Source organism: Apus apus, chromosome 18 (genome assembly GCF_020740795.1).
Source record: "Apus apus isolate bApuApu2 chromosome 18, bApuApu2.pri.cur, whole genome shotgun sequence".
Taxonomy (NCBI): domain Eukaryota; kingdom Metazoa; phylum Chordata; class Aves; order Apodiformes; family Apodidae; genus Apus; species Apus apus.
Window position 1 is genome coordinate 10,279,334 of NC_067299.1, and position 237,232 is coordinate 10,516,565.

At 47.0% G+C, this 237,232-nt stretch overlaps 1 protein-coding gene across 2 annotated transcripts; it reads left to right on the top strand.

Moving 5' to 3' along the window:
* The first annotated feature begins 2,481 nt into the window (after positions 1-2,481).
* Positions 2,482-212,228, top strand: GALNT17 (polypeptide N-acetylgalactosaminyltransferase 17). Of its 2 annotated transcripts, XM_051636189.1 has the most exons (11): positions 2,483-2,805; positions 53,176-53,359; positions 74,722-74,888; positions 85,475-85,649; positions 88,341-88,538; positions 133,034-133,151; positions 193,157-193,342; positions 196,726-196,863; positions 198,771-198,866; positions 207,161-207,328; positions 208,738-212,228. In XM_051636189.1, exons 1-11 carry the CDS (start codon positions 2,568-2,570, stop codon positions 208,864-208,866), a joined length of 1,797 nt encoding a protein of 598 aa, XP_051492149.1. In that variant the 5' UTR covers positions 2,483-2,567; the 3' UTR covers positions 208,867-212,228. The 2 variants fall into 2 exon arrangements, with proteins under 2 accessions (XP_051492150.1, XP_051492149.1); XM_051636190.1 differs by lacking the exon at positions 193,157-193,342 and having other exon boundaries at positions 2,482-2,805.
* Positions 212,229-237,232: the final 25,004 nt, after the last annotated feature.

Sequence of the window (237,232 nt, forward strand, 5' to 3'; positions counted from 1 at the left end):
GCAAATAAATAACTTCCTCTGAATAAAGGAAATGAAGGAAATATTGTTGCTGCTGCTACAAGTAGCACAGTGGAACGTGCAGTGTTGCAAACCAGTTCAGGAGAGAGGGCTCAGTTTTTTGTAGGGTGCCCCTCCACCCTAGACAGGCCCAGGCTGATTCCTATCAGGTGTGTTACCCCATGAGGCCAGCAGCAGAAAACCTTTCTCCTCTAATGGAGATGTTTTGCCACTTGGGTTTTGAACCTCCCAGGTGATGGCTATTTGTTGTCAGCAAGCAGAGCTTCAAAGTCTGTGCTATTTAGTTCTACCCTTTTAGATAAAGAAAAGCAGCAGCAACAACAGGTACCTGGGAAAGTTTTTGAAGTTAATGCCCCTGGGAAGGGCAGGGGGCTGTGTGGCTCTCTGTGCAACCTGTGTGAATGCTTAATTGTTAGGACTCATGCTAATAGACTCATACTGAGGCCATTTTTCCACCCCCTGAAGGATTTTGGACAGGTTTATTTTGCCCTGGCATGCTCTCCTCCTCAGGACCACACACTCTTGCAGCTGTGTCTGTGACTGACTGCACCCAGAGTCACCATGAGGTAGGTTGTGGCTTTCCCTGCTTTCTTGGGGGACTTTTTTTCTGCTCCTTTCTTAGAGGATGGGAGGGCAAAAATACTCTCCTTGTCCTTCAGCAGGGAGCTGCTTTGAACCCTTGCAATATATTATATATAAAAAGATTTTATAATTTTTGGAAGGGTCATATTATGTAATATCCATGTGCCAAATTTCCTTAAATACTGCTTTTTACAATCACTGTTTTCTAATTAAAATATATCTTGCTGTTCCTGTGTAATGCAAGGATGCTGGCTGCAGCTGGAGCACTCTGCAGTGAAGGATTGGCAGGAGAGGGTCATCTTCATCTGAGACTGTTCTAAAACAAAAGGCAGGTAGTTTTCTGTTTGCATTAGTATTTCTGCTTCTGATAGTCTGAAGCCATGTGGGTTCCCTTTTTGGTAAACAATTCTACTAAGTCATATTGGGGTTTTTTGTGTGGATTATTTTTTTTTTTAAGTGCTTTTATTGACTTGGGGGGGTGGGGGATGTAAATAGCTGACAGCTCTGGAAACAAAACTGTTCAGTTACCATGACTCAGAACACTGGCAAAAAAAAAATAAAGCCCCAAAGCTGCAGGTGTCACAATAAGCTTCCCCTCAATGCCAGCAAAAAGCTTTTATGGTCTTCAGGAATTTGTAAGGTAGTTCTTGTTTGATGTCACCAAAATAATTCACAACTTTGTGTGTCCCCCCCTGTGGAGAGTAACCCTGAGCGTGGTGATGGGCTGACCTTGTGTTCTGGGGTCTGGCTGTGAGTTGTGTGCCTGTCCCTTCAGGTTCACAGCCAGGGCCTGGGGCAGAAAGCAGAAACCACAGAAGATCTCATGCACAGCTCGTACTAAATTAAAACTCTAAATCCTTTAAAGCAATTTTAGGTTTGTTTCCATGACATTGATTTTTTTTCTTTTTTTTGTCTCTTTTTTTTTTTTTTTAATTATGGCTCGAAGGTGAGAGGGGATGTTCTTACATCTGGAGAAGTTGCCCTGTGTAGGATACAATGACTGAACGTTGTTTGCATTTCTAATCCGTGTTCATGCCATCCTTCTGGAGAGCAGGGTTAGCTGCGCTGAAGGGAGAAGCTCTAGGTAGGGCTGCTCCTCTCAGACCTGGAGATTCAGCAGCCTGGCTTGGATACTTTGGGTTTGCATTCGCTCATTTCTCAGTACCTCGTGTCAATGGTTGAGGTGCAGAAGGTGCCCCTGCCCAGCCGGGCCGCGGCCCCGCAGCCCTCCCCGCGCGGTGTGTGCGGGGGACGCGCCAGAGCGGGACGCTCGGCTTCAGCTGCGCCTGCACAGCCCCGCAATTCCAAGCCGGAGGGATGAAGCTTCCACCGGGAAAGCCGGGGAGCGAAGTTGGTGAAGGGCCCCACGCACCAACCTGCGGGGCGGTGACACTTCCAGGGTTACTGAGGAGCGAAGGCGAGTGACCCGCGGCCGGTCCCCTCCCGTGACAGCGGGTCCATCCCCAGACGTGCCCCGCCCCGCGCCGGCCTCGGGGCTCCATCCCGGGATTTCCCGGCAGCCGGAGCCGCTGGCTCCTCCGCAGGCGCGGCCGGGGCGCGGGGCGGCTCTTCCCGCAGCCTCCCGCGCTCCGCGGGGTCCCCCCCGCTCCCCGCGCGGCCGGCGGGAGCCCCGCCCCGCACCGCCCCGCACCGCCCCCGGCTCCCGCGCCCCGCCCCGGCGCGGTGCAGGGGCTGCGGGGCACGGCCGGGCCGCGCGGTGCAGCGGCGGCCCCCGCACCCTCCCGCACCCTCCCGCAGGGCTGGCGGGGCCCGGGGCGCGGGCGCCCTGCGCGGGGCATGAAGTTGCGGGGCGGGGCGGGCGGCCCCGCGGTCTCGGCGGCGGGGCTGTAGCTGCGCGGCTCCCGCAGCCCCGCGCTCCCCGCCCTGGGATGTGCGCGCAGCGGCGGGCACCTGCCGGGCCGCTCCCCTAGCCCTGCCGGGGCTGGCGGTGCCCCTCGGGAAGTTTGATGGCTTCTCTGAGGAGAGTCAAAGTGCTGCTGGTGTTAAACTTGATCGCGGTGGCCGGCTTCGTCCTCTTCCTGGCCAAGTGCAGACCCATCGCGGCCAAGAGCGGCGACTCCTTCCATGACATCCACCCCAGGGCAGAAGTGGCCAACTTGACAGCCCGCGGCATCAGCTCCATCCAGGATGCAGTGCTGAAGAGACTCTCCCTCCTGGAAGACATCGTCTACAGGCAGCTCAATGGTAGGAGCGGTTCTGCGCGGGGCGGCGGGGGGTGCGGCGAGGAGGGAGCGGGCACACGACTTGCTTCAAGTTTGCCGGAGAGAACCCGGCTTTGTCCTGTGTTACCGCGCAAACGGAGCCGACAGAGTCTATTTAGCATCTGATCTCCAGGTTCCGTTGGCGTTTGTGCTCGGAGCACCTCGCACGGGAAAGCAGAATCACGCAGCGCTGCCTTTCAGGTTGAAGGTACTGGTCAGGAAATGACAGTGTCATGATTTCTGCATTGAACGAGAAGGGTGTTCAGGGGTGTATTGATTGAGGGAATGGCTTTTACTACTCTGCGGAGTTGGTTTTTCTGCAAAGGAGGTTTTTTTTTTAAATGACTAAAGTATGTTGCATCATTGGAGTGCAGAAGGTCAGAAAGCAAAATGCACTTTCTCTAATAAGTTAAGGAAACGATTCAGTGTTTCCTCTGGCTCAGCACTGACAGCTGCTAATTAAAATCTCAAGTAATGCTTCTCTTTATAGCGTAGTGAAGGGATTTCTATTAAATTCTCACCAGGTTCAGTAGTTCTGAGATGTAGAAAGGGAGTTTTAAAGATGCCATGTAGGATAGAGAAACGTTGTAAAGATCTAAGAAAGCTAGGTGAGGTGACTAATTAAAACACTGCGGAAGCTAATTTAAAAAAAAATTGTTCCTGGTAGATTCACAATCGGGAATGAAATCTCAATCAAGGGTCCCATTTATTGCTTCCCATCTCTGCAGCTTTAACGACTGCAAGTGTTGGTGTTGCAGAATTAGCAGAGTCGATGTTTTTGGCAATGTCAGTGTGATTCCCTCTCTGAGTTTTGAACAGGCAGCTCAGGCAGGGCTGTGCTGAGCTGGGTCTCTGCACTGAACCACAGCTACTGCTGAGGGTCCCTCTGCACTGAGGGTGTGAGGCAGGTGCAGGAATACAAGGAACCTTTCCTGGTGTGTCATAGTTGTCTCAGTGTTTGTGCTTTGGGGAAGGCACTGTACAAAATGAGAAGTGCTCGGCTGAGTAGGGGAGTGTTATTTATGTTGTTCCTTTATGCACTTGGCATGAAAAGCCTGTCCTGCCTGTGAAAGTGCCTGGCACCAGGAGGTGGTGAAGCAGCACTGTTGGGTGATAAAGGTGAAATAGAAGACTAACAGGGAATAAGGTAGAAAGCAGGATGCTCTTTACAATCAAACTGTGAAACTGGCTACTTCTGGATATTGCTAGGCTGGAAGTTTCCAGGAGGATTTAGGCACTTATTTAGAAAAGGGGCAATAGCTGCAGTTCAAGACAGGAGATCTCATACTAGGATTTAGGTATCATGATGCCATCTGCCATTCCTGCAAATACAGGGGGACTGTTGAAATGCTAAGTTATTGCCCTTCTTCTGTGGAGACTGATGTGGGACTCCCTGCTCTGATGTGCTCTGGAGGTTGCCCTGGGATCTAGCTGGTGCTTGGAACAGGAGCCAGAGCATAGGGATGGCTCAGGATGAGCTGTGTCTGGTCTGGAGGCTGCTGTGGGCACTCAGGGTATGTGAATGGTGTAGTACAGGAGCTTGCTTAGTGCTGAAGGGTGTTTGTGCACCTGAAGACCCGGGGAGGCAGAGAGCTAACAGAGATGTTGCCCGTATCACAAACATTTTCTTAGGACAGGCAGAAAGCTGAGCACATAAATGTGACATCTTGTCTGGCCTCTGCTTACCGGGGTGATTTATAGCAACACTGATGAGTCTGGCTGAAAAATAGCCCTGGCATGGCATTATGTAACTTTGGGTCAAGTATATATTTGGAACGTGTCATTTTTAGAAAAGTACGATGTGCTCTGTTCTCCAAGAAATGGTGTGTGTTGTGCTTCAGCAAGATGTGGGTTGAGAGTGAGATGTGGGGGGCCAGGTGAACCCCCATCACGACCCACCAGCACTGAAAAGCAGCAGCTGGGTGTGCTGAGCCAGAGGAAGGGGCTGGGGTGCAGAGGCAGTGGGACTGGCTTGCCAGGTGTTGTCTGTGCCCAACCTGGCATTCATTTGGGGCACCTGAAGAATGCCTCAAGCTGAGATCCTAGTGCCTGCTTCACGTATGCAAATATTAGCTCACTACTTTTTTTTTCTTTTCTTTTTAGGATAGGGAAGTTGCATGCTGGTGAGAAAGTGCCTAGCAAACCCCACCATATGCTCTTAGACAAGCTCCCTGCAAAGCACGTCCACCAGGAGAATTCTTTCTGTTGTGCAAGGTTGTGTTTTAGTTTAAGGCTGTGGTTTAGCATGTAGAAAATATTAAAATGTGGTCTCCTAGAGTGTGGCATGTGGAAAGCCTGCACCTCAGGGAGCACAGGGAAGAGTCTGGCCAAAGAGAGAAGCTAAAACACAGTTTGGGTGCAGTCAGTTATGGATTTTTTTCTGTGTTAGAGGACTTGGCTGGTTTTCAGTGGGAATTGGAGCCATCTTTTAAAAACTGAATCTCTTAAAAAGCTTCATTTTGTAAAGATCAAATGAGCAATCTGATTGTGCCATTACTCTGTTTTTGGTTTTAATCGTGTAGTGTAAAGCATATTGGAAATAACAGCTCTCTCTGGTATGGCAGCCTCGTTTTGTATGTAGGTATTTTTGTTTCTGTAAGTGTTGGCCATGAAAACAAGCTAAACAACACTGCCTCGGGTCTTGTAAAGGAAGCATTTTACACAATCATTCCTTTTGAATGACATGTCTCTGCAGCACCATTCTGGGAATAACACCAGGTCCCCTCTTAGACCTCTTTTTTGCAAGAATATCTGTTCCAAATGTGGCCCAATCTTCATTCTACAATGACCCCTCACTTTCCAGGTGATGAACCTTGCTGGACGTGTAGCACTTTCCAGCCACTGATGGGTGGACTTGCAGTTCCACAAAGTTACATCATGACATTGTGCTTCAGATGGTGGTTGACAGAGTGCCTTGGAGATGCTGGGTGGAACTGGGGAGTCACCCCAGCAGACTGTGGCCTTGCTTAGTTTTCTCTTTGTCATTCATAAAGTATCCATGAGAAGACTTGGATTTGTCCACTTGGTGGTCTTTTGGCCTGAAACTGATTGAGAACTGCACATGCTTTGTTCTTTCTAAAGGTTTATTATTGCTCCTTAGTTCATTACATGGGTCTTGTGGGTTTTACTTTTTGCTTTTCTGTTGCTTTTGCTGGTCATTTATTGGATGGCTCCCACGGTCAGAAAGATGTACCAGGAGGCCCTTTGAAATGGAGTATTTTGTACGTGCACACACTTATCTGAGAATTCAGAGGACTTTTAATTTCTGTAGCCATTTTTATGGATGGAATTTTCTTGTTCAGAGGATGTTCAGAGAAAGCTAATGAAGGCCTGGAAGGAACGTGTGTGCTTTACTCTGGATATTAACTACAACTTGTCTTTTTGATCCAAACCTAATTTTTGGAGTGCTGACATTTACCTAAGCAAAAATGGTGGTCCAGATTATCTCCAACTTTATGGAGAGTCACACAAATTAACATTTGAGTTGGGTCTGTGTTTACAAAGAGAGGATTTCTGTGCTCATGTGACAAACTATTTAGCTAGAGAGAAGCTGGGGTGAATGAAGACTCAGACGAGAGCACTCAGCTGCTGCTGCCACCGTGGGCAGTGCTGGGCAAACTCTGCAATTTACCTAACCCTCTCCCTCCAGAGGAATTTGAGAAATTGTACATTTGTAGGGTCCTGAGACAGCAAAATTTGGCCAACTTTGTAACATGAAAGGGACATGAAGGATGAGTGACATGACTTGAGGAAAAGCTGCAGTTTGCCTCATGAAACAGCAGGCAAAGGTTTTGGTCATCATGGAGCTCCTCTCACCCACTGCATGCTGAGAAGTTCCTTATCTCCCCTCCTACAAGAAGCAGCCTTGGGGGAATTGCCCAGGTAGGTTTTGTCTGGATATGTTATTTTCTTTTTGAACTCATGCCTTACTCTCCTCCACCTCCCTTTGTCCTCGTGCTCTATCCCACCTTGGGTGTGGGAAAGGGAGATGTTTGGAGCAGAGCATCGAGCATTCACCCCCTTCCCAGAAGGAGACAGGATAAGGCTGGGGCAATCCTGCAGCAGGGCATGCCCGAGGCAGGAGAAGCATTGAGAGGTTGGGCATCAGCTGCTGAGGCACTATGGGGCTGGTGGGATGTGCAGGGTCCATAAGCAGGTTTCCTTAACTGTGCAGAGTGCTGGGGATGCTCCAGGTAGGAGGCAACAGCCTGGATCTGATTTTAGGTGTTGGTTTTTGTCCCTGTCCTTCTGAGTCTGATCCTAACAAAAAAGTGGTCAATCCCTGATTGTCAGATGCTCTTTAAGGCAATATATAAGTAGTTCAGTAATTAAATAGTGCTGCTAGTTTGAGAATAAGTAATGCAGCAGGAAGAGTAAATAAACCTTTGGTTTGCATGTGGGGAAGTCTTCATCCATATCTACCATAGCTGAGCACCTTGAACCAAATGTTATCAGATCAATTCTGCTGGTCACTGGTGATCTAAATGAACCTTCCACCCAGCCCCCTCCCAAGTTTGCTGGGGTAAACACCTCCATGTTCAGCAGAGGTCTGGGTCTTGGATTAAAACCTCCAAAGAGCCTGAAGTCTATGAACTCCCTCTTTTGTCTTTTTTGGTTGGTGCACAACAGCAGCTGAATCTGGGACGTGCTCAGCTGCCTGGAAGCCAATGGGCCAGGGATGATGGGGCATCTTTGAGGAGTGTGAAAAAATACAATTTTTTTTTTACTTAAAGCTAAATATTAATAGGACAGAAAACACTGTGGAAGGGCACTGCTGACTCATCCTAAGCTGCTTTTATCAGTTTTATTTTGTAAACTCACAACAGATAATGTGTAAGATCAGGGAGAGTAAAAGCTAAATGCAAATTGTTGCAAATGAGAGGCCACTGAAGCTGGCCAGAAAATGAGTAAACAGAGAGGGTTTTCCCCTTCCCCCTTTCCCCTTCGTGTTAAAGTGCACAGACAGTAAACTGCTGCTTTACCAAATGTTAAAAGTTGAAGAGGAACTTGAAATTCCTTGGTGGTTAAATAAGCCTGTGTTGCTTTTTTTAAGCAAGCTTGCGTCTGTGCTTTTGCACATGGAATTATTTGCACATGCTGAGATATGAACAAGTGCATGCCAGCAGCCTCCCTGCATACAGATTGTGCTCTCCTCTGCTTATCCAATTAGGAAATTAACTTTGTGAGGGTTGCATATGGACACTGAGGCTGAGACTGAAACACAGCCTTTTGCACAGTCTTGCTATCCCCCTTGTGAAGTGGCACTTAATGAATGTAAAACACTTAAGAGATACGTGGATTTGGCTTCCCATAAGGATAAGATAGTGCTTATCTTCTATAACACTTATCACCCTCAAAGTACACTACAAACTTAGCTAACTGCTGAGTATAAAAATTCTATATGTAAATAAGGCAGATTAAAAGCAGTTGTATCAGCCATTTAGCAGTGTGTAATAGTGTTACACCCTCAGACTAGTACTATTAATATTTTAGCAGGTGGGTAATATATTAACTGAAATGTTAAGAAGTTCTCTGATCGAGATAAACAATTAAATGTATATAATTGAGAGCAGGGAAATGCTGGTTTTAGGCAGAAGAGCCCAAGCTTTAATCACATTACTGAAATAAAATAGCTCTTTATATGAGCACAGCCTCACTGGGTGAAATCCTTTGATAGAAGAAATGATGATAGGGAGATAAAGTGATACACTATGAGGATGTGACTACTTTATTAACTGATGATGATAATGCAGGATCTGAGATGCTCTTTCCCTGTCTGCCCCACTGCCATGATGTTTCTGAAGTAGAAACTACCTGTATTCTTTTGTATGGCCTTATATAGCCACTTAATAAAAATTGCAGCTTTAACATTTACTATATACCTAGCAGATGTGGCTGCCTTGTTCCCCATTAGGAATAATGCAGACTATCCAGATTCAATACATGCTTTTAAAAGTTCTCAGCCTCAGTTTGCTAAGTGCAGGAGAGTGGTCTGCACAGGCTTGAGACACCAGGGAGCTGCTCTCTGTGTTTTGTTACCAAGTTCATGGAAATTGAGTCTGATACTGATAAAAGAATAAAGAAAATAAATACTTCCTAGAGAAATAACGGAGTTAAAAGATCAGGCTTCAGATAGTCATTTAGGAGATATCTGAAAGCTTAGACATTAACTGACATTTACTTGACAACCTGGCTGAGCAGGAACCAATAGATAATTTCTGTTTTCGGTACTTGTTTGGCATCATCATCTGAATATTCACTGTCATTGGCAACGAATGACTAATAAGCCACGAACACATTTATCATGCAGAGACAACACAGGACTCATGAGATGCAACAGCAAGGACTAGAAAACAGTGACAGCATTGGTATTTTATTCTTGCATATTAATTCATGTTTGCCTGAATGGAGAAACTGAATCTTATCTCAGTGGTAAAGCTTACAAAGGTATGTTAGATTTATGCTGCCAAATTAGTTAGGCAGCTTTTAGGAATAATTTTCTAAGGATTACAAATAAATAAGTGCTGTAATGATGTGAATTGCAGTATATTTCCAAGCCTCACTCTGCATCAGAGCAGTACTATTGTGTCTCCAGTAAGAGACATTTGGAATTGGATGCAGTTGGCAAAACGTGGGCATCTAGTGACATTTCAGTGCCCGAAGGCAGCCTGCCTGGCTTCAGCTGCCACTCCAGAAGGGCATGACTGGGCCACGGTGGAATGTCACATCTGCTGAGCTCGTGCAGTGCCTTGGATAGCCCGAGGCCCTTTGGATGGCAGCAGGCATTGCTGAGGAACAGAGCCCTGTGCTTTCATTCTTGGAGATCCTCTGCTTTGACCAGGGAGGACAGATGGACAAAGTTGGCTGTAGGCATATGCTGCCAATGTGCTGGGGTTTTAGGGACTCCTCCTGGTCTGCTCTTGGCCACCATCTTCCCTCATTACTTCTCTCCTGGCAGGAGGCACATGCATTTCTCACAAGGAGATGCTGTATGCAACCTGAGAGCACATCTACCTGTTAATAAGGCATAGCAGAAAAGAAAATAGAAATGAGCCTTCTCAGGTAATTAAAAAGGTTTTACTCATTTTGCAATTTATGCCACTAATCTTTGTCTAAAACTGAACAATCTGGTCCAGATGTTACAGCAGGCTGGCAGGCTGCCAGTTCCCAGCTCCCACAGATATGCCTGAATCCTGGGCTAGGTGAGGACATTCTGCTTGTTGAAATACTACAGTTTAAAAAGGGAGACTGTAGTGGGGTAAGATGTCCTTATCGAAGCCTGCAAAGGGCTGTGCAAATAGAATACAAATAGTATTGACCCTACTGTGAGCCAGCAGCAATGATCCAACTTCAGGAATGTATCCTAGTGGTTCAGTATTTTTCCTAAACAGTTCTGGGAGTACTGGCAGCTGTGTTTTCTAGCCCTCCCAATCCCCGTGGTCAGATTTCTTAAAAAAATTGTTGAATGCTTTATACCTTATTGCTGCAAGTGAAGCTGGTTCTGCTTATAAATCTAATAGCTATCGACCACAATCTGACAGTCACTGATGGTTATCTAAAAATAATGCAGTAATGATGCAACAAGAGCCCAACGTAAAACATGACGTGCAAGGAGAGTGCTGCTTGGAGCCTGGCTCTGCTGTCACTGAGCAATTACACACTGTGCTTCTGATGCAGTCTGAGGGCTTTGATGCTTGTGGCAGTGGGGAGATGCAAAGTTTCCTGAAAAAGAAAGGCAATTCCCTAAAATTAGGAGTGAGCTGGATAAAAATCACGGTTTGCCTTTTCCTTTTTGAAAACCTGACGGTGTGTGCTCACGTGTTGTGGAAGGAGTACTTGTTCCTACAAAACTGCCCTCCCTGGGTTTCGCTCCCTGTGATTCATAGAGTGGTGAAGGTTGGAAGGGGCCTACAAGATCACCAGGTTCTAACCCCCCTGCCATGAGCAAGGACACCTCCCACCAGACCAGGCTGCACAAGCCTCATCCAACCTGCCCTTGAACACCTCCAGGGATGGGGCTTCCACAACCTCCCTGGGCAACCCATTCCAGCACCTCACTACCCTCATGGTGAAGAATTTCTTCCTAATATCTAACCTAAATCTACCTTTCTTCAGTTTAAAACCATTACCTCTTGTCTTACAACTTCTGTCTCTGGTGAAATTCCCTCTGATGCCCCCAGCCAGCGATGCTGAAGGCCACCTGCCACCTTACAGCACTGGTTCAGCCTTGGAACAGGAAACACCTACAGCTTCACAGCGTCTGTCCAATGGTAGTAATATGATAGTACTTGGCAAATTGAGTTTTTAAAAATAGGGCTCTCCCTAGGTTGTCCGACCTAGACTGTCGTGTAAGAGCACGACTCTTCCTGCTGCTAAAGAAAATGAAAGATCTCTTAAAGGCCAGGGCTGTGTCATACAAAGTAAACCACCACTATTTACTGTGCAGCTGGAATGCCTTATTGCACATGAATACTTAATTCTAGCACAGTAAAGCCAACTGTGTGATGTGTCAGCATTTGATGCTGAGGAACAAGGGGAATCCTTGGTTCTTCTTCCCTTTAGGACCCTCAGTAACGTGCAAGCAGAAGTACCTCATGTCCCTTGCCATGGTTTGATGGGTGATTGCTCAGCCCTAGCACATCTGGAGGGTCTGGGGGAAGGCAGGAGAGCTGGGCTCTGCTGTGTGCTGCCCCTGGGCCCTTCAGTCTCCCAGACTTTCTTCCCCAGCACCAAATACAAGATTTTCCTTTCTCCCATCTCCTCACTATAGCCAGCAGGATCTTTTTGTGTTTGTGGGGAATGGAAATCCAAATTGCTTTTCTTTGGCGTGTCTAAGTGCTGCTGAGATACAGAAAGCAGAAAACCATTGCAAGAGAAAAATCAACAGTGGATTAGCAGACACCAACTGTGTCAGGGCTGAGTTATTTTGGGTGATTCCTCAAGCTGCAGAGAGCATGAGAGTCAAGCAGGGTCTCTTACCTGATGGCCATCAGAATTTATTTAACCTTCCCTTTAATCTTCATTTGCTTGTGTAGTGTTTTGGGCAGTGTAACAGCCTACTATGGCTGTGCATGTTCTCAGAGCATAAAGTAAAAAGGTTAATTTTAAAAGGAAACATTTCAAACTTCTCTCTGAGTCTTCGCCTACATTACACCTAGAGTTAGATCATGAGAGCACTCATATTTATGCCAAATTGCTGCAAATTCTCCCAAAACAATTGCTTGCTCATACTGTAAAAGACAAAGCAAAGGAGGGAAAAAAGTGGAAAGCCCCTAAATGATATTTTAAAGCTCACTTATATTCTGTTATTGGGTTTAAAATATTTTTTGTTGATATTTTGTGGTTTTTTTGTGTACCACCTTTAGTGAAGAGCACTGGAGCACTGAATACTTTAAATAGGTTGGAACATAAAAGCCCTGTTCTGCGATTTTATTTCAGTTTTTCATATTTTCACTGGCAAGACAAGAATAGCAATAACCATTACACTTGTCTCAACCTGTAGTCAAGGCTGGGGCCGTGTTGTGCTTTCTCCTTTTCTAAGTGTAGGGCAAATTCCACAGTGTGGAATTTCAGTTACTCTTCATGTAATCAGAAGGGACTGGTGTCACCATTCAGGGCACCTGGCATTCAGCAGGAAGGGCTTAGGGCTCAGTTTTTCCTCCAGTGTTATGTGTGATACTGAAGAAGTCACTTAGAATAATATTAGAAAATAAATATGAGTGAGAGATGCAAGATCCCTTATGCATCACTTTGAATGAATGTCTCAAGGACAGAGAGAAGAGGTTTATATGTGGGAAATGGTATGAGAACAAAGAAGAAGTTGCAGGCATGTCTTGATGAATTTGAAGATACTTGGAACTGGAATTAAAGAGGTAGGAAAAGAGAAAGTGAGAAAGGAGGGATGTTTGACTCCTTACCATAACAAACAACTGAAATGTAGCCTTAAGTAAGTGGTTACCACCCACTTAGATGATGACCCTGCCCTGTGCCCCTCTCTGGTTCATGTCCCTTGTATTTGGTGCTATAAACCAGTGAGAAACAAGCCACTTGTCATTTAGTGAGGTAAGTCATGCAACAGAGTGAGGCAGGAGATGGGAGGAGAGTTAGATTTAAAGTTGTGTTAGTTCCCTGTGGTTTTTGGATTTAAAACTCTTGTTGGTTTAAAAGTCTATTATCTTTTGACTAGGTTGAAGGGGAGATGTGTAAGAAAATGAAATAAGAGAGCAGGAAGCATGAGCAAGCAAAGCTGGAGGGAGGGAGAAGTGCAGTAGGGGTGGGAGCAGAGGCAAGGCTGAGGTTTCATCCAGGAGCAGCTTGCTGAGCCAGGTCCTGCAGCCAAAGGGTCTCCCTGGGCTTTGAGGGCTGGGGTGGGAGCAGGCAGCAGCTTCTCTCTGGGAACTTCCTCAGGGTATCTGCCTCCAGAAGCTCCACTTGCCCCTGGGAGTTATGGGGGGCAGCCCCCACATGTAGTTCAAAATTAGGACAGTATCTACAATGCATTAGTTCATTGAGGGACACAGGGTGGGACCCTCGCTGGGGGAAGGTAGGACCAGAGGTCTCAATGTGGAGGAGCAGATACTGGTGGTGGAACAGGTGCTCTTTGGATAAGGCTGTTTCCATTGACCCTGTCCACTGCCCAGAGAGGCTGAGCTGATTTTTAAGCTGTGCAGGTGGAGGTCAGAAACAAAACTGTAATATCTGGATAAATAAATGAATAATTAACCTAATGGGCTAGGGACGGGTGAGCTGTGTTCTCTGATGTGAAAGGGGGATGGCTCAGGAGTGGTGTAGTTTGATCAGTGCTTGTGGTATGAAGGGGCAGTATGACAGCTGGATCATGCAGATGATTTCTGGGCATGCAGACAGATTTCCTGTGCAAACCTGCCCCTGCCAGGAGTGTCTGAAGGTAGTTACTGGCTTTTACAGTGTCTTACATGGAAGGTGTTACTGGGGTCAGGTCATATTGACTTCACTTGTCTTTGGATCAAGCACTGAATCAATAAATGACTTTCTGGGGGAGTTGAATAGCTGTTCTGCACAGACATAAAAGGGGCTAGACAGTAAAATGGGATTTTACACTTTTGTCAGTATTTTCCCAGGAAGTTGCTTAACTTCCAGATACTAATTAATGCTGTGTTCCTCCCCCAGCTTTTCCTCCCTCCTGTTTCCCTCCTCCTGTTTGATCCTGCTGAACAGCATCAGACCTTGCAAATTAGAACTGACTGCCAGGCTGCCATGGGGAAAGAGCCAATGAATGGAAAAGAACAAAACTTTGACATAATATCCAAATTTGAGGCTTCTAGCATAATTTATGCTGAATGTGCAGCTGTTTGGAAAATCCTGGAATTCCCTTGGGTGTCCAGCTCAGACTGTAATTAGCAGAACTGCCGATCCCGAAATACCCAGCTCCAGTTACAATTGCTGGAACTGGCTATCCAAAAAGTAATTCCCTCCAAAGCTGCCCACCCAGGTGTAGGCATCTCTGGTAGCATCTTATTCTGGTGCTACTCAGCCTTTCCCACCATGAGAAGCTGCTTTTATTTGTTTAGAATTTTTCCGATTAGGCTGAAATGGTCAGATATTGTCAAGGTCATGTTTTATCTTTAGTCCCAGCAGCTGGTCCAGATGTTTTTGGGAATGATTGATGAGAAAAACACATACCATTGTTCCCACAGAGGGGAAAAAAGCTGGTACAGGGCAAAAAGAGTGGAGGGACTGAACAGGCAGCTCCAAAAATAATGGGGTTGAGAAACCCCAGGTGCAGAGAAGGGGGGAAATGATGAGGCTGACATGGGAATTGGTGGGGAGAGGGGGGATGGAACGGGATGTCCAGGCAGGGGTTGGGGATCCTGAGGATGTCTGTGTTTCCTACAGGAATGTTTGAATGCAGCACAGTTGCTTGGTGGTTTTGTTACAACTAGTGGAAAAATGTCTTGTCTACAAAAAAGTGAAACTCTCAGCTTGATATTTTATATAAATGAAGGATGACTAAAAAGACAGGTTCCTTCCAGAAACCTCAGTGCCAAATGTGGTTCTTGGGTGGTTTTGCTGGTTTGATGATGAAAGTGTTAGCCTTGTAGAGCATTCAGAAGAGGTGTGGGTTTGAGGCCAGGGCAGGTGTTATTAGCTGTATAAAGCAAAACAATACGGTCGCTGTGGAAAAATTACGGGTTTAGTGCTGAAGGAGATATTTAACCTTTGTTTTTACAACTCCAGAAATGAAGCAGCTTGTTCCTTAATGTGGGCTTAATGCTCCAAGTATATGCTGACTGGATTTTCACATCTGAATGTATGAAATGCGGGGCTATTAAAATCTGTTTTAATGATCTCTTTTCCCATAACTCCTAATATTTGCCATTTACTAATTATGATGTGCCTAAATAGTTCTCATTTGTAGTATGTAGTTTAAATGCTGCACCTGCCCTGATTTCAAGCTAACTGCTGGTGACTTTGCTTTTATGTCTGAGAACTGAGTAGTATCAGTGGTTTTTGTGGGTTGGCATTAAGTGCTGGCCTCGTATTGTTCTTTGTAAGGTTTTTGATCTACAGGTCCCTGGTGGAAGCAGAAATAGAGGGCAGATTTAGGTTAGACATCAGGAGAAAATTCTTCACCAAGAGGATAGGAAGGAACTGGAACAGGTTGCCCAGGGAGGTTGTGGAAGCCCACTCCCTGGAGGTGTTCAAGGGCAGGTTGGATGAGGCTTGTGCAGCCTGGTCTGGTGGGGGGTGTCCCTGCTCCTAGCAGGGAGGGTGGAACCTGATGATCTTGAAGGACCCTTCCAACTTTCATCATTCTGTGATTCTATGATTCTGTGACTTGGCAGAGGAGCAGCAGTTTGGAGAACACAGATTTTCAGTGAGCATTGGTTTGTGGTGTTAACTGAGTTAGTGAGGGCATCATCCAGGGATGGTTGGTGTGGAACCCTTTTTGATTTGGGAGTTCTTGCTGTATTTGTCTTTTTTCCCCCTAAATTCTTAGGATTTGCCAACAAATTTGTAACAGAGGAAGTGTGACTCTTTGAAAAGCAGCAGCCTGGGCAGCAGCTTTGCAGGCTTCCCAAGCAGCTTGTGGGGAAGAACATGGCAGGGTGGTTTTTTTTATGGTCCATTTTGCTGCTCTGAGTGCCAGTGTGATGGGACCACGTGAACAAGTTTAAGGCCTCCCAGATGTCATTGAGGCCATTGACTTTGGAGTCTGATGGACCTCTCTGCAAAACAGAGAGCTGGGAATGCAAGAGAAGGGGTAATCGAAAAGAAGAACTTGCAAAGTGTAAGTTAGGAAGCAGGGACTTGAAGGAAAAAGGGAATATCCAACTCAGAACAATTTAGATGCTCTGCAAGCAGGGAAAGCCTGTTAACTCAGTTGTCTGTCTTCCTTGCATTTCATTTTACTTTGCATTTACCTGTTGGGTTTTTTTTTCTCTCTCTCTTTTTTTTTTTTTTCTTAATCCCATTTCATAATCACCTTCTCTTGAAGCAATTCCTGTGTCTTGACAGCTGCTACTGGCTTCTCCAGCTCGTGCTGCCAAAAATCCCAGTTGATTCTAGGGCCTAAGGCACATTTCTGTCTATTTTCTGTATTTTTTCCTACTATAAAACGATACGTATTAATAACGTTCTGTCTAAATTCAGAAGTCTTCAGGCCTATTGCAATTATGTGTATTTTTTTAAAACTTCAGTCTGTAGCAGGTATGTCCTTGCAGTAAACATGTCCCAGAGCATGTACCAGAGTGTGGGCAGTGCTTCAGGGCTGGGTGCAGTTGACAGTACTCAAGTCTGGAACCAAACCCTTAAAACTCTTAAGGAAGCTTGAATGTAAGCAAAAGCTTTGAATCCGATCTTTTCAGTTCACAATCTGTGAAATAATTCCTTCTGACTTGGAAGCAGAGACTGAGGTGCCAGGAGTATGATGTGCTGCAGGTCCTTCTCGTGCTAAACTGCCAACCAGCAGCAGCTCCTCCTGCACAGACCTTGTGGGATTATATCTTTACTGAGCTTATCACTTGCTTCTTAGCCACAGGCTCCCCTTCTGCTGCCTACAAGGCAGAATGTTGATGCTGTTAGAGGCAGCATCAGACCTACAGCCTCTCTCTCTCTCTTTCTTCCTGAAGTTAAAAAAAACAGATTATATTTTTTCCTTTTTTTGCCTGCTCCTTCCTTTGCATTTCTCACATCTCCATGCTGAGCCTTGGCTTAAAACTTGAAGAGTTGAAACTCAGAAAGTCGAGGGGAAAAGCTGATCTAGGAGTGTTCTGACTGGATCAATGGAGCAAAATAACAGGCTGAAGTTGCACAATTGTGAGTTAGGAGACTCTGCTGAGCATGCTGTGTCAGGGTCTCATGCCACACAATTATCTTCAGAGGTGCATAAGGCAAATGATTTTCCAGTCTTAGGAACTTCCTTTATACTTGAATTTTAAAATACTGACTTATTTTTTTTAATTAAAAAAAACCCAAATTGCTGATAAGAGCACTCAAGTAATAGTGAATTCTTGTGGTTTGCTTTCATGGACTCATTTTTATGGATGTTATCAGATAAAACCTTTCAATATTTGCCTTCTGTGAGGACTGGAATTTCTTTTCATGACTTAAGTTGCATTTTCTGCAGTCTGCATACTCAGTCTTACCAGGTGCCCAGAGCTTCTGAAAAGGAGCTGAGCAGCAGCTGCTGTCCCCTTACTTCCCAGAGGAAAGCTCAGTTCCCAGCTTGGTGGGTTCTGGAGTGTTCCATGATCTAAGCTGAGATCAGGAGTAGCTGCTGGGTTCAGTTGCCATGAGTATTTGCCATGTGTCTGTGTGGGGACAGCTCAAACCACTGGTAGTGTTTGAACCCTGTAGCCTGGCCTGGCAAGGTTGTAAGTTCTGCTGAGGGTGGATTCTTCCTGCATCCCTTCATGGGGCTGGTTTGGGAAAAGCCCAAGGAAGTTGCTGTCATCTTTACAGGTGCACACTGCCTTGTTTCCAGGGATTTCAGTGGGGTCAGGATCAGGCTTGTGTATGTGCTTTGTTATTGGCAGTATGAACTGGAAAGCTGTGTGTTAGGTTAAAGAAGTGAAAAGGTAGGGCCTAAATTTTGGGCTGAAGTTGGTATGAGCTGAGCTTCTCTCACAGTAGTCTCTTGAGCTTTGACAGTCAAATTCAAGACATTTTCTTTCTTCCTTCCCCCCCCCCCTCCATTCGTTTCCTAGGAAAAGGAATTTTGCATTTAATTTGCATGGTGTTATCTGCTGAGGACTTGGAATTGTAGCTATGTACCAAATTCAGAACTAACTCTATGTCAGATACTTTGGAAGCTTTCATTCATTTTTCATGTTTCAGGGTATTTTTTGCTAACTAAATACAGTTTCATATTTATACCCATGACAGGAATAAATCAAATTAGACTGAAATTAGCCTTTGCTCTTACAATGCTTTGCATATTTCTGATATTAAGGAGAGGAGCAAACCTGCTTTGAAGATGAGCTGATTTCCATAGCAAGCAGAGTGACCTACTTAAAGGGAGGGGGAGAGTGAGCAGAGTAGAAAAAGGGCTCTTTATTTATTTATATAATTTGAAAGCGTCTGCGTCAGTGCTCCCCTGGCTGAGCCCTCCCCTGCCACTCCCCTGACAGAGGGTTGAAGAACTGGGAGCTGAAGAAATGTTGCTTGTCCTTCAAGAGTCTCCTTTGTGTTGTAAAGATGTGTGTTGGTGGAGCTGTACAGCTCAGTGTGGGGGTGTTCTGGAGGTGACAAGATTCAGCCAGGGCTTTGGGGAAATGTGAACCACAGCTTAACATTTGTAGCAAATCTACTTCATTGCCTCACCTAATGAGGAGGAACAACGTGCCTTGCTTGCGGGCTCTTGAGGGTCGTTGTGTTCAAGAGCATGGGATGATTGGGAACATCCTCACAGAGAACTGCTGAACGGTGCAGCAGAGCTGGACGTCCCCCAGTAGGGGTGGGTTGGAGCAGCAGATGGGTGGTGAGATGCATTTGTTTCTCTTACACACTCCTTGTCGTGACCAAGGACACACATGGAGTCATGTATGTATGTGCCATCGAAGAAACGCTGGCTGGGTGGGTATATGGTTTGTGGCCTTTCTTCTTTCAGATGGGCTCCCTTAGTAATAATGTATGCCTGATTCAGATCTGGTACCATTTTGGGGAATCTAACTTTGCAAAACATTATCAGGATCTGTCCATAGGGCTGGAGTAAGCAACACACACACGTGCAGTGACAGCTCTTTGCCCTGGCTCTAGTGCGGTCATTTCCTTTGGTGTAAAGTCAGTGTAATGTGCACCCAGATGAGAACATCTGTGGGTCGTATGAGATGTTGAAGTGCATGAATTTATACAGAAAAGGGTGATTTGTGAGTCCCAGTGGTTTTATAACTTGTTTAGAGAACCTATACTCCTTCAGGAGCAGAAGGCTGGCTGTGCCCAGCAGTGCTGGTTTGTGGTCTGCAAGCTGTATTTTTATTTTGTCTTGATTTGTATCATCTGCAAAATGATTTCCATATCCAGGACCTGAGTTGGGTGCAGCTCATGTATTACAAGAAGCTGATGATCTTGAGCTTTCACATGCTTAGCATTTGATAGGTATTCTGCTCGTGCATTTGAAATATTGGTGGTGATAGGCAAAAGAGGTGGGTAACTTGCTGGTCTGAGCTTCCAAGACAGTCTTGTCTGAGCTGATAATCCTAAATTTATGTAGAGATGAAGAGTTGTTAATTTATTCTGAGAAGGTACTAACAAGTTTTCTTTGCTCACCCTGCGTAGTAATAAATATTCTGTAAGAACAGTGTTTGGTTGCCTTGGCCTGAAATCTTTCTTGATTCCATTACCTGAGTGCAATGCGATGAGAACTCCTGCCCTGTGGGTCATTGCATTTCACTGGAGCCATTTGTTGAGTTTGCAAAGCCCACTGGGAACTTGGCAGGACCTGTGAACTGAGTTAAAAAGTAAGAACTGATGAGTAGGTGAGAAAAGACCTTTCACAGCCACCTCAGGGCATTAATGCTCCAGAAACAACTTTACACAATTATTGTCCCCTGTTGCTTTTTTAATAACATTTCTTTTTCTGTAAATCAAAACTCAGCTCCTTTTTAACTTCCATTCTTCACTAAGAATAGCAAATCTGAGAAGTCTTGTGAACTGGTTTGAAAGTTTTATGTAACGTATATAAAGTAGAACTTTACTGACCCACTGCAGAGAAGAGAGTATGTCAAGTCAGGCTGACAAAGTGGTGGGGAGAGCTGCTGCTCCACTGTCTTAAATACCACCTGGTCATGTTGTTCCTCAGCCTTTTGCACCCTGTGCAGGGACTTTGAGTGGCCTCTTGCTCCTTCTCTGGTTCTAGTGAGGGAGAGACTCTTAACTGCATGATATGAAGAAGAATATCTGTAAAGGCACTTGAATCAGACACTTCATTCCAGTAGAAACACTGTGCAAAGAACATTCAGGTTCTTTTGGAAGTGCTAATTCCCCTGCCTGCAACTGAGCTGGGCAAGGTGGCTGAGAAAAATTGGTTGTGGCAGCAATGGGAGATCAGTAACAGTCACACATGTAGTGACCAGCAAGGGCTTGTCACCCTTGCCAGGACTGTGGTTGTGTGAGTGCAACTTGGCCAAGCCAAGGGACCACCTCTGAGGAGCAGAGCTGAGGGGAAGGACCACGGGAGGACTTTCTCTTGTCTTTTAGCAAGTTGTAAACTTGGTACCTGGTAACTTCTTAGGTGTTTCCAACTGGGGAGGAATGAGGAACCATATCTTGCTTTTTTTAAGCATTCAGCATTGCCAAGTTCTATCATGTCCTCTGAGCTCATCTTCCTTCTTTCAAAGGTGAAGAGTCCTACTTTAATTTCTTATATATATATATATATATATATATATATATATATATATAAATAAATATTTGATATACTTTTGGTTTGTATTGCTAAATTTATTATACTCTTCTTTGCTTGTTTTTAACTGGAGATGACTAGAGCTTCTCCCAGTGCTGCAATGGCCAAATTTTTTGGGGATAGCAGTTACATTTAATGTGAGCATTGATAGGATGCACTTCAGATTTGTGTGTGCCAATACTGCAGAGGATAAACAATCCAAGCAGAAATGTAAATTGTAACACCTTTTACAACATATATCTGTCTCATTAAAACAAGTTGTGTGTGTGGTAGGAATTTAAGGATTCCTTTCAGAAGGATTTATTTTAGTATTGTATTTAAAAACTCCCACACTTTAATCAGCTGAACTATGGGAGAGCTAACAAGGCAGGACTTTCCTAGTCATTTTGCCATTTGTTAGAATGGTAAAACAGGTTAAGTTGTTTTAATAAAAATCTTATTTTTACAGAGTACTTAGAGAATTAACTAATTCAGAAATTGTAACTAATTAATTCTTGCTTAGCCCTGCGTGGCCTGTAAGAGAGGGGTGTGAACTAAGGGGTGAGTATTTGATGAAACGTGGCTAGAGCTGCAGGGCTGAATTCAGCCTCGGGTCTGTCCCTCCCCTTAGTGCCTGTGCTGGTGCCTCTGCTGTCGGGCAAACGGGGCTGCTTTGAACCCAAACACTTGACAGCCTGGAGCTGCATGTGTTCTGCTGTGGGTTGTCACCCTGGGCTGCTTCGTTGGCTCTGCCTCAGCCAGGCATGGGCCAGTGGTAGCCCAGGCTGTGGCAGGATTAATGGTTGAGGGTGCAGAGATAACACATGCTGGTCATAGGTTGTAGCTTCAGTCTTCTCTTGAAACTGATCTTAACCTCACAGTGTTATCAGAACTGGCAGGAGAATATCATGGGGAGAGGGGTAGTTCCTGCTGCCCAGGTGCTGCCTGTATCTTCAGAACCAACTCACCCTGGTCGAGTGCACATGAAAGCATCTGCAGTAAAAGATCATTATACCAGCAGTGGCCACACTGCTCCAGGAAAGAGTCCAAAAACTTGCTCACATTCACTGGCATTGACATAAAGGAGAGGTTGTGCAAGGCAGGATATTGCCCAAATAAAAACAGTTACCAACACGAGGTGTTTTATACTCACCAGAAAGCCTGTTGAGAAGGGAGAGGTAAGAAGGGACAACAAGATTCAGCATTAACTCTGGGAAAGGCTGGCCTGAAAAAAGGGCTTGGGGATTGGTACAACCTGGAAGGTACCCAAAAAGGAGATCCAAGAATCAAAGCTGTTTTATTATTTGTTGTTATATATCTGTCTTCAAAAAGCCAGTACAGGAAATATTGGATTTTAGTATTGCACCCTCTTGCCCTTAGCTGAAGGCAGTTTGTTATGGATAATGGTTTCAGATGCTGGCAAACCATTTTCAAGGTCTCTGGGGTCCTAAAGCAGCAGTGACCATCTCTCACGGTGTCCAGAACATTAATCTGAAATGAAAAGTAGCAGGAGTGTGAGGGGACACCATGGGCTGGTTTCATTTCAAAGCTGAAAGCTCAGGCATTGGTGAGATGTCTCCTAGGGATGCCATTTAATCCCTGGTACACAACTGGGTCTCCCCACAATGAATCTCCTCACATCATAACACTTGCTTTGGGTCAGCAGACTCTGCTTCTCACTGTCTTTTAATTTAGTTATTCTTCTCTGTGCTGAGGTTATAAAATACAAGGATTAAGTCTTGTGCTTTGGAACCTAAAGCGCTTCCGTTATCGGTCGCTCCATGTGGATGGCAGTGGACACACAGGGCTGAAGCCTGATGATAAATGCCCCAGAGTTTCTGTCCTCAGTGTTTGGTGGCTGGCAGAGTTCAGCTCCAGGGAGGGAGAGCACAAAAACACTTGAGTAATGATGATGGCAGTGTCCTTTTTCAGACCTGCTTGTCCGTGGCATGGGATAAAGACGTTCCAGTGGGTATGGCAATACAAACAAAAACAGCAGAGCGCTTGGCTCCAGTTGTGAGAGATGGAACAGATGGGCCCTTGTGTGCATGGGCTGCCTTCACTGGCACAGCAGCCAGTGCCTGTTGTAGGAGTAGAGCTCCAATAATTCTAGACCCAGTAAAAGCCCTGGAAAATAATATTTTCTTGAGGAAATTAATTAACAACTTGTTCTTTCTAATAAATGTAGACTTATAACTTGTGCTGTTATGTATGATGGACTTGATGATCTTAAAGGTTTTTTCCAACTCAAATGATTCTATATGGAGCTGCTGCATCCCTGAGCTTTATGATATCTTCTCTTTTGGTCCTTGTGTCAAAGGGCAGTGGAATCACAGTGCTGCTGCCTCTAACTCCAGCCTGCAAGAACAGCCACCCACCATGGTGTGTAGCAGCTTTGTGGAGCCATGGAATGGATGAATACGCACAAAAGGACTTGGAGATCTTATCTTGGTGGGGAAAAAGGATGGATGCAGGCACTTCCAAAGGGTTAGTGAGCAGCTGCTGGGATGTCTCAGGACAGGGATGCTGCATATGAACTAGAGCTGCTCCAGCTGGGACTCCTGGGCAGGGTATGGCATCCCTGCCTCTGGAAGAGAGCAGGGGCTGGCGGTAAGGGCTGCTGTCTCAGTTGAACATCCTGGAACAAATGCAATTTCCCTGCTTAAAAACCCCCACAAAAAACAATTCATGATGATAAATGATGTAGCCAGTTTGGTACAGAAGCAAATGCAGAAAACTATTACAAAAAATCCACACTTAAGGTCTGTCAATTCAGGCTTTTTTTATTTTCAAATATCCCTAGTATATTTTGTCCAGGTATGCTTTGATAATTGCTTTGAATTTCTGTGGTTTTTTTTTTGTCTGGCTGTGACATACCTGAGAGCTTTTGATCTGAACCAAGCCTGTGATAAGCAGCTTCTTTTTGGCAAGAGGTCTCCGTGTTCCTCCCACTGCTTTCTCTTTATGGCTTAATCTCTTTGGCTTTGCCACAGTTTAATTTTATTTTACGGCTTGTAGCATGAGATCCCCAAATCGTTGACGTTCGTTAAGCAAACATCTATTTCTGGGACTGATGTTTTAATTTAATAAAATACTTTCTAACAGGGGTCAGCTACAGCTGTGAATCTGTAATGAGGATTTGCTGTAAGCCCTGGGAATGGCAGTGTTCAGCACCAAGTGTGAGGTGCTTGTTCCAAGCCCGTGCAGATGGGTGGTTTGTCAGAGGGGCTTTGCACGCTCGTGCTCCTCATGGTGCTGCTGGTGTTGGATCAGCTGCTCACATCTGGGCTGTCTGACCCCCTTTTGTGGAATCCTAATAACTGTACAGGACCAGTGTCTCTACAAAGAAAGGGATACTGAATGCTCAGTTTCTGGATCCAGTTGGACACAGTCCCTAAATGGAAAGAGCAAATAAGTATGCAAAGGAGTTGTATTTTAAAAGGTACTAGGAGTTCAACTAAGGGGTGCTTTTTTTGTAGCACACATGAGAAATTTTGCCCTAAAATGTTTCAGAATCATAGAATCCTAGGGGTTGGAAGGGACCTCGAAAGATCATCTAGTCCAACCCCCCTGCCAGAGCAGGGTCACCTAGAGCACATCACACAGGAAGGCGTCCAGGCGGGTCTTGAATGTCTCCAGTGAAGAAGACTCCACAGCCTCTCTGGGCAGCCTGTCCCAGGGCTCTGTCACTCTCACAGTAAAAAAAATTTTTCTGATATTCACCTTAAACCTCCTATGCTCCAATTTGTATCCATTACTCCTTGTCCTATCACTGGTCATCACTGAAAAAAGCTTAACTCCATCTTCTTGACACTCACCCTTTATGTATTTGTAAACATTGATGAGGTCAGAATGTTTAAATGCAGATTACAGCAGATGGAGCACGCAGACATAGGTGTTGCTTTCCTACGTAGCCACCAGGAAGACCTGCAGAAAACTGTGGTTGACTGGAGCTTGGCTCATGAAGGCAGGTCCAGGGCAGAAAGTCAGAGATGCCCAAGAGCACCATGTACCAGCTCGGGATAACTGACCCGTGGCTTAGCATCAAACACTTTCTAATCATTTGTGAGGGTTGGAAGAGCCCCAAGACACAGATTGCTGGTCCAAAACTATGTTTAGGTAGAGTGTATGTAAGCCAGGATGCAGGATTTTTGTTGAGGTCTGTGTCTGGTGAAGTTTAATGAGGGACTTGTTTGTAAGCTAAACAGCACAGGGTTTAGCTGGCTCTGTTCCTTGGCCCTCAGGATACCAGACAGGGTGATCTTGTATAAATTACATAAGATATGTCTATTAATTTGTGTATTCTTTCAGTATGTCCTTTCCCATCTTTACTGATCTTTAGTAAGTCACTGTTTTGGGAAATAAAACAGAGGCATGAAAAATCTACTTGTAATAGGTTTTTAATAAATTCTCCCTTGAGCCCTTAATTTCATTTTTCACTTTAATGTGCTCTGTCCTACTGCCAGTCCCTTGTCTTTGGCTAACATTTAAAAGTGTACTTCCTTTGCCAGACTTTTCCAAATAGATTTGGGATGGAACATTAGGCATCTGATTAAATTTGGTGTTCTTTCTTTCCCCATCCACAAAGAAAATTCTGACTTTTTCCAGAAGACAGAAACAAACTTCTAATGCAACCCAGTGAATTTCTTTTACCACTTCTCTGAAATAATTTAGTAGCTACACTTCAAATATTTTTTAATCACTCTTCATGTCTTCATCTTTTAACTTCCTAGTTCTCTTGCTCTTTCTTTTAATATATAATTTTTTAATACTTTTCCTCTTTTTTCCAGTGACTGTTGGAGTTGTGCTTTAGCACCAGTCTGCAATGGGGCTGTTGACTGCCCATGGGCAGGCTCCTCTCCTCTAAAAATGTGTTGATAGCTTCCAGTGAGAATTATGCTCTACTTCTGGTTGGAGCTTTGCTCCTAAGTAACTTGTTAAGAGCTGTGGGAAACCTCCTGTTGTAACCATTGTCCTCTGACTGCAAGGAGTTGATGCTTTCCTGTGTTTGCCTTGTATTTCTCCATTAAGGACATGCTGTTATCCTGTAGCAAGTGGCATTGCTGTGCAGAGAAATCTGTGCTCAGTATCTCCAGCATTAACCATTATCATGAGAAGAATGGATTTCTCCTCTTCTGTGTATTAAGGACGTGTTGTGACTTTGTGGAATCACTGCAGGAGTAAATGATGTATGAAATGAGAAATCTCTGCTCCGTGTGCGCAGGCACAGCCAGTGCTGCACAACGTTCAGCTCGGGTGCAGCCAGAAAAATCTCTGAAGTATCTAACAAGACTCCTGGTTCTTCCTCTGGTAAAGTAAATTCCCCCAGGTTTGGCTTAATTTTTTTCTTGGTGCACTCACAAGTCTTGATTGATCATTAAGGAAGGGATGTCCATGCCAAACGTGGAGAGCGCGCTCTGTGCACGTGATGAGACTGTTCCCTTGAAGCTGCAGTCAAGGACAGATGCTCGTTAGTGTGGGAGGAAGTTTCTTGTTTCTTCAGAGTCCCTAACCCTTATATATTAAAACCCTTATATAAGACTTCCTTTTGCAGCCGTTGCACCTCCCTCCTTTCCCCAGGCAGCTGGGCTGGATGAGCTGAAGCTGGCGGGCGTTACGTGCAGTTAATGCTCAAGTGAGTCCTGGAAAGTTTTGCAGTTTCCTGATTTTTATTGCCACGTGTGGCTAAAGCCTAAGGCTGAGGTTAAATCTGTGTACTGACACAGTTGTCCCTTCCTCTGGCCCCCATCCTCCTCCCCTCTGTCCCCCAGGAGAGCATGTGCTCCCGTTGCAGGCAGCTCACAGCAGCCTGTGGGCAAGGGGGAGAACCTGACGACTCGTGCTGGTTTGATCACCAGTGTCCAAACTGCATATGGAAAATCACCCCTTGCTGCCAAAGGGCTCATTAAGGCACCACCTCCAGTTCAGTGCTTGCTGGCTTGGACCAACCAGTGTGTAAGATGATGGTGTGTTTCTTAGCTCAGACGCAGTTTCCATCACTACTAGTGCTGCTTTTCAGACTTTTGTTTTATCCACTGCACTTCTCTGTTATCCAAGAGAGGTTATGGGGCTTTGGTGGTGACTTGGCAGCTTCTTCCATCCATGTTCTGTGAGGTGGAAGGGAGATAGTTACTAAAACTAAGGTAATGTGAGGGATTTCAGTTGGGTGAAAAATGCAGAGCACATCTTATGAATACTTCAAAATTTTAAATGTCAGATTTAAGAAATTCCAGAGAAACAAGCCAAGCTCAGGAACAACTGCAGAAGACAAAAAGTGTTCACACCAGAAAAAGGCTGCAAAATGTTTTAGTAGATTTTTCTGTGCTTTGGTGAATGGATCAGCCAAAACACACACTTTTTACACTGCAAAGTGGAAGCAGAAGAGTGTACAACTTCTTGTAAGGTCGGTTCATGGGAGTAAAAATATAGGCCTGCATGTATTTTCTAAAATAACCCGCCTCCCTTTCTGGAAAAGGAGATTCTGACAGTGTGCAACTCTGTAAGATCCTTGAAGATAATTCAGTTGGAGACAATTTGGAATTACTCACAAAGGACATTTTTCTTCCTATCTTTAACAAGGAGGTAGAATGACTGAGAGATAACTGCCTTGGACTCATACCAAGAAGCTGCAGCACTGTTCCTGGGAGATTGCCTGGAACTCACAAAAAAGGGATCATCTTTTTTAGCCAAGGCTGGATGAGTTATCAGTTCAACACAAGCTGTACCTCTCTTTGCTGTTGCAAGTGGGTCTTTCTTCCTGCTGTAGTATTTGAGATGAACCCTTTCCCCTCTTCAGAGGCCTGTGGGGCAGAGAGGTGATGTTAACCCTTGAGGTGCTTCGAACGTGCTGCACTGGTTCAAGACAGTGTGAGAGAGTGCATCTTGCAGTGGCATTGATTGTCTTGCCTCCTGCTCTGGCTGCTCTTTCAGCTCTACTGCCCCTGTGTCCCTCCAGCTGTGGTCCCCAGCTGCTCTCCTTGTTGTGCCACATCTGATGGGGGGGTAGACCAAGCACGGCTAACTGCTTCTCAGCTATGATGTGTTACGAATCCTCTAAATGGCATTTTTCTCCATCAAAATGTTAGGTAGGAATGATTTGGGTATGGCCTGATTTCTTGCAGCCCTGCAGACACCTTGCCTGCTGGTTTTGGTGGTGGTTTGTTGCTGCATTTGTAAATTTGGCGTTGAAATGATGGTGTTCTGTGCCTTCAGCTCCTTCACTGTCACCCTCAGGAAGTCTTTCCCAGGAACAGATACATCTAAGCTAGGGAGAGGATAGGAAAAGTAATTTTTTATTGTAGCAGTGATGTGGCCCTTTTTGCTTTCCTGTGCATTTCAGACATGCTTGGTCAGCTCCAAGGGCTTCTTCAGTGGTTGCAGAACACGGCTGTTCATGTGCACCCCATAGCAAGGGTGCCTGGCAGTTCTTTTAAGATTATTATTTTAAATTTTAAATCAGTTTTATATGTTTTTCTGCTGAGAAAATAGTTTCATTAAGCATTCATTTGAGAACTTCGAGCAGGCTCTGGAAACTGTTTAACATAGATCCTCCCAGCATTTCATCTCTTACCAGGGACTGCCCTACAGAGTTAGGAGATTGACTCTCATGTCTTAAAACCATGGGCAGTGTGTCTGGCTGAGTGTTCACTTGCACTTGGTTTGTTTTCTGTGTGGTGCTCTTTGTATTTTTGTGCTGCAATTTCATCCTTGACCTCTGCCTTTGCCTGTTGAAAACAACTGACTTGCTTATCCTCCAGCTGCTGCTGTTTTCTGCTCTTGAACCCCCATTCTGCTGCTGTTGAGTGAAACCCAATTTAAAACATCTCCAGTTGTCCTCTGTGTTTCTGGGGAGGAGCAGCTCATGCCAGGCTTTTACCAGCCCAGCAGCCATTTGCAACTGGCTCTTGAAAGAGCATTTTCCAGAGTGCCATACCCACATGTTGTGGCTTGTTCTCCTCAATGCACTCTGTAGTAGGGTTGTTGTTGTCCTGAGCCTCTTCACTGATACTCTGCAGCATTTGAACATTTTATATTCCCCTTGCATTGCCATGCCATGATGTCTGCAGGGTTTTTTTTCAACAGTATTTGTTTGGTCTGTGCTGGCAGAAATAACATGTCAATAACTGTCTCCCAGTTAGTTTCCAACCCATCCCTCTTTTAACCTTCTGCTCAAATGTAGATTTTTATTTTTATTGGGTACTAGACAATATCATATACTGCAAGGACTAACTGAGCAGATGATGGATGAGTAGATAGGGAGATATCTGCTGTGTGGAGGCCTGGGCACCAATGGGGTGGTGGGCCCAGGGCCGCTGCATGGGTGGGGTGGCATTTCTGGGCCTGATTGGCAATTACATACACATCCTCATTAATAATGTGAAGATTGTCTGGGCATTGAAATGTATTGTCCTTTTGGTGATTTGTCTTTTGTAATTCACAAATGCCAAACTTGCGCAAAGTTTGCTGCAAACATGCAGAGGCAAAAAAAAGCTATTTGAATAGCTTGAAATGTTGTACAGAGTGCATGAAAAGCCAGGTTATTTATTTGCTTATGCTGACAGGCTCTGATCAACCTGCTCTCAAAAGCAGTGGCCCCATACTTGCTTGTCCTTTCATGTAAACTCAAAAGAAAGGCTGCTCTGTGTGGTGTGGAGTGTTTCGCCATCAGGAGGCAAGGAATGATTTCCATTTTGAGAAAGGTGCATTTAATTTTTCCCCAGGATAGACCCGCAGAAGTCCCAGTGTAGTGAGCAACAGTGCACAAGGACACCTCTGTGGGGCTTGTGCTGCACTGGTCTGGGGTTTTGTTTTCTTGTTATAGACTTAGGTTCACGAAAAATGGCAAGTAGGCTCTTTGGTTTGGACTTTTTGTCATGGTCTAATGGTTTTAGATGCATTTTTTTAATAGTAAAATTAATAGTCTGCTTCAGAAGTACAACCACAGAACTTAACTGCGGTGCTGTAGTACTGTTTGTAGAGAAATGTAATAAGCTTGTGGTCGAAACCACTGTGCCTGGAAACCTGCAGTGCATGGCTGGGAGTGGGAGCCTTTCTGTCTGGGTTTTGAACTGAGGAGGGGACATGGGCCTCCTGGGTTCTGCAGAATGGTTCAATAAACCTCATTTTGTGACACTGGATAGGACTTCTCCATTAGGGCAAACTGATGGCACAGGAGGCTTGAAGCCATCCTTAAATAGTGCACAGAAGCAGCATTGTGTGGTCTGTGACTGCCCAAGCTCCCCCAAGAAATTTATGTCTGTCATCAGTGCAACTCACAGAGGCTCATTTTGTGTGTGTGTGTGTGTGTGTCAGGCTCACTTCACCTAATAAACCCAGCCATGTGCTGTGCTGTAATTGTAAATCCTGAAGATCAATGTATTTCTTTTCCATTTAACAACTTGTGAATGAATGCAGAGCTGCACAAAAGGTGGTGGTTAATGATAGGGGTTAAGCAAGATGTTATAGGCAGGTGTGGTGGTTAGATGAGCCAGCAATCCCATGGGTGAGTCTTGGTCCTGATTTATATCACTCTCTGCCAGTAGCTGAGCCTTGACTGTCTTTATATTAAATGCCCAGGACACTTTAGGGCATTTACAAATCGGTTTTTCCTTTATTTTCAGGAGGGGAATCTGCTTCTCACCCACGTTTGTGGAGCAGAACATTTAAACTGCCTGCCTGCCTTGTTGGGAAGGAGAGGAGGAGGCAGGCAGTTCCAGGCAGGCAGTTCCTGGCAGTCTGGCAGCTTTCACATCCAGCTTCTGGTTCTGGTGTGTGCACGGGGACAGACAGGCAGAGTGGCTGCTGAGAGGCTTCATCTGTTCAGATCAGCTTGCATACTAACTTCTCCCGAGAGCTTACACAGCTCCCTCTACCCTTCTCCACTTAATGGCCTCACATCTTTATCCTGTGAAGGAGGGGAGGATTTTTCAGCCCACAGGAGATGAGCTGGATGATCATTATCATGTTAAATCTGCACGCTTTGATTCCTGCCTTGCCAGGCAAATGCTCCTCTCGATGTTTCAGCCACAGGCATCTTTTCCCTGCCTCCTTTGTGTATCCTGTGACCCCTCTTGGCTTTCCTCTCATGGCCATCTCCTCCTGGAGAAAGTCTCCAGCCAGGGATGTGTCCTGGCAGCTGGCCTTGACAGAAGGGGGGCCCTAGGTGGGGAAAGCACCACCATGGGGATGTGGATTCCTCTCTGGAGCTGAATTTGGGATAAAGCTTTGGAATGAGAAGCTATGTTACCACTTTTATGCTGCTTAAGGCTTGGGGAGCAAAAATCACGCACAAAGCAAGACTTGTATGTCCCTGGTTGTCCAGATGGGGCTGTAGCTGAATTAAGTTGTTAGACTCATAAATGAAATTCTCTCTGGGCTGCCCTGATGATGAGCAATGCTGGATAATGGCTTGTGTATGAGCACAGAGAGACTGCATGTTGCACCACCCAGGGTTCTTTTTGGTCTCTGTGGGTCTGTAGGTGAGTACATGGGCCTGGGGCAGCACTTCTGCTGCTGCCTGGGGCAGTGGGAGCTGCAGCAGGCTCCACAGGGAAGCAGTTTTGGGCCCCTGCCATGCTTCACCTCCTGATTTGTTGTGCTGTTGTTAATGCTAATGTTGCACTGTTTACATTAACATAATTACATTAACATAAACAAAATATTTATATGAAAATCATTGCAAGAGAAAAATCACCTCCTTATCCTGTCTCGCATCCCCACGTTGCCCAGCCTTTTTTCATAATATATCTTTTAACATTCACTTATATTCCTATTAAAAAAACCCCAAAGATCTTGACAGTGCAGCTGATAAGGAGAAAGGTAACTCATGCTAGAGCAAGAATTGTGTCAGTCTTTTAGACACATTTTCCAAAGCAAGTGCTTCTGGGTCCAGCTTTCCGTGTAAGGAGGAGATTTTCAAGGGCAAGGCATTAGATGATGTCAGGAGGAATCAAAGGCTACATTTTCAAAAGAATCTGTGTGGACCAAAGGCCACATTTTATCAAAAATCAGTAAGACTTAGGCTGTTACAGTGGTTAGGCTTAGGCAGTGCTTAAATTAAGTTAATCAGTAGAGCTGCTCAGCAGTGTGTTAAGATTAAAAGATGGACAAGTTTCTGCAGGATTGCAATTCTAGGAACCTTTGGAAAAATCAAAGCATTTAACTTTCATACTGGTCTTTGGAAAGCTTTCCTTTAATCTCAAGACAGAGCTTGAAGAGCCTAGCTTTCGGTATCCAGTACTGAAAATCTTGGCCTCAGTGCCTGAGGCACACTTTTTTCTCCCAGAAAGCAAAGCCATTTCACTGTACCAAGACCAAAGGCTATAGTAATTATAATCAGTAACAAAAATAATCCTGGATATTTTTTTTCCTATTGCTCTTTTCTAAACCAGGGGGATCCTAATATGTTTTCTAAAGCAGTTGCTCCTAGGCAGGAGATTGTATGTCAAGTTTCACCTGGGAGCAAATTGATGTTTTCAAGATGAAGCTGGAGATTTGAAGGGAAACACTGGCAGCCACCTAATGCACCGTGCTCTGGATCTTCTGTGACATTCATCTGGGTGAGAGAAGAGAGAGATTTAATGAGTCCAACTACCCCAGTCACGAGTTGTTATGTCTCTTCTGTGTCTTGAAGGTGAATGACAGGAAGTACCTAAGGCAGCCCACGGTCCTTAGACTTTTGCCCTGAATTATTTAAGCACATTCATATCTACTCTTGCAGTACATCTGTGGCTGTGTGACAGTGGTGGTTTATACAGGACACTGAAGCAAAAGGGCAGTTTTCAAGCAGGCATCACAGAAGAGGGCACTTGATTTTGTCCATCTGATCTGTGCTGTCTTGTTACAGGACACACTTCTATTTGCTGTCCTTCCTGGTAAATAATTTTTGAGGTTTTTGCTTGTTTGCTTCTGTTTGGTGTTAATCCTGGCTCTTTAATGTGTGCTTGAGGTTAAGCAAGTGTTTAGTGGCTTTTGTACAACAGGGCATGTGTGTTCCTTTGAACATACTCATGGGGTTTGGAGGCTTTTATTTGTTTTGTTTTTGCAATTGAGCTCTAGGGAAAGCTGCTGTGTGGCACGCAGTGGGAATACTCATGGTTTTAAGATGAAGCACAAACAAGCAAACATAAGTAGTTGCTGGACCAGTGTTTCTGGCTGTGGTCCTGCAGAGGAGCTCTGTGCACTGACTCCTGTGTCCCCATGGAAGTCTGCTGGGTGTATGGGATCCATCAGGGCTGGTGGAACAGGAGCTCAGCAGGTCAGGAAATGTAGTTTAGTTAAGTTAGGAAAAACAAGGAGAGAGGATCAAGGGTGGTATCTTGGGTCACACAGAACCTTAGTGTGGCCTTGGCAAGGGTCTCCTGTAGCCCAAGTGAAAAGAGCCCTTGCCTCCTTTTAGACTACAAACCTTAAAGATTTTATCAGTGTCTCAGACTTACATGTTCTCCTGAATTTCCCCTCATCTCCCTCTGCCTTTGACCAGAAGTACAAACGGTGCAGATGAGATGAAGCACTTGCACACAAGTGAGCATTTTACATCTGAGCTGGGAGTAGGTACCAGCCACCCGTGCCTTTGCTTTGCTCCCCCAGTCATGAATTATACAGCTCTCTTCTTTCCAGTGCTCTTTTCCACACTGAAAACAGCTCCTGGGACAGTTTCCAGGAGCATCAGTTCAGTACCTTCCCTCAGACTTAAATTCACTTTAAAAATCCAGTACAAGTCCTATTATCAAGGGCGCTATTAAACCCCCCTAGCATTCATCTCTTTGGTGTATGCATTAAGTGGATGATCTATTTCCAGACTAGAAGATCCTGTGACACCATCTATCACAGAGCTGCAGGTATTTCTGTGCCAGGAGTTAGATACTTGCCTTGATTTGCAAGGATGCTTATGTGCATATCATTTCCTTCAATGCCAGACATTTTCATGTGTCCAGATAGAGTTGGTAGGGGTATTAAGTGAGGCTGGGATGGGTTGTGTTCTCCCATAACAAAATTGTTAGTCCTTTCAGTAAGGACTGGGTGTCTTCCTCCAGGTAGAAATGGCAGCAGGTACTAAACCCATGGGGCTGTCTTAAGCCAGACATCGGGCTTGCTTTCTTGTCTGTACAAATCTGCCCCAGTATTTGTTTGTCTCATTGGCCTATAGAAGTGTTTAAGACCCAGAGTATTTACAGTTGTTCTCCCAAACCTGAACATTTCTTAGCAAATCAAGGGTGTGTCACAAAGCTTCATGGTGAGTCCAGCTCTGGGTTCAGGTCACGTTGCCAGCAGGATTACTTTTCTCCCAGATGTGGGGTGTGATGGGCTTTGTGCATCAGAGTTGTCTGGTTTTATCAGTTGAAGGCATTGAAGGGGCAATGGCTTTAAATTGGAGAGGGGAGATTTAGATGACACATTAGGAAGAAATTCTTTGCTGTGAGGGTGGTGAGACCCTGGCCCAGGCTGCCCAGAGAAGTTGTGGCTGCCCCATCCGTGGCAGTGTTGAAGGGCAGGTTGGATGGGGCTTGGAGCAACCTGGGCTGGTGGGAGGTGTCCCTGCCCATGCAGGGGGTTGGAACTAGAAGGTCTTTAAGGTCCCTTCCACCCCAAATTATTCAGTGATGATCCAGATGTGCTGTTTGGGTTGTAGGGTAGTGTGGGTTAAGGTCCTTCCTTACCTTCATGCTTGTGGGATGCCATGGGGAGAAAAGGAGGGGCTGTACCAGCACGTAGGACCCTGGACCTTGTTCTGTGGTATCTGTGTTGAGCTCCCTGCAGTGCCACTGCCTGGGCCAAGTGACTTGGTGCACAGTCACACTGTGCCTTGGGGAGGTGCTGGGGGAGCAATGGCTGGAACAGAAGTGGCTCTGGTGCTGTGCCTCTGCTGCTGCAGTGAAACTAGTTTTGCAGCTGGTGAGGAGGATGCTGTGCTGGGAGGAGATGCCTGCCCTTCCCCATCACCAGGGCAGTAAACACATCCACAGGGTGCCAGGCTCAGCCACTACAGGACCAGACAGGATCCCACAGGAATGGGGACACAGATGGTGTCCAGCACATCTTTTTCTGTGCCTACAGGGACCCTGATGTGCCAGGAAGAAGGATTATCACAACTCAAGTTTGCTGGTGGACAAATTGAGGTTCTCAGTCTTTCCAGATGTCTCCTGTGACCTCAGGCAGGTCATTTGGCTCAGACCCTCGTAGATAATTTCTTATTTTCAAATATGATTTAACATGTAATGAAACCAGTGAAAAATGAGTCTAAATATCCTTAAACACCTGGCTATAGGTGCTTGTCTGAAAAATTTTGCAGGGTATGCAGATTGTGTGTCAGATGCCTAAAATAGAGCTCTCATCTTCCCAGAGGATGGAAAAAAAAAATGATATCTTTCTGTATCACAGCTGGAAACATCCAGACTGTAAAAGAAACAGTTTGTAAGAGGAGAGACATGAGATAATTATTCTCTGTCAAGCCCTACAGCCACCAGCTGGTTCTGCATATATGTGTTTTATATGCAGCACAACTTGGTGTGGGCAGACTGTGCTGTGTGCAGCAGGTGACCTTCCAGGTGACACACACATTTGTGCTCAATCAGTGGGGAGGAAAATCTGTTGCTTCAAGGACTTGGGCTGCTGCAGTTTGCTGTGGTGCATGTTGGCATCATGCACCAACACAAGATGGAGTGGAAATGAGTTAAGAGCTCCCAAGATGACAAGTTTGCTCATGCACCAGTTCTGGAACGTGCAGGTCATACTGGGAATGGGGCCAGGGTGTGTAACAGGTTGTGATGTGCTTCAGCAGTCCCATGGAGTGATGACGTGGGAGATAAGTGGGATGCAGTAATGCTGCTTGGATCTGCTCCAGCAAACATGCATTCTCACTTCTGTAGTGCTTTTTTCTTTCATCTCTGCACATATTTCACTTATCTTAACCATGACTTGCTGCCTTTCAAAGGCAGTGCTCTGATATTACTGGTATTTTATTTAGTGTTTGTGCCCACATGCCAGCACTCCACCAGGTAGATCTATTGTATGGTTGGATTTTCCAAGGGGGGCACAGATGTATTGAGATATTAGAAAAACAGCAGGTTTTCCAAGGGAAGAACCACCCTCTGAAACTGCTAATTTTTATTCTGGTTCCACTGACGTATCACTTAGTTGCATGACTTCTACAGCAAAGGCTGTTCTTAGTTTGCTTTACCTATGTTGTATTTCTACTTGTGTTGGAAGTTCTGAAGTGTCCATGCCTCACGACTCAAGAAGCCTGCAACTAAATTTGTTGTTGAGATAACATAAAAGTGGGGAAGATGCCGGGAAGCTCAGGAAGGCACGTACTGGGGCCTGCCTAGGGAGCTCTTGCCAGCTTCCACCTTGAGCATGAGCCCTGCATGTTTGCATGTTCCTTTTCCGGGAGAAGATGCAGAATCCAAATTTAAATGCAAAGAGGAATCAATAGTGCTGTGCTTGCCTTTGCCTATTTTTAATTAATGACATTATTTATTCTGGACCAAATCCCTGAATCCCAGTGCTGTTGTTTCTCCCCTCTGTCGCTAGGCTTGGTGCTGCAAGGGATGGCAACGCCAGAGCCATGTGTGACTGCTCCTGCAACACCAGCCTGGGGTCAGCTTCTCTTCCTGCAGATAGAATCATAGTCATGAAGGTTGGAAAAGACCTCTAAGATCCTCAAGTCCAACCATCAACCCAACACCACCATGTCAAATAAATCATGTTCTGAAGTGTCACATCTACATGTTTTTTGAAAGCCTCTAGGGGTGGACCTCCACCACTGCCCTGGGCAGCCTCTTGAATGGTTGCCACCTCAAGATTGGAGAACATCCGTTATTTTGCAGTGTCTAAATGCTTGAAAATGTTTTATGGCCAAGCTTAAGTCAGAAAGATGCAAGAAATCTGTGGTTCCTCCACTAGTTTTTTTCTTATCTCTGTTCCTCGCTCTGTGTCTGGCTGCCTTCAACACTTGGCTGTTGTTCTGAGACTTTACTGCTTGTCTCTAGGCTTCTGTGCCTGCTATTTCTGCAGCAGTTATGGAACTGAAAATGCTCATCTTAGGTTTGACTTTTTGGGGTATGATTGATAGCACGTTAGATGGGAATGCTTCCCTGAGCAGCTCTGGTCAGACACAGCTTCCTAAAGCTTTGGCTTTAGGGGCTGACACTCTCCAGGCTTTTCCTGGCCTGTCTTTAGTTAATTTGTATATATGAATTCCTGTGGAGTATTTTTTAGGAATAAGCAGACTCAGTGAGTCTCTGATCTGAAAGTGGTTTAGCCAACTTATTTCTATCTCTGCAGCAATAAGACAAGGTGCAGAAGTGACTAGAAAAACATCACTGATTACTTGCCTCTAACCTGGTTGTTAGTGCAGGAGGAGATTTTTGCTCTACCTTTAACTCAAGCCAGTGAGGTTTAAAAATAAACTCAACCCACTATGGTGCAAGACTTCTGGGGCTGCTCAGCACTTTGGGAGGTTAAATGCAGCCTAAGGATCCCGGGTGTTTGGGTGGGATCAAGGAGAGAGGTGTGTGGTGGGCTCTGCACAGCCCTGAAGGGAAGGAGGGGGTGGTCGGAGCATCTTCCCGCTCGGCCCGCTGCAGCCAGCTCTACTGTGTGAGGTAACACTGCAGCTCCAGAGCTGCATGATAATACTAACTCATCTGTCTTCATTTATTGTCCTGCTGCTGTTCTTGCTTGCCATTTCTTTTCTCACTATATTGATGTTTTGGTTAGTTGCCATGACCAGTTGATCAGCTCAGTAGGACTAAGCGGTGGCATTGCCTGGTCAGGAGTTATGGAACAGGTGCTGTGGGGAAGCCCCTGGGTTGATTGAACCTTGGGAGGGTTTTAATCTGTGGTTCTGATCCTCTGTGTGTGCTAAAGAGCTTTGGGCTCTTCCAGGAACCTGTTATCAGCTCATCTGGCTTCACTTAAACAACAGATTTTCTCCCTAAACCTGGGGGCAGTGCCCTTAGGGATTTATTTCCCTTCCCTTGTTGATGGAGTGTTGCAACTGTGAGTTGTTGCTTCAGTGGGGCTTTAGGAAGCAGATTGCTTGACAGAATGATGTGCTGGAAGGGTAAAATGAGCTTTATGGAGCTATGGGTGGTAGTTTGGGCCATGAGGTATTTTGATAGCTGGGGCCAACGTTTGGATTTTGTTTAAATGTAATATAATACATATAAAAACATGATATGCTTATTTCAGACAGGGGAACAGTGACTACTTCAGTCTGCATGTGGGGTGAAATCTGAGAAGAAAAGTTATTTAACTTTTTCCTGACAATTAATTGGTAGTATTTGAAAAATTTTACCAGAATCTCAGAATTTCTTCTGTTACAAATAGGAGGAAATAGGACCTAGTGCTTGATTGCCAAGTCTAGGGTATCATAGGATTAGACCTTGTATATGTGTAATGATTTGCAGCTGTTTCTTACTTCATTTGATTAATGCAGAATTCACAAAGGCAGTTTTAATACATGCCAGAAATATGCCTAGCAGGATTTTGGATTTTTGGGGTTTTTTTTTAGCACAAAGAGCAAGTTACTTTCTCCAGACAATTACAGGCGTGTAACATATGGGGAATTATGGGATGAGGTCTGCAACTGCCTGTATTTGTTTCAAAGTTCATAGGGCAGCATTTATCCTGCTGCTTTGTGGTTAGACATTCCTGTGCAGTCTGCCCTTTGGCACAGACACCAAGGGTCCTGTGGGGCCACCATTTTCCCCTCTACCAACACAGCCCACACACAGCCCTGTGTCTGAAAAGTATTTCTCTGAGGGCTTTCAGAGGGGCCCGTTTCATTGCCTCATGAGCTCCCTGGAAGGTGAGAGTGGTGCTTGAAATGTTGGCTTTGTGAAGAATAAGAGAGAATTGTAATTACAAACACAAAGTCTGATCAGCTTACCCCAGACAGTTATGTGAGCTTCTCTGAGGTGATGCAACTGCCTGAGAGGGGGCTGTAGTGAGGAGGGTCGGTCTCTTCTCCCAAGGAGCAAGTGTGAGGACAAGAGGAAATGGCCTCAAGTTGTGCCAGGGGTGAGATACTGGGAACAGTTTCTTCATGGAAAGGGCTGTCAGGCCCTGGCCCAGGCAAGTGGTGATGTCCCCATCCCTGGAGGGATTTCAAAGCTGTGTAGATGGTGCTGAGGGACGTGGGTGCCCCTGACAGTGCTGGGTTAATGGTTGGACTTGATGGTCTTACAGGTCTGCTCCAACCATAACAATTCTGTGATACCAAGAAATAGGTTTGAGTTGCTCCACAGAAGCTGATGAAAGTTTCCTGCTGGTAAATGGTGATGCACTTGCCTTTCCTTCCACTCCTGTCTTGTGCAGCCCAGTAGCAGTCAGGAGATGGGATTTTCTCTCCTGAACAAGATGCAGCTCTTCTCCCCAGCCTTGAGAGGGGAGGGATGCTCATTTTACAAAACACAGGCAAGTGTTTAAAAATAATTCCGTGGACTGGCATCCAGTGTTGGCTGGAGATGTGAGTTTTGATATTAAGAAAAATAACAGCAGATTTGGTGAAGTTCTGTTTAGTCCCTGAAGTCTAACCAGCACAATAATCAAATCCCTTAGGGTTTACCAGCCTTGAACACAGTGTAGTTTGTAGTTACCATCTTTTATATGTTTGCCACCAGCACCCTTGGATCAGGGTCAGGTCCCTGTTGAGGCACATACTGAGGGTGATAAATTTGTGCTGATTAACATCTTCTTCCTGGAGTCCAGCAGTCACCTTAAATATATGGCATTTATTGTGGTTGTCATTAATTATTTGTACCCAGGTAGCGTTTAGGAAACCCAGTCATGTATCAAGATCTCTTTGAGGTAAGCTAGGTACATCTAAACAATAAAATGATACACTACTTCTCAGTCCTTACAGTTAATGACTTAACTAATTACGGCAATTAATCTTGCAAAAATTAGAGAATTTGCCCTGAGACCTTTTGAAAACTTAATAAACATATATTGTCCTTTATTTTCTGTCAGATATCCTCATCCTTAGATGTTTCTCTCTACTCTCTGTTATATAAGAGCAGAAGAAAAGCTGTGCTGGGGCATCACATGTAGCCAAAAATGTCCATTTAACCCTTATTTACTCAAAGTACTCAATTTAGTTATTTACCATCTAGATTCCACTTACTAGTACTGAGCAGAGTGCAGTGGCTTCCCTGTGGGTTTGCAGGGAACCTGCACATGTTGGCAGATAGGTGGGGTGAGGGTTTAGTTTTTTCTGTGGGATGGTGTTGGGGGGTGGATTGTTTCTCTCTTTCAAAAAATTTCTTCCAGGAATGATTGATTTTTGAGGCTGGTCTAGTTGAAATAAGCCCATTTCTTACAAGAGTACGACAAAAAAGTATGACAAACTCTTTGGCCTAGAGGATGTGATACTCTCTAAACGTGTCCTCTCAGGAATCTGACCTTTTTGAAGAGGATTTTTTGTTGTTTTTAGCAAGGTATTTTCCAGTACCTCAATCTACCTTTCTTGCCAGCCCCATAACCCAGTTTGGAACTGAACCCTTGAGCAGCACAATTACAGTTATTATTTTTGTGCTATGTTTTCGTGTGTCTTATTCCCCCACCTCCTTCCCCCACCGTAGATCACTGAGCATCTGCATGTACATGGGAAAGTCTGGTTCAAACTGTTACTTATCTGCCTGGGGCCAGAATTAGGTTTGTACCTTCAAGAAGTGATGACAGGTAGAAGTAGGTAGTGGGGGTGATATGTCACACAGAAAACTTTTCTGGTGTCTGAAATGAGATTCAATGAGTATTCAGGTCCAAATGGTGGTGACCTTCAGCAAATTGCTCAGCTTTAGATGAAAAGGAATGTGTCTTAAGGCTTAAGGAAATCAGGTGCAGGACTCCCATGGAGTCAGACTGCCACAAAGCAACTGAGGTTCAGTGGTTCAGACACTTGTCTTAGTCTGTAGAGGAAGGTATGGAGAGTAATGGCCAGTACTGCAGTGCCTCCAGGTGCTGTTCTGCAGGTTGCAAGCCATGTGCCCTTCCAGCCAGGGACTGGGACCTTTACTCATGCAAATGAATTTAATAACTTGCTTTTAAGTTTATGTGAAGCACAGCAAAGCACCAGCAGTGCTCGGGATCACAGATCCCTTGGTCCTTTCTGTGTTTCCTCCAGGCAAAGCTCTCATTGTTATTAAGTCAACCCCTGAATTTCAGATTTATAAGTCCTGCAGTCTTTGTTTCAAGCCCAAGTGCATACCTGTATTGTGGATTGATGCCAAATCAGCACCAGCCTCTGAGCGTGTTAAGTTTGGCAGTTTGGAGTCTGGATTTTTGATGGTAAGATGTGTCTATCAAAAATTTGAAAACTGAATCAGATTGTGTCCAGATGAATAAATCCAGAGCAGCCTGGTGCTGTGCTTAGCATGGTTATTTAGAAGAAAAGGTTTTTAGTACCTAGGGTTATCTGCTGGTAAACTCACATGACAAATTTAAGTGAGAAGGATCAGTTCTGAGGAAAAGAGGGATGAATGCTATCAGCCATTAGAAGCTTCAATAGCAACCAACATCAATATTCCCCTCACTGATGGAAAGAAAATGCTTCAGCGTGTTGGTGTCACTGGAGGATGTTTCTGAAGACCTTGAACACGTGTAGAGGTGAGCTGCCTGAAATGAGGGGTGGGCTGTGATAAAGAAAGTGTAGGAAAATGGAAAGGAAAGGCTGGATGGCATACAGGTTGGGTTTGTGGATGGGGATCCAGGGCTGTGATCTAGAAAGCCACTTGACTGAGGAGATGCAAGGAGGATGGTGAGTGCAGGGTTATTGTAGAAGTGCTGGGTGGTCAAAGTGGAAGCAGAGATGTGAACTTCTGGTGTGATGGAAAACTTGACACTGGAAAAGCAGCACTGAAGAGCAGTGCTTAAAATACTTCAGTCTCCCACATTCCCCTTGGAGAGTATGGACTGTAAATGAAAACTCTAGGCTCAAAAGATGAGTTGGGAGAGCATCTCGTTGCTCTCCCTGCCTTTCCTCCCTTCCTGCTCAACGTTTCTTATTCTCTTTGAATTGTAAATCCAAGTTGCTCTTGGGTGTTGCCAAAAGGTGATATATCCTTAATAAGTAAACACGGAGAAATAAATGGAATGCTTTTGTTTTTTCTCTTGACCTGCATCTGAGGCAGGAGCTGTGTTTTACTTTTAAATAAATAATTTCCCCAAGCAGAATGCAATCTCTGCAAACTTGGGGTAGGTGGGAGGCTTTGCTGTAGCAAGTGGGCAGAAAAAAGGCAGCAGATCCTGGAAGGATGGTCTTTGGGAAAGAGTGGGGGTGGGAAAAAGGAACCCCTTCAGCCCTCATGTGAGTCAGGGAGAGTGTGACCCTGTCCTGCTAGAGGAAGGTTTAAGTAATCAGCTTCTGTTGTCTACCCTGAGCTCCTGGTGAGGTCTGGTTTTCCTTCTCTGCTGTAGTCACTGGATTTGTAATCAGTTTGGGGATTGTAAGCGACACCCTCCTTTTCTGAACAGAGCATCTTCTTAGGACATCTTTTCCACAGCATCTCCAGGACCTGCTTGAGCAGTGAAGGGATGGGGCTCAGGATCTGGCAGCTCGATGTTCACTGTAGCATAATTTTCCACTGGAAATCTGGTTCCCTGGTAAATCTGACCTGGAAAGGCAAAGAGCAGGTAGATGAGGTTGGTGACCCTGGGCATTGTACAACCACCTTTTTTCCCCCTTTAAGTCCTTTCATCTGCTCAAGGGTGAAGAGGGCAGGTTTTGTGAGGTGGGTGTTAATTGCATTTCTCCCTAGACAGGGGCAAGAGTGAGAGGAAGATAAAACACACTGTTTGAGTGGTTGCAAGATACTTCCCAAATTGCTTAAGATGATGAATTTGGGGATTAATTAAAATACAGCATTAACAGTTTGTCTTTCTCCCTGCATGTCTAGAATAAGCAATGGCAAGGCATTTAATATTTCTTTTTAAGCTGTAAGTATTGACACAAAAAGAACAGTCAACTTCTGCATGCTGGGGAACTGCAGGGTTACTCATGAGGAAGGTTCTTAAGGGTGAGTGAGAATCTTATTTGGTGGGAATCTCTGGCCTGATCTTGGTTGCTCCAGGCTCCAGCCATGACTTGGCATATGGTGCCCTGGGGGCAGGAGGTGGGTGGTGGAGGGCAAAGGCTGAAACGTGGAAGGGATATGGTATAGAAGGGAGCCTGCCCTGATCAGCTGGAACTTTTAAGGGATGGAAATAAGGTGAAGGCAGGATGGAGAGACAGAAGAAAGTGTGTGTGCTAGAGGGCTGGGGGAGTGGGAGAGAGAATGGAGATGAGGGTTGTGTCAGCCTGGGAAGCTGTGGCACCGTATGGCAAACACAGGGCATTTCTTCCCAGGGAGGAGGTTTGGCAAAGGGCAGGATTTGTGAGGCCTCTTAATCATGAGAACTGAGATTCTGCCTCTAAACACTGATCTTTTTTTTGTTTAAGTCACCTTGGACAAATTATTTTATAGGAAAGGAGTGAGGTGTGTTTTCTCTTAGAGCGCAAAACACAACGGGACCAAAACCCTGTCATACTGTGTATCCTGTTGTACCATGGGTTTTATGGAAAGAACAAGGACAGTCCTACTTCAGGTAGCTTAAAATCCCAGTCATATATTTAGCTGCCTCTCAGGGGTGCTTTCAGCATTAATTACGTTTTTAAAGCACTTAGTGCCTATCATCAGAAGCTCTCTATAGAAGCACAGAGTTAAATAGTCACAGATCTGTGGCCTCTTAGGAATTGTTCCCCATGCTGTACAGCAGAAACCATTCAGAGATTGGCATTGATAGTAGAGAGCAAGCTCCAGGTCCCCCTCCTTGACACCCCTGTCTGGCAAAGCGTTTAAGCTTATCCTTTACTTCGGCACTTGAACCGTTTCACTGAGTTTAGTACATTTGGTAGTGAAGTACCTGGACTTAAATGAAGCTCTGCCTTCACCATATACACACTAGAGCAATTCCAGGTTTTCATCTCAGAGGTATCTGTTTTGCTTCTATGTTCATTACAATAATAGATATATTACATAAAATGCCTTGGATCCATTAAGAGCGAGTGTGTGTGGAGAATGCAGATGTGTGCAAGACCAAAGGCATTGCAGAAGAGAGTATTTCTCTCTGATGACCAAATTAGTGCCTTTATTTCTGTATTTAGATGTTGCAAGTCATGGTGCGTCACCCCAATGACCTATTTGCAAACCACAAACAGATGGCAAGAAATTTGAAGAGCAAAAGCACTCTCTGGAGTGTCCTGTATGTCTGAGAGCACTGAATGCACACCAGTAAACCAGCAGCAAATTGGCTTGGTTGCTGAATGGGAACAGCATCTGAGCACAGCCAGAACAAGTAGTATAAAAGAAATTAAATTCACTAAGCAAAACCCTGTAAAATAGACTTTCTTGACATTAAAAAGTAGGTAGTAAGTTCACAGCTCAGCAACACACAATTAGCAGGGAGAAGCATGTACACACACTCGCTGAAGATGCACATTTTAACTCTGAGTTTCTCTTCCTGCAGCTACAGTAATAATTACATGTTGGCTGCAAGATGTTGGTTATTCTTTTGTGAAAGCCCATCGTGGGCATTGTCATCCCTTCTCTAATAGGTTGGTCTTTAAAGAATAGCTTAATGGGCAGATTTGGGGGTAGCCCAGGGAGGGATATGTGGATCAAAGGGCCCCTGTAGAGAAGCTTGTTCACATGCTGGGTGACCCTCAGAAAAATGGTAGAGTCCCACATACCTTCTTTTGTCCACTAATTCCCAGCATTTGGCCATGTTGTCTCAGGAATCTGGTATTCTGCCTGGGGCCACGGGTTAAAAATACCATCCATGCTTGCCTCCTTTCCCCAGTCTTCAGGAGTGGGAACCAGGGGTGGAGGAGAGACCTCCTTAGTTGGCCTTAGTGTCAACCTCTGTAGGGTTTTACAGCCAGACCTGCTGCACTGGTTGGGTGACTTTCTCCAGGTTTCTGCCCTTTCCCATCCCCTGGCTCCCAGTGGCTTGTGGAGGAGATGCTCTGTGCATGGGGCTGACACAGTTTGTGTGCTGAACGTGTAACCTCTCACCATAAAACTCAAAGCAGAGCAGCCAGCTTTGTGTTTATGGTGTCTGCACCACAGTGTGGTATTTCTACACTGTGGTATTTCTTCATTTCCTTTCCTACCAAATGGCAACTTTTTTTCCCCCCTTTCCAACAGGCTAATGTATATAAATATATAGAGAGGAAATGTTTTACAAAAAGGAAAACAAGAACATGCATTAAAAGAAACCACAAGCACTAACAGCTTGCTATAGCAACATGATCTGGAAATAACAGATTCCTTGTGAAAATAAAAGTGCAAAATGTTATTTCTAACCTTTGAATGGGGTTTAAAAAATGTTGGCTTGTGTTTTTGTGGATTCTATTCTGTTCCTGTTTCCATACTTGTTCCCATGGTTCTGCTCTGGTTCCCAGGGCTAATTTCATCCTGCTGCAGGTGTAACTGTGGTCAGAGTTTCTCTGAGGGCAAAATGGACTTAATAATTTGTTTGTCCTTCTTTGGGTGCGTGGTCCTGTGCTGGCACTGAAACTTGGCATCTCTGTAGGGTTGTGATGGGGGTGGGGATGGCTTTCATTACCCAGAGGAGTTGAATGTTACAGGGGAGCATAAAGGAGCAACGTGGAGTCAAAGCAAAGGTTTGTCTGGCCCTGGGTTTCTGATGGTGACTGGCAGGAGTGACTGCCTGGGGATGAATAGTTTGCAGAATGACCCCACAAATCCCTGCATCCATGCAAAGGAGAGAGGGGATGTTTTGCTGCTGAGGGCAGAAGAGCTGGGGGATTCTGTGATTGCCTTGGTAGGCTGCTGGTAGAGACTTATGATCCTTCATTGGGTTTTAGATACCTGTATGTTAACTCATAGCAGGTGTGTTGCTTTTAGTGTTGCTCTTTAACCTGGCTGCTGGCAATGTGAAGAGAAGCTGTGCCATCTCACTGCTGCACAGAGCACTCACCTCCTGCCAGGGCACTCATAGCAGCACTGGTGTGCCTGGAGTCCCTCTTGTCCCAGAGCCTCAGCAGGTAACTCCCAGGTTTATGGCTTGTACTGAAGTGACCATCCCTGCTCACATGTTACTGATGTGGTTTAAGAGGGGAAAAAAGGTCCAGAGGGAGAAGCCTGGGGAGCATTTTGTCTGCAACCATTTCATTTGAGTGACCAGCAGTGGAGAGAGAGGGTCCTTGCAAAAAAAATTGACCAGAAATTGGTGGTGCTCACCAGAGTCTCACCAGGAAGGTGGTTTTAAGCCATATCAAGCCACTCTTGTTGCCTCAGGATCAAGCTGCATGTCCCAGGATGCTGTTGCTGGAGGGGACTTGTTCTGCCATGCTGGGCACCTGCTCTCTATCTAATTAGGTCTCATTATCTGTGTCTGGTCATGTCGGGTGCTCTTCTATCAGTTTTCCCCTCCCCTGAGAGTATTCTTTGCTTTCTTATTGCTGCTTGGGCATGACACTCCTTTGTGATGTTTCACACCAATTAAAAATAAAACACTTCATGGGGATGTGGGATTGTGTGTTGGTGGGGAAGGGTTGTGCCTGCATCCTGGTAAGATAGAATCCTCGAGAGCAGCCCTTAGGCAGGGCTTAATGAAGTGAGTTCTCCAAAGCTCCTCAAGATCTTGAAGACAGATGGAAAGTGCCTGGAGTCAGCCATCTCCCTGTATGATCTTAGTGATGTTCTTGATCCTGATTTTCCTTTTGTTACACATTGTCATCTACCCCTTTTTGCCTTTTACTCCCCACCTGTCTCTCCCACAAATAATAGATACTTCCCGAATGTCCCCTATCTTAGTCAGAGATATAAATGTGTGTTGTAATGTGGAAGTGACATGGCTACAACACATTCTTTTTTCTGCTTTTTCTGCAAGTGCACTTCATCCATCCCCCCTTGCAGATCCAAGTCTGTTATCCAGAACTGTGAGCCAGCTGCCAGTGTCACTGCGTGTGTCACTCCATTCCTTGGCAACGGCCTCCAATATAGCAGTGCCTTGCCTGCAGAATACATGGCATTTCTTATAATGTGTGTGTCTTGCACCTGCTGAGGGAATGGTGTGGATTATTACGGCATATTTCATCCCAAAAGCTCACTGAAGTGCACACTGGTTGCAGGAGTCCTCTCTCCCTCAGCTGGTAGAGGGATGCTGTGGGGTGCACACACCTGGGCAGTGGGGCACCTGGTGAAGGTGGGAAGAGCACAGGGAAGCCATCTCCACTGGGAACCATCGCCCACACGGGGGGCAGAAGGTTAGAACTGGTCACTCTGAGACAAATCTTTACCAACTGTGAGCCATTGGCTGCTTGGTCTGAATGTTTAATTGGAGCTCCCAGCAGCAGGACATCTCCTGGGGTGGTGATGTCAGTACAGACTTGGGGAAAACATTGCTCTCGTTCCACTGCCAGGAATGATGTCTGGGATTTTCCTTGGGATATAAATTGCTCTCAGTCATCATTTGTATCTGCACAAGATACCTCAGTGTAAGTCTCCCATTGAAGCACTGCCTTTTCTCCCTGCTGAGCTGCTGAGCGCTTTTCCAAGCCCACAAATTTCTAGCTCTGAGCTAGCTCTGTTGCTAAGACTTGCCTTTTTATCAACAAGTTATTTTAAAAACGTGAAGCAGAATCCTAGAGGCTAATACTGTCAGACTTTCAGGAAGGATAGATCTATGTCCAAGGTCTTTTACTAGTCCCAGGTTTTAGAACCTACTAAATCATTCCTCTGAACTAAGCAACCTCAGCCAGTTGAAGAATTTCTGTTCTTTTGTGCCTGAGGTGAATCTTGATCAGGAAATTACTGTTTGTATCCTGAACTGGGGAGCGTAATGGCCTAAACAGGGCGAGATGGACTTTGGAGTTCTCCTGATGACTGTGTTCTCCTTGCAAGGGGCTCATCCTCCCTCTGCCTCTGAAGGTAACTCCTCTGAGTTTCCATTTCCATAGAGACAAGAAAACTTCCATTCTGGGTATGTGTATATATGTATATATCTGTGTATAAATGTCTATTTATGTTAAAACATTTCAAACAAGACTTCAAACAGTGCAGTTTTCATAGAGTACAAGGTGAGGAGAAAACTTCGTGTTGTCTGACTTTTTCCATAATGGTGGTGCTGCTGCTGTACTTAAATAACTATTGATAGAGATGTTCTTATCTAGCCTTAAATGTATTTAATAATGAGGAGCTTTGCCTGCCCTGTTTTGGTGCTGGGCCACTGGAAAATGTGTACCATTCTTGCACATGGACTTGTCACAATTATTTAAGTGAACTCTTCATGGTCTGTTGGACAAATTGACTTTAGTGACAATTACACAAGTAATTTCACATACACAGGAGGTTTTTTAAAGATAAAACATATTGGATTACATGTAAAATAATCTGTATTTTCAGTTTGCCCAGTCTAGCTAACATCCCTGCTTGCCAGGCAGGGGCCCAGCAGGGTTCATCTGCTGCCTTTTTTGAGTTCCCATTTGTCATTCAGTGGGAAGCCAGAAATTTGAAATTTTCTTGAAACCACCTTTTGCCAGTCATCATGATCCTGTTTATCTCTGTGGCAAATCAACAAATCATTTACATGGCAAAGGACACCAAAAGGCTCTGTGGATCCCTGCAGATGAAGGAGATGTTTAGATATGCTAAAAGACCAGCTCCCTGGAGAAGTACTGTCCAAATGGAAGGGGGTAGCATTGATCCTTTACCAAGGGGGATATGAAAACTTGCTGCCCCATCAGATTTTGAGGGTATATCTGGCTTTGGAGAAGTGGGTAGCCCTGGAAAAATGTACCTGGCATGTACACTGAATTAAATTGTTTTAGGGTTCAGGGGTATAGTGATTTTTCCACTGGACTCTACTATTTAAGCTCATTTTAAAACCTTGTGGTGTGGTTTCTCCCACCCCCGCCAAGAAATTGATCTCGTCTTCTAATCCCTTTACTACTTTGTTTTCTTTGCAAGACTCTAGGGATGCTTTGGGGAGGCAGTGAGAACAGAGGAAGCTGACAGAGCCAGTTGCATTTCCTGCTCCCTAAGCAATTCCCACAGCCCTTTAACAGTGCACGGTTGTACCTTATGTAGGTTTAACCTGCAGACAGAGAAACTTGTGTTGTTTAGTCTAATAAACCAAAGGTCTGAGCAAAGACAGGGTAAAAATTGTGTAAAAACTGCTGCAGGGAGAAAAGAGAAAATGCCAGGTCTCAGGTTCCACCACAGCTGCAAAGGAAAATTAGTGCCTGTTATTCTGCCAATTACCCTTATTGTTAATGAGTCCTCCCTGTAATAGTTTGTATTTGCAGTGATCAGCAGGACAACTCTAAAAACTTCAGCAGTTTTCTGTAATTTCTATCATTACCTATGACATTTTGCCCTTTGGTATCTATTCTAGTTTCTTATACAACTCCCCCACCAGCCAATCTGCTGGATGCTCCTTCCATCTTCCCTGGGAGGACACAGGCAATGGCTGCAGTGCAGCACACAGCCTGAATTAGGCCACTCACCTCACTGTTTTTGCATTTCTTCCCTGAGTCAGAAATTTCTTGCAAGCCTTCACATCTCTGGCTGAAGTGAGTCCAGAGACCCATGTCCCTGGGCGAGCTGTTTGGGCTGGAAGGTCTGTGGTTCTCCGCTTCAAAAGAGCTGCACTTTTCAAAGACATCTACTTGAATTTTCTCTTTATGCTTCCCTTATTTTTCAGTATCACTGAATTTTTCAGTATCACTTCTTTCCTATGGGAATGTGCCTTTCAATCTGAGCTATACCTACTCTGTAACTCACACAACAGGAAGGATGCAACTAACCTTTTGCTGTTTCAGAAATCTTTCCTGTATTATTTCCTCCCGTTCTTTTCTTTTTTTTTTCTTCTCCTCCACCCCCGGTGTAAAGACACAGGGCCCCTGTTTTCTCAGAAATGCCTTTTGATTTCAGATACTCTACCCCAGCTTTCCTCATGAAAGAAGTTTCCTCGGCTAAGGTTTGTGCTGGTGGGGTTAATGTTTTCCTTCATCTAGGCTGACATGTAGCAAGATGCTTTTCCTACACACCTGCTGCCCGGGGAGCCTCTTTGGCTGGGTGCTTTATAAATGAAGGTTGTGTATCACATTTGATTGTATTTTACCAAAGGTTTTCTCTACCCTAGAAAACTCCTGTCTCCTTATGAAATATAATGCTAGCTTAAGGAGAGAATAATATATTTACTATAACTGCACTCAGTCGAGGAATAATTTTGCTGTTGAGATTAATTTTTTATATCCTCTTGAAGGAAACCAACTCTTTGCCAGTCCCCAGGGGATCAGATGTCTGGCTGTTTCAGCAGGGGTGGCTCAGATCTTAGCAGCTCCAAGTGATGTCTTTTTTCCTTCTATTCCTGTAATGGAAGAGCAACACACTCCTTTTGTCCCGAGGTTCAGATGTTCTAGGAGATTCTGAAAAAAACTCCTGGTTTTGTTTCTTGTTGGGTGAATGTGGCTTAAGAGTGAGGGAGGCTCACAAGTGTTCAGAGCTCTAATCTACACTGAGCATCTAATCCTGATGCAGCCCATTACCATCTCATGAGCTTGCAAAATTCACTAGGGAGTGAATTTCCTCCAAAGAACAAGCCTTTTTGTTGTTGTTTGTTTTGTTTTGTTTTTTGAGGGGGAGGGGTTTGAGGGTGAGGAATTGTGCTGTTTATCTCTTATAGATGGATTAGAGCAGGCATCAGGAGAGACTCTTTTGGCAGTGGTTCAGCACTTCTGCTTTGGTGCCTGCCCAGAATGAGAAAGGATTTGGTCTGTGACTTGGGAACATTTCTGACTCTTTACTTTTTAGCCCAGTTCTTCAAGAAAATAAGTTGATGGGATCATGGTCTTATTCTTTCTTGATCATTGTGTCTCTGTGTGTAAGTTCTGACCCCACTGGGCCAATGTCAAACAGGTTGGCAAAGGGCCAGAGGTTTTCCAAGTGTGAAGATGTCTTTCCAGTCAAGAACTAGCACTGAGAGGCAGTAAGAGAACTTCTTACAGATGTTGGTGGAAACCTTTCATGGGGAAGGTAAATAAGAAGGAATTAACATTATAAACTGAATTTCTGTTAAAAGGTGTATAGTGGTAAAACCCTCTGCTGATGAACAGAGGAAGCCTTGTCTTGTTGGTGTAACAAGGAGGACATGATCTAGTACCCTGAGGAAATTTATAGATCTGCAGGTGAACTGTTCCTGAGCAGAGAAGGTCTGTTTCTGTGAGAATTATTATTATATTTTTTAAAAATACTGGGTTTTTTTCTGTTTAAATCTGTGTCTGAAATGGAACGAGTGTCTCTTTGTAAGCAAGCTGAACCTTGTCCCTCCAGCTGTTTGGGGTTAGAAATTAGTGATCTGCCAACCTTCTACAGACCAGAAAGTTTCTGCTTTCCCAGCTTTCTTGACTTAGTCTTCTGGTTGTTGCTGAGCCTAGAGATGGAAAAAGACAGCTTGGATATCTCATCCATCCCCACATTGCAGCCAGCTGCTCCATGCAGTTGATTTGTTATTATTGTCCTGTGACAAAATCTAATCGAGCCCAGTGCAGTCAGAGAGACTCCATCAACCTTCAGAACCTCCCTAGAAGGGAAGGCTGTTTAGAGGTTTCTTGTCAGAAGGAATAATAATAATTTCTATTCAAGTGCTTCAAACTATGATTTACATTCATAGGTGATTTTCTTACTGCCTCACAATGCTACGTTTTGAGGAGAAAAGTGTTTAAATCTGTGTCTTGTAGATTGGGAGGCAGAGTCTCTTGTCCAGGGCCATGGAAATCCATGGTAGGTTTGGGAGCTGGACCATGCTCATTGTGAAGCCCTGTGTGTGACCTCGAGGTATATCTCCCTTCAAAGACATCAGTGGTGACAAGGGACCTGGATGGGCTGGATGAGATTCAACAAGGCTCAGTGCCAGGTCCTGCACTTGGGTCACAACAACCCCAGGCAATGCTCCAGGCTTGGGGGAGAGTGGCTGAAAAGTGCCTGGTGGCAAAGGACCTGAGGATGTTGGTCGACAGCAGCTGAATGTGAGCCAGTGTGTGCCCAGGTGGCTGAGAAGGCCACCAGCATCCTGGCTTGTGTCAGCACTGGGGCGGCCAGCAGACCAGGGCAGGGATCATCCCCCTGTGCTGGGCACTGGGGAGGCTGGGGTCAGTTTTGGGTCCCTCATGACAAGAAGGACCTTGAGGGGCTGGAGCGTGTCCAGGGAAGGGCAAGGGAGCTGGGGAAGGGGCTGGAGCACAAGTGTGAGCAGGAGCAGCTGAGGGAGCTGGGGGTGTCCAGCCTGGAGACAAGGAGGTGAGGGGAGACCTGCTGGCTCTGCAGCTGCCTGAGAGGAGGTTGGAGCCAGGGGGGTCGGGCTCTGCTCCCCAGGAACAAGGGATGGGACAAGAGGAAATGGCCTCAAGTTGCTCCAGGGGAGGTTTATCTTGGATATTGGGAGCAATTTATTCGACAAAAGGGCTGTCAGGCCCTGGCACAGGCTGCCTGGGACAGGGGTGGAGTCCCCATTCCTGAGGGGATTTTGAAGCCCTGTAGATGTGGTGCTGAGGGACATGGGGCAGTGGTGGCCTTGGCAGGGCTGGGGGAATGGTTGGACTTGACGATCTTAAAGGTCTTTTCCAAACAAAATGATTCAGTGTTTCTATGATGACAGTCTGTGCTGCTCCCAGACTCAGGACTCTGCCATGAAATCAAAGGGGAATAGATACTGTGTTTTTTTTAAAAAAATATTATAAAACCCCCCAAATAATCCATCTTTTTTTTGTTTGTTTCTGATAAAAAGAGTGACTCTGCTAATGAAAAATATTAAAATTCCAAATGTCCTGTATAATAAATAATAACATGAGCATGAACTTGGCTTCCCACAATCACCACCAAATCCTCAATATAGCTCTTTTTTGTGCAGCTCATTTTGAATTTTGCCTATTTCCTTCAGCTATGCAGATATAAATAAATAACTCCTCTTGATAAAGGTCTGGGAATGTTATACTTTAAAAGATAAGAAAGCTTGGAGGGGAAATTGTTTTTAAATCCATACCATTTGTATGCTGTTCACTGTTCACACTGAGCAAAAACTCATTCAGCTGGCAGTTAACCAACCCTGTTTTATTCTTCTTCTGTGTTCAACCTATCCTTCTCCTGGGGACATGTAACCTTATATGTAATTACCTCTCTGGGAGTGGGAAGGAGGCCTAAATAACCTTCCTAACAACTAAATAAATGCACAGATCCCTGGGACAGGTTATCAGTTGGATGCTGGTGGTGGAGCTATCCTGAACAATGTGCCTGAGCCCTGAATTTTAAGACTCAAGTCATTTTCTTTCTAGCATCGGGCCAAAGAACTACATTTTGAAATGTTATCAGAAAACCAAACCAAAACACCCTGGATTTTCAGAGTATTTTTGTTTCTCTGACATCCTGGAAATAAGTGATGGATTTTAACAGTGATGCTGGTTGTTTTTTTTTTCCTCTCGAGGTCTGTCCAAGTCACTTGGTCTCATTGAAGGCTATGGTGGACGTGGTAAAGGTGGGCTCCCAGCCACCTTGTCCCCTGAGGAGGAGGAGAAAGCAAAAGGACCACATGAGAAGTATGGCTACAACTCCTACCTCAGTGAGAAGATTTCACTGGATCGTTCCATCCCAGACTATCGTCCAACCAAGTAAGTGCTGGTAGCTCCATGAAGGGGTGCACGTGTTTGGGTGTTGTCTGAGAGCCAGGAGTGGTGGTTGCTTTCATACTCTCCTGTGATGCTGTTTGCTTTCCTCCTTCTCTTTCACAGGGCCTGCTCAGTAATGAGCAACTGATGTAGTTTGGCTGAAACTGAGATAGTTCATAAATATGATTTATTAGGGGGGGGAAAGTGAGTTTCTTCCCACCTTCTCTCTCTCTCCATTGTCCTCAAGCAGTACATCACGTTGTTGGTGGTAACACCATCAGAAGCTCACTGTCAGCAGAGGCTTTCACTGAGCTGTTGGCCTTTGGTGGCTCTTACCCTGTAAACGTGTGCAAGGATTCTCCCTTTCTCCTCCCTTGTCAGCTCCTTCATGGCCCTGCAAGACCACCAGGGCTCTCGGGCTGCCCCACAGCCCTTCTCCTGGGACACTGCTCTGGGATCTCCCATGAGAGATCTGTGCCAGGTGCCTTTGAAGGAGCCCAGGGGCTCAGGTGCAATATTCATCCTCCAGAACGACCTTTAAGGTGATGGTGATAACAGTGTTTACTTGCTAAGCAGAAGAATAGACTTTACACGAGATGCCAAATCATTTTGTGAAGAGTGTGAGAGAAGATGTTGCTGGAAGTTTATCTTCATGAAAGTTAATTTTAGATATGGCTAGCAAAGTGTTCCTCAAAATAGGAAAGTGTCAATTCATCCAGGCCTGGACTGAAATCCCCGATAAAAGAAAATGAGCTGAGAGAGGTTTAGATTGTGAAAGATACATGTCCAGTGCCTGTGTCGTTAGGACAGTGACAGAGTCAGGGCTTGGCATCTGCAAACCATTGCAAACCCTGCAGCCAGGGGCTGCAGCCACATGTCTCCAGTGTATTGGCAAATTGTTAAGGATATGAGAGCATGGAAAGCTTTTGTTCCTCCACTTCTCTTGGTGCTGCATGAATTTCAAGCAGCCACTCAGAGTTTCCAGGGCTGTCACCTTCTAACAACAGAAATATTTGGACGAGCTTTCAAAGGAACTGAAGGCCCAGCCTCCAGTTCTGCAGGTGTGACTTGTTATGGACAAAATGAATTGCAGGTACAAATTGCACCTTGGGTTATATGAGATGCAAATCCCACTACAATGACAAATCCTTCAAGTGAGACCTTCTGTAGCAGTTTCCCAAGTCTGAGCTTCTTATTTTCATTTGTCATCCAGAACTCTGACTTCTAGCAAAGCCAGCATTACTTTGTGAGAATTAATTTGAGAAGTAATGTTTTTTGCAGATCTTGGGGAGAAGAAAAGGATTAATTCTGACATTTTTAGGTTTGCATTGTATTCTTCCTCAGTGCCACTATCCATCATTTCATGGGAGGGTGGTGGAGAGGGCAGAGCAGACACAGCAATTTATTAAATATGTGTCATTTTGGAGCTGGGCTGATGCTTTGGAGAGAATTTGTGAGTTCTGACTACAGCTGCAGAACGTAGGGTCTTTTATCTACGTATGAACTTCAGGATTGTGTTTTGGTTATTGCTTTTTTTTAAGGATTGGTATTGCAAAGTCTTGGTATTGTAAGAGAGCAGTTGGTTTGGTATTGAAATACGCAGGAATTTGCTGGAGGATGTTAAAAGTTTCAGCTTTTTCTGCTGCTGACTTCAAGACCCATTCTCTATTTTGTACGTGCAATTTTATGGCTGATTTTATGGAGGGTTTAATACAAACCATTTAAGTCAAGTATCCTGGTCTCTGATTAAAACAGATTCAAGTCAAAGGAAATTAGCCTAAATGATTTTGAAATGGTGGCATTAGTGGGGAGAAACTGTTGAAAACCCTCCAGCTGATAAGCATTGCAAAGCATGTATTGGTTTTATATGTAATACTGAAGCCTCTTTGGTTCAACTAAAGGCTGTTCAGCATCTGGAGTGCCGGTGGACTCGGGCTGTTCTGCCAGTGACTGTGGCTCGTGCCTTCCTTCCTTTTAATTTTATCTTTTCTTAAAGAAAAAGAGGAATGTGATCAAATATCACTCTCCTGAGTGCTGAGCTGTGCTAGATCAGACTTCCAAAACAGCCCTGAGGAGGAGGGCTTGGGGGTGGTGGTGCATGAGAAGCTCAACATGAGCCGGCAACGTGCGCTGGAGCCCAGAAACCAGATGTGTCCTGGGCTGCTTCCAGAGCAGTGTGGCCAGCAGGGCAAGGGAGGGGATTCTCCCCTTTTACTTGGCTGTTGTGAGACCCTACATGGAGAACTGTGTCCAGTTCTGAAGCCCCCAATGTAAGAAGGACATGGAGCTCCTGGAGAGAGCCCAGAGGAGGCCACAGAGATGATCCGAGGGCTGGAGCAGCTCTGCTCTGGAGACAGGCTGGGAGAGTTGGGGTGTTCAGCCTGGAGAAGAGAAGGCTCCAGGGAGACCTTAGAGCACCTTCCAGTGCCTGAAGGGGCTCCAGGAAAGCTGGGGAGGGACTTGGGACCAGGGCTTGTAGCAAGAGGACAAAAGATAATGGATCAAAACTGAAGAGGGGAGATTTAGGTTGGACATCAGGAGGAAATTCTTTAGTGTGAGGGTGGTGAGACACTGGAACAGGCTGCCCATACAGGGGGGTTGGAACTAGGTGGCCCTTAAGGTCCTTTCCATTCTATTATTCCTGACCCCTCTTTGTGACTGTGCCAAAGTGAAGGGGAGCAAGGAGCATTTAAGGGAAATTTGGTACATTTTGTAGCTATGTTTTTGTAACTCCGTGCACCTGGTGGTCAGTGTCACTAAGGGTTCGGAGCTGCAGGTGTTCCTGCTCAGAGTGATTTGCAGGCAGCTGTTGGCAGTGAGGCATCATGAGTCCCAGCTGATGACCTTTTCAATCCCTGCCCAGCGGCAACAGAAATGGGAGAGGGGATTTTTCCTGGAGAAAATGGTCTAACAAGGGTTGGAGACAGGATGGCACTTAGGAGAAGGTAAGGGTTTTCCCTGGGCCAGCAGAGCACCTTGGTGTCTTGATCTGGGGAACTGTGGTGTTTCTTTTTGGTAGTTTGGATTCTCATCTTCTATTCTATAATGCAGTTTATCTGAGAGATACTATTTTCTTAAATCCTGAGTCTGCTCACCTAGGCTGGGAGGTAGAAAGCCTACCCTGCTGGTCATCACTCAAGCAGTGTTGGGATTTACACTGGACTGATTCCCAAAAGGTCCTGTGGATCATATGGGAACATGAAGCACATGTGGTGCCTCTAAGAACTTAGTCCTGAGCTTGTTTCATGTTTCTGCTGAGTAGGAACGGTTGTGTTGGGTATGCAAAGCAACGTGCTTTTAGAGTGACACAAATTTTGGATGACTGAGAAACCTCCTCTTTTGGCTAAAATAAGGGAGAACTAGTATTTTGGTGCAAGGCATCTTATTTTCAAGTCTTGCTGCAGAACAGTGGGGGAATGAGGTAGGTAGGCATAGGCAACACATTTCTATCTTGCTTGATTAGTTTTTTGGACTTTAGGATGAGGTTTCTTTGTGGTCTGGAAAACAATTACTGCTTCTAGATTGGAAGTACCCAAGGTGCTGCTGCAGTCTGCAGAACTTCTACACAAATCTCCAAAGCAATGAGCTGGAGAAATTGTCTTCAGTTTTCTGCAAAAACTGTGAAGGACAAGGCTGACCTGTGAATTTTATTGTTGATCAATTCACAGCGTTTTCTGTTTGCCTGTGAAGGAGGGGGAGGTTTAAGAAGATGTGTTGTTTTCTTTATTGCAAGTGAAGCATGTTTACGTGGGACCCTAGGGACTGCTGACATTCCCCACTTTGATACTGGATTTTATGCACACCTACTTCATTCTGAGACGTATGATTTAATGGGAACCCCTCCTACATGTAGCAGGAAAATAAAAATTGCTGTGTTAGATCGGTCTGCCTGTCCTCTCTAACTAGTATCTAATCTCTGATAGTGGAATGACCAGATGCTTCAGGTTGAAGAAATCATATTAAGGAAAAATATGAAATAATCTGCCCATCTGGTACGTTCTGTCTTCTCTGTTCCCTCTTTTCAGTCCTATCTAATGTAAATGTGGAGTTCTCATTATCTCTTTGAAAGTCTGTTCCTTCCTGGAATCCTGCTAAGCTCTGATTCAGTGGTATTTTATGGCATTATGGGATTAAGGAGTAGATTTAAGAAAAATAATACCCACCATTGTTAGGACTATTGAATCATTGGGTGAAGATGACACATTCCTGCTGCATCGAGTCTCTCAACAGCTGCTCTCGTGCAGACAAGCTTCAAGATATTAAAGCCAAGAGGAAAACCAGTGTAAGTGATAAGCAACTTCCACAGCTTGATTTTGCAGAGGTTTTGAGGGCTTCCCAGCCAGGAGACCCTACCCCTCCCCCTGCCTGCCTTGTGGGCAGGAAGCGTGGAAAAGCTTTGGCAGTGCATGAGCTTGATCTGCTTTTGTGTTTGTGCAGGGTGCACCTGGTGCAAGGTTTGCATTTATTCCTGGCCCACGTGGCCTTAGAGCAGTGTCCTGGGCAGAGCTATCCCACCACTGGAAGCCACTGCTAAAGATTAAACAGTTACATCTCACTGGCTTGATGTTCATTTTTCCCAGTGGTGTCTTTGGGGGTTGAGTCAGAGTCATTACACTCAAGTGTCTCAAGTGGCTGAATCACCCGGTTGTTTCTGCAGCTTCCTTGGGAGCAGTTGGGCTTTTTAGCACCATCTGGCTTTAGCTGGTTTTATTGCCAGAGGCTGCCATGTAGCAGGTAGTTTAAAGCCTTTCTTTGGGATATAGTGAAAAAGATGGAGAGTTTTACTAAAGACTTGGGGTTGTTCTTTGGCAACTACATTAACAAAGTCCTAAATCCATTCTTGATTTTTATTTAGAGTGGTCTTTGTGTGCCCCTTGGGGGTTCCCAGCATTGGGTTCTGGAACGTATTCTGGGGTGGAGGAAGCAAGCTGTGGTAGGAGACATTGCTCCCTTGGGGGGCTCTTCCCACCCCTGGAGAGCCCCTTGTCCCCTTCCACGGGGCTGCCCTTGGGTCACAGCCTCCACTCAGGTCACTGGGCTGTTGCAGGGTCAAAGAATTGGGTTTGGGGTTTACAATCAAACCCAAATATATCTTTGGAAAGTCGTGAACATGCATGTGACTTAGGTAGGTCAGGACTGCTCAGGAGGATGGGCCCTGGAGACCTGTAATTCAGTCTCCTGACTGTGAGACCAGCCCTGCCTTCACATCTCCCTTGTGCTGGACCCAGGACGTTCTCATCCTGCACTGGCCTCAGAGCTCTCAGAGGCTTCTCCACAGGCTCCAACACTGGGAGGGTTTTGTGCCGTGAGACTCAACCTGTGCCTATTGTTGACTCTGGTGGGGCTCAGGAAAGTTCCTGTAGGTTTCGTGTTCTACCACATTTATTTATTTTCTTTTTCTTTATTTTTATTCTCTTGGCTGAGATCTGCAAATATCGCAGCAAGTGAGTTTCATCAAATTGTTAGGAGCTGGAACATTCCTGGAGCCACAGATTTGTGATGCTATGCCAGTTACTTAGTCACATCCTGCCCTAGGATGTTGGCAAAATGAGTCTGAGAAGGACAGTGCTTAAGAAGACAAAACCAAACTACTTGAATTACGCTGGTGATATTTGCTGGGAAATAGAGTTTTGTGACTGTTTATTTATAGTCACTGCTTGTTTATTGCAAAGGAAGGAGGTCAAAAGAGCTCTTTCTCTTGCATGTACCATGTGTTGTTCTGCCTTTTGCAAATAGATTTTTGATGGGTTTTTGCAATTCTACATACAGACAATAGCAAGGAAAAGAGACAAGGCATGGGCATTTTTCTTCATCGAGTAACTGAAGGAAAAAGTCGTGAGGAATAAAGACAGTGTAAGAGAGGAAAAAAACCCCATTGCTGTTTCAGATGTGAAATTCTATTTTAATAGTATGTGGGAGTATATTGAAAGATACTTTCATCTCTGGGAAAAAGACCTAGTCATGTATCTTCTCTCCTACTAGATAGTTGTGGTCTGATCCAGTGTTGTGTGACAAACACTCTTGCTCTTGTCTTTTTATGACTCAAGCCATAAAAAAGCAGAAGTAATATTTTCTAGTACTGGGAAAGGTGCCACTGGAAAATTTTCTGGGAGAGCAAGTGAAGAAACCAGGCAGTAAGTATCAGTGTCAAAGCTCTGGCATAAGGGAAACGTGCCTCAGAGCAAGGCTCACCCAAAGGAGGTCAACGTTGCAGTTCAGAGCCAGGTTGCTGGGTGTTTTCTACCCGTGCACACCATCCTACCCAGTCTGTCCCAGCTCTCTGTGGCTTCAGGCATTTCTGCCAGGCTGCAGAACAGTGTTCCTTGTGCTCTCGAGAGGAATGCTTGAAGCTGTGCTGAGTCTGTCCCCTCTGTGCTCTGAAGATGGTGAGGGCAGGAGGATAGTCACAAACCCAGCTTCAGACCTGAAACAATTTGGTTTTTCTTCCTCTGGCACCATCAAGGCACTCGAGATCTGCAGGGGTGCTGGGTGCAGGCAGTGTCTGGTGCTGGGGAAGCCACGTGCCCCCCCTGCCTCCCGAGGGACATGGCTGCCACTTTTGGTGACTCTTGGATGTAAAAGCAGCTTTATTGCTGCATTGCTTTTGCAGTGCTGAGACCCCCCAGGGTGCTCTGCATTGGTGCTGATGTTGTTCTTTATTCCCTAGTGCACACCAGGGTGTGTGTACCGAGAGATTCTTATTGGACTTCCAGTAATTCTTTTCCTGAAAACTGGACAATCGAGTCTCCAAAGACATACTTTTCTAGCTGCATTTGCTATTTGCTGATTATTCTTTATGCCCCTGTGGCCTCGTGGCAGGAGGCAGCTCCATGACACCCAGCAGGGTTGTGCCCTGGGCATGCTCTGGCTCTGCTGGGAGCTGGGAAAAACCACCCTGGCACTGAAATGTGTCTGACTTCCTATGGAAAAGTTCAGGGTTTTACCTTTTTATCCCTATCCTGGATTTAGACAGGGACAGAGGAAAGCTTGATTTGTGTCACTTTTTGAAGGCCATTGATGTATGTATATATTGTGACAACTGCGTGTCCTTTGTCTAGTCCAAAGTATGTGCAAAGGTTTTGGTGCTTAGAAGTACCAGTATATTCTTTAAACTCAGTAAGAAAGTACTTTTGGGAAAGGAACTAGAGTTTGTTAGTGGCTGTTATGAGATTCTCTTACTGTTGTTATGCTGTGTAGTATAATCTTGAAACACTGTCACCACGGATATTTATACAGAGTACCTTTTTTTTTTGGGTGGGTTTTTTTTTATGCAATAGATTTCTCTAATTGTGAATTTTCCCTTCCTAACAACACAATTATTCCCTATTCTTGTAAGTCTGGAACATGATGCTTCAGGGAAGACTTCTATCCATGAAGTGTGCTATAAAACATTTACTAATGTAAAAGTAAGTATTAAATGCACAGTTTGGCAGAGGATGGGATTAGTATAATTTAACAACTTGCTTTGGTGCCCTTTTGAACTCTGATGCTGAAAAATACCTGTGTTATCATAAAAACTTCTGACTAAACTGTTTATGAAAATAAATGAACCAAATTAAGCTTTGGATACACTTCTAAGTTGGCTTCTAAAGAGATGAAAGTGTGTTTGTGCTACTGACCTGCTTCCATGTGTTATTGCAGAGAGCTTTTCTATTGCCACGTGAACAAGGCCACGTTCAGGTGGACTTTTGCTCTTGTGTGAAACAGCTTGTGTATGGGAAGGAAGGGGTAAATGGGTGTGATACTTGTAATTGCTCTATCTTTTATGTCCCTTAGATATGTATGAACATAATTCCTTTATTACAAGAGCCCCTCACAAGGATTTATCCTGTTTTGCACATTCTGTTTTTACAACTTAGTAGATCGTTTCTTGTTAGAACCTGCTGAGTAAGTAATGTGCATTTAGAAATGCCTGTATATTCCTAAATATTTAAATTGTAATGCATATTTTAATACCCTAATTCTAAAATAGAATGCATAACATTGCTGAAAAATACTTAATGGAAATAAAGTAGGTGCTTTAAAAAACAAATTTGTGCGGAAATGTGGGGAGTTTTAGATTTGTAATGATCAGAAATAGTTTATGAGAATCTTGTGTACCAGACAGCATTAGCTCTTTAAAGATGCTTGGGTAATAGAAAATTATTTGCTTTTTCCATTTACTTCCTAGGGTGGACACAATTGATTTAATATTGATAATCTGTTTTGCGAGATGTGCAACTGAATCAGCAAAATACAACCTAAAATAAGCAGTGAATGAATGGAGCATGATTAGGAGGTGGCAATGTGAATAGCAGTCTGAACACTTGCTTTCTTTAAAGCTTGTTCATAATCTTTACAAAAGCCAAATGAAGATCAATTCATTTCCTGGTGAAGCTTTGTTTTCGTGAGGAGAACATGAATGAAGCTTGTTTGAAATCAATAGCTTTGGTTTGTGGAATTGCTTGTCACCAGTTCAGAAGGATATCCAAAGTTTTTCCTTTCCTCTTGAGATCTAAGGAGAAAAAGCAATACAGAGATGTGATTAACAGCTGAGAAGCAGTCTGTATGACTGGATTAAGGAAACCTGAGCAAGCTTGAACCTGCCTGGGTGCGTTGGCGCCCGCTCTGTGTGTGTAGACAGCAGAAGATTGTAACATGATTTATAACACACGGTGTTTCAGCCAGGGTGCTTTGCAGCCCAATCACGGGGAAATCACTCAATCCAATCAGCCACCGTTGATGTATAAGAATTTAGCTCCCAGGTTTTCAGTTGCGTCAAAACCAAGTGCATATCAGTGTTCTGTGGCAAAGCAGAGCATGTGCTGGACACAGGGGGGATCTGGGAATACCTACTGGCTACAGGCAGGAAAGCCAGATCTTGGCTGTGCATTCATGTGTTCCGTTTGGCTCTGCAGCTGGGAGAAGATTTTGTGTTAGGTCTTATGGGAAGTGACTAAAAGTCTGATGGCATGAGGTCAGGAGAGGGAAGAAGATTCCTCAGTTTTCCTGCCATGTGGCATTCAGGTTGTGATGCTCTAAGTGGACCTGGCCAGTTGTTGACTTACATTAGAGGAACTAGAGAGAGGATCTTTAGGACCCCAAGGGGCTTGGGAGGGTTGGAAGAGAGAGGTGGGGGGGTACGATTCCCTCTTACTACCTGCCATACTATCTGAAAGCCAGGAGAACCAGAAGCTCAGCCCCCTTTCTGCTGCACCTTGCTTCCTGCCTTGCTGCTGCAGGGGGGTTCTTCAACTCACCACATGCTCTTCAGAATCCAACTCCACTGGCTGCTGTGAGGAGCCCTGGACCCCTCTCCTGAGGCAGCCTTGCCACAAAGGACCCTCACCCAGCTGTTCCTGCCATCATCATGATGGGTTTTGCATCTCTCTGTGTATAAGTTTATAGATCTGTCTTTCACCCCACATTACTCCCGTTTCCCATGTTACACTCAACTTGTTCCAGTTTCAATTTCCAGCCTTTAAGTCTCTCTTATTCCCTGGGGATAATAGAGAGCAATTCTGCTCTCTGCTTTCTAGTTTGCCTTGACCACTAACCTGAGACACAAGTGTAGACCCAAACCTCTGGTGTGTGAGGGTAAATGACATGTATGTGTTGGGATGGTGTGACCGTGTGTCACAGCATGTATTTCTATACAGGTTTGCTGTTTGTTTGTGTCTACTCACATCAAGTATCTCATGGCCAGTCCTGCCTAAAAATGTGTGTGGTAAGGCAGTCTGTGTTCACAGCCTGAAGCTGCAGCACACATACCTCTCTTTGGGGGCTGGTGGTGGTGGTTGGCTGAAAACGGAGCTGACTTCAAGTGTGTCAGGCTTTACATACTCCTGTTAGTGTCTCTGTTGTGGCAGCAAACAGATCTATAGCCTGAACTAATGTTCTCTGGGTTTAAGTAACAGCATAGAACTTTGGAAGGTGTGTGTGGTAGGGAGCTGTGCATCTGGTGTCATTTGGATAAGGTAAAGTCAGGCATTTGAATAGTCACAGCAAAGAAGATCTGATACCAAATCATGGGGCATCTCCAGCCCACCACTAAAAATGACAATACAGTGTTGTTTTGTTGTTTTTTTTAATTCTTAATCCTGTAGCAGTTCAGCTCTTGTTTGACTGGCTGTATTGGGTTGGATCCCTAACCTGCCTGGTAGGTGTGTGGAGGGTGTTGGTGGTTTGCACTGGGGTGAGCTGGAGGGACTCTTTTCTGTATGCTCAGGCTCTTGAGTTGGTCAGTTTTGTCTCCCAGCTTTGCCTCTTTTATACTTTATATTGGCAGAGGCGGGCAATGTCACCCTTACACAGTATAGAAGTTGTACAGGAGCAAGTTTAACCACAGAATAGCAGTGCTGGTGTGGATCTTCATCTGTTGGATAAAGGGAAACTTTTGGTGTCTTGGAGTGAATGCACTTTTTGCACCAGAAAAAATCTGTTGCATGAAAAGCTAGAGTAGAGGCCCTGTGACTGTGGCCAGTCATTGAGTTGAACTCGAGCACGAAATACCTGTGTTGCCTTCAAGTGCATTAACCTCTCCATGCTTAATTGTCCCCTGCCATTAAGAGGCACCAATATTTATAATCCATTAATTGCATTCACTTAGCTAGTACATGAAATTGGAATATGAGTAGAAATGCAAATAAAAATCAACCCCATCCTGTGGTTTTGGGCTCTTATGATATTCCTTGTGAGTGGTTTGTGCTTATTCCAGATGAGGCAGCACACGCCTCCTCCCGAGGGGTGTGTTGCTGTGCCCTGGGGGAGCAGCCCGTGCTCTGGGGTTGGGTTGTGGCAGTGCCAGCTCCAGCAGTGTGACACAGGGGTTGTAGGTCTCCCCTGGTGTGACTCCCACCACGCAGCAATTTGCTAGACAGGGCTGAATGACACCCCTCTGCTGAGGCTGATCCAGTTCTGACACAGGTTAAATAAACTTATACAGTTATTTCTTTACATAACAGAAAAGGTTTAGAAACCTTTTTGTCTTCCCAGTTCATAAACCCATCAGCAGAGTGGATCTGTTATAACAACAAAAAAGAAGAGCTATCTCAGAAAGTCCATTGTGCCTTTTAAGTTCATCATTTTTATACTAGCTGTTCTAGCAATGGCATCATTCTCCCCAGTGTTTTTGGCAGCACAAGTGTTGGCTGCTTTTCTTATTCATTGCCCTAAGTATGTACTGAGGATGTCAAAATCTGGAGCTCCCATGAGATCTATTCTGCTAAGATGCTCCTACAGTAAAGCTATATACCAAGGGTTTCATTTTAAATTTGGCAGGTAAGGCTTACTGCAATGACAGCTTTATACCGACCTACCTGAGTAGAGCTGTGAGCTTGTTAAAGCTTGCTGGTGGGGTTGCCACCCTGCAGTCCCTGGCCTGGGAGACTCCAGGGTGAGGGCTCACTTCCCTGGTCGTGCCCATCTGAACGTTCAGTCGAGGGATGCCCGTGATCAAGGGAGGAAAGAGACATTTCCACTTACCCCAAAAATAGCTGCATCAGCCTGTTCTACCAGACAGCAATATACTTGTGTCTCAGAGGGAGGGGTGGAATAACTTGTCCTTAGGCAGTGTTCGTGTCTCTTCATTGACCTCCGAGGCACCTTTGACTTCTACCTTAGGCTGGATGTCTCTTAATTAGCCACATCCCATATTGCGGCTACACAAATTGCAGACACCTCTAATGGAGGGTGTCAAAACATACACTTTTAATTTGCAATTCTACATTACTGCCTTTCATCTGGTGATCTCTGAGAACTTGCACCCTGGTAACTGTTGAGGCTCTGGTTGCCCCTGTAGCAGAGTCAGCGTTGCTGTGCCTGCCAGTGCGGGCTGGTCCCTCCTGGGCGCAGAGGCAGGCTCTGCTCAGCAGCTTGGGGATGAGGTGCAGGGCAGACCTTGTGTGACCAGGCTGTGACAGCTCAGGATCCACACCACACAGGAGGGCAGGGTGCCTCTCACTGCCCATCGTTGTAAAATGCTACAGACAGCTATTTTCAAAGCCTGTTCCTTCATTCCGTGGCTATTTTGATGCGATTCATTGTTCGACGCTGTTTGAGGGGGGACTGTTTGAAAACAGACAAAAAATGCCCTGAGCTTTACCTGAGGTGACTGAAAGGCCAACAGACTGGCAGAGCCATTACAGCAGGACCCGTGGGGTTTTTTCCTCAGCCCTGCTGACCTCCTGTTCCCTTGGGGCTGACCACTTAATTTTAGCATTCCTTTATTTGAAGCAATGATTGTTAACTTTAAACTACGTCACGTGGTGCTCAAATCATTGATGCCTTAGGTAAGGGGAGAGTAGCCTCCTTCTCCTGAAGACTCCTGACACATAGAGCCCCCAGCTCTGCTCTGGGTGTCCGTGGTGTCCAGATAGGTCCAGGTGTGGCCCTGAGAGGGAGGCATGTTTGCCTCCTTGCCCCATGGTTGTGCAGGGCCAAGGCACTGGGCTGTGTACAGCCCTAACTTGTCATAGCATTGCAGAATGGTGAAGGTTGGAAGGGACCTTAAAGATCATCAGGTTCCAACCCTCCTGCCATGGGCAGGGACACCTCCCACCTGACCAGGCTGCTCCAAGCCCCATCCAACCTGCCCTTCAACACTGCCAGGGATGGGGCAGCCACAGCTTCCCTGGGCAACCTGGGCCAGCGCCTTGTTACTCTCACAGTGAAGAATTTCTTCTTAATATCTTACCTAAATCTCCCCTCTTTCACTTTTAAACCTTAACCCCTTGTCCTGTCACTACACTCTGGTGAAAAGCTTCTCCTCATCTTTCCTGTAGGCTCCCTTAAGGTACTGGAAGGCCTCTGTAAGGTCTCGCCGAAGCCTTCTCTTCTCCAGGCTGAACAGCCCCATTTTGTCCCTGTGGGACTGATGAGGAGCGGGCTGGGGGAGCTCTGTGCAGGAGGCAGAAGCAGTGGGTGTCCTTACTTTTGCTGTCCTGCAGTGTGTGTACCTGGTGGCAGGCACTCAGAGGCTGGCTGTGGAATTGTAAACCACACTGTGTGTTCTTGGGATCTGCTCCACCAAAAGAGCCCTGATGTCGTGTCTCTGTGATGGGGTGAAATTGTTGGTACCTGGCATTTGGGGAGTGCCATGGAAGTGCAGTTTTGGGAACAGAGGGGTCAGAGCTCCCTGGGCACTGAGAGGTGGATTGGTAATTCTTTTAGTTGCAAGATAATGTTTGCTTCAACTTGGCTTTGTAAGAGCTTAGTGGAATAGTAATCTATGTCATAGTAATTCTGGGTAGAATTCCACTTAACGTGCAGAAATTCTAACCAAGTTCTCTCTTATGTGCCTTTAGCTTTAATGTTGTAGTTCCATATATCATTGCAGGAAAGGCATTTAAAAATGTATGAGCTTATTAAGTTGAACTTTCTCTCTGCTGCTGAGCCACGTTTTATAGGAAAAATCTACAAAATCCTGTAAAAGCTGTGCCAACATAGTGGAGCACTTTTGTGATGCTAACAGTGTTTTTAAGAACACTAAGTAACAAGAACCATTTATTCTACTAATCAAAAGAATATTTGCCTATTTAAATATTCAAGCCCTCAAGCCTTATACAAGAATGAAATGTCAGGAAGGGATAGGCTCCTGATAAGCATGTTAACTGGGTTTATTTTGTGTGATGGCCAGCAAAGAAATTATTAATAACTATACTTCAGAAGATTGGGGAACTACTGGGTGCTCAGAATTAAAAATTTAAAGAAAAAAAAGGGAGTGGGACACACATCTAGCCACTCTAATATGTAGAAGATGAGGAAATCTTTGGAAATCTGTCATTGGGATCTTCTTTTATGAAGAAGTATGGTCTCCATAATTGGAACCAGCAAAGTCTTTATCTACCCTGTCTACCTTGCCTGTTTCTGCCTGCCCTGTTCATGAGTGTATATTTTGGCTGATCACCCAAAAAAGATGGAGAGGGATCCAGTAGGACCCCTACTAGTAGCTGTAGGAGTATCTTAATATGGTATGGGGGCAACAGAGAGCCCAAAAGGCTTGGGCATTCTGCAGGACATGGGTGTTCACCTTTCTCCCTGGTGGCTCCTGCTGTTGACATTTCAATGGGACATGTAGGAGGGATGTCACCTTCATGTATTGTGGGAGAATTGTGTCCTGAACAGCCCAAAGGGCATTTCTGCAGAGATGAGTAATGATGCAGTGTCAAAATTAATGATGATGTAGCTATTAAATAGATACACTGGTCATCGATCAGCCCAAGCACCTGTCAGGGCTGGTACAGAGGGTGGCTGCTCCCGAGACCCTTGGCCATGTGGCAGCAGAACCAGTGGGTCCAACACCCACATGTGGCCATCCATGTGTTCCTTACCTGAAGAGCATACCACAGTGCTTCCAAAAATTATCTCGTGATGCTGCCTGTGCCAGGCATTAGTCAAACCAATTAAGTAGTTCCAACGGCTGCAAAAAAGCAGCCTACTGTACGTAGTGTCCATCCTGTTTTGGGGCAGAGGGATGGAAAATCTTGGCATCTTCATGCTGGAGGAAGGACAGAAGGCTGGGGAGGGCTGAATGTCAGCAGGGAGAGAGTAAGAAAATCTTACTGTTTTGTGGTCTCAAGATTTTACAGTAGACTGCTACATTCCTGGTCTGCCAGTAACTCAGCTTTGGGCAGTTATGTGCATTGTCCTTCATCACCTCTTCAGATGCCAAGTAAGGACCATTTCTACACTGGTGGAAGGGGGAAAGGTAAAGCCTGCACCACACTGATGTCTGGTGGCATGTGCAGCTCTCTCCAAAGAGCAGTTCCTTTGGACTGCTGTTCAGAATGGAACCGGTCTGTGTCCTGCTCTTCTGTAGGGTGGGACTTGGTGTTTTGAGGGTTTTCAGCATGCTACTGCCCCTTCCTGCTGTGCACAGCACAGAGAACGATCTGCTAGCTCTTCTTGGAAGGTGTTGTTTTTCACTGGTGGTTCTTGAACTTCAGTATCTTCACTTGTCATCATGTTGGCTGTCCAGACAGTACGGAGCTGAGTTGAGTGTAAAGTTGGGAGTGACCTTTGCAGAAGGCTTTGTGCTGGTGGGGCTGTGGTGGAGATCAGCTTTGGGGCATTCATTTGCAGACGAGAGGGCAAAAGGCCAAACCCAAAAGCAGACCCTCTGCTTACACTCCAAACTGTCCCTTGGGTAGTGCTGAGGTGGCACCAGCCAGGAGGAAAACAGCTCAAAACTGTTGTGTCTGTGGGGTTCCATACAGTGTGTCTCAAAGCAGATGGTCAGACTGGTTTATCCTAGTGTTAGGGGGTGTCAGGTTTGGGTTTTCTTTACCTTGCTGAAAACTGTGGTTGAAAAACATCAGGCCTCTGTGGCTGAAGCAGCAGATACTTCTCCTTTGTGGTGTTTTTCTAGTGTCTCTTTGTCCCCTGGTAGTCCTCCCAGTTTGTCTCTGCAAATCTTGGCAGACAACCTCTGCACAGTGTTGCAGCCCCGTCCCTCAGCTGGAGAGATGGCTCCAAAGGGCTCCAGGCTGGGTAATTAATCCATGATGCTTAACACGCATTAGGAATGATTTGTTAGAAATACATCATTAGGAAAATGAGGTTAGTGATGGATCATTTTCAGATAGCCTGTTAAAGCCTGGTTTTTATCTAGATCTAAGTATTGCCTTTAAACATTGGACATATTTGAAAATGGGCACATCTGACCAAAGCAGACTTTGCAGATTTATGGAGTTCTGCCTCCTCACTGGAAATGAGGACAGCTGCACTTTCTGCTTAGTTGTATTTAATCTCCACTTAAAACTTTGGTAGGCATCTTCATGCTGGAATTGGGAGGGAGGAGATAGTACAAATGGCACAAAATAGGAAAAAGGTGATGGTCTTGAAGATTTGAGGATCTGCTCAAAATGGATGGTGTGCTGTCAGGAGTGGCTTGATTGAGGAGACATTCAAAACCTGCCTGAGCACCATCCCATGCAACCTGCTCTGAGTGACCCTGCTCTGGCAAGGAGGTTGGGCTAGATGATCTCTAGAGGTCCCTTCCAACCTCCAACATTCTGGGATTCTGAGGCATCTCACAAGGTGGAAGATGATTTCTGGAGTCAGTGATTAATGTGATCTTTGATGTAGCATCTGGGATTAGTGATTATTGAATCTCAGTATTTCTGCTTTGTGATCTGGGGAGCAAAATACTTTGGGAGGAAAGCAAGCTCTCTGCAGGGCTCTCTGTCCACCTCCTCTCTGGACTAATATCTGAATGCTGTTGCTTTTTCCAGAGTGTGAGATAATAGTCCTGTTGCCTGTGGTGATGGACTTTAATGCATTATGTCCTTTCATTGTCTCTTTAATGTTTTACTTATTTAAAAAAAAAAAATATTTTTTTTTTAAATGAATGATTCTGCCTGATAGCATCTGTCATCCATAGGAGATGATGCACCACAGACAGTCTGTCAAGTCACACCATTGGCACAGAAGTCCATCATCAGCTCTGTGCTTTGATGTGGAGCTGAAGGATCTGACAAGTGGGTGCCTCTTTTGTCCTGGAAAACTCCATGTTCCAGGTTGTTCATAAGCTGCTCTCAGTGCTGACAAATGGTTTGTACTGGGGTAGTGAAGGTGCAGAAGACATCTGAGCTTGGGTCTCAGTTCCTGGTGCTGGACAGTGTGATTTTGGGAGGCTGATGGATATCACTTTGTGCCCCAGAAGGCAGTTGTTATGTATTAATTGAGGAACAGAGTGAATGATGTTAAGCCACTGAGCACAAAGTTGTTCTTTAAATGGTACTTGCCATTTTTGGCCTCTGTGTGCTCCAGGAGTGCTTGCTGTGATTCCAGGTTATTTCTCTGCTGTGGGATCATGAAGCAGAAGATGATATGATATCCCTTTGCTGTGACTGAGACAGCCAATAAACATCCTAATCTCACTTGCTGCACTGAAGAGTAGATTTACAGCTGCGTGGTGAGCATAAAACAAATGATCAGAGGATTCAGAGGCAGGCTCCTGCAGCAGACAAGCATGTGTAGTAGCAAAACTTGAGTCTTTAATTTTCTTTTTGTGTTTTGAAATTGGCTGTCTTGATTAATATGGCCTGATGAACACCAAGCTGTTCAGCATAAACTCAGCCATATTTCCCCTTCCCCCATCTCTCCCTCTCGTCCTTCCCTGGTGTCTGGATGGCTCCTTGCACAGAACAGTTACAGCAAAGGATTCACAGTAAAAAATGTCCTCTGTAAGTTTAATTTTTTTTCATGCTTTTCCTTGCACTTTCTGCTGATTGCAGACTTGGTCTTCATGTAGAGTAAAGATCTCAGACTCAAGAAATGTGGCAGTGTCCCCAGCCCAGGTGTGTGGTGGCCTCTGTGCCCATCCACCTGCCTGGTGCCCTTGTGGGCAGGACTTTGGGAGCTGGTCCATGGATGTGCTGGGCAGAGGGTCGTGCTGGGTCTGGGTCTGTGGCTGGTCCGTTGGTCTGTTTCTGATGTGAAAAAAGACATGTCTGAACCTTGGGCAAAGAATGGAGTAATCCCCCATGTAGAGACAAGTGACACTTCCCAAGGAGACCTCAGTGAGGCCCTTAGATTAAACCTGATCCTGTACATTAGGAGGTTTTCTCCAGCCTCTCAAAAAACTTAAGAGTTTTGCATGCATGATTTAATGGGACATAGTCAAGCATGATTTAATAGGACATAAAATGCCTCTTACTCTGATACTGCATTGATCTGAACAAGAGACAAAACTTTAAGGTACCTGTTTCTTTTTGCTATTGATTCATGATGCTTTGCTATAAATCCTGCAAGCAGGTGCCAGCCTGTATCTGACTGGAGAGAGCAAGATTTAGTGGGGAAAATGTCAGTGTGTAACCTGCACTGATTAGTTTACAGGTGTTGGCAAGTGAGGAGCATTCTGTGCTGTACCTGTGGAGTGTTTCTCATCTAGCAAAGAGGGGATTGTGAGGGAGCAGCTGCAGCCTGCTTCAATTTTCTCCAGTCTGAAGTATTTTCAGAAGTGGAAGGCCAGGTATTGCCCTTTTGTAAACTGGCAGCCTCTTGGTAATGATGGAAAACTGGAAGTGGGCAAATTTAAATTTAAAATGAGGTGCTGCTCTTTAACCCTATGTGTGACTAGTCACTGACACCAACAGGGATGCCTTGTGATCTGACCATTGTTTTTCCTTTCAAAGTTTTCAAATGTCTGCAGTGTTCCCTTGGAAATCCAACTTACTGGTCTGAGATTTGTGGGCAGACCAGACAGGGTGTGAGCTAAGTTAGAAAGAAAAGCTGAGATTCTCCTCCCAGGAGATGTGAGGAGCTGCAAAATTTTCCAGCCTTTGTAAGAAATGAATTTGCTTTGGTGTTCATTCAGGTTCTGGAAAACCTTGAAAAAAACCTCATCACACCAGGTTTATTCCTAGAGCTTTTTCTCTCCCGTGTGCTGCTTAGCCTTGATCTCCCGAGAGCCTTCTCAAATATCACATTTATCTCATTAATTACTAATCCCCCCAGAGACCAGCCCATGGTCTGAGCTGAGGACTACAGCTGTGTGAGAATCCAGTTCTGGCCCCACGTGTCCCCTTCTGGGTAGTTAGTGAGACTTGAATCCTGAATTGAGAAGTAATTTGGCCTGGGATCTGAATTCTGAAGGTACTTCCTGGCAAGCAGCCAAATGCTTTCTCTCTGGAAGCCAGAAACTGTGGGCAGAGGGGGAAGATCTCTCTCAGGTGTGGTTTGGTAGCCCGTGCCTTGCTTGGGACTTATGCCCAAGCCCCTGGTCCTTGCTCCTGCTGGGTCCTGTCTGGGTTGCTCTTGAAACACTGAAGGCAGCACAAGTTTCACATCATGTGGCTTTGCACCTTATGCTGTTACAAGGAAATCCAGCCCCACGGGGGTGAGAAGGTGCTGTGCTTTGGGGCATGGGGAATGGAGCTCTGGATGGGCTGCCTGGCAGCCTGGCCTGCCTGGCTGGGCCCCAATGAACTGTGAGCCAGTAAATCCTCCCCAAACTGCTGTCTCCAGTGCTTCCAGGAGTAAAACAGTCAAACAGCTGTGCCTCTGCCTATAAATCTTCTGAAGGATAAGGCTGGACCACAAGAGTCTAGACCAGTCCCTTTGCTATTTAAAGGGCTTAGAAAAAAAAACAACTCAAACCACCAAAACCCCTCTACTTCCTATCTCCCATACTTGTTATTCCTGCTGTTTATAACAAATGCTGCACTGGTCCTTTTAAATTATATTTGAGCTCAAGCATATTGTGCTTTTTCCCTCTTCCCCTCCCTGGCACCCCTGTGTTCCAGGTCTCTTGCACCAGTCTTTGTTGACACATCAGCTTGTCACTAACAAATCACTGCGATGGAGCCTGAGGGCTGAGGTCCCACAGGACGTGGGCAGAGCATCACCCACCCTGGCTGCTTGGTGTGCAGAGCAGGGAGCCTGCGTGAGGAAAACTGACAAACTTGAGGTTTATTTAGTTTTAAATTGCTGCCTTCCTCGCTCCTGTGGTCACAACCAGAGCCACGGGAGAGTGTGGTGTTGCTGCCGAACCTTTGCCTCCCTCTCTCCAGGGCCAGAATCACAGCTTTGTGCATATGAACAAAGCAGGTGCCCCCTCCTTTCTCTGGACTTATCTCTTCTCCCTGTATCTTTGCTGCCTGTCCTCAGCAGTCAGGGAAGGAGAACCATGATAAGAGCAGCGCAGAGCGAATGTGAATGAGCAGGAGCTGAACCTCAAAGGGCTCAGTTCGGATTTTCCTCCAAACCTCTTTGATCACACCCTGAGCTCTTTATCCCCCGGAAGTGTGTCCCAAGGGAAGGCTGCCCAGAGGTGTGCAGTGATTAAAAGGAAATACTCTTGCTCCTGTAATCACCTTCTCTTCAGCTTAGCAGGTATCAACGTATATCAAAAGCAGGTTTTTAATCTTGGAGTCAGTTTAGTTTGACTTTTGTGGCAGGATTTCAGGGTCAATTGTCACTTTACCCCATCATGACCGTTCATTCATTTTAAAAAGAGATCTTCCCTTTGGAAGATCCTTTTCAGCACTTGATACGTATCCTTTTGTAGAGAGCTTGGCTTGTTTTAGGGTAGGCAATAGTTAAGTCAAGAAATACAACCCTGTTTTTATCCAGCATACTTGTTCAACTAGAGAAGATTCATAAAGAACTTTGTTTCTGAGAAAACCTTTGTCTCCCAAGTCTCATTTTGGAGTCTGACAAGTGCCTGCTGTTGCCTAAGAAACATGCAGTACAATTAAATACAGAGTCATTGTTGGGGAGTCAATGAGCTTGAAGTGATGCTGGGATGTCATTCCTGGCTTTGGTCTTTCTTTGCTTCCCTGGACAGGATTTACTTGGTAAAAGCTCATTGTAATTCTGGGAACACTGCTAATGTTGCATGTCTAATCTGTCATGAATGTGGAGAGGGAGTGAGCAGGGAGGCTCCTTTTCTTCTTCCCTCACAAGTATTTATTGTAGGAAAAGCTGGAGAGTTTGATTAAATTGTTTGAAGTAGTTTGAGATAGCCTGTTTGTTTTCTGCAAGTACTTCATTAAGTTGAGGTTTCTGGTTAGGATAAAGCATTAAAGCAGCATCTGTGTCTCTTTAGGGAATAAGTGTGCTCCTTGGAGAGCTGTGGCTTACCTGGGAGACCTCTTCTTGGAGCTATCCTAGTTCTGCTCCAGGACTGACCTTGGGCTCAAGGTCTGTTGTATCAATGTAACATGAACTTGTAGCCCACCAGGGAGGATGCTGGCTGGTAGGTGACCTGGGAGCTCCTTCCCCTTCTGTCCTGCTCTGATACACAGGAATGTGTCTGAGCAGATGCCCAGCCACAAAACCAGCTGAGTTAAGCAATTACTCCTGAAACCCATAGAGATGATCACAAGCTTTTGTTTCTAACCTGTCCTGGCTGTGAAGTACAAAGACAGCAGCTCGTGGCAGTGCTCTGCTGGGGCACTTCAGAGACAGGAATGTGTTCAGAAGTATCTGCAAAGAGAGATAAAACATTTATTAAGGCTATTTAACCAAGGGTCATTTCATATTCATTTCCTTCCAAAGCAAATAGGAAGAAAATTCGTAAGTGCCATTTAAGACCAAGGCTCATTTCTGAGCACCTATTAATCTTAGAACGTGAATGTGAAGTTTCACTTTAAATGGTAAAGCCATTTTCTCCACTCTGCTTTTTGTTCTGTGCCCTCAGACTTAGGTACAGAGAGACACAAACATCACCTCAGCTAAGGGGACACCCTGCCCTTGGTGCTCTCTGTCCCTGCTATCTCCTCCCAGGCAGCACAGCTGAAGTTGAGCACAGGCAGCTGTGAAACGTGGCTGTGCAAAGCTGTGGGGTGTCAGCCACGGGCTCGTGCTCCACACTAAATGTGTGTCCTACTCGAGGGCTCTGCTAACCCTGTCTCTCTCTCTCTTCACCCTTCATGCTGCAGGTGCAAAGAGCTGAAGTATGGCAAGGACCTGCCCCAGATCTCCATCATCTTCATCTTTGTGAACGAGGCGCTGTCGGTGATCCTGCGCTCGGTGCACAGCGCTGTGAACCACACGCCAGCTCACCTCCTGAAGGAGATCATCCTCGTGGATGACAACAGTGATGAAGGTTAGCAGGACTGGGCTCTTGGCTCTCCAGAACCACCAGGAGGGTGTTTAATTCCTTAAAATCTCAAAGAAGGGACACTGGTGGGAGGCACCCGCTGTGAGGAGGTGGTGTGCTGGCTGGCACTCCAGTTGTCTCCAGCTTCTCTAGCCAAAAAAAAAAAAAGAGCAGGATCACCCCCTAGTTAAATTCTGATATAATTATTGGTTGAAATAGTAGCTGAAAGCTAGAAGTCTAAAAGAAACCAGAAAGCCATCTTACCTTTCTCTTCATGAGAGTATCCGGAAGTTCTAGTTTCAGGTGTGTCCATGTTTCCATTGACAACACTTTGCTTGTTGCAGGGATGCACCTCGAAATATTTACCATGGATTTGAGGGACAAGACCCTGGAGCTTAGTGAGCTGTTCTGCTTTGGCCCCTTTCAGTGGTTTTAAGTGAGATGTTTTCACTGTGTGCCTCAGTTTCCCAATCTAAATTTTGGTAAAATACCAAACCTGGCTTTATAACTGGGACCCTGTGGAGGCCCTTCTTCCTTTTGTATCATGTTTTGATATGAGATGGAGAAGTGAAGAGGGAGAGGAGGAAACAAGCACACCCAAGCTGCTCAAGTCAGGCCATGACAAGGGATGTCACGGAGGACGAGGATGTCACAGGTAGAGCAGGATGTTCCGTGTTACACGCATGTCATTTGGTTCAAGGTTTGGTCTCAGGCTCTGTTGCAGTCCCTTCCCTTCTGGCTTCTGGTAACATGAAGCTGTGGAAGGTGGTTTCATGTGGAAGCATTTTCAGACTCTCACTCTTAGAAGGTTTGTTTTTCCCAATATTGAGTTGGATGATGTTGTTAGGGGAGTTAAAATCTTTATGAAGAAGAGCAAATGGTTAAGTTACTTCCATTGCTGCCCTCTTTATTTGTCCTTCATGCTTTTAGTGTCCTTTTAAAAAATAGTAAACATGAGCTGTGGATTCTATGATCAAAAGGGAAGAACAGGAAGGGTGCAGGATGGGGAGAGAGCCTGAGAGGTTGCTTGTCTGTCTGCAGTGAGCTGGTATACAGCAAGATACTCAAGCCTGTAAAAATAGGCACTCAAATACCACAGTAATGAGCACCATAGAAAGCTGATGAATTATAATTACTAGTAAAAGAAACAGGACAGCTCCTCAGCTGAAGGAAATCACAGCAGCTCTAGTGCAAAAGCTGGATGATATGCACCAATGAAGCCATGGGATTTCAGAGCTGGAACTATTTCAGAGCTGGTTAGTGAGGAGAAAGTGCAGGTGATCTGTGGCTGCAGTATTTAGCATTGCCCAATACTGAGAGGATTTCAAATGAGGTGCTGCCTCTCCAGATTTTACCATATCAATGGGATGAAGAGAAGAGCACTTTTTAAAAGAGGGCCCACTGGTAATAATTATTGAGCTTCTCTACCCACTGCCACACACAAAGAAATATGTTTCTAAACAGCTTCCACCCACCATTCAGTATGCAGCACCAAGGCTAACATTGAGTCAAGTACTCTGGAGACATGATTGAAAGGCACAGGACAATGAAATTAATCCTTTCAGAAATCATTGCTTCCCACTCCATGAGCTGAGCCTGCAGCTGGGAGGCAGGAGGGCATCTCTTTATCTGCTGGGGTTGCAAGGCACCATCTTCCCTGGCTGCTTTCTGGGCCAGTGCTGGTGGGGGCTGGATGGTGGCAGAGTGTTGACAGGGCAGCCAGATGGGTGACCAAGCTTATAGCTTGCTCAAGCACTTCCAGCTCTGGGATTTCCCCTTTGTGCCTGTTTTTGTGAGCTGACCAAGCTGCCCGGGTTGTGTTGGAGTGCTGTGTGGCACTAGCCAGGGAGACAGATCCAGGTAGATGACCTAAACTGAGGGACAGATTCATACACCCCATGCAGGAGATGGGAAAATCCCAAGCTCCTCACACAGCTAGGCAGTGTGCACTTGGGATCCCACCAAGAGGATGCATCGATTGTGTAAGGAATGTGAGCATCCAGAGTCCTTTCATGATGGACCAGGGTTGTACAGCTCCTGAACACCAAAGTGGCTCTGTCCTCAGAAGCCTTGTGGTGGAAACATGCAAGGGACAAGGGGATGCTGTTACCTGGTAGGGTTAGTTAGCAATGTCAGTACGTGCTGTTGTGTCTTGGTAAGCACCATGACAGATGAGATTTTTAAGGAGGGATTTGAAGAAAGATAATGAGGTAACTTGGCAGATGTTTATGGAGAGCTCCTCCCAAGCGTGTAATAATCTTGCTTTCTCATATAAAAGAGATGATACACACCAGAATGTTTCTCTGGGATCAGGCATCCAGTCTCTGCATTATCAAGGAGCTTTTGTGACAGCGAAGGATTATTAATGGCAATAACATTGTTGTGTAGTTCCCACTAATGGTAGGAAATGATTGCGAGCACCAGTAGCAACATCACGTCGCTGCTGCGCTGGGTGTTACAAAACGAAGTCGTTGCAATATATGGATTTGGCTTCTACAGGAAAATAATTACAGGAAAATAGTTTCTCATCAGCTCTGAGGTTTAGAAATGGATCCTGGTGGATCAAGCACTGGCACCAAGCAGGGGGATGGGGTTGTGTGGGTGTCACTTTGGTGGCTGTGATCAAACAGAAGAAGGTTGAACAAACTTCTTTGTGAGCAGCCGTGTGTGTTTGAGGGATGATTTCTATAGGTGTGTGGCTTGTTGCTGTAGCCTGGAGAAAGCCTTCGGGGGCTCATTTTTTATACACCTGGAAGAAGGTTGACCTCCAGAGAGTAGTGGCCCAGAACTAGTCCATGTGTCATACCCTGGTGGGTTACCAAAAGCAGCGTCTGAGAAAGTTACTCAAGGCTCATGGAAGTCCGTGGGTTGGGGCTGCATGCTTTGGGGTTTCTGGATAGGTTTTGTCAGAGACCACTGTACACAGATGTGAAGGGGAAATACAGCTCGTGTGGGCACTGGAAGAAAAAGTTGGTTCCCAAAACAGATATTAAAAGGCTCCTGGGATTGCCGAGTCAATTTCAAGTGTTAAAATTAGTCCCACTGCTGGAGTGAGGAACTGCATACCAGGCCACTCCTGGCTGTTACTTGCCCTACAGGTAGACCACTAACTGGTTCCACAGACACAATCAGAACCTTTTGGTGTGTTGTAGTTTTCAGACTGGAACAAACTGCTGCTGAAGACTCTGGAGACACTTCTTGCTCTTAGCTGTCTTGTAATGTGGCGTGTACAACAGCACTGCACAACACAGGCATCCAAGGAGAGATTAAAAGTTAATAAACAGTCATTCTGATGCTTTATATCTGAGCTGGAAATAGATAAAAGATACTAATGTGTTATAATGGAGGGGAAAAAAAAAATCCCTCCTTAAAGGTAAAAGCTTGGGGAGTTGTAGTTTGAACCCCTTTCTCCCTTGAGCTGCACGTTATACTTTGTAAAGACTTTTTTGGAGGCTGCTTTTGTTTGTGCTTGTTGCAAGGGTGTAATTACAAAGCCAGTGTGCAGGTTGTGTTTCTGAGTGATAACATGTTTCCTAGGTTGTTGGAGGGATACAACAAAGTGCCCCTGAGATGTTATGTTATCTTGCAGCTGCACACATTGTCTGAGTCTGTTGCTTAATCATCACCTGTGTGGGGGGGTTTTTTGTGTGTGTGTGTTTTTTTTCCCCTGTCTTTTAGTGTTTTTAATCTGGGATAATATCTCTTTGAAGAGCAAACTTCTAGGTAGAGAAGAAAACCTTTGGATGAAAGGCTGCTTAAAAGAGCTGGCTACAGTCAGGGAGACATGCTATGGGTTGTAATTTACCTCTGTGCAACGTATTAGCTGTGACTTGTTGTATTGCTTTCTTGTTTTGCAGCTCGTTTCAGCAGCAGCAGTTTGTGCAGGCTCTCCTGGGAGCTGCCTCGCTTGTGCTTCCTGTGCATTTGCCTTTAGAGGAAGGTTTTAACAGAATTGCAAGAAGCTGAGTTGTATCTCAGCTTTCCCTCGGCTCTGCTCCAACCCAAGTGCCTGATTATTCCAGTTGCTCAAACTCAAGATGGGTTGCTTAATTGCAGCTGACATGGTGGCATCTCGGTGGTGTTCAGGTCTGAGACTTTTTCAGGCCTTGCCAAGGTGTGGAGAGCAGCAAACCTTGGTGTGTCTCTATTTGGCTTTTGATGAACCAAATGAACCAGAGACTTGCAGCCAGGTGCACCCAGTGGGACCAGCTTTGCCTGTAACTCTGTATGAGAATTGATTCCTGCACCTGCTCCCCTTTTCACAGTTTCCTCTTCAATATTTACAAGGAAACATCAGAAGCTTTGGAGACTCACCTGGCTCTGATCCCTCGCAGCAAAAATCCTCCTATCTGTTAATTGCCCATTGAAGGAGTTTCTTTTGTGGGTTTGTGCTGCAGAAATCCTACTGACCATGGCTTTGGTGTTTCAGGGAGGTGGGAGCATGGGACAAGGGAGTGCAGGTGTCCCCTGTGGCACTGGACCACTCCCAGCCCCAACTCCTGTCCTCTAGTTGTCAGTGTTTGATAACATCTTGGGGCTCTATAGACTTTTCCCACCCAGCTCAGCCTGGCAAACACAACTATGTTTTCTTTAGGGGTGTAGGGGAGATGAGGTCCACTCCTTAGAACCACCTGGGCATTGTTGTACAGGAGGTTTTCTGCTCTTGGTAGTTCCTAGAACTCCTCTAGTGCCATTGGTCTTTGCCCCTTTCTTTGTGTGGCACCAGGCAGTTCCTACCTTCAGTTCTGGGGACTCCAATGGGATCTGGGGAGATTTGAGCAGGATTTGTGGTGTGGAGCACTGAGCAGTGGATGTTCCTGCTCTTGCTTTTGGGCTGATGTCTGTGACATTGTTATTTTTAAGTGGCATCAGGTGTTTCAGTTTCTCTGGCAGGTCTATTTCCTAGAAAGCTCATGTAGGTGACAAAATACTTTGTAATAGGTAACATAAGTCATTGCAGCTGGCAGATGGATTTTTTTTAACAGAGCAACAGGTCTATTGGATTCCTTGGACTTGCCTTTCAGTGAAGATCAATACCGACAGATGGTGAAGACAAGGCAGGATTGAAATTGAACCTGCTGGCATTTTCTATAGGGTTTCTCTCTGCAAATCTTTCCTGGAAGTAGCTTGTACAATGGCAAATACCAGACATTCCTAAATACTTATATGTGCAAGCAGTGTTTGCATCCTTAGTAAATATGACCGAGGAATGGTGTGGTGTGCTCTGAAGGGTGCTCCAGCAGCTTCCTCCAAGGATGTATGCGTGGGGGGGACCAGTGGCACAGGGTATGGAAGAGAAAGGAGTCTCTAGATTCAGTTGCAGTGCTTAGTTTGGATCTAATCACTGGTTGTGTGGCCTGTGGAGATCCACCTGTGCTGATACCTCAGGAGTGTGCGGCCTAAGTGAGTGGTCCTTTGCTTAGGAAGCCTGAGGGTGAGCTGGGGAGCCATTGTTCTGCTCTCAGCTTGGCTTCTGACTTTGTCATTCTTTTGCATCCAGAGTTTCAGTCAATGAACAGTGGGGCTGGTTCTCATGCTGAAGTTGCCATGGGCTCAGCATCTAGTGGATATTCTCGTTTTCAGCAGCGAGCTGGAGGGGCCAAAGCACCTCTAGAACCCTGTGCAAGGCAGAGGGGAGGAGAATGGCAGCAAGTTGCTGGAGCTGCAGGATGCTTTCTCCACTACTCTAGTTTGCATGAAGTTCTGAAAACAGCAGGTCCAAAGGCCAGACTGCTGGTCTGTGTGAAAGCTCACTCCCTTAGGGGAGGACATCTACTGTTGTCCATTAGTGCAAGTCTTTTAATTCTGCTCCAGACCTCCCAGCCTCCCTATTACAGCTCTGGGACTTGCTGCAAAGATCCAGCAGTTAGGGATGAAACATTTCTTAAGTTGAGATGACAGATGTAAAGGTTTGCTACCACAGACCTTAATGCTGCAGCTCTCCACATCCTCAGCCCAGAGCCACAGGACCTGGCAGTGCACGTTGGTGATCCTGTGGCACCAACGGCGCCTGGGGAAGTGACTGCTGAGTGAAGGAGAACTCAGGGTAAAATTAGGATGAGTGACTTCAAATGAGTCACAGAATCATTCTGGTTGGAAAAGACTTCTAAGATCACCAAGTCCAAGTATAACCTCACTCTACCAGTCATTAACCCAACTCTACAGAGTCCAGTACTTAAGCCATGTCCCTCAGCACCACATCTACACGTCTCCTAAACATCTCCAGGGATGGTGCTTCAACCACCTCCCTATTTCACTGTTTTATTACCCTTTCAGTGATTTTTTTTTTTTCTAATACCTAGTCTAAACCTCTCCTGGAGCAACTTCAGGCTGTTTTCTCCTGTCCTTGTTCCTTGGGAGAAGAGACCAGCCCCCACCCCTTGCTCCAGCCTCCTCTCAGGAAGTTGTAGAGTGAGGAGATCTCCCCTCAGCCTCCTTGTCTCCAGGCTGGACACCCCTAGTTTCCTTAGCTGCTCCTCATAGGGTTTGTGCTCCAGACACTGTCCTAGCTCCATTGCCCTTCTTTGGACTCTGTCCAGTACCTTGATGTCTTTCTTATAGTGAGGGGCACAAAACTGAACACAGTACTTGATGGAGTGAGTTCCTGGAGACTGGCATTTCACTTTGCATACCTGGTACTGGTTTTTTCACACCTGCACTTCTGGGTGTGCTGAGAAATGAAATATAAAGCCCACCCCAGCCCTATGCCTGCTGGCTGGGCACCCAGGTGAGTGCCCAGTGTGTCTTCTAATCCCAGCCTAAGGCTCAGCAGCCTCTGTGCACCAGACTCTCCACCAGCTGAGGAGGCCAAGAAACTGGTGGGGGCTGGCAGAGATAGGCAGCTGTCCTCTCCCTTAGGGGAGGCTTTGGTCTCTCCCCAGTGTCTCCACTTGGGTAGCAGCCCAGCAGGGGTGCTTGTTGCATGTGCTGTGGGCAGGAGAGGGAAACACTGACCTCTGCTAAGGAACAGGCTGCTGAGGTAGAATGATGCTAATCATATGCATCTTCTCCACCAGCTCTCCATGGTCACCTTGTGCTGTTTCATGGGTGTGCTGCTCTGGCCTTGGTGCCCTCAGCAGATCAGTTCTTCACCTTTGGGTGAAGCATCCTTTCAGAAAGGAGGAAGATGTGGCTGTGGCTCCCCAGGGTGTTTCCCATGAGCTGCATGTGGGTGTAGGAATCTCTCAGGCTTCACCCTTCATTGCATTGGAGACATGATGTTACAATTCTTCCCTGTTTCACTACAGCTCTGCTCTCCTTTGAGCTCCTCAAACAATTCCCATAAGGGCTTTTTCCTGTTTTCTTTCAACTGTGATTAAAAATCCAGTTTGAAATCTGTTTTAGTTGTTCAGTCTAATCTGCAGTGCCGTGGTCATTAATGCCTCACCTTCTGTCAGAAGCACGTGAGATGCTGGTGCTGTGCTTGGGGGGTTTCATCTGTCAAAAAACCTGTCCCTGTCTCCTTAAAACAGTTTGGAAGAGTTGCTGTTTCCATAAAATACTGTTGTGGTTTTATTTCTGAGTGGCTCAGCATGAAACGGAATTTGCTGAGTTATGTATGTGATGCAGATGCTTCGAATTGAGGAAGGGGCTCATTTGCTTTATTCTTTTTATTCCCACTTCAGCATAAAAGAGAAACGAGACTTTTGGGAAATTGATTTGTGAGGAGAAGCACCCCAGAAAGGCAGTCAGAAGAAAGCACATTTGGTGTGTTTGGAAGGAGGCGTGGAAGGGAAGGGAACAGATAATCCCTTTTTCTTTGATGATTTTTTGGGCTCAGCCCAGCAGATGGGACTTGCTGTTTACTCTTTTGCTCTCCATGGCTGTGTTTCCTTCATGTAGGAACCCACATGTGCTATTATGTCTCAGTTATTTTGCCCTGTGGATTCTAATAATGCTGACTTTTTTTTCACTTTTTTTTTTTTTTTTCTTTTTTCACTTGTTTTTTTCCTGGAGAGGGGAGTTTATGTGAGGGGTACTAGACCACAACTCGGGCTCATGGATCGTATCTTAATTTTCTGGTGTCCTGGAGCCTCACAGGGCTAAAAGCCATTCTCAGGAACTGCTTTCATGGTGTTAAGAGTCCGTGTTGGTACCCAGTGGTATTCTTAGCTTTTACAGAGCACTTCTCATCAGTAGATCTTTGTGCATTTACCTGATGCAGCAGGAAATAAAAAGACCAAGGTTTCTGGCAGAGCACTGGCACTTCTCCACCTTGTTACAAAACCATGCTAGTATTTACCCCTTCCACTTTCAAAGTCCCGGGTGTCTTTTATACTCAATGCTTGTAACTATCAACAAGTTTGATGCTGGTAGTGGCTGCAGGCTGACAGATCCATTCTGTTCTCATCTGTACCATGTGTCCATGCTTTGACAACATACCTCAATGGTCTGCAGTCTGCAAGGAACAGAAGAGACGTGGTATGAGCATCTTCTGAAGGCAGCCAAAAATCTCTTTCATCCTTGTTGTGAGAAGGCAGAAAGCCTTAAAATGTGTGTGTGTGAGTGACGTGGCTGTGTGTGAGTGACATGGCTTGGTGGTGGAGGGGCACCCTCCTGTTGAAGCCCCAGGATTTCAGAGCACAGCCCCCTCACACGCTGGGGTTCTGGGTGTGCCTGCAGTCTGATGACCCAGGTCTCAATCAATGGTTTAGGACTAAAGGATTAAGTGTTTTTATGTGTATGACCACTTCATGTTTGTCTGTCCTCAAGTGAGGACTGCCATAAGAATGGATTCTCTAAAGTGGCAAAACCAAAGTAGTTAGATAGAAACCTGAGGTGATTTATTAACGCGACAGATGCAATGAGTCTGAGACAGCTCTGACTGCAATAGTGCTCTTGATAGATGTCAATGCTGAAGCAATAATAATTAAAAATATACAACACACAATACACCAGGGATGCTCTCACCCCAACCCAAAAGGTGAAAGTCATGATATCTCACCCAAGGAGGTGTCCCTGCCTGGGGGGAAGACGAGAGGATCAGGCCCATTGACCTGTTCTGGGGGAGCTGAGGCTGAGGGAGCTGGGGCTGTTCAGCCTGGAGAAGAGGAGGCTGAGGGGAGACCTCATTGTTCTCTACAACTGCCTGAGAGGAGGTTGTGATGAGGTGGGTGTTTGCCTCTTCTCCCTGGTGACCAGTGATAGGACAAGAGGAAATGGGGTCAAGCTGCACCAGGGGAGGTTCAGGCTGGATATTAGAAAAAATTCCTTCATGGAAAGAGTGGTGAGACCTTGGAACAGGCTGCCCAGGGAGGTGGTGGAGGCACCAACCCTGGGGATGCTCAAAAAAGGGGTAGACACAGTGTTTCATAAGATAGTTTAGCGGTTAGGGGTTGTAGGGTGGATGGTTGGACTTGATGGTCTTAAAGGTCTTTTCCAACCTTGATGATTCTCTGATTCAATGCTGTGTTCCTTCCTGCCAATGGGTTGGGCCTGTCCTCCCTACCAGACATAAATCTGCCTCCTTGTCAGGTCCAAGGCTGAATGCCCAGTGAAGCACTGCTCACCTCACCCTGCTCACCTCACCCTGCTCACCTCACCCTGCTCACCTCACCCTGCTCACCTCACCCTGCTCACCTCACCCTGCTCACCTCACCCTGCTCACCTCACCCTGCTCACCTCACCCTGCTCACCTCACCCAGCTCTGCAAGAAAGTTGAAGCACAACCCCAGTTCTGTTTTCCCACAATACTATCATAAAAGCTGGGGAAATTTCAACTTTTTTAGTGCCAAAGCTTGGAAAACGTGCAGTAAATACCAAGACACTAGTAATAAGGCTGAATAAAAAGGATAGTGAAGCTCATACACAGTCTGATGTAGTTTAAGTTACTTCAAATGTGTTTTGCAGCATTTCCAGTGATTCATTCAGCTAAAATCTCCATCAGAAGCTCAGCACTGGTGTCTGGTGTCCATGGGTGACTTTTTGTGTTCTTGACTTTCAGTTGGGTGATACCCAGGTATTGGAAGGCATTCTAGCTGGCCTTTTGCTGTCCTTTGCCTCTAAAGATGGGCTTCTTAGTCATCCAATAGTGATATTTTTGTTAACCTTGAATTTCTTTGGTAAGGGTTGTGGTCAGTCCATCAGGTGGGCTTTCACAAATCAGCACTGACTAACTCTGAATTATTTTATCCCTCCCAGTGGTGTTCAGAGATCATAGAATCATAGAATGGTTTGGGTTGGAAGGGACCTTAAAGATCATCTAGTTCCAACTCCCTGCAGGGGCAGGGACACCTCCTGCTAGATCAGGTTGCTCAAGGCCCATCCAACCTGGTGTTGAAGACCTCCAGGGAGGGGGGAGCCACAACCTCCCTGGGCAACCTGTTCCAGCATCTTACCACCCTCACAGCAGAGAACCTTTTCCTAATGTCCAACCTGAATCTCCCCTCTTTAAGCTTCAGACCATTGCCCCTTGTCCTCTCACGACACACCCCGCCCTACCCCAGCTTTCTTGTAGGGCCCCTTCAGGTGTTGGAAAGTTACTATAAGGTTTTGCTCCAGTAAATTATGCTTGTATTTATCAATAAAGTGGGTTTATTTTTGGCGAAAACTGTTGCACCTTTTCAGTGGTCTTTCTGGCCCTTCTCTTCTAGAAGAACTGAAGGCACCCCTGGAGGAGTACGTCAACAAGCGCTACCCGGGGCTGGTCAAGGTGGTGCGCAACCAGAAGAGAGAAGGTCTCATCCGAGCCCGGATCGAGGGCTGGAAAGCTGCCACTGGCCAGATCACTGGATTTTTTGATGCCCATGTGGAGTTCACTGCTGGCTGGTAGGTGCTCGAGGCCCTGGTTAGAGGGGGGGTGTGTGTGTGATGCGTTAAACGAGGGGCAGTCCATCACTCTGCAGAGATGTGTTTGCAAACGAGTCCACTGGTTCATTAATCCTGCCTTCCCTCTGTGCTGGGTGGCCAGTGATGAGATACGATGGGAAAACACAAGGGAATTGTATTCCCTTGCCCTTGTTTTCTGTACTCTTTTTCCATTCCTTCCTTTGAAGTGTGCTCTGCCCCCTGTTTGTACTTTCAGATTGATTTCCCAGTCCCTCAGCCCTGACTAATTTCTCTAAGCTGCAAGAAGCCCAGGCAGCAGGGGAGTGAAAGAGGAAGCCTTCCTGCTTCTGAGCCTCCTGCAGCTGCATCCTGCTGGGAAAGGCTTAGGTGCTTTGAAATGAATTGTTTCTTCTGCACCTGGGAATAAGTGCAGAGGTGCAGAAGCAGCAAAAGGTGTTTTCATAAGGCTTTATTTTCTTCAAAGAGATTCAAAACATTGGAGTTCAAGTGGCTTAAGACTGAGTCTAGATCATGAGAGGAGCCTGAAAGTGATTTCCTTTTTTTATTTATTTCTCTAACCAAGTGTAAAAAGTAAATGGGCCCTCTTTAGAAAAGTGGAGGCAGAAGAAGCTAACTTTTGTCTTAACTGGACAGAGAGTAACATCCACCAAAAAAAATGCTTTAGCAGCTGGAAACAGAGTTCTGTGCAGTTAATTGATTTATAATGTTTGTAACAACACCACAGCTGCAGGGTGTCTTTAAGAGTAGTTTCGTATGTTGAATAGATTTCCAGCTAAATATTCCTCTCCAGGTCACTACATCCTCACACCTGATTTTATTGATACACAGAGGAAGCTCCCATTTACTGAGCTCTGGAAACAGCTTTTCTAGGGTTGGAGAGTGAGCTTTTCTGCAGCATGAGCTAGACTGACTCTGGTGTTACATCCCTGCTGCTGTGGCTGGAGGCACCAGGGGTGCAGGTTGCTCCTTGTGTTGGAGCCTGAGCCCAAGACACTCAGGGGCTCCTGGGCTGTGCTGTGGGGCTGAGCTGCTCTGGACATATTTGAATGTCCCAGGAATGAGTTTTGTAGCTATAGAGTTCTAGAACTGTGTCCCAAAGAAAAAAGTCTCTTCAGTTAGTCCTACTGTGAGGAACTTACCTTCTGCACAGAGGTGTGTTGGTGGGTTGTTTTGGTTTTTAATTTGGGGGAATCCAAAACAAAACACACCCTTCATGGCCCCACTTTAGAGAAGGGAGGTTTTTGAGCCAGGCTTCCCAGGCTGTAGTTAGTGTTTTCATGTGGAATGTGCCCTCGTGACTGGCAGCACAGCCTCTGTGTGTGGTTACCCTGCCGTTGCACATCATGGCTTTACACAGAGCAGCTATCCAGGTGGGACAGGAGGACATGACTGCAGCCATGCTGCAGCAAACCAAGGGCCTGGCTCGCCATGTGTTGTGCCACCAGCCATAGCCAGAAGCCCAGGAAAACACACACAGGCAGGGCTAGCCCATGTGGAATTCCTGCAGAGTGTGCTACTGAAGTCCAACAACTTGCAGATGTGAGGCAGACACGGCGTCCGTGTGTCTAACAACCCTCCTTGCTTTTCTCATGAGTTTTTTCCTCCTGTCTGTTGAGCCCATGTAAACTCCAAGCATTTACAGCATCCTTGGCAAAGGTGCTGCACAGCTTAACTACCTGCTGTGGAAAGAGATCACTTCTTGTTGTCCATCCTGAGCCTTTTTCCTTTGATCGTCCAGAGTTCTTGTCTGGAAAGAGTCTCTGGGTGGACATTGAGCACCTTCTCTGACCTGCTCCTGGCTCTGCCCTTGGACTGTGCTGCAAAACTGGCCCATAGTTACTGCATTGTCTGATTTCTTTGCTACCTCATTAACGATGTCAGGAAAGCTTGGCTTAAAGACATGGACAAGTTTAAAATGAAAAAGTTCAGAATATGGAATTACTATTTTAAAAATGCTTTTTTAAACCACCACACCAGAAGAAAACATGATGTACTAGTTCTGCAGGAAAAGATAAGGTCCAGTTTCAGAGGCTTTAATCCATTTCCGCAGCTTACCTCCTTGGTTTGTGAAAATAGTCCTTTCCTTGTGCCGAGAGCTTCAGCTGGCCCAGGGACTGGTGTAGTCAGTTGTGTAGGAGAGCACAAAAGTCCCCAAACCTCCAGGGCTGCAGCTCCCTGAGCTCCGTGCTCGGCACCAGCCGCCCGGGCTGCACGCAGGGACGTGTTGGGGTGGGAAATCCCATGCAGTGGAAGCACTGAAGCCTCTTGGAGCCTCGCCCTTGTGTCTGACAAAGCTTGGCGAGCCTTTCGGAAAGAACCTTTTAAACTTGGCAGCACAAGGGCTTTGCCTCTGGGCAGCATCTCGGCGCTGGGGGAAGGCGAGCGGGGCTGCGGGCCGGGCTCGCTCGCTGGCTCTGGAGGAGCCTCGTGGCTCCCCAGGCTCCCCAGGCTGGGTTTTGCCGTGTCTCTCTGGAGATGTGGTGCCACGTGTGTGAATGGGAGCAGAGAGGAATCCACATTGTTCCCTTCTGTTGGCTGAATGGTGACAAGGACGCCTGTTTTCTTACCCTCATTTAAATGCACAAGCTGTACGAAAGCTGCAGTGTCCATCTGCAAATTCTGGGAGACATCGACAGTCAGTTCTTGTGCTGTTTGTTTTCTGCCACTCAGGGCTGAGCCGGTGCTTTCACGAATTCAGGAAAATCGGAGAAGGGTGATTCTTCCCTCCATAGACAACATCAAGCAGGACACCTTCGAGGTGCAGCGTTACGAGAACTCTGCCCACGGGTACAGCTGGGAGCTGTGGTGCATGTACATCAGCCCCCCCAAGGACTGGTGGGATGCTGGAGACCCCTCACTGCCCATCAGGTACGTGGCAGAGCCCGGGGAATCCTTGCTGGCAGCGTGGTGCAGTGGGCAGGATGCAGAAGGATCCAGTGAGGAAGCCAGGTCAGGGGGTTGGGATGGAGGATCTCAGCATGGGCCAGCTCAGAGAGGCTGTGGCAAACCAGGAGGGGTTGTGCTGGTGTGAAAGGGTTTGTGAAGGGGTGTTATTTGGTAACAACAGGCAAAAACAGTGGGGAAGTGTGTAGATTTGTACAGTCAAGTTTAACTGCAGATGACAAAGTCGCTTTACCTTAATTACAGCATTGAGTTTTTGCAAATCATAAGGAATGAGCTGATTGTTCCTGTGTAATGATCTGAGCATGAATTTGTGAAATACAGCACTGTTTTTTCTGGAATAAAAAGTCCATCTCCTCTCAGGGCAGCCTTTGTAAACACGTGACACTTCAGCTGACAGGGTGAGCAGCTCTGAAATGTTGCCCCAGCCCCTCCAGGCTTTGGGTCTGGGACAAGCCTGTTTGGGCAAAGCAAAACAGGAGGGGAGGGAGTAGCCCAGTGTGGGTGGGAGAGAGAGAGACTGGGGCTGCTCTGTGGAGGGCTCTATGATTTTCCCTTGGTGGATGTCAGAGGTGATGCTATGATCAGGAGTGTTTTTCTGGGCAGGTGAATAGGAACTGTTGTTCCTAACTAGGTGCACATGGAGAAGGCTTGTCCTCAGGCTTATCACGGATGTGTACGTGCAAATCCACCCCTGATCTGAGTCTGAACCAAAATATCTGTCCTTTGGTCAGTGGTACAATCCCTGGAAGCTGAAGTTAGGTCTGTTCTCATTTACACTGAGACCTGTTGTATTCCTTTGGGCTTCCTTGTTCCAGACAGCATATTCAGCCATCAGTGGAAGAACTGTCAGTTTATTCTGGACAGGAATCAAGTCTTTGAGGAATAAACAATTAACCAAGTGCAAGCTGCTGGACTTGTTAAAGGAGGGGCTGCATGGCTGGGGTGTGCAGAAGGCAAAGCTGAGGAATGCAAAAGCCTTTGCAAGGGAGATGTGAGGTCTGGTGCTGCCAGTCCCTGCAGCAGGGTGACACCAGTGCCCAAACTGGTGCCTCTGGAGGATCGTAAATGTGGATTGGTTTGGGCCAGTCAATGGTTGGACTTGATGATCTTAGAGGCCTTTTCCAACCTTAATGATTCTATGATTCTATGACTGTCTCTGTTGGAATAAACCTTTCTCAGCCAGTGGTTGTGGAAGCCAAGATAATGTAGGGAGGAACAGCCTCTTTCATTAGACTGAACTGCTGCATCTGGGAGAAACAGTGAGGCTTTGGGCATGTGGGATGTCCCCTGTGACTATGATGGAACTCCAGGAGCCTGCTGTGGTTCAAAACCTGCCAGGCACAGTGCAATGAGGAAACTGAACCCCAAAAATATGACATTTAAATATTTGAAATTATCTTCCGTGATGTTGTCCTGCAAGAGCTTCCTTTTAATTTCAGTTTCAGTGTGCTTTTGGGAGGGGCTAAGGAGGGCAAGCTGTGACAGAGGTGGATGGGAGGGACAGGTTTCTTTGTGGAGGTTGGTGTTTGAAGGCAGGGAAGTGAGAGAGGGAAGAAGAGCGAGGGATTGAGGAGGAGAGCTGTGAGGAACCAAGGGTTGGAAGGCTGTGAAGAGGCGGAGAGGGGAGGGCAGCACCCAATGCAAGGAAGATATCAGGTTTTTAGGATGTAGCTTTGCCTCAGGCTCCCCAGGGATGAACCATTTTACAAAGCTGGCCACCAAAGCCAGGAGTGCAAATGGGATCCTATGGAAGTTGGACACTTACTTCTCCAGGTCTACCAGCACTCTCTTTTTCCTTGGTTCAATACTGAGAGGTGCATACTTCTGATCTGCTGCTGCAGAAATGGAGAGTTAGCCATCAGAGGGGTCTTCTGTTGGGCACTCTCTTAGTAAGTTGTTCTGGTGGATGCTGCTAAAATGTGGCCAGAATGTTGAGCATCCCAGACCTGTGTTGAAGGAGATGGCAAGCAGTGACTGCTTAGGAGAAGCTGGGAGGTGCAAGAGGTTTAGCTGCCTGCCCTGGATTCCTGCAACCTTTCTGCACCAGTTGCATCCCCTTGCAGAGACACAACCCTGGAGTGGGTGGTGTCCTGTGAGCCCCACAGCATCTGCATCCCTGGGATCCTGAGGGTCTGCCCAGCTCCTGAGAGCTGCTGAGTTGAACCACCAATGGCTTAGAGATCAGAGGAGGTTTACAGAGACTGGCAGCAGCAAGGATGCCAAGGGTAGATGCCAAGGAGCAGGGGTGGAAAAGCACTGCCTCCAGACTGTGTCCTGGGAAAGGGCTTCTGTAAGAAACTCAGTCACCTCCCAGCCTGTTAAATAATTAAACAACTTACTAAAATAACATTGTTAACATGCACTGGGGGAGAGATTATGAGAAAGATAAATGGGTAGTGTCCACAACAAAAAGCTAATGAGAAATACTGTCTCGTTGCATTATGTTGTGTAACCACATACAGACCAAAAATAAATGGCTACAGTTATTTTTTTGTCATTTAATGCTATGAAAACTGCTCTTTATGGCAGTATTTACACGAAAGGGATACTAGTGCACTGCTCCATGTAATTATGCATGAGATTAGAGGAAGCTCTGAAATTACACTCTACAGAGGTACATTAGTTTTTTAGAGAGTTTTTAAGATAAAGAGTGGGAGTGAAGTAAGACAGTTTATTCCTTCTTTTGGTTTTGCTCTCTGGGGAGCCCCAGGAGTGGTTCCCCAGCTGGTGAGGGGTGCTGCTGGTGAGCTGTGGTGCCTCAGCCCCTGCAAATCCTCAGCAGCAGGGACTGGAGACAGACAGCTGTGTGAATGTTTGGAGGCAATTTGCTCTCATGGATAATTCACAAGATATAATTACCCATGCAAAGGGAGCTGATGGCATGAAACCCATCTAAAATATGGCCCACTCTCAAACTGGCTCCAGGCTCCTGCTTTATCCTGTAATTTCCCTTCAATAAATAGTCTCTCTTCATGCCTAGGAGGGAGGCCAGTGTAATACCTGAATCCTGTAATACATTTTTTCTTTTGTATTTCCATTAAAAATCCTGATACACAGAGATACCTTCAGTCTGATTGGCCCTCAGTTGTGCATACATTTCACAGCCAGACTTTCCTTGCTAGGCTGACAGGCTTCCTCCAGCTACCTCTGCCCAGGAGATAAAGTTGTGATAACAGTGTAATGTGTCATGTCTAACTTAGTGCTCACAGAAGAGGCAAACAGGAATTGACATTTGAAATGGTCATCGTGTAGGTCCTGATCCTCATCAGTGTGAGATCTTGCACATATATTTTGTTTTCTTAGTTCAGATGGTGGTAATGTGTGTATCCATGCAAACATGATTGCATGCACGTCTGGAGATGCTTTGCTCCAGGAGCTGTAACCTGGATTTATCCAGATCTTTGTTAATAATGACACAGAGTGATCAGAGTTTATTAAGAATCCAGAAAAATCTGTTCCTCAACAAAAAAATGGTGGCAACCTGATGCTTTCCATGTCCAGCTGGAAGCCCAGAATGGAAGTGCTGTGAAGTTGCAGATGGATGATCTGATCTGCACATGGGGTATCCCAGGGTGGGATCCACCTTCTCATCATCTCCAGGAATGAGTCATTTCCCACCTGGCAGAACATGAGGTTTTTCTGGGCTTCTTGGGATTTGGAGCTTGTCCACTTCTACAGCTCTGGTGGCTGCAAACCTCAACACCAGCAGTTTCTTCTGCCTGGCTTTCCTCTATCATGCTGCTTCAGGTTTTGTCCAAAAGCAGCTTTGGAGAAATTGCTGATACCTGGAAGATCTAGGCCCAGACGTGCTGACTGCGCTTCGGTTGCAAGACTCGTGATCTCTAATTTCATATGTGAGATATTGGTGGGTCCAGGGGTCTGATTCAGGAAAACAATTAAATGCAGTCTTGCATCTGTGTCTCTTCAAGAAGCCAAGCAAGCAGACAGTGCATATGAAGAAGCCATGAGGGTGAGGGACACTCACCTGAGCATGGAAATTGGGGTCATTGTGCTTTTCTGCTGGCAATGGTTCCTGTAACCCACCAGAGAGAAAAGAAACTTACATTTTTGCTGCTTGGTTGGAGAATCCATTGACAGTGCTGTGACCCCACAGGTCCCCACCAATAGATTATCTAGAATAGAAAGCATTTCCTGACTTTCTCTTTGTGTTTTCCACACTTGGCTGGGCAGATCAGTTGAGTCTAAGCAGCAAAAGCAGTCCTGAATTGCTCCATGAGTTAGCAACTGTCATGTACTGGGGCTGAAGAAGTCCTCAGTGACTCCAGAGCTGACAAAGAAGCCTCTTCCCAAGCAGGGTGCCAGCTGGGAACCAGTTAGCAGGCTAAGCTGCACTTGGATGGGGCTTTTTATGGGGTATTTAATCTTTACTGGCATTGGAAGACAAAAAGTCGATTAGTATTAAGATCACTGCAAGGAAAAAATCAGTTTTGAGAGTTATGGACTGTAGAAGAATAGAAAGGCTGTTAGGTTTGGGTTTTCTAAATATGAAAATAATTTGAATTAACCTACCCAATTACCTGTTATCTCAGCCTCACAAATGCTAATGGATTCACTCGTGTAATGGCCTTATGAAAGAGCAAACCCTCATCCTGCTGGTGTAAATGATGCAGAGGTCCAGGTGGAAAAACTCTGGGATTTTAGGCTATTGAATATGACACGTGAGTGGAGAGAAGGTGTCTGATCCTTCTGCTTGACAAAATGCTTGGGGTGTTAAATAGGAACTGTTCTCACAGTCATAGACTGTAGATGGTGTTGAGGTCTGCTGCTTTGGTTGTTGTGCATTTCACTTCCAGTAAGACTACAGGGATTTGTGGTGATATTTTTAGCTTTTATATATTCATATATAAATATATATATAGTCATATATACTATTGTGTGTGTGTGTATATTTAATTCCAGAAACCACTAGCTATTGCTTTTCCTTAGTGCTTCCATCACCATCCTGTGATGACCTTCAAAAGCACAAAAACTTGGCCTTTTCCTTATTTTAATGAAATAAATGCTGTGTTCATTCCTCTTGTAGTCTAACCACTGGGTCTTCATCCATGCAGCTGTTACAGTCTGAAACTTCTGTCCCCACAGGACATGCACAGACCTTGACACAGCTGCAGGAGTGAGACAGTTCTCAGAAATAACCTCTGCAGCCACGCAGAGTGAGGCGAGTGGATCTTCATCTCTAAGACAAGTTGCTCCTGTAGCACAGCCTCAACTTTGCAGGGATGAGCGTGTTGTGGCAGCCCATCAAAACCTCAGTAGATGGCTTTAGATAGCCTTGCTTAAACTCAAATATTTTCACCAACAGTTGAGTGCTTAGTGTGGCAGATTTATCAGAAGGCATCCAGCAACCCGGAGATGTTGCAGACTGTGGAACGTAGGTGACGTGAGGAATGGGTAGAATTGCTAGGATTGTTTCCTGGGTTTCTGTTAGTTTGTGTAGAAAAATCCCAAACTCCCTAGAAAACCATTAATGTAAAGTGATGCAGACTTTTAAAGTTAGTGCTTCCTGACTTTAATGAGCATCTACAAACTGCAGGGAAATTCCCATTTCTGTATGAAGACAGTGGGAAGATGTTCTCGCTCTTCTGACGTAGCTGCTTTGGATGTCAGGGGGGAAGTTGATTTCCATAGGAGCCAGACATGGGGTGATCATTGTAATGTGGCATTTGGAAACCTCACCTGGTGTGTCTGAGGGAGGTACTTGTGTGCACATGTTTTCTTAGAGGGACTGGATGTGTGTGAATGTCACAACAGCTGCAGAATGCTCACAGGGCTCTTTGGCTTCATATAAAATGTAGATCAAACACAAAGATAAATAATGGTACTGGTGATCCATCTAAGTCTTTAATGCCCCTTCTTCTTAAGCAGCTCAGAGAAAGCAAAGCTCTCTGTTGACCAGCCAAATTCTTTCTCTTCCTTGAAGTCTGATGCTCCTCCAAACCCCACCCTGGCTGCAGTTGGATGTCCATGTGGGCATCCTGCTGCCAGGTTTAGAGCAAAAATCCCTGTGGCCTCAGAGGACATTGGACCAGACCTTAGATGATATTGGGAACAATATGGATGTTCTTCCACAGGCAAGGTTTTGTTAGTGCTCCTGCAAGTAGACTTCTACAAGCATCATCTCACGTCAACACCCTTAGTATGGTTGCTGGAGACTTGTGCCTTCAAGCATGAGACTCTTAAACTTAGGGTCTGGTCACTCCTGGCTGTCATGGCCCAGATGGAGGTCTCTGAAAACTTGAAAAGAAGCTAACAGAAGAAGGAATTGAAGGACTTTTTTCATCAGTGTTTTATTTGGGACAGTCTTGTTTGGGCTGAGATTCTGGGAGAGGGAATGTTTAGGTCAGAGCCACAACCTCAAGAAACTTTGTCACCCATCTCTGGATTAAATTGCAAACCATCAAGTGCTTGACTAGCTTCAAAATACCTTGACAAGAACCTTTTCAGTTTTCTCAGTTTGGGTTTTCCCTTTAGCCGTGAGGATTTTGATGTTGATTTGAGGCCACAGAGAAAAAAAACAACACAAACATTTAATTGACTTCCCTGATGATTGTTTTTTCAAGATGCTGGGGAGAAGTGAAGCCCAGCTCACTGCACAAAGTGACATTTGCTCACTGACTAATTTTAAGCTCTTAAACTTCACAGAGTTTCCCTGTGGTGTGAGAAACCTCATATTGCTGGTGTCCTGCCTTTTAATGAGGATTTCTTCATCTGGTCATTTTTACTCTGAGGTAACGTAGTGCACAGCATAACCAGGAAGGTGTCTGATCATTCATAGTAGTGTCAGGTTTTACAAGATGAACAGATTTTATGGCATTGCCTGAAAGACTATAAAGCCTCTGCTAAGGGTGCACCTGAGATTCAAGCATGTGTAGCTGGTTAGCAGCAGCCCAGGAGGACCTGGTTTCAGATCTTGTGATTTTTGTAAGACTGTCCTTGGGATTGCAAATATTGGCTGCATCCAGAAGCTGGGGTTGATCCCAACCTCACTGGAACATGGCAAGGTGCCCACCAGACACCAGGGCTGGGGAGAGGACCCTACGAGCCCTGTGAGTTTCCTATAAACTAGAGAAAAGCTTCAGGAGCAAAGATGGATATTTCTGCCTCTTTTGAGCAGGATGGCTGATGTCATCACAGACACCAGTTTGTTGTGGTGCAGACATGAGGGGGGGACTCATGCTTGGCTGGTTTGGCCAAGTAACCTTCAAGAAACAGCATTTGGGCACTTTTTAGGTAGACTGTTTTGGAATGTGGAGTGGGACTTGAGTGCAGCATGAAATACCTCCCAGAGAAGGCTGTGTTTGTCCTGGGGACCCATCCCTTGAGTCCTGAGCCTTCAGGCCATCTTGGTGCATTTTGAACCCCCCTTGCAGCCAAGAACCCTTCACAGCCTTGAGTGGGGCTGGTTTTCCTGGAGACCTCCACTCTTTGCCAGACTGAAGGTGTGATTGCAGGTGACACTTCTTTGAGCACCAAAATCAGCAGGGCTTCTTCTTGAAAAGCCTTTAAAGCTGGGCAAGGGACAACGAGCCTGTGGGCTTGTCCCTTCCAGAGGTGAAAAGAGAGTGCAGGGAAAGGGAACAAGTTCTCCTTCCTGAAGGGAGTCATGGGTGTAAAAGGGTGATGTGTCTATTTTTAAAAAGCAAGCAAGCTGGCCACACGGGAAGCATTTGCCTTTCTAGTTTTACATGTTTGCACAAGATAAGTGTTTTGATCAATTTAAAAAAAAACCACAAAAACAAACAAACAAAAAAACCCCAGATGCTTCTGCTTTGGAAACTGAAAGAAAATAAATACTTGCACTGACAGAACTTTTAATCTGAGCCCAAGTCACAAAATCAGCCTTTATTGATGTCAGAGTTGCTTTAGGAAAGGAAAGAGTAAACAGGATTTGGCCTTTAATTTGTGGAGGGTTTTGATTTTTCAGAGGCATTAAAGAGACAGAAAAGATGGATATTGAATTATTTAACAATTGCTAATAAAATCAAGCTTCTGTCAGCCTGTTTTCACCAACATTATCTTATGAATAAAAACAAAACAACCTGGGGCAACACCAAAATACAGAGCTCCTACCCTGCTGGCTGAATTGTTTCCCAGTAGCCCATGAAGTGGTTTTGCAAGTCAAAGCCAAATGGAGCCTTTTCTGTGGTCTGTTCACACTTCCCCGAGGAGAAAGCTGCCCTTGATGGATTATACAAACCCCTTTTCTCTCCAAATCCAAAACTGAGGGGGGAAAAAAAGGACTTGAGGAATTTGAAGCTTTGGATGTCTTTTTCTTTGGCAGATGGCATTTAAGTGACTTATTGGCCCAAACCAATCTATTCTCATTAAGAAGCCACTATTTAATGACTTGGGAGGTGATGTTCAAAACAAAGAAGTGATAATCGAGTCGGTTGCTCTCAGTGACAGAATACAACAGCCCTCCATCAAACAGACTTAAAAGAGTGTTTGAGAGCAAGTGCTGAAGGCTACGATTTTCTTTCATGTGCACTTTAATTCACTGTCCTTTTCCATCAGTGGCTCCTAAATAGGCATAGTTTATATTAAAGGAAAAATAGATCCTTATTATCATATCCATTGGTTGAAGCCATAAGGGATTGATGCCTGGGAGCTCCCTCTTGCTTGGGAGGTTTGTATAAACTCTCCCACTCCCTCCTTGCCTGGAGCACTGACTTGCTGCTCTGTGTTGGGACAATCTGAATTAAATAATCTCAAAGTCAAATCTCTAAATGCTTTCCCTGTGCTTGTAAAACTCATGGGTGTGAGTAGCAGGGCTCGCACCTGGTGTGGTTATCATGGGGATTGTCCATCACCCCAGCTTGGCAGGGGCTGGGCCAAGGGCTGCAGCCACCAGTGCCCCATCTCCATGCCTGCCAGCCCCATCTCTCCGTTCTGGGGTTCTGCTGCAAACATGAGGATTTGGAAGTTTGCACGTGGAAAAAGCTGGAGAAGGGCAGTTGTGTGAGTTCCTAATGGCTTTGGCCTCTCACTTGTTTGGGTCACTGCTGGGCCTGTCTCTGTGAGTAGTTTCTTTGAAAACTCAGCTCTTGGAGTAGTTTAATATTCTGGCATTTCAATCGTTTTTCTTAGAGCTTCTCAAGGACATTGGAGGTGATGTTGCCAGTTAGGCTGTGTGGTGGCTTTGTACTGTGCAGTGGGGTAGGATCAAGACCATAAAGCTCCCTCTCCAGGACAGCAGACCCTGCCTGCTGGCGTGGCTGGGGCAGGTGCATGTGGGTCCAGGCCAGCAGGCAGAGGTGGACCAGAAGCTCCAGCAAGGAATGTCATGGGATTTTGAGGACCTCGGTGACATGGAAGGACATCTGATAAGGTAAAATCCACCTAGAGAATAAGGGGAGGGGATAAGGTGGCAGAGAATAGCTGTAGGTAGGGTGTGATGTGGTGGCAGCAGAGAAGAGTGACTCTGAGGATGGCCTGGGGTGTGTGACAGGTGCCTGGGGTGTGTGACAGGTGCCCGGGCTGCTGCTCCCTCCAGTTGGTCACTGCTCACTCTGCAGACAGGGCTTTCCCAGGGGGGATTTGTTCTACACTCAGTTCTTGCTTGGCTCAAGCTGTGACTCTGAGAGCTCTGTCAGTTGGGTGCAGATTTGGTCTCTGGTAGGCATGGCTGCTCTCCATGGTGGGCTTTGCACACACATCCCACAGGTGGAAGAATCACTGCTGAACACTGAGCTTGGAAAGAGAGGGCACATCTCCAGAGCATGGCCCCACAGCCCCTCCTTGGTCACAGGAACTGACACCTCAGAGGAGCTGAAACTGAGCCTCACAGGTTGGAATTAAGAAGAGTGCTTCAGGCTGTTGGGTTCCTGCTGGCAAGGTACTCCAGGGTGGTGATCCCCCACCCCCATACATGAGGATGCACCCACCCTTTCTCACCTCCCAGTCTTTGGAGAGGAAGAACTGTCTGTAGGGAGGGTTTGTCTGCCCTGGGGGAGCAGCCCTTGACCTGCCCTGCAGCCCTCCCCTCCCTTCTGTAGCCCTGTCTTTACATTTCAAGGCATCTGCACTGGTATGTGGGCAGTTAAGGGTTTCCTCACCATTTCTGAGGAAAAAAAAGGGAATCTGTTTTTCCTTTAGTTGTCAAGATTTGCTAAAGGTGTTTCACCTTCCTCTGAGCAGGTTTCAGGATCTAGGTGTGTTTAATCTACACTGTGTTTTGTTTTCTCATGTTGTAAAGCTGTCTGGTCAACAAACGTGGCTTCCACTAGAATCTGCCTGCTGAAAGAGAGTGTGGTTGTAAGGAGGGAACAGCACATGATCTGCAGGATTGTTTCCTGATGGGGATCTGAGCCCTGACTGAAGGATGCTCAAAAAATAAAGTGGGAAGTGGAAGGAGCAGAGAGATGCCAGTTCCTTCTGGAACAGAAACAAGGAGATAGGGGAAGCAGATGGCTGGCTTGCTGCTAGCCACAGTGGGCCGTTCCAGCTGATTTTGGGATGGGGACTTGTAGTTATTGCCAAGGAAAAATCACTTGGGCAATCACAAAGACAAGTCTAATAAAGGATTAATGGTTTCACTGGACTGTGGCACCTGGCTGATGGCCTCTTCCCATGAGCAGCCATCAGCAGGGGCTCCTCGTGCTGCGTGCAGTAAAATACCTATGGTCAGGATTTCTAGGGAGGTATTGATGTGAACCAAGGAGCTTTGCAGACCTGTTAGTTATTGGGGCTGTACAATAGTGGTACATTTTCCATTTTAGCAAGGAATAGGCTTGCAGAGAGACAATGTAGTATGACAGCTTTTTTTCCTCAGTGAGCAGTCCTCTTGCTGATTTATGCCTAGCTTAGTCAAGAAATTCCTGCGTGCCTAGTAAAATGGGTTCATTTTGAACTGAGGGAGCATTTTCTTTTTATACAGTAGTTTCTTTTTGTGCTTTTGTGAAATAGACTTGAATATAGAAATAAATAATCAGAGCATTACTAAATTAAAAATAGACCCAGACAGTGCCGCCAAGCCAAGGTTAAAGTTGGATCAGAAGATCAGGTCATGGTTTCATCCGTCTTTCCTCCCCCTCTTTGCTTAATTTGGTAGTTAAATGAACTTAATCACCATTCCAGAGCTATGTGCACCCAGCTGCTTTGAAGAGCAGTCTCCTGGTCCTCGTGTTCTTATTTTGGGTCACGCGCATCATTGCACTAATGTGCTATAGCTGGACTCTGAGATGCCACAATTTATTTGGATGCAAAAGAATTGCTCTTGCTCGGAGCAGAGATTAACATCAAGTTTACCTATCTCCTCTGTAAAGAAAAAAAGAAGTGTTTTCAGTCCATGGGCAGGGTTTTGTTTGGTTTTATTTATTCTCATCCGAGTCCCTTGGCTCAGTTTTGAAGAGGGTTGAGTTGACAACAGGGTGAGGAGGAACACCTCCCTCCTCTAACGGGCTCCTTGGCACGTAACAGTCAGAAGGGACAAATTGGCAATGGTATGTAGGTGCCTGATGATTTACTGATGCTCTAGGGGATTTGTAAAAATCTGTCCAGAGCATGTTCCTCACAATTAGTCTAACCCGAGAGACCTGAGCTGGTGTTTTTAACAGCACTGCATTTCAGAAGCATTTTATCCCTCTCAAAGGCTCATCTTTAATTACTCTGCACCTCCACTCCTGGCGGTTAAAGGAATGTGAGGATATTTTCTTCCTGCTTTTCCTCATTCTTTTACTGGAAGTGCAACGTGGCAGAATCCTGGAGCGTGTTCATAACTTGAAGAGCTAAGCCAGGAATGTTTCAATGGTGCTGCATGTGGTACATGGCAAAGTGCTTTGCTAAATCCTGGCCACTGTCTCTAATGGCTTCTGTACAGGTCTTTTTGCTGTTTGTTTGCTGTAATCTCCATCAGTTGTCTAGATGCCACTACTAAACAAATGAGACTATAATTAGCATAGCAACATCAGAGGAATTTGATTTTCCATCTGTAATATGGATGATGATAATTAAACATGCATGACCTCCTAGAATCATAGAATGGTGAAGGTTGGAAGGGACCTTAAAGATACTCAGGTTCCAACCTCCTGATTTCCAACTTTTCAGCTGTTGCTAAAACTTTTTAGCAAAACTGAGATCAAACATGTGCAAATGCTTCCCTAGTGTGTGTCCAGGGAGGCATATTCCACAGGCACTGTGGCCAACAGGGCGCATAAATTAGTTTTATAACACATTTTAATTTCCTATGCATGAATGAACACCACGCTGGAGCAGTTTGTTTTAAAGCAAAAGGTTTAATAAAGGCAAACTGCAGAGATGAAACGGAGAGTTAAAGTGGGAAGTCCAGGTTTGGTGCCCCAGAGGGAGTTGTTGATGCCCTTACCCTCTACCTGAGCTCCTCTGGAGCTCAGGTGGGAAAGCATTGGGCTAAATTCCTTCTTTTTGCCAGGTTTCAAAAATAACATTTCAGTGAGGCTGTTGCGGTTGCAGCCAGACTTGCCCTAAGGCTTTTGGTTTGTTTTTTGAGAGCTGGATGAAACCTCTTAAAAGGCAGCAAGATGCAGCCTGTCTCAGATCAGAGCAGTGACCTGCAAAATGGGAAACCAAATCCTGTGAAGTCCCAGGTTCAGCCTTTTGGGATGTGCTTCCAAACCCTTTGGCTAGAGCTCTTCTGTTCTGTCTAGTTTATCAGACACGAGATGGGGTTGGAAGCAAAACACAGGAACCCTGTGGTGAGGATGCACAGGGTGTGTTCTGTGAATCCAGCTGCTGCTTTCCCTTTTTGATGTCCTGGTTGAGTATCCTGAACATCAAGATAGTCAATGTGTTTGCTCTGGACTAGTGTTGTCCTTTGGTCATCATTTCCCCCTCCCCAGGAAAACAAAATCCCATTGTGTCCAATGCAGAATTAAAAGGCTGGGATCTTTCTCTTTTCTTCTCTTTTGAAAGAGTTTTGTTTCTTGACTACCCCAAATAATTAATAATATGGGGCAGTATGTGTGGGGGTTGTGGGAGGTGGCTGCTTAAAATCTGGATGTGGTCCATTGTGCTGTTGGAGTTTGGCACTAGACTGTGTTTGTGATGGGGACATTTAGGATTCAGAATCTCAAATTGCCTCAGATCTGATACACAGTGTCCTGTTTAGGTCGGTAATAGTCCTAACCATGTGTGGTCTCACTTTGGCACGTATGATGTGTGACAAAGTAGTCTTGTGCCTTTTGTTTTAATACATCAGTTTAAACTTAGGTCTTTTCCAAATGGATTTTTTGGTCTGCCATTGGCATCTTCTGTGACCATGGAGAACTGTTTCTGAGGCAAGAGGCAAGATGTCCCTCTGATAGTATCAAATAAATGAAGCATCTTAGACTAGCAAACCCTGGTTTTCTTTCATGTTCATCTCACCTTGGCTTTGTCTCATTTAGGCTTCATTTCTGCCAAATGGGGCAGTTATAACTAAGTGTATTTTCTGTTCTCTTTATAGACTTGGCTAAAAATGCAGAAACTACTATCCACAGGTATCAAATAAAAGGAGTTACTGGGGATGCAGAAGTCACCACCCACTGAGTTCAGACGAAGGCAGCATCAAATGTTAAACCACTCTCTCAAACAACCCTGCTGTCTTTCCACGTGCCAGCCCCCCTCTGCTTTCTTCTTCCATTTGGCCACAAAACTGCACATAAGGCAGCTCTTTCCAGTGGCTTTCCAATGGAGAAGAATCCTTACAGGTTTCCTTTAGGAGATTTCTACCCAATGGTTTTTAACACACACCATGTGAGTTGTTGATGTAAATGCCTTGAGTTCCAACCCAGCCCTGCACAAGCAGCAGGGCTGTGTGTGCTCAGCACCCAGGAGATGGGCTTCACTGGAGCTCCCTGCTCTCTGCTGACCTAATGCACAGGTTTAGGGGGGAAAGGGTAATGAGGAGCCAAGAAGGTATTTTACCTTGGTAAAGGTGTTCTACCTGCTCCTCCTCAGATGGATTTCTCAGTGATGCATGTGGAAGGATTTACCCACAGAGCAGCTGCCACCCCCTGGGCATGGGGCACTGGTCTCTGCACGGGGTGGCCGTGGCCCTAGAGCAATGCCTGTGGGGTCAGCACATCTTCCACCCTGTTTTTGGACTGACAACAGGAAAAAAGCTTCCTTTGGTTACGGCCATCCACTTCCCTGTTGCCTCATGTTACCCTCAGGGTAGTAGGTAAATACCCCCCCACTGGTTTGGGCTGGGTTGCTGCCATCGTGTGTGACCTGCCAAGTGTCTCTTTTTGGTGGCCTTTGGGACAGAAAAGGCCAGGGTTGACTCAATGAGAGAAGGTTTCCAGTAGTAGTGGTTAGGAGAGGGGGAAAAAACACTTTTTAACTTGTAAGCTGAATAGACATTGCTGCAGGAGTTGCAGAAAGGAGCAGGCCTGCTTCTTGTCACACTGTTTTAATCTTGGAAGAGGAAGTTAAATGTGTACATTTGAAGTGGGTATTGGCAAAACAGAATGAATTTCATTGGAATTGAGGGCTACGTTGGGCTGGATGCAGCAGCCTGATGGAAGGAATAGGTTTAACATCATAACCTCGTGCTCCTCATTAGGACAAATCTTGGAAAGTTCTCTCTTCTGCTTCTTAATTGTGCTATCGAGACCAGTACCAAAAAGGCAGGCTGCAAGTGACTGCTGCTGCCCAAGATGCTATTATAATTAGAGTAGTCCCTGAACCTCATCCAAACTTACAATGTAGTATCAATTCAGGTTAAATTGGGAAACTGAGCAGAAAATTGCTGTCTGGTGTTTTGAGTGGTTTTTGCATCTTAACATTATCTGATATTGGATCATTATGTACTGATGCAAAATGCCAACAAGTAAATGGCACAGCACTGCAAGTAATGACACTGGGACATGAGAGAAGGAAATAGGGAGAGAAGTTTAATTTCTTGTGCAGTTTGGTGAAGTAAAGGCAGCTCAGGTACACACTCGTTCACATTAAATATAATGATCTGTGTCTGCAACCGAACTCTGCTGGGAGTGCACATCTATAAGTTGAAGAGAGCAGGGGGAGAGTTGCCATGGAAATACAACCAATGTCACAGTTGCAGCACTGTTGCAAATGGCTCATGTGTCATGGCTCATTTTCCAGAAGAAGCGGAGAAGATCGGGAATTAAGTAAAAACACCTTTAAGTGTTTGCAGCAAGACACGTCGGGGACTGTGCAGGGACGACTTAATAGGCAAATGTTGCGAGTCCTAAGTGCTTTGTTGGGAGAAGGAAGCTGAAGGTACATCCATAACAGCTTTGCAGCTTCCACGTGCTGCCTGCTTCATGCTCCTGCCTCCTCCCAGCTGCCCCTCTCTGGGGCTGCCTCTCTCTGGGAGGCAGAGAGTGATGCCACGAGAGCCTCACCCTTGGGAAACCTGCACAGGCTATCAAGGCTTCCCTCAATCTGAGCACTTCAAGCCTTTGGCAGCCCAGTTTCTTTCCACTTGCTTTCCTTTCCTCACTCTCTGTTGCTGCCTTTCAGCCTGCAAAGGAAACCTCAGGTGTCTGCAGCAGGTTTGTGTAACAAAAGAGTTTCTTGCAGTGGCAAAAATGTGCCAGTTCCTTTCCCAGTTGCTTGCAGTGTGTCAGATGGTCCAGAGTTATTGTTTGATCTAATCCCTTAATTGAGAATTACATTGCTCACTGTTGTGTGAACTAACACGTCGCTTACTTTAAAATTGGATGCAGCACTCAAGGGTATTTTTCTTATTTTTCTGATTTTTGGGGAAATCATTTCTTTGCCATGCAAAAATAAATGAGGCTGCTAGACAAACAGCTTGGGTCTTTATAGCCTCTCTTCAAGTAATTATGCTGTAATTCAGGCTTCTGAAATAAGAAGCGAACAATAAATAAGTGATTAACCTGTCTTGATAGTACTGAAATGTCTGTGTATTTTAATGCAGTCCCATTTGCCACGGTGGGTAAATAGGAGCAAATGGATATTTGAAGATGCAGTGTAAGAATGACCAAGAAATTGGAGGATTTGATGCCAGAATCTGGGAGTTCAGCAGCTCAGGACTTGCCTGGCTCCCTGTGTTTGGGTCAGTTCTCTCTGTTCTGGGTATCAGGGTTTCTCTGTGTACAGGTGTAACAGCCCTGCTTTGGCTGGGGTTCATGAGGGTTTGCAAAGTGGTTTTTGGGGCATGAACAGAAGCTGCACGAGCTGGAAATTATCTGAAGACCAGTCTGTCTTGCAAAGGAATTTCTGAATGTAGAGAAACGAAAGCACTGACCAGTTCTTTTCTTCGGTGTGGAAGGCAGCAGTGCTGATGCATGCAAATGGTGCTGAGCCTCAGGCATGGGGGAAAATGATCTATTTTATTGAAATGTGAGTAAATTCTCAGCTGTGTGAGACCCTGTGTCCCAGCACAGCTTCCAGATGGTGTCTGGACAAACTGCTGTTGAGTTGAAGTCTGCAGAGCCGGTGGGTGCCCCTTGACCTGGGGGTATAGACCGTGGGTGCTCCTGCTGCTAAAGTGGGAGTGAGGCAGAAGTAAATGCAGAGAGAAAAATACAGCTCTTCTACTCCAAGCAACTTGTCAACATCAGCACCTTGAGGTGAAAAGTGAGGAAAATTGCAATGTAGAGCCCTGGTTCCTCGGCTGTAGGGACGAGGCTCTGGGTTTTGCCAGCTGCGACCTGCTGCCTTCCTGCCAAGTCCCACCGGGCTGGGAGCAGTGGGCAGATATCCCAGAGCTGAAATTCCCACTCTAGTTTCTTTTCTAAAGCAAGGTGTTGCTCCTTAAAATTGTCATTTCTCTTTTCTTGCTGATATATTTCCTTTAACAGCAAAAAAAAAAAAAAAGGCTGCAGAAGAAAATTGAGTAGAGTTTCTGCTGAATTCAAAAACACTGCGGTGATAAATATGGTTCTGAATAAACCTCCTTGTAGTCACAAATCAATTAATCTTTTTTTTTTTTTTTATCCCCTGTGTGCTCCATCCTAAGGATTTACTTTTTCATTGAGCTTTTTCTCAGGACTGCAGGATACCTAATTCTTCACCTGGATAAATAACTACTGGCATTTTTATTCTAAAGCAAACCAGCATTATCTTTCTTGCTGTGTACAAGCAAATGGAAAATAACCTGTTGGTTTTTTTTTTTTCTTTTCATTTATTTATTAACTTATTTTCCCCTGAGCAGCCTCTTGTGATTCATGGCTTAGAATACAAAAGAGTTCAGAGCTTGGCTCTGAGCATCCATGTACTTGGCCTCTGAAGACAAGGGGTAGCACTGGTCTGCTCGGGTGATGGTGCACCATGGATTTGTACAGCAAGGGTTGTCCCACTAGTGTGGCTGGGATGGTGGGCAGAGAAAACGTTGCTTTTTCTTCTGCTTGGAGCCAGCTGAAAGCTCTGCAGGGAGCTCAGCAGAGGTGTGTGGGCTCAGCAGCCACAGGGTGGGTGCTGGGGTGTGAGCTGAGCTCAGGGCAGGGACAGAGCAAACACACGTGTCGCTGCCACAGACAGTGGAGGGACACCTTGTGTGGTAGAAGTTCTTTCCTCAGCCTTCTGCTTCTCCTTAGGTGAGTTAAAAATAGAGACTAAAAGACAACCAGGCATGCACAGGCAGAGTGGGACTTTCTGTGTGAGCCTCCTGCACTGCTGGGTGATACCTGAAAGTGCATCACATCCTCACACAGGTCATCGTGCTGCATTTATGCAGGGAGAGGGTCTGGATTAAGTCCAAATGGTGACTTGCTGACTGTGCAGGTTTGGATTTCTGCTGGAGGAGGTGTGTGCTCATGCTGAGGAGCTGGGAAGTAGGGCAAAGCTTGCCTTGAAATTAATCAGAAAATGAAGTTACCTGAAATGAGCTGCTGAGTGTATCCTGACCTGTGGCCTCTGTCAGCCAAATGCACTGTCCAGTACAAGAAAACCTCTAGTGTTGCCCCAGTGCAGATTCTCCTTGTTATGGTTGGGACTCTGGCAGATCTACCTTTGTTCCCTGCAAAACACAGGGGAGAAATAATGTGTAGTGTTGGACTACAGGCTAAACTTTAAACATAAATTCCAAAGAGCTTCTACATGACCAGCTTAATACTAAAGGTGAACATGTATTACTGAACAGCTTATTAATTGCTTCTGCAGAATGAGTTTCTCAGCTCTTTCTTTTCTAGTGACTTAATCTTTGGAAGGTGGCTTCAACAAGATGTTGAACATTTTTATCACACATCCCACAGCCTAGAAATAGAATGGCCATTGCCCTCCCAGGTGATGGAGGGGAAGGATGCAGCCAAGGAAAGTCAGCACAGCAGTCTCTGGGAGTGCTGAGAGGCTGTATTGATAATGTGTGTAGAGAATTGTGCTCTGAATTAGGACATCATCTGCATTTGGACACTGTGGTTGCCTTACAGAAACACTTCTGAGAGGATAGGACAGAGGAGCAAGAAGCTGGATTGCAGAGCTCCCACAAGCTCTTTCATCCCTTGTAGATGTGAAATGTTTGAGTTCTGAAATCCCAAGAAATAGAGATATTTAAAATCTCTGAAGAGCTCTTCTGCTCTGAAAGAATGTCTGTCATTAACATCCAGCATCAAGGGTGCTCCCTGAAAAGAGAAATCTCCCCTGTGGCCCATTCAGTATTCTCAGCTTGTGTCCTGCAGTTTATGAAGGAGATTTTTTTTGCCTGGTTTTGGGTGGGAGAAAAAAAAAAGGCAGAGGAACACTGACCTGGGGATTTCCACCACAGGCTCTGGCTTACTGGGTTTAACCAGCAGATGGTAAAACCTGTTTGCTGCCTGTTAGATGTGGCAGGGAACAAGCTGGAACTGGAAGGAGACAGGGATGCAAAGGGGCTGGCTGGGCTACCTTTTCTGTGTCAGAGAAGCAGTATCCTGCTAAAAGCAGTCTGAGTCATACAAGCTAAAATTAATTTGTAACAATGTGAAACTGTCTTAAAATGACAAAGCTGAACAACTGCAAAGGTTAGCTACATCTAACAGCCAGAGTAAGCCAGGAGCAGATGGTTCATAAAAGCATCACGTTGGCTGTGTAAACGCTCACAGTTTAATTTACTGGTGGGAACTGCAGGCCTTTATCATCAGCTTGACCAGCTGAATCTCACTGTGGTCAACAAGATCCAGCTCCTCCTCCTCCTTTCTTGTTTTGCCCTGGCAGGAAGAAGGGGGTGTTCAGCATTAACTCCCCTGTGTGATACAGGCCCAGGTTGTTCCCTCCCTGAGCTGTTGATACAATGATGGGTATTTTTTTTTCTCAGTATCACAGCCATAGAGATCCCCAGCAAGATAAAGCATTTAACAGGCATGCATCAAACACATCACAGGAGCAAACCCTGCTGCAAAGGCCTTGCTGCCAGAGCAGGGTGTTTACAGGTGCAGTGAAATGCAGGGAGTGTGAAGTGGCTCATCCAAGGTCACACCAGGCTGGAAGGAGGGAGCAGAGCCATAGGCCTGTACCCTGAGGGCAAAACACTAATTCACATCTCCTCTCAGCACATTTATTGACTGTACCTGCGTCCTTTAAACTAAGCTCTTTTGTAAAGAGGTGTGTGCTCTCTGACTTGCACAATATGAAGCAGAAAACAAACGATCCTGCTGAGAAGTGCATTCTGTTATCTGCCATCCCATGAAAAACCTGCCGGGCTGTGCTGCATCTTCCTAGGACATCCGAGCCCACCACTTTGAATGTCCTAACACCTGCATCAGCCCTGAAGAGTGATGTGGGTCCTGGACAGTCCAAAAATGCCTCAGCATCACCAGGAAGCGGGCTGACCCCCACTGCTGGTGGGAGTAATCACCCCAGCTGGTGGTCTGGCATGATCTTGCTCCGTGTGGCAGGGTCTGACAGCAGCAGGGTGATGGATTCGGAGCCGTCGAGCCCGCTCTGTGTTTATAATTCATGAGGCTCATTTGTGACAGTTTGAAGGACATCCCTGTCACTCTGGAGCCAGATCCCTGGGGCTGTCGTGTCATGAGCCAGCTCCAGGGAGCCCGTACGTGGTTTTGCAGAGCTGAACTCTTCCAGTGCTGCTAAAAAAGGAGCTGCAGATGTAATGAACGGGGCAGTTTTCTTGTCTGGTAGCAATAATCTGGAAAGCCTGTGTAAATGCTGGCAAAGGCATCCCAGGAGGGTGGTGTGTCACATCTTTTGGCCGTGAGGCACCCAGGGAGTCCAGCTGTGGAGCAGAGAGATTTTAAGAAATCGTGGCAAAGTGTATTGAGTTGGTATTGATTTCATCCAAATCCAAGGCTGCTGGGACAGCCACAAGTACAGCACAGCTTTGGAAGGAGGGAGAACACCACCACTGTCTTCCAAAAACCAGTCTTGTTTTGGGAAAGCTCTGGAATAAATATCTACTTATCACCAGCAGGGCTGTGGTGGTACACAGCTCTCGTGGCTTGAAAGTTAGGAGTTTGGAGTTCCTCTCAGCACACCTAGGACTAGTTGGTTGAGCACAGCTTTGGGATTTAAGAGTAGATTTGGAAGGGTTTAGGCTGATGGGGTGAGCATGGAGGGTCCCATACTGTGGGGTATCTCTGTGGCCTCAGGGACATGGGGGGCCTGGGTGGCCCCACTGTCACTGTTGGGGGCTCTTGAACACGTGAAGGTCTTGATGCCTGGCTGCAGAGCTGGTTGGGGTAGTTACTGTGTTGTATCAGGGCCCAGCCCCAAATATACAAACAGCAGGGAAGAAATCTGAAAATCCAGGTTTCTACTGGGATCTCTGAAGGTATTTTGGTGAAAAAGCTTCCTGCTGCACTGCTGAGGGTCAACAATTGAGCAGCTAAGTAACTCCATGGTGGTAACACCTCACTGGTAACGTTGAACCTCTTCTGCAGTTTTAGGGAAGCTAATGGGATTGCAGCACCATTTCCCTCATTTCTCATAATAGTAGGAGAAAAGAGGGGACCTACCTCAAATCAGTGAGATTCAGGCTTGTAGGCATCCAGGTCACCTTTGAAAAATGGAGTTTGGTTCAGAAGACCTCTAAGCACTGTTGAGAAGTTTGCTTCAGTGAATCAGTTGAGGTCTTAGGATGCAGTTACTATTCATTGTGAACTAAAACTTTTTGAACTATTGTAAATTTTCATTCACTGTTAATGAAAACAACATCTCTAGAGAATTACCTTCTCTGTAGGCAACTGCTCCAGGCCCTAAACTTGAAGCCATATCCCTTGGTTTTCTTACCAAAATCAATCATGTCTTTCCTGAGTGCTGCTGAATATTCAGCCTCCAAAACAAGAGAAGAGGAAGTAAGTGAGTCAGTGAAGTTGAAATGTGTCTTGACAAGAACAAGGAGAGCTAAACTCTGGGGTGTTGATGGACCAGAGCATCCTCAGTGCCCAGGAGATTTCAGCTCTATGGATCTGCATCAGAAAGGTTGCTGGGGACCAGCACTTGGCAGGATTTGTCCCTTTGTGCAGTTATAAGGATAAGACAAATACTGGCATATTTATCTCCTTCCTGAGATTTCATCAGGGAAAAATGGATGAGTTCTGAATTATTCACCATATGTTTCCCATTAGGGCGTCAGGCTTTGTGCTCTCTCCCTTGCTGCTGGGGACAGGGGAGTGATGGAGCCAGGGTGTATCTCAGGCCTGGCTGCTGTAATCTCCCCCCTTCGCTCAGCAACTTTGAAACACTAATATTTAATGCAGTGTCTTCCCTTCCTTCTGCTGCTGTTCCCCCTGGACTCTTCCACCCACTTGTGCAGTCAGCATATTCCGCTCCCCCTCACATATGGTGCACATAATTTCCCATGTATTAAAAAACAAACCTAGGAAATATTTAATGCTCAAAAAATCTTGACAGTGAAATTAGAAACATCAGAGTATGAAGGGTACTGAAAGGGAAGGGGATTCTACCCAGGAAATAACAAAGAAGTCTGTCTGTAACACGTCCTGGTGCATTAGTGAGCTCTGTGAAGAGCTGCGTGTTTCCTCCTGGTAACTTCAACATCCAGCTCTGGGAGAGGGAGTGAGAGAGCCTGGCTGCATTGTCTGGGCAAGTGCCTTGCAAGTATGGGAGACTATTAGCAGGTATGTGTCCCTGAAGCCGCCTCCTCCCCAGGCTGGGCCAGCCCTGTTCCCACTGCCTCTCCTGACCACCCTGGGGACCTCTGCTGAACCCATTTCCCCCTTGGCTGGTCCTTCTCCTTCCCTTGGAGAACCACTGGGTGATCTTCCAGGTGTCACCTAACCACTGCCCAGTGAAGGGGAATAGTTCCCTGACTCGTGGCTGTTGCTGCAAGCTCTGGGGGTGTGCTGCTGGTGTCTGCTGTCCCCCAGGATGCCCGTGTCCTTCTCAGCTGTGCTACCCCCAGCCTGTCTTCACACAAAGGGTTTGGCTGCTCCGGGTGCAGGACTTGGCATTTGTCTTTCCTGAATTCCCTGAAGCTTCTGCAGGCCTGTTCCTCTCAGCTAGATCCTTCTGAATGATGATTTGCTGCTCCTGTGAGTGGTTGCTGCAGAAATCACCTTGGTGTTAACCAAGCGGGAAGTGTTGGGCTGGGCAGTCAGGGATGTGTGCTGCTCCAGTCCTTGGGCCTTCAAGGATTCTGAAGGCAGGGAGGACGTTCATGCTGTGAGCATCACATGAGGGTTGTTTTCTGGCTGCTGCCCTGAGTGGTGAGCCAAGCTCCATTCTCCACAGGGACCTCAGGGCCCGTGACCTGCTCAGTCAGATCCTGTAGCTGGCCATCATTACTGGAGAGGATTGTTAGAGAGGGCAGAGAAGAGCTATTTAGAGGTCATTCCAGTTTCTGGCAAACAATGCCCCAAACCAAAGAGCTCCAAAGAATATTCCATCTGAGATGTGCTCAGTCCTGTTATCATCATCACTGTTTTTTGAAGGTTCTTCAGTTAAGCAAGTCCATCTTACGTGCTTCCAACATATGGCCTTAGCAAATGATTGTCCTATTTATATCCCTGGAGTTTTGTCAAGCATCTGTTTCAAGCCCAGTGTGGCAAGGATGAACTTTGTGGTCACACACAGGCAGTGTAGAGTGTGTGTGTGTGTGTGTCTGGTGAGAAGGCAGATGTGATTTTCAGGTCAGATGTCCTGAGCGAGCAGCTTTATATAGTCCTGGTGGCAGTTGCCCAAATGCTGAATAATGTTCTCTGTTAATGCTGAACAGGGGGCTGGTTTGTCTGTCTGTGATGACAGAGGGAATGGTGGACTTTGTTTTCCAAGGATGTAGTAAATTTATCAAATGTACATGGATCCAGCCTGCCTGGGATGGGGCTTTCAGTGAAGCTGAATGATTTCTGGGCTGCCCAGTTCACGAGAGACAGGGAGCTACTGGAGAGAGTCCAGAGGAGGTGATGAAGATGACTGGGGGTTGGAGCATCTCTCTGATGAGGAAAGGCTGAAGGAACTGGGGCTGTTCAGCCTGGAGATGAGAAGGCTGAGGGGAGACCTTATCAATGTTTACAAGTATCTAAAGGGTGGGTGCAAGGCAGATGGAGACAGGCCCTTCTCAGCAGTGCCCAGTGTCAGAACGAGGGGCAATGGGTGCAAGTTGGAACATGGGAAGTTCCGTGGAAATATGAGGAAAAACTTCTTTACAGTGAGGGTGACAGAGCCCTGGGACAGGCTGCCCAGGGAGGCTGTGGAGTCTCCATCTCTGGAGATATTCCAAACCCACCTGGATGCAGCCCTGGGTAAAGTGCTCTAGGTGATCCTGCTTCAGTGGGAGAGTTGGACCAGATGATCTCTGGAGGTCCCTTCCAACTCCAGCAATTCTGTGATTTTGAAAACGTATAAAATCATAGAATCGTTTTAGTTGGACAAGACCTTTATGACCATCAAGTCCAGCTGTTGACCTAGCACTGCTCAGTCCACCACTAACCCATGTCTCAAAAATGTCTTCATGCCAAACACAAACCCAGTCAGCAACAGAGTTAACACTATCACCTGTAGCAGTCACCTAGCAGAGGGCTGTAAGGTCTTCTGACTTTCTGAAATGTTCTTGTGGTCAAGGTCCTGACCCTATCCAGGTTCTAACGAGCAGAGTGGAGTTACTGCTGCTGTGCTAATGCTGATGCAATGGAAAATGGTATCAAAGAAAGCAGGAATGATGTGTGATTGGGATAGCAGTGCTCTCCTGAATTCATCTCCTCATTCAGGTGCTGAAATTCCTTGTGCAGATTGGGGGGTTCATCTGAAACGTGCTTTCTTTTTAGTTCAGTCATGCATGGAGCAGTGCAGAGCTCTTGACTTCTGACATTTCCAATCAGCACAACATTTTGGTGCTGGGTTTTTTGCTGAAATGTTGCGTTTTGTGGAGAATCAAGGCAAGGTCCTTTTCAAGAGAAGGGAATTGGAAGATGGGCTGCTTCTGTCTTTTATGTCTCACCCTAACGTGGGATGTATTGATTGCTGGTGCATGGGGGATGCTGCTTGAAACCTCACATTTAAAAACAGAAGGAAATCAGTTGTCTAAATCATGAAGTTTTATAAGACTGTCCCTCTAGTCTGCTCTGGTAAGACCCCACCTGGAGTACTGTGTCCAGTTCTGAGCCCTCAACACAAGAGGGGACATGGAGCTGTTGGAATGAGACCAGAGAAGGGCCACAAGAATGATCTGAGGGCTGGAGCACTTCTCCTACAAAGACAGGCTGAGAGAGCTGGGATTGTTCAGCCTGGAGAGGAGAAGGCCCCAGAGGAACCTTGCAGCAGCCTTCCAGTACATGAAGGGGACCTACAGGAAAGCTGGGGAGGGACTTTTTACAAAGGTGTGTAGTGATAGGATGGGGGGAATTGGCTTTAAACTAGAGCAGGGTAGATTTAGATTAGACATTAGGAAGAAGTTCTTTACTATGAGGGTGGTGAAGCACTGGAACAGGTTTCCCAGGAAGCTGGTGGAGGCCCCATTCCTGGAGACATTCAAGGCCAGGCTTGATAAGGCTCTGAGCAACTTGATCTAGTTAAAAAGGTCTCTGTCTACTCCAGGGCAGTGCTGGACTAGAAGATCTTTAAAGGTCCCTTCCAACCCCACGCATTCTATGAGTCTATGCTATTTGCTGGAATTAAAGCCCCCTGCAGTTTCATGTCCAGTCTCTGTGGGCAGGTGAGGGGGTCCCTGTGAAGAGCAAGAGGAAGGCAAGCCCAGGGTGCTCCTCCTCCTCCTGGAAGGGACTGGGAGTGATGGACTTGGCTTCGATTTGTGCCTGGACCTGCCCTCCAGAATCCAGAATGTTCAGCTTTTCCCTGTGCTCTGTGGCAGTGCATCCCCAGCCAGCATCACTTCTATTTCCAATAACCTTTTCTTTGTGTAATTCCTTGTGGTAAGTTCCTGCCTTCTGGCATCTTCTCTGCACAAACTATTGGGTAAACTGTTCCCTACTGAACCTTTCAATCTTCTGGTTCACGTCGCACTGGTGGACTTGACCTGCTATTTTTTCCTTCTTTGCTGCTTGGGAGTACAGAACGGAGATGGTGGAATTTACTGGCAGTTCTCCTGGTCCATAAAAAATTCCAAGGAATTTTATATCCCTTTCCCAGGCACAGGGGACTCTGCAAACGTTGAACAGTGAAGCCAAGGGAGCATGTGCTCCTGTTCTGCAGGATGCCATTCTCACTGTCTGAAGCCTTTAGGTGCATCCTATACACATCTGAATAATAGAGGTCTTATAAATGATATTCCTTTTCTTACCCTCTTTGTTTGATGCCAGCAATTCTCATACAGTGATTTTATTTTCTGAAGGACTGTATGCAAGTGCATTCCAGGCTTATATAAATGAAAGATTATAAAAATGGAATGTCCCTGCTGGTTTGCACACCAGTGTTAGCATGGAAGTGGGTGCACGTGGGTGCATCATATTAAGATCCTTTAAAAAGAAAGATACTTGAAGTGGAGGCTGCAACTGGTTTGTGCATGAAACCCACGTCGGTCCTTTTAAAATGGTGTCTCAGGAAAGATGGTCAGGGGTGCAGAGTCCCTGGTGCCTCTGTGTAGGTCATTCCTGTAGGGAATTCTTCTCTGCATGGGGGAAAAGAACTACCCAACCCCAAAGGCAGTCCCCTCCAACCTTCACCTTCTGTTGAATTTGTGCTAAGCCATTATGTGATGCCTTTGAGAGAGCCCTCAAGCTGGTAACTCCTGATGTGGGTGACACAGGAACCTTGGGGACAGGTTTCCCCACTTTGGGAAGGTGCAGTTTAGCTTCCTCGGGCTGCATAGGTTGCTGTGGGCAGGATAACTGCTCCTGGCAGCTCCTGAGATGGCAGCTTTGAAGCCTGCATCATTTTCTAAGCCTTTTGTTATGTTTTCAGTGACATGTTTGTCAGAGATTTTCCTTTCCATCATTAGCTGATGTGAAGGACCTGCCCATTCATGTGAATGCCGCTGGATGAAAATCAGGCTGTCATCTGCAACAAAAAATGTCACTTTGGGGATTTTGGGAGGGGTTAATCTGATCTAAAGTAAAAGTTTTCATATGTGAGAAGTTACTAAGGAAGCTATGGGTGGCCTTCTTTAGTTGAAAAGGTTAAGAAGTTGGGTCTCTTGCTTGAACTAAAAATACTTCTTTGGATTTAAGTTTTTTATTGTGAAAATGGTTGCCCAGCTCTGTAAAGTCCACCAGGTACCTGCCTTTTGCTGTTGACTTCACATAGAAGGTGTTTGCTACTAGATGATGCAACCAGGTCCAGAGGGGGGTGTCCCTGCCCATGCAGGGGGTTGGACCTGGATGATCTTAAAGGTCCCTTCCAACCCAAACCAGCCTGGGATTCTGTGATGGGAGATGAAGAAGCAGCACAGTAACAGAGCAGCAGGCAAGTGGTTATGGTTGCAGTGGTTGTAATGCAGTGGTTAAAATAAAGCCAAACTGTCATCATGAACAGTTGATTGAGGGTTTTGTGGTGTATCTCTGGATCCTGCCTTCTCATAAAGCCACCAGATCTCACAGCACAACCCCAGACATTGGCTCTCTGTGCTTGTCTCTGCTGCTGGACTCAGTGTAGCTCAGGACAAGGTTTGTGTTGGCTTTGCCTCACACGACATTGGCCTCTGCTCACCACGGGCCATTTGCCATCTCATGGCAGTGTCGTGGTGGTTGTTTGTACTGTCCAAGTGGCTGATGAAACTAGAGAAAACTGTGAAGCAGCTAGTGTTTGATTAGTGTGTTCCTTATCAAGCTGATTGGGTTCAGTCCAGCTGGTCACTTGGTTGTGCTGGATGTTTGCTGGGGTTGTGTAACTGAGAACAGGAGTTAGTGTCATGTGTGTCTGCTTTAATTAAAACCTGCAGTTGTTAGAAGAGGTGGGGCAGCCACAGAGGGCTTAGCTCTTGCACAGAACTATTCTGTCAAAATCCCAAAGATCGTGGCTAAAACCATTTCCCCTCCTGAAGCTGACTGCAGAGCTCTTCATCCTCTTGAGCCAAGATTTCCCACTTCTTGAAGAGGGAGGAGGTAAGATTTAGGCCTGGTGTTATTTATTGTGGCAAGAGCTCTGCTGTGGGATGTGCTTTGCAGAAGGAAAATCTTGACTTGCCTGTTTTCATTTGCATACATCCAAGTTACAGCTCCTACACGGAGAAAGTCACCTTGTCCCTTCCCCCCTTGGAAGCAGCAAGTTTCCAAAGCAGGGCTGAGATTAGACCTCGAGCCTCCTTCCAATCTGGATGCATTTCACTTTGGCTGAGACATGTCTAAGGAAATAAAGGAGTGTTGCAGCTTGGAAAAACTTACACTGAGAGATGCTGCTGAGAGGCCAGAGATGTTTCTGTTCAGGTTGAACCCGTCGCTGCTCCCCAGGGTGTAAATCAGCTGGTGGCAGCAACCAGCACTGAAATGTGTCCTGCTGTAACCAGGAGTGGGTGCAGGGAAGAAGATGCTCTGCTTTGTGTGTTGCTTCTGGGGGTTGTACAGCACATCTGCCCACACTGACAAGTAGTCAGGAAAATAATAAAAACAAACAAGGCTTTAACGTCTGCTGTGTAAGAATAGCTGTGATGCTGGATTCATGCAGACTGCAGAGCTGAACAAATGTTTTCCCATCAAGAAATTGCTCACCCTTGCAGATTTTTCTGAAGCAGCAGGTTTAGCATTTGAGTCTGAATCCATGGATTTGGGGGGTGGTTGGGCAGTGGTGGGTCCCTGCCTCTCCTCCTGCATCGTGGGATCCATCACGGGAAATGATCTTCCTTGAAGAGCATTGTGTGGTATTTTTCCAATCAAAATGGTCTAAACCAAAGGCAAAGGGTAGGTTGGAACAAGCAAGTGGTGAGCATGAAAATAGTGTCATTATAGCTTGGGGAACATGGAGAATGGGATGGAGGAAAAGGAAGCGCAAAAGGCTGTTAGCCAGGACAGCAGCTTCTTTCTTTTCTGTTTAGTTTCAGCTTCCCTGAAAATTCCTGCTGTTTATCCACTTTGCCCACACGGGAGCCAGAAGCCTTCCTGCTCTTTTCTGTCAAATTAAATTAACGGGCAGAAAAAACAACCACACAGATGCTGTAAATCCCAGGCTATTACTGCAGAGTTTTGGCTCTTGCATCTGATTCTCAGGGTGGTTGGAAAGCAATTTTGGAGACACTGGGGCACTCAGAAAGGCAAAAGAGCAACAATTTTTGTGTTGAAATTAAGAGCTGAATTTTCCATCCTGTTCTAGGACATGAGATGTGGAATCAGATCCTGGGTGTGTCTGTGCTCTCTTTCTGTCTATGTGTGCAAGTATGACGGGGCTAATTTGCTGTGGGTTTTCCATCTAAGTTAGCCAGATGAGCTATTTGGTTTAATAATTGTATTAAAAAAAATTTGGGAAGCTTCTATGAATGTGAGGGAAGTATCTCCCCCATCTGCAGCTCCCTGATTCCAGCAAACCAGCTAGGAGAGAGAGATGGAAACCCATCTGCTTGTGCAGAGCAACATGCACACACTTTGACAATTTGACTTTTTTGGGGCAAATTGAGTTTTCCAAGATCACTTGAAGTCTTTTTCTACCCTGTTACAGAGGACCTGGAGAACAGCTCCAGATCAGATGGCCCCGATCACAAATGCACTGGCAGGAGCTGTTGCAGCTGCAGAACCATCGTGTCCTGTGGATGCAGAAATGGTTTTTGTGCATGAAAATAATGAAGGCAGAGGCTGTGGCAGTCACAGCATGGCACCAGCCATCTGCTTACTTTTTGCTTGTTGTATTTTCAAGTATGGAGAAGAGCCAAGGGGGAAGTGAAGTGGGCTTTGGCTTTTAACTCTATCTAAGGACTTTGGTAAAAGGCTTTGATTTGGCTCTTCATAGGCAGCTCAGACCTTCTCCTGCCATCAGAGCACCTCTCCAATGTGCTCTGCTGTTGTAGTTCTTCTCTCAGCACTTTTCCTCTCTTGGTACCTGGGTGACTGGGTTACAGGGGATGCTCTCATGCTCCAGATGTAGGACTGGAATCCCCTGGTGCCACAGGGAGTTTTGCAGAAGTGCTGCTATGTGTATGGATTTGCTTTTTCCTGTCAAAGCTGGTGGAGGAGTTGTGCAAACCTTCAGGTGGATGGAAGCAATTTTATGCTTATTCATTATAATTGAGCTGGTTTGGCCCCAGTGAAGGCTGAGGCTGTGGATCAGGTGAGAGTGAAACGTGTTAACATCAGGGATCTGAAGCTGTTGGAGATACTCGTGGTCGATGCCAAGGGGATATTTAGGGTTTTGCTGACTTGGAGCCTGTATGAAGATGAGGAGTAAGCACTGATCCTATGGAAAGCACGTATTCTGGGCTTCCTTCCCTTAGTCATCTTTTAAGAGAAAACATTTTATTCAAGTAGGTACTCTTTGCAAGATTAAGACAGCAATTTCCCAAAGAGTATTTCAGATGGGTAGATAGGTATTTGTGAGGGCAAATATTTGGTTTATTTTGGTTTTTTTCCAACTCAGGAGGTGGTGCCAGCAGGACAGCCTGTTTCCACAGTGTCCTTTCCTGTTCCCTGCTTCCCCTGGAAATGCTGCACATCTGCAGGCACAAAGCAGCAATTTCTAAAGCTGTCTGTGCTGCACAGTGTTTGGTATGACAGTATCCTTTCACTTTCTGAAAACTGCCAGGCAAGAATCTCTAAAATGTATCCCAAGCCATCAATATGAGTTTAAATGGTTTTCTTAATTCAGAGTAAGCTCTTCAGTCAGACCATGCCATCCACAATGGAGTCGCTTAGCTGTTAAAATACCAGGTTCTCACCTCTCAATTAAAGCAGGGATGGTAAAGTCAGACCTCAATAAAGAGGTAGCACAGCATGGATGCTGAACTGTTCAGATGAGTTTCATGTGCCTTTCATTACAGCACTGGTTGCTGTAGCTTATGTACAGGTTTACCCCCTGGCTTCAAAGGAGTTTGGTTTTGCTGTTCACTCCCCAGTTCTGACGGACTCCTCAGCATTGCATCCTGCTGCTAAAAAGCAGCATCCTCCTGCACCTGGCTCTGGCACCTTCCCTTGCCTCCTTTGCTGTTCTGTGGTCCCTCCTTAGACTGTTAAAGTCAACATATTTTTTTCTGATTGAAGGCAAAAGTGGAGTGAAAGTGCACTTGGCTCTGCTGGCATTGGTGCTTTGGAGAAGGAGAGCACAGCTGCTGTTCTGTGTAGTAAAACTGGCAGTGATGCCTAGCACATGCTTTTATTTTTTGTCTTTCCTTCCAACTGTTGATTTTGCACAAGAAGCCTCTGCAAATACACTTTAAAAATGCAATTTAAATTAAGACTCCTTTGTCCAAGGATCAGAAGGCATTTTGGATTCAAAGGCACAGAGTGTGTCTTTGAGGTCTGAACTCTTTGCAAGTCTTGGTTTGGTTCAACAGCCTTTGGATTTGCAGGACTCCACAAACAATCCACTGATAAAAGCTTCCCCATTGATCTGGCTTGTTTTCTAGGAGTTCAGACACTGACATCCACTCCTTCCAGTTTTTCCCAGACCATGGATTCAATCACAAACTCTTGTTTTGTTTCAAGCCTGCAGCCTGTTGGAGGCCGGCCAGGGCAAACTGCAGATCCTTTCCCCCAAGGAATCTGATGCTGCTTGACTTTTAGGCAAAACACAAATAAAAGTCAGCTTTTTGGCCACAACTGTGTGGGACAAATGCTTTGTTAGCAAAAGCAGAATGGCAAAGCACTTGGGATTCCCTGGGTAAAAATGTCACCTTTCTCTAGGAAAGAGGAGCAGCTCCCTCCCTGCTCCCAGCTGCGTTTTTAGGCATCAGCTGCGAAACTATTGCAGAGCTGAAAGACCAACCACCTCCAGTGCCCAGAGAGGAGCTGGGGGTGTGGGGAACCTCCCTGGCCTTGCTCTTTTTTGTCCTGGGAACCTTGTTGCCCAATGGGTTGTGAATTGCAAGAAAGCACCTGTACACCCGACTGCAGGAACGTTGGTGCTGACGCCTCCAGTTCCCCCCAGTCAGTGAATGATGCTCTGTACCTTGGGATGACAATTTGAAGGGGAAAAAGGAGCTATTTTCTGCATCCCTGAGGATGCTGCCTCCAAATGAGCTCCCGTCATGGGACGTGTTTGAGTGAAATCCTGGCTCTTCATCAAGTCCCATTCTTCTTGGGCTGCTGCTGCTGCCTTTACACATGGCTGAGCCCGTTCATCCCAACTTGTGCAGTCTCCTAATTATCAGGTGCCAGCGAGTGAGCTGCCTGGTGATGGACACTGCTTGCTGATGTGAGCAACCTGTAATTCAAACCCCTTTGTTTTTTCCTAAACGTTGAAGGTGAACTCTTGCCACCAAGGAGCTTGCTGAGAGTTTTGCCAACAACTTCAGGAGGGCCTTGAATCCAAGGTCTCAAATCAGAAAACCAATGTATTTGGTGTTTTGTTTTTTAAAAAAACAGAACAAATCAGGAAAGCCAGCCTCTCTCCCCCTAAATCAACCACCTAAAAAACCCACCACAAACTGACTCAGAGTGGGTTCATGCTGAGTGTGCCCCATTCCAGAAGTCAGTCACAGGCTAGACTGTTGTGTTCAGGCTTTGAGCTTTGTGCCCACTTGAAGTCAGTAGATCATCTGCAGGGATTTCATTGCTTGCACAGGGATCAGCTTTGCACCTTTTCAGACAGCCCTTGCCTCAGCAGTTGTGGTTCCCAACCTGTGTGCATCCATGGGAGGAAACACAGAGATCCTTAACGTTTTCATAGGTCTTCTGGCATGAGAAATGTCCCTGGGATGGGAGGTGATTTCTGCCTTGGAAGCTGTTGACCCTGAGTTGTCTGACCCTGAAACAGGCAGTTTGGATAAATCTCTTTGTAAATATTGGAACATCAGATTTGAGTTTGAGTAGGTGTGTTTCAGATGGAGGTGAATTCAGATGGAGGTGAATCCAGCTCTGAGTTCCCTTCCCTGGCAATCATCTTTGCCAAATTTCCTTTTGCATTTCCCTACCGTTCTTCCCATGATCATTTTTCTATCTGCTTCACTCAGTGTTTGAAAGAAAACAAACCCCAAGCCTGGGAATGACGTTGACGATGAAATGCTGGAAGCACAAGATGTATGTGTTTTATTTCTCAGGAATTGTGCTTCTGCACTATGGGTGCATGGAGGGTGAGACCAGCCTGCGAGCTGCCCTCCCTACGAGAAGGCTCCTATCAAGGAGTTGTCAAAATAAATGCATTCTCAGCTGCTTTGAGGTGCTTACAGGGCTCTTTCAGTGCACTCTCATTTACCCACAAAGTGAAACTGCTTCATCTGTCAATAACCATTACTCACCTCCCTGCTCTTAGTACCAGCCTATCGTGAATGTAAATGTGTTTGCCTAAATTCTGTCAGCAGAAATATCCCTGAAATTCCCAATAATTTCAGCCTCCTGAATCTTGACCTTCAACACCCATTCAGAGAGCAACGAGGGGCTGTGCAGAACTGGTACTGAGGAGGTCAGTCATCAGCCTATGTGTATTTCTGATCGTGCCTTGAATTTAGTATTTAGGAGGAATTTAGGGTAAGGATGTACTTAGGAGTTTATGAAGGAAGCTAGGAACACCCAGTGAGTTGTGGTTACACCACAGGTTCAAAAGTGCCCACCCAAAATAACCCTCCTGTGGGCGAGGTGCCACGTGCCTGCAGTGACAAGCCCTGCAAGGTCTGATGGTGGCATTCATCTCTCATTGAATGGTTCAGGTTGGAAGGACCTTTAAAGGCCACCCAGTCCAACCTCCCTGCAGTGAGCAGGGACATCTTCAACTAGATCAGGCTGCTCAGAGTCCTGTCCAACCTGACTCTGGGGGTTTCCAGGCATGGGGCATCGCCCACTTCTCTGGGCTCTCTCATTGCTCTTTTATTCATGTTGCATTTTAGGGGCCAGCTGAGGTGATGGGGACTTGTTCTCTGTTCCTGGCTGTCAAGGGAGTTACTTTTTAACTCTTGTGACAGCCCAGAGTTTCACGTTTTGTTTGTCCCCAGATGCATGGTTTGTGCTTGCAGTACCTTTATTATAGGCAACAACTTCTCTCCTGATTTCTAGGGTTTGACTTGAGTGTTCAGAGAATAAAAATGACATTTCAGCCACAAGCAGAACAGGTTTGTTCCAGAGTGATACTCACATACATGACCCTCAGACCCCATCCTCAGATCACCACCTGTAAAAAGCCAATTCAACTGTAATGTTGCAGTTTCTTTCATTTTGCATTTAATAGTCACTTGAAGCAAGTTTAGAAGCTGGAGGAGTATTTTGGTGTAAACACTGCATTGGAGAGATGCTGTTTGGGCTTTTCTTGTTAATCATGAATGTCTTCTTTGTGATGTCACAAACCTTCATCCAAAAAAAGGCTGAGAAGGGGCTGCATGGTTTGGTTGGGATGAGACCCAGCCGGTGTGGGGTATCTGCCTTCCAACCCCCCAGCTTGTTCTGGTCTGTAGAGATGTGTGTAAGTGCTGGTGTGTGCTCGGTGGGGTAGAGGGGGTGGTGGCACAGCCTCCTCCAGGTGGTTTTTGGAAGAAAGCAGCTGTGGCTCATGTTCTGCACTGAGCTCATTCCACGTGGAGAGCAGCAGGGAGCAGAGCCCCTGGGCTCATGAAGACCTGGGGGTGAATTAACTGGGGATACTGATTTTCCTGTTCCGGGATGCAATTTGGTTACCGAAGGGTCTTTGGTACCTCAGACCAGAGTGCGGGATCAAGGGGCTTGTATCCTGATCCTTCAGCTCCAACTTGGTGCTTTAACCAGGGCATGGCTTGTTGCTGCCTTGGGTTGAGCCTGGTGTCTGAGGGAAAGAGAAGTTTGTTTACTTCTGAAACAAGTTCACTGGTTTTTATGCTGGGTAGAGGGGAGAAACACGAGGGAAAGTCAGCTCCGTGCTGCCCTCCAGAAGAAATATATTCACATTAAAAAGAGTAAATAACATGTTCCTGTGAAGTGCCTGTTAGTTATACATATTACAGCCAAAAGTAATTATAATTTAATTAGCAGTCTAGCAACAGTGGAAGGAGATGAAGCTACAGTTATGTTGCATGTGCTACTGGTAGCAAGCAAAGGGCTGTATTCCTGGGGAAGCAATTCCGGCAGAAGGAATTTGGACGGGGGTGTGAGCAGCACCACGGAGCCCAGCCCAGGGGGGCTGTGGTGAGTGGGGTGACAGAGCCCCAGAGGGGGAACTAAAATTGCAGAATTTGGTGAATTGAGTGCATTAAGAGCGTGGCCAGCAGGTCAGGGAGGTTCTCCTGCCCCTCTACTCTGTCCTGGTGAGGCCTCACCTGGAGCCCTGTGTGCAGTTCTGGGATCCCCAGCTCAGGGACAAGGAACTACTGGAGAGAGTCCAGCACAGGCCACTGAGATGCTGAAGGGGCTGGAGCATCTGCCTGTGAGGAAAGGCTGGGAGAGCTGGGGCTGTTCAGCTTGGAGAAAAGGAGCCTGAGAGGGGATCTGATCAGTGCTGATCAATATCTACAGGGGGTGTCAGGAGGATGGGACCAGACTCTGCTCAGGGGTGTCCAGTGACAGGACAAGGGGCAATGGGCACAAACTGGAGCACAGGAGGTTTAACCTGAATATGAAAAGACACTTCTTTAATCTGAGGGTAACAGAGCCCTGGCACAGGCTGCCCAAGGAGGTTGTGGAGTCTCCATCCCTGGACACATTCCAAACCTGTCTGGATGTGTCCCTGTGGGATCTGCTCTAGGGGATCCTGCTCTAGGGGGGGCTGGACTGGGTGATCTCCAGGGGTCCCTTCCAACCCTACCATGCTGTGATTTTGTGGAATGTATTTTTTCCATGAGGAATTAGATGCCCCCATTTGAAAAGCAGTGAGAGTGGGATTAGATACCAGATAAGATGGGTGTGTGCAGTCTTGGACACCCAAACTCTGGTCTCCATACCAGGGATTTCTAAGGATAAACATTAAGGGTTTGTTTGTTTGTTTTTGTTTGTTTGTTACTTTCATTCCCTTTTCCTGCACAAAACATTGGAGGACATAAAGTTCAAGAAAGATTTCATAGAGGTGACATCCCAGCATTTGCCTGCTCTCAAATCACTGGGATTTTTGAAGTGGTTCAAATATAAATCCTTAAATCAAGGCCTATTTAAAAATATGATCTACTTGAGTAGCTGAGAAATGGTTTAAAAGTGTTGGCTGCCTTACTGTGCATATTAAATCCAAGTATCCAGGAGGGCTGGTGAAGGAACCTCCTGTTCTACCCTGAGCTGCCCAATGAGGTGGATTTAAGTCGATGCCAATTAACAGAAATGAGATTTTAAACTACTTCTGGCAAAACTTTAAGGCCAGTCCCTGAGGTTGCCCTGGGGAGCTGTGCATCTCTAACGTGGAATAAATAGGTCTGATTTGCATAGACGAACTCTGTCCTTTTAATGAAAAAGTTCACATGGGATTGAAAACCCCTGAATAAGCTGTTCAGGAGGGGGCTGGTCATTGGCTTGGAAGTGGTGACTGGTAGTCAATGGTGGGAAGAGACCGTGACCTTCTGTTGATTAATCTTTAAAGGTGTGTGCTCTCCTTCCCCACCCGTGTTAAGTAACAGCAGCTTTCCTGTGCCCAGCCTGCTGAGACAGCCTGGGAAAGACTCTGATTTGCTCTCACCTCCCAGCTCAGAGCAAAACTGCAAGCTGCTTTATTTGGCTGGAATTTTACCTCATGTTGGTCCATGTCTTTTAGCTAATGAGATGGGGAGGAACTTTGGACAAGGGCTTGTAGTGAGAGGACAAGGGGTAATGGATCAAAAGTAGAAGAGGGAAGATTTATCTTAGACATGAGGAGGAAATTCTTTGCTGTAAGGGTGGTGAGAGCCTGGCCCAGGTTGTCCAGGGAAGCTGTGGCTGCCCCATCCCTGGCAGTGTTGAAGGGCAGGTTGGATGGGGCTTGGAGCAACCTGGGCTGGTGGGAGGTGTCCCTGCCCATGCAGGGGGGTTGGAACTGGATGATCTTGAAGGTCCCTTCCAACACAAACCGTTCTATGATTCTATGATCTCTTTTCCTTATGGAAACAAGGCTTTGTGGCTTAGCCCCTGAGTTTGATTACAAGAATATACTCTGGCTGGATAATTTCTGTGCAAGTAAAACAAAAGAGCAATTTCCAGCCTTGCTTTGAGTGTAAGACCTTTAGGGGACCAGCCATATAGGAAAAGTAAAACCAGGTTAACTAAATACTGTGCCTTTCTGACTCATCATCCGTGCTAATCTCTGTTCTCCTTGGTATCCTGTCTTGAAGTGCAATGGTTTTCCAGACATGGAAAGTATTTTTTTGGTGCCTTTCATGCATATTTCAGTGACCTTCAATGTCAAGAGAATGGGACCAGACTCTTTTGCAGTGTCCAATGACAATACAAGGGGCAATGGGCACAGATGGGAGCACAGGAGGTTCAAGTGAAGTATAAGGAAAAACTTCTTTCCTCTGAGGGTAGGAGAGCCCTGGAACAGGCTGCCCAGAGAGGTTGTGGAGTCTTCTCTGGAGACATTTAAAACACATTTGGGTGTGTTCCTGTGTGATCTACTGTAGGTTGGACTAGATGGTCTTCAGAGGTCCCTTCCAACCCCCACCACTCTGTGAGCCTCTTCCCCCCTGCCCTGGGGAGGCACTGGGGCTCTTCACTGCAGGCCAGAGGCTTCACACCAAGTGTGAAGGGCTGGCTTTTCCCCTGGGTGCCTGTCTCTGTGCTACCTCCAGGAATAGTTCGGCAACTGCCAGAAAATTTGCAAAAATGAAGGCCCATCTTTTAAGGATATCCCAAGGGAGAGTCCTGTAATTGCAACTATTTCCTTAAAACTATTCCTGAACAGAGACTTGAGTCCCACTGGAAAGGTAATTAGCAAATTTACTTTCTCCAAGGTGACTTCTTCAGCTCTTGTGCACTGAGTTTTGATTTTTAGCCTTGGAGCTGCACACCTCAAGCACTGCAATGCAGGGTGGCTCCCCTCTTTACTCACTGAGAGCAGGACCAGGGCCATGGGAGTTACCACCTTGCACTGTTGCCAGGGCTGGGGTGAACTGTGGAGAATGGCCCAAAACACCTTCTGCATATTCTGTGCCCTTGAGCAAGGCTTGCTCCCATCTTATGGCTCTTGGTCTGGAGAGTTCCTCAAGGTTGGTGTCCTTTGCTGGGGATGGCTGTTGGGCACTTGCCATGTGTCTTCTCCTTGCAAGTGGCTGCAGAAATGGGGTAAGCTCTGATCCACGTAATGGAGGTCTTTGGGCCTGGAGTTTTGCTTCAGCTGACAAAATACATAGAGCTGGGGGTTATTACTAGCTGCACAGGAGCATTTTGGCAGCCTGGAACAACACAAGTCTGCAAAAAAGCTCCTGCCAAAGAAAACGGGACCATGGAAGTGGGTGCTCAGGCACCTGGTGATGTTGAGTGCTGGGACATTCTTTGGTTTTCTAGAATATAAAGAAAGGAAAATACTTTTAGGCAATGACCTTGTCAGCAGTTTTTATCCTGGAGGGCAAATTTTACAATGGAGTTAGAGTCCTGAAGGTTGGATGTGTGAGTAGGAGTCTGCTTTAGGCTGGTGCAGTATCTCAGCACACCATGGGCACCGTGAGGATGTGTGCACAGTTTGCATTGCTGCTGGTGGCTTAAAGCAAGGCAAGAAACAGCAAATTGTGTGTGTGATTCCTTGTTGTTAACTGCTAGTGCTTTTCTTACCACAGATGACTCGAACTGGGGAGAGTCTGGCATACAAAACAGTATTGTGGGTTAAATCAGCAGCTCCAAGGTTGAAGTCACTGAAGTGATTTTGAAATTCTTCTTCTCAAGAGCATCTAGGTATTATACTCATCTGACGGATGAGGAGACAGAGGTACAAAGAAGTTAAGCCTGAGGTCCCAGAGAGAGTCTCTTCTTGACATGGAAAGCTGGGCAGGTGTACAACAGCTACAAAGTCAAATCTATCTTGAGCAAGGTCACAGACATGGGTAGACATAATAGGTATTTGGAAAAAGACATAGTTTTCACAGCTTCTGCACCATAAAATGTGTAAGTCGTATTAATCTCCAGTAAATTCAGAAAAAAAAACACCAAAAAACATTCAATCTAGTATCTCTTTTATGTGGTATCACTTATATTTAATTTGTTTTGCAGATTCTCTAGTACTTAGCAGCAGTGGGAAAATATACCCATCCGAAACAGACAATTAACCAAGGTCACTGGGGCAGGGAAGCTAGAATTATTCAAGAAACAACGATTGCAGATACCATCCTGGGGATAATATTAAGCAAGGTACACTGCTGGGGGCTGAAGTGCCTTTCCTTCCTAGAAATTTTATTGCATCCTCATGAAAGACACCCAGCTTTTATCTGCCCAAGCCATTAGGCAGGCAGTGAAGGGAAGCTGAGAGTGGGGCTCCTGCACGACTCCGCATCTGCATGGAGATGCCCCACTGCAGGAGGCAGAAGCAATACGTGCTTCTCCTTTGGAGAGGTGCTCCATGTGTGACATTAGTTTTCAGGCTGTTGCCATCAGCATCCTGCCCTCACGCCGCGCGCTGCTGGGAGCTGCTCCCTGCAGCTGCCCTGGCGCTCAGACACCCTCCCAGCGCCGCACGCGTCTCCAGGTAACGCTCTGAAGTTCACTTTTAAAGCAAGTACTGCTCCACAACACGCCCCCAGGTGCTGTCTGCCTTCATGGTTCCTCTCGGGAGAAGCCGGGGTGGGGTGAGGGGTGAGATGGGGCACCATGCCTTTGCCATTGCAGTTGAGGAGCTCACGGAAGGAGACCTGGTGCCAGGCAGTGCCACCTCATCCTCTTCCTCATCCTCGCTGGTGCCTCCTGTGTGTGACTGAGCCCTCTCTGAGGACAGGGGAAGGGGAGCAAACCTGGGCGTGGGGTTGGGCTGACAAAGATGACAGACAGGCTGGACAGGCTGACAAAGATGACAGGCCAAGCAGGGCCAGGTTTGTTTTGGACCTCTGGTTCGCTCTGCCTGGCCCTGTACGGAGTTGTCCTGCCCTGGTGTCATCTCAGTTCAGAGGAGAATGGGGTTGCTTTCCACCTCTGGGGTCTGCTGGAACCTGCCCTGTCACAGCCTCACCACTCCATGAGCCCCAAGAGCCAGGTCAGGCTCCACAGAGCAGTTCCGAAGGATGTGAATGGTTCCCAAGCCAAATGCAACTGAAAAATGGTCTTCTTGATTTCTAATTAATTCCTCATTCATTTGGTTCCTCTCTCCCTTCCATTTCTCTGTCCCCAGCACCTGAAGGACCAGAGGTTTCCACTGCAGCTTTGCAGTAAGACTGACTGCAGATCCCCATGAGAGCAGACATTGCCCAGGGATGGTGGCGCTTGGAGCACTCAATGGAGACACTGTCCCTTGGCCATTCCAGGGTCATCCTGCTGCCCTCAGGCTGGGCCCTGTGTGTGGTCTGCAGTGAGCTGGACCTGCCCGAGGGCTCTGAGCAGTTCCCAAGCCCCAGGGCCACACAGAGCTTGTTCCCAGCACAGATCTACCTCGTGGAGATCTGCTGCCCATGGGGCAGGATCTGATTAATCCTCTTTTACGACCAGAGGGGTCAATCCTTAATGCCACGTGTTTGTATTTAATTCTTCTTGCTATAAATCTGTGTCACACATCCTGGTTTTTATTTATCCTGTGGTGTTTGCTGATCCATGAATGCAGGAGCCAAAAGGTGGTGGCACTGACAATTCCTTCTGTTTGCAAATTGGGTCCTTAGTTTCATCTATGGCCAAAAGAAAACCAAGTGGTTTATTTATCATAGTGCTGTGTAAAAATCAAGGTGCTCTTCTCCCTTGCCCTGGTATAGTTTGGGAAATACTGGGTAGGCCAGTATTTAAATCCATACATTTTATTTGACCAAATTTGATAATTGACCTGAAATTTTTGGCATGTTTTAAATTTGGTAAACTTAGACCCTAAAGCTCCAAGTCTCCCAGAACTTCCTGCTGAGATGCTGGCACCCACCAGTGACCCCTGTGTGAAATGCAGAGGTGCAGATGGGCAGCAGAAGTGGGAAACTGTGCTTGTTTTGGACAATTCTGAAGTCTCAAAATGAAAGACAATCTCCTTGAGTTTGGTGTGTTAAAATAGGAATGGCAAATGAGGGAGTGGGGTAAGTAACACCTTCCTGGGCAGGTAAAGAACCATCCCAGATGTGTTCTGTGTGATGCTGTGTCTCTTGGAGCAGTGGGGTTGAGTTGTTGAAGGTAGGACAGCCCCACCATTGAAGTTTATTGGACACAGCAGCAGCTTGGTGGCAGCTGGACACCCCAGCAGTTCTTGAAGGACATTCTCAGCCTTCCTGGGCTCGGTGGTACAACCACTAATTCTTTTTTTAATATCTTTTTTCTACATATTTTGTACCTTGCTCTTTAGAAAGTATAAAATTGGAAGCAAAATCCAATTGTGTGGGAAAATTAATTTCCTTGAATGGAAGAAGCAATCTACTTGAGACTTTTTAATCATTAGATGGTAACTTGCACTAAAGAAAGGAAGACCATTAAAGTAACTTAATAGACTGGGATAAACGTTTTTCCCTGTATCTTCTTCATCTTTATTTTAGAGATTCATGCTGAGGATATTTCATAAAAGCTGCTCTTCTTGACCTTTCATCACTTATATTATGAAGGAGCTAACCAAAATAATGGCAAGGAACTAACAGGGTGGATTTCTAGGTACAAACCCAGTAATTCTACTGAACATCTCTGTTCATCCTTTTCTGCCAAATTCTGCTTTTCCTTTCTCATTAGAGAAAGAATAGCTATGGGGACAAATAGAAATGCATTTAGCTGAGCTGAGCCCTATGATTTTTAAAAACTAACTGTTAATGCATTTAATTAAGGGGCAGGGGAATAAGAGGCTTTATCAGCTCTTTGTCTGCAGGCTGTTATTTCATTGTGGATGGGCTGGCTGTTATTGTAAACATCCACCTTTCTGAAGGATTTGCTACAAAATCAAATGGTGTTTTTATTTAAATTGTTGAGCACTGCTTGGTTCCTCATTTGTATCATATGGAGGCAATGTTACAAGGAAGAATGTGGCACTTAATTTGTATTGCCTGAGGGTCCTCAGAGGGGCTGGGGAGGGCTGCTTGGCACGCTTCCCACTTGGGTGTGTTGAAAACAGAGGAGGAGAAGGAAAAATTGAAAGTGAAAGTCACTAAATCCCAATCAGGCTGCTTCCGAGAGCATTTTGGAAAAGAGCAGTGCCTCTGTGGCTTATCAAAGTGAAGTCATGTGGCAAAATAATAATGAAAAAAGCTTTTTCTTGGGGGGCACATCTCCTGTGCACAACTGTTGAGTGGCTTCCAGTTCAGGAAACTTTGCTTGCCTGGTGGTGAATTCCCAGAGATCCAGATCAGAAATGTGGTTTCTTTTGCTTGGCATTTTCACATGGATTTTTTTCTGGATTTAGCTGATTTCTGAGTGCCTTTAGCAGACCTCACAGGTTTTTGACTGGAGAAGTCAAAGGTGCCTGGGCTCCCCAACACCTATACCCTATGGAGCAGATGAACTCTGGGTTGTTTCTCTTCCCTGTAAAATATGAGCAACTTACCCTTCTATTTCATTCCAGGAGGTAATCTAGGATAATGGAACTATTAGATTTGACATCCGTGAGGTGGTTATAATTTCAGAAAGAATTGTTTCTGCTAATGGCAGTTAACTTGCTACAAAGAAGGCAGTAGAATTGAAATCCTAAGTACTAGAGTGGCAGCAAACCATGAAACATTACACCACTTATTGGAGGGATGTCAGGGAAGAAATAATTGGAAAAAACCCTCTGATGGATTCAAATTTGAACTAATTTAATATGGCAGCAGCATTCAGCTGTTCTAGCAGTCTATTAAAAGTATTAAAATATCTATAAATAATAATACTGAAGTGGCTGGAACTCTTCACCCAAGGAGCTCGGGGTTTCACGAGGATGAATTTGGCTGCTGTGCAGGGAGCTGAGCTGGGGGATCCCTGGGGATTCTTGAGCCCTGCAGCTGCCTGGGGCATGTTGGGGTCTCCAGGTGCTCCTCTGGCAGAAACCAGCAGTTTGTGTGGTGTGGATGGAGAGGCTGTTTGGGCCTGATCCTTGCTAGCTGTGAGCCATGACTGGGTATATTTGAATGCCCATTCTTCCTCTGCAGGCTGTAGCCTCAGACGTGCCTCACAGCCTGGGCACGCTGGAAATGTGCTTTGAGCCAGGACTTTGGGGCTGCCATTAAAATGCATGATCCCATTGTCCCATTTCTACTTCAAGATCAAGTTCCCTCTGGAGAACTGACGTTTCTACGAGGTGTGAGATTTCCACATAGGTGGGCTGCCATTGGTGTTACGCCCTGCAAGTCTTCCCCAGGCGGCACAAGACGAGTGTCCCCTGGCCCAAGTGAGGAGCTTCAGAGATGATTGACCCTCATCCCATCCCGCAGGGTGGAGCTTCCCCATGCTTGGAGCTTTGAGCTGAAGGTGGGCAGGAGGGGGGTCCCGTAGCTCCCCACAAGAGCAGAGACTGGCAGTGCCTTGGCATGGCTTAGCTGTAAAATTCATTGTCTCTTCCCTGCTGATCCCTCTAAGGTGGATCCTTTTTTAAAATTTTTCTCTCTACAGGATGGATTCAGATTGAAGCAAGCTGAAGTGAAGAACTGTTTTCATATTTCTATTTTAGTTCAGAAAATATCCCAGGAGGCAAACTTTCTGCATCCCACAACCACAAGAGATCAGTGCAGCCCTGAGCAGCCGGCGCATAATGAGACGGTTTTATTCAGTGCCCTGCTCTGTGGCAAAGTGTCATTTTATGCAGAGGGTCACAAGTGCTTAAGCACTCAAAAAATAGCCCCAAACATGATACCAGCTTGCACAAATCAGAGCAACATCCTCATCTCGAGGTGGCTGTATCAGATGGAGATCTGGTGCAGAGCTTTGCAAGGTGATCAGGGAGAGGTGGTGTGTGTGCACGTGGCAGCCATTGGTGAACACACCAGCTCCTACATCCTGGAAACTGCATAGTTACCATAAATTAACCCCTGACACCGAGTTGTTCCTCAATCTTTCTGCTGTTCTGTTGATGTCAGTGTTGTTAGTACCACTCTCATTTTTCTCTGTTATTTTCCCTGGCTGGGCACTGTGCTTGGCTGCTCTTGCAGAGGTGGAGTGGAGCAGCACTGTTAGCTGGAGGGCAGGAGGTTTTGCAGGAGGAACGTGACAACTTCATCTCTAACCCAGAGCCCTGTAGCTGGTGGTGGAACTGAGAGTGGTGGGAGTGGGCAAATGACACAGCAGATGTTTCTGTAAACAGTTGTCTTGGGTCTTTAAAGGATTTGCTTCTGCAGCTTTGCAGTTGAGCTTGTTGGTGATGACTTCATAATATAATGTAAAGATCCCAATTGGAAACTTCGTTTCACAAGATACCATAAAAAGTAGTGTCTGGTCTGAAGGCCACTCTGTTACTAGACATGCCAGAAGAAAGAGAAAGGAAATGCCATTATTATATATACATACCCATTTGCCAATATATATAACCATCAATGCAATATATATATATATGTAGGAGGTTGGAGAGAGGCAAGTGTAGGTTTTCTCTCACAAGGCCTCATGTTGCACCAGGGGAGTTTTAGGCTGGATATTAGGAAAAATTTCTTCACAGAAAGGGTTGTCAGGCCCTGGCCCAGGCTGCCCAGGGCAGGGGTGGAGTCCCCATCCCTGGAGGGGTTTCCAAGCCCTGCAGATGTGGTGCTGAGGGACATGGGGCAGGGGTGGCCTTGGCAGGGCTGGGTTAAGGGTCTTAAAGGTCTTTTCCAACCAAAACAATTCCATGATTCTATTATTTTCTATTTCCTGCATGGATGGGGAATGTAGACCTAAAGAATTGGTGCTGTTGCCCTTTGACACACCAAGGTGTTTATGATGGAACCAAGACCTGAATGCTTTTGAGTAATTTAATCCTAGGAGAACTTTTTCTCTGGTCTATAGATGATGAAATGAAGTTGCATTTTGGACAATTTCATTGCAGTGGTAAAATAATGTCTTCAAAGGCACAAATCTCATTCATTGCTGCAAGGTCTCAGAGATGGCTTTGTAGACATTAGCCCTTGGTCCATTAAAATTGGAAGATGTCAATAACTGTGCATTTCTGTTGGTTTTCTTCCTGTACAGGACACCGGCGATGATTGGTTGCTCATTTGTTGTGAACAGAAAGTTCTTTGGAGAGATTGGGCTCCTTGATCCTGGAATGGATGTGTATGGAGGGGAGAACATAGAGCTTGGCATCAAGGTCAGTGACACATTGATGAGAAAAATTGCACCTACCAGTACTGCAGGAACCCAAAGCAACACTTGAACAAGTTAACAAAAGCAGTTGTCAGAATGCTTCAGGGGAGCCAAGTGTTGATGTGTTACAGCATTTCTGGAGAAAAGGAGGCTGGGGACAGACCTTCTTGCTCCCTACAACTCCCTGAAAGGAGGGTGGAGTGTGTTGGGTGGGGTCTTCTCCCCTGTTACAAGTGAGAGGACAAGAGGACATGGCCTCAAGTTGTGCCAGGGGAGGTTTAGATTGTATATGAGAAGAAACTTCTTCACTGGAAGGGTTAGTAAACACTGGCACAGGCTGCCCAGGGAGGTGGTTGAATCACCATTCCTGGAGGTGTTAAAGAGATGTGTAGATGTGGTGCTGAGGGACATGGTTTAGCACCAGACTAGGTAGCATTGGCTTAATGGTTGGACTCGATGATCTTAAAGGTTGTTACCAACCAGAACAATTCTATGGTTTTAATTTAAGGGGGAAAATGACTTGCTTTTAGGGGTGAGGCAGTTTTTTTCTTTCCTGAGTGCTTGTCTGTCTGCCCTGATGTAAAAAGCTGCTGAGATGAAATGACCTGTGAGCTGTAGAGGCCCTGGTCACACTGTCACACCTCACACTGCTGCTCTAAGCTACGGGTGGCTTCAGTGAATGGCCTCAGGGAGGCTGGTGGGGCTCTTGTGAGCATCTCAAGAAGACACAAAGCCCAAGAATATTTTACAGGCATTCAGAGAGAAGTAAAACCTGCTTTTTAGAGTGCAGCACCAAGAGCCATGTTTTTCGAGCTGCCTCCTGCACCTGCGCAGACAGCAGCGTTACGGAACCCACCGCGGCAACATCCCTTGATTGCTGTGTGCAATATTAGATGTGACTCAGTGATTCAAGTGTTTACACACAGTGAAGTGATTCATAAGCCATGAATTCAATGTTCGGAAGCAACTTGGGATGGCAAAACCTACAGAGATTCCTCCAGGCCTGTTTTGGAAAACAGCATTTGGACGTTAACAGGCTGACAGGGAGAGGCTGGAGACTTCTAACTGGAAAATTGAATTGACTCTGCTGTGGTAAGAATGAAAAATCATTGTTCAGTTCATAGATTTACCAGAGGATCTTTGCTTTGCTGGCAAATCAGAAGAAACTTAGGAAATCTATTATGGGCTACAGGGAGCAATCATCTCACTTAAACAGGGGAACAGAAATGAAAGGCTTGAAATATGCCACATTGAAATGTGCCTTCTCCAAAGGCACCAGCTCCTGCTCATCATCACTGCTTGGGTCTAGAGAGATCCTGCTCTAAACCAAGCTTCTCTGGTGGCTCTCCTTATTTGTTTGCTTTGGGGATTTCTTAATACTATCATTGTGGAACTGTCTTGCCACAATTAGTAATTCAACCCATCTGTTAGGTTTTTGGGGGATTTCATGGAAGATTGGCTTCTTAACTGGAAAAATAATACGGGTGTCTCAGGGACAAATGATGAGCATATATTGTCTTCTGTTTCAGATACTGAACTTTTCTTTTAAGAAAGGCTATCTTAGAAACATCCTTTTGAGAAAAAATACTTCCTCTCTTCCCCAAGTGACTTTCCCAAGCTTGCATTTCCAACCCATATGTTTCCCTGCTGTTTGCACACTCATATGCTGTGTGTTCTGGTCAAAGTTTTAAAAATATTGATGGTTTTGAGAATAAAATACTTAGGAAATCCACTTTGTAAGACTATGGGTAGAGTATATTTTCAGAGATTCTTGAGCTCTAGAGATCAGTCTTTGGGCAAGTGTCTTCCTGAGCAACCAACAGCACATCAGTCCCATTCAATACATGTTGGCTGTTGTGTTTGCAGGTCAGGTGGCTCTTATGGAGAGTCCTGGAGCTGGTGTGGCTATTTTAGCTATAAATAGTTTATAAACAGTTTATCCAAGACTGGTTGTATGTGCAAGGAAACAGCATCTTTTGGTGGATTCAAGCAGATTCCAGGTCTCAGCTGGATGGGTCTGTTTCTGATGACCCTGATGTTCAGAGCCTGCCATGGCTGGGTCTGCAGCAGCCATACCCTATTACCAGTCATGTGGGACTGTTTTGTAATAAAATCATATAAAGGGTCAAATTGAATAGAAAATTCTCAGGCTTTTTGTGGGTGTTCTGCTGTTTTGCTTGATAGGTGGCTGGGAAAGTAACTAGGTGGTTCCTTGTCTGGTTCACTGATTATTGGATGAAAAGAAATACAGAAAGTGGTATTTTTCTTTTTGATACTGGTTTCATTAGCATCTTTCTGAGAATCTTGTGGCATTTTTTTAAACATCATAGTCTTGTATTACCAAAACCATGCAAAGAACAAAAACGAGACATGAAACTCATTGAGGCTACAAGAAGGACAGGGAAAAATTACAGTGTTTCAGGCAGAAAGCACAAACCACCTCTGTTGTGGCAAATGAAATGCAAGTAATCTGAAGAACAAAATTAGATAAAAAATTGAGGAGGTCAGGCTGTTCTAACCTAGAAAGAACCAAGGACATATACAACAGTCTGGTTTTATTAATATGCTTCAAATATTCTAAATTAAGCTGTGCTGCACCTATGTGTGTTTTCCAGTTGCTGAACTGAGTTAGCTAAAGGAGAGAAGTTCCTGCCTGAGCCACTGAAAAGAAAGCAAACCCCTTTAGATGCATTCACCAAGGTAGCCCTGGGCTTGCTGCTCTCCTGTGTGAGCTGGGAAGCACCCTTGAGTTGCTTAAATAATAATAATAATAAAGCCACTAAGCATATTTCTGCGCTGGGCAAAATCCTGTTGTGCTGGCAGGGCAGCTCTGGCCCTGACATGGGGAACATGGTGTGCTCCAAATGATTGTGTTTTCCTTCATCACACTGAAGTGTCTCCAGAAGGTTGTGCTTGTTCACTTCCCCTGTCCCTGGTGCCCACTACTTCACTTCCCGAGGCAGAATTGAGGCTGTTTCCCCTTTTCTTGGCAGTGAGTGGAGAAGTGTTTGCTAAGCAGGGCAGTTGAGGCTGATATTTCAATGGAGAGGTTTTCAATGTGCTTTTCCCCCACATTCCCAGCCGTGCCTTGGATTGAATCACAGAAGCTCCAGCTCTCACTGTGTTTGCAGCCACAAGGCCCAGACATTTGATCTGGTCCTGCATTAGTAACTCCCCCAGCACAAACTGCTGGTGGGAATCTCCTCCTCACTCCCAGGTGCTGCTGGTGAAACTGCTGGAGCCTGGGGCATGTGGAGACATCTCATACCTGGTCTCAGTCCTGCTGTAGGAATCAGGAGAGCAGGTCTCGCTCCAGGCTCCCCCTGCCCATCCTGGGGAGCAGGTGGGTGCTGTGGCCCCTGACCCAGGTCCAAAAAGAATACCCTGCTCTCTCTGAACAAGGTTGGAGCCAAATCTCTGAACCCTTTGCTGCACTGAACGAGCTTCTGCTCTGATTTTATACACTTGGTGTCCAGTTTCCACAGCTTGACAGGGTGGACGCTGCTCTGCGTCCCCGCGTCGGAATCTTGTCACGGAGGCTTCTCTGACCATCTCTGCTCCTTCTGTTAAAAATGTTGAGCTTATTTTAAAACTGTGGCACTGGCTTTTAGTGACTGTGTGACTAAGTGGGAAGACTGCTTCTGCTGCCTGTCTCTGCAGGGAGGGTTTCATGGGTTTTCCTGGTTAGTCACAGACATTCCCTGAAGAAGCTCCATAAAATTAGACGTGTCTGTTGGAATAAAGATGCCAAAACCAACTGTGTGACTGTTGCCAGGATTTCTAAGTCTGAGGTGGGTTAGTTACAAGATTGTTTGCAGGATATTTTGTGCTTCTGTCATGCATTGCTAATTAAACTTATCTGAGTTGTCTCTTAAAGATTAATTTAATCAATAAGGTTATTATTACTACTTTGATGGTATCATTTGTACAAATTGTCACTTGGAGAAAGCAATTAACTGAGAATGCTGATTAGCTGATCCATCCCAAACCTTATTGGTTTAGTAAAAATCAATTATTGAATTCATTAGGAAAAGCACAATTCAGGGATCCCTTTGAGGTTTAATGACTGACTTGAGCTACTTTTTACGAGGAACATGAAATGGTCTGAAGTTTGGGTTGGATCTTTTAAAACTATTTTCCAGAGGAAAAGCACAGCATGTCCTCTTAATATCCCAGATTTTGTTCCCCAAATTTGTCATCCAAGCTTAACAGACCAGATTTCTGGTGCTGTGTGGTGGGTTGACCCTGGCTGGAGGCCAGGTACCCACCAAAGCTGCTCCATCACTCCCCTCCTCAGCTGGAGGGGTAATATAAGGAAAAGCTCATGGGTGGAGATAAGGACGCTCAGCAGTTGCCTTCATGGACAAAACAGACTCAAACTTTGGGAAAGTTAATTTAATTTATTGCCTATCAAATCAGAGTAGGATAATAAGAAATAAACCCAAATCTTTAAACACCTTTTCCCAATCCTCCCTTCTTCCCATGCTCAATTTCACTCTCAGTTTCTCTACCTCTTCCTCCCCAGCAGCACAGGGGGTTGTGGACAATCCATCACACATCATCTCTGTCACTCCCTCCTCCTCAGGTGAGGACTCTTCACACTCTTCCCCTGCTCCAGTGTGGGGTCCCTCCATGGGAGACAGTCCTCCAAGAACTTCTCTGACATGAGTCCTTCTCATGGGCTGCAGTTCTTTATGAGCTGCTCCATGGGTCCCTTCCACAGGCTGCAGGAACAAACTGCTCCAGTGTGGGTCCTCTCTCCATGGGTCCACAGGTCCTGTCAGAAGGACACCCAGGGCTTCAACCTCCTTTGGGCATTCACCCACTCTGGTATGGGGTCCTCCACAGGCTGCAGGTGGGTATCTGCTCCACCATAGACCTTTGAGTGCTGGAAGGGCCAGGAATAGGGAGCTTGGAAAATCAAACAGGTCCAACCAGGGCACTGAGGATATTCTTCAATAAGTCAACTGTCATCCTGCAGCTGCTGCAGCACGTAACCAACCTCATTGCACTGGCAGTGACATTGATCCTCTCCCAGAGGGTACCATGCCAGTGTACCCTTCACGTGTTCAGAAACCCTTAAAATAGCTTAAATAGCATTTTAATGGTACAAATCTCCTGCGTGTGTTTCATCCATGAAGGAGCTTGTTTTGTTTACATGAGTTTGATTATTCATGTGCTGAAATGTTGAAAGTGTCAGGCAAAAAAACCCACAGGAAAGCCATCAAATAGGTATATTTAGGTGGTAGAGGCAGCTTGACTCTTTGCATTCAGCAAATCAAGTCCTTCTCTTCCTGCATACGTGGTTGTTCTGCCTTAAGAAGAGAAGACCCCAGGGGACCTCACAGCCACTTTCCAATGCCTGAAAGGGGCCTGTGAGAAGGCTGGGGAAGAGCTGTTCACAAGAGCATGTCATGATGGGACAAGGGGTAATGGCTTTAAGCTAGAGAAGGGTGGGGTTAGGTTAGACTTTAGGAAAAAGTTATCTCATATCAGGGTGGTGAAGCACTGGATCACTTTGCCTAGAGAGGTGGTGGAGGCCCCATCCCTGGAGACATTCAAGGTGAGGCTTGATGGGGTTCTGAGCAACCTGGTCTAGTTGGAGATGTCCCTGTTCATTGTAGAAGGGTTGGACTAGATCATCTTTATAGGTCCCTTCCAACCCAAGACATTCTTTGACTCTACGATTCAATGATTTTCCATAAAATGATGGTTATCACTTTTTTTTTTGAGAGGAATACAGTGAGGGTTCTTTTGGCATCTGTGGCTGTGTCATGTCTGAGGTGAGGGGTGGGCAGCCTGTGTCCAGCCCTACGGGAGGCAGAAAATCCCCCCCAAGGGGTGCTGGGGGGGAGCAGGGGAAGGAAGGCAGAGCAGGGCTGGGAGAAAGATGGCTTGATTTTTTTTCCTCTCTTTTTCTACAAGATATACAGCAGCACAGGCTGGCTTTCCTGGCCCAGCTGGGACCAGGGGCTCCAGTGTGGATCCCCTGTGTCTTTATATAACGTTGTGCACATCTCTAAAATGGAGGGTGATAGACATGAGCATGATGGGGAGCATGTAAAAATCACTGTGGGATGGATATTTGGTGATGTTTCTACTGGCGTGAGCCTAGGATCTAAATAGTTAGTGCCTGTCATCAAAATGTAAAAATATCCCTGGTTAGGGTTTATTTTTATAATGTCAACCCAACCCAACATCTAATACCCGGTGTCACGTTTGGACTCTGCTGGGTGTGTTTCTGCTGTCGTTCAAAATGTGGTGTTGCCGGGGCTTGGGGTTTGATTTTCTTCAAATGTCTCTCTCTCAGTTCCTCTGATGAATACGTGAAAGTCTGGGTGCAGGCAGGGAGAGCTGTTGGTGGGCAGCACCTGAAATCCCTTCTTAACCAGCCTGTCCCATCAGTGCCTGGGTGTGAATTGCAACGTTCCTCTGGTGACGGTCACGTCCTCCGGTGGGATGTGTGAGAGCTGGGATGAGGCATTGTCAGGGTTTTTTTTGATCACTTAGAAAAATAGGAAGCTGAAAAGCGTGTAATTTATTCATAAGGCTTTATTAGGCTTGTGAAGGTTCTCTGAGATGCAGTACTTAGGGTTGAATTAAGTTTCTCCTGATGGGCAGTGGGGTTTTTTCCCCTAGTCTGTGCCCAGCTTTGCTGAGACTGCATTAATCATGAAGTGACACATGTGGCAGAGAGGGGTGGGGTTTTTTTGGGAAGTGTGGGAATCAGCCCAAGCTTCTGCAGGGAGGACTTTGAGGAGCACAGCTCAGGTTTGCTGTGAGATGCCTCCCAAGCTTTGCTCTGTGCTTGGTTGCAGGAGGTAACAGTGCATTGGTTGTAAGAAAGGAGAGAAAAACATCTTGGCCTAGTTGAAGGCTTTGGGGTAGGATTCCCAGATATCATTTGATTACCTGGGAAGTGTGTGCTGTTCCAATCTCCACTCTTTTGACATTTCTGAGAATTTATACTGAGACATGTCCATCTTCACAAAGCTGGTCTGATGCAGAAGTCAGTGCCAGCGGTGGGAGATGCTCCTGTTGGCAGGAGGGGAATGGGACGAAATTCTGGGGACACCTGTCAGGGAGAGAGATCTTGGAGCTAGCTCAAGACCCTAGTTGAAAAGCTGGGGGCTAAATCTTGGTAAAAGTAACAGGGGAACCACCAAAACCTGGAAGAAGTTTTACTTCACAGATGTTGGAGTTACAGTTGGCCCAGCCTGATCTGCAGGACAAAGCTGCAGGGGATGGGTCACATCTCCCTCCTCTATCTCCAGGTACAAAAAGCCTCCCTGTAGCGTGGAGATACATAGCAGCAGTGAGTTTGATGCCCACAGAGCTACCTCGGGCTTGCCAAGGCCCCAGAGACTCCTGTGGTTTAGGAAACATCAAAAAAACCCCAAACAACAAAGCAACAACTCCCCCCCATCCCAGACTTGCCAACAATATGAACTCAAGACCAGCTTTTGAAAAGTATTTTATCATTCAGGCACTGAAATCCACTTAGAAATTGGGGTGTAAGGCTGTTTCCAAATAAAAATCAAGTGAACTTGGAACAAAATAAGAGGCAGAGCAGGAGTGACTTTGGAAAAGGTCTTAGAAATAAAGCTTTAGAAATAGTGATACACCAGTAATGCATTCTCTCCATGTACAGCCACAGTCTGTTTATTTGTGCCTGTAAATCTGTTAGAGAAGTAAATTTTGCTTTTCTGAGTGATTGTTGTGTAGTTGGAAGAAATATTTCCACCACTGAACAATATCCAATCACTGCCAATTTATTTTAAGAGCAGGAATCAGTACAAGTATGAATTCAGACCCTATGTTTGGTGCTTGAGTTGTCAGCTCAGTATTTACTGTAGGTGCTTGAAGATGCTTTATAAGAAGCTCCAGTGTCATTTTCCAAACTGGTAAAATGCTTTTCATCACAGCCCCCTGCATGGAAATGGAGCCATATTTTGATTGTTTGCTGACCAGGCAGGGCTGGGAGCTGGGCAGCAGCTCTGCCCTCCCAGCTGGGGAGGAGGCTGCAGGGAGGCAGCCACAGAGCTCCTGTCTCTTTCTTTCCTCTTGATAGCAAATGAGTTGTCCTCCCTGCCTGTTACCCACTGACAGACAGGGACAGGGAGAGGCAGGGGAAGGGATGGCTATTTTCACCCCACTGGATTCTAGTGTTTTTACTGACAAGTTGGTTTTTCTGCTGAGAAGACACTGATCATCTTTGCTGGGAAAGATGAGAACTCTTCCCGTGCAACAGGCCGTGTGATGCAGCTGAGACTCAGTGGTGGGTGAAGAAATCCATGGTAAGGCTCAGTCATGCCATATATATATATATATACACATATACTGGAAACTCTTTTTTACTAGTTTTTCACAGGATCAGTGTGTGTCTCTGGCAAGCGGGGGCTGGGGATCTACTAGACATTGGGTTGATGCCCCAGAGCATAGTCAGAGTCCACCCTGGGCCCAAGCCTGGGTGGAGACAGCCAAATGTGGAGAGCAGCAGCATCTCCAAAGATAAAGGGCCTGTGGAGAGCAAGGGCAGGTGGCCATGCAGGTTCATGAAGACTTAGCAAAGTTTGGTTAGTTATGCTTTTCACCAGTGGAGCTTAGAAAATGGAGCCTAAATCCTGAGGGAGGTTCTGCAGTGCTCATCTGTGTTTGGTCTAACCCTGCTGCTCCTGCTGAATAGGGCTGTTCCCACTGTGATGGGATTTGGACTGCAGTGACTTTCCGTGGTGAGGTTGCTCCAGGGGCTCCTCAAGTGTGGGTGCTCACACCCCTGTGCCCATCCAGGCTGTGGGTGTCAAAGACACCTCCAATATCCCCAAGACAGGTTGATTTTTCCCTATCACACACTGTGTTTCTTGCACATCACTCCTGTTCCACAAGCCCTTTACCTTCTCCTGGGCTTTCAGCTTTCCACCCTCTGTGGAGAAAGATGTGGCAGACAAGACACCCCAAGTCTCTGCATTATTCCTGCTTGCTGCTTGGGAACGCAGCCATTCCTGGTGATGTTTCCTCAATACTTTATGTGGAAATGCCTGAACCCAAGTAGGCGTGGGGTTGGGGTGGGAGCTCAGGGTGCTTCACCATCCATGTTTTGTGTTCTGGCTGTTGGGCTGAAACGTGGCACCTGCTGCCTGGTCTGCTCCAATGCTTGTGCCCTTCTGGGCCTGAGGGCAGGTATTTGCTGGGTGGATTCAGGTTGTCTTGGCAGTTCTGGCCTTGGTGCTCAGATGACAGTTTATTTTCATTCTCCAAGCCCAGAGGTCCCTGTGGTGCCATCTGATGTGTCTCCTCCAGCCAGTCCTTGCTGTTGTGGGAAGACTCAAAGAGACTTTCCTGTTGCAGGAGACATTTCTTGGCTGGCTGGAGCAGCGTGTTGGGGCACACTGAAATCTGGGGTCCAAGCTGCATATTTGGGGTACATCAGCAGGAATTTTAAGGACTGTGAGGGCCAGAGGTTTGTTGTGCTGACACTCAGCATAGGCAGGTGAAGGAGCTGGCAGGGAGGATGCCAGCACGCTGGGCACAGCCACGCTTTGGCTCTCCCCCTCCATGTTCTTGCAGGGAGATAAGTTACTGAAGTCCTCTTAAACAGCAGCAACGGGGATGAGCAGCTGAAAAAGGATTCCCATATCATTTCAGCTAACATACTCCCCTCTGTTCCACGAGGCACGTTGGTTTGCTTCCATATTAGCCCTCTGGGTCCTGCTGAGTGGCAGCAGCCCTGGGACATCCCTTCTCATCCCTCGTTGCCTGAGCCACGGTCACATTCCCAGCACTGAGCACTCGTTAATGTGGGGATGATGTATGAGCCAGGGCCACCCTGGCTCTCCAGCAGCTGCAATTTGGTCAGGAATTGCTGAGATGTAGCCAAGTCAGACCCTCTGAAAGCCGGTGTTGTAGCATCACTCCCTGGAGGACAACTGTCCTTTACAGTATTTCTGGGTGTCTGAAACAATAATTCTCTGAAATTCGCTTTCTCCTTCCACTCATCACTGTGCAAGGTGAGCAGCAGCACATTTGCTCTGTGCATGTGCCTACAATGTCTGGGATATAAATCACCCTCTGAAACAGAAAACAGGCTTGTGTCTTCCTAAAAACCAACTCCCAGCCAAACTGAACTTTGTCTTCTTACTAAGAGCACACTTGGGAAATGCCAAGAAAAAATTTGACACGACATTACTCATCAAGAAATGAAGCTCATAATAAACTGAGACAAGGAATGAGGTTTATTCTCATCCCATTGTATACATAAAGCTTTCAGAAAGCTCCCTGTTCATCATGGCTAGAAAGGCAAGGTTGGCTTTTTTGTCTTCTCTTCTGTCCTTTCTTAGGAGAAGAATAACTTGTGATGCACTCTCTGGGGCTGTGGGACACTCTGGTCTCTTCCCCACTTCATCCAGAGCCACAAAGTGGGGTTTATCCCTCTCTCAGATCTCTGGAGACCCAGGCAGGGCCTCAGACCTTGGAGCAGTCCTGTCTTCTCATCACTGACCTTGTATCCCCTTGTCCTTGTTTAAGCCAAACCAAGACAGCCCTGCTCAGGGACTGGACTCTCTCTTCATTGACTATAGATTTCTCCTACGCTTGAGGATTGTTCCTGGTGAAAATGTAATCAGTGCTGTTACACCCCTGTGATTTTCTACCCAAAAGCTTGCAGTTAGAAATTCCCAACCAGCCTTTAGTGTGTTCAGTGTAGGGTTTTGCAGTCATCCTCTCTCCAGGTCAAGCCTCTTCATTTTCACCAAGGAAAGCCCTGTTTTCCAGGAGCCCCTGCTGCAGTTGCAGCCCCGACTCTGAGAACAGTTCAGGCCTGATTTCTTTTTCACCTGAGCTCCTCACCAATACCAAGCGTGGTTCGAAGGCAGCTGCCAGCCTGGTGGCAAGAAACAGAGACCACCTGCACTCCCCTGCCTGGCTCCATCCTGCCTCTGCTGAGTCACCAGAAAAATTAGTAACAATAATAGAATTGATGACCAAATATTGTCCCTGCCCTGTGGCAAGGCCAGCTTCTCTCCCACATCAAGGAAGCCCTTTCTAACCTGCCCCATGTATGTGTCTGTCAAGCATCCTAGTTTTTCTGGAGGACCCTGTGTCTCCTCCTTGACTCCTTGAACATGGGAATCCTCCTGAGACCTGTATCCTACTCTTTGGGATGTCTTTACAGCTCATTCTTTTATTCTTTTATGTGAGGTTATGGCCAGGTTTGACTGGTTGTGCCATGTTACACTCACTCGTTCCTCCAAGAAAATCAGTCCTGCATGTTTGTGCACCACCCACCTGCCTCCTGACCTTTTGCTTTTCCCTGTTGCTGGGCATCATTTGCTCTTGTGCTATCACGAGCTCCAGCATGCAGTACAAAGCAGCTGTAAACACTTATAAGGATGTTAACACTTAATAAGGATGTTAACACCTGGTACACAGTCATGCCCAGCTCTGAGGCCTTGCAGAAGGCCCTGGAGGATCTGGATCCCTGCCTCTGGCACGTTGTACTGTGTCCAGCCCATGGTTTGCTTTGATCTAAGCAAGTCCTGTGGACTTGAGCTCTCTTTGCTTGATTTACCATGTTCTGATCACTTTCATGTACACGAAATGTGATTGGGGTAGGAATTGAATTGCCTCATGTGTTTAGAAAAGGTGTTGGTGTTTCTGGACTCAGCCAGTTCTCATGGCTGATGTAAGTAGTATCAGCTTGTTCTGTCTTCTCAGGATAGCTGGCTCACTTCCACGGCTTCTTCGGTATTGACAGACTTGAGTGACTGTTACAGTGTGATGAAGAGGACAAAATTCCCAGCAAAAATCAGTGGGAACTCATCATTTGTCATCTTCAGCCATCCTGGAAAATCTCTTTGGTTCTGTGACTGGCAAGAGCCTGGCTCTGAGGACGTGCCCCTTGATGTGATGCCACTTGAGCCTCACCCTGGGCATCATGAGAATACCAGTGGAAATAACTAGGTGTGATTTATGTTTCCCAGTGCATTTATCCTTCAGTCTAGTGTGTCCTTGTGAGACACGATGGAGGCTGCACAGGTGGTGACTCATTTGCATCAGCCTTTGGAGTCAGAGCTCCCTGCGAGGTGAACACACTCACAGCAGTGACAGCAACGTTCTGCCTTCCTGCAGGGCAGGCACTGTGCATGGCAGGACTATTAGCTGACAGATGATCTAATCACCATGATGCACCACTTCTGTAATCCATAAGGGGTAGTTAACCTCAGTAACACTGCACAGTTTTCATTCCTCTCCTTGGCTTCTAGGTTTTCCCAGGAATCCCAGGGCAAGGGGAAGTGTTGCAGCTTGACCTCTGTCCCGTGGGCTGTCTCAGCAGCCTCCTGCACTGCTCTTGAGCTGCCAGCCAGATCCCAGCCTCAAATGCTGTTAGAATTCAGGTGCTTGAGCAAACAACTTCCTTGGCTTTGCCTAAAATCTCAGCCACTAAGGTATTAGATTCCATGGAACAAAAGTTGTTTTTTTCTGCACCCAGGGTTTTGCAATATTTTCAGCATCCAGTCCCTCATCCAGTCCCTCCCTGAGCTGGTTGGAAGCAGCCAGTGCAGGAAGCTGGTGGGGCAGATCAGAGAAGAAAATGAAATTCCACCTTTGACTCCCCAGGCTGTGATCCAGCAGAGCACTTAACTTTCAAAGACCTGGGCAGTCTTAATTTCTGGGGTGCTATTGCTCCAGCTTAAATGTCAGTGCTTCTTAAGTGCATTTCTGGATTGAGGCCTCCAGAGCTGAACCTGAGCCATAAGGGTTAATACTTTTAAAAGAATATTTCTCACTGGAAGAAGGTGTTTTTCATCCCAGCCTTGCCCTCTCCAAACAATTCTTCCATTTTACGAGCTAGTTCACTCAGCTAGCTTTAAAATACAAGTGCATCCTTCTTGGATTTTGTCATGTGTCACCACCTTTTAGAGAGTTATGTCTTATTTGCATGGAAAATACTGGGAGAATGCACCAGGAAGTAAGCTCACCTGTTAATTGAATAAATTTATACCTAAAGCTTCAATAATAAACCCATTATTTCATATGTATCTACAGGCATAAAATACATATTAATTAACCAAAGTACTGCTAGTGGGCAGATGCAAATGAAGTGGCATCAGTCAAGCCAAGATCACCCTTTCTTTTGTGTTTTTTCTTTAATCAAGCCAAGATCACCCTTCCTTTTATGTTTTTACTTTATTAGAAAATCCTGCTTTGTGCTGACTGCAGTTCCTTAATATCAGATCTGTGCCTTGAAGCTCAGAGCTAGGACTGAAAAGAGAAAGAAAACCATAATTTCCCAGCACTGCAGAAACTGCTGCAAATAATGCAGCTTATAATGAAGAATTCGTGTGTAATCCCAAAGAGGAGATAACTGCCTAGATCTGCCTCGGGCACAAGGAGCCCAAGTTTATTTTTGTAGAAGGTGTTTCATTCTGTCAAAGCAACAGAGTTAAATGGAGAGAGACAATGAGATAAAAAAATCACATTTGGACTAAAAATAGCTAACTTCGTATGTAAAATAGGAGGGTTTAAGCCTATAGCTCTGCTTTCCCAAGACACAAGGTGATAGCAAAACTCAAAACAATAGCTAACAAAGGATTTTCCACATTGGCCTGCAAAGTGTTCCCTTCAGGAGGAAGATGACCCTCAGTGCTGCCACCCTTCCCAGCCCCGGGGTGCCAGTGGCCAGGACCCCAGGTTGAGCAGCACCTCCCAAGTCTCCTGGGCAGAGACACTTCAGCTCTAAAATGCTTCAGGTTTTTGCCCAGTACTTTGCACGTCCATGTCCTGCACGTGTCCCAAACCTCAGGAGGGGGGCACCTCTGCAGGAGAAGGCAGGATAAATAGTCTCATCTCTGACCTGTTCAGCTTGGCAACCTGCTTGAAGAACTTCATTTTCCTTCTTGCTTTGGCATCCTTCAAGTGTTGGTTGTGCTAAGGGCGTATCAGTGTTTTTATAATTGCTTCTGAGGATGCATTTTGTTTGCTTTCCAAAATAAGGATCTAGGCTGGAGATTAAATGATGAGCCAGGCCTGTGGGGAGGTGCTGTAACCCTTGATGTTTCCGAGGGGCGTTAACCTTGCTGGAAAGGCATTGTGAGTGGTGATAAAACTCCTCACTGGAGGATCTTTCCAGCCAGAGAGGTCTCTCCACCCACCAAAGGCAGGTCATTGGCCATAATCTGCTTTTGCTCATGGGTCCCATGGCACAGCTGTGGGTGTGTTTAACCCCAAGCACTCCCTGTGCCTGCCCCCTCTGCCTGTTTTGTGCCTCGACCTCAGGATGGAGAGAATTGGTCCAAATCCCCAGTTTGCTACTTCTTGCTGTCATTTTCCTTGGGTCCCCTGTGCTGGCAGGACACATCCTGCCATTCCCAGTCCCTTCCAAGCAGCTGTGAACTCCACGAGAGTAAATCTGAACCCACACCTGAAGCTGCACTGTGACCCCTCCGTTGGGTCTGACTGGGTTGGCTTTTGCTGTAGAGTTACAAGTGCAAAGTTCTGCAGTCAGAAATAAAATGTTTCCTTTCTTCTTCCTGGGTTTTTTAGTTTCAAATGACATAAATGTACAGATTTACATCTGTTTCATATTCAAAACCTTGGCTTTGGCCATTTGTACTTGAAAATCAGTGTGGGTCTGCAAAAAAAAGCTCATGTTCCTCATTGGATTTTTCTAGGATTGGCAGTCTGGGCTTTGGCTGTGAACTTCAAAAAAATAAACCACATTCCTGTAGCTTTGGTTTCTGCTCAGCCAGCTCCAGATCCCATAAACTCTCACCCTGCTGATGAACTGGGATTTTGGCAAGCTTTGTTTTCTCCTGATCTGTGCTTGCTCCATGGCATCTCCAGTGGGTGCTCAGAGGTGGAGAGTCACAGGAGGTGACACATGCTGCCTTGCCCCAGGGGCTCCTCTCCCCCCTGCTGCAGGGGCCAGCACAGATGTCTCCATTCAACACAATCTGCAGAACCCAGAGCTGCAAAAAAAAATATAAAATAGCCAGTTTGCTGATGTTGCAGCCAACTCTTGTGCTCAGCTGTTCCTGACAGCTCCGAGCCCTCCTGTTCCTACCAAGGACTTCCCTGCAGCCGTGTCCAAAGCCATGAGCAAGGGACAGCATGTGGCTGTGGGACCCAGAGAGCAGCAGATTTTGCCAGAGCACCCAAAGGGGTGACCACAGTGTCCATTTTTCCCCCTTCACAGCTCTTGCCACCAACATTATCAAGGTGTTGCAAACGTGTTTCTAGTCCAAGCTCATCACAGCCACTGGGTGGTTTTCTTGGGTTTCTGCTGCCCAGGCAGGGAGGAACTGCTGCCCAGTGTTGGGGCTGTTGATGTGCCATGGTGGTGGGTCACTGGCTCTGCTTCCTGCCCATCCCATCTCCTAACCTGCCTGTTCATCCCACATGTCCTCTCTTGCTTCCCCACTGCTTTCTTCTGGGAATGAGCGTGTGTTGCCTCTCCTACTGACCATATCTGCTTAACTTGGACTTGACCTCTCAGCCAAGGGTTTGCTGAACCCCCATGAGCCCCCTCATCTTGTCTGATGATGCATCTCCATGTGCTGCTGAGGCTGTGGAGCAAGGCTTCAAAATACAGAAGAGATCAAAATTATTAAGAAAACAAACCTGTCCAATCCCTGCCCCGGAGGTCTCAGTTACTCGGGGCTGTACAAGCTGCAGGAACAACACACACAGCTTTTTAAGCAGGGTTTCTTAATAGTAATTTTTGCTGACAGTCAGAAAATCAGCCAAGTGAAGAATTTTAAAAGCCTTTCAAAACTGTTCATTTCCATCATCTGCTGCTTTTGTCAAATACACAGAAGAGTGTCTGGGCATGTCTCCTGTCTCATTTTTACAAGGGCTATCTTGTCTGTTTAGATTATATTACAGGAGCAAACAGTTGTTCAGGTCTTGCATTTGTGTGATACGAGGAGAACATTCAAGAGCAGTAACAGGGTGGTTGCCTCCTCAGCTGAAACTGCCATTGTTTTGAGGTTTTTTCTCCTAACATACCAGCTTAACAGTAACTAAAGGTGGATCCAGAGTTGGCTCCGGTTCCCAGTATAAGGAGGAGCTCCTGGAGGAGAAATTCTGGTGAGCAAAGTGTCCTTTTTTATCTGCCACTGTGAGTGCTCTGAGGCAGATAAAGGTTGAGCATGTTTTGAGGTCTCTGTGGAGCAGGTTCTCTTGTTCTGCTGTGCGGTTGGTTTGCCCACCTGGTGACATGGAGCTGTGTCCCCATGGAGGGCAGCGTGGCCACTGCAGGTGTGTCCTGAAGGAAGGTAGGGAATGTCCTGCTGGGAGCTGTGTGGGCAACACCCCCACCTTCCTTGGGAGGGAAATGCTCCTGACAAAGACGTATTGGTGGGGTAGAAGATGGAGTGGGTCTGCCTGTCTCATTTGTGTCTTCTGTGCCTCCAAAAGCTGCTGCTCTTGGTAGAGATTTACACATCAGGTCGGGGGACTTGGCTTTATATTCTGCTTTGATTTCAGCTGGAAAGTCTCTCTTGTTTCTAAAATCTCTGCTGTCCTCAAAAATATTTACAACAACATTTTCATTTTTTGTGAGGGGCACGTAGACACTGAATCTCTCCCCTCCCCTCTCCTCCCAGCATCTTCCTGAACATGGAGAACTGGCTGCCTAAAAATTGAGCACCCTGGGGAAGCATGAGCTTGGGCTGCTTGAATTTAATTTGGTCTGGGAGAACAGCTTGGTCATGGTGGGGCAAACCTGTGTGTTTAATGGATTCGCTTGGCTCTTTCTGTGACATGTACAAAGGGGAAAATGTGTTTCTTGAGATCACATTTAGAAGACCCGTGATGTTTCAGGTGTTCAGTGCTTCCGAAAATGTGGTATGAAATGGGAATTGTTAGTTTTGCTGTCTTTGCAGAAGTTCTCTCAGCTTTACTGACCGAAGCTTCTGTGAGGCAGTTAGAATCCAAGTCCTAAAAAATGGAATGCCTAATAAAATACCTATGACATCCCATAATTTTGGGTGATACTACTATAACTGGTGTATATATCTAAAGGCAATCATCGCTATGAAGGAGGGAGGAAAATAGCTTTAAATTTCTTTAGGCATTCAAACATCTGAAGGAGGAACTATGATGGTAATATACAATAAACCTCTTTTTTTATCTGCTCGTAACATTGTATTTCTCTCTCTTTTTCTCTTAAAAGTTGCTCTGACTTCCAGGATGCAGGTTTCAGAAATAAATCGATGATTAACTAAACAACAGGTATTCATAAAACTCCTTGTTTTATGGCAGCATTTGAAGTAGTGCACAGTTCATGCTCTTCAAGCAGATCTACACCCCTAGGTACATTATTTGAACCGTAGGTAAATGAATAGTTATGTGTGGTAGAGCTTGTGTTCACTGGTACTTACCCTGCTGGTGTAAATTCATGTAGGTTTATGGAGGGAGAAGAGCAATATTTTTTTTTATAGCTGCAGGAGGCCTGGCCCAAGGCTGAAGATCTTCCAGGCATTGCACTGAGGGAATGATGCTGCTTCTGCTCACTTTTCCTGGCTTGAGAGCCCATCTCAGGAAGTGCAAATGAGGTTTTATTCCCCCCCGCCCTGGTTTTCCATATTTCAATTCCAGTTAAGAGTAAGTCCTGGGGTAGTTTGGGACCAGCTGCTTTCATTACTGGAAAGGAAAAAGGAGGAATTTATTCTAAATGAGCAGCGTGTAGTAGATTATTCTCATGGAAAGCATTTAGCTCTTGGCAAGTGTGTATCGTGTAAATAGAATAGATTGTAAAGCATATCTGATCATGTCGACTGAAGAGCATGAAGAGCTCATTGTGCAAATGCTGTTGATAATCACCTGGAAGGCTCTGTGGCTCTCAGGAGTAAACACCCATGCAGGTTTCTCTGTTGGCATTGCTTCAGAGGCATTTGGGACTTGAAATGTGGAAATACTGTTATGGTTGAGCCACGTTTGATGCAGGGTCATAGGTGCCCCACTGATTTCTCTGCCACTGTCCATCCTTTTTGTTACGAAGCTCTGTCCTCTGTGTGGGGAGCTGGGGATTGGTGTTACTGGGGCTCTTTGTGGGCAGGTTCTGAAAATGTCATCTCTGTGTCAGCAGCAGTTGAAAAGGCAAGAAAATCCCAGGGTTTTATCAGGAAAGGAGCTAAGAATAAAGGCAAGGACATTGCTGTGGCTGCCCATACCTGAGTTACACTGTGTAGCTCCTGGCCCTCAGCCTCAAAAGTGATGAACTAAAATGTTGGAAATGTTTTCAGAGGAGGGCAGGGGGGAAATGGAGAGTACCAAAGGGTTCTTGCATGGGGGGGATGCTCAGTGGAGAGGGCACCTGGAGCCTGGATAGTGGAGGAGGACATGGGAAGGCTGGAAAACCAGAAGTGCCACAGGGCAAGTGAGAGCTGCTTTTTCTTGGGTCCTTTCAGTGGGAGAGGTAGCACTGAAATCACTGAAAATGCTTCTTCACGGTTTTGGGTGGGCACTTGGGTGCTAAAACTTCACTTGCTCAACAGCTGCCTGGATTAATCCACCGAGGAGTATTGAATTTAGAGACATTATCTCTGGCTCCAAATTGCACCCGCATCTCTGCCCGGGGGTGGGTGCAAACTTCATGTTTCTCCTCTTCACTGAGCACTGGCTGTAGGTCACATAAAGCTTCACTTCTCATCTCAAAACCTTGGCCTGAGTTTGGCTGAAAGCAAAGATGACTCCTGAGTGTTATCCTTGCTCAGCTTATTCAAGTGTCTTCTGCTCCACCTATTCCCATCTTGTCTTACTGGGCATGCAGGAGTGGTGGGACCTCGGAGGTGCCTGGTTGTGGCCAGGATGCTTCTTAGCTGAAGGTTCTTTTCTTGCATTTCTTGCTGAAAAATCCTGGATGGGGATGTGTCTCCTTTGTAATGAAAAGAAAGAGTTGGCCTCTTGGAGTGATTCATCCTGCTTCAGTGGAACTCCTGTGGTGGGAGTTTGGATAAATGCCTTAGGCTGGATGCCTACATTTGGGATCGCTGAGACGAGCTGCCTCTTGCAGTCCTTATTTCAACTCTGCGTGGCCTAGCTTCACAACTCGTGTGTGTTTCTAGGACAGCTCTGGGAAAGCCGTAAAGCACAGAAGATGCTCACAAGTTTGCAGCAAGTGGTTTCCAGGTTGTTTCTGCACCCTGGCAACAGCTACCTCAGCCCGCGCAGGGGAGGCGCGCGGCAGCGGGACGGATTTCTTCTGGCAGAGCAAATCGGCTCAAAATCTCCTTGCAAGAGAGGTTAAGCACAGCAGACCCGGATCTGTCAAAACTGCACTCATTTCATCATCAAGTCAACCAGTGGCCTCTCTTCTGCTGGTGGTAGTTGTTAACCCTTTACCCCCTTCCCATCTCAATCCATGTCCTTTAATCACCTGTTAATCAGATTAACGTGCCTGACTTCATCCTCCTCCTCCTCGCTGTACTTGCCAGCCCATCTGAGCCGGTCAAAAGGCAGCTTTGGCAGATAGTACAGATTTTTCTGTTTGATTTTTTTCCCTGCTGTTGCTCCTCGTTTGACCCTTCCTTGTACATCACTAGTGGAGGTGTTCCCAGATTGTGCCTGTTTCCCTTGGCGCTGAGGCTGACGCTCCGGTTCCGCGGCGCGGGCTGGTGCTTCAGCTCTTTCATTTTAAGCCCTTTCATTTAAGTTTCAGATGTGCCATAAAAACATGTGCTGGCTCAAAGCTGATGTACAGGTAGCAGGGACATGAACCCTGGCATTGATGAGTTGTGGAGATGCAGCTGACAGAGTAGACATCTCCAATGCATTTTCTAGCTCTTCTGTTAATGCCAAAAGTTGTTTTTTCACATGGAACAGTAGGTCACAAAGAAGATGAACTAAATCAATGAATCATTGGAGCTTAGGTGAAAAAAATTGTGGCAGGAGACATTTATACTTTCTAGAAGAGCAGCTTTGAGAAATTGTCCCCACCGTAGAAAATGTGTTTCCCATCTAAGAGTGATTGAAATAGTGATTTATAAAAAGAGGAACGGGAAAAATATTGAGGCTGCTTGAAGTTTGGTGAAGCAGCTGGTACCTGCCAGTCCTGGGGCTGGGTCAGGGAAAGGCAGGTCTCAGAGGCCTCAACACCAGCAGGACGTGAAAAGTCTGAAGCCAGCAAACATGACACCAGAAGCCTGAACTGTCAGTGTGACATAGTTCCTGCCTTCCAGCCACCAATGTGACTGTCAAGCCACTTAAATCCTTCCCAATGCACCGTGCACACCAGACACTTCATACCTAAGAAAACCAGTTGCTACTTCTTCCTTTTTTATAATCTCAAATGTAAGTTTAACTTTCTAATACTCATCCAGTCCCATAGTTGATCCATCACCTGTTTTAGGTAACCAGCTCCAGCCCTAATCTGGCAAGGAGTTTTTTGGGATTGCCCCGAGGACCTGCCTGGAAAAGTCTCATTCCCAGACTGTCATTATCTACTATTACTTTTGTCTCTCAGTGTCTTTGAAAGGAAATTTTAAAGACAACAAATATTCCTGCCTAGCCTGTACAAACATAAAACATATTTCACAACATCTTGCCTTGTGATTCCTGCACGTTGCATAAGGCTTGTTGTTTAAATTCTGGTGATGTCCTGGAAGTGGCACAATCATATCTTAAAGAAGTGAGTATCTTGTTTCCCCACAGCCATATACAGAGCAGCAGGTAATAGCCAAAGTTACTAGAAAATGCCCATTTTTCTGCTTTTCAAGCTGATCTGCAGTGAACTCCATGTAGACAGAAAAGGGCATCTCTTTGGTGTTAGCTAAGGGGAAAGCTTAAAACATACAATAGAGGAAACCCACCTGATTTTATGAATTTGTCAAGTATAAAGTGGAACTCTTTATTTAGGCATTTTTCTCTTGGATACCATCACAGTAGGTGGAAATTTCCTGTTGAAATGGGATGCTGAATTTAATCAACCACAGAGCCCAAGTTTATTGCTGAGACCCTGTTGATGATGAAATAGCAACCATGAGCATGGTGAATTCCTAAGCATGGAGATACAAGGCCTCACACCATGCCAGAAACCCTGTAAGAATCAGTAACATGTTCACAGGCATTATTTCCAGGATAGGGACCTGCATCCAACACCAGCTTCTTCATTTTCCTCTGGTCTTCTCCTTTCTAGAAGCCTCCAACAGGCAGTGGAATGAGGTGTGGACAGGCACATGGTTTTCCTTTATAATCTGATTGATTCCTCCTTGTGAGAGTCATCCTGGCTTGGTGCTGGTATAAATGTTTCCAATAAAGTGAGTCGTGTGACATCATCCTTGTTCTGCTCTCCTGGAAGATGTGAGATCAAGCCCACTCACCACACAGCAAATAATCCCTCTGGCTGGGGATGACTTAATGGAGTATTTTAAAATGTATCTTCCCTGAGTGTCTCATCAGTTTTCTGTGTTGATAATTGCTGCTGCTTTGAAGTAATGCTCAGGGATGGCATCTGAGTCAAACCACGGGCCCGGGTGGAACTGAGCCTTCCTTTCAGCTGCACGGCTGATGCTGATGACAGTAATGCCATTTTGCACTTCTCTGGGTCAGATTTTCCCTAGGAGATTTGCAGGGTTCTTTCCAAACCTGTGATCTGGATGCAGTAAAGGAATTAGGTTAGGATTTGTGCTCGCTGGGGTGGTTTCCATGAAGTTTGGTCGGGGTCTGTTCTCCTAGCTTGGCTTTTCACAGGATGTGGACCCTGCAGAGGTGGGTGCTGCTGCTGTCCAGGGACGTGCTCAGGACCCCAGCTCCTTCTCTCCAGACTCACTGCGTTGCTGGAGCAGCCATGCTCTGCTGTTTTGCAGGTGGCCAGGAGCTATTGAAGCTTTTCAGGCTGTTGGAAGGTGGTTTGCAAAGGGATTAAGGGCCCAGCCTGATGCCAGTTCATGGGAGCACAGCATAAGCTCTTTGGGCAACCTGTTCCAGTGTCTCACCACAAGAATTTCTTCCTTATGTCTAACCTAAATCTTCCCTCTTCCAGCTTTAATCCATTACCCCTTGTGCTATCACTACACACCCTGGAAAAAAGCCCCTCCCCAGCTTTCCTGGAGCCCCTTCAGGCACTGGAAGGTGCTCTAAGGTCTCCCTGGAGTCTTCTCCTCTCCAGGCTGAACACCCAAACTCTCCCAGCCTGGCTCCAGAGCAGAGCTGCTCCAGCCCTTGGGTCATCTTCATGGCCTACTCTGGACTCTCTCCAGGAGCTCCACATCCTTCTTACGCTGGGGGCTCCAGAACTGGACACAGTGCTCCAGGTGGGGTCTCATGGGAGCCAAGTAAAAGGGGAGAATCCCCTCCCTTGCCCTGCTGGCCACAGTGCTCTGGGTGCAGCCCAGGACATGGTTGGTTTCTGGGCTGATGTGCTCCCTTGTTCCAACAAGGTTGTTCTGCTGAGGGTGTTACAGGCTGGTACCACAGTGACCTGGGAATATCTGGGACTGGGTGTTCAGGCAAACTCCGCACATTAAGAGAGAGATCCAAGAGGGAAGTGCAGCAAACCTGGAATTGGGAAGGGTGGCCACAGTGCAAGGAGCATGTGGAGCCTGGGGCAATCCATGACTTAAACCTCTTGCTGCTGTGGATAAAGTGGCTCCTGGTGTTTTTCTGCCAACAGTCTGCTTCATCCCCAGGGATGACAGGTTTCTAATTGAGGAGCTGCGTGCTGGGTATTCATCCTGAGCTCTGATTTATGCCTGCTGCTATCTGCATACATATGCATGACATTTTTTGCATAAAGGAAAGCAAATTATTGTTGTGAAAATACATAGGGCAAGAATCCCTTCAATTTGTTACCTCCTGAAGTGTCTCGTGGGATTCAAATGAAATGTGAACTGTCAGGGTTGGGTTTGCACTGATCTGAGAGTGAAGGGGGGGGTCCTGTGAAAGAGAACTGGGCCTTTGTGAAAGAGGTGGAGAAAATTAATGAATATTGATGGACCCTGTCATTCATACTGGGATCCCTCTCTAGCTTGTATCCATGTATGACACCAGTTATGTCATTATTGGTTATGTTCTGATGCACTAAGCAATGAGGTCACTATAAAACATTCTGCTCATTCATGTGGTGTGTGTATCAAGTGGGTTAAAGCTCAAAAACAAATTATATAAAGCTCCAAACATACTTGAAGCCAGCTTTGCTGTCTCCTCACTGCCTCCCCAGGAAATCACCATTTTCACAGAATCACAGAATTGTCTGAGTTGGGAACCTCTGGAGATCATCTAGTCCAACCCCCTTGCCAGAGCAGGCTCATCCAGAGCAGGCTGCACAGGATGGTGGCCAGATGGGTTTGGAATGTCCCCAGAGATGGAGGGTCCACAACCTCTCTGGGCAGCCTGTCCCAATGCTCTGTTACCCTCCAAGTCAAAAAGTGCCTCCTCATGTTTAGACAGAACTCCCTATGTTCATGTGCCCTTTTCCTCTTGTCCTGCCACTGAAAAAAGCCTGGTCCCATCCTCTCGACACCCATCCTTCAAATATTTATAAGCATTGATAAGATCCCACCTCAGTCTTCTCAAGAGTAAAAACACCCAAGTCCCTCAGCCTTTCCTCATAAGAGAGATGTTCTAGTCCCCTAATCACCTTTGTAGCCCTACTTTCTGTACATGTGTTGGAAGATGTTGTGGTACCTGTGCAGGGCTGGGGTCTTAGATTTACCCTGAATCCCAGAGCCTTCCCAGAGGTTTGTATCATTGTGCTCATGCCACCTTTGTAAGTATTTTATGCACTTACAAAATATCAAGGTCTTCTGGCAATTCATAAGCAGAGAAGGTGGTTGGAGTTGGCTAAGTTGCTTGATGTCAGTTGTTTGCCCGTCCCTGCAGTTGGCCACTGTCATCCAAGGACAGGCCCTGGGGGTTTGGGGAACTTGCCCACCTGGAGGGTCCCGTGTCCTTCACTGGTGCTGCTCAGATCAGGCAGAGGACAGAAGAGAAGGAGACGTGGAGCTTAGCAAGCGTGGGGCTGGCTCCTGCTTAAATGGGAGCTTTCAGCATACTGTGTAGATGAGATCTGCTGTTAAATTAATACACTGTGGACTCTAAACAATTGCTTGAAGGAAAAAAAAAAAAAAAGACCTTGAAATGATGGATTACTTGCCAGCATGCCAAGGGTTTCCTGAATGGAAGACAGGTTGCTACTGCTTTGCTCCTGGAGAGAAAAACACTTTGAGAAAGACTGTGCCTGGCTCTGTCTTGTGCAAATTCAAGCTCCTTTCCTTTTGAATTATAAAATGTTTCTGTTGGTTCTATATAATCGTTCGGTAGACTTGAAGAAGGAACATGATGTTATTTACTGTGCTTTAGCCTTGCACTTTAATCTGGTTTTTAGTAGCAGAACAAATTAACTGCTTTCTCCATCTCTCCTAAGAGGGCTCTGGTTCAGAGCCAGCTTAGCCTCAAAACAAGGGATGCTCTTAGTCACTGCATCTTCCCAAGCTCGCATCTTTAGTGGATTATTGTATTATTCTGTCTCTGGTTTGAGATCAAAAGTGGATATGTTTGAAGCTGTCTATTTACACCACACTAGGCAGAAGCCCCTGAGAGCTAATGCAGCCTGGCTTTGGGCAAATTAGGGCATTGCACGTTACCCCAGATCAAATGCTTTGTGAGACTAAGTGTGTTCTGAAATCCTTGTGAAATCCTTTGCGGCGGCAAATGCTGCCCAGGCAACCTGCTGCAGCAGCTGATTATCAATCCTGGGAGTTAGCATACTGGGGAATTAGATAACTAACAGAAACTCCTGGAAGGGACTCACCTTCTGAAGCCCGTGGTAGTGAGATCGTGCTGTCTTGTGAGCTCAGAAAGATGAAAAAGCTGATCTGTTCCCTGGGAGGGAAGAGTGTGCAGCTCTTCCTCACACCTCTGGGGAAGAGATTACCACAGGGTCAAAATGGTGATGATGATGATAATAGTAGCACGAGTACTAAAGAGAGGGTTTTTTTTGAAACAGTGGCTTAGGAGGCATCCAAGTTTTCTTCTCCAGGTGAAGCTCCATCAGTCTGGTGTCACAGAGATGCTCATGGGGTGTGAAATCCTTGTCATTGGCCACCAAATCCTTGTGTTCCTGAAGGCAGTGTGTCAGGAATTGGAGAGCTCCAGGGGGTTGCAGGGAGCTGACTGGAACAGGTTGCTCAGAGAGGTTGTGGAGTCTCCTTCTCTGGAGACTTTCCAGACCTGTCTGGATGCCTTTCTGAGTGACCTGCCCTAGTTTTGGTCCTGCTCTGGCAGGAGGGTTGGATTTGATGATCTTCAGAATTCCCTGCCAACCCCCAACATTCTGTGATTGACTAGGGTTGCTCTCCAAGCAGATCCTACTAGAAGGAATCTCATGTCCTAGTAGCAGTGAAGTGTCCCAAACAGGCATTTTCTTCTGCCACTGGCCAACATTATCACAGAAATATATCCTTTCCACACTGGAAAGCTGCTTATCAAAACTTTGCCCAGAACTGATTATTTCCTGGTTCTTTGGAAAGGATTTAAAGAAAGATCTTGCTTATAAATTTACTCCTATTTTCCCCCTCCTGCCTTGCCAGTGAAAACCTAAAACCATAAAGCATCTGTTTTTTTTTCCCCCCCTCAGTCTTCAGTTACAAATCACTGGATTTCATGTGCTTTCCCACTTGTCTTGTTTAAATATAGATTGTGCCTCACATAAAAAGGAATAATTGATTAAGGTTTTATAGATACTGAATAAAATAAATAAAAAAAAGAATACAGAGCTCCTAGTTCCTTTAGCTATGTCTTTGGTCTGAATTCAGGAAGAAGATTCTGGAAGCAGAAGTGGGATCCCCCTGTCCAAAAGGATAGTCTGGACCTTAATTAAGCTTTTCAGGAGTCAGAATAAATGTGCTGTAAATTCTTATCCCTGTTTTATTTCTCATCCCTTGTCTCAATTATAAGGGTTGCTTGGCAAAGCCAGACATAAAATCCCTGAAATAAAACCAGATGCTGCACGAATGATGTGAAACAATTTCACTGAAGAGAGAGGAAACTTGGAATATGATTTGCCTGACTATGAAATGGAAACCATTTTTAGAAAATGAGCCAATTTTCCTACTTAAAAAGAAGAAAGGCAGGAGCTGCCCTGGCTGGAGGGAAGGGCTGTTTCTGTGTGTTTCATGGCATTGGCTGAGAAGTTCCTTGGAAGGAAACACTGAAACTTCCTCCGTGTGGAAATGTTGTCATTGGTTTCACAGAGCTGCTTGGATGATGGAAAACTGTGCTGATAATAGGGGGGGGTTTGCCTCGAAAGAAAATGCAGCACAACATTTTTATAGGGCCTTAAACTGTTTTGCTGGAATGCCATGGGGTAGTTCCACTGGGATTTCTTGGTGGTCCTTCCCTGCTTCACGCCACCAGCGGAGGTGGGGTTGGATCCATCTGCCTCCACAGGCCATGCCCCTTCTCTTCCAAGTGTCAAACAGTTCCCAGCAGCTCTGAGTCCAATGAAATACCCTCTTTCTATCTAACAGCCCCAAAACACCCACTTGGATGTCTTGAGAACCATGGAATGGTTTGGGTTGGAAGGGGCCTTAAACATCATCAGGTTCCAACCCCCCTGCGTGGGCAGGGACACTTCCCACCAGCCCAAGTTGCTCCAAGCCCCATCCAACCTGCCCTTGAATGTTTCCAAGGATGGGAAACATTCATCTACCATCTCTCTGGGCAACCTGGCCCAGTGTTTCACCACCTTCATTGTGAAAAATCTGTTCCTTCCATCCTGTCTAAATCTGCCCTCTTTCAGTTTAAAGCCATCACCCTATCACATCACCCTATCACATCACCCTATCACATCATCCTATCACAACAGACTCTGCTAAAAAGCTTGTCTCCATCTTTCTTGTAGGCCCACTTTACATTCTGGAAGGTGCTCCAACGTCTCCCCAGGGCTGAACAACCCCAAATCTCTCAGCCTTTCCTCATGGCTGGAGCACTTCTGGTCATTTTTGTGGCTTTCTCTGGTCTTACTCCAATGGGTCCATGTCTGTTCTGTGCTGAGGACTCCAGAACTGGACCCAGCTCTGCAGGTGGGTCTCACCAGAGCAGAGTAGAGGGGAGCAGTCCCCTTCCTGGCCCTGCTTATCATGCTGCTGGTGATGCAGCCCAGGACATGATTGGTTTCTGGGCTGTGAATGGACATTGTTGGCTCACATCCAACTTTTCATCCTTCTCTACAGGGTTGGTCTCCATCCCTTCACCCTCAGTCTGTGTCAATGCTGGGTATTGCCCCAACCCAGGTGCAGGAGCTTGTACTTGGCCATGTTGAACCTCATGAGGTTCACATGGGCCCACTTTTTGAGCTTGTGCAGATGCCTCTGGGCAGCCTGCCATCTCTCAGGCGTGCCAGCCACACCACTCAGCTTGGTGTCACCTGCAAACTTGTTGAGGGTGCACTAGATCCCACTGTCAGAGATGAAGATGCTAAACAGTACTGGTCCCAGTATGGACCTCTGAGGGACACAACTTGTGACCATTTTCCATATGGACATGATGCCATTCACTGCTACCATCCAGCCAATTCCTTATCCACTGAACTCTTCACCCATCAAATCCATCTCTTTCCAATTCAGAGATAAAAATGTTCTGTGGGACCATATCAAAGGCCTTACAGGAGTCCAGATAGATGACATCTGTAGCTCTTCCCTTGTCCACTCATGTATTCACTATCTCTTGCATTCCTTAAGGATTATTTCACACAATCACAGAAACACAGAATGGTCGGGGTTGGAAGGGACCTCTGGAGATCATCTAGTCCAACCCCCCCTGCTAGAGCAGGATCCCTCTAGATCAGATCACACAGGAACACGTCCAAGCAGGCTTTGAATGTCTCCAGGGGTGGAGACTCCACAACCTCTCTGGTCAGCCTGTCCCAGGGCTCTGTACCCTCACAGTAAAGAAGTATTTAGATTAAACCTCCTTTGAACCAGTTTGTGACCATTGTGACCATTGGGATTGTTTCAGTCCAGCTGGGTAAGGAGTTACCAGGTCTTTCTGCAGTGGAGAAGAACTCTGACTTCTCACACTCAGCTTCCCACCAGCTCTTCCTTCTTACTGCCCACCAGCCAAACAAACAGCTTCCTGGTTCTCGCTATGGGTCTGAACTTGCCAGACTCTGAGGTTTGTTTTTTGCTAGCGAAGCAGGCACGTCCTGTTGAGCAACTTATTGATTATAAAGAGAGTGGTCAGTATATAAAAAATAATTTAAAAAAATAGATCCAGGCTAAACTGTGGGCTCTCGGATGGCAGCTGCTGTGGGAGAGAAGATGCATCCAGCTGACTGGTTTTATAGCTGGTGGAAATAATTTGATTTGGTATGGAATGAAAATCCTACAGCCCAGTGTGGTTCTAGTCAGGTGTGAGACACCTGGAAGGCCACAGGTTCGTCTGGAGGCTGGGCTGCTCATGGGGACACTGGGAAGAGGTGTTGGACTCATGACCAAGCCTGCTTTCCATAACCCCCTGAGCTCCCATCAATGGCAGGAGGGTGCAGGTGTGCATGAAGTGTCACCAGGGCTGACAATGGTTTAGATCACCCAGCTCAGATGTCGTAGACTCAAGAGGAGGGGGTGTTGCCCTCTACATCAGTGACCAGCTGGAGTCTGTAGAGCTCCAGCTGGGGGTGATTGAAACTTTATGGGTCAGGGTTAAATGGAAGCCAAGGGCAGGAGATACCATAGTAGGGGTTTGCTACAGGCCACCAGACCAGGATGGTCAAGTGGATGAAGCTTCTACAGGCAGGTAGGAGTAGCTTCATGCTCACTGGCCCTGGGCTTCACGGGGGAGGCTGTTCAGTCTGGAGAAGAGAAGGTTCTGGAGGGACCTCATAGCTGCCTTCTAGTACCTGAAGGGCCTATGGAAAAGCTGGGGAGGGGCTTTTTTTCAAGGGCTTGTAGTGAGAGGACAAGGGGTAATGGATTAAAACTGGAAGAGGAGAGATTTAAGTTAGATATTAGGAGGAAATTATTTCCTGTGAGGGTGGAACAGGTTGCCCAGGGAAGCTGGAAGTGTTGGATGGGGCTTGGAGCAACCTGGGCTAGTGGGAGGTGTCCCTGCCCATGCAGGGGGGTTGGGACTAGATGAGCTTTAAAGTCCCTTCTAACCCAAACCAGTCTGTAATTCTGTGAAGTCCTCATTGCCTGAGGTCCTCAAGGCTATGTCTGTTCCAGAGTTTGTCATTTCAGGTGGGGCTGCAGGAATGGGGTTGAATTTGCTGCTTTACTGTTTGGTGATGACTCTGCATGTGTGTGCTCTTGCTGTGCCCTGCCCACTGTTACTTCAGGAGTGGTGCTCACTGCTTTGAGCAAGCTGCTACTCTGGTTTTCTGCCCTGCATTATGTTCAGAGAACCACAGTCTAGGTGCTTCATTGACCTTCCTCCCCATTTGCACAGCACAGGACTGAGCCCTCAGGCCTCAGATTTTGTTCCTTAGAAAGAGTAAGTAAAGAGCAGGTCAGTGCTTTGACCTCTTCCTTAAGCCAACCTGTCTGAAGGGTTTGGTCATCTTGGGTGAAATCACATCTGAATGGAGGATCCTTCATTCTGGCTCCTTCCAGGATGACATGGAGGGAATCTGTTGGCAGGAATATTTTATTTGATGGCTTTTTCATAGAGTTCATGTTCAGTGTGGCTCTTTTACAGACTAAGACTTGCCATCTTCAGCATTTGGCATTCTCTTCTAAGGGTGCCCTGAACTTCATAACTCAAAAGAAAGCACCTAATGACTGTTGAAAAGGGAAAGTTATTGGCTTATTCAGCAGGTGTTTCATCACATGACTGGGACTGATGTGTTTTGTCTCCACTCCTGCTCTTCCACCTGAAGAAAAGTGGCAGCACTTTCTTTCACTGCAGCGTGGCCAAGAGACAAGACTCAGTTATTCCTTGGTGTGTTGGAGGCATGGGAAGGGACTGTTGCAATCCCTGTGGAGCGTGGCAGGAGCAGGAAGGCTGTGCAAATACATATCTTCCATCTCAGGAATACTACATAGCTGAGATGTTAAGGTCCACCACGGACTTGGCAGTGGGTGCTGTGGCTGTGGGGCGAGACTGAGAGTTGTCTGAGCTGGGATTGGCTGGAAATACCCGTTTCAAGGTTGGCGTGTTCATGCAGCTTCATAAATTGGAAGGAAAATCCATGGAGGTTTTATGTGTTTAAAGACTAAGGCTGAAAAATGGAGCACTTGGAAATTTAGTTTCAAATTGAATTGTGTGAGGGTTAATGGGTCTGTGTTTGTGACTTGTACGTGGTCCTGGCAAAGGACTTTTGAAGCAGATCTTGTAGAATTGTGTTACAGTTTGGCTGTGCTGTGTTCTTGTGTTCAACTTACTGGTTTTTCTTTTATTCTAAGGTATGGGAGTGTGGCTGTGCATGACACTGAGCAGGACACCTTTGTGTCCAGAGCAAACTAGCTTTTGTGAATTTTTCAAGAAATCATTTTAATGCTCAAAATGACTTTTAAATGATTAAAAAAAAAAAAAGTGAAGATAATATTTTTCTGATGTCAAAAACTCAATGGGGAAAATAATTTTTGAATAGCAGATTTTCTGATTTGTTTTTTTTTTAGGAACATATTTGTTGTTGATTTGTCTCTGAACTCAAACAATTTGAAGTGTTGCATTTTTCAGTATTACCAGAAGCTGCATATTCTGTGGAGCATAGTGCCCCTCAGATGGAGCTCAGTTCTGGGCTATTCAGGGCAGTCAGTTCTCAGCAAATACTGAAAAAACAGAAGGAGGAACTTAACCAACTTGAAGACTTTTTGGAAGCACTGAATAAAATTAGATTTATGATCAGAGTTAAATCATTAATCAACATTCCACAGTAAAAAAAAAAAAAAGCCACTGCACGTCTAAAGGACATTGTGATTAGTGGTCTTGGCTCTGGTGGCATCTCATAAGTGAAGCAGCAAGAAGAATAAATGAGGCCTGTCTCTTGCTTTACCTTTTCTCTTAATATCACAGTTGATAAGTTTTAAGTACTGGCACTTAAAGTAGGAGAGGGAAAGAAAGGAACAGGTTTGTCATGGCAGCAGCAGTGGAGCAGCATGGATCAGGGTCCTCTTCCTTTCCTCACTAACATGTTTCCAAAGGCTGCATTGAAGTCACAATGATTTGAGAAAAGGATAACTTGAAACCTGGAACAATGAAGAGAATTTAAATAGCTGAAGAGAATTTTATATTTTTTTTTTTATTTTTTTTTTGAAAGCAAGGAAACAAAAGCAAGATGTAGCCTATCATGACAAAGAGTGTTTGTCTTCAAGGTTGTTTAGATAATCCTGTTCCTTCTCTGCAGCTGTGTAACCTCCCATCCTTCTGCTTCCCCACAGTGTTTTTACTTCTCTCTTGTCACTTTGAAGTTTTCCCTGGCTTGAATACCAGCTTCAGCATTTCCTACTTTAGATGCTTACTCAGACTGAGTTGGACAAAGGTGATGGGCTGACAGTGGCCTTTATCTGAAAGCAAAGTATGAATTTTAGTCAATAGCGAATGAAGGTTGCTCTCAGCTTTCATTCTGGTTTTTTCACCCTAGTTAATTGTGGGCAGAAATGGATGTGCTTGTCTGGGCAGAGTGGTATGAGAGGCTGCTTTTCAGTGCTTTAATTGAATTCCTGTATGCAAGGAGCCTTTTGGGCTGCTGTGAATGCAAAACCTGATTCTATCACCAGTGAAGGATGGAGCATCCCTGGGCCAGCTGTGCTCCTGGGCTGCCTGTGACAGCCCCAGCCCTGCCCGGTGTCCGTGGCAGCCACTGCTGGAGTTAGAGTTGTAATATGTGGTTATATATTGGAGCTAAATGGTATTGGAAAAGTCCCCCTTTGTTTGGGGGACAGGTACATTGGGATAATTTTAGTAATTGATAGAAGGGGGAAACTTCAACACCGTGTTTGGCTTTGAAGGTGACTTGTTCCACCGACCAAGTCTTGTACCACCTGAAAAAGCTGAAGCTTGGAAGTCTAAAGCCAGAAATGCAGAACCAGCATGGCTTTTTGTTCCTCTGTTTTCTTCATCTGTAGTCAGTTCAGAGGGTAAATTGAAACTCCAGGCTTTTGTCCTTCCGGATGATACTCGATACGGTTTGATATCCTGGCCAGGTCCAGGCTTGCCTTTCATTCTAGGGGCATCACGAATTTTCCCATGTTTGCTGCATGCAGGGCTCAAAGCTGTGAAATTTACTTTTCTGCGAAGGGAATGTTGTCAGTTTGAGCCCCCCAATCAGGAAAAAAGATCCATTTCCATGTGCCTTGTGAACCTTTTGTAGGGACTTTGCCTGTGGGTCATTAGTTTGGTGGGAGTGAGCAGGCAGTCACCCTCCTGCACCACAGAAATGAGCTATAAGTAAGCAAAGAGTGAGATTTTTTTCTTTTTTTTCCCCTTATTTGTCCCATTCTTGCTTATTCCCTGCTGCAAATGAAAGATTTCACCTATTTCCAGTGCAATGGAAAGGTCAGTCCTTGGTTTTGTTTTGGTCTCCAGCTGGTTCAGGCTCCTTTGGTCATTTTGAGTAACATAAGTGTTTTGTACCTTGGTACCTCCTCTGTAAAATGGTGATAAGAAACTGTCTATGGTGCCTTTTCATGTGGGCAGCAGAGAATATATTTGGACACAGTGCTCAGCACATCCAGCTCCCAATTAATTACCACTAATTCAGAGAATGAAAAGCACATGTTCCCCATAACTGCCTGGCTTCCCACAGCACCCCCAGATGATGGTCTGCAGGGTTATCATAACCTCATGTAGTTGTTACAGGCTTGATAGTGTTACTGATATGGTCAGCATGGAGGATCTGGTGAGCTTCCCAGCCCATGATCCTGGCTGGAGGCCACTGTGGGTGTTGGTGGCACTTTGGCCAAGCTAAATGCTGCTGCTGGCTTCCAAGCTCTTAGTTCTCCTTTTGCTTCTCTACAAATCAATTGAAATTATTTTTTTTTCAGGAAGCTTGTGTCCTCTGTGGCACCTGCAAGAGCAAAGGGCCAGCAGGAGCATGGTCAGGTGAACTTGGGGCTGCCAGGGGTGATGGGTGCCCTGCAGGTGTCCTGCCTCAACCCTCTTGCTGTTACTGCCTGGGCTGTTCACTTCTGAGGTGCCAAGGAGCTGTCTAGGTTGTAAACTCACGGTGCCTTTAGAAGCCAAATGAGCAGCATATATTTTGGGAGGACCTTGGGTATGTTTATGTGAGGCTGAACTTCCAGCTGGGCTGAGAAGGAGGCCTTTGGGAAGTGCTCAGCTGTACTGCACTAAGAGCTATAATGGCAGTGAGTATGCAGTGGTGGGAGCTCCCCAAGGCTGGTGCCTGTGCAGCCCGTGGGGTATTTTGTCCTGGTTGTGATTTATTTTGAATATTCATGCTGTTACCAGACTTTTCAGGCTGCTGTCACCAAGTGGCTGTCAGGGACAGGGAAGCCTTTACATGGCGAGAAGCAAGACAAAAACATCAAACCCATGAAGACTGGATTTTCTCATCGACTTTGATTTGCAAGGTCCATGATTTGCAGGGTCCATGTGCTTGAGTCAATGTGCACAGCAGCTCTGGGAGCCCTTTGGCTGAGCACGGTGCTTATTCATGGGCTTCCTGTGAGTACATGCAATAACTCACCATGGACTAATTAAGCAGCTCAATTTGTAGAAGAGGCCTAAGGGAATTGGATACAGGGTGTTTGTTTGAGGAGCACAAAGCAGTGTTTACTTTTGGGCAGCCAACTCCTGTGACTCCTGCTGTCCCCTTGACGCTGGCAGCCAAGCTGGCGTGAGCAGCTCTGCTCTTGGGCAGCTTTAGTCATCATGCAGCTTCATCAAAGTGAGCTGAGCTTGGGTTTCCTGGCCTCAGATGGGACACAAAGGGGCTGAGGTGTCACGATTCAACATGTGTTTTTTATATAGAAGAAACTGCCATGGAGATGGAATTGGTCACAAGTGGTCTAGGTCTTACTCAAGGTCCTCAGAAAGGTGGAAGCAGCTCTTGGAGGTTTGGAAATTGCCACTGATTTACAGAAGCTTGGCTGGTTTGTCAGAAGAACCCTTCAAAGAGCCCTATCAGTTGTTCTAGTTGTTCATCTGATGGTGTTTAGGGGTGAACTGGTGGGGGAGAGCCCACTGTGGGACCAGCCACAAAGAAGGGAAAGATGGAAGAGGAGCAGCTGGGCCAGTGGGAAGAGCAGCAGCACCACAGCTGGTGCTCATAGGAGAGGCTCCTGGTAATTGCTGGAGCTCCTTACAGCAATTTTTTTTTTTGTCTTAAAAGGATACTAGCAAACATTTAGAAGCTGTCTTGATACCTGGAGCTCTGCTGAGAAGCCACAGCCCTAATGGTGTATTTATTTACCCAAATTCTTTTGGTTGCTTCTGTCAAAGTAGTGATCCTGGTTGACTTGTCTGCTGTGAAGTCTCTCACATGCTTCCTGTGGGTGTCCTACTGGGAATGACATTTTGTTTACTTGCCTTTAATAGACAATTTGGGTGAAGTGTTTCCACCAAATGGGTAAAAAAGTTAGCAAGTGAGAAATAAAAATTCTCCTTAACCAGGGAAGACATCTGGAATGAGTGGCAGTCATAAGGGTGTACCTGCACTGTGGATAGAAAATGTATTTTGACAGTTCCAACTGAAAGCAGGCTTTGGAGTTTGGACTCTTCTTTTAGTACAGTGATTCTTAAAGAACTGTGGTGTGGAACATGGCTTTGATGCTTTAATGGAATCTAGAGAGCTCAATAATATGTTTCAGGTTTGGATAAAAGAGATGAAAATTGCTTCTAGCACTTTTATGCTCAAGCAAACAAAGCCAAAATCATCCCTCTGTGGTGTCTTAGCTATAATATTCTGTCAGTGTGGTACCTAAGTGTAGCTTTTATAGAGGTTGCTGAGACTGAGCTCAGAGAGGAGATCCAAGATGACTGGAACATACTCTTGAGTTACTTTATATTGACCTTTCTTTTAAAAAAAAAAAAAAGAGCAAAAATTAACAAGAGCTCTAGGTGGATGGGTGGGTTCTCAAGGATCATCTGCCCTTGGTTCATTGCAACGTGCAGGAAGTCAAACAAAGGTGGCAGGAGGCCTGAAAAGATGAACAAGGAGCTTCTGACAAAACTCAAATGTAAAAAAATGTGCCATGGGTGAAAGGGGGAACCCTCAACCTATCTAAGTGTGTAGGAATGGGGACTGGAAAGCCAAAGCCTACCTGGAGTTGAATCTGGTGAAAGATGTGGAGGGCAACAAAAGCCTCTATGGGTCCATCTGCAGTGGAGAAAGACTAGGGAAAATGTGAGTCTGCTGCTAAATAGGGCAGGGCAACTGGAAAAGGTTGAGGTCCTCAATGCCAACTTCATCTTGGTTGGATTGGCCCTGAAGAACCCCAGGCCCCTGACACCAGTGGGAATATCTAGAGCAAGGAAGTCCTGCCCTTGGTGGAGGAGGATTGTGGTAGGGAATGTACAAACAAGCTGAACATACACAAGTCCATGAGGCCTGAGGGGTGAACCTCTAAGTGCTGAGGGAGCTCTGTGATATCATTGTGAGGCTGCTTGGTTTTCTTAGAAAGCTCTTGGCAAGTAGGAAAGGTGCCTGAGGACTTGAAGAGAGCAAATGTCTCTCCTGTCTTCAAGAAGAGCAAGAAGGGGGATCCAGAGAATTACAGGCCAGACAGACTCAAGTCCCTCCTGGAAAGGCAATGGAGCAACTCAGCCTGGAAGTAATATCCAAGTATCTGAAGGACAAAAAGGCAACTAGGAGTGGTCCATGTGGATTTACAAAGGGAAAACCACACGTGAGCAACCTGATAGCCTTCTGCAGTGAGGGGACTGGCTCAAAGGGTGAGGGGAGTGCAGTAGATACTTATCTTGACATCAGCAGAGCCGTGGACACTGCCCCCTGCAACATCCTCCTTGCACAGACTGGTGAGGGACTCACTGGGGAAGTGGATGGTGAAGTGCCCAGTCAGGCAGTTGTGCTCCAGTGCACACTGGTCCAGCTGGACGAGGGGGTTATGCATTGTCATGGGACGGATGTATTTGCTCCAGTGCTGGGCTTTTGGAGGACAAACACATGGAATGTCCAGGGAAGAGGGCACAGCCCTTGCCTCGCTGTGTCCCACCCAGGGTACATCCCTGCTCAGCAGCAACGTTCAGCTTCACTGCAGGCACCTGGGGACAGACACAGACAGACAGCTGGATTGAGCTGGGACAACAAAGGCTTCAAACCAGCGTGGCAGAACATTGGTGAATGAGTGTTTAGGTAGCACTGAGATAGGATCTTCAACCCTTGCCTTTGCTTCAGCTGCTGCTGGTTCTGCCCTGTGTGTTCTCCAGTGAGAGCCCCAGTCCCCTCAGCCATGCACGGCGCCTTCAGAAAACTGAGCAGCAGAAGTTAATCTTTTCCCTTTCATCTCTGTTCCTGTGTTGCTTCTGAGCAGTAGCTTTGTAGATTCTTTCCCTTTTTAGCATGCCAATCATTTCCCCCATCTCTTTATCTTTTTTTTTTCCTTTAGGTCCTTATCCTGCTTTTTTAGACAGACTCATCTGCAGCGACCACTGGGCCTGCAGACACAGACCAGCCAGGTTTAAGAAAATGGTTATCTGAAGGTTAAGCAGAGATGGCAAGCAGCTGGCTCTAGTTTTATCTGCTTTTTCTCCTTGTTAATTGCCATTGGAGAGAAAAAGGGGGTTTACTTTTCCAGTGATGGGGAGCTGATTAACTTGTTTCATCTTACAATCTTGCCCGTTCCAGTCTCATGACTCATATTGGGAAGGGAAAAATTGTCTAAAAGATCACAGGAAATAGCTGTCAAACAGCTTCTTTCTTTGAGCCAAGCTTCTCCCCCTCATTCTCAGGATAAAATGAAGTCAAAGACACAAGTAGTCACGCCAGCCCCACTGCTGTGGTCCATGACCTGTGGGTCAAACATCCTCCAAGGTGATTTCTTCCTGGATCTTTCCCTCTGCGGAGCAGCCCCATCAGTCTGTGTTTGTGCACCCAGTGCCTTGCAGGGATGGCACAGGAGATTCCCAGCAGGGCCACAGTTTTGCCCCAGGTTGGCTCTTGCAATCCTATATATATACATACATATATATATTTTTGGAAGTCAACTTTAGATCTGAAAGCCATTGGGGTGTGAGTGGGGCTGCGTGTTGGAGCTGGTGCTGTGGGCAGGGCTGGCTGGGCTGTGTGGGTGCCAGCTGTTCCTGCAGCAAGGGGCTGCATCTGTTTGCTCTCCTTTTCCCTCTGCTTTGGAGGTACCCTAGAGAAAGGATATGGGGGCACTTGCTGCACACAGGTCTCTTCTCCTCGTTTGCTGCTGCTGGTAGAAATTCCTGCTGGAAGGAGCTGAGGAATATCTTCCCCCTCTTGTAGCCATTTGCACTTAATTATTTTTTGTGAAGAAGAAATAATGATTTGCAGATGGCAGCAGAAGAGCCCTCCAAGAATGTGTCTTTCATTTTGAATATGCCTTTTTACCATGGTTTGAAGCCAGTAAATCTAAGAGTTGGAATGAAATCACATGAGACTGAGTGGAGACTGCCAGGGGTGATCTGCCCAGCTCCAGAGCCCGCCTCTGCTTTTGTCCTTCTCAGCTGCAGACACCAGCAAGGGGACTTCAGCAGGGTGGTACCTAAGGGAAACCATCCAGTCATCTGAGTCATGGGTTAACAATGTGTCCCTTAAGGTTTGGGGTTCATTATTCTGCTTTTTGTCTAGTTATCCCAGTTTCTACCAGTTCTTGCAATCCTTGACTGAGTCACCGCTTCGATTTTCAAAGACATTTTCTTAGCCTGTTGTTTCCTGCTGGTTTGTAGATTTCCTTTTTTAAATTTTTTATTTTTTTTTTGCATAGATGAGCCCTGCACTCTGCAATGGTTTGGCCAGCAGTGGCCATGGCTGTGTGAATCTCCTCGTGCAATGTTTGGTTGGCCCTGCAGTCACAGCAGGTATAACAACACGTGTCTGTCACAGCCCTTTGCAGCCCAGCTCCTCAGTCTTAGGGCAAGGAGAGATGAACTGCAAGGAATTTGTTGCACCAAAACAGATTTGGCTAGAAACTAAGGTATTTAGTCCTAATTAGCTTAACTAGTGCTGGAGGGGAGCTGGGTACTCCTGTGGGTGCAATTAATTCATCCTCCAAGGGTGCTCGTCCCTCTCCACCCGTAGCAGGGGCAGCCCGTGTGACTGGCAGGGATGAGCTAACAGCAAACCCAAGTGAGCCCTGCCTGAAACTTAGTCCCCTAAATCGCTGGTTTTGGAAGCAGTTTGCAAAGAGGAGGGGTGGTCGTGGGGAGGAGGAGAGGCACAGGCTGGCCAGTGTCCCCAGCAAGGGGCTCCTGCCACCTGCATCCCAGAGGAGCTTGTGGCCCTTGGCTGTGGCAGCATCCACCCTGCAGAGGTGAAGGCCTTTGGGGTTTTTTTAAGCTAATCTCTTTTTATTCTGCTTAATAAAGGACCTAGGAACAGCTTGAGCTTCTTCCTGGTGACTAAATATTTCAGTTCTTACTCAATGTCTGGTGATGTTCTTAGGAAATTTTTGTTGATTTTTGTATGGGCATTGCATGAAGTCTGAAATGTGCTGCTCCATCCAGGCATGGTCTCCAGAGAGCCAAGAGCATGGGGATGCCAGCCCCAGCCAACACTCTTCCTAAGTAATTCCATGTGTGGATGAGCTGTTTAATATCCATCTCACCTCTCTTGAAATGTCTTTGGTCCCATGTCTGGGCTATCTCTGCAGATCAGAGGCAGCCAAGTGCCTTTTGAGGGACCATTCATCCCACCCCACGTGGGTAAAGCTTTTTATGGAGGTGCCTCCTGTTCTGCATGGACTGGGGAGAAACTGAGGTGATGAGCTTGGAGTATAGATCTTGACATTAAAAGCCTGGGAGGGGAAGAGATGCTTCCTGCTAGAATCTGTTTTCCTGCTTTGCTTTCAAGCAGATCCAGCTTAGGAAGATGAACAGTGATATTCCTGCCAATGCCAAAAAAAAAAGAGAAAAATGTAAAGAAAAAAAAAGAGAGGGGAAAAAAAAAAGAGGAAAATAGCTGCTGTGAGCTGGTTATGGAAGTATTTGACTTGTCAAAAGCTTTTCAATACTTTCTGTAACAGGGAAAGGAAAAGCAGGGAAAAAAAAATGGTTTTCAGCTTTCTTTTTCCTTTTTTTGGTGTGTGGAAACTTTGTTTTGGTTTTCATTTAGAAAAAGCCAAAAAGGGAAACGCTACCAGTGTGGAAATGAAACACAGCAATGGGCTTTGGTCAAAGCAAAGCACTTTCAAGGAAAACAGCAACTACAAAACCATTGTCCTAAGTAATTGTTACTGCCTTTTGGAGGGAGGTAAATGCTGCTTAATTGTTGATCTGCAGCTGGTGTGGCTGCCACCCCTGACAACACAGGAACTAATTGCCACCTTTAAACCCTACATTTGCTTAACAGCTGTTATTAGTTCATTTTAAGAGATTTTACAGATCTGGGACTAAACCCAAGTCCCTCTGCCATCATCACAAGTTGCAATTGGCAGCATCAAGGCTTCAGCTGCGCTTTGTGCAGCACGTGTGTGACCCAGTAGTGGATGATCTGGGCAGAGAGGAGGTGAGACCCTGTCTCAGTCCTGCATCTATGGAGCTGAAGAGAAAAAAAAAGCATCTGGTATTGGGCTGGCTTGTCACTGACCCTGCTGCCCGAGGGGTTAATTGCTGGCATACGGGGTTGGTGAGGAACGTCCATAATTAAACACTATGTGGGTGTTCTCCCAGTGCTCCCAGTGCCATGGCAGGTCTAACCTGAGAAGCTCCACAAGACCATGACCTGTGTTTCTGCTCTGGTGCCCTTATCTGAGACTGGTAGGGATGAAAAGACATTTCTAAATTCCAGTATTTTTAGTGGAGATGGAGTTCCTGGTACTGGGCAAGCCTGGCCCAGCTGGGCTGTGGCTCCTTGGTGGGATTTCTGCTGTGGGCTCTGTGCCTGCCCTGTCCTTCCTGAAGCCCGGGTGGGCTCAAACACCCATCCAGCACAGAGCCCAGCACCAGACTGCTCCAAACACCTTCATCAAGCTTTTGTTACAGCAAGAGGGTGTTGGAGAACCAGAGATCACGTTGGACTCTAGGAAAGCTGAGTCACCTCTCTCTGATGAAGGCATCTATCTTGAAAGCAATTACACCGAGATGGAAACAGCCAGTGACAAGCTCTGTACACCAGCAGTTTGAGTTCAGATTCTCATTTCATGCTGCAGAAGGATGAATAATTCTAAATAGCTCTAAAGACATTTAAAAGCATCCAAACCATGACAGACAGAATCTAGCAAATGAGAACAAGGGAAGTTATTATATGCTTTGTGAGCAAATACAAAGCCCTGTTATCACGGGGACACTGATACCCACGGTGTCACTGTGTGTGTGTTCCTGCCATGTGCTTCTAGAGGGCAGGTCTGGTGACACCAAGCCTGATCTGTTCTTTCCCCAGCAGTGCTAAAGGCATAGGCAGCCTGGTTGACTCTGAGCTGGGTCAGGCAGTGATGAAAATAGAGGTGCAGCTGCTCCATCATGGTGCTTTCAGCAAGGAGCTGCTTCTTCAAGAATGTGAGGGAACCACTCAATGATGGAAGGGGAGAGTCTTGCTCTCTACCCTGCAGAAATGCCAAGGAGGCAGGAGGAGAACCCCAACCTTTCCGTTTCTGGGCTGTGCTTGGCAATAAGGAAGTGAGCAGCCAGGCAGGCTCTTTCTCTGCTTCCAGCATGATGTGCACAACTGTGCTTAATGGTGTGCTGGAGCTCACTCATTTACGGGGCAGGTCAATCACAGAATCACCAAGGCTGGAAAAGACCTGTAAGACCATCAAGCCCAGCCTCTGACCAGCACCACCACATCAGCCAGACTGTGGCACTAAGTGCCACCTCCAGCCTTTCCTTGAACACCTCCAGGGATGGTGCCTCCATCCATCCAATGTCTGATCACCCAGTGAGCAGCTTCTAGTGAAGCTGGTGGAGCAGAGCTGAGAGGCACTTACCAGACCCAGAGCTCTCCGTATGCCTTGGAGCCCTTTTGCACCTGAATGTACCTTTTTAATGAAAAAATAAAAGCCTTACCATCGTGCTCTGATTGCAGTCTCAGCCCTGGTGGGGGACGTTGGCATCAGCACCTCCCAAATGAGCTGCTCCCAGGCTCTGTGTGTGGGACCGTGCTGGAGGCTGATCTGAAGCCTGTCAAAGTGGCTGGAAGTGTTTCCATTTTCCTTTGGGGACCTGGCTCACATTTTATCAGTGCAATTTGAAGTGGAGCCAAAACCCAAGAGGCCTGGGCTTCATTTTAGGGGGAATTTGGTTGAAGGCTTTTCATTGCTTTAAGATCTGCAGTGACTTTAAGGCTGCTTGGTGACTTACAGGTAAAATACAATATCTCAACGTGCTGCTGTGACTTACAAAACCACGAGGAGTGTTGGAACAGTCATTTTCCTGCATGACCTTGCTAGAGCAGAGGGACACATAAAAAACAACCTCTGCTCAGCCTCTGAGGCTGCAGCAATGGACTTTTTTTTTTTTTTCTCCAGCAGACAGTTCAGAAGGATGTGTTGAGAAAAATTTGGAAGCAATCAAGGTGGGATCTTCAGATATTTATGCTTTGATTCCATCTCTTGTGGCTTTGTGTGTTTACAGGCAGTTCTGTATTTGTCATTTTAAACTCATACCAAACCCAGGGATGCTGATGAATTAGGCACTAATAACAAGTGGTGCTGAAATCTAAACAAAGGAGTGAGAAGTGAGTCATAATGTCTTCATGACCTGAAGACACAGCACTGCTCATTGTCTCTTTTTCTTCTGCCTTGTTCACTTTATACGTTCTGGTTTCCAAAACTCATTATTTCTGCTTGGGTTTTGAAATGTGTTTCAAAAAAGCCTGAAAAGTTTCCAGAACCGAAGTTAAAAAATGCTCTTGTTGATGAGAACGTTTGGTTTTGCTAAAGCTGAAATTTTGCTCCATCACAGCTTTCAGTTTTATTATAATTTAATAGGAATTTTGAACCTAATGCAAACCCAAAGCTATGGACACTCTCTGTTCCATTGAGGTCTAAATGAGGCTTGATCCATTCTTGTGGAATGCTACATTTCTTTTTCAGCATCATTTCAGTGAAATCACCATATTCCAGTGTTTGGGTTTTTTTTTTTTTAAAAAAAAAAAAAGGTCTTTAGATGCTTTGGTGTCATTACTGTTTTCAGACGTGGCCAGAACTTTATGTGCTGAATTCAAATACCTGTGAGGGGAAAGGGTGAGAACAGAGCAGAGCACTTCACATCCATGTCCTTTGTATTCGAGGTGCAGCTGAGTCTCCCTGAGCAAGTCACAGAGCACATGGAGGTAGAGCTGCTCTTAAAAACTCTCTCCTGTGCTGCTGCTCTGGGTTTTTGTAGCCTCTGTCATGCATTTGAAAGGAATAAAATAGAAGTAGCTGCTTCAGCAGAAAAGTTATTAGTGCTGGTGCACCCTTGAATGGCAAGCCTGGTGTTTGGAGGAGAGAGCTGAAATGAGACATTTTTCATTTTATGATTTTGTCTGTGGAAAAAGTCCTTTTAATCTCAATTTAATGAAAACTGGCTCGAGATGCGTGACTGTGAGTGCTTGGAAGAGGTGGGAGTAAGGCTGGAAGTGGGCTCCAAGGCAAGATGAAGCTTTTCCTTAGAGGAGGAAGAGCTTGGAACGTGGTTGGGTAACCACCATGCCCTTGTTTGTTTAAAAGGACGTGATGCTTCATTTAGATAAATGGCTGGGGAAATAGTTAATGTATGTGGTGGAAAACATGGCAAAATAAATTAGCCTAGTGACAGTTACATCAGGAGCCTCCATTTTTTACCGTCTCTCAGGACACAAGAACTAAAACCAGTCTGGTCTTGTTTACTGTTAATGGGGGATGTCATTCATCCCTTTCACCTGCTAAATAAGAGGGACTGCTTTGTCCACAGAGCAGCCTTTTTCCAGGTACAGCATTTGGAATGTGTTGGTGAGACTGCTGCTGTAAGAGCACCCACCCACCCCTCCTGGGTGTCAGCAGGTTGCTCTGAAGACTTGCTCTTCTCCTTCACCAGTGCCTCACAAAAGTCCATGACCACCTGAAGACCCAACTGTCCTGGTTTGGGCCCAACAGGACAACAAAGACCCAGCCCTGAGGCCGCTCACTCAGCTCCCCCCACACACCTGGGATGGGAGGACAAACCCAACTAGAAGCTCAAAGGACAAGGAGGGTTCTTCACTGATTGAGGACCAGGGCAAAACAGACTCAACTTGGGGAAAACACTAATTTAATGTCACACCAATCAGTGCCCACAGGACCCAGGCACCCCCAGAGCAGGGCTCACACACGTTACCCCTCCCCTCCCTTCTTCCCAAATCCCTTTGTTCCCGGTTTCTCTCCCTCCTTCCCCCCAGGCACAGGGGGATGGGGATGGGGTTTAGAGTCCCTGCACAGGCTGGTGGTTCCTGCTGCTCCTTCCTCCTCAGGGAGAAGGATTCCTGACAGTCCTGCCCTGCTCCCCACGGGTCCCTCCATGGCAGAGTCCTCCAGCAGCCTCTCCTCCAGGAGCCCTTCCCACCAGCCCCGGAGCTGCTCCAGCGCTGCCCGCAGAGTCCCGGGCTGGTGGGGAACAGGCACCTCCCCTGCCCGGGGGCTTCCACAGCTGCCCCATCCCAGGCCAGGGGCAGCACATCCGAGTTCTGCCGTCCTGGTGCCTCCAGGGAATGTTCCCCCAGGTTCCTGCATGGGTGCAGGGGCACAGCTGCCACCTGGCCATGGGCTGCAGGGAAACCTCTGCTTGGGCAGCTTCTTCCCCTTCTCCTTCCTCACCAGCCCAGCACTGCTCTGCCTCTCCAGCTCAGCTCCTCTCCCTCAAGTGCTCCTCTGCTCAGGGGTTAGGTCAGTTCTTCCGTATGTTCATGGCAGAGCTTCATCTCTTGTCCCTCTAATGGCTCCTTGGCTGGTTTGGAGCAGGGGCAGCTTCTCAGCTTCTTACAGGAGCCCCCCTGGGGCCCTTTCCAGCTACCAAAAACCCCACCAAAGCAACCAGCACACCTACTCAAGGCCCCGTTGCCCTTCCTGTCCTTGCTGTCCCATCATGTTGTGGCAGGGAACTTTCAATCTATTTAGACCACATGAGGGAACAGGAATGTCCCCTCCATGGACCAAGGCCATCCCAGAAGCTGTGGTGCCCTGCCCTGAACCTGATGTATGTCTAAGCAGATGTGTACCAGGAACTTGGCCAAATAGGTGGATAATGTCATGAAGGACCTTAAACTTGCTGATTTTTGAGGACATAATATCTGATGGGAAAACTATTTTATTCCCATGAAGACAAATTTCTACAGTGAGGGTCTGTTTTGTGTGCTGTTCCAGGCTTCAGCTGAAAATGTAGAAATTCTCCCTGGAAATGTCTGATTAGAATAAAATAATCATTTTCAAACTTCTTGGTGCTTTTTGAGGCTCTCAGCTACAGGGAATGGTAATTGGCTTCTTTGTGACTATGTGTGTGTAAGTATGCATACCTATAAATACAGGAAAACATTAATTGCTTTTATTAACATGGTTCAATGGGAGAAAAATTTCCTGCTGAGTTCCTCTTATGGCTCTTTAATAGCAATTTGGGTGACAATCTGTCTGCAACCAGCTTGGTGGGATTCTATCACTTCACCACAGTTATTTCTAATTGGAAAATCCAACCACATCCTGGGCTGCATCAAAGGAAGTGTGACCAGCAGGTCGAGGTGATCCTGCCCCTCTGCTCCTCACTTGTGAGACCCCACCTGGAGCACTGTGTCCAATTCTGGAGCTCCCAACATAGGAAGGACATGGAGCTCCTGAAGAGAGTCTAGAGGAGGCCACGGAGATGATGGGAGGGCTGGAGCAGCTCTGCTCTGGAGCCAGGCTGGGAGAGTTGGGGTGTTCAGCCTGGAGAAGAGAAGGCTCCAGGGAGACCTTAGAGCACCTTCCAGTGCCTGAAGGGGCTCCAGGAAAGCTGGGGAGGGGCTTGGGACAAGGGCAGGGAGGGATGGGATGAGGGGGAATGACTTTAAGCTGGAAGAGGAGAGATTTAGGTTGGACATTAGGAAGGAATTCTTTAGTGTGAGGGTGGTGAGAGCCTGGCCCAGGTTGCCCAGGGAAGCTGTGGCTGCCCCATCCCTGGCAGTGTTGAAGGGCAGGTTGGATGGGGCTTGGAGCAACCTGGGCTGGTGGGAGGTGTCCCTGCCCATGCAGGGGGTTGGAACTGGATGATCTTTAAGGTCCCTTCCAACCCAAACCATTCCATGGTTCTATTCTATGAAAATCAAGGACAAGGGGATTAGGGGAAGAGCTGACAAGGACTGTTCTTCTCTTACTGAAATGCAGTCTCCAAATTGGGCTGAAAGGAGAGCACTGTGGTAACATTGTAGTATCAATGGAATGAACAGTGTCCTATCAGTTTGAACACATCAAAGTGTTAGTGTGTGGTTTTGCTGCTATCTCTGGTCTGCATATTTCATATAAAATAGGTAATATTCATTCCTAATCTTGGTAAATAAATCAATGAACAGGTCTGTGACCCACTCAGAGGGGTTTTGGTTTGCTTTGCACCAAAGACTTCAAGAGAAGCTCCAGCAGCTAAGCTGTAGATCAGTTTGAGACACGACTGTTCTCACCAACTTCCAGCACAATTTAATTCACTGGGAAGATTTGACTGCTCAGAAAAGCAGGGCCTTTACTGCATGTCAGAATTTCTTAAGGTTTATCCTTCCACACTTGGCAACATGCCTCTGTTGCCCAGCTCTCATCTCCTGATTAAGCTTCTCTAGCTTTATTGGAAGATCTTTGATCAGCTGAAGTAGAGACTGACCTTTACAAGACTCCTACCATGTCTTCCTTGTCCACCAACCTGTTGTTCTTATGGACCCCAGAAGCAGTTCCTGTCCTTGTGTGCTATTTGCTACATGGAGAAAAAGGAATATACACCCTGGCCCATCTCATCTGTGCTTAGCTGTCTAGTCTAGCAGCATCACATGATGGATGGTTCCATCTCCTTCATGCTCTAAGGAACCTAGAATATCTCTCAGAGTGGGTTTTCAGCCTGGTACCTGGGGACACTGGCTGTCCAGGAGTTATTTTACAGTGTTTGTGAAGAGGGTAAGAAAAAAATGTTCTTACATGATGCACAGTAATCTCACCTGGAGAAGTTTCTGAAGGGATCTTCACAACTGGAAAATTTCACAGGGCTCAGAGATTAAAAACATCTGAAAAACACAATAGTAGATATTGAAGCTTAAAATACCCCTAAAAGTCCTGCTGTATAAAATAATTGCTTATATTCCAGTATCATGAAGGGGTGTCAGCTGAGGTTAGGCTGCTGTGGCACCAAGAACAAATGTATGTGTTGTGACAGCCACTCTCCTCGTGCAATCGTATCTCAGTGAGAGTTTTAAAAGGAGAGAACAAAGGTAGATAGCACAAAAATAACTTGTCAGGATGCTCAGTGGAAAAAACAAGACAGTATTTCACACTTTCTCTACCCTGGCCCAGAGGCGTCCTCTCTGTGACCTCCAAACATCTGTCATAAGCAACTCTGCACAGGAATTGTGGAATAATTCAGGCTGGAAGGGACTTTTGGGGGGCTGTAGTCTGCTTCCAGCACAAAGCTGACTGAGCTCCAAGGTCAGATCAGCTTTCCCAGGATAAAGAACAGAAGAGAAAGAACAGAGGTTGCACAACCTCCCGTGGTCACAGTGCTGGCTGCTCCTCTGGTGCATCCTGGCTGCAGGAGATGAGGGTAGGGAAGGCATCTTTTCCTGGTCATGTTAATACAGTTGGAAGTCAAAGTAGCTGCAGGACCAGAGCTTGATGCAGGGTGCAGCAGGAGGGAGGACAGCAGCAGGAGGGAGGACAGCAGCCCTGGGATGCTCACAACCACACACCCAGTCAGTTGGCACTGTGGGGGCAGAGGGGCTGTGGCTCTTCTTCCTGTCCCTTTAGTCCTTGAGATGCTTCTAGGACTACCTACTGTGTTGATCTGCAGGAGAAAATAAGGAATTTGGGAGATTTCAGTTTTTTTCATAAGCACAAATGCCTGTACACCAAAGTGGTTGCTTGTCCATGTGAAGTTTTTTTGCATGAAGCTCCTGGTTGGACCCATCAAGTGCAGCCTCAGGTGTGATTGATCTACAGCAACTCTGATCTCTGTCCTGGTAGTTTGGTGCTGCAGATCAAAGGGCAATTTGCAGAGTGGGTTATAAGAAGCCTGAATGTGAAGCAAGGTGCTTTTTGGGCAGCCATGAAGGTCACTTTCTGACTATGGTGGTGAGATACACGAGTATGAGTGATGCCCAGCTGGGGGTAGGCAGAGGTGGATGTGGCTTTGCAGGGTTACTACTGCTCTTCTGGACATCAGTGTCCTCTTAGTGATCTCCTAACAGAGCTGTGACCAAAGGTGTTCTTGTTCCCCTGGGTTGGGCCACCCCAAACTGTGTAATAATAAGTAAGTTCTGCCTTTCACTGAACTGGATTTAGGGAGGGCTGATGCAAGCAGGGGAGGATTTTCTTCAGGTACCCTGTGATTCTTTGATTTATTTAAATGTTATTTAAATCATTATTTAAACAAATCATTATTTAAATGATTTAAATAATCCAAACATGGAGGTTGACTGTAGAGAGAGAAAAGCATGAATTGACCAAAATATATTTGCCTTTTTCATGCCACCAACACAAGACACTTTGTAATATGGAGGATGTAGCACCCAGGGAACACAGATGTGTCCCCAGCAGTCCCACAAAAACCATGTGAATCCTCTCTGTGTTTGGCACAGAGGTACTGCTGTTGCTCCTCAGAGAGAGAGGCTGAAATCCTGGCCCTGGGATTTGGGCTGATGATCTCGAGGCGGGCAGGGTTTCCAAACAAGGCTTTGATCAAGATTAGATTGTGCAGGAGCAGTGTTAGTGCTATTGTTAATAAAAAGAGGGGTGCAGCTCTGGATTTGAGCAGTGCTGTGTGTAACGGGAGGGAAAAAAAACCATTTTGCATCAGACTTTTTTGTTCCCATCCCTTCCAAACCTGCCCCCACACACTCCCTTTGTCCTCTTGGCTATTGGTTTTGTGTGCTGGTTGAATCCCTGACTGCTGTGAGCAAGTTCAAGTTCTCTGAAGTCAGTGCACCCAAAGTATGTGTACAGCAGGGGAATGGTGTGGTCTTCATTAAGTCAACATCTAATGGAGAGTATGAGCCCCGACCCCTTGCTCTGGGAACTTTTGAAGATGAAAGAGAGAACCTAAGTGGGTGGCCACCAGGGTAATTCGATGGTCTTGGAGTGTTTCATGGATAACTCAAGCAGCTGTGCCACAGTCTGAACACTATGAACACCCTGAACAATTCCCCCAAAGACAGGGCTTCCAAATTTCAAATCTCAGCTCCAGCTCAGCAGCTGTTCTGTCCTGAAGGGAGATGTTTCAGGAGTTGGCCAGACCTGGAGGAGTGATGTTCAACAGATGATGGCGCCTACGGTGTTGAGATGAGCAGCTGTTGGTGGGTTATTAATCTTAGAGAGTCTTTGCAGAGTGCTTTACCTGTACCAGTTAGATGTTGTTTTTCCTTGGAGGCTGAAGCCTGGCTGGGACAATCCCTCATCAGTGGGTTTGCTGACCAGTGCTTCAGAGCCACAGCAAGTGGTCAGGCTTTAAACTGTCCTTCTTGCTTTGAGTTGCAGAATAGTCATTATTTCCAAGTGCTTCTGCTGAAGAGGAGATTTGAGCACTGCCAGAGAAAATAAGCAGATGGCCGAGGGAAAGGCAGAAATGTGACAGGGCTGCCCTGGCCTCTCACCATCTGCTTTGGGCCTTAGTTTAACGTGTCAGCCTTGCACATGCCTGGTCCATCTGTAGCAGACTTGGTGCTGGGAGGGGGAGTGCACACAAGAGCCCACAGATGAGGGGGACTTACCTCATGAAATGGGAAGGTACATTTTCCCCCCTAAAAGAAGGGCCAGACAACAGCAGGTCCTGAATCCCGCTGGAGCTGCCCCTGGAAGGTCAGGCAGGTCCCTGAGGACTGCATCCTCCTGGGTTTGTCAGGACCAAGGAAGCAGGTTTTGTGCTGGCTCCCTCCAACTTTTCTGGACAGTTCTGACCATTTCCTCCTGTCTAACCCACCATCAACTGAAATACAGCAACAACATTCAGATTGGAGTGGACTCTGAGCAGCTGGGCCAGGAGGACCCTTTGAAGCCCCTCCTAGGAAGAGCAAGATCTCCAACTCGAGAGCCTTAGATGAACCTGCCAGTTTGTCTCAGCGCTGTTGTTCAGAATCTGTTCCAAGCCTAATGAGTGAGAAAGACCGTGGCAAAAGCATGGGAGAGCTTTGGAAACCTTGTCAGTCTGGCTTTGGGCACTGACAAGGCACAAAAACCTTGTGTGTGTGTTCGTCCCTGCCGGAACTCGCAGGCGTTCACACCGATTAACAGACACACACAGACACTACATACATTTCCTCCCTCTCTGTTTGCCTGCTCTCGTTTTAAACTCATTAGCTGCTCTTTTTGATGAGTTACTTGAGCAGTTCACTGCTGAGAGGATCAGCTGAGTCACGTTCCATCGGATCCATCTCTGAAGAGCCGCAGAAGCGCTCGGCTTCCTTCCAGCAGCCTCCCCAGCAGCGGCCGAGGAGAGGAACTCTGGGGTTCAGATGACAGGAACCAGGGCTGGGATGGGCTGGAGTTCAGAGGGCTGGAAGGAGCTGAGAGGAGCTGGGTGCTGGCAGCTCAGGGGCTGCTCTGTCACATGCCTGCCTCTCCCTGCATAAATAATTCTGCTTCAGAGCTGCCTTTTATAGTTAAAATGATACACGGCACCTTCCCTGCCTCCTGCCACTCCCCACATGGAATTGTGTCAGTCTGAAGAACAGTCTGTGGCTCATTTTCTCCAAAGGCTTTTTCTTTTTTTTTTTTTTTCTTTGCATGAAAAATAAATCAAAATTCTGTTGAACTATTTAGGCTGTTTACTTTTTACAGCTTTGACAGGAATGGTAACAGGGAAATGAGATCAAGATGCTTTTGGAACATTACTGACAGTAAAAAAACAACAACAGCACAAAAAGAGCAACCTCCAGGTAGATCAGGGTAGTTCAGGGTCAAATCCTGCTGGTAATTTCTGTACTAGGAGCCTATAAAGCCCAGCATGTTCTTCTCCTTATGCAAGGGCTTACAGGTATTGTTGGTGCTGGTTTTAAGGCACTTGTCTTTTATGAGTCTGTAACAATCTTTGCATTATACTGTTACAACATAATCAGGTCCTTGTCATGCTGCCAAGGCTGATCAGATAACATCTGATCAGAGGAATTTCAGGACTAAACTTATTAGGAGAGACCCAGTTTTTATACCGTGATAGTTACAAACCACTTCAGTGCAGAGCCCTGTGCTCCACAGGAATGTTGGGCTCTGCCTTGGCTGGGGCTGCTGATACAAATTTTGGCTCCAGCTCCAGCCAAGGCTGGGAGTTCAGGTGTGAGCTCATCCCTCCAGTTTCACTGAGCATTTGCAAAACATGGATTTAAGAATATTCTGTTCCTGGTTCTTTATTTTTTAACATAACCTTTGGAAGTGCTAAAATGACAAAGCTACACTTGCTCTGCTTGCTGTACTTTAGTTTTGCAGCAATGAAAATAACACTCCTGGTGCACTGAGAAGCAAAATGCTTCTTTCCAGCAGTTTTCCCAAGCCAAGAGAATGTGAACCCTTGTCATTCCAGCTAATCCTCCCCATGCTGTGCTTTGTGATTGGAGTCTTACATGGAGTCTCCCACCAAACCCATTCGTATGTATTTATCGGGTGATAAAGTCAAATCAATAGCTGTTGTAGCCAGGAGTGATGCACTGTTTAGAACAAGTTGTGTTGCATTTGTTGGAGAAGAGCAGCATAAATTTTTCATTGGAAAAGGCTCCAGTTTGAGCAAACACAATTCCAGGGTGTGTGTCTCTCCTGGTGCTGTGGCAGCGCCGAGCGAGCGCTTCTTTGCATTGGCCTGAAACTGCCTTATTCTAAAGCCTCCACATGCCAAATGTTTAACTATTTATGTTCCTTGCTGAGTTCAGAGGATGAGCACTGTGGCTGTTACCTGCTAGTGCTGTAGGTTGGGGTTTGTGAAGTGAATTGTGAGCCTGAGTTCCACTGGTATTTGGCATTTTTAAGTGGCCGTTATAAAAAGAATGGATTTTGTAATCTCAGCAGGAAAGGTAAGAGACTGGCCAATCTGGACACTTCTGTTACTGGTCTGGCACTACATAGACAGGAACCTGTCCAAAGCAGTATCATCCATGAGAATGAAATGTGAGAGAAGGAGTGCTGAAAAAAAAAAAAAGGAAGAAAGTATTTGTTTTGATGTAGTATCACCCCCTCCTCCTGCTTCCGTTCTCTGCTTGAATGGTCTGAGATGGTCAGGTTAGGACATATCCAAGAATCATAGTTTAGGGAAACAGGAAATTAACACCATACCTGGTCTGGCTGCTTTGCCCTGATCCTCTCGGAAAGGTTTCTGTGGCCTCATGAGAAAGGAGACAAGTCTACAGGTTTAGCAACAGAATCCAGGTTTCAGCTGCGGGATCCCGGCTCTGTCGCTACTTCGTTTGCAAGGTCATTTCTTAGTTGATCAGGACAAAGTTGTGATAAGATTTCCTACAAGAGGAGAGTCTTTGTTAGGGCCATCCATGGTCCCTACCCATATGGTGCTGCCTTCTTCTGAGGCTGAGATAACCAGAGGGTTTGTCCCTCCTTGCACTTAGAAATGTGTCACCATCGGGTTGGTGTGTAGCAAAATGGCCTCAAAGGTGGTAGATGCTCTGCTTTGGTGTAAACCCTCACTCCACCAGTTCTCCCTTGCTGTCATCATTGAAAATCCCCATACCCCAAAGAAAAGACTCTTTGAGGAGTGCTGGTGTCCACCTCCAGAGGTGCTAAATGCTACAGTCACAGATCACAGAATCACCAAGGCTGGAAAAGACCTTTCAGACCATCAAGTCCAGCCTATGACCAACACCACCACATCTCCAGACCACGGCACCAAGTGCCACCTCCAGCCTTTCCTTGAACACCTCCAGGGATGGTGCCTCCACCACTGCCCTGGGCAGCCCATCCCAATGTCTGATCACCCTCTCCATGAGGAAGTGCTTCCTGATATCCCACCTAAACCTCCTCTGGAGCAGCTTCAGGCCAGGCCCTCTGGTCCTGTCACTGGTTGCCTGGGAGAAGAGCCCAACCCCACCTGAGCACAACCTCCCTTCAGGTGGTTGTAGAGAGTGAGAAGGTCCCCCCTGAGTCTCCTCTTCTCCAGGCTCAACAACCCCAGCTCCCTCAGCATCTCCCTGTAAGACTTTCCCTCTGGTCCCTTCCCCAGCCTCGTTGTCTCCCCTGGACCTGCTCCAGCACCTCCAGGTCCTTCCTGCAGTGAGGGGCCCAGAGCTGCCCCCAGGACTGGAGCTGAGGCCTCCCCAGGGCTGAGCACAGGGGGAATCACCTCCCTGCTCCTGCTGGCCACACCATTCCTGACACAAGCCAGGATGCCACTGGCCTTCGGGCCACCTGGGCACACTGCTGGCTCGTGTCCCACCAGCTGTCAACCAGTGCTCCCAGTTCCCTCTCTGCTGGGCTGCTCTCCAGCCACTCTTCCCCAGCCTGAAGCTCTGCAGGGGGTGGCTGTGGCCAAAGAGCAGGACCCTGCACTTGCCCCTGTTGAATTTCATCCCATTGGCCTCAGCCCATCAACCCAGCCTGTCCAGGTCCTCCTGCAGCTTCTTCCCACCCTCCAGCAGATCGACACTGCCCCCCAGCCTGGTGTCATCGGTGAACTTACTGAGAGTCCATTGCATTGGAAGTAAAAAGTTCCAAAGAAAGCTGATCTTCCTTTCCCCTCAACCCCCACCTCTGTGTGTGGTTTCTTAATTCACCTTCATGTAGTTCACCTTAGCATTTCTACCAAAGTTCTGGCTGCAGCTGTTACATGAGGTCGTGGTGTTCACAGCAGCTTCAAGGACCCTTCAGTGATGGTCTAGGACACAGCATGTATAAATAGAGACACATATATTAAAAAAAATAGGAAACATTGCCCAGCTTTCTGTGTGTGAGTCATGCAACTCCTGATTGTCACCCATGAACAGGATCAGCCAATGCTGTGGAGATGTTTATTTGCCAATATTTGGATTTAACAGCCTTGCTGTGGTGTGTCTCCCACAGCCACGTTACAAGGACCAGGGCAAGAAAGGTGCTGCAGCTCAGCTACACTTCTTGCAAGCACCAAACCACAAAGTTTTGCAGGCCAGCCCACCAGCTGTGCTCTGCTGAGGCTGCTGTGAGAACAGGAGCTGCATCATCTCTCTCTTCAAGAGGGATTTTAAGTGTGAGGGTGGTTGCTCCAAGCACGAGAGGTGATGCTCTCTGTGCACAAGCCTTGTCCCCAGCAGGCAGGGGTGAGGAGCTGGGCTGGGGCTGCCCTGCCCCACATCAGCATTGACTGCTCCACTCCTGTCCCCTCTGTCACTTTGGGTCTCTCAAGGAACAAGCAATAGGACAAGAGGAAATGGTCTCAAGTTGCACCAGGGGCAGTTTAGATTAGATATTAGAAAAAAATTCCAATTAAACACTGTAACTAAACATGATCACATGCTGCTCAGGGAGGTGGTTGAATTCCCATCCCTGGAGGTGTTTAAGAGACGTGTAGATGTGGTGCTGAGGGACATGGTTTAAGCACAGGACTTGGTAGAGTTTGGTTAATGGTTGGTAGAGTTGGGTAATGGTTGGACTCGATGGTCTTAAAGGTCTTTTCCAGCAGAACAATTCTGTGTGATTCAATGATTCTGTGATTCTAAGTGACAGAGGTCTGGGGAAGTGACTTCTTCATCCCATCCTGACCCCTCTGGATCTTGGGGACCAGACTGTGGCAGCATGAGCTGGGCCCTGGGGACATCTCCTGTGATGTCCTGCAGGGGTATGGGATGGATCACGGCCAAAATGGGAGCAGAAAGGACAGAAACAGCTTCAGCTACATAGCTGGAAATGTCTGTAAAAGTGTTCTTTCTTCTGACAGAAGGAAGAGTTCAGAGAGATATTGTCTCTCAGAACTATATGAGGGAGCATGTGGAGAAATTATTATTTCTTTGCCTCCTCTGCTGTTTCTTGATTTTATGATTTAGGTCTTTGTTCTAATACATTCCTTGTTGTTTTAGCTGCCCCGGGTAATTGTGTTTTTCCCTTAACTTAGGAAGTTACTTTTAAAAGAAAGGAGGGGGCGAAGATGAGGCAAAGCTGTTTAATGGGAAATGTATTGCTAATTAAGGCAGGGTTTTGCTAATCACCTTAGAAATGAAGTTATCAGCTGAAAAAGCCTGGAGTTTCTGTAATGAAAGTCAGGAGAGGGTTTCCCCCCCATTTCCTTGTCACAATACATTCAGAGATTAAAAGTTTACCTCACAGACTCATCTTGACACCACTAGACATGATGTCTCTTTGCATTAACTGCAGGCGGGCTCGAGCTGTTCTAGGATATATTTCAATCAGAATAGTTAAAATTTGGCAAAGTTATAAGCAGCTAAATCCGGATCCTTTAATGGAGGCTGTCAGGGTTCATCATGGATGTCACGCTGCGCTCCAGCTGGAACGCCACGTCCAGGACCCAAGGTAGTCACTGTCTCTTCTTATTTTTGGTGATATTGTTGTTATTATTATTATTAGTGATATCCCAGGGATGAGGAGGAAGCACAGCTTTATGTAAGGCAGCAGCTCTGGGGCAGCAATGATCTGGTTTTTCTTCTGGAGATGTTGACGGATGGATGGGAGGAGAAGGTGCTGTCCTGGGACAGGGCACCATCCCCACACTTGGTGGGCTGGAAAGGGGCAAGGGTCTGGCCCTGGTTTTGCCTCTGATCTTGCAGAAGTCCTTCTGCCTTTTTGTGATGTTGACTTTCTTTGTGCAAAGAACAGATGGTGAGCCCAAGCTCCCCTGTACAGCTTGTGTGAAGAAAAGCGCGACATATGAGTTCCTCTGCCCTCCCAGGGGAAGCAGACCCCACCTCAGTACTTTCTGATGAAAAGGTTCTCCTGAGGTTAATAATTTTATCTTCTGCTTCCCTGCCAGCAGGCACCACGGCACAGCAAAGCCTGGTTGCAGAAGGCTGGGGTGAGGAGCAAAGTTTTCTTAGTGTGAACGCACGATGCTGCTCTTTTCAAAGTTCATTTTTTCTCCCGTTCTGTTGCTGGAGCTGCAGCCTTTCCCTGGGTGTGTCTTTTGCTGCCCCATGGGTGCTGGCTGGACTTCAATGCTCTGCACCTAAGGGAGGGAGCCCCAAAGGGTCCCTGCTCTGTGGGGTGAGCAGAGGGAGACAGCACATGGTGGAGGAAGCAGCTTTGACCTGCTGGAAATGATGGGGTAGAACGAGGCACCAGCCTCCCTTGCTCAGCAGCTTCCTCCTGCTTGCCTCGAGTGGCATCCAGACATATCTTCTGGGCTGTTCCCTCCAAGCAAACCAGAGCTGTGAAGCACTAACAGCACCAGCACCAAGCCATGAGCTTGGCCAACCCCTCCAACACCTGTTTTTAGTTCCTCTCAGCTGGGGAGCACAGACAATGTTTGAGCCTGCTGTGGCTCAGGACAGGCTTTCAGCACCCTCGTGGGCAGTGAGTCTCCCTGGGCCAGCTTCTTCTGCCTGCCTGGCTCCTTTGCCATTGCTAAAAGCCCTTTTGTTTAAGTGATGCTCCTTGAGAGCAGCTACTGGCTCAGGCAGACAGGAGCAGAGCAAGGTGAGATGTTTGAGAGCAAAGGGGATCATGGACAGTAATTGTTCTTAACTGCTTAGCACTTGGAAAATTGCTTCTGCAATGAGCTGGTCAAGTGAAATGGGGATTTTCTTGCTGACTCCATTTTGTGCATAAAGGACCATCAGTGTGCTGCCTTTTGTGAGCAGTTTTCCATCCTCCCTCCATTACCAGGGGGGTAGTAACTGCAGGGGATGTGCAGGAGCCCCAGGGACAAGCACCTCTCCAGGCAATGCCTCCTCCCTTGGCTGGCCTGCTGTTCCATCCAACCACTGCTTTCCAGGATGCTCCCAAATGTTACCTTTGCTCATGTCCTAGCTGTCAGCAGGAATGACATCTAGAGAGCCCCACAAGAGCAATGTGAAAACAACTCTGATTTTGCAAGTGGGGGCCAGGAGGCTGATGGCAGAGGAAATCACAGAATCATAGAACTGTTTAGGTTGGAAAAGACCTTTAAGATCATCAAGTCCAACCGTTAAGATTTTGCTGTCATGACTGGGAGGTGCAGGGGTGTGTTGCTGTTGAAGATTGAAACACAGAATCACGGAATTATTACATTTGGAAAAGACCTCTGAGATCACCCAGTCCAACAGTCAACCTAGGAGGAAAAAACCAAACCAAACCCACCACAACACCGAACAAACAACAACACAACCACACCCACCATGCTCACAAGAGCAGGTCCTGAAGTGCCACATCTGCACATTTCTTGAATCCCTCCAGGGATGGTGACTCCACCACCTCCCTGGGCAGCCTGTGCCAGCACCTGACCACTCTGTCAGTAAAGAAGTTATTCCTAACATCCAATCTAAACCTCCCCTGCTGAGACTTCAGGCCATTTCCTCTAGTCCTGTCGTTATTCATTTGGGAGAAGAAACCCACTCCCACCTCACTAAAACCTCCTTTCAGGGAGTTACAGAGAGCAATGTCCCTCAGCCTCATTTTCTCCAAACTAAACAATCCCAGTTCCCTCAGCCTTTCCTCACAGGACTTGTTCTGTAGACCCTTCACCAGCTTGATTGCTCTTCTAAAGGAAGCAGTTTTGGCTGAGTCCTTGCACACCCACACTGCCATGCAGGTGCACACCCTGGACCTGCCTTGCAGCTCTGCTGCCTTGTCACATCACGCTGAATCTGCTCCCTGTTTTGGAGCAGGTCTGAGCTTCAGGCTGTTTCACCAATGCTTTCGCACACCTGGACACCTTTGTGCTTCTGGAGGGTGACTGGAAAGCAAAGCTGGCTCATCCCATCTCTGGAGAAAGGTGGTGCAGACTCTCACTGACCCATGTTTGCCTCCCACATGTGCAAACACTGCTAGAGAGGCAGTGGCTGATGCAGTTTCAGCCCTACTTGGACATTCCAGAGGAACTGGTGCTTTTCCTTCCTCAGCTCTTAAGACAGTCCCATTTTGCTTGCAGAAGAATTGCAATGTGTTACCCACCAGCTTTCTGAACAACACATCAAAGATCTCGGGGTGATGGATTTGTTTTCTGTTTGTTTCTCTGGGATTTCTTCACTGAGATTTAGTGTTCACGAGTTGTTTATAAATCCAAGCATCTTTCTGTGTGTTTGGTTACTCCTGCGTGTAGATGGATGGAGAAGTTACTGAGTCACCCTCCCTTACTGGAGGGGAAGGCTCCTGGTTTTAATTCTGCATCTCTTCACAGGTGGATGAATGGCAACCTAATAGTTGTGTTGAGATTTAAATGTCAGAATATAAGGGAGAAACTTGAGGCTTGCTCATCATATTTCACCTGCTGTGTTACATTCTCTGTCTGGAGTCTTTAAACATGTCTTTACAGCCCATCCATGCATATTTTATACAATGAAGTGATGGTGATTCCATCCTTTGGAGGAAGCAGTATTAATGACTCTGCCTTGTTAAATAGGCTGAACATTCATTTGGCACAACCTTGTTTTTCTGATTGGTTTTAATGTTGTGCTGACTCTTGATTGCCCATCTACTAAGAGATAATTCTTCAAGGAGTAAGCAGAAGCAGCCTGCTGGACTGATTGTCCTGCTGACACTGGTAATTGCAGTGAGTACAATCTGGAGTGATTGTAGGTTTATTTGCTATGAACATGAAAAATCTGCTGAAGAGGAAGGTCAACTATTTGTTAAAGGTCTTTGGTGGGACAAATGACCAGGCCATGTGGGAACAAGCAGTGTCCTCCTGGGGCCATGGGTCACCCCTCAGCGATGCTGGTGTGACTTGGCTGTTTCCCATGTGATGGTTCTCCTTGCTCCTGTTGATACCAGCAGAAATTATTATAAATGCCTCGTAAAAGCAGTTAGAATTTTTAATTTATAATGAGAATTCTGACGTTATTTAGACACGTGGTCTTTGGTTGCATAAGTGCCTTTTTTAAATCACATTTTCACTGATCTCTCTGGAACTGGCTTGTGGATACTTAAACAACCAATGCCCATTGCCTGGTGCCCAACAGTCTTTCTCTCTCAGGTTATTACAATATGTGCATTTCAAGACAGTTTGTACAGATATTCCAGAACTCTAGGAAAGCTGTCTAGCACAAGGCCATGTGAATTATTTAACTAAAGCACAGAAAGACAATGTTGCACCTTCAGTGCTAGAGGCAGGCTTGCTGGAAAATGACGTTTTAATGAACATCACGGGTTTTACATTTCAAAAGTAGTTATTCTGATCTCAAATCAAGACAAAACCTAACAAATCCCCCAAACTACCAAGAACTGGTGGTGCTGGGGATTTTACAGAACTGGGAGGTTCATTCCAGCAGCTTTGGGAGGACCCAAGGGTAGAGCTTTTTGCTGCTGTTTCACCAAGACACTGAGGAACTAAAGAACTGAGCAGGCAAGAGACACAGGCAGTTTGTGTCAAACTATTGCCTTGGGAATGTTGCTTTAAACAAATATTCTGTTTTCTTTATAACTACCACGTTCACTTCCCATCTGCTTTGCCAGCATGTGGCCTGTTGCAAAGCTTGGAGCAGACCTTGTGGACTCTGCTGGCTGGAGATGAGCGTGGGCATGGCTGGATAGGAGGGATGGACATGCCCCTTGTCTCAGAGACCAGCTCTGAGTTCCCTTTGGAGGCATCAAATTGTATTTAAAAGTGTCCAGAAAGGTCAAAGAACAGGACAGGGATAAGATGGGATTTTTTAATTTTTTTTTTTGCTACATGTTTATGCACCAGTTAATTAAATGGGGCTCTGATTTCATGGTGTGGGCTCCTATATCTGCAGCAATCCAAGCAAGAAGAACACAAGTGGCAGGATTATCCCACAGGATATGCCCTTTGGGCTAATCCCAAAGGATTATGTCCCCTGCTTCTGTCATCTGGGTTTGGGAGGTGCACATGCCCTGCACTGGGTGGGCTAAACCTACCACTTAGGGATTAAAAAGGGGGAGTGATGGAGCCCGGAGGCTCCTCGTGGTGCCGGAGGAGTGGACTGAACAGGGCTGATAAAATTCAGGGAACACAGATGGGATAAAAGGTGGTGAGTCTGGATGAGATCCCAGAAGCGATGGGTGTTACAACGACTGCAAAATGATAATGTGGAGCAGACTGCAAAAGAGGCAAAACCAGGATGATCAGGCCTGTTGGCATGTGTGTTTGGAATGACTGCCCCATGCCTGGTGTCCGGGCTATGTGGCTTTAACTTGAGATAAATCACTTCTTCGTGGAGACAGGAGGGGAAGAGCTCAGGTGGGGGAGTCTCTGCAAATTCCCTTTCCGTGTGATACAAAGAAGATCTCAAAAGATTTTAATAACTTGTGAACTAACTTGTAAACCATGATTTAAGGGAATTGTAAAGAGCATGTGAAAGAAAAATAATGAAGAAATATTTTGGAGTGGGATAAATCTGTCCCTGCCATATGTTTCACTGAGTCATCCCTTCTGCAGGAGGAGGTTTTGCAATTGTTTCAACTATTCCAGTCTCTAATCCTTTGTATTTAGTAGCCACATCACTACAAAGTCCACACCCGACCCTACAACACCTTAGTGCCTCGTGCTGGGTGCAGACCCCTTCCCTCTCAAGTTGACACACGTTTTGCTCTGGGCACAGGTTAAATTCTCCCTGTGTGTCTCACCATGGAGCCAAGGCCAGACGTGGCCTTGGGTTTCCACTTGCCAGCTAGAGGATGTGATGCTCTGCCCTGGCCAGGATGTCACAGAAAACTCAGACTCCACCACTTCTGTCTCTTTAACGTACACCCGAGCCCTTTGCGTGTCGGCAGAGCCCGGTGCTGAGGGCGTTGTGTGGTTGCCTTGCAGGTGTGGCTGTGTGGGGGCAGCATGGAGGTCCTGCCCTGCTCCAGGGTGGCTCACATCGAGCGCAAGAAGAAGCCCTACAACAACAACATCGGGTTCTACACCAAGCGCAACGCCCTGCGGGTGGCCGAGGTGTGGATGGACGACTACAAGTCGCACGTCTACATCGCCTGGAACCTGCCGCTGGAGGTACAACCACTGCACCCTGACCCGAGCCTTCCTTGGGTTAAAAACTTGAATTATAGAGCATTTAGTGCCTCGGGGTGAAGGAGAGCCTTAAATACCACAGGTCACATCCTCAGGTGGAAGTCAGCAGAGCTCCCGCAGCTTTGATGGAGGTTCTGCAGAACCTGCACCCCGGGGAGGAGTTCTGACGGTTCACATCAGCCTTTTTATTTTAATTTCTAAAAATTAAACCTGTATTGCAGCATTTATCTCCCTGCTGAGTGTTTACACAGCAGGAGTTTATGTCATTACACTGCTCTGCAGATGGAGTCTGTCTGTAAAGTCACTTGGCAGAAGATTATTAGTATCAGCATCATTAGTGCAGGAGGTTTCCTCCTGCAGCTCGGGCAGGTCCACGTCGTGTGCAGCCCAGCTCGGGTTTCTGAGCCTGCAGATGCTGTCACAGCCCAGAGCTTGCTCTGGATGATGTGTGATCCAGCTGCCTGGGCCATTTGCTTTCCCAGAATCGGGAAAGTTGAGGCCATCAGTGCTTAGGAACCACGTTCAGAGGTAAAGGCTTGGAGGTCGGTGGCTCAGAGGAGATCCCCTCCCAGCAGCACCACCTATCAATGCACCTAAACCCCTCTCAGTGGTTATAGTTACTTCCATCCAGAAATCATTTTATTTTCTTAGCTCTGACACATTATTTTTCGTATAAGCCTGCCATGTCACAGCATGGTGGAGTAAAGATGATGTCACAGCATCTTTGGAAAACCAGAAACCCTTTGGAAAACCAAAACCTTTGTCCCCTCAGCAAGACAAGCTGACCATGCCCTGGGCACACATCCTACATGTGGACCTCTCTAGGCGATTCCCTGCTCTCTAGGCTCCAGGAGGACTTCCTGTAGGTCCAAGGCTGCTGCTTGGGCTCTGGTGTCCATGCAGGTTATGTCTAATCATGCAACCCGAGAACATCTTCTGCCTCCTAACTCCAAACGCTGGCCAGAGTGTGCTGGGAGCAGCCATGGCTGGCCCAGCATCCCCATCCTTGGCCTCTGGTCCTGCCAGAAGGAGAAGGGGTGTTGGGGAGGGGGTGTTGGGGATGCTTTCCAGGTGATGGGTGGGACATGGGTTCGGGGTGCCCCCCTGACACCCACTCCACTTGCAGTGAACGTTGGCACCAGCGCTGGGCTGCTCTGCTGAGCGTGAGGAACCGTTGCCATGAGCAGCCAGACCCAGTGTGAGCAGTCACTTCCAGCCACCCCCTTGGTGCCAAAAATAAACACCAACCATTCATACCTTGCCAATCACCCCCCTGCCAAGATCTGCCTGGTCCTGATCCTGCTGCTGGCAGGCCCCTGCTCTGGGGCATTCTGGAAAAGATGAAGACACGAGTTGCTGAGGAAAGGTCACATCTGGGGAGGGTTCCTGGCAACAGGACCCTGGGAGGTGTTGATGAGCTGCCTGTGCTGCTGGAGGTGGGGAGTCCTGGATTAGCTTCTTGTTGGGAAATAGATGAAAAGAATTGGAAAGAAATGCTCTTCACCCAGCAAGCTGCAGGAGGGCACTGGCTGGGACGGGCACTGCTCCATGTGCTTGTAGAGGTCGAGTTCCCTGCAGGGCTGAGTGTTTTCAGGTCTCTCTTAAAAATAGGTTGTAAGATCCCGACATGCTGGGCAGGAATCATGCAGGTTCAGCCTCCATCCTGCCTTTTAGATGCTCAGGAACAGCTTTGGAGGACAGCAAAAAGGGATTAAAATTCAGGGGGAAGCTGCAGGTTCCATACGGCTCAGCAAAGGCAGCATCACGTGGCCAGGCACTGGGTCTGGGGAAACTGATTTCCCTACAAACAATGTGGGATTTTTATATGGGTCACACCAGTAAAATTGAGATTTAATTTTAGAGAAGCCTTGTTTGACAGGTGGTATTGTGCAGGGGTTTATGGATATTAAAATGGTTATTAATACGGATTTTAATATGGGTATGGAATTACTTTGCCATGCCACTATATTCAAACCCAAGCCAACCCCCTGTGAACTGAATATTTCAGGTGCTGACTGGTTTGTGGGACTTTGCTCTGTGTCCCACCTCGCCCACTCAGATTTCAGCCTGTCTCACCTGTCGACACTGAATCATCTTTCATTTCTACCTGTGAGCTACCAATTGTGCATTAAAATGGTGTCATCTCTAAAGCAGAGTGAATAATTCATTAGATGATCGTTACAAGCGTTGTAATGGAAAATTGCTTTCCCAGCTATGTTTAATGATCACTGGAAAAGTCAAAAGCAGGAACTGAAATTGAGTAGAAACCCAAACACCTGTAGGAAGGATTAAAAGGGGCTGCAACGTGCCTTTGGTTTCCTTCACCTGGCTCCTGCATGAGTTCCCCAAATTCTGTGATGGAAGAAAAGGCTAAAGGGGGTGGCTCTCCTCAGCCCCCACCCCTGGGAGAGTATTCCTCTGGGGACAGATCCCACCCAGAGCATTGCATTTAAATTGGCTCGAGCAGTGGGGTTCCTCTGTGTCTCCAGGGAGACACTTTTCACCACAGAATTGTCCAAATTGTCAAGAGGTTTCTCTGAGGTTTAGCCTCAGCTTCTGCCCCCCTGTAATTTTGATCCTTTATTCTGAGCTATCTGCTTCTATTGTACTTGAAGCATATATAAGCACATATATAATATATATATAATATTATATAATATTATATATAAACATTTCCTCTTTTTCTTCTTCTCCTCCCTCATTTTGTACCTCTGCCTCACCTCTTGCTGGGGTCACACACCCTTGGTGTGTAAGGGGGAGGCTTTGGTGCTCAGTGCACAGACAGGGCTTTGCATTTCCAGGATTCAGCATTTGACCATCTTTTAAATCCTGATCTACATTTGCTACTCAGCTCTTCTGCAAGTCCACTACATCAGCACCTACAAGGGAGGTGAAACCTGTCATGATACTTGGTCACTGTGCCTCCTGACAGGTTCAGTCTTAGATGGATCCAAAGCCCAGGGCCATCAGTGGGAAGCTTCACCTCCCTTACACTGCACTTCTCATATCCTTCAAAACCTTTCTCCTTCAAAAACCTTTTCTTCTCCACTTGGATTCTCTTTTCTAAATTACCTCCCAGGATCAAAAGGTGTCCAGCAGCAGTCTGGTGGCCATTGCAAGGTTGCCTTCAAAACCTGTGAGAGAAGTACGTGTCTCCTCCTTGCTGTGGCTCTGCAAACTAAGTCTTCCTTCTGACCTCTGTGAGGGTGACTTCAGCCTTGAACATACATGCCAGAATTCCCTGGCATGGTCTCTGCATGGAGTTACTCCTGCCTTTGGCACTTTCCAGGAGGCTTGGAAGCGAAACACGCTCATTTTTATTAGGAGTCACCTCTTCAGTGACCTGCTGTGTCTTTATTTTTCAGAATCCAGGTATTGACATTGGGGATGTTTCCGAGAGAAAAGCACTAAGGAAGAGCTTGAAGTGCAAAAATTTCCAGTGGTACCTGGACCATGTCTATCCAGAAATGAGAAGATACAACAACACCATCGCTTACGGCGAGGTAATTAAGGCTGAGCAGTCCCTTAGATCAGGCTGGCAGTGTTTACAGCTGATGAGTCTCTGATGAGAAATAGTCTCAAAGGAGATGAATGTGAATCAAAACCCAACAATTTGTGTATAATTAGATGCGTTTGTAATAAATCTCTTCACCATTTCCTTTTAAAAAACCTAATTTGGGATTTATTTCTGGTCTTGGACTCCTTACACAGTCCAATATTTTAATACCTCATTTACTGAATTGACAGTAAATTATCTATCTTACCCATTGACTGAGTGGATTAAGCAGCTGTCTGTATATTTTTAATACATAGTAATTTCATAAAACTCTTTGAGTTAAACTCAACCTAATTCCTTACAAGGTCTCTGTAAGATCCAGTGCGTTGTCACGACAGCTTAAGGCTGAGATGAAGTAAGGAGACTTAATTCAATCTCTGCTGGCTTTGAGACCATACAGGGAACATAAAACCAGGCATTTATGGGAACTAATAACACTCTGTTGCAGTCGGGTCTCAAGGCATAGAGGCAGGTTGAGAAGGCTTCTTGGAGCACAGCCCGGGCACCCCGGATGGGCATTAATTTTAAGAAAGATTTATTATCAAAGTTATTTAATGCCTTCAAGCTAAAACCACCCCAAAAGTGGTATTTTCAAAGGCATTATTGCAGTTGCCCTACACGGGGAGACTGGAGGACAGACAGAACCATCTCATAGAATGGTTTGGGTTGGAAGGGATCTTAAAGATCATCTAGTTCCAACCCCCTGCATGGGCAGGGACACCTCCTGCTAGATCAGGTTGCTCAAGGCCCCATCCAACCTGGTCTTGAAGACCCCCAGGGAGGGGGGAGCCACAACCTCCCTGGGCAACCTGTTCAGTGGGGACAGAGCTGGTGGCTGGGGCTCAGTGGCCCTTTGGCTTTGTAGGCTTTGTCCACGCTCCCTCCAAAGTGTGTCCTCCTGCGATGGCTGCTTTGCCATCCCTGTGTTTCCTCCTGCATCCCTGGCACCATTCAGAGTGGCTCCTGGAGCTGGCTGGGCTTTTTGTCCCTGCTTTGTGGAGCACGTGGAGATTTCCCCAGAAAACAAGCAGTTCTGCTCTGAATTCAGGCTCCTGGCAACGTGCTGGTGGCAGCCTAAAAATATGTTGCCACCACACACGACCATATACAAAGAAAACTGTGCTTAAGGAAGTTGGCTCCTTTGAATGGTGATTATTACAGAAAAGCAGTCATCATTAGGCCTGGTATTTAAGGAAAACATATGGCACACTAAACCTTTCTCTGCCTGATTATGCCTGGTGATATAGCACCCTGTATCCTTCTGTAGCAAGCGAGGCTGGAGTCGCTGCTGTTTCCCACACTGTGCATCACAAGAAAGATGTGGAGCTGTTGGAAGGTGTCCAGAGAAGGGCCATGAAAATGATCTGAGGGCTGGAGCAGCTCTCTGATGAGGACAGTTTGAGGGAGCTGGGGGTGTTCAGTCTGAAGAAGAGAAGGCTCCGGGGGGATCTTCCCGTACCTGAAGGGGCTACAGGAAAGCTGGGGAGGGACGTTTTACAGGGGCTTGCAGTCAGAGGACAAGGGGGAATGGTTGTAAGCTGAAAGAAGAGAGATTTAGGTTAGAGATCTGTGGAAGTTCTTCAGTGTGAGGGTGGTGAGACACTGGAACGGGCTGCCCAGGGAAGCTGTGGCTGCCCCATCCCTGGCAGTGTTGAAGGGCAGGTTGGATGGGGCTTGGAGCAGCCTGGGCTGGTGGGAGGTGTCCCTGCCCATGCCAGGGGGGTTGGAACTAGGTGATGTTTAAGGTCCTTTCCAACTCCAAACATTCTGTGATCCTGTGATGATCCTGTGATCAGTTTATTGCTGCTCTCTGCAGAGACAGGGCCACATAACTGCACTTTTTCTTTCTTACAGCTTCGAAACAACAAGGCTAAAGATGTCTGCCTTGACCAGGGCCCACAGGAGAACCACACAGCAATATTGTACCCATGTCATGGCTGGGGACCACAGGTGAGGAGTTACTTGGCAGGGGTGGGAGCCGGTGGGTGGACAGGGGGACAGAGTGTGGGTTTGCAACGTGTCTCCTTAGGGTGGCAAAGATGACTGGGGGATTGGAGCATCTCTCTTATGAGGAAAGGCTGAAGGAGCTGGGACTCTTTAGCCTGGAGATGAGAAGGCTGAGGGGAGATCTTATCAATGTATATAAGTATCTAAAGGGTGGGTGCTGAGAACTTCTGGGTAGGCAGGACCATGTGTTTGAAATGTTATGAGCATCTAAGTTATAGAATCATGGAATGGTTTGGGTTGGAAGGGACCGTCAAGCTCATCTAGATCCAACCCCCTGCATGGGCAGGGACACCTCCCACCAGCCCAGGCTGCTCCAAGCCCCATCCAACCTGCCCTTCAACACTGCCAGGGATGGGGCAGCCACAGCTTCCCTGGGCAACCTGGGCCAGGGTCTCACCACCCTCACAGGGAAGAATTTCACAACAAGCTAGGATACAGCCTCAGGGCAGGGGAAACATGATAGAAAACACATTTATTTACACATTTACACATTACTATTTACAGACAGCTTTTTTTTTTTTTTTTTCCATATACTTTTTCCTTCTGAAGTGAGAAACATTGTATAAAACCCAGCACATCTCAAGCCCAGAAGTCTACTAGGCACAGTCATATTTGGAAGGGTAGGAGCACCTTCCATTGTCACTGTGAGCAACTTCTTCATACCCTGCCCCCTTCCTAGTCTTCATTTCAGGTTCATACCCTGAGCCAACCTTATATGGCCCCATCCTGTAGGAGATATTCCATCCCAAGTCGTTGGAGGTTGTTGAAGTTCCTGCAGGACAGAGAAGTCCTGTGCTGCAGCAGCAAGGAGGGGACACAGCAGAGAGTGAGGGCTCAGATCCAGGCCTCCTGATACACTCCAGTGTCTGACAGATTTACTGTGCCATCAAAGGCAAGTTGCTGTATCAAACCTTCCCCTCAATCCAAAAGTCCATAAATTCCATACAGGGAATCCAGCCAGGGGTTGGATTCCTGCTCCCAGAAGCTCTGTAAGCCTGACCTGTTCCTCTGCTCCAGGGATATGGGGTCTCCAGGTGTGGACAGAGGGAGGAAATATCTGGTTCCTGTATAATGCTACAGAAGAAAGCTCAGCACTGCAGTGTGCCAGGGGAGGTTTAGGTGGGATATCAGGAAGCACTTCCTCATGGAAAGGGTGGTCAGACATTGGGATGGGCTGCCCAGGGAAGTGGTGTTCAAGGAAAGGCTGGAGGTGGCACTTGGTGCCATGGTCTGGAGTTGTGGTGGTGTTGGTCAGAGGCTGGGCTTGAGGATCTGAAAGGTGTTTTCCAGCCTTGGTGATTCTGTGAGTAGGACCCAAACTGACATATATCATAAAAAAGGCTGTCCCAATAGGTACCCACAGGTATGAGCATGAAAGAAACCTGCCTGTAAAAATTTCTGCCATGAATCAGAAAGGAGAGCAAGGAGTGGAAGAAAAGTTCCCCACCAGAGAGTTGGGTGTCTCAGTTTCTTTGTGGTAGTTTCAGATTTCCAATTGAAGCATCAGAGCATCCCAGCTCAAACAGAAGCTCCAACTGCCTTCTAGCCCATGATGGACAGAAGCCCATCTTGGATTTGGGTGCCTTATTTTTTTTGAATACCCAAATGTTGAGTAGTTGTGTCAATATCAGAGATACATAAACTCGACCTTGAGAACAGAACTTGTTTGAACCCATTGGGCTTGGAGATAATGTCACTTTAGTGTCCTCACAGTGCTCGTGCAGCCCATTCAGGGGTGGACATTCTTGATGAGGGAGGTGAGTGCCCCAACTGCTGCTTTTCAGGTGGAAAACCTGTATTAGAGTTCACAGCAAAACCCTGAAGCCATTCCCTAGCACCTGGGAACGTGCAATCCCGTTCCTAGTAGAGTTCCTGAGATAAGATCTGGGTTTTTTTGGTCACATTTTTATGATTAGCTCATGGAATCTGGCTGAAAGCTTGGAGCATGAATCAGGGCTTATCAAGACTGGCTGTCAGCTCCCTGTTTGGGCCTCAGATATGACTTAAACCACCTGTAAAATGAGCCTCATTGGCATAAGGATGAGTTGAAGGTTGAGGTGGAACAAGTGGGCACAGGACTTCACAGCCTTAGTGAGTTTTTGGTGTCCAGCATGTTTCTAGGAGGTTTGTTTTCAGCTAAACAAAATGTCTAGCTCAGGTGATGGGACTCTGTGAAGAGCCTTTTCTCACAACATGGTCACCCTGGGCTTTCCAGGGTCACCAGGACTGGAGTCCCAAAGCTCATCTGAGCCTGAACCTCAAACTTCAGGAGCCACCTGAGCTCAGGAACGGGCCACAGGAGTCAGTCCTTTGGGGCAGAAACAAATCTCACTTGGTGTATTCCCTTGCCTTTAAACAAAGATCAGTCAACTGTGGCTGATCGAGTCACTGCTAAATATAACCCAGCTGTTGTTTAAATTGACAACATTTTTTCTCTTAAACGGCCCAAACTGCCTTTTGGACTTTCTGGATGGAAGCTTAAACCTCTAAGTGCATTATAGTATGAGAAACTGGGTTAGTCTGACATTGCCTGCTAACCCTGGGCCTGAAGATGAATGGCCCAAAGCAGGTTATTTATTTTTTCCTCAGTGGTTTTTGTGATTAGGCAGAAATCTTGTTTTCTTTTCCTCCCTGATGTTCTGAAGCCAAACCTGGCCAGGCTTCTGGCTTCCTCCAGCTCACCCATCACACCAGCTCAGTGCAGATTTTTCCTCATGGTCTTCCTCCTCCACGTTGTCCCTTCCCTCTTCAGCTGAGAGGCAGCTCTTGGCTGTTCTTTTGTTTTGTGATTGATGCAATTGATTTATCTCCTCCTGTTTTTTTAAAAGTAGCTCTCAGTGAGTGCAAGGCTTGGCAGAAGCACAGGTGCTGCACAAAAGGAATGGGACTTTTGCTACTGCTCTTTAATTCATGGGCTGTGTTGTCATTTATTGCTGGGAATATAATTTGAAGTAATGTAAACACTTGGTTCTAATAGCTCACTTGTTTTATACATACTTTATATATATATATTATATATATAATGTATAATTTCTATATGTGTATATATGTATAATATATATAATGTATAATTACTATATATATGTATATTTATATTTTATACACATTTTCTATTTATACATGTATATATATATATATATTTATACATATATATTTACACAAGGAGTTGCAATTCCTGTGGAGCTGTTTGGCACCTGAAAGCACACAGAGATGTTTCATGGTTCATGGAGTGTCCTAAAAGCTCCACTTCTCCCTTTAGTGCTGTGGCCCATCCACAGGTGTTTAAAAATCACACAGAATCATCACAGTTGGAGAAGACCTCTAAGATCACTGGGTCCAAGTGTCCCTCCAGGATGAGAAAAACACAATCCAAAAAACCAAAACACCCACCGTGCCCACTGGAGCAGGTCCTGAAGTGCCACATCCACACATTTCTTGAATCTTTCCAGAGATGGTGACTCCACCACCTCCCTGGGCAGCTGTTCCAGTGCCTGACCACCCTTTCAGGAACGAAATTCTGCCTAATATCCAACCTAAACCTCCCCTGCCACAACTTCAAGCCATTTCCTGTAGTCCTGTCGTCATTCACTTGGGAGAAGAGAGCAACAGCCACCTCACTTCAATGCATTGGAGGGTGGAGGAGCAGGTCCCAGGGCTGCAGGGAGCAGGGGGAGGTTCTGTGCTGGCATCTGGAAGAGACGAGGCCAGTGGAGTTGCCTGTCCTGGCGAGAGGGGGAACGAGCTGCTCTGTGGGGAGAGGTTTCTCACCTTCCAGGGCTGGAGGCTGGTGTTCCATCCTGAGCTTCTGCTCTCTCCCAGTGGGTGCTGGTTGGTTTAGCTAAGCCTGTGGCATTGCAGTGGCTGCAGCTGGTGGGATGGATCCCATTCTAGCTCTAAACACAGAGAAGATCTTGGCTCTTCCTCACATCACCTCTCCTCCAGCATCCATCACTGGGGGAAATTTCTGATTCTTTCTCATTATCCCTTTAGCTTTCCCTTCTCCCTGCTTCCATTCACTTCCAGGTCAAATCATTATCAGATTACCATGATGAAGTAGCCTTTTATCCTGTAATTATCTCGAGCCTGCTCGTGGCTTTTTTTTCTTCCTGATGGCTCCATCTTTTAAGCAATCTATCATGGAAACACCTTGCTGTAATGATGTATTGCACTAATCATCCAGCAATACCTCACTGGAGTGACAGAACTGTGCTGATATATTAAGGTGATAGAAAGCACTATCATACTATAAAACTTAAGATAATGTTCACCCAGCAGAGCATTTCATTTAATTAGAGGATAAAATATGTTTTGCCCATTTAAGCATCAGAACTTGAGGACAAAACCATCAATACTGAGATCATCTGGGACACTGCAGTAGCAAGGGTGACAATGCAGCACAGCAGATGAAATTTTGTTAAAAAGAAAATGCTGTATTTTACTTATGGTTGCTAATTGATGACCTGCTCAGTGCAGAAAGGAAGCTAAACAGCCCAAAATTATTTTCCAATAGTCAATGAAGGTCATCAAGGCTTTTATTTCCCAGGTGCTAAGATGTCTAATTAACTTTCTCCCATCCCTGAGATGCAGCCAGCCAGAAACAATCAGCAGAGCAGATGGGCTGCATCTCTCTGCTCCCCTGGCAGCAGCAGGGCTGGACAGTCCCCCTGGAGCAAAGGAGCCCTCAGAGTGGTTCCAGAAGGTGGGGGACTTGGCAAGATGCAGTTTGACCCAGGATGCAGTTTTTCCTGGGAAGGTGGTTGTGGAAGGCTGGGGTTATGGATGTGTGTTTCTAGCTGGGAATGTGGCTTTGGGTCCCTCACGCTAATTAAGGGGTTTAAGACCTCATCAACATTCATGGAATGGTTTGGGTTGGAAGTGACATTAAAGATCATCTCATTCCAACCCCCTGCATGGGCAGGGACACCCCCCACCAGCCCAGGCTGCTCCAAGCCCCATCCAACCTGCCCTTCAACACTGCCAGGGATGGGGCAGCCACAGCTTCCCTGGGCAACCTGGGCCAGGCTCTCACCATCCTCACAGCAAAGAATTCCTTCCTAATGTCCAACCTAAATCTCCTCTCTTCCAGTTTTAATCCATCCCCCCTTCTCCTCTCCCTCCCCACCCTTGTCCCAAGCCCCTCCCCAGCTTTCCTGGAGCCCCTTCAGGCACTGGAAGGTGCTCTAAGGTCTCCCTGGAGCCTTCTCTTCTCCAGGCTGAACACCCCAGCTCTCCCAGCCTGTCTCCAGAGCAGAGCTGCTCCAGCCCTTGGACCATCTTTGTGGCCTCCTCTGGACTCACTCCAGGAGTTTCATGTCTTTCTTATGTTAAATGGATACTCATTAATATTTTCAGACTGGTTTGCTCTGGTCCTTCTTCTTGGTCTTTCCATTTGTTTCTTGTCCTGTGCCAGCCTGGGTCATTCCTCCAGGCATTTCCTCAGCAGTTCCTCCATCTTCCATAAATAAAAAGTAATTCCACAGATGCCTTAGGAGCTCAGTGGAGCACTCATGAGCTAGATGGGGTTTTTTTGGGGAATAATCATGCTCAGTTTTGATGGTTGGACTGGCCTGAAGCTGGGCTGGCTGCTGTGGACCCTCAGCTGTGCTGGGCAGGTGGGTCAGGCCTTGGAGCACAGCCTGGATCCAACCACGTTTGGGGCTTCACTGATCTGGCTGTTGCACACAGGAGATGACACATCTCACAGATGCACCTAGTGCATTTTTCCTAATCCCCATGTTTGTTTCTCAGCTCGTTTCGTTTCTCCCCTCTCCCCCCCACCCCCCAGCCCCCTCCCTTCCTCACGAAAGGGTGTTTTGCTCTACTTATTTCTCCCACCCCATTAGGAGATAACACAGAAGAGCAGCAGTCGTGTTGCCCTGTGGGCTTCAGGCCAACTGGCTGCAGTTAAGCTGCAGAAGAAAAGGAAATGTCTACCATGCTAATTAGGTGCATGGGAGGAAACATTTTAGCAACAGGAGGAGAATAACTTGCACTGCCCTTTTGGGACCTTTGGATGTTTCTTCCATCTGCCACGGAGAGGGATGGTCTTTTTCTGTCTGTTTGTTGATGTACTTCTCTGTTTTTGCAAGGCAAGTGGCCACATTCTCTATGGTGCTGCTCAAACACTAACCCAGGTGAGCTGGATGGTTGGAATCACAGTGCCAGGCTGAGAGCACCATCTCACTCCAGGCCTGACCCATCAGGACATCAAGCTGCTAAAGCCGAAGAAAGAGAAGCTGAACCTTCAGCTGGGCTAGGGCTGCCCAGGGGTCATTCCCAGGTTGCTCCAGCCTCGTGTTCAGGGCACAGTGTGAGCCAAGCTCAGTGGTGGGTTGGATCCCTGTCACCCTGTGCTTGGGGAGATGGTGGATGGGTGGAAGGAGGAGAACGTGGTGGTTATGGCTGTGGGCTCTGCAGACTCCCTCCTTCCCACCCCTCTGTACCAGCACAGCTGTTTGGAAGGGGAATTACTGTCAAGTTAAAGAGCTGTGTGCTGTTCTGCACCATCTTGCCAAGGGTTTTTGGGGGCCAGAAGAGCAGATCCTGCACCAGGGGATGGGATGTGGCAGCTTTGTCCCATGCCAGCATCAACTGGTGTGACCTGCTGCAGTGGGATCTGCCTGGGGTGAATACTGTGCATAAAGTCTTCTGAGGAGCAGCTGAAGGAGCTGGGGGTGTCCAGCCTGGGGAAAAGGAGGCTGAGGGGAGACCTGCTGGCTCTGCAGCTGCCTGAGAGGAGGTTGGAGCCAGGGGGGTTGGTCCGTTCTCCCTAGGAATGAGTGACAGGACAAGAGGAAACGGCCTCAAGTTGCACCAGGGAAGGTTTAGATTGGATGACAGAAGAAAATTCTTCACTGAAAGAGTAATTAACCACTGGAACACGCTGCCCAGGGAGGTGGTTGAATCAACATCCCAGGAGTGGTTTGAAAGACATATAGATGGACATGGTCTAGCACTGGACTCAGTAGAGTTAGGTCAGGGGTTAGAGTTTGGTTATGGTTGGACTCCATGATCTGAAAGGTCTTTTCCCAACAGAATGATTCTGTGATTGTGTAAAGGGACCCCTGTGAGGTGTGAAGTGCTGGAGGCCTTGCTGTGGTACACAACATGTTGGGTGAAGTCTAACTCCACCAACAGTGGGGAGCAGGCACCCATCTCAAGGCTGGTGAGCAGCACCAGAGTGTCCAGCACACCTACCCTTCACCAGCCCCACCCAGGGATGGAAAAAATTGCCTTCAAGTACCATAATCATATCCGTGGTTACTGGCTGGAGTTGGACCCAGTTACATTGTTTTAACTTGATTTTCAGTGTTTAATTATTCTAATGGTGATAACTGCAACTCCCGGTGTGATTTACTGTCTTTTTAAGCATCTGGGTCACAGATATGCACAGTTAATTAACGTGCTGAATACTCCTTATTTGTCTGCTGGATAATGGATTGATTCATAATTTAAATAAGCAGCTGTGTCTACCTTTCCCATGAAGTGCAGAGGCAGCTGCTTCAGCCAGCTCCTCCCTCCTGAATTTAAAGATGGGGAGGGATGTGTTTTGCTGTGTTCCTTCAGCACTGCCAGTGGAGGAGCAGGGGTGTCTCAGTGTTGCCTGCCAGCCCAGCACCCCTGAGCCTGTGGGGACACCCCAGACAAAGCCCTGGGTGGTGGGATGTGGGGGTTACTGGGGGGTTACTGGGGGCTGGGCTGCAATCCTGAGCCCTTGCTTCGGTGCTGAACCAGGGGTTGGGCTTGGATCTCTGGGGAATGGGGCCAATTATATCTGGGCCTCCTTTGGCAGGTGGTGCTGCCCAGCTGTGGCTGGAGCTGCTGGAGGGCTGTGCCAGACACCCCAGGGCGAGGTTGGCAGGACAGAGCAAGGCTGGCTTGCCAGGCATGCCAGAAGCCAAGGGCTGGGCCAGCGTGCCCAGCCAAGCCAGCTGGCAGTGGCCAAAAGCCAAGGGAGACCCTGCACTGCCCCCAAGTGCAGTGTGCTCAGGCCTGAGGGAGGCTCAGAGCTGTTCTTACCCCTTCCCAGACCTCCAGCTCCTCACCTGCATCTGCAGAAAAAACCCAAACCAGGAATAAAAACCTGGAGGAAGCTGTTGGTTTTTCCCCCCCACACTTCTCAATTCTTCTTCCTCAGCCTTTTCCTGGCTCTTTGCAGACTTGTCCTCTCCTCTGCTGCTTTCTCATGATGCTCCCAAGGTGCTGATGGTCTTTTCCCTCTCCTTCCCTGCCCCCAGCTTGCACGTTACACCAAGGAGGGCTTCCTCCACCTCGGTGCCCTGGGCACCACGACCCTTCTGCCCGACACCCGCTGCCTGGTGGACAACGGGAAGAGCCGCTTCCCTCAGCTCCTCGACTGTGAGAAGGTGAAGAGCAGCCTCCACAAGCGCTGGAATTTCATACAGGTTTGTGACAGTTCTGCCCCTGCTCCTCTGCTTCCCAAAGGGCGTGGGACAGTGGGGGATGGAGATGGAGTGGTCCCGTGTGGCAGCAAGTCCTGTGGCTGAGGGAAAAGGTCAGGAGGGACCAGAGGTGGGGACGGTATTTTAGGGCAGTTTCTAGAAGTTCCCCTTTCTCAGAGTCACGGAACAGTCAGGGTTGGAAGGCACCTCTGAAGATCATCTAACCCAACCCTCTTCCAATCTTTCTGACACCCTCAGGTGTGTGTCACCTGCCCTGCCCACGACTTCCAGGGCTCTTTGTTCCTCACAGGTAATCTGTGATGAAACCCATGAAGCAGCAGCACTTCTGTCCCAAAGCAGAGAGTAAAAAGAATTGTACACATTGTACATTATGTCACCCCTTCCCACCCTGGGGTTCAGCCCTGCTGTTTACCAGGCACACGTGTCTTCTGGTTGTCCATGCTGGGGTTCTGTGTCATCACTGACAAAGGCTGCTCCACCTGATTCACACACTGATTATTTTAGGAATGATTTGATAGCTTGAATTGTGTTGCTGCCCAGCAAACTGCTGTGCACTTCCCAGCAGGGCATGAGGACACAGCTGCCCTCCTGGGCAGGGCATGGTCCTGCCTTGCTTCACAGGCAACCCCACCTCTTGAATTTCTGAAATCATAGAATTCTAGAAGCATAGAACCATTCAGGTTGGAAAAGCCCCTCAGGATCACCCAGTCCAACCATCATCCCTGCTCTACAAAGTTCTCCCCTAAACCACATCCACCAACACCACATCCAAACCACCCTTCAACACACCCAGGGATGGTGACTCCACCACCTCCCTGGGCAGCCTGTTCCAGTGTCCAACCACTCTTGCTGGGAATAAATTGTTCCTGATGTCCAGTCTGAACCTCCCCTGGTGCAGCTTGAAGCCCTTCCCTCTTGTTCTGTGGCTAATGACCTGTGAGGAGAGACCAGCACCAACCTCTCTGCAATGACCTGTCAGGCAGTTGTAGAGACTGATGAGGTCTCCCCTCAGCCTCCTCTTCCTCACACTAAACATTCCCAGCTCCTTCAAGTGTTCCTCATCAGGTTGATTCTCCAGGCCCTTCCCCAGCTCCGTTGCCTCCTCTGTCCTCGCTCCAGCACCTCCAGATCTCTCTGGAATTGAGGTGCCCCAAACTGGACCCAACACTCCAGCTGTGGCCTCACCAGGGCTGAGCACAGGGGGACAATCCCCTCTGTGCTGCTGCTGCTCACACCATTTCTGATACAGGCCAGGATGCCACGGGCTGTCCTGGCCACCTGGGCACACACTGGCTCATGTTCAGTGTCTTGTCAGTGAGAACCCCCAGGGCCTTTCCTGCCAGAAAACCTTGTTCTGCCAGACATCTTTTCCTCATGTCCTTGACTTTCAGAACGGAGCCATCCTGAACAAGGGGACGGGGCGATGCTTGGAAGTGGAGAACAAGGGCCTGGCCGGGATCGACCTGATCCTTCGCAGCTGCACAGGACAAAGGTGGACAATTAAAAACTTCATTAAGTAAAGGGTGGCAGAGCCAGAGGAGTTTAACTCAAACCACAGCTGACTTGGGCTGATCAACTGGACTCCTTTTGGAAAGGACAAAATATCGAACCAGAGCTTTCTTCATGTTGGCAGGAGAGGACACGGGGGAAATGGGCATTTGCATCTTTTTCTTTTTCTTGTGTATTAGTCTCCCCCAGCTGATTCCAGCTGTGTGAAATTGGGTCAGAACTGCTATTTTCTTCTGGTAAGCACCCTGAAAGGCACCCCTTGTTGCTGTTGGAACGACTGTAAGAAGCTCATGCAGCCTGGTGAGTGTATTACTGCCAGGAATTGTTGCTTTCCCAGATGTCTCCAAGCTCTCCCAAAGGGCCAAGGAGATTTGCACCATGACTGGAGTGGAGAGACCCTGGATATTCCTGGCAGGCCTGAAAATGTAGGTGCTTCTGAGAGGAAAGATTGCCAAGCCCCAAATGAGCTGAGTTGGAAAGGTCGTGTTTGTTGTGTCCTCTCTCCCATTTCCCTTTTCCCTTTCCTCTGCATCCAGCAGCCACTTTCTTGAGTCTGGGAGAGGCAAAGCTCACCCTGGTATCTCTCCTGGATCTTTCCAACCCTTGATCACACATATCATCAACCAAAATCCTCGTGAATAAAACCACTGCTCTCCTGTTGCCCCCCCCTCCATTGCCCACAGGCTGCTGGTGGCCAGACCAGCACCAACCAGCACCAGGCCCTCTGGAGACATCAGATGGGTTCCCCTTGGAAAAGAACTGGCCCGATTCAGATTGGGTGGATGCACAGATGGTGAGGAGAGGTCTCAGGATGCTTCCAGCCCTGCAGCAGCCCATGCATTGCACAGCAAGATGTTGGCCAGCTAGGAGCCTGGGAAGCTGCAGACCCCCTTGCCCTCCCAGTGGGGCCCATGGCCTGGCATGGTCCCTTTGGACACCCTTCTTTATCCTTTTTTTTTGTTCTTGTAGCAGTAGAAAATGATGTGTTGGTGTGTGCCACAGGCTGAGAGCAGGTAAGGTGAGAGAAAGTCCTTCTAGGGCTTCCTTTCCATGCAGGCTGTAGGGTTTGTTTTAGGGCATCCCTGCTCTGAATGAAGACCTCAGGACTGGTAGTCTCCATAACTTCATAGCAGTGTAGTTCTTTTCCTGAGGCTCAGGCACATCTCATCTGCTTGGTCAGCCTGTCACCATGGTCCATGCCATGTTTCTGCAGTCCTTCATGGATGATGGGAAAGTAAGGAAGGGAGAGGCAGGATAAGAGACCCATAAATGGCAGTTTGGATGAGACTGTTGACCTTGAAGGCACTTGAGGCTTGTTAATACAGTGAGATGATCCCACCTGCTTTTTTTGTCCCACAGCTGCCAAATGTACCCAGCTGTCATGGGAGATCATGAGTCCTGCTATCTGGCTACCTGGAAAAGGGAAATGTGGTCTGGCAAAGTTGTTTTACACGGATATCAGAGTGATGGGTGGATACAGGCTTCACTCAGTGGAGAGGAGAAGCCAGCCCATCTCCTGTCCTTCTGATGGAATAATACTCTTTCTGGCTGCCCTCTGGCTAGGGTGCACTAAAATATATTAATATATGAACTAGGCCTGTAAATATGTTTCCCAAAGACAGGACGTGCCCAGAGTTGTTTGCTGCAGAGCACCCCTGCCTGTCTTCCATTTGCATCAGGATGAAGCTACCTGGATGTTTAATGAGTTTAATTTTCAATGCCATGCAGCAGGTTTATAATTGATCTTTTAGTAATTTATTGAAGAGAAGCAGATATATTTCATTGTTCCTTCTGCAGCAAGGAGCATCACCTAGGACTGATTGTTCATTTAGGCTTGACAAGACTTCCTCGTCCACTGGGGTTGTCTCTGATTTTTTTTCCCCTTGCCTTCCTTAATGAATTAAAACCTCTCAGTTTTCCTGAATTGCAAAGTAGGGAGTCCAAGTAGAACTTTGCTCTCCTATTCACTCTTGCATCATCTCTTGTGTAATAAATTTTAGCACTTACCAAACCAACATGATCACAATGTCTTTAGCTGCATGATATGTTGTCCCTTGCATTTGTTGCTGCCTCCTAAGAAAAGCAATTTGCTGATCAAGTGCACTCCAGGGAAGTCTGGGGGATTTGAGACTTCACAGCTAATGGTCAAAGCAGTAAAATGCCCTTTAATTGAGCAATCAGTTTCTGTCAGTCATCAGTGGAAGCCACACACTGTGTCGAGTTGGGAAAAGCCTTCGTGATTGGGGATAAGCAACCACAAAGCCCTTGGATGGTGCCTGTGCTGTAACTCACTATTCCCAAGTCAGCTCTAGTCCTGCCAGCACTCAGGGCACCAACAGATGGACTTTGTCACAGCTCATCCTGGTGGTATAAGGTGCCACCACCCCCAGCCTTCCATCTGCATCACTGCTGGAGATTTCTGCCCCTGTCACCGGCAGCAGAAATGAATGTGCGGCTGCACCTTGGCTGCTGGGATCCACAGGACGTGCTTGTGCCACCAGGCAGGAGGGACTTGCTCTGTTTAACCCACAGGATTGTCAGACAAAGTCACTCTGGAATGGCCTTGTGGCTCCACAAGCCTGGGCAGAAGCAGGATGGACCATCAAGCATCTCCAGCTGCCTAGGTGGCACTTGTGCTGCTCATTGGAGGTGATGGACGTGTCCTCGGGGGCTTGTCCTCTGGTGACACAAGACAACCTGCTGATGGGGATCCCACTGGTGGTGGGGATCCCACTGGTGATGGGGATCCCACTGGTGATGGGGATCCTGTTGGTGATGGGAATCCTGTTGGTGATGGGGATCCCACTGGTGATGGGGATCCTCTTGGAGATGGGAATCCTGTTGGTGATGGGGATCCTGTTGGTGATGGGGATCCCACTGGTGGTGGGGATCCTGTTGGTGATGGGCTTTTTTGATCCTTTTAAAAACCTGAAGGTTCAGTTCTGTGTTCCCTTCATGCTCCATATAGAAAGCAAATGTCTGAATATCCAAAAGGAAGGGGGTGGTGGAAATAAACACTTGTCTCCAGCACCCTCAGGTGGGGCAGAAACCTTATGGAGGTGGTTGGTCCGTTCTCACTGGGGTGCCAAGAAATCTCTCAAATGACTGAAAAGAAGCAGCATGAATAAAATCAGGATTAAAAGCAAGAATTTCATCTGCTGTGCTCATGTACCTGAAGTTCTGTTCCGACACTGGTGTGTGACATGCAGAGATGATTGCTGAGGAGATGACCTGGGGTCTGCACCCTCCTAAACCGTAGGAATCTGTCTTAGAAATCTGGATCTAAATGTTGCATCTTGCGCTTATCTCTAATAATATGTTAATTGCTTTTAAAAGTGATCTCAAAGTGGTTCTTATTAAATATATGATTTGAGCCTTGCCTCTTGAGTGATTTTAGAGAGATTCACTGCTGATGAGATACAGCAGCAGTCATTCTTCTCTGTTACTTACTTAATAGGAAAGTGCTGCTGTTTTAATGGAACTTCCATTTTAAAAGGAAATGGAAATGAGGGAAAAATCAAGAGAAATGGCCAATGCAGATTAGCCTCCTGTTCCATCCATCCCTGCCAGTTGCTACTCACCCAACTTACAGCCAAGAAGAGAGGTTGCATGGTAAAAAGCATCACGTGTAAGTGTGTTCCTCTCCCCAGCCTGGGTGCTTCTAGATGTCCCCTGAAGCTTGGGGCACTGCTTAGACCCACTTTTTTACATCCATGTTGCCCTAAAAAACCAGGTTGGCTGGTGATGGTGTGCAGGGGTGGGTGTGTGCCCACGCAGCAGGGTGCATTGCATGGTAAGGGCACTGTTGGGGTTCTCCTGATGGGAGCAGCAGCTGAGGACGCAGCACATGGAAGCCTGAGTCCAGGTAAGTGGAGCCTCCAGCTTTGGGTCTGTCTGTGCAAACTCCAGCATGGAGTGTCCCATTGGCACCCACAGCTCTCCTGAAGGATGATATAAGATCAATGGAGGAAAATCTGTGCTCTTGTCATGAGCATTTTACACACCCAAGAATTTATAAGGGGAAAGGTGCAGGTTAGAAATAGTAAGATTCAAACTGCTTAATCATAGACTCATATGATAATAATTCCAGACAGGTTTGGGTTGGAAGGGACCTTAAAGATCATCTCACTCCAACCCCCTGCATGGGCAGGGACACCTCCCACCAGCCCAGACTGCTCCAAGCCCCATCCAACCTGCCCTTCAACACTGCCAGGGATGGGGCAGCCACAGCTTCTCTGGGCAGCCTGAAGAATTTCCACCTGATGTCTAATCTAAATCTCTCTTCTTTCAGCTTAAAAACCATCCCTCCTTTTCCTCTCACTGCAAGCCCCTGTAAAAAGTCCCTCCCCAGCTTTCCTGCAGCCCCTTCAGGTGCTGGAAGGCCACTGTGTGTGTATGACCATCTCAGCTGGCCTTCCAAGGAAGTTGGGCCGAAGTATTAAGGGCCCTTCCCTGTCACTGCCCAAAGGAATCTCTAGATGGTTCTTTAAACATCAGAAGAACTTTGTGCCAGGGGACATAAGCCCTTCCACCCCATTAGTCCAGAAAGGTGAGGGTCTGAGCTCTTCTGCATTTTTACTGGAAGGCCAAGGTTGTAGGTGGGCCAATCTGGTGTGCTGGGAGGTGGTTCCTGGTATCACTGTTCTTGGAAATCCAGAAATTCCCCAAATTATGAGTGGCTTGACATCTTCCCACAGGCAGGAGCCACACAACTCACTGTAGCCAGCAGGGTTGCTCAGCTCATCCAGGTTTGCAGCTAAGTCAGCACTGGTGGGACCAGGGTCCAGCTGTGTCTTTGGCTTAGAAGTGAAGTGGTTGCAACCACCTAGCAACAGATTCAGAATAAAATACCACAGCAGCAGTGACAAGCTTGAAATCCCAGCCCAGAAATCTCCACTTATCCAGGAGATCATGTGGAGAGTGTCACATCCTCTGGGGTTTACTGGGATAAACACCCACTGAGGGCTCAGCTGGGTGCAGCAGCTGGTGCCACCCATGGCTCCTCATGCCAGGGAAGTCTCACCTATGGACTGAGGTAGGAATTCATAAGAGAAAAAAAAAAGGGTCAGTTCCTCTTTACGGAACTGCTAGTTTGGGTTACTCATCCAAATCCCAGCTGAGAACTTGACCCAAGTGCTTTGGGCCACACTTGGAGCTGGTGGTGCTCAAGGCAGTGCCATTTATTGGGAAAATAATAAACCAGGCATCCAAGATCTCCTAAACTGCTAAATGTTTATTTTGAAGGCCTGCAGGAGCTGCTGCCTAGAGCAGCCATCCTGATCCTGGGTCAAGTGTTGCTCCTCAGACAGAAGGGAAAGTAACGAGGAGGATTGTGTAACCCCAAGAGCTCTCCAGAGGTGGAGTTTCTTATTTTCTTCCCATCTGGTGGCTCAGAGATGTGGTGGGTAATAGCTCCCCAAATGTCTTCCCTGGCTATTGTCATTCTAGGCTTTATTGTTACAGGCAAATATTTCACAGTTAGGCAAGAGCCTGTGCAGGAACTGGTTTCTGATTGTGCAGAAATCACAGCCAGGAGAAGAACAGCAGCAGGGTGGGGAGGAGGTGAGTTGCTGTGCTGAGGTGCAGAGTTGGCCCCCAGCACTGCTCCTGAAACAGCTTCTGGAATCTGAGAACACAACATTGACTGTGAGACCCTTTCAGCCTTGCCAGCTCCCCCCTGAGGGGCCTCGGCCTGTTTCCTGCTGTGTTCCCCAGCACTGAAAGTGAGCTTGAAGCTTCATCCTGGGAAAACTGGCCCAAGAATGGAGCAGAGATCCCACATGAGCCATTGGTGTGTGCAGGAGCTTCCCAAGGCTGCAGAGATGCTGAGCAGAGCTGTGATGGGTTGGAGCTTGGCTGGCTGCTGGGTGCCCACCCAGCTGCTCTCTCACCCACCCTCCACAACAGGACAGGGGGAAAAATACAAGAGGAAAAAGTTGATGGGTCGAGATAAGGGCAGGGAGATGCCCCAGCAAATACCATCCTAGAATCATGGAATGGTTGGGGTTGGAAGGGACCTTAAAGATCATCTAGATCCAACCCCCCCTGCATGGGCAGGGACATCTCCTGCTAGATGAGGTTGCTAATCATGGGCAAACCAGATTGTATTTGGGGAAGCATAATTCCATGTATTGCTATGGGCAGGGACACCAGTCACTAGACCAGGTTGCTCCAAGCCCTGAACATTTCCAGGGATGGGGCATCCACAGATTCTCTGGGCAACCCATACCAGGGTCTCACCACCCTCACAGGAATAAAATAGCAAGCTTGAGCCTTCCTCCCTGCCCCTGCCCTGATGGGGAGGTTGGGTGGATTTTTTTTTCCTTGTGCTCCTGTTCCCTGTGTTGTGCTGCTTCTGGTGTAGAAAAAGGCAAGCTGTGGCTCTTTTTGTAGCCCAAAATCTGAAGCTCCCTCTTCCTCATCCATGTCAACTGGGGCCAGGAATCACTCTCAGCTTGCTGCAGAGAAGCTTCACATGCCCCAAACCCTCAATGGGAGGTGGCAGCAAGGGACCATCCAGCTGCTGAGTGCCTGACCCACTGGCCTAGGACCCAGGTGAGAGCATGGCCTCAATAGAAATCATAAACCTAATTAATTATAGACAATCAATAGAGCAGGGTCACGGTCTTACTTTCCCACCAGGATAATTTAGTTGACCTCCTCTGTTTAAGTGTAACAGCTCCTGCTGAGCAGCTTTGTTGCCGTTGACAGGGAGATAATTATAATCCCATCAGTGGCGAAACTGTTTCAACAGGCAAAAGACACTTCAGGCCTTTGATGGGTATCTAACAGCTCCCAGAGATTTGATATTAATCAGCTGTTACCTCCTGATGGCTGGGAGAGATCACTGACAACAGCAGGCGAGGGAAAAGGTGGGGTTTGCTGAGATGCACATTAAAAAAGAAGAAGAAGAATAAAAAGCAAGGTTTGCAAGGCCTGTGCTGAGGGGCTGGCTGGGGAGCTGCCTCTGGGCGCTCCTGCTTGCTCTCCTCCAGAGGGCTGGAAATGCAGCTGGGAGTCCTGCTCCCAGCCCTCAGTGATCCCAGCCAGCAGCAATTTCCTTTTCCTGGAGGTGAAGGGATGTGGAAGGGGAGCACCAGCCCCCCAGGCAGAGGAGGGGGTTGTGCCCCTCGTCTGGCACGAGTTATCGAGCGCTTGGAGCTGCAAGGTGAGGAGTGAGAAACGCCAGTTAAAATGCTACTTAATATTTGATTGTGTGCAAAATGAAGGCCCTGGAAGTGTTTGAATCCTTCCTGGGAGAAGGTGGCAGCTAAAACCTCTTTATGACTCAAGCCAGAATCCTTAAAACCTTACAAGGAAACAAGCTGCTTCTCCTGGTGCAAGGAACGATCCCCCCCGCGCTGCAAATTTGTGTGGGAAATTACCCACAGTAAGAAGCTCATCCACTTCCCTGCAATTTTACTATTAAATGGCAGCGAGACAGAGACTCCAGGCAACACTGGTGACGCTGCTCTTCACAAGAAGTGGGCCGTGCAGGGGCCCTTTCAGCACAAAACTCTTCCCACTCCCATCCTGCCGAGCAGGGCCATGTTTTCCCCTGAATATTTGGGATCTTGTCCTTGCATCCTGTGTGCCTTGTTAAAAGGCTGGAGCCCTCTGAGACTCCAAACAACCAAACAGGGCAGAAAAAGTGCAATTGTTTTCCAGGGAGGGTTTTGTCTTTAATCTCTTTTTTTTTTCATCTGGTCAGGAGTGCAGGCAGTTCTGTTGGGTTTTGCTTTAATTATTGTTATTTGTGTGTAAACATACAGAGAGATTGTTGGAGCCATTGGCCTGGAAAACTACCTGGGAGGCATTTGCTCCTCGCTGCAGTGTTTAACGTTTCATGACTGTTGTTTTTCAGCTTGGCTGTAAGCAACAGGCTCCAGCTGCTTGTTACAGGAGAGCCCACGTGCCTCCATCCACGTGTCCTGTGCTGGGAGCAGCAGGGAGCACAGCCAAGGAGGTGCCTGAAGCACCTGGGGTGAAGGAAAGCAGGGAAGAGCATCTGGGCTGGGTCCTGGTGCAGGGACCTGTCTCCCTTTCTCCTCTGGGGCAGGGGAGATGAACACACCTGTCCCAGTGCCCCAGGGGAGGCCAAGCTCTTGATTTATTGCTAGATTTGGGTTTCTCTCTTGCTGTACCACATCTCCTTGAGCCACGGGGCTCCACATATCACAGAGGGGCTGCTCTGAGGAGCTTCACATTTGGGCTATGGTCTTCACTTGTGTCAAGCTCTCAGATGGGCAAGCAGCACTGGGTGCTTCACTGGAAGGGTTCTCAGACATGGAACAGGCTGCCCAGGGAGGTGGTTGGATCCCCACCCCTGCAGCTGCTGTGAAGACATGTAGATGTGGTGCTTTAGACGTGTTTTAGCACCAGACTTGGTAGAATTGGGTGAATGGAGTCAGGAGGGGTTGGGCTTTTCTCCCAGGCAACCAGTGACAGGACAGGGCCTGGCCTGAAGCTGCTCCAGGGGAGATTTAGGTTGGATATCAGGAAGCACTTCCTCATGGAGAGGGTGATCAGACATTGGGATGGGCTGCCCAGGGCAGTGGTGGAGGCACCATCCCTGGAGGTGTTCAAGGAAAGGCTGGAAGTGGCACTTGGTGCCCTGGTCTGGAGATGTGGGGGTGTTGGTCATAGGCTGGACTTGGTGATCTGAAAGGTCTTTTCCAGCCTTGGTGACTCCGTGATCCTGTAATGGTTGGGCTTGGTCATCTTAAAGATCCTTTCCAACCAGAAGGCTGGTTTGATTCTCTGCTGTAGTCTCCTGGCTTTGCTGGAAAGCCGCTGCCTGTCCCCGGGGCAGGGGGGCTGAGGTGGGACCTCCAGCAATGCTGGTTGTGCCCCGGCGGTGCTGCCGCTGCAGCTGCTGCCCTGGGGGCCACTGCTTGCCATGGGGCTGGTGCCACCCAGCTGGGGGCCTGTCCCCTGCGTCCCAGGGAAGACCCTCTGTCCCTCCTCCCTGCTCGTGCCGCGCTGCGTGTGTGTGTGGAACAGCAATCAAACGTCCAAAACCCGAAAAATCTGGGAAGGCAGGTTGGAAATCACAAGCGCAGGAGGAGCACCCAGGGGAGGTGAAGAGGGTGGGTGTTCTCCCTGCAGGCTCTCCTGGAGCTGAGGCTCAGGAGGGCTCGGGCAGCGCGGGGTGGCCGTGGCGGGGGCTGCCCGGGACCCCGGCAGGAGGCAGGAGGCCCGGGCTGGTGTGTGAGGACAGACCCAGCGACGTGTCCTGCTCTGCTGCCGGCCTGCCCGGCCAGTCCCCGCTGCCCCGGCGGGGGGATGTTCCCCTGAAGCCCGTGGGGCTGCTGGGCTGGGCTGGTACCTGCCTGGAGGGTGAAGCTGCGGGTCAGGAGTTCGTATGTGGGGCTCGGTGCTCCCTCGGAAGCCTCCAGAGCAGGGGGGCAGGGGGCTGTGGGGCAGGGGGCTGTGGGGCAAGGGGGCTGTGGGGCAGGGGGCTGTGGGGCAGGAGGGCTGTGGGGCTGTGGGGCAAGAGGGGCAAGGGGGCTGTGGGGCAGGGGGGCTGTGAGGCTGTGGGGCAAGAGGGGCTGTGGGGCAGAGGTCTGTGGAGCAGGGGGGTAGGGGGGGCTGTGGGGCAGGGGGTCTGTGGGGCAGGGGGGCTATGGGGCTGTGGGGCAGGGGGGCTATGGGGCTGGGGGGCAAGAGGGGCTGTGGGGCAGGGGGCTGTGGGGCAGGGGGGCAAGGGGGCTGTGGGGCAGGGGGGCTATGGAGCTGGGGGGCAAGAGGGGTTGTGGGGCAGGGGGCTGTGGGGCAGGGGGGCTGTGGGGCAGGGGGGCGAGAGGGCTGTGGGGCAGGGGGGCTGTGGGGCTGTGGGGCAGGGGGCTGTGGGGCAGGGGGGCTGTGGGGCTGTGGGGCTGTGGGGCAGGGGGCTGTGGGGCAGGGGGGCTGTGGGGCTGTGGGGCAGGGGGCTGTGGGGCTGTGGGGCAGGGGGCTGTGGGGCAGGGGGCCTGTAGGACAGGGAGGCAAGGGGGCTGTGGGGCAGGGGGCTGTGGGGCAGGGGGGCTGTGAGGCTGTGGGGCAGGAGGGCAGGGGACTGTGGGGCAGGGGGGATGGGGGCTGTGGGGCAGAGGGTCTGTGGGGCAGGGGTCTGTGGGGCTGAGGGGCAGGGGGCATCCTGAGCAGCCCGGCCCTTCCCCGGGAGCCTCTGGCAGGGAGCGCTGCTGCCTCAGTGCCACCTTGTGCCTGAAGAGCAAACAGCAGGGGAGGTTTCGGCTGGACATGGGCAGGAGATCCTGGGCTGGGAGGGAGGTGAGACCCTGGCCCAGGCTGCCCAGGGAAGCTGTGGCTGCCCCATCCCTGGCAGTGCTGAAGGGCAGGTTGGATGGGGCTTGGAGCAGCCTGGGCTGGTGGGAGGTGTCCCTGCCCATGCAGGGGGGTTGGGACTGGATGATCTTTAAGGTCCTTTCCAACCTAAACCTGTCTATGATTCTATGATTCTGTGAAATCTTGATTCCTGCCACTTTTCACCAGCCGGCCAGAAGTGCAGATGTGCAGGACACCTCCAGGGACACCTCCTCTTGTGTCTCCATTTCATTGTCCCCGCTGATCAGGTCCAAGATGAGGATGGGGATGAGGATGGGTGGGACCAGCTTGGTGCATCGTGTCACCAAGCTGCAGAACTCTGATGCCAGGACTCCTTGCCCCTCTCGAAGAGGGATGTCACACTGGTCAGCTCTGGGCTGTTTGGATTGTTTTCCTGGAAGGATTCCACTGCCTTCTGCATTTTGTCCGTGCAATTCAAGTGTTCCTCCAGCCTCCCAGTGGGGCTGGAGGTTCCTTTATGATCTTCTCTGTGTCCTCAGCCACATGGTAGTAACTGGTGATGTGATCCAAGCAGGACAGGATCTTCTCCACATTCTCCTGCAAGTTCTGCATGTTCTCTGTCTGCTTATGGACAGGGATGGTGGAGTTTTCCAGCTTCATCTCATGACTCTCAAAGCAGGACAGGACAGAAGCCCTGGTTTTTGTAAGCTGGTCACACTTCTCAAGGCTCTTTGATAAAGGACAGAGTTTCTTCTTCCTGCTTGAGCTTTTCCTCAATCTCTTCCCTACAGGCTGATAACTCCTGGGTGGGCAATGTCCTGTCCCAGGGCACTGCAGAGAGCAAGGCCGAGCAGGGGGGTGACAGTGCCACCCAGCCTGAGCACCAGGATGCTGTAGGGTGTCTTTCCAAGCAGAGCTGATCTTGCCAGCTGACTGGAGAGGACATCAAAATCTTCAAAGACAATAAATCACCCATCGTTCCTGAGCAAGCCACATGGCATTTTGTGGAGAAACTACTTAGCTTGAGCTACTTTGGCTTTTCCTTCTTTGGTTTCCCTACGCTTTGGCCTCCATGGTCTTAAAACAAGTGACGAGCTCAACAGGTCAGCATAGCAACATCCCCCTTCCCTCCTGGGTGCTGGTGGTGAGCACAATGATCCCCGTTATTTAAGGTCTCTGACCTGGTCTCATCCCCAGCACAACATTTGCCTTCATCCCGAGGAGCCTGGAGCTGCAGCTGAGCTGCCCCAGTGGGGACAGCCAGGCTGCAGGTGGTGGGACAGCCCTTCCAGCAGCTCAGCTCTTCCTCCTTTGGATTTTTCCCGACCAAGAAGAAGCCTCAAATTAAACAGGCAGCAAGAACAGCCCTGGGGGGCTGGAGGACTGCAGGGTCAACATGGAGCACAGTGAATCACAACCAGGCAGGGTCTGGAAAGGAAGGGACCCAATTCCCAGCACTCCTCCAAGGATGGAGACAACTGACCTGGCATCATCACAGCCTCCTGGCTTCAGGGTTATGAAGTTAGTGCTGTAAAATTGGGAGTCTCCCACTGGATCCCTACTAAGGCTGCAGGGACCTCATCTCGCCCAGCTTCTTCTTCACAGACTTTTCAAGGGGAGGGTTAGTTGCTCCTGTCTGGGAGCATCTTGTCTCCTCTATTTCCTCTTGCTAAAGTTTCTTCCAAGCAGCCAGGGAGCCTGCCAGCCTGGGCTGTCCAACCCTCTCTCGCTCTTCTCAAAGAGACACGTTTTTGCTTTCCACCACAAGATGTCCCCAGGATCCTAAGGCAACAAAATAAAAAGGAAACTCCATCAGGGAGCACGGTTTCCATGCTCCGATGCCAGACCAGTGGCGGGGGGAAAACCTTGCTCTCTCTGCTGGACATGAGATTTCCAGCACATCTCTTGCTAGTTGGGGTTGCATCCTTGGGGTGAGATTTCTAAATTTCTCAGCAGGGCTGGGAGCTGGTTAGAGAGCTGAAGTGCTCCCAGAACAGTTTGGCAGCTTATGTTTCAAGGAAAGAGCCAAACTGGTGCAAAGCTCAGGTTTTCCAGCAATGGGGTGCATCAAGGCAGCACACGAGGGGGGCTGGCAGCTGTGACAAGGTCAGTGGTGATGGGCTCCTGAGTGGCTGAAGTCAAGTGCCTAAATTCCAGCTCTTCTCCCCTTCCCCAGCTAAGGGAGCTTGTTCTTACTACGCAGCCCAGTTAGGAGGCCAAACATGTCCCTTCACCTGTGCCACCATGGTTTCCTGAGGCATGAAATGAAGTGGTGTTCATTGAGGAAGCAGAGCCTGTGATGCTGGGAGGCTTGAGGAGCAGCACAGGCTTGTGTTCTGCCTGCCTGGCAGCAAACAAAGCTTTTTTCAAACATATTTCAGTGCAGAAGTGAGCAAAGCTCAACTACAGCACTTCTAAGGTCACCACAGAAGTTGTTGCTGTGATAGATTGAGGGCCAAACCCAGCTTGCAGCAGCCCCAGTTATCTCCCACAGGTTGCCAGGAGGGTCCCCGTGCCTGGCGAGGCCACGGGCAGCAAGGACAGAGCAGGGTGATGTGCCCTGTGCTTTGGAGAGTTGGTTGGAAGGCAGATAAATGGCTCAGGCAGTTACATCTTGCAAAGGATGGGAGGCTGGAGAGGGCAGAATGTCAGGGCACAGAAACAGCCAACCTGGCTGCAGGCTGAAGGAAGCAGCAGCAGGAAAGGGGGGATGAAGGCAGGGGGCTCCTGCAGGGGCTGCACCTCTCCACTCCCCTCCAAAACCCTGTGAGCAAAACCCTGCTGGTCAGTTCAGAGATGGGCTGTGAGCAGCTCCTGCTGATCCAGCAGCTCCTCTGGCCCACAGTGACAGGGGGGCAGGGAGAATGGTAGAATGGTTTGGGTTGGAAGGGATCTTAAAGCCCATCGAGATCCAACCCCCTGCATGGGCAGGGACACCTCCCACCAGCCCAGGCTGCTCCAAGCCCCATCCAACCTGCCCTTCAACACTGCCAGGGATGGGGCAGCCACAGCTTCCCTGGGCAACCTGGGCCAGGGTCTCCCCACCATCATAGTGAAGAATTTCCTCCCAGTGTCTAATCTCAATCTCCTCTCTACCAGTTTTAAGCCATCTCCTGGACCTCTCACTACATGCCCTTGTAAGAATTCCCTCCCCAGCTTTCCTGAAGGCCCAGGAGCAGGATTAACCCTTTCCCAGGGCTGGATGTGATGTTGCTTTTGCATCCTCTGAGGCTCTTTCATCCCTGTTGTTTCCCAGCTGCTGCTACTGGGATTTTTGCTGGTGGCCACAACACAGCCCACTCCTGTGCTGGTGCTGGTCTGGCTCTAGTGCTTCCTTTTCTGTTTCATCTCCTTGTGGCATGCCAGGTGTCCTGCTTTCTTGTCCTGCAGTTCTGGCCTGGCAGTTGCTGTGTGGTCACCATCCCAGGGCAGCTTTGGGGGCAGCTCTGAGCACACACACACCTTGTGCCACCCCTCACCTGAACTGCTGAGCCTTCTTGGCCTTTGCGTGGCCAAGAACAATGGTGAAAACCTGTTGGCCTGGTTTTCCATGTGCTCCCAAGCATGACTGTCTTTCCAGAAAAGAGGGGGAAATGTTTGTCCTCCTGCCCCCAACCCCCAGATATTGCCTTGGTCATCCTTAGAGTGTGGAGGGACCATGGGAGCTGGTTCCTCCCAGCCCTTCCCTGGCAGGAGCACAGACTCTCTTGTCCTTCTCCCCCAGAGCAGAGGAACACAGGTCCTGAGCTTGCTTTTTAATGCAACACTTTGGTGTTGCTCAAAGGCTCATCACAGGGTGTCAGTGTGGATTTCGCTGTGGTCGAGATTGGGTTGAGCTCATCAGCAGGGAAAAGTGAAACAAGTTTTCCTTTTAAATGTTAATAGAGACCTTTCTCATTCTAATCCTGCGGGCAGACTTGGTGCTGTGTGATTTATTCCTCTCATCCTTGCTCTTTCTGCAGTGCTGTCTGAATGCTGTGCATGTCTGTCTGTATCAGTGCTGTCTGTGTTTCTGTACTTACTCATCCTCCCTGGGTTTTGTGCATAATTCACCCTCAGATCTAAATACTCAAGACCCACAGATACCTCTGATGTCCTACCAAAGTCCATGCTTGCAGAGCTGGCTATTAAACTCTGCACTCTGGGGGAAGGGCCAAGCCCCAGGGACCACTGTCATGCTGAGATACCAAGTAGGACCAACCAGTGATTTTTCAGACCTTCCCCAAGCTGCCTTTGAAGCCAGACATTGTAAAATCTCTGCTCTGTGCAGCGTGTGGGGCACAGAGCACAGCTCAGGCTGCACTTTTGTCTCCTGCTCTCCAGGAGATCTCCAGACACCTTCCTGATAAAAACACACATATTTGTATGTAAGGTGAGCTTTGCTTGGTGTGGTGGTATCATGGACTGTGAGCGTGCAGGAAGCTGCACACTTGGGAGAGACCAGATGCTCCTGCAGATCCAATTAAGGATCCAATGCAAATGCTGAGCTAAAACCCCCAAACTTCTAGAAAACCTACTCCTTCTCTTCCCTTTCACCTGTGCTTCCTTGGTGCTTACTTCATAGCTGCTTTGTTGCCATAAGTAAAAGGACCTGGAGAAAATCATAGGGGAAAAGGCAAAAAAAAGTTGAGCTATGTCTCCAGAGCAAAGAGCCTGCAGGAGGCTGAAGCACAAATGTCCATCTGTCTTGCAATCAGCTGCTCAGTGAGTGCTTGAGTGCGTTTAGAAATGTCTTGATGACCCCAGGAACAGGCTTGCTTCCTTCAGCCTACACAGCCTCAGGGCATGTGGCCTCCTCCAGGCTTTCTTTGGTCCCAAATGTTACTTGAGGGTTGATGGCTCATACTGGGGAGAGCATGGAAGATGCCAGGGTCACAGTGACATCACCTCAGCCAGCTCTTACCAGAGAGGAGCATGGCCTTGGTCCTTGGTATGGAAGGAAGTAGATGGAAATACTCTTCAGCCAGAGGGACTGTGCAGCACCATGGGTTGAGCTTTCTCTGGCCTCTTCCTGATGGTCTGTGGTGGGGAGGGACTGTGCTGTGGGGACATCCTGGCCCTGCATGAAGAGGTGCTGGTGCTCTGCCTGGAGCAGGGTGGCTTTTGTGGGCTTTTGAGTTTTGGAGTGGCAGCAAAGCAGGACATTTGCTACTGAAGTGTCAGCTGTGAAATCAGTGAGCCCGTGTTTGATTCCCGTGGAGGGAGTTGTGTAGATGAAGTGGATGAAAGGGAGGTTTGTGGGGCAGCGTTGGCTGAGTTATCCTGGAAGAGGCTTTGTGAGTGAGCAGCTGTGGGACCTGCAGTGCCCATGTCTGCTCAAGGCCATGGGGAGTGAGACGTTCCCATGAGGAGACTGGAGCCGAGCTGGGAGGAAGCTGTTGGGAGAAAGCTGGCTGAGCCCCACCACTGGGGCTCTGACCACTTGGCAAGTCCTTCTCTTTGTCAAAGCTGCCAATTGCAAAAGAGGTGGTTGATAGCCACGTTTATGCTGGACACAGCTGCTCAGACAGCTCAGCTTGGAGCTTTGAGGACAGAACTCCTCTGTGACACCAACTGGGAGGCCTGTGCAAATGCCAGAAAGGGACACAGGGGAGATGGCTGCAGTAGTGTGCTCAGGGGCTGAAGGAAAAGCCTGGAGGTAACGAGGCCTGAGAGAAGCTTGGCCTGATCAGGAGGCCCCAGGTGGGAAGAGCAAGGTCAAGAGCAGCTACAAGGAGGAAAAGCAGGTGAGCTCAGCCAGGTGAAGCTGAGGAGCTCCAAAACTGAGTTTGTTCTAGTGATGGAGGTGTTGCTCATCTCCAAGAGGGAGGAGGTGGGGATGGCTGATCTGAGTTGACATCTGAGCTTTCCTCCAACACATCTCTCCTCTCTGTCCTCCCTTCAGGAAGCACTTCCCTGTTGTTCTTGTGCAGGTAGAGGTGTTTGACTTGTGTCCCTTAATGCTAAATATGGGAGTATGACTTGCATCCCAGTTTGCCTTGGGCTTATCCGCCTCAGGGCTTTCTAGAGGGGACTCTCACTCCTCCTTGGGAGGATGTTGTGCTGCAGATGCATCCAGTGCTAGAGGTGGCTCCAGAGATGTGGTCTCCCCATGTGTCACTGAGGAGTTGGAGGTTGCTTTGAATGTTGCAGCAACGTTTCTCTAGATGGATGTGAAAAGGAGGGAGGCAAATTTCTTCACTAAGCACCAGGGTGACCTTCAGCACTGGGGGCAAGGCTATTAATTGGACCTAGCTGCCAAGTTCATTAGCAGCCTCTTTACGGGGGCAATCTGAAGGAGAGATGACTTCTTTTTATAGATGTGATGGATTTCTTGAAGTTAATTTCCAAAGATAAATCAGAACTCCTCATTACCCATAAATTACCTTCATGGAGTATGGTTCCCTGGGATGGAAGATCTGCTCTGTCAGAAGTTTAGGAAATATCAAAACAAACAAACACAAACTCTAGTGAACAACCAAGGAATCAAAACTAAGATAATTAACTCCCAAGAGATGCTTATTCCCAGCTCGGTAATGAAATTAAGTCAATACAATTGAATGGTTAAATATTGACTGGATTGTAGTATTTAATCAAGTAGTGTTCATATGGCTCCTCTTTCAAAAGAGGTTTAACTGGTTGTTTTATTGACTGTTTAATCAATGCTTTAATTATATTGGTGCTCTAATTTCATCATAAGCTTGCATTAATTAAGGTAGCTCTTCTATAAGCAGAAAGGAGTAGGAAAACCAAACCAAACCAAAAGAAGATGCTTTTCTCCTTCTCCAGAAGAGAAGCAGACTGTGCCATTTACAGTCATTTACTCTAGCAAAAGAAAAAGACACTGGGAATTTATATTACTCAGAGTGACCATGAATTCTTTATTTGCTGCTTCGGTCTGTTCTGCCTCTGACTTCAGTGGAAGATTTGTGAAAAGGACTTGGGTCAACAGTGTCTTCTCAGGTTATTGATCAGATTCTAAACAACGAAGTGTTTGGATATAAGGGAAGATAAACGGAGATCCTCCCAACCTAGAGACATAGTTACTCTTACTCTTGGACCAGCCTCTGTCTCATCTGGTGTCATTTGCTATTGATGTCAGCTCTAACTGAAGGGATGATGGTGAAGATGAGCACCCAGGGATAAAGCTGTGCTGTAGTTTGGGATAAATCAGAGAATCTGTCTCCCAGATTGTCTCCATGCTCTGACCAACCCCACTCAGTGGCCTTAATTTGATGGGACTAGGGACAGGATGGGGCTTGCAGCAGCCTCCGAGGTGTTCCTGGCTGGGGCTTTTTGTACTGCTGGGCAGCAGACCCATTACTCCTGGGTGCCTGTGGTGTGTGGGCAGCCTAATTCCTGCTGCAAATGCCAAGGCAAAAGTAAAACCCTCCTCCTATTTTTCAGCCAGACAGCAAGTAGGCAGGTTACTGCTCCTACCCGCGTGCTTTTGCAGTTGCTCATAAGAGCAGATGATTGCTCCTGGTTTGGATTAGTGCAGAGGTCTGAGCCAAGCTCTGCTCCTGAACCCTACCTTGGCATTCCAGAGAAGTGAACCACTTCCCTGGGACACAGAAGAAGGCATTGTTTCTGCAAGAGGCAATAAAGCCTTGCAGTGAGGTCATGTCTTGGACTGGAGCATGTTTGGAAGGCCATGAGGACGCTGGTATCCCAAGACTCCTTTGTCATGAGGTGAGACCTTCCCGAAGCTGGACCGTGCTGATACAAAGGGTTTTCATTAGTGAGGTCACTGTGACTGGAAGGGTTCTGATCTCACCAGGGTCGCAGTAGCTTTAATAACACATTATTTCATGCTTAGAAACGGTGCCGACAGAAGGGGGTTTGTTTGGCCAACAAGATAAAGTGTCCCAAAAGCATTAAAAAAAAATGCCCGTGAATATATAAGTCAGATGGTTGGGATTGCAGGGGGACGTGTTTAAGAGACAGCTTCTTGGAGCTGCCCCCAGCTGGTGCTTCTACATCTGGTGATCATCATCTTCTGTCAGAGACAGGAGGCTGTGAGCTGTAAAGGGAAACCAGTTTGCCTTGTAAGAAGCTTAGTTGCTTTTTATTAGCACTGGTTGTCAGCTCTACCTGCTGCCGTCTGCTCCGCCCAGCCCGGGGCCTTCTCGAGCAGCTGCAGCGCGAGTGCTCGGCGCCAAACCTGCCGAAAAGGAGAAGTAAACAAACATCTCTGAGCCCCCGCTGCACGCCGCATGGAAAAACCTCTCTACAGCTGGTTGTGAAGGCACCAGCTTGTCCATATTTCATAAACCAAGTTGAGGAGGAATGAAATGTTAGATCCTTCTTGGGGAGCGCAGCGTTGGCGTCGTCGCAGCAGCAACAGCCCTGGTGCTCGCACGGGGCTTTTGGTGAGACCAGGTGAGGAGTTCAGCAAGTCTGCTAAAGAATCACCATGTTTACCCAGGCTGCTGGAGGCTGCTCTGGGGTTTGTGCAAGCCAGGAATGGTTTGAACTTGGCCAGGTTCTCCATAAAGGAGTCTTTCTATTCGTGTGCTGGCCGATTCTGTCAAACACACCGCAAGAACTGCAGTTGTGATCTGAGCTCCAGCTTCCTGCCTGACAGATGTCAGCAGCCCAGATCCTGACTTCATAGAAGCAATTGAGCACAGCAGCTCTGAAACTGCTTTCCCAAGAAATAGCAGCCCCTCTTAGGCTGCTGAGCCTATTACTGAGACCAACCCAAGCAAACCCACGTGCTCGACCTCTCCTCAGCCCTGGTGCAGTGTTGTCCCTCTGGATTTCTTCCTTCCCTTCTGCCCTTTGACCCAACCCTTTGTTTTCCCCTTCACAGTGGACAAACATTTTAAAAGAGCTGGTAGTTTAATTTGCCCAAGAGGCAGTGAATGTTGGGATCAGTTTCCAAATGAATGATTAAAAAACAAACGCTCTCTGAAATTGAGTTGAACAAACACTAAATATTCAGAGTCGGTGGTTGAAAGGCTTTAGGATTTAAGTCTGGGTTTTGCACTGGCAAATACATTTAATTTTTTCAGGACTATGTTGCCAGGTCCTAATCTAGAGCCAGTTTCTGGTACTTGGAGCTTTCTTTCACCGTAAGAAACAATTCCTAGTTTCAGTATTTTCTAAGCTTTTATATTTTATCTGGCTTGAAGTGAGAGAAGACACAACAAACAGCACCAGCACAGTAGGAGCTCACGCAACGTGGTAAGATGCAAAATCCCCTGTCCCTCAGATCTCAGAGCACTGATCATTAGCTTCTTCATGCATCCTCCTTGCTTTGTTCCAGACAAAGTCTCCAGGCTCCTTCCTAAGCACAAAAAGGCTTCCTAAGAAATAGTGAGGAAAAAATTATGCATCTTGGGGTATGTGATTGCCATTTTTGGCCATATAATTCCAGAGACCAGTTATCTCTTGGTTTAACTTAATGAGTCTCACCTTCAGTCCTGGGCCAACAAACCCATCTTGATGGAGGCAGGTGAGATCCACAGGTTTTCCCAACACAACCCATATGCAGAATGCTCAGACTTAGTCTCATCCTTTCTGTACCAGGGAAGTCCATGGTGCTCCCCAGCCACCAACTGCAAGCTGGAAACGGCACCAGGTCTGGGGTTTCTGGATGATAGCTCAGGCTGAGGATTGAGGCTCTCTTCCCTTTATATGGTGGAGGAGAGGACTAAAATATCTCCCAATCCTAGCCAGGGTGCTTGGTGATGAAGAACTGCCCCCTTCATCATGGTTTGTCTGGTTATCAAAAGCAAGGGCTCATGGAGCACTCAGTGCATTGCCAGGCACCTGGGGAAGCATTTCTTTACTGAGAAGGTGCTCAAACACTGGGACAGGCTTCCTAGAGAGGTAGTTGATCCCTCAAGCCTGACAGGGTTTAAGAGGCATTTGAACAATTCCCTTAATAACATGTTCTAACTTGGTCAGCCCTGAAGTGGTCAAGCAATTTGGACTAGATGATTGTTGTAGGTCCCTTCCAACTGAAACAGTCTGTCCTATCCTATCCTATCCTATCCTATCCTATCCTGTCCTGTCCTGTCCTGTCCTGTCCCTGAATGGGACCAGTCTCTGCCACAGTGTCCAATGACAGGACAAAAGGCAATGGCCACAAACTGGAGCAGGGGAGGTTCAAGCTAAACATAAGGAAAAACTTCTTTCCTGTGAGGGTGACAGAGCCCTGGGACAGGCTGCCCAGGGGGGCTGTGGAGTCTCCTTCTCTGGAGACATTCCCGACCCATCTGGATGGCTCCTGTGGGATCTGCTGTAGGTGACCCTGCTCTAGCAGGGGGGTTGGACTAGATGATCTTCAGAGGTCCCTTCCAACCCTGCCCACTCTGTGATTCTGTGGTCCCAGGCACACAAGACAGAGAAGCATTTAGAGGCGTCTCATGAGACATTCTGGCGCTATGGCAGCACAACCGGTGCTGTGTCAGTACAGCTGGTGCTGTGACAGTGGCAGTACAGGCAGCTGCACCCTTCCCCCACCAACAGCTTCCAGCTAATGAGTTGCTCGTTCCTGCTCTGTTTAAAATAACCTCTATGCAAGTGAACGTGGTTCTTTTCATTTCAACCCTACGCAGACACCGGGGCTGCTGGTGCGGGCCCAGGAGGTGCTGAGCAGCCCACGCGTGTGGACGTGCCAGGCCATGGGATGAGCTCCCCAAACCCTGGGTGCAGCCAATGTGAAGGATGCTCTTGCTATTCCATTCACATACCTTGCTGCACATGCAGATGAGTTCCATTTATATTCAATCAGCCTCTGCAAACAGCAATCACTCGAGAGGTTCCTCCGTGTAAGGTGCAGTGATTGCCCGTGTTCCAGCAGCACCGCTCGTCCTGCCAGCCCTGGGGGCTCAAGGCCCCTCTGTTTGAAATCCTTCACTTCAGGAGGTTTCGATGCTTTCTGTAAAATGCTCTGGGGGCTGGAATTTGTTGAGTTTGGAAAGAGCTCAGCAGCAGCCACGCTCATGGTTGAGTTCTCCTTGAGATGCCCCCGGGAGCCCCTCTTTGTCCCTGGGGCTATCCCGGGAGTCGAGGTGGTGGCTGGAGGGGACCTGACCCATCAGCCCACATTTGCTGAAGTTCTGGTTTTGCCCTAGGATTTTTCTGTGTCCAAATTTAGAGCTGCAGAAAACCAGCTTCCGTTCTCTAAGATGTGATGAACTTTGAAGTGTCAAAACCAGCCGTTTGGGGCCGGTCCATGCACACGCAGGGGATTTGTCCGGCACCTCCAGTGGAGCCAGAACCTTTCTGGCAGATCCAACCCGATGGCTTCAGGACACAGGCTGAAAACCAGTGAGCTGAAGGCAGAGAGTTGAAAATTTTTATTATTTTTTTTTTTGTGAAAATAACATGATGAAAAGAAGAGCTGGAGTTTTTGCACAACTTTCAATGGTGGTCTAGGGTTTTCTTCATTCATCTAGGCTTGTAATTTTTGCTCAGACCAAGAGGTCCTCCACCATAAGCAAGCATTGAAGGGAGCACTGCTGGATGCTGGTTTTCTTGCCCGAAACAGAGGTAGGAGACACTGCTCCCTGAGCAGTTTTGCAGCCCTGTCTCTGAGCAGTCACAGGACACTGAACATTTGCTTGCCCACCCCATCAACATCGGGGCTGACCCCACCGTTACGCTGTTGAATTGAATTCCTGTCTGTAGTGACATGTGTGGCCATCGTGTGATTATCTCAGCTTTCTGTGGTTACATGGGGAACTGTTTCTGACAGCTTATTCTAAAGCCAGCTCTGTATGGGCAAGTGGAAATCTAGACAGAAATTGGGGTTAAAAGGCATTTATCACAGCGTGACAGGCGGGCACTTGGCATCTTCAGTCTGAGACTTCCACACTGTTTATAGAATTCCAGACTGGTTTGGGTTGGAAGGGACCTCAAAGACCATCCAGTCCCAACCCCCCTGCATGGGCAGGGACACCTCCCACCAGCCCAGGTTGCTCCAAGCCCCATCCAACCTGCCCTTCAACACTGCCAGGGATGGGGCAGCCACAGCTTCCCTGGGCAACCTGGGCCAGGCTCTCACCACCCTCACAGTGAAGAATTGTAACACAGTGTGTGCTGGTGGCGCTTCTAGTGGATTTATCATCTTGCCTGTTGGGGAGGTGATGGTGGTGCAGGACATTTATTCATTACAAATGCTATCATAGGTAAAAAGAAATGGCTTTCAGCCGTTCCTTGCCCAGATCTCTTTTTTCCTAGCAGTTCCTTAATTGTATCTCCTCCTTTCTTTCCCCTTCTTCCCCCCAAGATTTCTCCTAGCCATAGAAGGTGGCATGAAAGCATCCCATCTCCTCCCTAGACATCCTCTTTTCTGAGAACAGACCAAGAATGGTAATTTCTGTTTCAGTAAGTTGCAAAAAAGTAGAAGTTTGGAGACTGGTGTGTAGCTTTCAGCAACTTCCAGGCTAGCAGCAGCGATGAACATCTGCTGTAATTACTTTCTTTAGAACTGAACAAAAGGGCTCATAATTTTGGTGGTAAGAAGAATAAATGAGAAGAGATCTGGAAGATACTCTTGGTGAATTTTTTAATTAAAATGTTTTTGATTTTTGAGACACTCTAAAAGAAGCAATTAAAGCAAGATAATATTAGTCTATACTTCCACGGGAAAACCTTGCCAGGATTAACTAGCTTGTACCAAATAAATTGCTGCCTCTGGATTAGCAAATGTTTTCTGTAGATGTTAATCAGGAAGGAGGGCTCCTAAAGAGAGTGAGATTGCAGCAGCAGAACCTGCCTGCAGGAGCATGAGCAGATTGTGCCTACCTGCAGGGAAGCATTGTGTCTAACCAAGGACACAGTCTGTGGGGGGTTTGGAGCTTGAGGAGACCACTGATGGTGAGAGGTTTTAGATGGGACCAGGCCTGAATTTCCTTCAGGGTAAGGAAAGTCTCATTTCTGCAGTGTTTGTATTGCAGTAATTCAATCTGAGGCCTTGGCCAGACTCCATTTAAACAGAGCAATGAGCCAGGGTGTGAAATACTGTGCTGTGTGGTGACCTAATCCAAATCCCACTAAGTCTGGGAATGTTTCCACCAACTCCCTGGGATCTGGATTAGCCCCGTGCAGTCATTCCTGCTCCTGTGGCAGCTGGTACCCAAATCCTCCTGTTGGGGCTTGGCTGAAGGATGGGTCTCTAGGGTGGTGACCTCCACCTGCATGTCTCTGGTGAATGGGGAGCATTAGCTGAGCAGGCTTTGGTGGAACTGGAGCAGTGCTCACGTGCGTGGGCTCTTTACGGCGGGATAAAGCAGTTGGGGCTCATCCCAAGTGGGGTGTGATTTTCTCTTTCAAGTGTGTTTTCTCCCGGTGAAAGTTTGTTTTTCTCCCACCAGTCTTGTACTCACCTGTCCAGCACAGAGCTCCTCCTTGCCCAGGGCTGGTGGGCAGGCAGGATGTGTGCTGACAATGACTCCAAGCAAATTGCCATTTACGAACAGTTCCGGAACACAACGTGCAAACCTGTGGTTTCCTTGAGGACATTGGACACCAGGATCTGCATGAGATCTGCTTTCAAAGGAGACCTCAGTGCTGTAGGTAGGTTTCTCCTTCCAGCAGTGAATTTCTTCGATTACTCATTCATTCCTGTGATAAACATCTAGAAACTCCCACAACACGTTTGATTCATTCCTGTGATGAATTCAGGTTCATTCCAAAGCCATTCATGAAAACACTCTCCAGTTCCATAACCTAAGAGGTCAACTAGAATGCACAGGATCTGTTGTTTTTTTTTAAACTATTAGCTCACAAGTTTTGTAAACACGAGTTTTCTGCACCACTTGCTTTTCAGTGATAATCCAGGCATGGATATTTGCTCATGCTGAAAGTTGTGATGGTTCCAGGAAAAAGGAGCAGTATCTGAGCTGCCAGGCAGTTGTCCAAATGGCTGCAATTAATAAATAATGTGAGCCCATGAAACAGAGTATGAGATATATATATATATCATTGTCTGGGGAAAACCACTCATTTTGTTTCAGAGTCTAAATGGAAGGATCAGAAAAGCTGTTTTTGCAAAAATGGTCAAGTCTGGGGAAAGCATTCCAGCTCCTTTCCAAGCAGAAGGCTGAGGTGGTACTTTGCTCATGGGCACTGTGGGAGCTTTGGGGATTGCACTGGTTGTCCCAGCGGTCCTACCAGTGTGACGTGGGCCCACCTGGGGGAAGATGACTTGCCTACATCAGCTATTTCCTTTTAAGTTTTAATTTAGGCACCACTACAAGCAATTTTGGGGACAATCGTTAACCTCATCCTGATCTTCTCCAGCCAAATGACTTGCAGGGCACGGTGCGTTGGTAGCTGTGGAGAATGGTCTACAGTGAAACAACCTGGATTGGCTAAGGGAGCAGCTGCTCTTCAGGACACATGAGCATAGTTTAGCCTCACACAGCAGCTGTCACAGTGCTTTGGCAGCAGTGCTTTGGAGCTTTGGCAGGAGAAGAGACAGGATTCAAACCTGTGGTCAGCATCCTCTTCCCAGCAGCATCGGGCTGGATCCAAGCCCAGCTGAGCTCAGGGAAACAGGCTCTGACCCTCTGGGAGGCGTAAGAAAAGGAGAGGGGTGAGTTTTTAAGCAAGTGCCATGAAAGGGCACGTGGCATGATCTGACCTTTCTCTTTGAGATCTGCACGTGGTGCCCACCAACCACACCAACTGTGGCTCCAAAGCCACTTCCAGAGGAGAAGTTCAGTTCCTCTCTTTGGCACCACCACGAGCCCTGTGCATCTGTGTCACTCCTGAACTGCTGCTCCCAGCTCTGAACAGCCAAGGCATCTATTCAGCCAGGAGCTCTTCCTGGAGTAGAAGTCTTTAAAATATGTAAATCTATTTTCAAAGCAAAATTAAAAAAAACCCCACACTTTGATGGATCCCTCAGAAGCAAGAAGGGCAAACCTAGCTTTTTTTTTCTCTTGTAGTTGGGCACGAATAAATATCAACAACAGCTTCAACATGAGGAAAAAAGAAACTTCATCCCTCATCAAAAGGAAAAAAAAAAAAAAAAAGAAACCCCTTTATTTCTATTGCATAAATAATGGTAAAATTAAAATCTTTTTATACAGATTATATATTTACAGGAGTGTTTGGTTAGAGGAAACAGCCGATACATATGGCAGTTGGTTTTCCTTTATACACATCTTTATACACTTGGGTAACTTGCAATAACATAGGATTTATTTAAGTTGCATGCCAAGTTAATTTATATTAATATTTACAGTATTTTGTACAAAGGTTGCTCATGTTTTTATTTTTTATTATTTTTTTTTTTACCATTATGCTGCTGACTCTGTGAGTTGTTGTCTTTAATTAAAATGCCATGTCTCTTGCTGACAAGCAATAAAAAAAAAAAGGTCAGTTTTTAACATTAAACAATAAATAAATGTCAATTTAACAATGAGGCCATGTAAACTGTCTGGAAAACAATGAGGGGTGAAATGATGACAAAAAGGAGATGCAAGAACTTCCTAGAGATGAATCAGGAGGCATCGATTACTTGGATCCCAGTATGGATTAAATGGCAACAGGCTGGATTCTGGGTTTATTCCAGTTTAAGCCAATTAACTCTAATGAGTTAGTTCTGATTTACCCTGGAGTCCGAGAGGAACTTCATCTCTGTTCCTCCTCCCTCCCCCAATAAACATTTGAGAAGACAAGAGCTGCTGCATGAAGCTGGAATAACTTTGGCTCCTCTGAAAGAGATGGTAGGAAATGTAACATTGTCCTTGGGTTGGCACCACATGAGTGTTTAGGACGAGGGGCAATGGATTCAAACTGGAGCCCAGGAAGTTCCACCTCAAGATGAGGAAGAACTTCTTTCCTGTGAAGGTGACAGAGCCCTGGGACAGGCTGCCCAGAGAGGCTGTGGAGTCTCCTTCTCTGGAGACTTTCCAGACCTGTCTGGATGCCTTTCTGAGTGACCTGCCCTGGTTTTGGTCCTGCTCTGGCAGGGGGGTTGGACTTGATCTTTGGAGGTCCCTTCTAATCCCTGACATCCTGTGGTTCTGTGACTCTGTGAGTGTAGAGATGTGTGACTGAAGGTTGATGTTCAACAGCCACCCCAGCCTGATGCTGTGAACACATTGGCTTTATGGTTTGGTTTCAGGGCTGCTCAGAAGAGAGACCAGACCTGCCTGAGTGCTGGTGAGACCAGATGGGTAGCTACTAGAGCAAGCTCAACAGCTTCAGAGAGGATGGTCAGATATCTGCTGGTTGCCTGATGAAGAGAAGATAAATTGTGGAGCTCACCTAAAAATGCCATTGCTGGAAGCTGCTCATCTGTGATGCTGGCAAAGGCTGGTCAGGAGAAGCTGCAGACAATAATTGGCTGGAAAATGGCAATTTCATTCATTTAATAATGCTCCTCAAGGCTACAAAATATTTAGGTCTATCCTAGCAGAAGAAAAAAACAACCCCAAAACCCTACAGGATTTTCATCATCAAAGTCTCAAGTACTGCTCTTCAGCCCCAGAGGACCTCCTTTTTTGTCCTTTCTCCCTCCTCTCCTTGCTTCTGGAGCTGAAATTCTTTCCTAATGAAATTCTTTCCTAATGAAATGGCCAAATTGAGGGAGTTTTTCAGACTTTTGCCACTGGAGAGGTAGGAGTGGAGTGCTCTTCCAAAGGAAAGGTTGTGTCAGATTGTCTGCCCGTCTTGCTCCTGCAGTTCCAAGAGCTGCCTAAAACACCCTGCTTGAACTGGAGGAAAAACAAGACCCAGTCCTGATAACAACCAACAACAGAGAGATATGAAAATGCTGGGAGCCTTTTCTTTCCTTGTATTAAATTCTTTTGAAAGTAGGAGGGTTTCAGTGGTGCCAAGGAAATGGGATTGCACTGTCAGAACACAGGACAGGAAAATAATCAATTGAAACCCAGCAAGTTCTGTACATCTTCATCTGTGGAGTGCAAGTAGGATTCACAGCCAAGAAAAGAAGATGCTTCATCAGATTCTCATTTTAGAGGAGTTGCTGTTTTTTTTTTCTTTTTTCTTCTTTGAAGTAGTCATCCATAAAGCAGAAACTCAATAATTTATTACACAGGTGGATAAAATAGTGATCTTAATGTATTCCTCCTACTGCTTGTCTTCCTTGCAGACCTCACCCTGCCTGGGGACTGTGCAACCTCCTGCCTCGTGCCATGACAGCCCTTCCCAGTGCCCATGGCAAGGGGAAAGGGGCGGGGGGGGGTGGGGGGGGAAGAAGGGTCTTTTGGTACCAGGAACCTCACAAAGCCATGTGTCATCTTGAGCAGAGCCAGCACTGGACCTGGGATGGCCATCACAGTCCTCTGGGTGCCCTGGGAGACATCCTGGTCTTCTGCAGCAGGCAGAAAGATGCAGAGTGGTTTGTTTGTGAGAGAATATTCCTGTGCTTTCCATGGAAAAAGGTGTTTTCCAGTAGGTACTTTGCTCATCCCAGTCTGTCAGACTTCAGCCACCCAGAGTAGCATCCTTGGGAATGCTTTCTGCCTTTTCTTGATTTGCTTCCTGTTCTGTTGCTTATGGAAGGACCAAAAAGCCCCATTTACTTCCCCTCAGCTTAAGGGGGTGGGTATCTATGGCCATGTCCTTTATCAAGCTGCTGGAAGTCTCCCCTGTAAAGCAACTCCCATCCAGCCCTACCAGTGCACCACGTCCAGCATGAGAGGTCTCAGTAACCAACAGTCTGCTTGAAATCTCTCCAGATCAGCAGGCTGATAAGCAGACCCAAAGACTCAGCTCTGGCTCACCCAGGAGCAGGGACAGGCAGCTGGGTCTCCTGCCACCTCTCACCCTTCTCCTCACAGGTGACCCTTGTCCTGGGGGGTCTGTGAGGACCTTCAGGAGGACATGGTGTCTGCTAACAGTAACTGGCCCATTTGTGGGTACCCATCAAATATGAATACAAATGACTTTTCCCTGCTCAGCTCTCTTTTGTCCTATATAACCTACAGCAGTTTGAGGAGCAAGTTCTCCCTAACAAAGCCAAGTGTTCCCAGTCACCCACCCTGTTTAATTCTTGAAGTTACTGTTGACATTGCACCTGACGGACTTGTTGAGAGCTTCAGGCCCTGATGAAGTCCTTGGGTGGCATGGGCCTGATCTCCAAGGTCATCCCACCACCATGCTGTGCTTGTCCTGCCT

Coding starts and splice junctions, on each gene's coding strand:
- GALNT17 (XM_051636189.1), top strand. CDS start 2,568: ATGGCTTCTCTGAGGAGAGTCAAAGTGCTGCTGGTGTTAAACTTGATC. Junction 196,864..198,770: donor ACACCATCGCTTACGGCGAG/GTAATTAAGGCT, acceptor TCTTTCTTACAG/CTTCGAAACAACAAGGCTAA. Junction 198,867..207,160: donor GTCATGGCTGGGGACCACAG/GTGAGGAGTTAC, acceptor CCCTGCCCCCAG/CTTGCACGTTACACCAAGGA.